The sequence below is a fragment of the Helicoverpa armigera genome, chromosome 6, assembly GCF_030705265.1.
Source record: "Helicoverpa armigera isolate CAAS_96S chromosome 6, ASM3070526v1, whole genome shotgun sequence".
NCBI lineage: Eukaryota > Metazoa > Arthropoda > Insecta > Lepidoptera > Noctuidae > Helicoverpa > Helicoverpa armigera.
In genome coordinates, this window is record NC_087125.1 from 12,484,931 (window position 1) to 12,731,106 (window position 246,176).

At 35.8% G+C, this 246,176-nt stretch overlaps 4 protein-coding genes and 1 long non-coding RNA gene across 10 annotated transcripts; 3 read left to right on the forward strand and 2 right to left on the reverse strand.

Moving 5' to 3' along the window:
- The first annotated feature begins 694 nt into the window (after window positions 1-694).
- LOC110373988 (zinc finger protein ush) lies at window positions 695-197,684 on the forward strand. 3 transcript variants are annotated; one of them, XM_021331491.3, is made up of 3 exons: window positions 695-879; window positions 192,555-194,458; window positions 194,660-197,684. In XM_021331491.3, exons 1-3 carry the CDS (start codon window positions 840-842, stop codon window positions 195,062-195,064), a joined length of 2,349 nt encoding a protein of 782 aa, XP_021187166.3. In that variant the 5' UTR covers window positions 695-839; the 3' UTR covers window positions 195,065-197,684. The 3 variants fall into 3 exon arrangements, with proteins under 3 accessions (XP_021187166.3, XP_021187165.3, XP_021187167.3); XM_021331490.3 differs by lacking the exon at window positions 695-879 and adding an exon at window positions 87,165-87,411; XM_021331492.3 differs by lacking the exon at window positions 695-879 and adding an exon at window positions 121,363-121,510.
- Window positions 197,685-200,150: 2,466 nt separating this feature from the next.
- Window positions 200,151-228,694, forward strand: LOC110379681 (mediator of RNA polymerase II transcription subunit 15). 4 transcript variants are annotated; one of them, XM_064035028.1, is made up of 11 exons: window positions 200,151-200,361; window positions 213,337-213,476; window positions 213,817-214,476; window positions 214,959-215,156; window positions 223,489-223,614; window positions 224,321-224,506; window positions 224,824-224,978; window positions 225,374-225,495; window positions 225,813-225,915; window positions 226,205-226,431; window positions 226,904-228,694. In XM_064035028.1, exons 1-11 carry the CDS (start codon window positions 200,282-200,284, stop codon window positions 227,016-227,018), a joined length of 2,112 nt encoding a protein of 703 aa, XP_063891098.1. In that variant the 5' UTR covers window positions 200,151-200,281; the 3' UTR covers window positions 227,019-228,694. The 4 variants fall into 4 exon arrangements, with proteins under 4 accessions (XP_063891098.1, XP_063891096.1, XP_063891097.1 ...); XM_064035026.1 differs by lacking the exon at window positions 200,151-200,361 and adding an exon at window positions 211,474-211,738; XM_064035027.1 differs by lacking the exon at window positions 200,151-200,361 and adding an exon at window positions 211,474-211,738 and having other exon boundaries at window positions 214,962-215,156.
- On the forward strand, window positions 202,561-205,288 carry LOC135116968 (uncharacterized). Its single transcript, XR_010276539.1, has 3 exons — window positions 202,561-202,579; window positions 204,565-204,704; window positions 205,135-205,288. It is a non-coding gene; the product is annotated as an uncharacterized LOC135116968 (long non-coding RNA).
- LOC110379690 (probable RNA polymerase II nuclear localization protein SLC7A6OS) lies at window positions 207,174-209,825 on the reverse strand. Its single transcript, XM_021339450.3, has 4 exons — window positions 209,597-209,825; window positions 209,047-209,354; window positions 208,330-208,505; window positions 207,174-207,496 (listed from the first exon to the last, which is right to left on the reverse strand). Exons 1-4 carry the CDS (start codon window positions 209,741-209,743, stop codon window positions 207,201-207,203), a joined length of 927 nt encoding a protein of 308 aa, XP_021195125.3. The 5' UTR covers window positions 209,744-209,825; the 3' UTR covers window positions 207,174-207,200.
- A 374-nt stretch (window positions 228,695-229,068) lies between the features above and the next one.
- LOC110379680 (E3 ubiquitin-protein ligase TRIM45) lies at window positions 229,069-243,382 on the reverse strand. Its single transcript, XM_064035352.1, has 11 exons — window positions 242,850-243,382; window positions 234,778-234,926; window positions 234,136-234,312; window positions 232,937-233,113; window positions 232,221-232,397; window positions 231,636-231,833; window positions 231,020-231,233; window positions 230,584-230,675; window positions 230,189-230,341; window positions 229,710-229,845; window positions 229,069-229,207 (listed from the first exon to the last, which is right to left on the reverse strand). Exons 1-11 carry the CDS (start codon window positions 243,184-243,186, stop codon window positions 229,083-229,085), a joined length of 1,935 nt encoding a protein of 644 aa, XP_063891422.1. The 5' UTR covers window positions 243,187-243,382; the 3' UTR covers window positions 229,069-229,082.
- Window positions 243,383-246,176: the final 2,794 nt, after the last annotated feature.

Here is a 246,176-nt window from a genome sequence, read left to right on the forward strand (position 1 = left end):
TATTGTAGTATTTTTTTTCCAGTAAGTAGGCTTGTTAATTTCGATTGATTGATTGAAACCCTTAGGTACTCTGATTTGAGAGAAAAAGAATAATGAAAATACTATCGTTTTGAAACATTTCGGTACTAGAGGTAAACAGGAAACTAGTGGTAGTAGGAAACTTTAACCATAAACCTAGATTTTGCATTCTGGATTTTACATAAGGGAATGTTTACATAGAATTTGAAAAAAGTTACGTAATCGAAAACTATGCGATGATTAGGAATATGCTTTTTAAGTAGTTACATGGATATATCTTGTGGTCTTGGCAAAATAATGTGAAGAGAAAACCAGAACTCAGAAACATCTGAAATCGGTAATTCGCCTTGAGCAAGAGTGGTGTTTACTCTCATTCCTTCTCTGAATGAGAAGACGCATGTGCCCTGTAATCGAAGAGTAATTAAGCTGATAATACTTATCACAGAAAAAAATAAACAATTTAATTAGGAATTAATTGTTTATCAAATTACACATATTACTAATATGATTGTCACATCAATGATTTTGTCGATGAATAATGTCGATTAAATTAAAAAAAAACTCAAAATCAAAAAAACTTTCAGCAGCCCATACGCTACGGGGCTACGCGCTACAGCGGGGCGGGGGGGTTTAAAGGGGGCGGAGCCAAACCCAGCCCTCAAGAGACTCGCGAATTGCCAGCAACGTGCTACACTACGCCTCCAGTCAGTCGCGTTCCGACCTTCGAAGGAGCCGGTCGCGTGTTGTGGGAACAAACTAGTATCGAGTGCAGTGTGTGTTGTTGTGTCATGTTGGGAATCGCTGGAGCCCCGTGCTAGGTCATGTCACGAAGGAAGCAGAGCAACCCCAAACCGCTGAAACGTGAGTCTTGACCATATTTTCTAACAACCATTTTTTTTGCTAACTTTAAGTTAAAAGTAATATTTTGCAGTTTAGTACTAAGTTTGTTTGGTAGTTTCTTATAGGAATCTTGTTTATGTTTTTTTTTCGTGTTAAGATTGGGAATTATAAGGAAAGTCTGATTTTATTGTTTGTTGTGACATTAAAGTGTAGTTTTGTTACATATCGGTAAAGTTTGGGAACTTTTTTTGCATTCATACTTATATATGTATTACATACTACAAAGTATTTTATATATTTCTTACATAGTTTATAAGAATTGTACCTATGTAAGTACTCCAAGTTTATTTAACTTCTTATTGTTACTAATCATTGTGTAATTAGGTATAACAACTATTTCTTTTGATATGTCTACTTATAACTTTAAAACTAAGATAAGATTTTAATATTATCGTCGTCAGAAGTTTATGCACTGTATTAATTTACCGTGTCTTTTATGCCGAAGAATTGAGAATCTCCTCCTTTTGGGGAAGTCGGTTAAAATGGACAAAATATTAAGGTGTTTTGTTTAATATCAAATTGTATGAGGTTTAATTCTGATAAATGAGGAGGAAATCTTCCACAAAATAACTCCCAAGTTCTAAACAAAGTGTTACTCATACTAAAAATATTTATTTTTAGCCACAAACTGCCCATTTTATCCTTGTTTTTTTTTTAATTAAAAAACATTATGTAAGATAATCAAACACAACAAACTAAAATAAGTTTAAAAACTATTATTAACTTTGCGACGGATTGTCAAAAAAATATAATATAAGTACCCCGGTTTCACCCGCGTCCCATGGGAACTACTGTCCGTTCCGGGATAAAATATAGCCTATGTTACTCGAGAAGAGTGTAGGTACCGCTCCAACAGTCAAAGAATTTTTCAAATCGGTTCTGTAATTTAGGGTACAAACAGACAAACAAAAAAATATTTCCTCTTTTTTATATTAGTATGGATTACCAAATATTAATGATCACACTTTAAATGTTATACATATGATTATCATATGAAATCTTGTTTTTCATTCATAATAAAATAAAACATGTATCATAAAATGAAATTATTAATGTCTTATAGATTAATTTAATTGGACAACGATTTTGTTTCTAATTTATAATCTTTGCAGAATGAACAAGTAGATTATTATTTTTATTACGTCTTTTGTTTAATAACAATAATATTCTGTGACATTGTGTCTAAAACATGCATAATAACTGATAACATGCCTTTAACCTTTTTAAGAAAAAAAATAGATAAATAACATACTTTTGCCTAATTAAAAAAAACAACCTTAGATTAGCACTTATTCATTCGCTTCTATGTCAATTTTAAAACGAAAAAAATAATCCATCAATGATCTAGTTTTACCTATCAAACTACCAAAATAACCAGCAATAATAAACATCACCTAATCTCCAACTTTAACCGTAACATACCAACACATACATAACATAGGTACATACATATAAATAAAATATTTTTTGTTCTACGTCTGTACCAAAGAGCAACCGAGTTCGTTACACCGTTATCTTCCATATTAATAAGTATTCTTTGATTGTTTACTTATCTTTCTACCAAAGATAACTTAAAGTTATAACTTTAATTACTGTAGTTATGATTAACTAGCTATATCTCCCTGTTTCACCCACGTTTTTAGCTAACTTTAACAAAGATAAAATATAGCCTATGTCATACAGGGATAGTAGCTTGAAAACAGTGAAATCATCATATGTCTCCTTCCTTTTCTCAACTATGTTGGGGTCGGCTTCCAGTCTAACTGGATGCAGCTGAGTACCAGTGCTTTACAAGGAGCGACTGCCTATCTGACCTCCTCAACCCAGCTACTGGTCAACCCAGTATCCCTAGGTAAGACTGTTTGTCAAAATTTCTGGCTTCTGACCACCCTTTAAAACAAATGACAGCTTCTAAACAGTGAACGAATTTTGCAATTCGGTTTAATAGTTTTGGATCCTATTCGATACAACTGAACAATCAAATATTTCCTCTAAATAATATGATTCGTATCATGGGGAAGTTATGGCAAGAATTTAAGGGTAAGGGGATCTATCTATGGGAGATTATAAGGGGAAAGGCGACTGAGTGTATTTTTTTTGTGAATGACAAAAGTATTTAATGGCGTAAAGGTTGATTTATCAGACTTTAAAAAATAGTTTTTTTTTTATCAATGTCTTTAAGAACATATGAACCTGGTTTATTAAAAAAAATTAACCAATTTCGATGGAGTCACACTTAACATTCATTTTTAATCTGTGAACAATTCCAAGTAAAAATAATTTCCAACAAATTTTACTAATTGAGACATTTGATTACTTTAAAAAACTTAATATAAGTAACAAAAAAGGTTTACTTAACCATTAAGTTCGTTCGATACTTCACATAAAAAAATACTACTTTACTTAATTACTCTAAGATAAGCATGCGTCGATGCATTTTAAGTTATTGTTAAGTAATACAACTTAAGTAGCTTTAATTTTGTTGTTTTGGTAATTAATTTATTGTTTTGTTCTTTGGGTTGGTGGTTTAAAGTTAATCCGTTTGTATTACGTCATTAGTGGATGATAGGACCAAGGGCTCTTTAATCTTACAGTTGTGTCAGATATCTGCATATTTGCAATTATGCATACCTATACATATCTTTTATACAAAAGAAGACCTTAAATTATTTTTTAATAATGATATAGTTAAAAAGACTTCCTAAATGTATTTTATTTAAGAAATATTTTATCATTTCAAAACGAAAAGTAATTTGTTAATTACAATAACGTCCATTTAATCATATAATTCAGGCATATCAAGAAAACAAAAATAACGCATTTCTGAAAAATATAATGAATCGCGTTGCTAATTGTAAAATTAAATGTGTCACCTAAACTTTTTTATGTTCTAGTTTTTTCCTTATTTTAATTGGTTTACATAATAAATCATTTTTTCATCTATCTATTCTTAAGTAACATATCTATTCAACAATATTTAAGTATATTCACCTATCAATCAAACGTAAAACAAAAGATAGACCAATCTTAAAAAGAAAACAGCTATTGACGTAATGGGTGACAAAAGATATTTAATGCTAAGTACAAGTAGAAAGTGCATGATTAACATACAGCTGATATTATATCTTAGGTGACCCGTTATCTTCGAATGTCAATAAAGATTTGATCATTGTACCTACGGTATTTTTTTAATACTTTTTCTGTGTTTTAATCTGTATCACATCACTGGTTGGTTGTACTTTGAAGGTGACCGGTCAGTACTGTTGCTAAGCGTTTTGAATGGTTTCATTTGTTGCTTCAATCAGAAATAAGTAGAATGAATAGAAGTAGAAATAAGTAGAAGAAGATTCTTCAGAATTGCTTGTTTTTTGATTTGGCAGTTAATGTTTTCACGCCATAACCATTGAACTGAATTAAATGTAATTTGGTTTACAGATAGGTTAGAGCATGAGGAAAGCTACAGGATACGTTTTATTGAGTTGCGTCAAGTAATTCCCTCGGGACGCGAACACAAAAGAATTGAAAATAACAGATTTATTCATTTGTATTATAAAATAATATTGACAACATAACGCCACGACACTCCAAGTCATATTTTCTGATTCACTTCTGTACATATATCTCTATTTATAGATATTCAAAGACTTATCCATCACATCATTGTGAGCACACAAAACTGTCAAATTACAGATAATAAATAATAAGTTAATTAGTATGTGTTATCAACAAGACGGTCTAATGTCAGCGTGTACTCAAACGATTATATTTTTATCTGTATTTTATATTTGAAGAGGTAAATACCTAACGATTATCGGATTGATGGAAGTTTGTTGCTCTTTTACTGTTCTGTCCAGAGTCTGTGTATGTTCATCTCCAGGTTCGTTATTCTTTATGATGTATCCAACATAATTCCGATATAGGTACGGAATTTCCCGGATTTTAGACGAAGTACAATTTTTTAAACCAGGGCAGATCTGCCAATGGTTTCACCGAAATCCCATAGACACAGCTCCGTGTACGTACCTAGATAAAAAGTTCTCGATAAATACGCTGGGTAACATAAAATAACTTTTCAAATCAGTCCTATAATTCATGAGATTAGCGCCTTCAAACAAAACAAACTCTTCAACTTTAACATATTAGTATGTATTTATATAAAACCACGTGCAAAACAGTTATCGCATTCACACCAATTCCTGACATACTCGGCACAAATATGCAGCATACCATCTAAAAATATCTTCGTCTAAAAATATCTGGACGTCACAAAACTAAGAGGCTTCACAAGTGGTGTAAACCTTATCGGACCATTACACTGAAGTGGTATTACTTGCAGATATCGTGGTTAATACAATCTGTACTAATACAAGCTGTTTCATATGGTTTCGTCCGCGTTATAATTGAGATTCTATCCACACTTTAACCCTAAACTAATCCAGTTAGAAATTACTTCTTCCCGTGCCCACCTGCTTCGGGCTTCCCAAGGGAGTTTTTTCCGCACCTGAACAAAAAGTACCCTATGTCATTTCTAGCATCGTTAACTACTCCCAGATGTATAAAAACCAAAAACAGAGATTCTGTAGTTTTGTTGTGATAACTGGACAGAGAGCTACTTTCTCATTCATAACCAGTAAGTACCTATGTTATATATTCAAAAATTGATAAGTTTTTTTATTCAACAAACAAACTTAATTTTGCAAATCTTAACAATAGGAATGAAAAGTTCTTCAAGTTTCTTCTCGGAAAATTCCAAAAATAATGAACAGATTTTCATATGATTTTCACCAATAAATTATGATTTAAATACCATATACATAATTTATACTGAATCGAAGTCGGGGCGGCTCGCTAGTACAAAACAAACTGAGGATTATTCTGAAGTGGTTAGTCGTTGATATAGTCAATATAATAATATCTGCCGTTACATATAGCAGCTACATCTTGTTATCAGACTGCGGTATGTGGGATTGTAACGTGAAAATATATAGTGCACTTTAGTGATTATTATTTTGTTATTGATTCGCCATCTTTAAAAAGTGTAGGTCAGGATTATTTACTTTTGGAACGTCAATGATGTATAGTAGGTGTACATTATTTTTACCCCTGAACGAAGACTATAATGTGGCTTCAAGTGACCCAAAGGATGGTTTTTTTTTGGTAAAAAATTAAGCATTGCCATCCAACGCGGTAATGCTGCCAGCCTCCCGGTGGGCAGCGATGAGGAGTTTCTTGATGCCATATAATAATTGTATACCTATATAAATAAATTTATTTTTATATCATGTAAAATGTGTCTTCAAAAGCTCTTATAATATTGTTTTTTTTAATCAATTTGCTAATTTAAACATTTTCTTCAAACCATCAACGGTTTTTTTAAGAAAACCTAGAGAATGAATCCTCCTTTACTTTTCAGGTGAGCAAAAGTTTCGAATTGGCTGCAATATTAAAATTACATAACAAACATTAACCAAACCAGCTACCCAATTACACCTCAAAAACCAGCCTTACAGCAAAAATACACAAATTACTCACAATCCCATAAAACATTAACTACCAACAAACAAACAAACAAACAAACAAACGAACATCCATACTTATCCGCCATCTTCCCATCTTCAAAAAACAATGAACCAGGAACAAACGGACCGCGTAATTCTGTCACAAGTTGTGCGCGGGCGCAGCGCCGTCATTTGCGTATAAGTCCGTAAGTCTGTTCACTTGACGCACAATACCCTTTGGTCTTGCCGCGCGGTATAATTCCAAGTCAGGTGGACAGTTAGGGTGCGTCTACACGGTGGAAGTAGCTGCATGTTGAGGCACATGCGTTAACTGCCTCGTTGGTCTAGTGGTCGCAAGGGACTCCTATTACTGAGCTCTCGGGTTCGTTTACCGGGCCGAAATCGCTTTATGGATTTTATAAAACTTTTACAAAGCAACCCCGTAGTCTGGAAATTGGTGATTGATTCACCCGTGCATCGGAGAGCACGTTAATGTCGGTCCTGCGCCAGATCTCTCTCCGGTCGTGTCGGATTACCGGCCCATCGTGCTATGAGAGTGAAGGAATAGTGACTGCACTTGTGTTTGCGCAAATGCTTGTGCACTATAATATGTCCTGCGTAGCTGGCTGATCTCTTTATATGAGAAAAGCCACCGTGGCCGAAATCGGCCTTGGTCGTATTTTTTTCCAATTTTTTAAACTTATTTTTGGATGTATTTTAGAAACGTAACTCGCGCAATGTACCAAAATGTACCAAAGCAAAATACTCACCCGCGTGCTCTTGTCACTTGCGCATATTAACTTGCTCCAGCTACATGCACCGTGTAGACGCACCCTTAAACTCATATGTTAGGGACTATTGTACCATGTAGATGCATGTTAACAGATGTAAGTATTTACTTATGATTTCCGTTGGTATTGAAAGGGTTAGTAATAGGTTCTGATTTTGTATTGAGATAGGTAGGTATGATATTTTATTTTGTGGTGTTTTTTTTAAATATTGTCTCCTTGTGATTGCTTTATAGCTTAAGGAAGCTTTTGTGTCATGTAAAAGTTTGTTCAGAAATGAGTTAGAATTAAGGGTCCTTTCAAAGTAATGTCCTAACTTGGACTTGTGTTTAGTCTACTTGATTGGAGCTATCAGACTAATACTGAAATAATTTTAAAGCTTCTTTTCTTTTGGGGCTGATTTCTACGGCAGTTTTTTAACATAATACCACTGAAACTTTTTCAAGTGCCATAGATTATTATTTTTATGTTTCAATTACAAACAACAGTTCTAATACAGTAACATTTTTTCTCATTTTTCCTCCTCAACATGGAATAATACAACCAAGATAAAGCACCATTCAAAGAATATTGATTTCATATTCCTGCTAAAATAAGTAAGTAACCAGATATTAAAAATTACTTATAAAGTCAGTTCAAAAATGAATCATTTTACGTCAGAACGATAACTCGGTCATAACAAAGCTCCAGGTTCGATTCTCAGTTGGTGAAGTCCCACGGTTGACACATAAGACTTATCTTACTCTATGACTATTACGGTTTGTACCATAAACAATTATTGAAGTTTTCCTTGATAGGATCTTGTTTTTGAGAGCAAAGAGGTTCGTCATCGCGTGCAGAATTTATGAGGAAAAGTGTTCATTCATTGTTTATGAGTTATGTACTACAAATACAATAAGAAATAGTAGGTGCGCTATGTGATCTTTTAATACAAAACTCATCATCATCTGCCTAGCTTTTTCCCAACTACGTTTGGGTCGGCTTCCAGTCTAACCCGATGCAGCTGAGTACCAGCGTTTTACAAGCAGCGACTGTCTACTTAACCAGTGTATCCGGGAAAGCTCTTGGCAAGACTAGTTTTCAGACTTTCTGGCTTCTGCCTACATGTAACGACTGTTAAAAATGGGCATATATGACAGCCGGGACCTATTTAACGTGCTTTCAGAAAAAAACTCGTCATGACAAGATAGGTTACCCATCCACGGACGAATCGCTCTTGCTTAGCTACAAGTTCTTCTAAAATTATTAACATGTTAATTCAAAACAACAGCCATTAAGTACGTAAGTAGGAACATCTTAAATGAATTCATCAAAGTTACAACTCGTAAATATCGATATTTAACATCATCTACTCAAAACAAGCAGGTGTCCACTTCCAAAGGAAATAACCACAATTATATTTTTAATTATCAAACGGTACAAAAGCATACATTTTTATCAATGACTAGCAATAGCTGGTATATTGCTAGAAACACATCTGATAACAATGATAAGAATGATAATATTATCACCGTGTTACGCGATGTCGAGTGTTTAAAAAAACAGTTGCATCCGTCGATAAATTTTATTTTATCGATATATTTGTTAATTGAATTGTGTGACTTCACTAAAGTTATGTTTTCAGTTCTGTTGAATTTGATTGGTTAATTTATTAGTCCGAAAATTATACATATAAGCAAGAATCCAAAGACTAGATGTTTTTTGAACTATGCTTTTAAAACACTCTGATGAAAATATAATCTTAAAGATTTCTTAAATAAGATATAAGATACATATCTTAAATATGTAATATTCTAGACTTCTATGCACAAAAATAAATCTTAAAAAAGATACCAGATTATAGAATTAAATTGCTTCAAAATAATCATTCTTAAAATTATGGCACTATTTTGCATAATATGTTAAGTCTAAAGGTAGAATTCCGTGGATAGCGGCTACGACAGCCGCGCGCGGCTTACGACAGTCGTCGGCCGCGCGCGACAATAGTCAACCTATGAAAATGTATGGCGCCGCTGCCGAGGTCCGCGACAGTCGCGCGCGGCCGACGAAATTCGTGAGCCGCGCGCGGCCGTATGCATCTCAACATGGTCTAGCGCTTAATAACATCTATAGAATTTTAGTAAAACCAGAATTGAATTGTTTTTTACTTAGTCGGCAAAACTTCCTTTTGTTTTCATTACAATACAGATGCTTTTGAATCAGTATTTGGTAGTATCCTTCATCATCTCTACTTTTTAAGGATAGGGTCGATTGGTAATCTATTTTCATAATACAGCCACAGCAACACATCACACTCTTCTTCTTCAAAGATATCAATTAGCACTTCGACTAGAGGGAACGGACGAACAAAATCTACTAATTTCAACACAATGCCGCGCGCGGCTTACGAAATTCGTCGGCCGCGCGCGACTGTCGCGGACCTCGGCAGCGGCGCCATACATTTACATAGGTTGACTATTGTTGCGCGCGGCCGACGACTGTCGTAAGCCGCGCGCGGCTGCGTCAGCCGCGACCCACAGAATTCTGCCTTTATGAGGCCCTTAGGCGGCTGTTCTCTCCTAATTTCCAATAACTTATCATAAAGGTATATTTAAATATTTTGACGGTAGCACAAAGATCATAATCAAAGGTGTTAATAGCCAATTTTTAAACATAAATATAATATAGCACCTAAGTAATATGATCCATGACCATTTGATATGTAAAATTATGCAAAATCACTTCATTTATATTAAATATGGTATTTAAGTAAGTTATTGATATAATTTAGGATATCATATTAATTTTTATTCGGTTTCTTTATTATTTGATACGTCAATAAATATATTTTTTCGTATAATTCTTATGATAAGGTGCTAATTTTTAAATTGGTTGACGTCTGTGTTAAAATTAGTTGTTTTAGTTTTAAATTCAAATAATTAAGTAATTGCAGAACAAAGATTTTTTCTAAAATAAATCAAAAACCATTTTATTCTTCTATGAGTTAAAATGTACTACTAAGATCGATTTGCATTTCAAATCGAAATCTTTACAACCCACCGCCTAACATTATTTCTCTGTGCATAAACGTAAAATACTACACATTCTAAAAATATTACACTTTCAAAAACTAGCAACATTAACAAATTGTCTTGGAACCATAACCCGTAATCGCTCGGGGTCCTCATGACCATATGTCAGCGGTTAGGGTGTCAACCCCCCGTGATTTTTCTTAGCACCCTCGGTTCCCATGGCGCGTGGGCCATTTGACTTTTGAGGGTTAAAACGATGGAATAAAAGGACGGGTATAAGTGACCGGAGAGGGTTATATTTCAATTAGGGTTACATGTTTAGTTTGAAGATGTATTTTTGGTTGTCTCGATGGTGTAGTGGTTGATAAATACCACTGGGTTTGAGGTACTGGAGTTGGATTCCCGGGTTAGGAAGCACGTTTTATATTATGCATAACTCATCTTAAAACACCTATATTTTCTATGAATGTTTTCTTTAAATGTCAAAATAAACCGTTGTTTTAAGAAAACAGACGTTCACTATACTACTTGGGCCTTACTATATTACCAGGACTCATATTCTAACAAGCAAGTTGCAACTAGTCTCAAAATATTATTGTTTTAAATGAGTACCTGCACACTGCAGACAAAACTGTCGCCCGACAATGGGCCCGTAGATTGGCAATTTTTTTAAAGCAAATCTTGAGTAGAATGTTAGTTTTCAGTTGTTCTATTACCGGCTAAATACCTGATCTTCGTAGTATGCGTAATACCATTCATCTTCATACTGATTAATGCTCAATCCTTCTCTATGTGAGAGGAGGAACGAGCCCAGCTGTGGGACGATAAAATGCTAATGATTATATAACTGATTTGTGAGCCCAAAAAAACTATCGGCTGACTAAAAGTTTGCAGTGTGTACTCTAAACATACAGTTGATCGATAAGAACGGGAATACGAAGCAAATTATATTATTTCCGTAACTTAAGTTTACAAGGAAAACGCGTTAGTTGCGACACCAATAAAGTTATTTTTCGTATTATTGTTTAGAGGTGAATACGGTAATTATCAATTTATTCTTGCAATTACCTCGTATTTTCCATGGTGCAAAATTTAACGGAAGTTCAAGTTTTTAACCTTAGTTTAACTGCCCTTGAAAGTATTGGTTTTTTGATTATTTTACTATGGGTAGGGTTGCCATAAGAGTTTTTTTGGTTAGACTAGGTAAATTTATTCTGGCATCTGTGGATTTAAAACTCTTGCTAAATATTGTGAATAAAAATCTTTTTTTGTTTTCTAAAACGGAGTAATGGTAAATGTCAAAAAAATAGCGTAAACGACTACTGCACCATAAAAAAACATATTTTAGCTAAGTATAGGTTTCCTCATGATGTTTAGCAGCTTCTTTCTAATATTCTATCTATATCAATATGCAAGTGAAATATTTATTATGTATATAAATTGATTATTTTGCAAAGCATAGAATATTTACATGAGCCCCTTTCAAGTAATGCCAAATACCTAACTCTTGTAAGCACAACAACCTATATATAGAATATAATATTAGGAACGGCCGATAGTCAGTTGTTTTGATAAAAGTTGCTAGACTTTAAAACCACATTAGTTTTCAAGGTGCAAGGTCATTCACCCCTAGACAATAGATTATAGACTCTAGGCCATTTATGTAATATTTGCTAAATATCCTCACTCTATCAAAAAAACAGACACATTGATAATATTAATTTAATTAATCGCTATTGTTATCATTAGTCAATGAATTGTATAAATTAGATTAAGCTAAATTGACACATATTATTTTTTCAAATAATTTATGAATCTATTTGTTCAAAATTTAAGATAAAATATTACTGAAAAAATTGGCTCTTCGTTTGACGTTAGCAAATCAGAAGCTCGGTCGTGCATTCCTATGTAAATATTTTTTCAAATTAATTATATGCATTCCATTCTACATAAATGTTCTGAAGTCTATTTCGATATCTGATATTTTTAACCAGAATGTCATCATGTAAGTTTAGATTCTGTATTTGTTCAGAATCTTCGAAGAAAACGGGCTTCTGACTGCCCCGTAATGTATGAAATATAATAACAAATGACTGTGTTGGATAGCCATCTGGTAGACTACGACAAAAAAACAAAAACCACAAAAATACAAATGGATGACCATCTTCAAAAACATCTCATGTTGCTCAACGTCGACCTAAAAGAAATATAGATAAGTACATATATTTTTTTTCTTCAAAAGTATATCATAGTAAAGTGGGTATTATTAAATGTTCGTACCTGCGGTTTACACCTTACATAGAAAGTACACTAATCTCTTTACTAGATAAAGCACCTATCCTGCTGAGACGCCAATCTAAAATCAGCTTAAGTCGGATCTACAAGTTATCTATCAATTAATCAAGAAATATCCACTATAGGAGAAAATCCAATTACAAAGTAATTTAATAATTGACTGTCAGTATTAATAACTGGGTTGAGGAGGTCAGATAGGCAGTCGCTCCTTGTAAAATACTGGTACTCAGTTGCATATGGTAAGACTGGAAGCCGACCCCAACATAGTTGGGAAAAGGCTAGGCAGATGATGAGGCACTGTTTCTATTATACTAATATTATTAAATATAAATGAATATAAATCATACGGATATTCCTAATTTAAATACACCAAAAATAACATTGCATTAACAAAATTATATTCCATCGTATTCCATTATCTTGATAAAGGAAAAAAATAAGCAAGTCCGATTACATTATCGATGCGAGGATTAAAATCGCTAGGCCAGTCGATAGCCATCTATCGATAACGACAGTCGATATAAACGCACACTAATGAATGCGAGATAAACTATTTGCTATGTACACCTGAAGGGGATTTAAGAAACAGGATAAATACGTTTTAAATATTTCATTTAAAAATTGCTAGAAAATAATCAATACAATTCGGTCGATTTGACAGCATTGACCCTTTTTTAAGAGTATAATGGCTGTCATCTAATGACATAAGGGTTATAGAAATAAACTTCATCAATGCATTTGCAAGTACATACCTAAATGTGGACTTGAATCAAGACCATTAAATATTACTTAACAGCATGACTTAACAATATTCTTTTAAGCCTTTAAGTAATCAACATAATAGTAGGTACTAGGCAAGATATAAAATAAATAATGAACCTATTACAATAAACATATCTTTCAAGAAAAATAATTTTCACAACCATAGACGATACCTATGCCAAATCCCGAAGAATTGAGAACCTCCTCCTTTTTTCTGGGAAGCCGGTAAAAAAAGGACAACACTTATTGATGTTTTTTTTAAAAAATAATAAAGCTCTAAATCGCTTCCCCATCACTCAATTTTGTCGAAAAAAGAAATGCAATCAACAGCACTAATAGGCTTCTGAATTTGAAACTATCCTGTCTCGCCCATGTAAACCGCCCGTTGGTAAACACACACTATCCATGTAATTTGATCGATATCTCGAGCGTAATCGCATGAGCCCGGTTTATCGATAACTGCTTGATCGATCATTTCAAGATATACATTTTAGATAACGATTTTAATCGATAAAGGGAGATTTATAAATTTTACCTTCATTGCTAGGATTAGAAATTCCGGGTTATGATTTAATGATTTTTTCGGTTAGATTTTTCAATCGATTGTTTTTTTGAGTTTCGATTCTATTTTACAAAATGTCATCGTTTTGATTAAGTGAATTGATAATAATCTTGATTTTATGGTTATACTTAATTTGTAGATTAAATTATCATATCGGTTGACGACATCTTAAATTGGGTATTAAAAAACATAGACGTTAATAAATTACCATATATGACGTTGGTTCTAACTTTTTGACTAATTTACGACTTCATAATATTATTGTGACTTTTTAAAAGCGTCTATAAAAATGCACTAAATTAAATTAAATTCGTAGCATATTCCTTATCGTAATTTTTATAAAAAAACACTTTAAATTAGAACTAAAATCCTTAACAAAATCTGGTCTCGATCTCCCATCAGATAGCAATCAAACCTTTTTTGAGAACAACGCCATCTCGTGTCGCTTGTCAGAAACAAAACAAGATTGACCACATCTTCATCCCACATCCTAAGGACACATGTTCGGTGCATAAATCGCTTTCGTATGATAACATCTTACTGTTTATCAATCTGAGGGTCAATAAATTTAATGTTATCTAGCTTTGCGATCTACCGTGATGAGGTAATGTTAGTTTAATTGAGCTCGCATCATGCGCGTGTTAAGTTGTATAAGGAAAACTTAAATGTAACACCTATCTTATTTTAAAAGCTGTAGGAACATATACTTAAAGTAAGTATGCGTCTTTATTCAAGTCATCAAAAAAATAACTACGGAAAAAAATCTGACTTAAAAGCCTGTATGATCCTCAAAAATCTCATCCATCCTCCGAGCCTTTATCCCAACTATGTTGGGGTCGGCTTCCAGTCTAACCGGATGCAGCTGAGTACCAGTGCTTTACAAGTAGCGACTGCTCTATCTGACCCCCTCAACCCAGTTACCCGGGCAACCAAATACCCCTTGGTTAGACTGGTGTCAGACTTACTGGCTTCTGACTCCGTAATGACTGCCAAGGATGTTCAATGATCCTTAAAAATCTATAGACATACTATTCAAATAAGCTAGCTCTTAGATATGTACAGATAAAAAGACGATTAGGAATTAGCATTATCATGATTATCTTTATCACTTATAAATAGCATTTAAATTAATGACAAAATTCCTAAATCTTCCAACTTTCATGGACAGTATGATGTTGGTTAGATAGGCAATTGATAGATGGAATTCCAGGGTATGTCAAGAACTCAGGTAAATAAATTAAAATACAGAACTGAACGAAGTTGGTTCTAATTAAAATATGGTAGATCACGCGACAATTTTCTTTGGTGTCATGCCTTTTCACGGTAAAAAATATTGATTTGTCATTGTAAACAACAGTCAGTACTTACTTGGAATAAAATAAAACATAGGTTGGGCACATTCTTTGAAATTAGTGACTTCTAATTTTGATCTTAATTAAGAAGATGCCATACGTTTCAGAATGTATTGTTGTAGATTGCTAATCTTTTCGTCATTTTGTAAAAAAAGACTCCTTTTTCAAAAAGCCTATATTTAAATACTAGCTTCTGCCCGCGACTTCGTACGCGGATCCTGTCCCTTATGCCAGCGACTACGGGGTCAGCAAAATCAAAGATCTGAATCGTCTGATATTGAATTTTAAGGGCCCGTTGACTTGAAAACAACGGAATACGCATTAGAAACGTTCCATATATTTAATTTTTGTACTTGAACGGCAAAAGCACAGCAGACTAAACAAAACGCTGAGAACTGAACCGCAATAGACGCGACCATAGGGATAAAAGTATTGATTCTAATTAGTCCGCATTTGTGTGTGGCAAAAAGATTACACGTATTATTACTTAAAAATCATTAAATAGATGACAAAGTCGTGGTGACTTAGTGGAAGTCGTGGTGGTTTAGTGGGTAGAGAACCAATCTCTCAAGTATGAGCGTGCGTGTTTGATTCCAGGTCTGGCAAGTGCCTGCCAATGCAACTTTTCTAAGTTCGTATGTAGGTACTTTCTACGTATATTTTGGATACCAATGACCGTTATTTGGAACTTGGAAGGCATGTTAAACTGTAGGTTCCGGCTGTCATTGAACATTCTTGGCAGTCGTTATGGGTAGTCAGACCAGTAAGTTTGACCAGTTTTACCAAGGGGTGTTGGGTTGAGTGGGTAACCGGGTTGTGGAGGTCAGATAGGCAGTCGCTCCTTGTAAAACACTGGTACTCAGTTGCATCGTGACTGGAAGTCGACTCTAACACAATTGGGACAAAGGCTCTTGAGATAATAACGACAATACTAATGAGATATAAGCACCGCAGGATATCTGAGGCTGATGGCGGGGAGTAGCTACCCCGCGGGGCTATATATACTGAGTTCTCCAGGGAGAGTATACTGTCCCCCATCTCCGGCCGGTCGGAGTGAACCATGACGGGGGTAGGTCTCACGCCTCTGGCTTGGCTTGGCCGTCCAGAGTGGAGTCGCTAGAGCAGGATTAGTAGCCCTGCTCGGAGGATAGGTGCCTCGTGGTAACTGACCCACAGGGAGCGCGTAATCTGCGTTTAAAATCCGCCGAGGTATTCTCACACTTCAGCCGCTCATGTCCCTGTTGCCCTCTTGTTGCTAATCAGTGACTGATTCCCGGGGGCCCAGTAAGTGAGCTGGCGAAGTTTCCACCTGCAATTTTTACATGTATCTAATACATTGTCATCGGCAGGTGCCATATTTCCCGTAGTTTCCCCATTCCTAGTCCATTAGCATTCCATCACAATAGCCCAAGTAGTTTTCATCCACAGTTAGCAATGGTATAGCACAGAACCGGGGATTGTCTTTTTTTTTAACGACGTCCACCGGGGATTGTCCTTGGGTTCATTTCTATAGTTTATAAAGGGATAATCGTCGGTTTTGTGTCACCATACCTATTTCATAACATTCGTTTCTATACATTTCAAGGGTGTTCCAGATCTTCGATGTATATACGTCAATAGAGAGTGCTTATCAGATTGAACAACTTTTGCTAAAACGTCATACCTCTATATGCTATAGTCTAGCTGGGCCCCTGGAGTTCCACATGAGGTGTTTTAGATCTTCAATTTGTATAAGTCAATAGAAAGTGCTTATCAAGTTGAACAACTTTTGCTAAAACGTCATACCTGTATATTAGAAGCTGGGCTCTTGGGGTTCCACATCAGGTGTTCCAGATCTTAAAATTTATTATCTCAGCTGAAAATGCTCATCACATGAAACAATTTTTGCTATGGCACCATTTTTGTATCTCTTATAGTTTTGTTGGTCTGTTGGTGTTCTGCATCAGGTCTTCAAGTTTCGAAGATAAATTATAGCCTATATGTTGACCAGGCTTAATACTGATACAACAAAGAAAAAATCATTGAAATCCGTCCAGTAGTTCCGAAGATTAGCGTGTACAAACAAACAGACATACAGACATACAGACATACAGACATACAGACATACAGACAGAATTTTTTTTTTGGATTTGTGCTCCATTACTGTTTCTAAACCCCACCCAATTATTATTTTTTTAATATATTCAATGTACAGACACAGTTGTTTTACAGATTTATTATATGTATAGATCTTATTTCTATAATATCGTGAAATTTAAGTGATTCACATTCATATTATACTGTGATGAAATTGACAGTGTTTGTACACAGGTAAATAATGACAAAAAGTTTTTCACATAGCAAAACATAAGAAGGCTAAAAATGCAAACGCTTTCTACATTTAAAAGCTATGTTGTCACAGAGAGACATACAGGCATACATTGATACAGCCGTTAAATATTTTTTGCTTTAGGGATTCAAAACAGAAGACTCTATTCCTATTCAGAAACTATGATTCATATTATGTTGTGACTTATTATTTTCAAATAACAGTACTACCAACATACACAAGTAAATAACACAACTAGGTACAACACAATGATTAGATAGGGCCATGTAATGTGTGCTAATGATTGCAGCTCGATCGTGATAAGGCACTGATAAGCATTCTTATCAGTCGATCGCTTGCTACCGATGTCGCGATACCAATTTACAATTTTATGATTATCAATAAAAATGTTACAAGTACATACATACATAATATGTAATGTTATCGATGGTGTTAAAGGACAAAGTGGTAGTAAACTAGTGTTTTTTTTCGTCAATGCTTATCGATTTTGATAGTGAAACAGTCTTTAACAGCTTTATTTGACAATATCAGAAATAACTTCTTCTGAAAAAGTATCTACTATACATGTAGGTATTATATCTAAATTACAGGTCGTTAAGAATGAATCTGACACAATCTTCTTTTTCTTCTTCTTCTTTCTCCTGCCCTGTTCCCAAATATTACTTGGGGTCGGCGCAATATGTCATTTTCTTCCATTTTCCCCTGTCATTCGTCATACTGACACTCACTCCCTTCTTATTCATATCATCTTTCAGGCAATCCATCCATCCTTTCTTAGGTCTTCCTCTTCCTCTCCATCCATCTACATTCATACTTAGCACACACTTTGTTGCATGCGTATCATCCCTCCTCATTACATGTCCATACCACGACAATCTTCTACTTCTCATCTTTTCTGTAACTGGCGCTACTTTCAGACTTCCTCTAATGTAATCATTCCTCACTTTATCCATTCTTGTAACACCACACATCCATCTCAGCATTCTCATTTCTGTTACATGCACTCTCTTCTCGTGCCTCTTTTTCAATGCCCAACACTCCGATCCATACAGGACGACAGGTCTAATGACGGATTTGTAAATTTTGCCCTTCAGTTTGAGGGGCATCCGCGGGTCACAAATAGCGCTAGTTACCTGTCGCCACTTCATCCATCCAGTATTGATCCGATGTGTAACGTCCCTGTTATTGAATCTGACACAATCATGGGTACTTAAAATAACCTTAAGTTTGTGAGTTGTTACACTAAGCACATATTAAGTTCCTATCATAAGACATTATAACCTTCCTGTAAGGTACTTGTATGGTGCATACGCTTACAAAGATTTTATTCAGGTTCAAGCGCGAAGAGAACTTAGTTCACTTAGTTTCCGATAGATTTATTGGGCAATTGTTGTTTACGATTAAAACTGTTGACGATTCCTTTCTCTAATGTTAGTCACTGCGTAGCAGTAATTGCACTCATATAATAAAGTTGTTAGCAACAATAGTAGGTAATATCGTATTAAACTTGTCAGTTCTTTTAAGACTGCAACACAATTTTTGCATCATGATTTGATTAGCCTTTCACTATATAACAGCCTAACCTTTTCTATCTCCCAAGAGCGAGCAAACAGCTCGTGCAATCCTAAGATTAAGCTCCTATCTCACGATACAAGTCCCGTTAATTTAAAAGTCAAAGTGACGTAGATGATCAGGATCAGATTTCAGCGTGGGCTAATATTCGTGCTGTATCTGTGAGTAATGGCGGCTGGGATGCTGTGAGATAAATATATTCTCACGTCTGGTTCGCGATTGCCTATCGCCGATTATGTTCGTCTATGGTGGCTCTTATAATTAGGTGGTAGAAATTGGCGATAGTTTTTTGTTTTGGAATGTTTGTTTTTTGTAAATTGATTGATGTTTCAGTTGTTAAGGGTGAATGACACCTTTTGATTACAATGCTAACCAAACTGTAACCAGTCGTATACTTGCCACACATGCATTGGCGATATGACAACTGAAAATGATTTGGTTCTTGTTATACAATGTTAACAAATTAGTTGACAAATGGTGCAATCCACCATAAGTGTTTTAATTTTTTAATTTTTATTATTTAGATATACCTAACATCGAGTAGAAGCTAGTAAAAACAGTCTAGTATATGAAATAGTTATTAAAAAAGAGATCAGCCGTTTTATAGCCCCACTGCAAGATACAGGCCTCTCATACGGAGAAGGAATGAGCGTTAATCACCACGCTTACTCAAGGCGGAAAATATCCATTAGGATTTCTAAGAATTGTCAAAAAACTATACTAATTTGTCATCAGAGAACAAAAATAAAAATAATTGCTACTACTATTTATCATATTTCATCAGAATTATAAGAGTTATGAAGAAAATCTACAATTTGAACGTTAAGTATTCCGTATCGCTATTGTTATCGTATGTAAATACCGGTTCGTGTAATTAACGCTTTTAAAACGAGAAATTATCACTTGGTTAAAATTACTGATTAAATAAGAAACGACTTGAATATAACTTCAACAGTTTTATTTAGAAACACACCTAATAATATTGAGTAAGTATTTTTTTTTCTAATCATCTTTACATTTTATATTTGAGTACTTAAATTTATTAATTTATCCAGATTAAATAAAATAATTTGTCCACAGGTGCAAAGGATAAATATACTATATCGAAAATTTTATTTGAGCAATTTTCCTAACATTTTAAATTCTATAAAGGTTTTTCCCGTTTCCCATGGATGACTGAAACCGCAGATTTCCATTAACCTACATTTACAGTATTGCCAGTCATTTTGATTATTTTCCGAGTATGTATACATACAATGTATAAAACTACGTAGAATATTACATAGGTACATACGTACATCCATTCATTCATGCATTATTTTTAAGCATTACAAATAAAGAGGAAGGCAGTACCTACGTTTGTATTTCCCTATTTTAAGAAATAATGATGATGTCAATGAAAAATAAAAACTGCAAGTCTTGCTTATGGCAGCTTAAGTTTACTTGCCTATATACAATTTAATGTAAGAGTACAGTTACATACAATTACACGTAGTACGGAATAGGTACCTGGTAGTATGTAAGCACTAAATATAGGTACAGGGTATGCCTGCTACGCAGTTTATTTACAATGAGTCCTTAAGCAAAAATGACATCAAAGAACAGGAGTTAAATCACAAATTAACAAGAAAAGTGAGAAAACACGAAAAGGTTAACAAAATGAACTTTCCAGCATCGATAAAATCTACGATACACGCTGCCATCACGCTCCACCTGTCTCTTTCCCTCCTACTAAAACCGATGCTTTATCTCTGTCTAGCTTATCTGCTAGTTACGAAATTAAAAATATAAAATAATGAGTGTATCGTTATCAGCTCAGAGCTATCGCACAGCATCCGTCTGAGTATCATCAGTGATAAGACCACATCTGCTATGTCAATGGTCGACGATTTGAATTCTATTACTGATTACGACTTGTTTTGCACGAGTATGTAATCTGATGTTCGGAGGTAATGAATATTGTGTTCCTACTTTCTGTTGGGTGTTAATTGCATGTAGGACATACAAGTTAATTTGCCTATCATTGAAGTTTCATAATAATACAGTATTGTCACACTTGTATGCTAGAGTCATACTTAATATAGAGATCATGGTATTAATCGTCTCCCGTGGGAACTATTTCGAGCACCTGAATAGAAAGTAACATATGCCTTCCTTGATAAATGGGCTATCTAACACTAAAAGAGCTTTTTAAACATTAGCAGTAGTTCCTGAGATAAATGCATTCAAACAATGAAACTCTTCAACTTATAATATTGATATTACTGTCTTTTTTCCAAGACTTTTTGATATAGGTACTGAAAGAAAGAGATTCCACATATTACCTCAACAAAAGCCAATTACACACAAACCGCCATAATTAGTGACAATCCAAAAAATAAAACAAAGACCGATAATAATATCGAAAATAATCAACGTTGAAAAATTTAAAGTTTGTGAATATACAATCGACCCTTACTGTCGTTTAATCTTGGCTCGATAACCGTTGAACTGAGATAAACTGAGTCATGATAATCAGATATGGTACACGTTGGGGAGTTATGATCGTGGATACGTTGAGTGGGGCACGCAGCCTCAAAACGGTGGATAGTTTGTAGTGGTCACGTAGACAGCGGCCGTTTGCAATATTCTATCCGTTGTCTTGTTCACTGGAGAAAGACTTGTACAATAAAGTCCTTGGGAACCACAGGCATTATTTGTACAAAATTGAAGGACTGTGACATATCAATCATCATTGGCTTATCCTCAGAGTCAATGATCAAAAGGCTATGACAGAGAAGGCAGTAGGCACCCTACAGAGTTAGATAAGAGAAGGTTGACGATTTGATTCAACTGCTATGAAGATATTCTCAAAATATGACTTTCTCGACTTAATAAGTAATATTGTTCATTTTCCTTTGTAAGAACTAAGAAAAATGTATTGCTTGCCTGGAAGATGACATGATAGGAAGGAATTAGATGGTAGTATGATAGTTGACAGAAAATGGAAAGGTTAAAATATTTCTCTTTTTCCTTTTTTAAAATGGTTATCGTCCCACTTAGATTTTTAAGAAAACGTTGGAACTGTACTCATAAGTAAGGTCAGAACAGCCCGGTACATAGATAATAAGTTTGTTTACATAGTGATAAATATAACAATTGCTTTGTTGGTTTTATATAATGTTCTTGATAAATTCTTATAATCTTATACACGTTCAAAACTTTCCTTTACAATAAAAAGTTCTACTATCTGAAGTAAATTTTTTGTCCCGAGATTTTTCGAAAATCGCTTATTTTTTCATCTTTTCATTTCCCGACAATTATTGTCGAAATACCTAACATCTCAATTTTCATTCAAAATTGTATTCGTAGATACGTTTAGTTTTTTTGTGGTTATTTTGTATTTATTCTTCTTTATTTTTTGGAGATTCATAGTGATAAAGATGTCAAGAAAGGTCAACATTTTGATTCTGATTTGAATGACCTGAGTATGTTGATAATACCGAAGAACATGATAGAGGCCCGTACCTACTGGGAAAGTCCTAATAAATAATTACTATAAAAAAACATTATATAGAAAAATATAAAACTCATTCACTTAGTATCACAAGTAATATACGACTAATATACGATATTCGTAAGTTTTATGGTGAGAGTCCACCAAAATTGTTCGCGAACAAAAAATGTGTACGCTTTTTCGCGAGTCTACTGCCAGCATTTGTTTTGCACACAGAGGTTGATAGAAAGAAAGAAGATTTTTTTTGCGGCACAGTACTACACACGGGTAGACTGTCGCCTTTATGTTTTAGATAGACCCTAGTAGGTTGACTGACTGGTATTAAGAAAATCAGAACCCAAAAACCATCTGGAAAATACACACAACCATTTATTTAACCTAACGATATTCTAGATTATCCGCTCCTATTTCAAGCACAATATTTATATTACTAAGTTAAGACTTAGCCCGTTAGTATGTATGTACGTGTCTTATCTCAGAAACAGTATCAGCCGAGACAAAGCCACTGGTGATGTGGTTATGCATTTGTTACAAACTTATCGCTGTGTTATCGTTAAAAATTCTGTTACTTAGTATAATTAGAATCCGGGTGGAGATATGTAACTATGTTCCAGATCTGTATATACCTACATACATTATATATAGTTGTATTTATACCTATACCTATTTGTCCTAGTAATATTATCTATACTGTGTCGGATTTTCCGTCCCATCGGGCTATGAGATGAAGGAACAGTGAGTGCACCTGTGTCTGCGCGAACGCTTGTGTACTATAATATGTCCTGCGCAGCTGGCAGATCTCTTTATACGAGAAAAATCGGCCTTAGAAGCCATTATTATCTATACTTAAAACGCTAATCTCAGGAAATATTCATCCTGATGGTACTGGTGATTTGGAAAATTATTCGGTGTTAGATATCCTTCTTATCGAGGAAAGCTATAGGCTACTTTTTATCCCAATCCTCTGAGTAGGGTGCTCGGAGTAGTTTTCATGGAACGCAAATTAAGCCACTGGCGAAACCTAGTCTAGAAAACTTTCGAAATTACCTCTACCCTTACCCGCGGATTTTTCCACAAAAAAACAAACACATTGATTGTAATTAAATACAAATTTAAATACAATAGTAACGATGATTTGGTGACGCTCTCATCATGAGATAAGCCTGATAGCAGATAACTCTTAATGGGCTCGCTGTCCGACTGATAACGGGTAGATGGCAAGAATCTGTACTGTGTTCGTGTTTTTATATACATACTCTTTGTTGGTTGTATAGCTGTGTGTTTTATTTATTTTACTTTGTATGTAATTGGACTGTTCTGTAGATTGGCATGGTGGTATATCCTACGGGTGGAAGTAGAACAAAACTCCAGTAATTTGGTAGCTATAGTATAATAGTGGACTGTCTTAACTTAGTTGGGAAAAGGCGAGACCGATGATGATAAATGGACTGTCACCAATGTGTATCAGTGCTGGTTTGAAACTGGGAGACAGGTGATAGCTTGCTATAAAAAATCTGTGACATCATAGTTTCATTCAAATTGCATTGCTATTATTTGTATCCAGCACCATTCTATTTAATATAATGTTTTTCGCAAATAAATATAGGCATTCTATTCTATTTAAGTAAATAACTGTTTTTGACAGTTGAAAACGTGTGTTTTTTAATCTTTATGGTGATGAATAGTAGTCCGCCGGTACTAGACAGCCTTGATTGGAATCACGATTATCTTCAAAATTAACTACTTTTGGCCAATTATCCGCCGTCAGTTTAGTTTGCAATATGCATTGACTCTTAAAGTAATGAATTTTGACTTATTGTCAATTACCATAAAGCAATCACAGACTTGGAACACTATTTAGCTTCTTCTATAGGCAGGCAATAGGCATACAGAATATAATTTTTAATCAGTACAACATTTAAATTCGTGCAAACATTTAGATAAAGGATGGAGTAATCGGACGCTGTGATAAGAGACGTTATCATAACCCGATGCTGTTAGTTATGTTTATTTGTTATCTACGTTGTATATGTATAATGTATATGTTTGTATATAGTTCGGTTATGGTTTGTATCTATTTAATGTTGTAGAGACAAGTTATGATGAGTATCAGGTATAAGGTTAAAGAGTTTGTAGGTACCGGCTCTGAACCAGGTTATAGGTACATATGTCGCTTATTTTATAGAACAATAAAAAAACAATTGTAACAATCTCCGGCATACGGGTCAAACCACGAATTTTATTGGTGAGATTCCACCAAAATTTGTAGGCTTAAGCTTAGCATGTTCGTGGGCAAATGTTGCAATTTCGAGGACATTTTAGTAGACCAAGAGAAATATTTTTGTGCGTCACAGCGTTGCCTATAGGAGGAATCTAGCATTATTCAAGAACATAAAAAAGAAGCAACCTAAAAAAACTTACCTTCCGAATTAAGTATTTAAATTCAAACAAACTTGCAACAGTTTAACCGTACAGCAACGCGGACGAAAACCTCAACTTTCTGATGTTATCAGCGCCCCTATTACCGCTCCGTGATTAAACAATAGCCGTGTAATCGAAAAAATAATTTGGCCAATTTGTCCAAAGCCTTGACTGATGCCCACATTGCCCACCCAATTAATACCGCCAGATAGAGATGCCCCGATTGTTAACTTTTAACCGAACGTAATTAGAACTATTTGTTTTGGCCGGGTTATCTCGACGTTCCATCGTTGAAGAACAATAGGAAAGTTTGAATTTTGAAATAATTCGATTTAGGAACGAGGTGTGATTTGTTAGGTTAATTATTTTTGTTTCTTTTTTTTTGTTAATGGTTTTTTTAGTTTTTAAAGTTAGATTAGATTCTCTTTTTTTTTAAATTGAATTAAACCTTTTTTGTTTGTTTTAACTGTTAAAGGAGTTTAATTGTTTGTTGTCATCATTAGTTCTAGAGCGATTAACTTTAGACTGATATTAATTATTCTACAGGATAGATAGCTTAGCCGTACGTGGAGAATAATAATTCCATTTAATATCGCTGTTACTTTTTCTTATATTTACTTAATGTGTAACGGTATGGAATCATTTTCTAAAACCACAAGCAATAGCGAAGCGATCGTTCATAAGTGCTTATAAAGGCCTAAATGAAATAAATGATTTGACTTTGACTTTGATAGAAATACACAATGCTCTGCCAGTGTACCTGTTCAATTCTGTAACTTACTATGACCTAGGTATAACCCATCAAAAAAATTGTGCCACCTATAACAAACCAATAAGTAGCAACTGGTTACATCAACCAAAGTCTACAGAATTGTAGCGAGCGATGTGGCGACCACCCGCGCGCTACCGGGAACCACATGTGTAGTGTTAAGTTACATGTTAAGTTACATCGTGCTGTATCTGACGCTTCAAGTTATGATTAAGTAACGTCTCGTTTAACGTACTGTTAAGTTTTATCACTTAGAAATAGTTTGGATAGGTGAGATATAGATATGTGATTCGTTTGATGGTGGAAATAGTTAGGACTTTGTAATTAAGTTATTGGTAAAAGAACAAAAAGTCATTCAAGTTTTGTACTTCCTCAAAATAAATATGAGACCTTTTGAGACATAAAAGTATACATTTTGTCGATTTTAGTTAATAGGGAAAATAACAAAAATAACATTTAATAAAAATAATGCAGAGCTTAGTGCGAAAAATTGCGTCGAAAGTTTTATGTGATGTCTTTTTAGGCGCCATCATTTAGGCGGCTGGAAATAGTATTTTTCTAAACTCTACTTAAATGTAAAATAAGAATCATTTTCTGAGAGCCCCAAAATTTAAGTCATTTGAAAATCAAAAGTCTCAAGATTCATTGCTCAATTCCTGTAGAAACATGAAGTAAACAAACAAAATAAATATTACCAAGAAAATACACGTGTCATGTTCAGAAATAGCTTAGCACATAAATATCAGATAACATGATTAAGTGAGGTCAGATAGATAGCGAATCTCAATAGGTATGGACAAGATAAAGAAATGCTCTCGATTGCAGTATTGAGTCTAAGGTCTAATAAAAATATCGTAGGATAAGATGGTACTGAAATGATGATGAAGAGCTTTTAGAAACATATTGATATTCAAAAAGGAATGTGTTAAAAGTTACATTGCATTGACATGCCAATTTTATGATTAAGTAGTTACTTTGAAAAGAAAATTTATGTAACATAAAATAAGTACATATGAATTCCTTACTTAAATATTACAAATGCGAAAGTAACTTAGTTCGACAATTAGTAGTAGTGGGCAAAGAACCAACCTCTCGAGTATGAGGGCGCGGGTTCGATTCCAGGTCAGGCAAGTACCAATGCAACTTTTCTAAGTTTGTATGTACTTTCTAAGTATATCTTAGACACCATTGACTGTGTCTCGGATGGCACGTTAAACTGTAGGTCCCGGCTGTCATTGAACATCCTTGGCAGTCGTTACGGGTAGTCAGAAGCCAGTAAGTCTGACACCAGTCTAACTAAGGGGTATCGGGTTGCCCGGGTAACTGGGTTGAGGAGGTCAGATAGGCAGTCGCTTCTTGTAAAGCACTGGTACTCAGCTGAATCCGGTTAGACTGGAAGCCGACCCCAACATAGTTTGGGAAAAGGCTCGGAGGATGATGAGTTAGGTATATTAGACATTCTAGAGACTGAGAAAGGACATAGGCTACTTTTTTCCAGGTGCAAGAAGAAACTAGTTCCCTCGGATCGACGGTGTTACCGTTTGTTAACAAGTTAGGGAACGTTAGGCATTTACTTTATCATATACTCAAGCTCAAAGTAAATAGAGACAAAACAGTTGAAGATCAATTTCGAGAATACTTTATATACCATTAAAATAGGCGCTCGAGAAAACTAAGAAGCAAGAAACTATGTATGGCCTACCATATAAGGCTGCTCAAAGCCTTCATTTCAAGTAACCAGCCACAACTTCCAAGACCGGCCTACAAACGTCGCATTCACGATCGCTTCCATTCTCAAACCAAAATTGATTGAATATAAATAAACCAAATGTGCAATACACGTCATACTGTTGCCACAACTTTACGTTTCTAAAAGCATGGCCGTTTAATCACTTGCTTCATCTCACATTGAACAATTGTTCCTCAAAACACTGACAGCTAAAAAGCAACCCTATTCTGTCTTCTAAAGGGTTGAATTTTGATTGAAAGCTGAATCTTTCTCGACCTACGGCCTTACGATCCATTTCATCTCTTCCAAGCATAAACTACATTATAGGCGTCAATTGTTAACAACCTTTCGATTCTCGTGAACCGATAGTATCGATTACGTCGCTTATTTTCTCGCACTAGCGACTCGATTGTTTTATTCGATTCTCACCCTGAGGCTTAGATCATGCGTTATTAAAATGTGATAGTGTGAGTAGAAATACTTTTGAAGTGTTTTGAACTTGAGGATTTTAGAATTTGATATTTGGATCTAGAAATGCCATATTGAAATTTTTATGTCAGTTATTCGATTATTGAGAAGAATTTTGATATTCTATTCGTTAAACAAATTCTTCTTCAAACTTTGGATAATTCAAAGGCTTGACTTTTGTATATCGATAATAAGTATGTAGTTTCCTTTAGAACGGACAATCTGAAATCAATTGGTGCCTCCTTATCCGGCAACTGAAGCGATACATAATATTTTGAGGTTAGGATTTTGACACTTACATTCGATATCGATTCATCTCATATGACGGATGTTATTAGCTTCAACTCAACGTTATTTTGAACCCTATATGTTGGAATTAAGGTTTGTTTTTCTGTGTGGGGTTGTGGGCGTAGTTTTTACGGGCTTATTGTTTAAGGACAGTATTCGTTTGTTTTGACAGTCAGTGTTCGGTTACGGGTGACTACGATTATGCGATTGTGTGGAGCGTTTTAGATCGACAGATAACGGGTGGACATACGGATCAGTAGTTTGGGGAGCTTTTGGTTTCTTTATGAGTTTGATCGTAGAGTAGTAAGATCAGTGGAAGTAGTTTTATGTATTGCTTGGAGATAAACTTTTGGTTTTATTTGATTACTAGCTGGTGCCCGCGACTTCGTCTGCGCAAGTTTAGTATTTCGAACAATATGTTTACAAATTGTAGCCTATGTGTTATTCTGATGTATAAGCTATATTATTGTAAAGTTTCATTAAAATCCATTCAGTAGTTTTTGCGTGAAAGAGTAACAAACATCCATACATCCATACATACAAACTTTCGCGTTTATAATATTAGTAGGATGTTTTTGAAGTTGATTGCATCTAACAAACAATAATTCCTATTTCACTTAAGTCACTTATGGTTATTCCATATACTGTGTCTTCATGCATACCTGCATACACTAAAATTTCATATAGTTTTGAAATGTACCTTAATTTCAAAGTGCAATATTTTTTCTCAGAAATCATAAAAGCTTTAAAGCTAGTCACTACTCTACTACTTATTTACTACAGTTCTTATTTGTGTATGCTCTTAATACTTCTACCACTAAATCTTCATCAATCAACTAACGCATTACCTATATCTTTATGCTTAAAAATAAGTTTTGCATCATACAGTCTAACCCATTCCTTTATACTTTTAATAAAGTTTCTAGTTTACAGTCAAACCTAATCCTTTATGCTAATACATAAGGTTTCTAGCATAGTTATTACTTTAAGTTTATAAGGTCTCTAGCTTCGATATATCGCTGGCAACCTCACAGGTCCGTATATCATACTACTAGAACACACATCGGCGCGTCCGCCTAGCGCTTTTTGTGGGCACCCGTTAATGGCCCGATGTACTGATAAGATAACAACACAATGTTTTACTTTAATTATATACGTGTTTGTGTTATACAACTAATAATGATTGTTATTACTTCGGCTACTTGGTGGTTAAGGGATGGTGATTTTCTTTGGAATGATGCTTTGAATAGTTTTGGTGGTTAAAGTAAATCATCTATATAGATTTGAGGTTTGAACTGGGATTTGACAGTTAGTGACCTTCTTAGTTTTAACTGTCTTAACTATAGTGTTGATTGTTTTCTATATCATTGATACTATTACAAAGATTATAGTAGATTTCAATGTAATTGTGGTTGTCTTAATAATTTTAAAGGCATTTGCTAAAAACCCTTCCGCATGGCAGATGAATAAATGTTTCCAAGCTCCAATTTAAAGTTTCGCAAAAACAAAATACGCAAATCGTAAACCAATTAATCTGCAGAAATACAAAATCGTGTTTAACAGTCTAACAGAACGATTGGAAACTCGATACGTTCGCCTTAATACGCGCCTACGCACTATTGTCTAAAACGCGCAACGCTGCGTACGCGCAGATAACATCGTTTGTACTGGGAACAAAAACAGTGTGCACCAGCTTTATAAGGATTGTGAACGGATCCGAGTATCGTGCGATAGTTCTGGATTTATTTATCTTCGAGCTACGTACGGTGTGAGTACGATTGGACGGTAATAGTCTAAATTGATTTTGACTTCCTTCTTCCTTGGTATAGATGTTGGGAATATTATCGCGTTTGAATATTGACAAGGTGCTTTATGATCTTAATTAATTATTGAAATTGGTTAATGAGTTTGTCTTAAATATAATTTTGTATCATACATCACAGGACATCTCTCAATGTACGTATTTCAGAATCCTTTTTCTTTAGTTAGTGCTTTTGGTTATTTCAATTTTCAATATACCTATTTTCCTCATAATATAGTTTGCAAAGTTGCCACCTCAATGAGAAAGTTCTCGTTAATTTTAATAAAGAACTTTCCCTTTCCACATGTCCGTACTGGCAGCAACAATTTGAAACGTTTAGACAATAAGTCTATACAATAGCCGAAAGGCAGATTTTATCAAAGTCATTATTGCATGTACATATATATATTTACACGTCATTATCTACAGTGGCGGATTAAGAGTATCCGAGGCCCTAAGCACAGAGCCTGTGTAGACCCCCTATTACTTAAATGGAAATAGAAGGTTGAAGAAATTGACCGAGCGAAGCGAGCGTGATGCACATGTAGTTTCAAATGCGCGAGCGAAGCGAGCGCGAAATTTTTTTCGGACTCGTACGGAGGTAAAATTTATCCCAAACGTACTTAATTTTTTGTTTGTTGACAAATGCAAAAACGAAGGCACACAGTTTCTGAATACGCGAGCGAAGCGAGCGCGAAATTTTAATTATTTTTATTATAGACTCAGAACCAAAATTACGTACAATGTAGCCCAAACGTACTTAACTTTTAATTTGTTGACAAATGTAAAAACGAGGACAAATAGTTTTTGAAAACGCGAGCGAAGCGAGCGGGAAATCTTGATTATGTTTTAAGACTCGGAACTAAAATTTCGTAAAAGGGCTACATTTCAAACCTTCATTTCTTTCTGTTGGACAAGTAAGATGGATAACGTAAGATCGATAACAACGTCCGCGGACTTAACCGGTGGTCCGCGGACCACTTGGAATGCCTCCAGGCACCACCAGCCCACCACCACCAGGACCACTGATCTGAAGCATCCAAAATTTTCGGATATGTTTGTTATATTGCACTCGTAGTTACAGCGTGAGCTTCCCAACGACTGTACGATAGCGACTTCGGAACGCTATCGTTGCCTATTAATTCTTTGCCCAACGATGAGTAGAAGCCGAAAAAAAATTGTATAACAACTGCACAATTGAAAAAAAAAACACTGCGATCGTACAACAATCAACAGCACTGCGACCAATCAAGTTTAGAGGCGGGGGTGTATGAAGGGTCACTCCCGAACTGCTCGCGCCTTGTGATTTCGGATATATTGTGGATGAATCTCGATAAAATGTAGGTATAAAATGAAACGCCAGCAGAGGATGGAGGCCCCTGGAGAACAGGGGCCCCAAGCACGTGCTTGTTGTGCTTATAGGGTTAATCCGCCACTGATTATCTATCAAAATGGCTGACAATTTGCCTTTACATGTCAATGTTGTACAAACACTTATTCAAACGTATTTCAAAAGTACTAGTGTTGTCAAAAAGCCGATTTTAATCTTCTGAAATTATCGAGTAATCGACGTTACGCTGCGCTCGCGCCGGATGCCAGACCAAAGCTTTATGACGAGACAAACTTAACCAAAAATCCGTAAAACATATTTTAACTCTTATGTAAAGGGATTAAGGATGATTATTGATTAGGTGAGGTGCAAAGCCTAAGTTTGCATGTCTTTGTGTCGTAATAACAGTAACCTGTCATGGTGTGACATTTTCATAGATTAAAATCGCGCTATTAAACGACTGTGCGATGGAATACTTGATAGAAAGATGGTTTATTTAAATAGTGGACGTGTTTTTTATCTAATGGTACTTGTTATGGGTAATGTCATGTTTTAATCCGCGTAAGTACCGGTTTCAATTGTGTCGTTTTTGTTGGTGGATAAAAACGTACTCTAGCAATGATCAAACTTGAAGCTCATTCGAATATTGTCAGTACATTGATGGGTCCATTTAACATAAGACCTAAATACAAAAATGTAGTTTCACAATACCTGCAAAATCGCGATCCCACAAAACACTTGCAGCCCGCAACACTGTCGCCATCTGTTGATCAGAATTTAAATTACAACTTCTAAAACGACCAACAGAGGTCGCTGTTCTAAATTTAGTTTCGAACAAACGATTATTCGACTGACTTATGTGATTGTTGCAAGCCCTACCCTTTGTTTCAAAGTACGAATTTCGATCGATCAATTTGCGAAGCGTTCCTATGATTTAAGGGCTGGTGAAGGGTCGTGCTGATCCAGGATAGGACAGCCCACAGCTTATAATTAATTTTTGTTTTTGTTTGCAAGCTTGTTTGAACTATAAAACTAATAAATGATACTCGTTTGATTTAAAAGCGTGTACGTCCGATTGTATTTGTTTTAGAATTTGTATTTTATGTTTTGTGTGGGTTTCAGTGGGGAATTGTTTATGGATAGTTAAGGAAAGTGGTTTGTCGTTGTTAGTTTTACATGCACTTGAAATTGGAACTAAGGAATGGTTTTTACAATGCAGGATGATTATTTGAATTGAGAAGGACGTGGTTTACCTTAGCCAGTATCTGAAGATCAATTTTAAGAAGCTTCATTCGATAACCATACAGTGAACTTACAAAAAAATATATAAAAGCCACGTAAAAACCTTGAACAATGGCCTGATATTAAACTTAAACACACTCAGAGCAAGTGTCGGAATGCACAAAATAAGTAATAAGACAATTATTACCTGTTGGCAAATGTTACCGATACAGAGCACCACAATCGATTCACCAGCTCGCAATCTCACCATCGGTAATTTGGTAATAAAATGAAAATACGTTCGCCTCTTATCTATAATCCACTCTATATAAATATCCTTTACTATATAAACATTCGTGGAACACTATAAAACATCTCAAGCAACACACATCCCCCCAAACGATTATGAACCTTTACGACCAAATTGAATCTTAACGGTCATTATCGAATGTTAAGTACTTCTTCGAAAGCCATAAGGATCAATATTGTTTGATCGTTTAAATTCTGTTCTCCTTTCGCGGATTCGTTTCGATTTCGCGTGGCTGCAAATTTAATTTTCTTTAATAAGCTGCTTATAACTTTAGCAGGGGAAAAGGAACCTTATTTTTATTAGTTTAAAGTAGAATCTGGTTTGGTAAGAAGTGTTGTGTTGGAAGGCATGTATCGCGATAGAGAGCATGTTTCATCGGTGCTGATGCAAGTGCAGATAGGGGCCCCGCCCATGCTTTTTTCGTGGTTTCTCCTAAGTAACAATGGGGTGATCTGCTAACTAAATAACGAGTAAGATACATCTTGAGCAGGCGATGTGAAGAACAATGTTCGCTTTTATTTTGTTCTGATGGGATGGTACGAGACGGCTGATTTTTATAGCAGTTTGTTTTCAATGATTGAAGGATCTTTCGAAAGTTTGGTGCGTACAGGTTTATGCGTTGTGCGCTCTTGGTTGAATATGCTGCTGTTTTGTAAGCTGTTCTTTGAGACTTATTGGTTTCTGGTATAGACTTTCTATAGCTTTTCATGAACCTATCTTATAGCTCAAAGAATGACACAATACTTTAAAATTGAAGAGTTTTAATGCTAGGTAATTCATTGGATTATAATAAATTCTTTTTACATTTCGTTTAGCAAGGCGGTATTTTTCATTACTATTTGCTGATAATAAAAGAAGGAAAGAGTGCAAATGAAGGCAGGTTTCTTGAGTTTATTCTGAGCTCATATCATATACATAGCTCTCCTTTTGTAATTTATTTTCCTCCGCGGTTCCACCCCATCTTGAAGGAGTACTTCTCACACCTTGACAAAGAAAGTAACCTATATCCTTTCTCAAGCTCTAGACTGTGTTAAAAACATTTAAATCGATTCAGCTGAAAGCCGGACAGAGTAACGAATAGAGTAACTTTAGCATTTGGGATTTTACATACCCTGACTGACTGAAGCCATGAATGACGGTTATTTAAATCAAAAAACAGAACCGTTGTTTCCTCCCATCCAGGCCAATTACTGTAAAATCGATCACAATGAGCCAAAGCCTATAAATAAATCGATATAAAAACAAATCCCTTTCAACAATCATGAGGAAACTCCGCCATTTTATCGATACATTCAAACACTAGTATAATATTCCGTTAAATTTGTCCTTTTATTATGGTTCTAATTAACCGTAGTCTATAGTTGCTGGTATTTTTCCTGTTTTTATCGTATGTTTGTTTGCCTGGCTTGTGATTAGGACATTTTGATTCACAGAATATGTGGAAGGAAAACGTGGATGTCGAGTTTCCAATGAGGATCTGATTGATTTTGTGGCGGTTTGTCCCCTATGGGACATAACCGTCGTGGTCAGAAATTACGTAGCAGTAGCTCAGGCCCTCAGTTGTCGCTTGTTGCTTTTAATAAAATTGACCGCATTGGGGGCATCAGCTACAGGTGCTTCGACTATTAGTAGCGTAAGCCACTGACATGAAAATACATGACCTCTGCTGGTCAATGAGCGAGCTACTTCAGAAAATTAATGTAAGTGCTGAAAGTTGTAGTGCAAAATATTTAGTAACTACAAATATGTGATTTAAGATTATTTTGGGTTTAAGGATACCCAACTTCAGATTCTGTAGGAACCTATTGATATAAGGACTTTTCTTTGAAAAATATTTTATTTTTCGAACTATAACAAAAAATTAATTATCCATTTTTTTTTTTTTTATTATTATTTTTTTTTTTTATTAGCCTGTGCTGTCCCACTGCTGGGCAAAGGCCTCCCCCAAAGCCTTCCACTTTTCTTTATCCCTCGCTGCTTGAGGCCAGTCCGATTTATTATCCATTTACAAAATAATATTATAATATTCCGTACATAGTCTTAAAAAAAACAGTTGCATAAAAACCTGCCTAACTTGAAGTAAGCAATTCCCAAAATATGCATACAACTATTTTCACTAAAATAAACCAACCCTACAACCCAAAAACCAAAAACAAAAAAAAATCACATCATAAACAAGACTGGCTTACTTTCCCGCGCAAACCACAGATGTCGCTACGGTGTTTCCCGCCAAACCAGTCGAGTATCATGGCTGGTGGGAGGAGCCTCGCTAGCCTCCGCCCAGAAGGCCTAGCACTTCAACTTGAGAGCAAAACTTGATTATTATATTTGAATAAAGAATAAGATGACTTTTTTGTTTAACCGTCAAATCCGTAGCGGACCCCAATCGGGGTCTGAACATCAATGTCACCGTAAGCTCGGTTTAGACCCCAATTGGGGTCTGCGAATCAGTCATACACTTTCCTAATTATTTACGCTCATATTTATTTTCTTTCCAATCAAACCACATTTGTGAGTACTAAATAAAATAACTAAATAAATTTAAATTATTTTTACGCATTCAAACCTTTCATATTTAGCATCCCGTTAGAAATATACCTTTTTAAAATCCAATCGTAATTACCGGGAATTCTGATCGAACTCGCCATGTTTGTTTACATTAGTTGTTTTTTTAAATTTGAAGACGCATAGACAAGATGGCGACGGTGATAGAAGTTTTGCATCGAATGATCCGATTCGTTAAAATAAAGAATCGATTTAATAATTTTATATTATAATATTACTAAATTGCACTTTTGTATAGGTACTTACCATAATCTGAAAATAAATTAGGAAAGTAAAATGACTTAATTTATTTTGAAAAAAAATGCTAGAAAATCAGTGGTAGAAAATACGTTGTAGCCGGAATAAAAAAAATCTTCGGTTTTTAGGGTTTCTGAAGACGGCAAATGAAGACTTATTTATTTCTTCGGGTGTTTTATGTGCAGGATTCCTGTAGACCTGCCAAACTTAATGGCGATTCGTTACTTCCAACTTTTTAACTGAGCGGCAAAGCTATTTGACGAGAGCCGTAGTTAGGTGTAGTTATCGCAAAATTTTATGACGATTTCATTGTTTGAAAGGGCAAATAGTTCGCTGTTCATCGAAAGCTGGTCCAAGATGGAAAGATGGCCGCCGCCGACTTATTTTTAACCGACTTCCCAAAAAGCGGAGGTTCTCAATTCGACCGTTTTTTTTTGTATGTTTGTTACGCGATTACTCAGCCATTTATTTATCGATTTTAATGATTCTTTTTTTGTTTGATAGCGTATACTTCCGAGGTGGTCCCGTTATCATCAGGTCAGGATCTGATGATGGAACCTTGAGAAATCGAGGGCGACTTTCGAAAGTTGCAGAAATACATAGGTTGAAATCTTATCACTCAGGTGTTTGCCTGGTAGCACTATTCAACAGTGAAGGTTTTGAGCTGAACTGATGATGGAGACCAGTGAAGTTCGAGGGAACTCGACAACTGAATATTTAAACTTTCTCGTGTTTGTGCTTATATTATTCGTATTTACGAGACCTCTGCAACAGTGAAGGAGATGGAGACGAGAGAAGTTCGGTTGTCGAGATCCCTCGACCTTCTCTGGTCTCCATCATCAGGTCAGCTCCAAACCTTTACTGTTTCATAGTGTTATCAGACATACATCTGAGTGTCAAGTTATAACCTTATCTATGCTTACAATTTTCGAGAGTTGCCCTCGATTTCTCAAGGTTTCCATCATCAGATCCTGGACCTAATAACAAATATGGGGAATATACCCTTTCGACCAAAAACAAACATCCAAATTGAGAACCACCTCCTTTTTGGGATTCGGTTAAAAATATTTGGTGACTTTAAAATCAATCAATTATTATTATTGTTTCTCATCATCAAATAAGTACATTACTTTGGTAGTTACAAATTGCATTATATTTCAGAACACCAGGCTTACCCTCATCATCATCATCATCAGCCTATCGCAGTCCACTGCTGGACATAGGCCTCTCCAAGTGCACGCCACTGAGATCGATTGAAGTAGGCTAAATACCTCTATGAGCAGGCTTATCCTCCGCCGAAACAAAAATCTTAGAATTGTTCAGAAATAATATGAGAATAAATTAAAATTCCGTAATAAATAGGTAATAAAAATTCAATTAAAGTTAAAAATTATTACGAATGACGCAACACCAAAATAAATAATACATATAAAAATTTAATGCTAAAAACTTTCATAAAACTTAAATATCTTTTTTCTTAACAACAAAAACAAATTGAACCTATAATTTAAAATTAATAAATAAAATTGAAATAAGTTGCTATTAAAAAATATATATAAAATTGGTATTCGATTATTTATAATAAATATCCGATTTAGGTATCGAATGCACACCGATGATTGAAAAAAAAAAAACTCTATTCCAAACTCTACTTGTCTGTGACTTTGATCTTGTAAATATTGTTCATTTTTATTGTGTATTTTATGTGCTGATTTTTTAGTTATTGAACATAAATATGTGCACGAAATGTATTGCAATGGATTGAAAATGTTATAAATATGACGTTTGTGTTGTGTTTGAGAAAGTGATGCGATTATTTATTGGTAAGTTTTCACCAAATTTGAAATGCCTAACTTTTCGATAGACTTAAAAACACCGTAATTATTATATTTTTCTGAATTAACTGACCCCATTTGACCTTTGCACGTTGTTGTCAAATAAGTGAGCTCTAAAGTTATAGGTAAAATACTTCTAATCAGGCATTACGGACTTAGAATTCATGTGTTGAAAGTTAGTACAAATTTTTGACTTCCATGTCGCGATTCAAAATATCCCGCCAAATCAACGGTATAGTCATATGTCAAAATCTTGTCGAGCAGAGGGGTTAAAAAAAGTTGGCTGTTGATTAAAAGTTAGGTGTAAGGGAAAGGAGTGTGTGGTTTGTGCAGTTAGTAAGTTTATTGATTTTGATTGATATTATTGTTTTGGGATCAAGTAAAAATATGTAAACTTATTTAAAGTAAAAGAAGTCGTTGAGTTTGGGCAGGTATGAGTTACCCAAAAAGAAATACGGCGAAATACTAAATACTGCAACAACAGATCGATCGTGGTTGACAGTTGTTTAAGTATTTTTATTAAAACAATATCCATATATGAGACTAAAATGAAGTTGATGAGATAGGCGGTTGCAATTTGATATAAAATATTTTATCAAAAATTAACACACTTAGGTACCTCAACAGAATTTGTTTAAAAACAAGTATTAGATAATTTTATCCATAAATATATATGCAGAATCCTTATAAATGTCCCCCGGAACGCTAGTTCCTAAAACTGCTCATAAATATACCACTCAACTTAGATCACATTTCTTTTCATGGTACAAAAATTTAATTCACCAAATTAAATAAAAAACATCACTTCACTTTTTCACCGCGTTCATGTCTTGTCAACAGTGAACACATTGATCAAAAGTTTACACATTGATCAACAATTTACACTTTGATCAACAGTGATCAATGGTGTTCGGAGCTGTACAAACAAATTAGCGCCGGCGGCGAATCGCAACGCTCTTATTAAGAAATGAATCGAGACGCCTTTTAGGGTTGCCACTGAAGAAATTGAGGGTCTTCTTTACAAAATATTTGCGTAGTGTATTTTATAATATTTTAAAGACATTTTAGTTTTTTTGATGTATCTGTTACTGGCCAAAAACTTAGACGTTATTATATTTTACCCAATTTTACATGATTGTAGAATTACGTACTACGTCTTACGTACGCCTACAACACTGGTTTGTACGAGCATTATAAATTAAACTATCCATACTTTTCTCTCCTTGCTTACAGTAAAAATAAAAAAAAAAAACAACATGTGTTCATAAAATAAACTAGGCTTTTTAGTAAGCTTTGATTAGCTTTGATTTATTACTGAATAATGATTGATTCTTTATTTTATTTAGACATGAAAAATACCTCAAATACATACTATTTTTTTTTATATATTTAAAAAAACTCATAAGATCTAACAAGAAACTGAAAAACTAATTGGATTCCAATAATTTCGAATTTAAACGTCATTACAATCTTTCAGTAGTACCAACCCTACAAAATCAAAAGCGGCCCGCGGCTTCGCATATAAATTAAGGATTTGCACATTATGTTTCATTTTTCAAGTCGGTTGCCGTTCCCTCTGACATGGCGTTGGATCACAGACTTCTCAAGATCGGCTGGTAATGAGTTTACTGTCAGATCTGTTTGTATATCGATATTGAAAATTGGAGAATGAGGGGGCAAATTAACGGAGTGTTTGGAGATTTTTTTTGCGGTGTTAAAGGGAGTTTAGAGCTTAATTTGAAGGAATTTGTGTAAGTAAAATATTGTTTTTATAAAAAAAAATAATGCATTTGCTCCAAAATTGGCAAGCAATACTATAAAATGTTATTGAATACTGTACTGGATACTATTGGCAGAAGCCACCGTATCAGAAAACTGTGTCTTTGAAGACCATTATTAATACCCGAACATGGTGCCTACCTACACTATTTTAGTATCTTTTTAACTTCTCGCAAATGACTGTCTACAACTAAATTCCGCAATATTCCGTGACCACACAAGGTTTAGCGAAAACTACGTATACTTTCTGCCAAACCGGCAAAAATCAAACCTGATTCTAATTGGACAATTCTTGGTGGAAAAAAAAACATTTTCTTTCTCTCCCTGATCAGGTTGAAAGTTTCCAAAAGGCTGAAAGTTTCCAAAAAAATTGACTCCCACTCTTCAAAAATCAAAACCCAAATCCCAACAGGCATAAAAGCTTTCAACAATCTCCAAACATCATTAGTAAGAGGCAAACTGCTTAAAATTCGCAATGACGTTTGTGCCTCGCTTTGTAAACATGGCGGTGCTTCCGGTGAGGCTGCGGCGGAAATTCAACCTCGCCTGAAGGAGGGCGATGACTGATCTTGCTGTATCATTGGTTTAGTGGATGGTATTGTTTTTTTTTGGAGTTAGGTGCTGATGGTGTTAACATGGTGTTAGGATTTTTGGGAATATTAAAAGAAAAAATGATCTTAATATGAATTCTGTATCATTTATTAACTGACTTCCTATATAAAGAAGGAGATGAGAAACTCATGCTTTTCTTTCTTTCTTTCATTCGTCGGTATATTTTTTTATTTAGTTTCTTGGTTGAAAAGATTAACTGGTTCTTGGCAACAATATTATTAATTACTAAAAATTGCCTCATTGAAATGCTTTTTTTTAATGTCAAAAAGAAATAGAAATCATTTATTTACAAGAAAATATGCTTACAAATATGATGATTTTTATTTACAGTTTCACTTTTCATTTATGTTTCTGTTTCAAAGATAACGAAAAGAACGAATCTAACTTATTATAATGTTTTAGTAGTAGGTAGGTAGGTAGTAGACACTGCCATAGGCATTAGCCAGATAAAATCACGCACTCAACAAAAACAAAACGATCCCAGTACAATTTCACTTAATAAATAGCTACACTCGAGGACACTCACGAAGACCGAGAAAAAATATAATTAAGTTAATTACAAAAAAACGCCTTAAAACCATTATAAGTCACCTCTTAATGCGTTCACCGTTTTCCTAAATGTTCTACATCGGGCGAAAAATAAAAAATGTTGCAATTAAAAATATATTTTGTGTAATGACTTTGAGATTTTTTTTCTTGAGATCATGGTAGATGATAATCCTATTAATTAAAAAATTGTACTTAATAAGTTGTATGTAAGTTGCTGTAAAAATAATGTAAAAAACTGTAACATTAAAGACAGTTGAGTCTTAAAATGTTGACAGCCTTTAGCTTAATTTTTTATATGCCAAGTTAACAATATTATTTTCTTTTTTTTCAGGTAAGTTACAAGTGCAGTTCTAAAAAATCTACTTGGTTGACGCCAAAGTTACGTGAGTGTAATCCAACAAGGATCTATTAAGTATTGTATTTTTTTCTAAATATCTAAAAGTGGTAAGTGAAAATATGTTATTATGTCTCACAAAAATGATTAAATATTTAATAAGATTTGTGTTATTTCAACGCTGAACTTTTATGAATATAAAATTTACGCAGGATTTATCTTTCAACATTTTTCTCTACCCATACAACTAGGTACATACTCATTTTTCTACACACACCTAAACAAAATTACACTGCCATGCAAAAAAAACAGCGCACAAAGTTTCTAGCTTCATACAATACATTGATACCCCACTTCGCATGTTTAAGCCGAGCCAGCTTAACTATTGTCCTCCCCCGACGTCGCTCGCATTATGCTGCATTTGAATTGTCTGAGTAGATTAAAAAGTTTCCAACATACGAGCTCTTTTGCTGTATTGATTCTGTTTACGTTTGTTCGTTTGTTTATTGAAGTGTTCATTTGTTTTTTTTTTTTTGTTCGGATCTTTATCTGTGGGTTTTTTTTGTTTGGATGTATTGGAGGTATTGGGTGAGCTGTTAAGCTTGTTAAGGGTTTTGGTACTTAATTTGGTTGACGTTTTATGTGATATTTTTTGCCAGGTTTGATTTGCGCCTTTATTTTAGCATGTTATTGAATTATTCTCAGATGCATTCACCTACTACCTACCTGCTTTGGATCGTCACTGCAATAGGGAAATCATAACTTAATAGCAAGTTATGTCACGGTTCTCCAAATTTCAATTTACCTCGTATTTATTTGAACATTAATTGATATTAAACGAAACTGTAAGAAGTAGTTAATAACTGGTATTTATTCGATCAACCCTTTACTTCCGGAGTAACTATTCAGAGATCAGTTACTTACGTATGCAAGACAAGTCTACTAATTGCTAAAAATTTCCCTCCTTCCCACTTCTACAAAATAAAACCACCTCAAAACGAAAACTTATCAAAACATTCCAAAAACATAAATTGCTAAACAGCCCCGTCACATGCCTACATCATCCATCTGCTACTCACTGAACCTTACCGTCCCCGTGCCGTCCCGGTGTCGTGTAGCCGTCGTCTCTAAACGTCCCGGCGCTCGCCGAGGAAATTAACACGACACGAGGTTCGCATACGTAATAGGAACGGCGTATGTTCGTAAAAACTTCCTACGATTGGCATCTGGGCGACGGAGTAACATATGAGTAAAACATATTTGTTTGTAGGTGGGAAATGGGTGGTAGGTTTTTTTGAACTGGAGTGTAGTTAGACATATATGTGGTAATTATTTTTGGTGGGAAATCAGGTAATGACCAGTCCCGCTGTGGGTGCAGAAACTCTTTTTCTTTTCGCAATCCTGCATTTGCAACATGTGCACGGGTGGAATTTTGTAGGAAGATGATGCAAGTCAATAATGTGAAAGCTTGCATATTAAACAAAATAATTGATATTTGAATAGATGAAATAAACTTTTAACGACTTTTGGCCAAACTTCTATAAACCTTGATACAAACATACTTTGATATAAGTTTAAAATATACACCTTATATCCAATTCTTGATTTCAATAGATTCACACTATTCTTATTATTATTATTTCAACACCTAACTTACAAAGCTACAAGTACAATATCACCTACAAATACAATGTATTAGACAAAAACAGACACACAGCCCCAACCTATCTCAGTAAACTTGAACAAACTGATAAAGCCATACACTTTCTTCGAGACAACGAAAACAAAATGGTATAAATTTTTGCAGAACACTGTATTCAAAGCGCAGTGCGACTAGTACAAATAACCGCGGTATCCGCGTCGCCGCGATAACGCTGCGATAGCGCTGCGATAACGCTGCGATCACGTTACGCTATCGTCGGAGTCACATTGTTCGATATCGGCGACGTGCACTTTCGCTAGATATGTAGGGGTGACAGGCTCGGTGGCTTTTTTGAGAAGGCATTCTTTTGTTTTTAAGACATACAAGATGTTTAGTTAACTTGTATTTTTCAAACACGATTATAGGATAAATAAAAAAATATAGCTAATGTCATGTACATAATATACCTATGTCTCTATTACTTTACCATTTTCACAAAGATTTGTGAGCGGAATTTTTTATTTGAATTAGATATAAAAAGAACTGATGTCTACTCATAAATAAGTAGGTAACGATTACAGAACTGTTTCTACACTGCCTGCCAATAATTGTTTCTTTAAAAAAATCTTTCAGATTTCGCCTCTAAAAACTTTCAGTTGCACAGTTCTATACTACAGATGCATTTATATCACATTACAAAAGTAAAGATGTTACCCTGCCATCTTAAAATTACTCCAAAACAATATATTCGTTATAAACACATCCTCAATTTATCCTAAATTATAAACACACAATCTTTTTTCTAGTACACCCCTAAAACTTCTTGTAAAAACCGTCACCCCTACAAGTGCATCACAACCCTGCACCGATGCAACTAGCAGCCGATAGTGCATTGTCCCCGATAAACATGTTATTGCCTGATAAAGAGAAAGTGAATATCGAAGCTTATTTGTAAATATGCTACTTAATTAGCAACATTAAGGTGACATTATCTAGATGTTGGTACTGTTTTCGTTTTGTGTTATGTTTTTACTCGACTGCTGTGAAGGGTTATGCATATCTTGTAACATCATTTATTGCATTTCGAAACGGCCGAACGGATACAATGATGAGAATCAGGGTGTCATGTCGTTGGATTCGTTTGTGTATAATATAGTATGTTCAGGTATACCTATAAATTTTACAATATCAGTGTACCTAGAAGTATTTATAAAGGAGAGGACCAGGTGTACTTTTATCTATACTCAACAGAGTGGACTCCAAAAGGCTGAATTTTGAACTTTGAGTTAGCCTAATGTAATGATCTATTCGAAGAAAAAAGTTCTTTTATACATACATATAAGTAAGAACACCTATCCTATATCTACCTGCATAAAAAAATAATACACGACATCAAAACTCATCACTGCCAACCGGGAGTACACCCAATAGGCTAGCAATATTGCCTTGTTGTATTTATCGATATGCTTAGCAGTCATTATGTTTTGCCGTTGCCTAAAATCCGTTGACTTCAACCTGCTCAACTCCACAACACCCAAAATGGTTGATACCAAGCCACGAGCCACTCCAAAGGTCAACAAACCCTTCTACTACGCACAAACATTCTTAGTACAAAATGCACATTAACTAGGATTGATAACGTGTTTTGACTCGTTTTTTATCGACACTCGAGAAATGTCTGCACCTCACCTCTATAGATAGGAAGAAATGGGTTACTGTTTGCGTGTGGTCCCGTATTATTGGAAAAATTATCATGTCTATTTATAGGAGTGACGGGGAATTACCATAGCAAGTTTTTGAGTCATCATCTGACCAGCCGTTTCCTTACTATGTTGGAGTCGGTTACCAGTATAAGCTGTCATGTACATCTTTGGTAATCTTTACGAGTAGTTAGAAGCCAGAAATTCTGACAACCAGTCGTACCAAGAGATTGCACAGGTAACTGGATTTAGTAGGTCCTATAGGCGGTCGCTCCTTGTAAAACACTGGTACTTAGCAACGGATTAAGACTGGATAAAGACTCGCACATAGTTTGCGAAAAGGCAGATAGAGCAGATGAATCATTAATGACGAACCACAGTAACTCACCATGAGCAAAAACTAAAGACTTTTGATTCAAAAAAAAATAATTACCATTTTCTAAAAAACTTTTAATCCTGAAAAATTATCATTTCCCAAATTAATCAGAACACAGTATAGTTATCGGCACGGATCTTGAGCTTTGACCTACATCTGCGCAGAAGTGATTTATTAGCAAAGAACCAATCCCGAGTGACGGCTATGACGCGATGCACTGCGGGCTAATCACCGCTTTAGCCCGCCCCGCGCCTCACTTCATACCACAAAAGGGACCCAATAAATTACTTCTGCGCAGGTGAAGGTCAGAGCTCAAGATTCGTGCCGATAACTATATCCATTGCTAAACAAAAAAACACCAATCTAATAACCTAAATACTACAGATATTTAGCGTCAGTCGTTAGGGGTTGAATAAAAATCGCAATAATCTCTCGATCAGTTAAGGCCGGTGTAATGGCGAATAAATCAGCCGGTATCAACGTTACGCCGCCTCTGTCAATAGCTTTGAGGTGGCCCCGCCTGTTGGATTTGTATGGATAAGGCAGCGGCCATTTTGTTTTGAAGATGAAATATATTTTTTGTTAGTTGTTTGTTGTAAATTTGTGCCGTCTTTCCGATAGTTTAAGTATAAGTTCTTGCTATCTCCTACATAATATCAATAGTTACTCTATCGGACAGATTACAATTCGTCGCAGTTGCTAGTCTTTGCTGGTTTGTAACAGTTCACTTATTTGCTTGACTAATCAGAATTGGCCTTAAAAATCTACACCAAAAAATGTAGTTTTTCTGTTCTCTTTTTTACCTATATCTATTTTAATGTGTAAAAAAACTTGATTAAAATGATATATTTAATAACTATTTGCTTCATAACAAAACTATAAAATCAATGCATCTACTTACATACTATTATTTTTATACGATCATTTTAGCATGTTACAAAAAAGAACAAAAATATAACATCAAATGCATCAAACTTCTTTTTACAGTACGATATATATAGTCTCTGAGAAAAAAATATTTCCTCAAAATCTCACTTCAAAACTACCACCACCAGCCCAGTCTCATCCACCCTATCCCATCGTCCGTATGAAGTCCATTATCGAGTGCTGAAGATCGGCGGATAAGGCTCATAATTTGCAATAAATATAAGGGCGGAGGTGTCCTACCGTGTATATCCAAAACACTGTAACTCGAGTTACAGTCTTTTGCCTTAATAGCGCTCATTTGATTCCTTCGAGGCAGTTACATATCTCTATAATATTACTTTTTCATTTTAAAGTACATAGAAGGAGATAGGAGCACCTAAAAAACACTGTATTTTAGTTACATTTATGGTTTAGTTTGGCATATCACTGTAATTGAAGTTACAGTGTGTTGGCAAAACATTTTACGCGCGAATAGCCGAAAGCTTTAGATACAGTGTTTTCGATACCCAAACAATCTTGACACGCCGCGCGCGGCGACACTTCTCTGCGCGTAATACTTGCAAGACGCGCGGGGGGTGGAGCGAGGGCTCAACGGTTAGTAGTCAGTCGTGAATCATTGCTTGCTCGGACGCGCGTGTTTTGATCGATGGCGCGTACCTACTTTCGATAGATTTTCGTTTGTGCGTTTAAACGAGTTTATAAATAATAACAATGAGTGGGTATCGAAATAGATTATTAGTGAAATTGTCACAAAGCAATAAACAACATCACAACAACTCATCATGTACCACAATGGCTTCAGAATTAAACAGTGTGTTGAATGAAAAAGAGAATATCACCGGCATTAATAAGGAGCGTCCTGGTATCAATACATCATACGATTGTGGTAGCATTGAATATGATTGTTCCACATATGCATTCGATTCACGTAATATAAGCCCCTTGATACCCTTAGTGAATCTCAAATAAATGAGTGTATTGCCGACAATCTTGGTGGCGACGTCAACTACGTTGATTTATTACCCGTACCTGCTTCTAGTACCAATCAAGAATTATGCAAGGATTTAAGTAGCCAACCCTGCGCAGAGAGTCCATCATTCCATTCTGATACTGGACCCGTAATTAATGTAGACGCGGCGCCCTCTTCTACTTCCAACGTAGAGTGTCTCGATACGTCAAGTGCTGTATTTCCGTGTGAAACACTAGAAGAAACTTATTCTCCACCAGTCAAAAGATGCCGAGACCCTAACGTTATTTTGGAAAATCAAGCAAAAAAGCATCCCATGAGACCTTCTTGCCAAAACTGCAAAAAAAACTGTTCTGTTAACATCTCTGAATCCAACAGAGACCATTCACAGTCAGTTTTGGAGTATGGACAGACAGAGACGACGGGATTACTTATCAAGACAGGTGCATAAAATGTCCACGGCAACCAAAACGGCTGGTCCTACCTCAAGGCGACACAACACTTTGACATGGACTCTTAATGAGTTCAAGGTATGCAAAACATTTTTTTTAAATACCTTAGGATACAGTAACGATGAAGCAGTCCAGGCTGTTCTAAAACAAAATCACTTGAGTGGAAATAAAAATCCTAAAATTAGTGCTGCTCCTGATCCCAGAGGTCGTCACACACCTTATAATGCTTATTCTGCGGAGTACGAAGACGAAATGAAGAATTTTATATTAAAGTATAATCCTATGCCATCACACTATAATATAAAACATGCGCCTAACAGAAAATATCTGCCAGTAGGCGTGAATTTTACATCCATATACAAAGAATTTCAAATATACTGTCAAGAGAAAAACCTGAAAGTTTGTAGTTGGGCACATTTTCACCAGATGATCAAACAGCTCAATCTTTCTACAGCAGAGCCAGCTCAAGATATTTGTACAAAATGTAGAAACCACGAGGTAAAACATAAAGCATTACCTCTACCGTGTAATTGTACTGACTGTATAGATATAGGCAAACATTTAGAAAACAAAAGAGATTCAAGAAGAGATTTGAAAGCAATAGAAGAAAAGTGTGAAAATTCAGAAGGACGAGACGTGCTGTATACTGTAGATATGCAAAAAGCTATTTGTATGCCACTGTTAACTACAAAAGAATACTTTTTTTCAAGAAAACTCGTACTTTTCAATGAATCATTTGTGCCTCCGGGAAAAAACAAACAGGCTGTCTGTGCCGTTTGGCATGAGGGAGAAAGTGGTAGAAAAGCTCACAATGTTGCTTCTACGTACACCCATTTTCTTAGAAAATATTGCAGAGACCTGAAGTCCGTAACATTTTTCTTGGATAATTGTAATGCACAAAATAAAAATAAGATACTATTGTCTGCTTTGATAAGAGTTATTAATGATAAAATGACAAATATAGACAAAATTACTCTGGAATACTTTGAACCAGGACACACCTTTATGGCCGCTGATGCTGTACACGCCGCAATCACAAAAAAATTGAAATCTAAGGGACAAGTCTACGATATAGATGATTTTATATGTACAATTAAAAGTTCACGAAAAAACATGCAAGTCGACTTATTAGGTCACCAAAATATGATAATGTTTAGTAATGATTCCAAAGTAGCATTTCCCAAAGAATATAACATACATAACCTTAAAGTAATCGAATTTAGAAGAAATAATGTAACAATATTTGTTAAGAATGATTACAATGCTGAATTTAAAGAGATATTTTTTTGGAAAAAGAAAATAGAAATAATATTGCGGGCAAAAATATCAAACGGAGTAAATGATCTTTTGGAAGACATACCTAAGGAGAGTCAACCCAGAGGTATTAGCGAGATTAAAAAAAAAGAGTTATTAGACTTGTGCAAGTCAATACCTCAAACAAGAACATTTTTTTATGAAAATCTTGTTGTCTCGGAATCACCCGATCTTGACGAACACATTGATACTGATTTAATATAACTTCTAAGTAATTTACAGACTGATTACTAATAAAAACTTGATCTCATTATTGAATTTTTTGTATTTAATTTGCATTTTTTTTTTTTAGTTTTGTTATGTTAATTTTAATTTTACTGCAACGGTTATTCTACCTAAGAAATAAGTAAGAATTAAGAAATAATAATTGATGTTTGGAGAAGTCTAAGTTGAGCTTTTGTTATTCAAGTATTTTTGATTTTATTTTTGAAATGTTTGATTTTATTTGTAATTTTTCGTTTGATTATAATGTAAGATTTGATTCATTTTATTATAACAAATAAATAATTTTTAATGTAAATTCTGTTTTATTATTTTTGACATAAGTGGACCCAAACAAAATTTAACACCCCTATAACACTTTGTAACTGTAAGTATTTAAAATTGTCAATGTAAATTCATTCGGACATCCTCATAAATACTTATTATTGTTAAGGTAATACACTGTATTTGAAAATACAGTGTTTTTGTATGATCCATTGGCTCTGTTCTCATAAAACCAATACACTGTAACTAAATATACAGTGTTCTGCTCAAACAATCGGATAAATAAATCTTAGTTTTATTGGGGCAATACACGTTTACTTAGTTAAGTCTTATTGTATGGATCGTATGGTTGTAAAATTAAGATGGTTAGATTAGACGTAAAAATGCCTATAATTTGGTACCTATTACTATATACTTTATTTTTAATATATTAAGAAAACAAACCAAAAATCAAAAAAAGTTTTAATAGCCCTTTACACGAAAAAGGTACTTTTGAGATACAGTGTTTTGGATTTACACGTCAGTGTCGTCGCCTTTGTTGCCGGTTCGATTCCCGGCTGTGGCGGATTTTGTGCCATAACTTTTGGATTGGATATCATTTTTGGTCGTGTTTTTGATAAGGTTTTAGGATTTTGTTTACAATGGTTTGTGTTGGTCAGCTTTTAAGCTAGGTATTGTTATAAAGTTATAATGCCAATGATGGATACAAGATTTTGTATTTATAAAATCTTTACAAATATTTATTGAATTAATTAAAACAAAATATTGACATTAATTTTAAAAAGTTAAAATAATCTTATATACCTATATATATACAACTTAAAACTAATACAGTGCATCAAAAAATTGCTCCTCATCGCTGTCACTGGGTAATGTACCCAAAAGGCTGGCAGCATTGCCACGTTGGCAAAGATAGAAGATAATTAAAACTGTTTGTAAATATAGTGTGACATAAAAATAACTTACAGATACTTAACTAAAAATACTTTGTATCGTGGACACTGGGCAGAGTTTAGTACTAATTTGTCCGTACTTGGGTATAGATGACTAACTTGTCCTCGTGTTATTTAATTCGTAAAGGAACATCGGTCAAGCCGTTTTCATGTTATGACGTGACAATGGAAAACGGGTTTCATTTTTTTTCTTATAGATATTCATCAATATTCAATATATTCATCAATAGGTGTATAATAGTATTACATAAGAAGTATTGTTTTACTTTTAACTATAGTTTTAAAAATCATAAGCGTTGTAGGACAATTCATTCAAATCTTAATTCAAATGAACATTATAACCTTAGTTCTTGAACTAAACACACAAAAGATAGTAAAAGGTAAATATTTACAGTTATATCAGTTAGACAGTAAACAGACTGATAAGATGCAGATAAGATAACACAGCCTCTCAGAGATAAACTGATAGCACTCGCAAGTTATCTGCTATTGTTCTCGAAGGACTAAAGTTATTTAATCTAGTAATAGCATTTAACTAAAAGAAGAATATTCATTCTATCGCGTATATAATCTCATTAATTATTCGCGTATTAAAATGGTGTTTTTAGCGCTTTAACATTGAGTTACACCATTGACTATTACTTATTGACTTTAACTATAATGATTACTGAACCATTTTCATGTAGGTGGTTATGGCTTGGTGATATCTTTAAATCCCTATGTAAACGTAAAAGTAATTCTGTGTACTGGACTTCGACTCAAAGTCACATTTACTACAAGAAATATTTTTATCTGCGCATCATTGTCATATGTAAGAAGAATTTTGTATTTGTTTTGAATTTTGTTTTTCATAATTTCAGTTCAGCGGCATTTGTAGTCTTTCTCAACCAAGTGTATTTTTAAATAAACACCTACGGTATCTACGAATATTCCAGTACCTAACATTTGCTTTATAAAACTTACAGGAACACGAAACCTATCACAAACTACAGCAGACAGCACAAACAGTCACCAACACAAACTTAAAAGCTCGAAACAGATAAAACCCAATCAAAATCTTAACAGCATTTCAGTACAAGTTACACGGACAAACGGACATTGATATTGAGTCACCAAGATAGACGCAATGACTCAATATATTGAATTGCGTCTGCCAGTCACGGCGATAAATAATAGCTGATAACTATTTTAAGTAATTTATGACGCAATTGCTAGCAGTAATTGAAATTTGAATAGTTATTTGTAGTTATTAATCTTTGTGTTTTAGTTAAGTTGAGATTTTTTTACTTAAAATGTAAGTGTGCGTTTAAAAAATATATTTTTTAAAGGCTTGGTATAGGAGGAGTTCACACTTCTGACGTAAATATACTGGTACAAGTATGTAAATACCCAGGCACTTTTCAATTTAAACTGCTAAAGAAGCTGAAAAAAAATAACGTTAGCTGATTAAATTACTATAGATAAGTACATCATTGCATCAGTGCATCGGATTTTATTGCTTCATATTTTAATTACTTAAATCGTCAGTAATTGCAGGCCCTTTTTAGCTATTTTTCAATTTGATATGCTTATGGCGTTCAATATGTAGGTATACTCGTATCAGTAAGTAAATTAAGATGCTAAAAGACTTCCCAATTATTGTTCTTACACGAAAACCCAAAGCTACTTCAATAAATCCCTTCACATACACAACACAACAAATTACAGTTTAGCAGTGAATCAACAAGTACAAACGCATTTAGGCACCGTGCCGTATCACCGCGCCATCGGCACTACATTACTAAGTTGCACTACTGTAATCTGTGCTGTGATAAGCAGGCCTATATGTATAGCTAAGGTATGATAATTATTGTAAGGGTAAGCTGCGGCATTTATCTACTATAAAGATTTCCAAACCTCCCATCCAACCGTCAATGTAGTTTAAGGATGCTGGATGCATGCTGTTTCTACGGAAAAAGTATATGGGTTATAAAAATTATGTCTGACAGTTAGGTGCAAAAGATCTAAAAGCAATAATTAATTATTAAGGTAATACAGGCAGATAAGTAAACCTAAGAAAAATAATCGACTTTCGGTACAACAGAATTAAATCATAGGACGACTCACAATATGACGGGAGTTCCATCAACCAAATTAGAAATAAGCACGAAATTACTAGTTAAGATATCCATAACACTATCATTATCTATGAGCTTGTTATCATAACCAGCAAAATTGTCACCCACTAAATCGCCAAAAATCCGAACCACCCCAAATCTGTAACCACCCATAAATAACAAAGATGGACATTTAAACCTACTTGACTCAAGCCTACCTGTACCACATCAATTAGATTGAAACTTAACGCGCTATGCATGAAGTGCGGACTGTATCGCGACGGTTAATGGCGCGAAAATCGCTGATAACGCCCCACCCTGCCGCCCCCATTTCACCCCACCGCCCCCAGTTGGCCCCGTCGCGTATCAGGGGGCTAAAGATCTCCGATCGGTGTAATTGTCTGGTAATAGATAATAGTTCCGACTTTGCGGTTGATTTTTGATTTGCTGGGTAGTTGATTAGATGGTCTGTGTGTTTTATCTGTGTGGCCCAGTTTCTGAGTAATATTATGTTACTAGCTTCTGTCAGTGATTTCACTCGCATCCCGAGGGAATTACGTCCTGCACATGGATAAATAGTAGCCTATATCTATATAATGTCATGATGTAATGGATAAAATGGAGCTACAGGATATTTGGGAGACAGTTTTTTTCATACTTTGGTGTAATTGTTTTATTCGAATGTTATTTAGGTCGGGTAAAAGTTAACCCGAAAGCCTTAGCTTTTTCAAGTTTCATTTCTATACCGAGACAACAATAACCAAAATAATCAAACATTTTCGTTCATATCCCATGCTTCCTCATGATTTGAGATCTACAAATAACTGTAATGTAATTTTACACAGTAATCTAACCTCAAATTTTTACCACATCTTTAAAGGATTACTCCACAACTGAACCAATAGAATTTATTACCTTAACCAGACTTATGTACATTAATTCTTCTAAATATTAAACCTATCCTGGCCAAATATAGCATTTTTTCCGCTGAACAAGCCAGTGGCAGCCGTCTCCCATTCGCTCAATCATCGCTTTATCTCGTCGGCTATCGGTAGGTAATACATTGTATCACATTTTCATGAGAGATTCATTTACCTTGAGTTTTGCTCACCCCCTGTCGAGTGGGTGTGTTTCCATTGTAGTTGTATGTTTTTGTAACTTCTCTAGGAACATCTTTACTGGCAAATTAGCACTTGGTCGATTTATAACTCTATATTTAATATCTATGTGGAAGATCATCATTGTTTATAATCATTCGTGTGTTAAAAAAATCATAAATAAATAAATAGTAAGATATAATGTTTTAAAAACCGCTATATAATGACCGATTTTGCAAAGAAGGTCATGAATGTGCGTGGCAATAGAGGATAGAGGAAAGGTTGACTAAAGCATCGAAGGATGGATTATGTGAAAGAAGACAGAGCTAGTAATAGATAACATAATTTGTGAACTTACATCCGATAGAATAATAAAGAAGAAGTTCTTCTTCCATTCTTGTTGTGTCAAATAGAAATAAAATGAACTGGATGCCCTACAAGAGAATCCTTTTTATTCTCGTATCGTAAGCCACAATGTTGACGTTCTCTCAGGGCGGGCGGGGAAGGCTGGCGTTCGCGATAGCGCCCTACCTTTGTTCCTCCGGCTATCTGCGCCCCGGGATCATACTAAATTATTATTTATCCTTTTTCCCATGAGGTGAGAACTGCCGATCATTCGGAAATAGATGGGAATTCGGGTGAGAATCAGTTTTTATTTAAGGCGTTATGGTGTATGTGATTTTATGTTTTTAGTGGTGGGAAATGCTGATTTGATCAACTGTGGAAATCGATTAATATTTTATTTTGCAAAATATCATGCAAAAGACAGAAAAGACACAAGCACTTTTATACTGGATACCATATACTTACCTCTTCTCAATCAGTAAGAGTGTTTTGGTTATAATAAAATGTAAATACATTGTACCTCCTACAGTTTATCAAAAAACCTGGTACAGCACCGATATCTGAGTAATTCCTAATTTAAATTAAATTAACCTTATTTCACTGCAACTTACTTTATACGATAAAAACAATGTGACACATCGATAACATCGGAACCGCCAAAAACATCGAGCAGCTGCCATTAAATCGATTTACATACAAATCAATCACCAAGAAATTCGACGTAGCGACGACGATTCACGTCAAAACGATTGTCGGATTCGATTCTCGATCGCACGTCAGGTATCAATTACTATCGTAACTCGATCGGGACCGCGGAGAACAAAACGATCAGCAGAGGTGCCATAATGAAAAATCGCTTAAGAATACAGCGCGCACGAATGCGGGTAAGCGGGGACGAGGACCGTTACTATTTTCGCCCTTATATGCCTTCTTTGGACCCGATCCTTTTCTGGAACACCAAAAATCGTTGACAGATGTCTCTAAGAACCCGAATGCCTCGTTATTTCAGTCGTTTTGGTCATGCTCACCGTACGAATTTGACCTACAAGAAGGTGCTAGATCTACCCTCATTATGGCATCTCTGTTTATCTTTCATACTCCATGATAGCAACTCGTTTTCGACTCGCGGCCGATATCGGTTCGATAGCGTCACCTGCGCGATCAATCTGTAGGCCCTTCTCAAAGTAATCTCGTATGAAATATTTCTTGTTCCGCGAAGTATCGAGATAGGGTATATATTGGGGGGTTAGTCAAAACGCGGTGGTCGAAGGGTTAGGAAGTTTGGATGATATTGCATTTTTTTTTGGTTTGTGTTACTGTTTTAGACACATATATACGAAAAAAAATGTAATTTTCAAATCAAATCAAATCAAAAGGCTTTTTGAAAGCACAGTCTTATTTATAATCATCAACTTGACGGCAGACAGAAGAGTATGGAAGAAGGAAACATGCTGAGCCGATCCCAACTAAAATTGGGATAAGGGCAGTAAGGATGATCAGAAAAAGCACTAGTTTTAAATTAACTTCAAGTAGAAACTATACTTTTTTCATCAGTTTTATTAAAACAAATCTTTACAAACATTTCTAAATTACAAAATCCCAAAACAACACACCCAAATTACAATTTCCACAAAAACCGAAAAACCACGAGTTTACGATCACAACTCTCGTATCTTTGTAGATGTCGCTCGTTAGTTGAAACGAGCCGGCCCAGCTAGCCAAATTGTGCGTAACGATAAAACGACTATATCGCACCTTCACAGAATAAGGAGGTTTTAAAAATCACTCGAGTGAATTTTTGAATAGGCTCACGTGAATAGGAGTTTATGGGACGCTTATAATAGGCTTTTTAGAGGATTTTTTTGGAAAAGTGTAAGTAAATAAGTAAGTAGGATCTTATGGTGAGTTGAGGTAACATGATTTGCCTGCGTTGCTGCGGGGTTGTTTAAAGAGTTACTGCGGACCTGGTAAGTGATTCATGAAGGGCTCTTACCGTGATTCTTGTACACAAGTTAGTAAGAGTCTTACACTCCCTCACGCTGCACCCACAACGGGAGGGTCATTTGATGATTTACCACCAAAAAGTGTACTAGTATTATTCACCTCTTACATAATTATTAAAATGTTCTGTTTTAGTTCCCTGTAAACATGATTTGTTTGTACCCCAAAGGCTCTGCAAGTACTATACCGGTATGAAAAATGTGTTAAAGCTAAATCAATGTAGACACCAGTTTTGTATTCAATTAAACATAACTATCAGTTCTAAGAATGCAACAGTAACTTAAGTAACAATTACACTAAACTTGGGTTACAATGTAATCTAGATTACAGTGTAATCGTAATATTACACGTAAAATTACAAATCTTTATCTCTATTGCAACGTTCTGCAATAGATTATGTTATATTGCTGTGCAATTGTTGCTGTTTGTTGCTTAATATTATTAATGTGACGTCATGGCTAGTGTTTGTGTTCTGAACCAAATATATATAAAACTAGCCGTTTTCCCGCGGGTTCACCCGCGTCCCGTGGGAGCTACTACCCGCACCGGGATAAAATATAGCCTATGTTAATATATCTATAATATAATATATCTTTCTAATGGTGAAAGAATATTTAAAATCGGTCCAGTAGTTTTTGAGTTTATTCATTACGACCAAACAAACAAAGTTTTCCTCTTTATAATATTAGTATAGATTAGATCCCACCCCTGCGGTTTCACTAGCTTCCAGAGAGAATTACTTACCGCATCCGGATGAAAAGTAACATACATGCTATTTTGATGTATAGGTAAAAGCTTTAGTACTGTTAAGTTCATCATAGTAAATTCTGTAGTTTTTTGTGAAAGGAGAACAAATATCCAAATACAAACTTTTGCGTTTATAATATTAGTAGGATTTCCTGATTTCCCTGCATTATTTTACGTATACGGTTACATCTGTATTATCATTTAGGGATATGTAGTGGTAAAGGAAAATTACCAATTCGCAAAATTCCTTATGTATGTATTGATAATAATTAAAATATTACCTTATTACTTATTATTATCCTAATTCAGCTAACACATGATTTTAGTCAGGTAGCCAAAATTCAAAAATTCCGTTACCAAATTCAGTTTGCAATATTTCCTTCCTCAAAATAAAACATACTGAGCATACGTTAAAGTTTATGATGACGTCATCGTTAAGCAGCAATGTCCGTGTTTGGACGATTAGGAACATGGAGAACAAAATCACTAGCGACTTTGGACTCGAAAATTTTTTGTAATACCAAAAGTTGTTGACAGATGTCACAATGGACCCAAAGGCCTCATCATTTCACTCGTAACTGATCGTTTTGGTGATGGTCTCCGTACGATATTGACCAAGAAGAAGGCGCCCGACCTACCAGCATTATAGCATATCTGATCTTTCCTTACTCCATGATTAGGAGATAAAAATGGTGAGCTTCGCGAACGTGTGTCGAGGTGTCTCGTTATGGGCTCAATTGAGCGTGACAGAAGATAACTGGATTAGTGTTGCTTGTTGTAAAAATGTGATGTATGGTAAAGATGTTTTTTGGTGAATACTCAAGTAAGAGTGTTGGGTTGGGTTTAAAACATGAAATCGTACCTCGGCCGAATTGAGAACCTCCTAATTTTTGGGAAGTCGGTTAAAAAATGTTTGCTAGTTGTACTTAATTATTTACTTATTTTTTTCTCTCCACTTACAGCTCCAATTTCATTTATAAGTTTTAAAATATGCTAAGAAAAAAATAAATCGACATTGTTATAATATTTTTGATGCGATTCGACATGAGAGATTAGTGTATGACATAGGAAAAAACTGAATTCTTATCTAGTTTTCCATTTGACCACAATGTATTACTGAAACTTCCGACTCTAAATATTTTTTTTTTGCTATTACTTTTACCGACCAAAAACCTTACCAAATTCAAATTAACACGCCACAAAACGCCACCATTTACGAATAGTAAGCAAGACGATTTTCATACAAAATTACATACATCAAAATTCATATCTGTTTATCAGCCGGGCCGGGGTGGCTTGCAGCCGAGAGATAACGTTTAAAAGTGAAGCAGGGGCTGTTTATTACCCCACACTAGGTGGGGCGGATGGGGATCTGGGGGGGCGTTTTGAGACTGTTTTAAGATGTATTGTGTTTTTGTAGGTGATGGTAATAGTTAAGTAGATATGTAGAAATATTATTATCGATAATAACATATAGGAAGCGTTGAGTAAGTCAACACATTTTTATTTTTAAAGGTTGGATTCAGTAGACCCAACTAGTTAAAGAGAGTCTGTATATAGAGGATTGAGAATGTGCAAATGTGAAGCAAGCAATATTGAAGCATTATGTTAAATCGGAGACAAAGCTGCACCGATAAAGAGCATTTTTCTTAACATGACACTTCAACTACCTACAAGACAAATACTCTACAATAAGGGAACATTATTCCAAAAACAAAACTGCTTGTCAAATCTTAGATTTCCCTCAAAAACCTTACCAAAGAAGCTCAAAAACCTTATCAGTCCAAAGGTAATGCAAAGAAAAGTATTTAATTACAAGAACCAGTGGGTAATTTGGCGAATTACAAGGTAATTCCCGCTAGAGGGCGCTAGCGAGAGAGGTGATAGAGCGGAGCAATATCCGCTGAAGCAACAGGCAGGATTGATAATGCAACCTAATTTGAACTTTATTTCCAACGTCATAACGTTGCAATTCAATTAGATCTACAGCCAAGATGTGTACCGATACGTTATCAAGCAAATATCGACTGTGTTTCAAAGGTGTAAGGTTGGAATTTGATGTGGTGTTGCTAGGAGATGTATTATCAGGTAATTTCGTTGTTAAATGTCTGTTGTGCGTATTAGTTTTGTTGATTTTTAATCGAAGGCTTTTGGTAATCGATTGTGCTTTATAAAATACACCTCTAAACGGTACTTGGTACGATGGGAAATGACATAATTGAGATCCTTTTGCCAAATTATGTACAATGGAAAAAGTTTCCTGTCTTACTGGATGCAGCAGATGGTTGTCAGACATTCTGGCTTCTGACTACCAGTAATGATTTCCAAAGGTCTGTAAAGGAGCCAGAACCCACCAATTAAGCGTGCCTTCAGGAACACGGAGGAATTCGTCATGAAATAATTAAATTTCCTTTAACTTAACTTTAACATTTTTAACATCAATGTTAAGTTTAACTCAACCAACCACTTCCCCACCAAAAAATTGCTCAAAAACCAAGACATTATCTCCCCCGCCCAGCCCTAGATACGATCATTTTAATTATCAGGCGCAAATATGTCTGTAAAAATATATTATGCGTTCACAACCCACGTCAAGACTACCCATATCAAAGTAATTAATTCAGGTGAATAATGTATGTATGTATGTGTACCTATCTATGTGGTAAACGATTACCGATTATCGTTAAAGAATGAAAAATGTTGATGTTGCAAGGTTGTTGTCGATTTTCATGACAACTTCTTTGCAACTTAAAGTATGAGGTATTTTATTACATAATCAAGTCAATAAAATATACTATTTGATGGAGTAAATGTGTGTAAAAACCAGCTGCTCTCTCAACCCTCTTCAACTTATAATACATTAGGCACAGAATTTTACATAGGTATGTAGTTTACATATACGTATGTGTCTAAGGGTGGTATTCATTTTGATGGTATAATAAATTAATAAAATAAATATTTAAATTATTTAACTGATTATTAAAAACAAATCTTATGGTCGCCCGGTATTTTTTTTCACTACCCCCTATAACTGCACTACCTAGGTAAACTTAACTTCTTCTTATCTATAAAAAAAGCCATGTAACACATCAATAACTCGTATCAAAGGACACCACGAGGACATTGGGTATCACACCAGGAACCGGAATCGACCTCGAATCGACTCCTTTTGTTTTTATCGATACCTACGTTTCCGCGTCACATTTCGATTGCAAACTAATGTGGTAGGTAGTACAAAAAGTTGTTACCTATTAGTAGTAGGTATACTGATACAGGATATGAAATATTATCGGCAGGATGTTAACCAGCATAATATCATATCAGTCATGGGCAGCGTTATTAGATGATTAAGGTAAATTATATATACCTATAGGCACTATACTAGTAGGTTTATCACCTACATGGACGTTGTAAAGCACTGGTACTCAGCTACATCCGGTTAGACTAGAAGCCGACTCCAACGTAGTTGGGAAAAAGGCTCTGAGGATGATGATGGACGACGGTTAAAAATACGATATAGCCAGAAGTTCCCCAATTCAGTAATTACACACAGCATAAACTTATTTGTAGATGGATCATTTTAGAGTTATCGTTAGGTTATATTCTTCTGCTATTTCACACATCATGACGTCAGTTACCAGATTCATTTTGTCTGGAAGAGTGTCAGACTATTACTGACTAAAAACCGTCGTCTTTCGAACAATCAAGCAGCCCACGCTTATGTGCCTGAGGTGGAACATCAAAACGCTCGATGAAGATGACAGAAAGATGAGGAAATTATATGAAAACAATCATACATGTAGCTACAAATATCACAATAAACACCTAAACAGATCCCAATTAAAAGTCCTTGGAGTAAGTGTACAAATAAACCGGGCTGTGTGTGGGGGTGTCACTCGATAAGGATGTATTAGCACATTCCGCTGGAAAGCCAGTGTATTTATTCTTATCCGGAGTAAGGCAGGTTACACCCCTAGTGACGGCCTGATATCGATAGCGTTTGTTTGGAAGAGTAGAGTTGGGATGAGGGTATCGATGTTTTTCGATTTCTAGAGTGTTTTATACAGCATACAGTCTTGGTGGTAGGATCATCCGAATTTTCCATTTATCACTTGACGGCCAAGATAAGTTATTTTAAAAAGTGTTCTTATGTTGTGAACGAAGATTATGATTGTTTAGAACGCAAATAAGTGTTCTAATAACATTGATTTTTATTTAATTTTAAAAGATGACGCTGACACCTATTTTATTTGTTTAATAAAGTCACAATAATTTCAAACATTACTACATCAGTATCTACTACTAAAATATATCACATATCCACTTAAACCTCCCTAAAAAAACATACTTCATGAAAACTATCGATATTCATCCCATCCCTAGCTCCGAAGGGGGTGAAGCGTCGCTTGGCGCGGCGAGATAGCGGCGATAACATCGGCGGGTGGCGGCCCTGATAGTACGAATAATAATAATTTTATTATCACGATGCAGGGCTGCCACCTCGTAGGAATCGTCAATTTTAAAGTAATGGAGTGAGAAGTTCGGGGTAATGGGTTTAGTGGTGTTTGTAAATAGATGTTAAAAATTAAATAGAAATACGAAAATGTACTAAAATGTACATAGCCAATTGACTAAATCCCCTTAAATAACTTAACTACTGGGAGAAATTGACACCCAGTTAAAAAAACTGGAGTAATTCTTAAAATAGACTCATGTTGTTTGCCATTACCCATTACCAAAGGGTAGGTTTTCATAGATAAGTTTTCAAATCCTAATCTAACCCATAAAAATGACCTTCAAAAAGCACCCAATCTAATCTCTAAATCACACACACAAAAAAAAAACAATAACAAAAAAATCTCATACGCAGTGACCGTCAAAAATGATCCTCGCATCCGGCTTAGCTTGGGGGGGTGGCCGCCCCGAGGTGGGGGGACGGTGGGGTGAAGTCTTATCGCGAAGTCGCAGATTGAATACATTTCATGTGTAAGTTAATACGAGCCCCCACTTGCGAGATTTTGCACAGTTTTCCACTAACTTGTATGGCAGTGTTTAGATTATTGATGTATGGTGGTTTAAAGGATTTTTGGTTACAAATTGAGGAATTCTAAGAATCTTGTATGTTAAGAGAGTAATCCTCGATTGTAACAGACTGAGGCTTAAGGGACCATTTCAGGCTTTTAATAAGTCAATTGCGATTGTATGTCATACCAACTCATGTTTATAGTATGGTATGATTTTTCCAGCCCTTTCATATGTAGGTAAGTCATTATGATATATATTATAGAATTCAACAGCAAACTTGGGAAATGACTCCTTCCTAAACATACATACACAGATATACCAGAAAGAAATCTTACTAGAGAGATAAGTGGGTATAAATGGGCAGCTACGCATTCACTCCATATGGCATACTGACACTCAAAAGCACCCTTATAGACAGAAAGCAGTCCCGAGTGTTTGCCTAAAGACTAGCCACAAAAATATCCGGAAATCAATCCCCCTCCCATCTTCAAACCACCTGCAACCCACTAAAACCATTTAACCAACAAATAAAACTAATAACGAACACACGTGCAAGTTATCTTTTAACCAGTTATCACGTACGGTTAGTAGTGAATAAGTATCAGTTAATGAGCGAGCGCAAGGATCGAAGTTAACCGATAGCCGTATCGTACGGTAATTAAAATGAGGTGGTGTTGGTAAAACCTTGGCGTTTGGCGATTAGGTGGGTGTTTGTGTCATTTTGTGTTGTTTGAAGGTTTGTGTTATTCAATGGAAATGAAGGAAAATTGAAGATGCAGTAATAATTAGTTATCATCTTCCAGTCCTGTGCTGGAGTGGAGACCACGGACTAGCAAGCGCAGCGTAGGACGTCCACCAACGAGGTGGACAGACGGCCTTATAAAGGTCGCCGAAAGACGCTGGATGCAGGCCGCCTCCAACAGGTATCTGTGGAGATCAAAGGGGGAGGCCTATGTTCAGCAGTGGACGTCCTATGGCTGAGATGATGATGATGATGATGATCTTCCAGTCCTTATCCCAAGTTTATTTGTGGTCGCAGCATGTCTTCTACTTCCATAGCCATGGGTGAGGTCATATCAGATTTTTTACCCAAGGCGTCCATTATTTATTTGATTTTCTTACGAATTATGATTGAGTATATTATATAGCATACTTTAATTCAAGCTAAAAACATAACGGCTTAGAGAAATCTCTACTTAGTGTATTATTTCTGAAAAATAATTAAATAGTTTTGACAATACGGCTATCAATGTGACATAATTTACAATATCATTATAATTAGGGAAATATACTACAGTTCTATCTTTTTAACCCCCGACGCAAAAACGACGGGGTGTTATAAGTTTGACGTGTCTGTGTGTGTGTGTGTGTGTGTGTGTGTATGTGGCATCGTAGCTCCCAAACGGATGATCCGATTGTGATGCGGTTTTTTTTGTTTAAAAGGTATGTCAGTCGGGAGTGTTCTTAGCTATGTTTGGTGGAAATCGGTTCAGGTCTTCAAGGTCATCAGCTCGTTTGCTAGATGTGATAGGAATGTTACACGCTCAGTTTACTTGCAAGTATATGTGGGATCTGAAATTTGAAACACTAATGTCTTTTGGAACCGCTGAGCTGGTCTGCTGTTAAGGCACGAAGGTAGGAGACGTAACCCTGAACTGCCTTTTAGTAAACCCATCGAGTTTGGGCTCGTTGAATTTGTCTTGACGAGTTCTCTTCATGTTTCTGATTGACGAGAACCTGATGCTGGAAATGGGATGTGGCGGATGAAACCCGAAATGCCGGAATGAAACGGATAAACCGATTTATATTTTGCTGAAAATCTAGAATGTCCAAAGGTTAATCTTTATTGTTTCTCAATCTGTCCAATTCTCCCAGTGCCAGTTTGTCATGAGGATTGTTAAACAGCTTCCTTTGGCCGAGATCGCATATAGCGACCCCATCTTAAGATAAAATAAATTAAATGAAAGAAGGAAAAATTAAGGAGCTTCTTTAAAAAGCATGAAATAAAATTAAATTATAAATTTAAAAACCCCGACCAAAAAGTACGCAATAATTATGACAAAGGTTAAAAACGCTAAACCCTATAAAAACAAAAATAACTTTTAACACTACGTAAACTAAATTTTGACGTGTCGGGGGACCGCTTTTTACCTTCATAAATACTTACATAAATCAAATGATACCTACCTAATTACAACATTCGTATTAAAAAAAACACGTATCTAAAGTAATGAATTAGAGCGGTCCCCCGACACGACAAAATTTAGTTTACGTAGTGTTAAAAGTTATTTTTTTGTTTTTTATAGGGTTTAGCGTTTTTAACCTTTTGTCATAATTATTGCGTACTTTTTTGGGTCGGGGGTTTTTTTAAATTTATAATTTTTGAAAGTGTTATCTATACCTAAAATAGTGTTATTCATAAAACCATATCATAGTTTTTAGTTTTCCTCACATTTTGTTCGTGTTTTTCCTTAACTGCTATAAAAATGACTGAATATTTTAGAGATTATTATTTATCAATGATGTACCTATCGTTATTATGTATATCGTCAACTGAAATAACTATTGATTGATGTATGGACTAGATATTTTTCCTTAAAACATGTATAGTTAACATAATATAATTCCCATAACATATAAGGCGTATTCGAGTGAAACACAAACATAAAACCAAAATAAAAAAACAACAATTATAACTAGACAACGTTATATAAGGTCCGTTCAATAAAGCTCATATCGCGAGATCTGGCACCGTCCTATTCTGGCGCGCCTGGATTGGTTAAAAACGTGAAAAGTGACCGAGATAACGTGGGTTTTGGCCGCGCGGCCGGAGCGATACCGCCGCCTAGGGGTGCCGCGATTGCCGTGGTCATGTTATAGTGTTGGGCACACAATTATTTGGGGCGAATGGATTATTGAAAAGTTTGTGGGAGATGTACTGAGATGGTACAAATATAGGCATGTAATAAAATGCTTTATCAAATTGGAACAACGACGTTCCATAAGAAATATTTTCCTGAAAGGATAACCAAACATTCCCATGTGTTAGCACTCGCATTTCCACATTCGAGGTTTACCTCTATCCTCTATTGCACAAAATTTTTATAAATAAGTATAAACATATTGCAGAAGATGATGTAAAATGGCGAGCTTAACCCAGAATTGGGTTCTCTTATAGCGAACCTTACTATAAGAGAGAAAGTCTATAAATATTACTTACCTCCTATGTTCATACTTCTTTCTTTCTTTCTTTAAGATCCTTAACCAACTATGACAAATGAGTACAATATAACAATATAGGTCAAAACAAAACAAAATCAAATCTGAATCTACCATCTAAATCAATAAAACATTTGCTTGTTAAAAAAAAACTGCAGTAGCACCAGTTCCTTGAAGCAGAACATGCTAGACCGCGTGTGCAGTTCACTCTAGATGCAGCGATACGGCTGTTTTGCATAATACCGCAGATTTTTTTCAACAATGCATACGTATAAACTTTGCGCGCTAATATGGGAGGTGGTGTGCTAAGGTACGGGTGGCAGCGATTTTGTAACGTTTGTAAACGACTGCTAAGAGAGTTGTTGTTAAATATTTAATGAAACATATACAAAATTAGAACTAATGAATTTTGGAATGTCTACCAAATACAACAAACATACCTATTTATATATATTGTCATCATTTACCTTGTACTCAGACCTCATTTTTTTTCTTGTTAATTGAATAGAAAATTCATTAAGTAGTTAGAGCAAATTTTACCTAAAACAAGCCGTGCCTAAATTGGTTCTTACATTGAAGACACACATACCTAGATCAGTCAAAAATAAAAAACTAGTCTCTTTTCTGTCGGGGATACAATATTATATTCCACACTCATTTTAAAATCTCCCTTTTTCTAAACCCACTAACAATACCCAATCACCACTATCACCACTTTCATCACCATCGCCGCTCCCGCTTAAAACTTAACACCATCAGGTCAATCGCAGGTCAAGCCACAGTCACCTCGTAATGATATTATAATGTAATTTAATTTCGCTTTTTTTTCTTTCAGGTAAGTAGGTCATCTGATGCCATTATATTCAGCACAAGTTAGTGACCACTTGACGCTGTAGGCTAGTGAAAAATTAAGGTTAGTGGTGAAATAAAAAAACAGGGAACATATTTTTGGAGTATGTGAAAAGGGTGAAAAAGAGTTGCAGAGTTAAAAATCTTCTGTTTAATTAATTGTACTTTTCATCATCATGAGCCTTTTTATCGTCCCACTGCTGGGCTGAGGAGACCTGTCCTCTCATATACAGAATTACCTTTTGTAGCCAAAGATGGTTACGTGGTCGACGGCATGTTTGGTAAAGTGGATGAAGAATGCAGTCCAAGAAGTGTGAAACTAGGTGCTTCGATGTTGCTTGGGTCTAACTGATTGTTCATTAACCTTTAACTTTACCTACTTAAGCAATCTTAGAAAGTTCCTCTTTTAATATCAGATCTATAAAACATCCATAATCATCATCATCTCCCTAGCCTATTTCCCAATTATCTTGGGGTCGGCTTCCAGTCTAACTGGATGCAGCTGAGTACCAGTGTTTTGCTAGGAGCGACTGCCTATCTTACCTCCTCAACCCAGTATAAAACATCCATCACCTGTCAAAAATCTTATCACCACAAACTAGAACACAGATTACCAAAGTCACTCGTCAAACTTTTATTTCAAAGCCAAGTGCTTCTAGACATTATCAAGCATACACCAACTTCTGAATATATGTAAGTGTCGAGGGTGGCTGCGGGGTGAGGAGAGGGGGGGGTGTAGGTCGAGAGAGGGGTGGAGGGGGGGAGTTACGTTACAAACACAGCAAAAGTTCACGTCCGTCTTATCTCATCTGTTTGACGGATTCGTACCGACAACGCAGCGTATTCATATTTTGTACAGAGTTGTTAGGGGATAGAGGTGTCATTTATTTACTTTTTGGGTCGATAGGAGGAAAATAAAATAGGTATATTAACATGTCAAAATAAATAACGGTTCTATGATGATAAATAGGCTACTTTTTAGGTATGTTGTGTGTATTTCCTTATTAGGTACATCTCCATACAGGTTCACATTAATAACGGTGTAGGTCAATATCCTGATCAAACCAATTATAGTCATGTTTTGCCTGTTTGTATGTTTGTTCCTCTTCCACCAAAAACTACAAAACACATTTTTATATCACATTTTACACTATCTTACACATCAGAATAAAATATAGGCTACTTTTATTAATGTTTGGGAAACATCAAACATCCCTTGCCACAGATTACTTAAAAATTGTTCTAGAAAATTATTATTTTTAATAAATATCTGCCACCTCTATCCCCTAACTATTCTACACATCCCAAGATCGTCGACTCCCGCTACTGATAACGCGAGCTATTTAATCACAGATAAGATCGGTAGGGCGGGCGGCGCGTTATCACCGCCCGCGGCCGCTTATCACCCGCCCGCCCAGTCTTATCGCTCCCGTATATAAATTCTTATCCTGAATTCAAGGCCGTTCGTTATTTCTTTATGTTCTCTTCAATTTTGTATTGTGTTTTTGAGTTTGATGGATGCTTGGTTTTTGTTTAGGATTTTTGGAAATCGGGTTTTGAATATACCTAGGTAAGTTTCGACTAAGTGGGATGCTTCTAGCATAGCTTGAAACACAGGACTACATAGTTCAGGCAATTACCTTAGATAAGATATGTATTTAAGTAATATACTTATGTAAAAGTGTGATTATGTTTTTGGAAATAAATGATTTGATTTGATAGTTAACAAGGCTGATTACAGATATTTTTTCACGATAGTCACTCGTTTAATATATGTTTTGTCTGATTGTAAGTGATGATTTAGTTGAAGGTGGATCAAACTTGCCTTTAAATTACCTATAAACTATGACCTATTAACTAATCACAGTAGGTAAGTAGGTAACCTTAATACACTTGACTCAAAGACATTAGGAATACCACTCCTTAATTTTAATGCATCTGTACATGTGTTTGACAGAAAACAGTTATCTTTTCGGTCAAGTTTCTTTAGTCTACTGAAAATATCTCAAGGGCCACTCCCTGGGTACACTTTACAACACTATTATACCCCGCTGGCTTTACTCCTAAACACCTCAGACTTTAAAACTTAGAACTAAATGATACCATCTTATCGTTCGGTTCAAAAAGCGCTTTAAAGCACTACCTATAAAAATACAAAGCGTAGCCACGGAGGAAGGAGACAGCAGAGATGCCATAATAGGTAGGTCAGGTGCCTTCTTGTAGGTCAATGTAACGGTAGGCGTGATTAGTTACTAGAACTAATCTGTCAAAGGTTGGTCTTGGTTGGTTCGTGATTTTATTTTGAAAATAATGGGGTTCTAAAGAAGATGTGTGACAGTACTAGTAACGTTCCTCGTCCCCCGAACACCCGCATTTTGGCGCATTACTTTCTTAAGAGATTTTGCGTTATGGCATCTCATCATAACCCGAGCCTTTTCCCAACTATGTTGTTGTCGGCTTCCAGTCTAACCTAATACAACTGAGTACCAGTGTTTTACAAGGAGCGACTGCCTATCTGACCTCCTCAACCCAGTTACCCCGGCTAGGTTATGGCATCTCTGCTAGTCATTTTGTTCTCAATGGCTTTAAAGTACTACCTATAAAAATACAAAGCGCTACCCACATACAGGTCGTATCTACTGTTCGCTTATCTGTACAATATAAATCCAGCTGATTGTTATCAGGCAACGATTTACGGAGCTTTTTATCGATATTATTTATGTTGATAGCATTAGTTTTGGTCTAGCACGCTGTGGGGTCAGCAGCGTTTTGTGTCTGTTCGATGTTTTCATTTTTATAGCATCTTGCCCATACCCAGTCTAAACACATAAAGATTATTCTGCCGAGCTATGTATGTACGTATAGGGTGAGTATGGTCGTTATCAAGATATTGTCCAGAATATAGTTGACTGAGGATATTTTGTTGTTCATGAATGTCATATTTCTCTGTCCAGTCGAATTGGAAAAACTACTAAGAAGCTTTACTTGATCCTCATACATACACACATCATCATCATCATCATCATCAGCCTATCGCAGTCCACTGCTGGACATAGGCCTCTTCAAGTGATATATACACAATTTCTTCTTAATCATCATCCCAGGTATATTTAGGTACTAGACAATTATAAAATTAATAGTACGTTAATGACAATACATACATTAATACATAGAGAGTTATGAATATATATAACGTTTATATAATCTGAGCACTACCAATACATACATACCTAGTCTACCAATATAAACTACCGAAGGGCAACCAAGGGGTAGTCATAACAAATTTTAGCGATGATCAATAACTGTTTACCTCGGAGCTATCTATCTGTTTGTGACGGACTCAAGCTATAAAACTACGCTATCTCTCCTGATAACGGCATAAGGACTATAAATAGTTTTTTTATCTTTTTCTACTCGCTTCTGAAGTGCACTGTGTGCATTTAAAAGAATAATGCAAGTGCTAGGAGATTGAGGGTAAGTATCAGCCAGTAAAAATCAGATTTTATTTGTGAAATATAGGTATAATTTAAGGTCATTAGAGAGAGCCATGAGTTGTCAGAAGATATACAAATATTAAAATTACAAAAAATATTAAGTATTAACATTCAAGCTGTAAGCTTTTTACTAATTTAATGGTGACCAGACTCATTTTACATCATGTAAGAAGCCTAGTCTTGCTAAAAATTGTGACAAACTCAAGCGGTAGTGTCTATACTTACTTTAAAAGAGACTGTGACCCTTGCGTTTGTTTCGGTGTTTCTTCTCAGGGAGGAAATGTTAATAGAAGTGAAAAAGTGATTTTAACTTTTTTTGCAAAATAAATATAACTCATAATTTGATTAGCTTAGCATAGTTATTTACTATTGCGATATATGAAATGACAGCACATTCTGAGGATTTGAAGAGCGCATTGTCGTGTTAGAAATTGACTGACTCAATCCTGTGTGTAATCCTCCTAATGCCTTGCTACTTTTACGAAATACTGATCCTTATACCAAAGTTGATTGATCAAGATTGACTTCAAAAAAATACACTTTATTAGATGTCCCACAACTTAAGTTAAGCGTGTTCAAGTGTTAATAAATAAAGGCTGGTATCAGGGTTTCCTGTTGGCCGGGCTGGTGCAAGATAGCGATAATATCGGCACGCTAATTAGAATTATCGTACCTAGACCAATTATTTTATAAGTACAGCTTATCGGGTAGCCATTGTTGTAAGTTGTGCGGGTGACATACGGATGGAGCGGATGAGCAACGCATTGGGAATATCGAAGCTTGAAATTGTAGCTACTGTAATCATTCAAGATAGTTTTTTTTTCAAGATAGTTCTTAATTCAGTACGAAATCTAGTAAGTACGCATCCCTATATCTACTAAAACGATTCTCAAAAATCTTCTTACCTATAGAAATCCACGTTATTTTGACGTTTAATCAAGTATGAAAAGAAGTTATTTGGGATAGCTTGAATAGAATTTACACATTATAATATTTAGTAAAGTCGTTTAAGTTTTTAAATATAGTGTACATATTCTTATTTAAATAAAAACTTCACTAATGTTGTTTTAAAAAAATACACAGCATAACAATATTCGGTTAAAGATTCCTTCTAATCACTCAGCATTAAAGAGTTATTAAATATAATTTCTTAATGCATTAAAGAACCACATATATTTACATTTAAAAAATGAACAAACAAACATGCAACGAATAGTTCCCGCGGTGAATTAGTGTCATGTAAAACCAAACTTTCATAGCAACTAGAAAACACACGCGAAGTTTTTATAATCCTATTAGTGCCAAGAAATTATTAATATCTACGTGTAATAAAAAGTAAAAAAAAAATAAAGAAAAACTTGAAGTAAGCAAATTACGCTAAAGTAATATGACGTTTTTATGACACCGAATCGTATCGCTCTAAGTTTTTGTGATATATCGGATGAAATATAACTTTACGGTTAGTGGATTCTAATAGATAAACACTTAATTGTAAGACATAAAATAAATAACTCATCTATTCGCTTTTAAGATTGTTTGATTTTTCAAATAAATGATCGTAACTAATACCTATTTTGAACACAAATGTCCGTTTGTGTATTGTGGCCCAAGAAAAGATTGTAATTAGGTAGATGTTCTTTTATTTTTTTATTGTTTTACTAGGATAGTTTTTTTGTGTTGTAAATATCTATGTAAATAACTAAGTAAATAAAAATATAAATTAGGAAAAAAAATAATAAAAAAAATTAGGAAGACATCTAATTATTTCTACCTATGAACTAATAAACAATATTCATTATTTAAAAAAAAATCATAAAAGTACCATTGTATATATTTTATTAGAATTCCATCCTAACTCCCCGTGTGTGAACATAGATAGGTACATCAACAACATACCATATAAAATACTTCAGATATACCAATATACCTATTTGTTGCTTGGTCTCGTTTTTCCTTGACATACAACAGTAAATAACAATATATAGTTGTGTAAAAGATAAGGCTGTTAATGTAGGCACTAGATGATGTATCTCATCGATAAGCTCTACTGTGAACAACAACCTTAAAACAAATTCATTAATATTAAAGGATTTTAGGATCTATTGAACTTACTGAGAAATAAATACATCCATACAAATATAAAGAGGAAAAAAATTGTTGTTTTATTGTGCCCTAAATGCTTCGAAACTATTGAAACGATTTGAAAGATTCTTTCACCGTTGACAGCTACCTATATTTAACCCGGTACGGGCAAGTTCCCGCAAGACGCGGGTGAAACCGACTAGTACCTAAAATAAATAGTATTATAAGCTTTATTTCTCGCAAGCATGTTGCAGTTATAAATCATTTTTACATCAACACCCTACATTTCCTATAAATACACCTAATTTTAATTCGACCCCAACCATAAAATTCAGCAACTGATCACCATTTCAGCATTACCACAAACCTAGAATTTCCGCCGTTAAACTGCATAATCTCCTAATCACCAGTTAAACCTATTACAATGGAAAAATGCATTAAATCCGTATTTTCGCGCCCATCAATTGTTCTGTGCAACGCTAACTTTGAATGTATGGCCCATAAAAATGTTAATACTGTAATGTAAGTGCACTATTTTCTTGTATGTAATTTGCCATTTTGGGCACTAAAGTACGCTATAGGTTGGTTGGGCTGAGGCATAGGCGGTAGCGTTTTTAAGAATTCAGATTTTTTAAACGTTGCCTTTTAAAATATGCATGTGTCGATATTTACTAGCATATATTTTTAGAGCTTTTTTTGATCACTACAATACAAGAGGTGCTGATCCAACGGCAAAGGGAAAAATATATTTATGCTCGTCTTTTATCATGCTATTATTTATCTTAAAATAATGATAATTTAAATTAATTAATTATGATTAGTGACTACAGTCGCCGATAGGTTGCCAAGTTTTTGAAATCTCATCAAACTTTTCAGTCAGATACCTGATCGTTATCCAGTCAACACTAGCAAACATCACCGTACTGATCTTAAGACCAATTAAATTACCAGCCTTTATTGCCATTTTCTAGGATCATAATAGGAACTTTCGAAAAATAAAATATTTTATTTTAAAATGCATTTACTTCCAAAGCCGTCCAAGTCCGCCTTCTGAAATTGCACACGTTTAAAAAATGTTATGCTTACTTACCGCTTAATCTTTTAACTCAAACCCTATACTTAACATTGATTCGACAGCACTGTTCTTGAAAACGGCTATGTAAATGTGACATGTAAAATAAGGCATTAGTCGACTACTAGCCCCGATATGATCGCGATACGACATAAAAATATTACTCTAATGTTCTTGATAATACGTTTTTCTTTTCCAAGTTTCGATGGGAGATATTAAGTTTGGTTTTGGGTATTGTTATGTCATATTTTAATGTTGATGTGTGTGTGTAACCTTCAATAAATAGTAGATTTATTGCTTGGATTGACTACTGTGTGTGCCTGACTGACTTTTGATATTTACTACTTCAACTATCTACTAAACTTACCTACCTTTGTAGCCTAACTAGCCTATGTATGTGCATACTTTACATTGAATATCCTTATACGAAATAATGAGTGGTTTGTTGCTGTTGTTTTTATTCTTGATTTATTTTCTGCTTGTCACATACATACATAATAAATAAGATTTTTTTGCAACTTTAACTAAAAAGATCGATTGTACGTATAGTCACTTTTAAGTAAACTCTACTTACAAAACAAATAAATGGCATAACTTATACAAAATCGACAAGTTTACGATAATCGTCGGGTGTAAATAGTGGGACATAAACTATCGTTCACAGGGTTAACGCGGCGGCATCGAGAGGGTTGTGTGCCAAAATGTACCAACGTATGGCCCCCATTTACTTGCCAAAAAAAGTAGCGGAAACTTATACAGTTTTTACGTTTCAGACTAATTATGAACACAACATTTTCGGGCTAAAAAATGGATGGATATACGGATTGTAATAATTGATCCATCCATGGTTTTTGTTGAGATATAAATTCACGGAGATTTAATTTTGACATTAGCTTCGTATAAATTACATATGTCAAACAATCTCTAATCGAGAAAAAACGGATGGATCGGATATTGGAATCCGCAAATAGAGGACGAAATTTAATGGTAGATTGTGTGAAAGACGATATGGTTGGAAAGAATGTCACTTGTTAGATGACATCTGACAGAGAAGTATGGAAGAAGAAGACATGCTGAGCTCTCGTAATAAAATTGGGATGAAGAAGGATGACAATGATTTCCTTTTTTCATATCACTGTGGGCTGCGGCCAGCAGTTAGGAGTACTTGATAAATAAGCTGTTAAAGGTATCTGGGGATTTTCCCGTTAAATTCTGAGAAAACTGTTAATTTGCATTACATTTGCATTTGGGGTTTCGGTTAGTGATAATGTTTTGTTGATAGGTAATTGTTACCAGGAAAATAATATATTTTACAATTCAAAACCGAGTTTCAGTTTTCTTTCCGACACAAAAAAAGTTTGTACGTGTACTTTCTTCTTAAAAGAAGTCCAATTAAAATTAGTACAATATTTTTTTCTCTAAATAAATATAAGGTGTTTATTACACATTAATTGTATTACCACCGAAACAAATTGAACCCCATCACATCGACACAAAAAGTGACTTTGAAAAATTTCTAATTAGGTACCACTTAATATAAAAGGACCTGCCTTAATATGATAAGATAATGCTGACTCTGTTTAATTGTCCGATAGTGTATCTACTGTTGTCGGGGTGTGGCGCCAACTTAATGCATTGCAGTGTAGGGTAGGGTCTGATCGGGAGTTATACTTTGTTTGGGAACTAAAAAAATGTATTGGAAAAGAAATATAAGTAGGTCGTAAATATATATAATGGAAAAGAATCAAAAGTGAAATAAGTAGTTTGTTTTCTATTGACGTTTCCTTGTTATAAATAATAACTCTATCAATTTACGACTTTCGAGTATTAAAATTAAAACCTAAAAAGATACCATGTTGATAATATCTCTGATAAATGCGAGTTTTCTTAATTTTTTCTTTCAACTATTGCGATTCCTCCAATATAGGTGGCATAATTATAATAATGCTTATGTAATCTACATCTTAGCTTATCGTCAACATATAAAATAAAAATGCGTCTTCTGCGTATTTGTCAATAATTAAGCGTCTGATATATTCCTTATCAAATTATTAGCAATCCTTCACCTTCCTCAATCCTCTATACAAGATTGTTAAAAACTGACCTCCAAAAATACTGCTAAAACATTCCACAAAACTGTTATTACTCAGATTCCTATCCGCCATATTTTGTTCATCCGAAATCTGCAATCTGACGTCATTAATCTAAGGCTATCTCTACACGAGTTTCAGCTTTGCAAAAACATTTAATTCACGAAAAAAGCTTTTGAAACACGTTTGTGATAAGCCTGTAGTTAGATAAATTCTGATAGGAGATGCTCAGATAGTAGTAGTCTGAAGATTATGCTTTACTGTGGTATCTTTTGGACGAATATTTTTAACGTTTTATGTTTGGAACTAAAAATAAATTGTCTAGACGATGAGATAGGGTTTCTGGTTATGGTAGGAGTTTTATGGGGTGAATGGAAGAGATTTTAGGATGCGTTGATGGTTTTCGGAGAAGCAGCTGATGACTTAGATTTGGATGTCTGAAATGATGGTGAGTTTTCAAAAAATTTAGTTCTAGTACTCTTTTATCTTTGACAACTTGCATGTTGTAAACAGTGCAAATCACTTGCAATCAATTATTTCATTTTTAATGGCGACCACACACTAATTCAAGCATATTAATACATATTTTACAATCACCATTAACTCCAATGAAGACACCATGTAACTTGATCAATTATCTCATAACCATGAATCTCACAAACCACCACAATAATTATGCTATAAAACCTAACAACTAATCGTAAAACACAAACAAAGTAACTAAAATAAACACTAAAACTTCAAAACACGAAAGTTTTAATAAACTGACAGTTGAAACTGATAGTGATCTAATAAAAGTCGCGTAGGACAATATTATCGATCGCAAGTCGAAAGGGCGTAACGCTAAACACGAACTTACAGGAGAAACAAGGATAGAAGATAAAAAAGCCGAGACTACCGGCGCGAGCGCACCTACCAGCAAACACAGATAAATCCCATCGCTCCGATTTGTATCGATTACATTGACGGCTACACGAGTAGTCGTGTATTTGAAATGAGAACAAAAAGAGTGATGGATATAGAATTGTTTCATCGACTCGATGCTTTATAGATCGGAGTGGTTTAAGGTTGTATTTGTCGTAACAAATGGTTCATTGTTTGAAACACTAAACGTTACGATGTATCGATATTCGATCTGGGCGATTGTCACCATTATTTTCTTGTTTATTGGTAGAGACAGGTTCGTTGTTGATGGTGAGGAAAGTGGAGCTTTGAGTTGTAAGTTCGATTCCGGCTCGTTAAGTTTTATTGATTTTTGTTTTTTTGGAAATGAATGTGAAAGGTATGTGAGAATCAAGATGGATGTCTTAAACTTTAATTTAGAATTAAGAAATTCAAATATTTAGTACCAAATCATCTATCCAATTATTACAAAGATGTTGCCTCTTGTTACAAATATTGAGTTACCTTTATCCTATAATTGTCCTAAACAATAACGCATCAGTTTCCTCATCCACTGCTTCCAATAACCTTCTCATCATTTACCTTAAACCAATACAAAGATAACAACATAACAATCCATGTTCTTCTTAATCACCACACAGAAATCACGACATACACGACATACATTCATACAACCTTTACACCTTAAAGCCAATCCAACCAAATCAAATGTAACGTGATCTTAAGGCCTCACCTTATAACAAATGTGTTAAACGTTTTGGAAGTATAAACACTAGCAAGCATTGTTCTGGTGATAGCTATCTTAACAAAGGACTGACGCGTATCGTGGTAGCGGGCTCATTTGACAAATGAGCACTGCTTGTGCCCACCCAACGTGAGACTTGTATTATGAATGCCTATTAAGTTATTCGGATTGTTTGGCTCCTTAGTTCGTTGTGGCTGTAGATCTTTTTAATGTTGTAATCTTGGTTGCCCCTCCTTAGTTTCGTGTAGTAACTTGTGCTTGAGATTTTGTCTAATGCAGTTAGAACCGTTTTTTTCAGTAGTAGTAATTATTGTAATTTTTTAAATTCTGAATTTTATAGTTAACCCAAATGTAAAAAACACATAGTATAGTAGTACAATCTGATGTCAATTACTGTACTCCTGCGTTTTTTTTAAGTTGGCCCTTAGATTCATCCCTTAGAAACACCCGATGCAACTTTACATTATATCTCACTTATACCTCTGTCAAATTCATGCTAATAACAAAACTAACTAACAAACTAAACTAAAACAAAAAACAGACTATAAATAACAAAATCTGCGAAGTAATTCTAATACAACGCCGTGTACATCAGTGTCCAAAGCTTATGTATGTTCCCTCAGCTACTATCGGGAGCGAGGATCTTGTTTAAAGTAATAGTATCGTCGCTCGATAGTGTTTGGCCATTTTTCTTGTGCACAACAAAGGATGAAATCGACCGTGTGTTGCTCGTGTGGAGTTGGCTTTAGTTATAAGCGGTCGCGATGTGGGTGATTTGAAGTGCGATTTGTTTTAGATCGGAGCAGATTAAATGTGCAGTTTGTCAAGTAGTTTTTCTGTATATTCATAATTCTATATATTTTATCCTCAATAATATCATCATCATCCTTCTGCATTTATCCCAATTTTATCGGCGTATGATAACTTCTCTTTAAATACTCTTCTATCTGCCGTGATCACGATTTTTCTGTTGGAGATGATGTTTTGCTTCTCTTTAGCACCAAAATCTTTACATACCTCTAATCTATTTAAATACCTCTAAATAAGCACAGCTTATTTTATTCTCTTTAATACTAACTACATCAATATCATCCCCATCGCTGTTCGCTCATAACTCATTCGTGTCCATTCGACCGCAGTGGGCGACGCATCACCTACGCCCTCTATCGGGTGTTTAATGATTCACTCGATCGCCCCGATTACGCTTATTATACGAAATATGAACAAAGGTGACAAGATTGCTTGATAACTTGGCATCGGATTACAAATAAGGTGACTGTGTAGTGTATCGAAGAATCTGTGTTACTTATTTAAGTATTTCGTTAATCAATCATTTATATTTTTGGGGTTTTGACTTTTCCGTAGTGTAAATTTTGTCATCTTGTGTGAAAGACAATATGACTATAAAAGAAGTTACTTTTGATGTCACTTGTTGACAGAAAATTGTGAAATAACCAAATTAAATTGGTATGAAGGCAGATGATGATTATTTTAGTATTTCAGTTGTGCCTATTAATTAGTCGTTGTTTTCATATTCGCAATCAAAGATTTAACAAACAAAGCTTTAAAACATTAATAAAAAATAGTGAATCATGTCACCACTATTGAATCACTATATTATTTTGAGCCTAAAGTGATAAAAATGCTTTTGTTCCAATTTGTATGGCAGACCGCGGTTTAGATAACATACGATTTGAAAACAAAGAATAAGGCAAATATGCCTATATAATAAATAATAATATGTGCCAATAGTTGATACATAATAAGGTATACTGATTGAAGTGGTAATAGGCTTGCCTGATGATTACATATAAATAAATAAAATAAATTATTTGAATAGGTATCCTTAATTATTTTTTTTCCTATACTGTATGGAAAGAAGTGTAAACTTAATTTTGAGTATTTCAGTGTAATTAACAAATATTGGTTTTCATTCTTGTAAGAAAAGCTATGTATAAGCTATAAAGTCTGTTCTTCCTTGTTGTCAAAAGTATACTTATTTTTCACATAATACTAAATCAACATAATTATACAGGATATTATTTCTATAATTAGATACTTAATTAACGGCTTATTATCGGTCATCAATATTAATGACAAGTTACCGCTAAATACCTCCATAATAAATAAATTAAGTAAATAAGTATCATAAATCTATCAAATTCTATTGCCCTAATAATATAATTTAATTTAATTATACATTTATTAACCTATTTTAACACCTAATATAATGTAGGTACTTCCTCTTTTAGAAATAGTGTAATGACTCCTAATTTAACCACTAGCTTTTGTGTATTAAAATAGGTTTTCTGAACATTCTTCCTTAATATCATCAAATAAAATACATTGTATTTTTAGGAGTAGCACGTAGATGTGTGACAACTTCACTTCACTTTGTCACGGTCGGTCATTACATTACATAGGTGACCATCTTAGCACGACAAATTCCTCTGTATTTCGTATAGTGAGAAGCCAGATAGTCTAACAACCAGCCTTACCAAGGAGTAAGTTGACCAATTTGACCTGCAAAGGATGTCAGATATAGAACGGAAAAGGCTAGGCAGACGATGAATTAAAATTATACTTTTTAAACATTCCACTACTTATTGGCTTTGCTTATCTCATTCAAAATCTTTCACATCAGTATAATCATGTATATCGAAACCATGTTCTTATTTTAGCTCACAAGTCTGTCCCATTCTTTATGTCAATTCATTTGCATACGTTTTTGGAGTTAGATTTATTGGTTTTAACACATTTTGATCGTATCTCTATTATAATTTATGCTTGTGTGTAACGATTGCCATTGACAGATCGTTATCGACAAAAATCGGCCAAGTGCAACTCTATTCAGGCAATTAGTATAGAGTATCGTAAATTATCTCCTTCCTACATGTTCTACAGGTATATAAAGTTAATGGGGTCGTTCATTAATCGTTGATAGTCATAATTAATCAATCAGTTTTGTGGATTTTGTTCGTTAGCAAGGTCTGTGAGAGATTTCTGAATTATCATTTAACAGCAAATGATTGGTCATCATCATCATCATTAACCAATTTAAGTATTTAACTTGGTTTGAGAATATTATATAACTTGTCAATGGTGAAAAAATACGAGTCAAATATAACTGTGTACTTCCTGACTATTGTTTTATATTGAAACTAGCTGTTGCCCGCAACTTCGTCTGCGTGGGCAAGTTTCATACAAACTTTCATCCCCTATTTTATCCCCTTGGGGGTAGAATTGATCAAAATCCTTTCTTAGCGGATGCCTACGTCATAACATCTACCTGCATGCCAAATTTCAGCCCGATCCGTCCAGTGGTTTCAGCTGTGCGTTGATAGATCACTATGTCAGTCAGTCAGTCAGTCAGTCAGTCACCTTTGAGTTTTATATATTTAGATTGTTATGTTATTACCATAATTATAAACTTAAGTATATGGAACTTAACTTAGTCATAGTTTGGCTGTTTGTTTGCTTAAACGCGCTAATATTAGGAACTACTGGACTGATTTTAAAACTCTTTTAGAGTTACATAGTCCATTTGTTTTGTTGAGAAAGCCTACAAGCATTTATCCGCCAGATCTAAATAGCTATATCGTCGTTCACACAGCTCCGATTACAATTACTAATAATTTGCGATCACTTAACGAATCACATCCTTCTAAAGCCTCAGATAAGATCTTTAAAAAACCAGATACCAAATAACGAAGATTACATTATCAAAGCATTATTAACATAAGCACAGGTGCTATTAAAGTTATAAGTAATAAGTAATACCGCAGACAACAAGGTGTATCTCAACGATACGTCTTATCTCTCAAATTGATCTTGCTCTTCTAATTAAAGTTTATGCACCTTTTTTTCCAAAAGATCAGTATCTTCGACGCGGTCACGATATGGTATTAATTTTATTTAAGCACCTCTATTAATAATTTAGTTATCATTGTAAATATTTTTGTTAGTTATGTCTTTGTATTGTCTTGAGTTTACACGGTAGTTAGAAGCCCTAAAGATTATGTAACGTAATTCCAACAAATACCCCATTATTATTTTTTGCCCGGAGGATGGCCCATCAAAAGTCTACTATAGTATCTTTTACAATTAACATCTAAGTACCTACCATTCCAAAAGTATCAAAACGACAACATGTAGATCTTAATATTTGCTCATACTACGACATATCCACACCACTACTTTTCCAAACTAAATTGGATGAGTCAGAAACAGAATCATAATTACAAATCAAAAAACTATACTTCATTTAGCAAATATTTCTTGCAATTGTTTACATGACATTTATATATTTTTATTACAAAGACCCTATGTAGCTAGGGAATAAATCAGTACTGCTACAAAAAAAAACAAGATTTTTTCAAAAGTTTTATAGAGGGGGTCTCTCGACTCACCAATCTTTCTATAGAACCTTAAAAACCTCAGATTCGATCCTTCCAATTTTGAACTCACTCCTGATGACTCACGTCCAGGGTCTGAAGGTAGGGCTGTCACAGATCAGAGCTGCGATACATGCAGTGTTCCCGGGAATCAACACGGACGAATAACACTCGATCGGGACCAATTTCGCAAAAACTACACAACGCGATCCGTTGTTCTGATCGTTGATAGCGGAGTAGCGTTTGCAGATATGTGGAGGAGTACTGACCTAATTGGTTTTGTTGGGAGTTTTTTTGAGTGGGAGGAATTTGGGCTTGTATGTGATCAGGAAAATGTAGTTTGAAGATTCAGATTTGAAGAGTTAGAAACTCAATTATGTTTGGAGAGTTCAATAAGTCAGTATAGAACGTTAATTATGTATATGACAAAGTTAGACGCACCGAAAGTGTCAATTATAAAAAAATAATTTTAGTGATCAAAATTATCATACATGGACCTTATCAAATCGAAAACAAAACCAAATATAGCTATAGTAACAAATCAAAAGCAGCTCACATACACACATATGATGAACCACCCAACAAAAATGATACACCAAAAAACGAAACACATAATCCAAAAAAATACCAGACTAAAAACAGTTTCGTCTGCAATCGGTACCACAACGCGTATCGTGCGATCTAATATTATTCTGGGAACGGCCTTAATAAGTCACTACAGAATGTTATCTACGCCATTTTATCGGTTCAGGAGATAAGCATCTCAATCCAATTAGCCTCACAATGCAATATGGGCCGTCTCAGCAGCGGTTATGATGGGTACTATGTGTGTTTTCAGCTTTATAAGCTTTTTGGGTCTGTGTTTAGGATTTTTGTCCTGGTTAAGTATTAAGTTGGGGTTCATTTTTGATGTTGCAACCTCCAAATTAGTAGATTGATTTCTATCTGTACCTACGGATTTCTTAAGATCTTGTTTCTTAAATAACTTTCTGATTGACTTAAAGTAAAAAAAGCTCTTTACTGCGTAGTGTTTAAATGACTTGTACATTGTTATGTTTGTCATTAAAGTCATTGTTCTTCATACATAAGTCCCTTGTTACCTCCATTTCTGCTTATATATTTGTTGTGTCACTGTGTGCTTATTTCTATCCAATTTTATCCGTGACAACATTTTCTACATAATTTTTTCCATCAACATTAATCTCATATTCTTTCTTTATTAATTTTTATCTCACCTTTGCACTTAAAGTTCTATAAACAATATTTTTATCCATGTAAGTCTTCAACAAGCCAGGTGGTATCCCTTATGAGTCATAATGACTTATTTTCATTTAATTGGTAATTAACTTGACTGTTAAGGTAAACAGCTGGTTCTTATAGTAAAGTTGGTTTTTCTTTACACTCACTGTTTAATCAGCTTGGCTCAAGTGATGATGGATTAATTGATTTAATTATAATAGATCAAGTTCGCTTTGTTTAGAAATAAATGTGTGTATAAGTAAGTGTGTTGGTTCTATATGACTTGCTACAATCATTTTAGGAGTAACTAGCCGTTTCCCTGCGGCTTCACCTGCGTCCCGTAAGAACTACTGCCCGTACTGGGATAGAATATAGCATATGTTACTCGGTAAGAGAGTATCTTTTCAACAGTGAAGGAACTTTGAGATCTGTTCAGTAGTTTCGGAGCCTTTAGAGTACAAACAAACCAACCAAAAAAAAATGAACAACTATCATCGCCAGAAGATTTAATATTTACAGTAGTATTATTGAATGCTAAAACCTAATGCTTAGCTACGAGCTTATAACTGCGCGGTATCTTTTTATAGTCTTTTATGTTTTTATCGCCGGAAAGCTTCTGACCCAATTTAATTCAAGGTTATTCAGTTCTAAACGACCGCATGCCATTGCCCTTCTTAGTCAAACGACTTCACAAATATATTAGAAACACAATCTTACTTTAGATCTAATCAGAACCGAAACAGTATAAAAAATATTACATCTGCTGTGAATCAATGTAGACGGATCAGATTACATATTCAAGGTGTCTTAAGCAATGTTTTACAAAAATGCAGTTCTTGGAATTTTGGAAACTGCGACATCGAAATGAAGTACCTACATACCTACTTAGTACTGCAGTCACTTTTGGAGTACCTGTACACTGCAAACTAAACAATTGGCCTATGGTTGTTTTTTTTTATGAAATTCGTGAATTCATTCAAAGTTTCAGCCGGTCTGATACTGCTGAATACCTGATCTATGTAATTTGCGTAACTTACATTCATCTTTATACCTACTGATTTATGAGCCCAAACAAACTATCGGCCGATAGAAAGAAGCCAACTCTAAGTTTTATCACCAATTTTTCTTAGTTCAGGATGGATTGACCAATCTCATTAACCCTAATTTTTTTGTTTAGATTTCCACTACTCTATCATTCAGTGATAAAACTGATTCTGTTTGCCCAATTATCATACATATCCTTGATATAGAATCGCCTACTTCCCTGGCTTTAATACCTTAAAGCCATATGTTCCCTTTGTCCTCTGTTAATCATCACACCTTGTGGAGGAAGCTTGCAGGCGTGGTGACCCCGCCAGTAATTTGATCGGCCGATTATCAGCACCATCTCGCCATCATATAAATGTGGTAGGGACAGGAGAAAAAGATCATGTTTAACAACTTTTATGATGAAGTTGTGGAACATTGGAAAATAATGTTGGAAAATATTAACAATGATGTTAATTTAACAATGATGGAGATACAGCAGTTAAAGCTACATGTTTTTTCTTTTACTGTTTCTAACTAGAGCATGATTAATGATATTAATAGATCTGTTTACTGAGCTAATGATAAGAGATACATATATATAAGAGATATATCTACGACTTCTAGTGTTCTCACAACAGTCATATCTTCAAATTCTTCTTGTCTTAAGACGTACAAATGAAAATCAGAGAATAGAAATAGTTGTAATGAATAAGAATGACAAAAGTATTTTATAATGGGGAAAAAGTCGCCACGACATAGCCGTGAAAAAAAGCTCTTAAACTTGTAAAAGCATTGAAGGAGCTTCCACAGATCATTCCAGAAGCAACACCACCCAATCCTAAAGCCTCAAAATTAATTATTCTAATAAACAGAATATTCTGCTGCCATTACAGCCAGCACCTGTGGGGGGCGAGGGAGGGGAGGTAGATCCTACTGATAACGTATCGATTGACCGCCTATCGCTACATCGACGAAACGAAACGCATCAAATTCGATACGTTTCGTTACCTGTGTTTGTGGTTATATTTTGCCGTTTATTTTTGGTTGTTTGTGGTCACGGTTATTTTGGGTAGTGTCTACGTAAATAATTTATTTTGATTCATTTAGGCAAATACTTATTTCAAGTACAGTAATTATTTTACTTCCTTATTAGCTATTTGTTTTTAAAGTTTAACTACGACAACTTGAAAGATGATCATCATTTTGTTTTCAACAAATACTTTACCCTAATTGCTGTTAAAAATTGTTTCCAGCCTAAAAATCATTTGTTTCTTTCGTTTAATCGGCACCAAAATAACAATCTTGAACAAGAAGCTGTAATTTTAAAAAACAATAAAATACATTGAAACCTAAAATTGCAGACAACAAGGTTACAATTAAAAGTCATTATGTAAATTTAATTTTATACAATTGTAACCGGTAATCATGATATGGAGATAAAAATTATGAATACAGTAGCTTGGTTTGATTAAAATCTAGATGGACAGACGAACTGGGAAGTCAATTTTAAAATACATGCTCATCTGAATGTGAAATATCTTGTACATAACTTATAGTGCTACTAAATCCTTGTGCTGTTGGCCTTTATTGCTTCGTGTGTATATTTTATAATCCAGGATATTTTACTGTACTAATTGTACCTAATCTATGTAGGCAGAATTGGTGGGTATTTTCTGCACCTTTATTGAAGTTGTCAAATGGACATAAACCAAGATATATCAAAAGAATAAGAGTCCCATCGGGCAATCAGAGTGAAGAAATAGTCAGTGCACCTGTGTCTGCGCAAATGCGTGTGCACTATAACATGTCCTGCGCAGTTGGCTAATTTCCTTACATGAGAACAGCCACCGTAGCTGATATCGGCTAGGAGGACATCATTATAAGAGTAACAACCCCTTGAAAGCAGATTTCCAAAGCAAACCAACAGGAAAAAATCACCACCACAATTACAGTATCAACATCACAAGTAAGACCTAATAATCAAACCACGTATATTTATTGTGTCATAAATCATGTTTGTATGGTAAATAAAGAAGATTAAAGAAAGAATATACGCTCAAACGTCCAAATATGGTGCGAACAAACCCAAAAAATTCACACAACAAATCAAGGGCTTCAGAAACACTTCACCACATGACGACCATCGCATTAAGAATCCATTAACTTCGACCAATACTGATTAATGCTTTATCTGCTCTTATCACTAGGTACGAAGACGGGTTGATTTATTCTGGGAGTTATCATCACATATGGCTGGCGCCGAGTCCTATCAGTGTGGGCTTTCTTTTATGAATTTTCGAGTAGATATGATGTACTTAGCGGCTGCCGTTTGATTTGTTTTGACCCTGTTTTTAAGGACGACGTGTTTTTTTGTATGTGGTGTCGGCATTGGAATGTTTGAAACAATTTTCTAGCTTAGAGAGCGTAAACAAAAAGGAGCTTGAAGAAGGGTATTATTTAGCAGAATTTTAGCATTTTTCTCTATCAAATTCTTTCAAAGTAAAAAGAAGGAGAGCATTCTTTTTCTCCTCTCTAAAATCATTTGATTTGTGTGGGCAGAATGAGCATTCAATTTTGATCCACCGAAACTATACTTGTTCTTTAAATTCATGGACATCAACTACAGAAATTTCTAAGAAATATATCTCAATACAAGTATATTTTACAAAGAATGACATCAAACTACAATCTAAAATACCAATATCATTAGCTGAAGAATCTGCATAGTTTCCACAAAGGATTGCATCAGGTGAATGAGCAGTAGCCACTTGTACTGAATGCACTGATGACATCATGCTGCAATCTGTGATCTCCATGCCTTGTGTGGTTGCTATGGTAACAGACTAACAGTATTATCCTTTCAATCTTATGGTACTGGATTTATGGGACTGGGTTTTAGCTTGGTAAGTGTTTTAAAGGCGCTTGATTCAATTCAGGGTCAAAATGATTCCTGGATTATTCTTTGATATTTGGTTTGTATGCTAAAGGCTCCGAAACTACAGTACTGATTTAAAAAATTCATGCACTGTTCTAAAGCTCACTCTTCTCAAGTGACGTAGGCTATATTTTATCCCAGTACGGGCAGTAGTTCTCACGGGACGCGGGTGTAACCGCGGTATAATGTAAGTCTAGTATAAAATATAGAACTCAAAAATAACGTTACAAAAACTAGATAGATGTTGTGAGTTATTAAAGCGCACAGAACAAAAAACTTAATCGATGATAAAAGATAAAGGCATGGTCGAAAAAATAATAGTTTTTATGTAAATGAACGTTGCATACGAGATGGAAGATAATACTATCTGAGACGGGGATCGCACACAAGGGCGATGCTTGTGTGAGTGTAGTGGTGGCAAATGTTGTGTTTTCAACGGGACATAACAATGTACTAATGAAATATTTATGCAAGAACGTGCTGTCAGTTATTTTTGAAGTATTAATTGTTGTCTACTCATATTTAGTGGTGTTAAGTTCGATGGTAGTAGTAGAAGTATTAAATTTAGCACAACAAACATCAATTTTTTTTCTAATTAATCCACCCGTTCTGTTACTGTAAGCTCCTGTAGTACTTTCAAAGTGTTTTTATTATGGAGTAAGAACTGCAAAACTTGATACTGTGACTATGTAGAATGAAATCTAACCTCGAATTTTTCTTTTTAACTGAAAATTACGTTAGATACAACATTACTAACCAGTATTAAACAATCCTTCCACAAATATTCCGGTATTACAATGCAATTCCCAGCATTTCCCATCACTACCGTTCAGCCACCTGCGTCCGTATCTAGTAAATCATAACCTTGGCTGCTATCGTGGATCAGCACCGAATCTTAGACTGCTATTAAATGCGTACGCGCACTTGTGCCATATATGAGAATAAATGTACAATGAGCAAAAAACATGGCTGTGTTTGTTTCGAATTATGGGAGACTGGTTTATCTGATAGTTTTAGAGTTCAAAAACAAAGTAGTTTTATGGTTATTTTTTGGATTATAGACAATGCTTTTTAAAATAGGTTTTACAATTTTTAGACCTCCTATCTTCGACAGAGGTAGCCATTTTCAATGTTACCGATATCAACGTTAAATTCAGCTTTAGCATGTAAAGCTTATTTTGTACTTGTATATAAAATAAAATAAGTTTCAAATTAAAATGTGCCCAAAAGTATCAATATCACATTCTTAGAACATCAACAAATATGTCTAAAAATATCCCTATAATTAAAGAAATCTTCTTCAATATAGGCAAAAGTGACATAAAAATCGTTAACCAGATGTAATACGAGTCATTTTACTCTCATATATACTCTCATATACTTTCATATACGTCACAACATCTTCAAACATTCAGTACACGAATCTTTAGTCATTTAAGTGAATTTGACAATACATAAACAAGAGATCTACGCGGGAAGACTTGATTATGCGAAATGAAACTGATTCAGAACTATGTGATGCATTCTGACCTAGTTGAATGTTTTCCTCAATGTCATTGTATTGTCTCTTGTTTTTACTATGGCTGTGGCACCCACTACTTGAGCCCTTTTCGTTTTGTAATTTGGATTTTGGATTCTACAGAATTTGTTTTTCGTTTTGGTGCTAGTGAAGTCATTTTGCTTTTTTTAAGTGTTTTTTTTTCTGTTTTCAGGTAAGTCCTGTATTTAGTTGCTGAACAGTATTTTGAGGAGCTAAGTAAGTTTTCATGATTTCCATCAAGATGATAAGTAGGTAATTATTTTTTCTGTAACAAAAAAACACATTTTACTTACCTATTTACTACTTTTTATGCACAAGAAATCTAAAAACAGCACAACTTCCACATTTCTGAGAGTACATAAAAAAAAATCTCGAAATCACAAACCTTGTCCAACTTCCGACATTCAGGAGTTGATATCAAAAAATCGCCGCTAGACGACGTGTATGGCTCGCAGCTTTTTTATTTGACATTTTATACAAGTTTATTCAAAGAGCGATAATATCGCTGACTCTTATCTTTCAATGCAACGTTACCGCGAGCCCCGAGTGATAGCATCTGGGGCCAGCCATTGCTAGTTAAACCAACCTGATAAGGGATCGGTCGCGTCTGTGTGCGACGGTATACAGACACGGCGCGCGTGTGTGCGCGGAGGGGCGTTCGGCTCGCCACGCCAGTCACTCACTTTACGCGGTAAAAGTATGACGGCTAAAATGTCGCGCGCACAAATATACACAAAATAAATACCAAAAAATAGTGCTGTGCTGTGGATATTATGTTATTGTGGTTGCGGTATCTGAAACAGCTGGAAGTGGCGGCCGGGGACCCGCCACCAGGTGGCGCTGTCGACTTCAAAACAATGTGTAAGATTTGTTTACATATCGTCGGTGTAACTTCATGTTTATAATGCTTATTTTTTATTAAATTTTCGTTTATTTTAAGGTCTTTAATGTCCTCTGTTTTATTCCATTCGCGCATTCTAAAGCTGGCTCCTTGTCTATTCAATCTGCGATGGGTATCAATGAAATATCTCGCGAATAGATACCGATACCGATTAGAGGCATCTATCTTGCGTATTGAATGAAATGTTGTATCAAATAAGAATTACTTACTGCTGTTACTAACAGCACAGTCGTGTTATCTATTCAACTTTGACATTTTTACACATTGCCTAATGATATTGCGTTTATGATAGGTAAAATCTACAGCAATGAGAAATAGACTGTCTAGTAGCTTCTATGTACAAAAACAAAACACTGCTTACATATACTCTGAGCTAGGTACCTAATATTTTTTGCTCTTAATATTACTTGCAAGTGCATAACAAAAACAAGTCTGCTTGACTCTGATTTGCAGGAAAACGTCATGTTTAAATAGAATTTGTTGACATTTGATAATAACAACATTCTTGGAATTCAGATGAGTATTTGTAAGCATCTTTTATCAGTGATCGGTAATCCCAGACTTCTAATTAGTGTCACAGAAGTACTAAAGACATTTAAATGGGTTTAAATAACACTTTAGGACATGAAAATAGACCTGAAATTACTTACACCTCTTGTGTTGCTCATTTTCTAATTAAACATGGCAAATAAAAGCCACAATTTCCTCATACTTTATCTTGAAAGTTGTGGGGTTCAATGCACTCTATATTATAGTAATGCTAAATAATTTACTTACAGCGTTATAATTATTATATAGGTATTTAATTTTATATTTTTTTAGCCTAGAAGTAACAGTGTGAACGGTGTGTGCTGTTAGTGCTACTGTTCATGAAATGAAATCTACTTTGTATTTTGCCAGTAATTTCAGATTTATCAACAGTTTCAAGTTTGTATTTAGACCTAGTTTATGAAAATATGCTTAAAGGCTGGGAGGTCAACAATTGGAGACCATTTGGTCTCCCATTAGATACCTACGCATGTATGCTCTCTCTGTCATATCCTTCGGGAAAAAGAATCAAATTGATATGAAATCTAACTCATACTTTTTTAAGACCCAAGAGATTACAAATGACCAAGCTGCCAGTCATCCCAAGAAGACAAAAAAGGGCCAAGTTCAAAATCAAAACAAATAAATAAATACAGTATGCCCACGCTATATGATAGCAGTTTTCTCCGAATTCGCGATAAGGCGGTCGTTAAGATTGCGGCTTTTTATCTCTACTCTGATAGCCTTAACTGTGGTACTAATGTATTATATAGGATTTTTATTGCCCTGTAGATATATTATTATCATGAAGCGAATGTAAATCATTGATAAAATGATATTACTGGCGTTTACATTTTTCAGGCTCTGGAATGCAGACACAACGTCTGTGTTAGAAAATAAATTTAAAATCAATTTATATTCTATACCAGAACTAAAGATATACTGGATCAAATAAGGACCTAAAGTGCTCTAGAACTTGTTGAATTAAAATCAAACACATCTAACCACCAAAATAGTGATGTGACATTACAAAAACTAGATACCGATCATAAGCCGATACCAAATCAAAAATGCAATGACATCGAAATCATTTTTAAATACCGAACTCGTGAGGCATGTTCCTATTTTGACAGCTCCTGTCAATGTCAACTATGTCTAAATAGTTCGTATATGTTTCGTTGTGTTTCTATCTTGTTGCTTCATCAGTATAATGCAGTTCAACTGTCGGTTTTAATATCAGATTTGGGTTTTGAGGAATTAATATTTTGGTTATTTTTTCCTCTTTAATTCTGTCTTACTTTATTATTCAATGAATACTTAAATATTTTTTTGACCATATTTTCTGGTACTAAAGCTGTTTTTATTCAAAATAACACTGTAAAATAAAAATAAATAAAAAACTATCCATCAGCCCCTCTTAGACAGTCGTGGCTTGCGATAAAAATGACGTGTGTTCCACTCAATGGGTCAGTGATGGGGAGAAAGACAAAATAATGGTTTCCAGAAACCCCAGGTTTGAAAAGGAAAGGTCATGTTATAATGGTTTTTATAGAAATTGTTTTGTTTTTTTTTTTTTATTGGACTCCCCTCTTTTAAGTGGATTTAGGTATTGCTTAATATTTGACAACATTTGTCTGTTGTTCGGATTTTTATGAGTTAATCAGTTATTTAAAAATTATCTGTTAATTAGGTATTGATCAATATTTCATAGGGTTGTCCTGTGCCAATAAGAGTAGGCATTTTCTTTCTTTTCATAGCTTAGGTAATAACAATACATTATTTTACGCAACATAAAAATGATTTTGGTCAATGGTTTTCTATATTTTCAAAAAAGAAATTATGTCTAAACGCAGTTTAAATTATGAATATCTATTGAATTAGTCAACAAAACATGGTAAGCAACTGAAATGTTCACTTCCTCAAACCTACCATTAACTTTTATTATATCCTCAATGTAAATAGTTAATTTTGAATTGTTGAACTCATACATTTAATTATCATATAAAATTAATTGTATCACATTAAGAAATAATTAGAGAATAACAAACATATTTTTATTATTATAAACAGCAATAAGAAGTAATTTAATAAAACAAAATTACAATCTGAAGACTGTACATTAGGGTGTCCCAAAAAAATCAAAATCATTTTTTTTTAACGCATACCCTCCTATTTTTTTCCTTTTGGTCCAAAACTATTATAAATAAAATTTTATGATGGTAGGACCACGGTAACCCGTGCCGACTTACATTTGTATGTATGTCATACTTGCTCTCTAAGACTAACGCGATCTAACTCGTCGATGTGCTTGTGATTTCTTGTTATTTAGTGATCGAATCATTGTTTTCAAACAGCCAACATGTCACTAGACTTATGCAGTTATAAAAAGGGTATATTTTCAATTAGGAGACCTAAAGTATCAAATGACGGGCTCAAAACTTCCGTCTAATGGACAAGTTCTGGCAGTTTCATCGTACAACTAGCGACCCGCTCCGGCTTCGCACGGAATAACAGTATTTCTCCGCTATTTAATGTTTGTTATTATACATGTAAACCTTCCTCTTTAATCACTCTATCTATTAGAGAAAACCGCATGAAAATCGGTTGCGTAGTTTTGAAGAATTAGGTAAGCTTACAACGGGACACGGGGACAGAAAAAGCGACTTTGTTTTATACTATGTATTTAGTGCTATTCGGGAAATTGATTTAATTGTGAATGAAAACGTAAATCTTACTATTCGCGAATGCATTATCTACTGGGAAAAGGCGCGTATTCCAACAAAATCTTTGCCTAATTGTGTGACGAAACTCGTCACCTTGTATCAAGTTTGGAGGGACAAAAGACACGAGACGTTTTTAAGCAACGCCATCACGACTTTTTCAGCAACTTACATATGTAATTTGTTTGATTTTGATTAATAAGAATAAATCATCATGTCCCGAGCCTTTTCCCACTATGTTGGGGTCGGCTTCCAGTCTTGCCGGATTCAGCTGAGTACTAGAGTTTTACAAGGAGCGACTGCCTATCTGACTTCTCAACCCAGTTACCCAGCAACCCAATACCCTTTGATAAGACTAGTGTCAGACTTATTGGCTTCTGACTACCCGAAACGACTGTCCAAAATGTTAAATGACAGCCAGGAGAGCAGCCGGCCTACAGTTAGCGCGAGTCACAGAAAGCACGCGCCTCAGAGGAGCAAAGAGGAAATAACTCTTGAAAACGATTGGATGTATCGTTTTCAGGGTTATTGTCTTTGGTTAATTTTCAAAAGAAGATCTTAACGGTACGTTGTATGACAAAATCACTTCTAACTTCATTTCAGTAAAAAACGAGTTCTTTGATCGATCGCCTTAAAATTAATGACAGTTTTCTACATGAATGTGTCCTACCTTCTAGTCAAATAATGCTTCGTATCAAGAAGCCAAAGTTTCAGCACTGAGAGTTAGTGAACGATGTGGCCGAAAGATCGGTGAAGTTCATGCAAGACTTTTATTTATTAATCACAGTAGATGAGGAACAAAAACAATTATTGTTAGCTACCGTCCTAGAACATCGGAAAATTTATCCTGACTGTAAAAAAAAACTACTTTAAAATGAAAATTTTAACAATGAAATTATTTTTCAATGTATATGAGAAGATAAAACATTATTTGGATGTATTCGAGGTTTATTTTTAGTAATAATAATTAAGATCTAAATTTCTCCATAGTAAGTCAGTACAAATTTTCATGTCAAAACTTTGGCATTAAGTCGGCACGGGTTACCACTGTCTGATCGAGATAATATTTATTATAGGAGATAATGAGGTCAAAACGAAAAAAATTAGAGGGTATGCGTACTTTAATTCGAGAAAAAAAAATTCCCCCTTATGTCTTGGGACACCCTACTGTACATTAATATTATTTTAACATTTTTCATACAATAAATCCAGATTTTTTTTTGTGAAAAAGGGATGCAACCATACATGAAGTATAACTCTATCTCATTCTTTATTCTAGATTATAACCAGTCTCATTTTTTTTACCAAAAATGACAGTGCGAGATCACTGATCTCTTATCTCAAAAACATTAAAATAAGCACCTGGCATAGATATTATGTATCTAGATACAAAATCAGCCAGATTGGCCGATTATCTACTTAGATAACTTAATATATTCAAAAATAAACAACTATTAGCAGACGACTGATGCAACATTTTGTAATAGGATACAAAAATAGATTAACATTGAGAAAAATCTTTAAAAATGCTGTTTTTATCTGTGGAACATAGTTTTTTATTGTTTTTAGTAACCTTCGGATTAATGACTGGTTCCTATTGATGAGAAACGATACGAAAGGAATTACGATTCTTTTTTGATATAATAAAAGTATGGTAGAGAATGCCTTGAGGCATTAAGTCCGCCAATGTACCTATTTTGTACATAAAGTATAAATAAATAAATAATTTCAAATAAAAGAAATAAAAAACTACCACCCGTAAGTCAAACCAACAATTTTCAAAACTTAGCCGAATATGTATTCGGCCAAAAAGACCTTAGTACCTACCTACCGATGCAGTTTTTTTGTCCCTCCATATAAATTAGGCAAGTTCCTTATCAACTGGAAGTATGTTATATTTCCTCCAAGATAAGAATTCTCGCAATAAATGATATTAACTTTGTTGATGCTTAATTAGCAAAATACCTACCAGCGTATTTTTTATTTATTTTTATAAAAATCGAGAACAACTTCAGTGTTTTTATTAAGAAGTCAATAATATAATCTTTGGGATTTACTCCAGTGATGTCATCTGTCTAGGCTTTTCCCAACTGTGTTGGGGTCGGCTTCCAGCTTAACCGGGTGCAGCTGAGTACCAGTGCTTTACAAGGAGCGACTGCCTATCTGACCCCCTCAACCAATTACCCGGGTATTAACTTAACAGTCTAAAAATATTCGTGAATAATATTACCAAGACATAAATATCCGCTTAACCTCATTTAATTAGGAAAATACTCGAAAACAATACTGATAATCACCTTTGTTTAAATAGTATTGAAATAGGAATATAATCTATTGTTTATTTATTGTTAGCAACAATTAATAAGTTGATTGTTTGCTTTGTAGCAAAGAATAGGTATCGATAGTCTAAAGTTTATAAATATCTGACACTATTTGATAGGTAAAGAAATTCTTACTCTTTCATTCAAAACAGTCTTAAAAAATACTAACATTAGTATAAGTTAATAAGTTAATGCTATCCTTGTGTGTATTAAGTTTTATCCGCATTTGTAATAACTGTAATTCTATTTCCCTACTCAGATTAAAAATCTAAAAATCGACAAAGATCACCACATTTAAGTAGGTATCTAATAATTAATTCTACAACAGTTCCATTGTTCGACTTTAAAAAAACTATTTTTTCCACCGAAATAATGAAAATATGTAACGAAAACATCGGCCGAGGAATCGAAGCTGTTATCTTGAGCTTATATCTACACTGCTGCGCTGTTGTGTTATCAAATGATCTCTTTTTGTAAGCACCTTGAAGGTCTGTGGTCCAAAATATTGCTATTATTATTGCTCTTTTAAAACATCAAGGTTTTATGTCAAACTATTCGGTATTCGGCATTTAGTTGGTTGCCGAATTTTTTCGGCAGTAATTTTGGTATCAATTTACTAATGTGTCACAACACTAGTGCTTTTCCATTACTTAAAAAAAGGTTTACTTTGGTTTCGTAATAAATGTCGGACATACCACCACCTGTATCATACACATCTCTTTATTTTATACAGGCTGTATTTTTACGCTATCCTGAAATAAACAGCTGAAGTCTTACTCATCAATTTTCTTAAGTCTAGTTCACATCAATGTCTACCATACTATAGGTACCTCTAATAACATTATACCTATTTAGTTCTAAGTTACCCATAGTGCTTGGTGTCGAAATACGGGACCTACATCATGTTATCTAACATCATGACGATAGTGCAGACTCGCCCTATACAGCATTCGCTGCGTTCTTGTGCGATATCTTTTGTTTAATCAATTTTAGACTTAATTGTGAGAGCAAAAGAGTAGGGTTTTGATTGACGCATTTTTTTGGGACAGAACAAGTCAAACTAAAACTGGGCAAAATTATAACTAATTCAAAATTACTCCTAAAGCGCGGTAGGTATTTACTTTGCCATCAAATGCCCATTGAATAAGGAAACTGAATTTTCATCCATAAATTGTTGCCAATTTTTCTAAAATTACACATTTAAAAAAATCATCAACTTTAACACATAAAATTGACATTTCTTCACAATTTACAACAAACTTCATACATCATACAAACTCGATTCGGGGTCAATCTCGTTTGCCATCAATTTATGCGCCCGCGCCGTGGGCCGGCCGACTCACGCGCATGCTAATTGATTCCAGATCGCTGGGGGCGTGGCTACGGAAAGGTCGCGGCTTCGATGCTCCATGACGTTGACGAAACTGTGAAAGTTTGATAGAAGATATGTTTTTTATTAGATGCTTAGATACCTTCATAATTATTTTTTGTTTGTTGAATTTTGTGAATATTTTCTTAGTTAATCTTGACATTACTTTTTTTTTTAAAGGAATGCTGTTCGATTCCTTTTTTTAAACGAAATTTTATCAGATGTGTTTTGGCTCTCATTTCACTTAAATAAAAAGACCAGATCCGCATAATTAATAAACACAAAAATAACTACATCTCTGACAGCAAAAAAAAAAACAGTAAAAAGCAAAATCAGTTTTCACTGCACCGGTCACTTTTCTCAAATTCCATGTTAAAACACACGTAAAAACATCCCACCCAACTGCGCTCGCGACATCACACGTCCGCGTATCACACCGTCACGCTCCAATCCACCTTCCATTTATTACAACGGATCGTAATCTAAGATGGAGAGCGGGCGACTGATAAGAAACGCCGCGACGCGCGACGCCACATCGCGATAAGCGGGGTGTGTTGCCGGTAGGACGACGCGCGCTTCGGTGTAAGGGGGGGCCGTAATTATAGCAGAGAATGTAATCACACCATCTATGATTTAGTGACTAGATTATTTCGTATGAAAATAGCTATGTGTAAATTATAATGAATTTAGATTTTATTTTAATATCGGACGAGGTGCTGTTTTAAAATAACTAATTAAGTAACTGAAGTTATGCTCGGGGTGATAAGATAGAGATTTTGAACGGCGATAAGTTAAATATTCATTAGAAAGTGTTTGAGAATGAGTTATGAATATTACTGGTCTCGGAGAAAACATTAAGTTTGAAATAAATCAATTCATTGCGTGAAATGGAACCCAAGCATCTCAACTTCTTAAGTGAGTTATTGACTCAATAATTCATTAGTGTATAAACATAGCAAGCAATATCCACAAATTGGTAATGACGATGATTAAGTAACAAAATATTTTCGTCAAGTCAATAAATTCCAACATTTTTTTCAAAGCGCACTGCAGCCTCAATCACACACCACCGCAACATGTCATACACTCTCAACCAACAAAAATGTATCACCAAAAATACACAATACAAACAGTTACATTCTACGTCGAAAAGGCGTCTAGCGAACTTTGGGGGGCGAGGTGGGGCAGGGTGGTATTTTATCGCCCAAAACTCGCCCGATCGCAGCGAGATTCGCCCGCGCGATATGAAGCGATTCTTCGGCGCGATAAAAGGCCCACTCCAGAACATTGAACATGCCTGTATCTTTTCAAAAAGGTTTTTGTCTCTAATCGCTGGCCAGGATCTAGTTTTAATGACTTTTTTTAATAGGTTTACGCGGGCGGAATATTTATTGTAGTTATAATTTTTTTTGGATGTCTCTGTCAGGTGTTGACTTTGTTAGAATATTTTAGCCCGATAAGTTGTAGTTTCCTCATTATATTATAACATACCTATGTCTTTAATATTGTAAAATACCTAACTTGAACCTCAAATTCAATTCATATTGATACAAATGCAAAGGAAACTCGGTGACACGCTTTCACAAAAACTATTAAACCGATTGAAATATTATAACCGGACATAGGACAACCTGAGAAAAGATAGACAACTTTTTATCCAGGGACGGGAAGATGTTTCTTCAGGATACGTGTAGAAACGCAAGTAACATCTTCAGCTATAATAAAATTCCAAATACCATGTTAAGTAAGCATTTAAAATATTTCAACTTCACCTACTATCATAAAAAAACTGCACTAAAAAGCTACTTATGCAGAACAATACCTAATACACATTGTATAATTGTTTTTTATCTACAATGTGCGCCATAGGGGCCGTATCGTTCCGCGATACCGTCTTGCCCCTATGACTAGCTAGTACTACTGATTGCCGTATCAAATATGTATGTGACAATGGTGTTAGCTAAATATTGGGATTGCACTTTTGTTAAACATCATCTGAATAGACTTTTTACAGCTATGTATATTGGGGTCACTATTTTCCGACTATATTGGGTACAAAAGTAGAGTTAATTTGTAAGGCTTTCTTGCTAAAACTGCTGAGGGTCATAATTTGAGACGGAAGTATCTTTAGTTCTAGTTCCAACTGGATATTTTCAAATCGGTCCAGTAATTATTAAGATTAGCGTGTTCAAACCGACAAACTAGAGCTTCAGCTTTACAATATTAAGTGGTATAGATAAGTCTGGAATAGATAATGACTTAATAGGCGCCAATATTTATCTTAAATACTCATAGGTATGTTATAAAAACCTGAACAAACTAAATGATTGTGAGAAAGCTGTCGCCACGCTATTTAAAAGCTAATTAACACAAAAATACCAATTCATACCTAGATTTTTTTAATATATTTAAAAACCTATTTTAAAATCTGCAAATAATTTGTTAAAAATAAGAATACATGTGCAGAACATAAGCATTTGCATTTTAATTTAAGAAACATGTCAGTTTACAAGAGAACACTTCGATAAATACAAGAAATACTGCATTTTAGATTGTTTTACAACCATTATATTATCATACCATTAAAATTTTATTACTTCTACATCTATATTTTCTAATGTCTATTATTATTTTGCATACCTATTTAGAAATGAGAGATAGTGCTAAAGTCATGGTATGGGCTTGAAATGAGGAGGGATGATACGCTTGCAACAGAGTGTGTGCTAAATATGAATGTAGATGGATGGAGAGGATAAGGAAGACCTAAGAAAAGAAAGATGGATTGCCTGAAAGATGACATGAATAGGAAGGGAGTGAGTGTCAGTATGACGAGTGATAGGGGAAATGGAAGAGAATGACATATTGCGCCGACCCGATAGTGGTAAAGTCAAAGCCTGGCTCGGTCGGTCCGTGAATGGGTGACCTTCTTGTCTTCTGAAGTCACGATGAACTGTAGAACAGTCTTACCTAAGGGTTGAGGAGATCAGATGGGCAGTCGCTCCTTGTAAAACACTGGTACTCAGCTGCTCGCGGTTAGACTGGAAGCCGACCCCAATATAGTTGGGAAAAAGCTAGGCAAATGATGAGTTTTATTTTGCATACCTATATAAACTAGCGCCATCTTGTCAATTATGGAAAGTTTTGCACAAAAAAGGTCGCATGTTACAAGATTCCTGTATTTTTACAGTTTTCAATTCTGATTCCCAAAAATGAATCGTAACTGCAACACAATAAGGTAGAAAATCCTTTTCCTTGAATAACTCTCGTGAACTTTTTCGCATGTATTTAAGTCAGATTTTATTATAGAATTAATGCTTTGATTTATTAAGGATTGGATATAATAAATCTAACATGTATCCACTGTTTTAATTTCTTATTGAATATGTATTTGTATAATTTAATTTAACTAGTTAGGTATGTGGAAGGACAGAACCAATGGACGCCATTATCATTTTCATTTGATTGATTTAAATCATTCATTTAAATTAGGTTGGATAATAAAATAAGCAATTTTTCAACGTGACTACCCGTCGTCACCGAATCGGTTTTTAACCGACTTCCTAAAAGGAGGAGGTTCTCAATTTGTTTTTTTTTAATGTGATTTAATCTGTTATACAAAAGTTAAAGTTACGTATAAAATTAAATTCAAAACTCATAATTTCATAAGAATCTTGACTTCTAAACAAAATAAATATATCGGGCCACAAAGCACTAGATTTCTAAAACCCATAAGTAATTACGTACCTACAACAGTCCTACGTAACAATCTGCAGTGGTATCGCTATCGCTTGGTTATCGCATCGCTCCCGGAAACGTCGCCGGCCTTATCGCTGGCCAACCATTACGCTTATGTTAAATGAGGGTACCTATGCTATCAACAGTGCCGTGCTGTTTCAAAATATGGTCTTAGGAACTAGTTGAAAAAGACATAAAAAATAAAAATGACAAGAAAAGTTTTATGTGCAAACAGGATTAAAAATGACTTGACCTACAATTTAGGGAAAAAAAATGTTGACTTCAATTCGTCATAGTGATGGGCTCAAACTTTTTATTGACGTATATTGTCATGTGCCAAATATTCGGCCTCTCTTTCGCTTTTACGCTCTTTTTCGGCAATCACATGATTGCCGGTAAAAAACAGATTTGAATGCTCAAAAAATACTTCAGAAGCTCGCAAAAGCCTCAAAATCCTACAAATGTATCTAAAGGGAAAAAAAAAACAAAGATACAAATAAATCAATAAGTACAATAACAAAACATAACTCCTCCTATTTCTGAACAGACGTACGACTTTATAACACTGCGAACAAAACGTGGGCACACTCACGTTCTAAGGAGGTGCGACAATAAAATCGCATGCGATCTCCTTGAGGCGTTAACAAGGGCCAGACAAGCGCGTCGTCGGCTTGTCGCGATCGCATCGCGACCAATTTGTACGCACGTCCACGGCACAGGATTTATTAGGCACGCGAGGAGTACTCTTTGCTAGATAGGGCAGTCATAGGTGGGCCTGTCCGGTTGTAGGGATTAGGTTGTCTCATCCAGTGCCTAGATGCTTTATAATGGGGTGAATTTTTTTCGCGTTTTGGTGGGTGTCAAAATTGTGATGGGCCAAAAGCTCTGAACTACTTCTAGGAACATCTATGTACTTACATGATTGGATTTGTTTTTTTTTTTGTATTTGTCTTTGCATGCCTTAAGATATACCACAAGATGCCAGAAGATACTAGAAAAAGTACTAGTTATTTCCGAAATTAGGTGCTTGCACGTGTTCAAACGAGTGCTTAAACGAGACTGACTACAGAGTTCGGAGATCTTCTAGAGACCACATTTTTTATATCCATCACATTTAAATAAACAACCTCTGAACTCAATCCAGCACCCACGAAACAAATATAAAACTCCATTCCCTTACAATTTCTCTAAACCATCGACCATTCCCGCCAATTAAATTGGTTGAGTTTACAAGCGCAACGCTCACGCCTTCACAGTGAAATATAAACGTTAAGGTGCGCGTGAGTCGGTCTATCGGTGCGCGGCTATCGGCGGCTGCGATCGCGCCTCGCAATATCATTATTGTACCCCCCACCCCGGGATTGGGATAATCGGGGACAGTTCCATTTGTGAAATGGGAAAGCATTTTGGAAATTGCAGTTTATGAATGAGGTTCTGGTTTTAGAATCTTAGTATTTTGGAAACAGACAACCGAAAAGCTTTGAATAAGTTCTGAAAGCAAATAGAACATGAGCACTTTCGTATTCTTCTTGGGACTTTTCGTAAGAGCTTTTCAAAGTCAATTAGAGTCTCATCTCTGCTATACGTTGAGACATCTGTAACTTTATGTACTTAACATTCATCCAAAAGACTTTGACAGTGGTACACATCCCATATGATTAGGCTTATTACCATTATACGGGATCTCTTATTAAATTCTGCAGTACCTACTAACATTTCTGCGAAGAACCAATCCCCGGATCAAAAATTCGAATAGAGACCCCCAATTCTATTCAGAAGTGGCGTTTACGACAGCCCTCTTGATTTAAATAATCACGAATTATTATGCATACACGTACGTGCTTCAATAATCTATGAATTCGCTAAAACTTCAATAAACCTTGAAGACGTGAAATCAAGATCTTAATCATAAAAACTCGCCACTTCAATAAAAAATCATCGTTTCACATATCATTACCATATTTGACTCTAAACTCCAATTAAAACGCAGATAAGGTGATCAGTTAACTTATTGCGTACCTTAAGTTATTCATATACTTGACATAATGACATTTTAAAAGTAATAAAAACTAATAGAATTGCCAATACCGCTTTTAGGAGACAAATAAAATTTTCAAAGATTTACCTACTTGGTCTTTAAGATCTGATGATCTCATAATTTTGTAAAAAAATAAACATTATCTTGAATTGACAGAAATCCGTTATTTAAAAGATAAGTTATTTTTGCAGACAGCAATTAAAATAGTGATGAAATTGACAAATGACTATCGCAATTCGAAGCTTTTCAAAACTATGCTATTGCAGTCATCATTGCTTGCGATGATTTCGGTCATAATTTAGCCCAGTAAATAGGTATAAGCAAACATATGAATTAACAGACATAGTTTCACAGCGGGCATAAAAACAATTGAAACTCTTGCCCTAAACATTCAACTAGTGGCTGAGGACCAATTTTGAAACAAACGAACCAGATGCATAGAACAATGCTTTTCTATCACTGATTATATTATATATCAATTTATCAATCTAAAAACTTCACTATCAATCCTTTTGCTTATAAAATACAATAAACGTAAGCAATTCAGTATCTGGTAACTAAACAAGAATAAATTGATAAAATCGCTTTTTATCGTACTCCAAGAGGCAAGGTAAGGAAGAGAAATATATTGCTATACAGTGCAAAGACAACGGGTTGATATATTGAATATAAATACTAGCGAACACGGAAATATCATGGGAAAACTGTTGTTAGCTTCGCCAACACGAATTCTAAGGAAACAAATTGTTAGGTCTTTAAGTTTAAAGGGGTTTTGTCATCTAGGGGCAGTATAAGGTATTTGGAACTCTATTTTCATGGGTTTAGGGAATATGTTACAATAATCAAGCTTCCATTAAAGGAGTATCATCACCATCAAGTTTTTTACCGTTTCAGTTTAGTACAGGTACAGTAGAAACAGGCCATTCCTCATATAGAGAAAAGTTACTTATTTCAGTATTTTAAGTCCAAGTTTCCACAACTATGTTTTTCTTCATCTTCTCTTAGTTCCGAAAGAATGGACACCTAAAGTAAAAGTGGTCATCTAACAATCAACAGACACATAGGCTGACAAATGCAAAAAAATGCAATTTATAAACCATATTACCATGGATCACAAACACTTTACAAAAATTCAGTCACCACATTACCAAAAGCGCATCGTCAAAGCCATCTTAAAGTTTAAAACCCACAAATAAAACTAAAGAGAACCAGTAAAACTGCTATATAAGTTTTACAACTGACTGTACCAACTGATAAAGGTTTAAAATGTAAATGAGACGTGCTGAAAAAGTATGAGATTATCTCTCTATTAGGTATAAATTAAGGGACGCGGAGTGAGGTATGCAGTACAATTATATTGTCACGAATGGTCTGATCGTGGTCGCACCTGCGAGCGTAATCGGGCCAGCCATCAGCGCCCGCGCACGCTAACTTCGAGGGGAGGGGGCCTTTTTTCTTTTGGCAATTATTGGGTATTTTAATTTTATGTGTATTGGCAGGTTTTGGCGAAAAAGGTACTTAGTATTTTTCGGGGATAATTGTTTGGTTATTAATGTCTTAATTTGTAATTGACGTGTGTGTCAGCGTTAAACAGGTGTAGTCAAGTTACTGAGTATTGAATGAATAAAAGGGGAATCCAAATGAGCTATAATTTCGGTAATTTTGTACTATAAAAAAATCAAATCAAAGACCACATTTAACCATACATCGATAAAACCACATCACTCATACATAAACCATTCACAACGTATAAATCCAACCAAAAAAAAAATACATAAAAAAAAAATCGAAACTAATTTACCGACTCATTCCCATCACTAGCGAAACCATCGACAATGCGGCCAGTAATCGATACCGCAACGGCCTCACCATATTTTATTGTGTGCCAATTAAAATTATTCCCTTCCTTATGCTTTGTGGGAAGTTAGTCAGTGAAACTAGCTGCGTCTATTTGAAATATGGCCGCCATGCTGTGATGTATAGACGGAAAAATAATTGAGACTGTCTATGTAACTGTTTCCAGTTATTTGTCAGTTTAGAAAACAACTTTGTGTGTGTTTTATTTGGTTGTTCGTTTAATGGGATGTGATGTTTTGGTTTAGTGATGGGAAAGATTGGTATCGAAAGAGGTTGTCGATAATTTTGATAATTTGGGTAGTTCTTGAGTGACTTGAATGCTTACTTTCTTTTTGAAGGCTTAACTAGAAATATTATTACCCAGCTATGGTATAAGTACCTTCTACGTTAAATCTTTGAATTCTTCCGTATTCTATATAATAAGAATTAAACCTATTTCAAATTTTAATCTTATCACTGTGCTCAGACAGAGATAAACTTATTATTTCCTCTTTTTAAACTTTTTAACAAAATTCTGTTTGTTGTAGAAACAGGAAAATATCAGCCATTTTCCCTGCATATCTATACCTACGACTATAACTGTCAAAATAATCTAAAATCCATTTTTCTTATTTAAATATTTTTAAATTCAATTTATTTTGAATGGGCAATTCAAAACGTCACATTTAAATGTATTGATTTCGATTTCCATAATAGGTACGTATTTAATTTTTATTTGTATTTCCATAATCATTATTTTTATAGGCCTATGTTGATTAAAGAATGAATTATTTAAGAAACGGCCAATATTGGCTTCACAGATAAGTACTACCGCAGACTTTTCCGCCTGACCACTAGTGAATTTTTGCGTTTAAAATCCTGCGGCGCGGGCGCTATATAAAGAAAATCCTTTAAAGATGTAACATTCTAGAAAAGCGTAATGGGTACGTTTATTCAAGAAAGTGTTTTTTTTTCTAATGAATAAGTACCCAGTTACATACATTTGTGGTACAGTCGACCAAAAATGTGCCTAAAAACCCTTAAAAATATACGAATCACAACTATTAAATGTTAGTTTTAAAATTGTTTTACCTTGCATATCTAACTAACCTCACAAGATGGTATTGGGTCAGGTCAAATGTCAAACTAAACATACTAACTATTTGTATTTTTAAACGCAATTTTACGGGTTAAAAATAGCTACCTACATAATTGGTATAAGTCTATTTTCATTCGATCGTCAAATAATAGAAAAGTATATAAAACGACTTTATTGTGATTTTCAAGTTAAATAAATGTAATATTATATTTTGCTGTCTTTAATTATTTGTATCACGCCTCTTGTCCGTCTCTTAAATACTGTTCCCTTATTTATACTTTTTCCCGGCAACTAAAAAGAGGTATAAGTTTCCAATTATTTCACATTAGTGTTCAATATGAGTCATTTTATAAAAAAGGTCCACTCACACGCACCACCTGGTTCCGTTACCGATTGCAACGCCGATCGCATCGATTTGCAGAATTGCTTAGTCTTTGCACGTGTGAACTTGCCTTATAAAACATCACCTTGATTAACTACCGTAAGACATAACCACCACTTCAAATCGATCAAAAATCAACCCTATATCTTACAAAATTGAGTTTAGAATCGTTTGACGAATCGAATCTGGAACCATCCTTCATGGACTGCATTCGATTCCAATTTCAAATGACTTACACTAAGGTTCGTTATTCATTTAAAATATGTTCCTTACTTACAACCAATTATACTCCTTAAGTCTAACACTGCAAGGTTGAAAATCCAATGGTAGTTCTACAGTTTTTATAACGTTTTTATAATAAAAAGGGTTTGTTGGCGCGAAAGCAGGCTGCGTACGCGCAGATAGCCATTGCGAAGCGGCTAGACGGTGTACAGACGGTGCGTGTCATCGGAATGCGGTATCTTTCACTCTTGAAGTACCAGGAGCGAATAATTACGAAGAGTTGTGTCATAATGAGGGAATATCTGACAGTTTTAAAGGGGATCTGTTAATGAGACACTGCTGAGAAGAGATGACTTTAATTTATCTTTTTAACGTACTGACTATTTTCAGGAAACTATGTGTCATTCTTGATAAGAGTGTACAAAAATGAGTAGGTACTTGGTTCCGCTTAAGTACTACTGAGAAAAGGAGTACCTTTTGTATCAATGATTCTGACCAAGAACCATAGTAATTATTGGCCTAGCTTTTTCGTGACTATGTTGGGGTCGGCTTCCAGTCTTATCAGATGCAACTGAGAACCATAGTAATGAACTAGTAATATTTTTCGCTATCAACCCTCATGCATGACTTAGGCATAGCAATAATTCTGTTTTATATACTTTCTGAATCGTAAAGATCATCTTTTATAACTATTTCCCTTCATCCATATAAAAATCAAAGTCGCATAGATAAAACCACAGTGAACTGTAACAAGATGACTAACTGCAGTGATACTGTCCGCTGTGACTCAACCGTGAATCAGCGATGCACCGATAACATCCCACACATACAGACAAACAAACTTATCGCTGATAGACCCATGTGTTACTGGGTGTGCAAAGATCATCATTATAAAGAAGATGGCCTAGTGGGTAAAGCACCAACCTCTCAAGTATGAGTGTGTGGGTTCGATTCCAGGTCCAATCGAACCTTGAACACCAACGAATGATTGAAGGTCAAGCAAAATATCTCGAGGAAATTTGAACTGATTATCTGCATAGCCTTTTCCCAACTATGTTGGGGTCGACTTTCAGTTTTGTAGGATGCATCTGAGTGGACCGATTGCTGATTGTGATAAACTTATCGCTGATAGACCCGTGTATTGCTTGATTGCAAAGATCATCATTATAAAGTAGGTACTTAGGTAGGTATGAAAGATATGAGCTCTCATTCTGGTGCATTTTTCATCATTCGGCGGTTGTGTACCTAAATGTGAAAACAAATTAGAAGTAGCTCTGCGGTGCTGAAGTTAGCCATCATCATCCGCCTAGTCTTTTACCAATAATGTTGGAGTCGGATTTCAGTTTGACCAGATGATGCAGAGTACCAGTGTTTTACAAGGAGCGACTCAACGACCGCAACTGTCAGATTGTCATGTGTCTAACTTATGTACTGTTACGACTACTGTCAAATGTGAATTAATGTTTATTACAATAATATCGGCAACTGCGCTGTTAATTTTCTCTTACTTTTGTAGCAGTTTGAAGTTGGTATCATTAAAATAAGACTTAAAGTAAAAAATTAACGTAATTCAGAAGACATATTTTGCCCCCTAATTAAAGAAACTCCACATCATCCCCCTCTACCATCCCCCACTATCAAGTATACAAACATAACAACACAATTAAATAGCATGCAGCCCCCTTACTCTGACGGGTCAGATATTTCAATTCTCCTACGGATATTGGCGGCGTCGTGACAACGCATACATCTGGAATCGGCCCCAGCTTATCGTAATATTAAAATCTTGTGTGCCATGTAAGTTATGACGGGCTCCTTTATGTACGGATGTGAGCCAAATATATTTGCTTACTTTTTTTTTGGGGTAGCTGTCTAGTGATGGCGATTGTTTTGCTGTCAGAAATGGTCGGAAAATATTTGAAGGAAAATGAGGACCTCATTTTTAAATATTTCAGCAATTTATTTGTTATGAGTAATGAGTAACAACAACTTATTTATCAAAAATATATGCAAAAAATCTTACCTAGCATTTTTTATTTAAGGTTTAAAATTTTATGCAGGTAATATTAAATAAGGAAATAAGATACATTTTTTTTTCTTTAAGAGAGATTATAGTACAAATATAGCGAACATTAATAAAATCAACTCAAAGGAAGTTTGGGTTTGGTTCTGTTGATATTTCTCACATTCTAAACATTGCTCCAATTTTATTACATTTTTGAAGTGATCATAAAATACATAATATATGGTCATCCGGGTGCACTTACAACTCAGTTATTTGAAATTTAAATATATTCTTCGTTAAAAATTATGGCTGCTCCCTATTAATTAATGCTTTTGAAAACAATAAAATCATCAAAGTATAAAATCGTAAATTACCCATTTATATCCATGACGTCAAGTTAATATTTTTTTAAGAAAATTATCATTTAAATTAGAAGTTGCACTGTTGCTTGACCATATTTAAAAAACATATTTTATGTACCTAATGTTAATTTTATCTTAATAATAGGGAATTAATAATAATATCAGATGAATATAGATGGTGTTTTATTCTTATATTATGTTTACGTAAAACTAAATAGGAATATTTATGAAAATCTTTTTCGTAATAAGAGTTTTTCATTCATAAAATTGAATTACATAATCCCTTTAAAAAAATACTACATTATCATAGCCTAGCCTAGCCTTTTTCCCAGCTATGTTGTGGTCGGCTTCCAGTATAATCGAACAAAGCTAACTTACAAGGAAGGACTGCCAATCTGACCTCCTCAACCCCGTTACCCGATCAACCCAATACCCTAAGCCTAAGCCAATACTGGTTGTTACTGGATTCTGTCTGACTACCCGTAACGACTACCACAGATCTTTAAATTACAGAAAAGACTGAATAATATAATAAAAAAAATGTGTCCCTAACTAAAAAAAAACACAAGTACAGTCAGCTCCAAAAATATGTGACCAAAAATACATATCGCAACAAAATATTGAATAACATTAGTATTGACGCGCTGACAAGATCCCGTGGCTCGCAATTTCCTATTCCGTCGTCCGTCCGTCAGTGTGGCGATGCTTATTTATTTCCTCCTAACATTTCATGACTATTTATCTTTGATATCGTGTTGAAAATATTTGGTTGTATGAAAAAATGTGGTGTTTATTTGTAGCGTGTGTTTTGGTTAAATCAGCTCGTGGTTGTTTTTTTTTTTTGTGGTTAGATTATTTGAAGTGTTGATTTATTATATAACGGCAGACGTACACGTAACGGCAGACGTACACGAAGAGTGATAGCTCCGTTGAAGTATTTTTTATTAAACAGTAAATACAAGTTCTCAACAATCAAATTGATATTAGTCGATGCACAAAGTAATAAGTAAAAGCACCGCGAAAGCAGTTTTTATTCAAGTCAAACAATGTGTTAATAAACATCAAAAAACAAAACGGCAAAAACTTAAATAAACAAAGGAATCGTGAACCAGTGACTCAGTGTGACTCATCATAGAGTGTACGATGTGCGTTGTGTGACCATAAATGGTTATCTTGAATCCTATTGGTGAAATGTCAACGACCACTAATTATTATAACTGGGCAACAGTACTCTAATTTGAAAGCTTAACTAAACTTGCTCGCAACGCAGCGGTTTCTAAGTGCGCTTCTGGAACTCAAACGAGTCTACGTTCGAATCTCGGCAGCCACAACTCGCCGCGATACTAATTTTGTGATTTTTACTACTTCTTTACTTTTTCTTTACTTTTTTACGAATTATTTAAAGACAATTCTAAATAAAATTACAAAATGTCGACTAAAAATAGTGCAAAAAGCGACCGCAAAATATCTGAAAAAGTTATATGCTTTAAATGCAAAAAGTCAGTCGACATCAGGAAGACAGCTTTATGTTCAACGTGTAACAACCGTTACGAGCCGGATTGTGATGGTTATCCGGAACAAACCTACCGTCTTATGGACCAGGAATCTAAGAAGAAATGGCGATGCAAACTATGCAAGAAAAAAGGCCCTACTATCGATCCTATATCTGATATATCAAACATTACAACGAGAAAACGACCTAACCTACATTTTAAAAATCTATCCCCAGGCCCAGGACCTAGTGATAACTTCCGGGAAAATAAGCAATTTGCAACAGCCACCCTTAAAACTAACGACATCTTGGATCCCCACATACTATCCGAAAATGAATCTTCAGATGAGACATTTGATACACCTAATAAACTTTCTCACAGCGTTGATGGCACAATATCTGAAATATCTGAAACATTAACAGTTTTGGAAATGAAAAACACCATAGAAGTTCTTACACTTAAACTGGATAGTGCAGAAAATGAACTAGAGAATACCCTTCTAGAAAATAGCAATCTTAACCAGCAAATAAATAAATTAACTGCAGAAATAAAAATGTTAAAATCACTGTGCTATTCTCCAATAACCTCTGAAAACAGCCCAGCTTTCAAACAGAAGAGGAAAAGACTCTCCCTACTGCCTCAAAACTCGGTCTCTACACCTTGTACTCCTTTGCCAAATAAAACGAATATCGACTTTTACAAGAGCATTGAAGTTATTTCTCTTCAACAAAAAATCGCGGATCTTCAACAAAATCTGAAAGAAGCACAACAACAGATTGAAACTCTCACAAAAACAATGGAAACGATGCAACGTAGTAATATAACAGCTCGAACATCTACAGAGGCATTATTAAGAAGTAATCATGGAACTACAAATACTACAAGTAACCTCGACGCGCCTACTTACAGCGAAGAGCAAAAGCACGAACCGACGAGTAGGGTTTTTATCTTTGGCTCTCAGCAGTGTGTTGGTCTAGCAGCAGCCATGATACATTCGAGACAAAATACGAGGTATGAAAAGTATACGATCACTGCGAATACGAAACCAAACGCACTCAGTAGTCAAATAATAATGAGCTGCCGTTACGCTAAATTAAATCATAATGACAAACTTGTAATTTGTTTAGGAGAAAATGATCACAATTTAAACTATGTATTATCTCAATTACAAACTATACTAGATACATTTTATAATAACATGACCATTGTCTTAAATGTGTTTAAAATGAGTTCTTTGATGTTAATAAACTTAATTATCGTCTTAAAAATGTATGTATAAATTATAAAAAATGTAAATTTCTTGAATGTAAATCTAATAACATATCCGAATTGTGTACTAAAATTAATTATCTAATTGACTATAATGATTATTATGAGAAATACCTTGATCCTAGGAACCTTGTCAATCATATGCGAAGTAACAAATCAAGTGCTAATAAGAACATCAAACTTAATAAACCTAAAAAAGGAACAATTCCGTTCTATTTTGATCGTGTAAGCCTTTCTCGGCAACAATCAGAAATCTTAATAACCTCCACCGAGAAACCCAAAAAAGGAACAATCCCGTATTATTTTCCGGTAATAAAAAATAATTCAAAGTTATTTCGAGTCAGAAATTCCGAGATCTCATAGTTTTAAAATACTACACCAAAACATTGCTAGTATCCTATCCAAAAAAGAGCTCCTTGAACTTACACTACAAGAACTCCAAGAGATAAACAATAGTCCAGACGCAATATGCCTCTCCGAGACCTTCATAAAAAAAGGTAGTGAATCGCATGTCAAAATCCATGGCTACAATATGACGGCTTATTTTTGCAGAGAAAAGCAAAGGGGCGGTACCTGTATTCTGCTTAAAAAAAATCTCTTTTATAAAGAATTACCTTTCATAAGTACATACGCGACTCAAAATACCTTCGAAGTATGTGGCGTAGAACTTCCACATCAGAAGTTGATTATTATCTGTATTTATAGAACACCTCACTCCGATCCCACAAATTTTTTGATTAAATTAAACAGTCTCTTGGATCATATATTTAAAAAATATAATTCCAAAATAAGCGTGGTCTTGGCAGGCGACTTTAACATTAATACGCTCCTAAAAAATAATATTGCTAATCAATTGCAAGAACTATCATACAATTATAACTTAAAATTACATATTAACAGTCCAACTCGCAAATCTTCCTGTATCGATCACATTCTAAGTAATATCCCCAATGCTAATGCTACAATACTGCCACTTCATCTATCCGACCACGACACTGCACAAATGTTGACTTTCCCCTTAAAACAGATACAAAACCAGGCAAGATATAATTTTTATAAAAGAGATTATAGTTTGGATAATATCAAGAAATTTAAGGAATGCATAGGTAATCTGTCATGGTCCGATGCCTACGCGAAGAACGACTTAAATTTAGCATTTAATTCTTTTCACGAATTAGTATGCCTCTTTCATAATCTGTGTTTCCCAAGAATAAAGATAAAAGTGAACCTTAATAGTAAAAGAAAACAGACCTGGATAACAAAAGGTCTAAAACAGTGTTGCAAAACAAAACGGTATTTGCGCTTCAAATATTATAAGAGCAAAAATGTAAGAAATAAAACCAAATACATCAAATACTCAAAGATTTTACAAAAATGTATTTACTCATCAAAAAAGAACGCTAACATCAAATTCATAAACAACAGTGAAAACAAATGTAAAGCTGTATGGAGAGTAATAAAAGATGAGATCATGGACAACACTCATAGGGATAGCATTGAATATATTCAAATTGATAGCAAGGTGATTTCAGATCCCAAAGAAATAGCAACAGTTTTAATCAACACTATATTAATATGGCGCATTCCTCTAGTAATTGTGTAGCACTAAACTGTAGCGAATGTTCAATAGCCCACTCTATGTTTCTTAAACCAGTATCAAAAAATGAAGTTAGAGAGGTGATAATGTCATTAAATAACACAAATTCTGAAGGCTATGATGAAATTAACACGAAAATTATTAAAGCATGCACTAATGAACTAATTGAAATTTTATCATATTTAATTAATTTATCATTTTCAACTGGCACTTTTCCTGAAGCTCTGAAGCTGTCAATTGTTAAGCCTCTTTATAAAAACGGAGAGAAGTCAGACGTTAATAACTACCGTCCAATAACCTTAATACCTATTATATCGAAAATATTTGAAAAATGTATGTATAAAAGATTAATAGAATTCTGTAATAAATTTAATATTATAAAGAAGGAACAGTTTGGCTTTCAAAAATAAATCCACAACGTTAGCGATTTACAATGTAATAAAAATAATATTAACGAATATTAATCATAATCATTACACGACAGGACTGTTCTTTGATTTATCTAAGGCCTTCGATCTAGTTTCTCATGACTTATTGCTGCAGAAATTGGAATCAATTGGCATAAGAGGCATTTCACTTCAATGGATATCGTCTTATCTAAATAATAGACGACAATGTGTGGCCATTACAAGAATGGATAATAATAATGATCTGACATTACACTATTCTGAAATCAGTTATAATAAATATGGCGTCCCACAGAAGTGTTTTAGGCCCTATTCTATTCCTATTATATATAAATTCGATAATTGACATAACTAATCATAAATGTATTTTATTCGCCGATGACATATCTATTATTGTGACATCTGATAAAAGAAACAATACAATTGCCGACCACGAAACTGAAATTAATAACGTAGTTGAGAGTTTAATTGAATGGCTAAAACAAAATAACCTATCTATTAATTTAAAGAAGTCCGTTTATATACAATTTAATAAATCAAATGCGAAATCTAATATTAAAATGAATATACATAGATTACACGAGGTAACACAAACGAAATTTCTTGGTGTAATTTTGGATCAAGACATCAACTGGAAAGCACATGTTGATACAGTTTCCAAAAGAATTAATAAGTTTGTATATGCACTAAAACAGATCAAAACGTAACGAACATTAAAACGTCAATTACTGCGTATCATGCATATGTGGAATCGGTGCTACGTTATGGCTTAATTATATGGGGTAATAGCACTGATCAAAATAGAGCGTTTGTCGCTCAAAAAAAATGCATTAGAGCAATATATGGGCTTCAACCTGACGACTCTTGTAGGCCGATATTTAAAAAACTTGATTTGTTACCGTTGCCGTCCCTTTATATTTTAGAAATTTGTTTGTTTGTCCGAAGACATATAGAGCTGTTCACTAGAGCCAGCGATATTCATTCTCGAAGCCGTCGCGACCCTTACAGGCTCACATTAGATGTTTTGCCAAGACTTGCAAAATACAATAAAAATTGCATGTTTATGTGTGTCCGCGTGTATAATAAAATTCCAAATGAATTCAAGATGTTAAATATAAGATTATTCAAAATCAAATTATATAAATGGTTGTCTACTAATAGCTTTTACAGTGTCAAGGAATTCCTAGAGCATAAGATTAGATAACTTATTATTGTATTGTTATGCATGTAAAATTTGCACGCTTATGTATTGAGCAAAACATGTATGTTCAATTATATTTTAACTTACCATCTTGTATACCATGTTTTATGCAAATAAATGATAATAGAATAATAATAGAACAACAGTTTTCCTAATAACAGGACTACCTAGACAACAAACCCAACCACGGCTTAAAAAAAACTAAGTTAACTTTTTCTACCTTTTACTTAGAAAAATGTCTAATTATAAATAAATACAGCATATAGATAATACCTACCGTTACAAAGTTCAAAGGATAACTAAGTAAAGCAGATTGGTACACTACACCACAATTTAAAAGTCAAACAATATTAATGACTATCATATTCCACTTCTCAATAACCAAAAGCTCTAAAATAAAGGATATTAAACATCAAAACACAGCACAAACGATTAAACATTGAAAAGATACACAAATCCGAACCAACCCGATCTCACAGATCACAACTTACAAATTCAAATTTCGAAACAAAGGCGCATCATTCAAACGAATGAAGTGAACGAGCAACGAACGAGTGAACAGATTGAGTGAACAATATCTTATTTTGCAATAATCCGCTAGGAACTGTGGTAATTTCCTGAAAGAGATGAAACAACGTTGAGTGTACCGTTTCAAGTACAGATGTTTACAATAAGCAATCGTTTTTGAATACAAAATAGGGTATTTCGATGATGTAGTTAGTATGATTGTTTGTTTTTGTTTTTATTGTTGTTGCTTAAGTGTGTATCTTTTAGTGTAGGCACCTGTACTTTACATAATTAATCAAGTTAGCTTAAGAAAAATTATGGAATCAAGCGTTACTTTGCGGAATTCCATGACATAAAATGTTAGGAAAAAATATAACGTTAATTCCGTGAGACTTTGTTTTTACTGAAAATAAAATTTCATATTAATTGACTTTTGAAAATTCTCAAAAAATATTTATTTCCCTAAGACCAACTTATGTTTTCTGAAAATTGCTTTTTTTGAATAGCTAGTTAAATCTAAAGCAAGACATAGAAGTAAGTGAAGCCACGGATTAAAGTTAGTCGATACCCCTATTAAGAGTAAACCGATTTGTGTTATTCACACTTGAATAACTTAACTTGTTTATTGTTCAATCATTTGTTTTATTCAATTAAAAGATTGTGATTCCCTCGTTTCAGTATACACTTTCTTGATTAATTTTGAGTTGATTAAGTCATAGCTTTCAAATAATTAAAATTGTAAATTGTGTATTATAACTAATTTACTAAATTATAAAACTATATAGTGGGGTATAATATTTCTTGTGAGAAGACATTAGATATAGGAGGATGGAAGAAGATGACAGGCTTTGCCGATCCCGAATAAAAATTGGGATAAGGGCTTGCTTGAGGACGATGATGATAGGAGACTACCTATATTTGACTAAAAAGCTTAGTCTGAAGATAGAATGCAAAAATGCAATTTCAACCGAAATATATTTACAGAATCCGAGTGTTCTTAACAATAAATTGGAATTAAATGAATCGTCTTCCAGTTCCAATAAAATCAAAGAACCAAATAAAGTTTTATACATAACACTTATAGTTTTTTTTTACTCTACTTAAAAAAAAATGCGTTACAAAATCCTTAGCCAAAAACTGTTTTAAAACGAAATCTTTTTAGACCAAGTTGACTTAATCAAAACGTCTTAACATATTCGTAAAGTTAATTATTGCTAGACAATTTGTCGCAAGTTAATAAAGACGCAAGAAGTGGCAAGTTCTTTGTGTGGCGTCGGATTTATCGGCTCCTCTCGGGCCCGTTTCATTTCCTGTGCTCGCCTCTTGTCGAACTTAGGTAAGGCGCAAGGTGGAGGCGACGGCGGGCTGTAAGATGCAGAAATAACCATACTACATTTTAATCGAAAACTGATCAAAATTAAAGTGTTGTAAATCAGATTTGTCAGAGGAATGTTCAAGATAGGATACAAAACTACAATGCCTTTGTAGGGTAAACTCTGCAATTCAATTTTGTAAGGGACGAAGTAGCTCAGAGATTCAAAGACAATTAATTGCGAAAGCCTCAATAAAATCGACATAAGCGAATCATTTTCAACTTTTTAATTGATATATAAGAAAGAGAGAGAGAGAGAGTTGAAGTATAAAAAAGAGGAAACTCGTTCAAAAGCATGTATTTTAAATTTATTTTATAAAAATATAGCAATTGATCCCAGCAGCTTAGTGCAGAATATATCCTTAGAATAATGTATCTATCTATCATAACATAATCGTCACTAAAGTTTGGATTTAAAAAGTACTGAATAAAATTGACGATACCTAGCAGCAATATTTCTTAGTCATCAGAATAACATATGGAATACTTTTAATCCTTTTGCGACATAATTCCTTCGTGACAGCAAAACTGCGGTTTACACTCACTTCTGTCCCACCCGCTACCGCTCATGCCTTAACCCTCTCACTAACACTACAACGCAGGATAATCGCATTGTTTTGTTTTTGATTCATTGCATTTGTTCTGTAAACTTTGTATTTATTACGTTTCTTGCACCGATCGGATGTTCCTCTATGTTCACATTAACTCTGTTCTGATTTACCTACGTATTGGTGTTGTTTATCTTTGAAAGGTTCATTTTGTTTGGCTGGATATTGATTTTTATACTGGTTGCTAATAATCTAATGTTTGACTAAATTATTGTCTATATGAACAGGATTTTTTATATTAAACTTATATCGAAGTATTGGAAGTTACTTAAAGTTATGTAACTTTAAGTTCTATTTAAAAGTATTTACTATTTTTTAATTAAGTGAGACAGATGTAAGTAGACTGATGTTTGAGCAATCTTTAAAATTGACTAGCGGTTGAGTCCCTTAATCTTTGTTAAGTTGACTATAAATATATCATTCTGATATTCCAATAGATTTTGAATGCCTACATGTGTTATTAATGTCGTGTACGTGATATTACGTAAATAGGTATACAATTATTTGATTTGTACTAATTAATGTGTATTTCCTTCTTTCAGGTAAGTCTACATATGCTATCCTGTATTCAATAATATTTAAGGTATCACTTTAGTACTAATTCTAAACAGTCCTTTCTTATACTATAATTAATGCGAAACTAACTCTACCTGTCGCGATATCAAGCCAAAACTACTGATCCAATCAGTAGTAATAACTAACTAAATAACTAAGATTTGGCACACAGATACTCTTAAGCCTGAAAAAGAACACAGGCTACTTTTTAACCGGTTAATAAATTAGCACAATTTAAGTCTTACTAACCTAACTTTAAGCCAACTTTTTTAACCATCTTTGCCACAAATACAGCAGACAACATTTACCCAAGTATAAACGTGAAGTATATACTTAGGCAGACATGATATTCCTCCATTATATACCTACTTATGTTCGGAACTGATACTGCAAAAGGCCAGCGTTTGAAAAGCTCTGAGAAGCCCCCTTGAACGGCGCGTGATGGTAGATTAGCCACTCTCGCGTTTTTCAGCTGTCCCACTCGCTCTTCAGTGCACGAAAGAGATATATAGATTTGTGATTCCTTTATATACGTGTATATTGGTAGGTTCATTTGTAGGTAGACGTTATATATATTTTTTGTCTGCAATTTTATAAGTACCTATGTATGTATATACTTACTTCTGCTTGCCATTTTTTGTGTAGTGTTTTTTATTGGTAGCTACCGAAATAAAATGATCTTGTGACATCCAGAATCTCTATTTACAACCGACTTCTCATAAAGGAGGAGGTTCTCAATTCAGATGTTTCTTCTACTGATTTAAGATTTACTTGTAAGGTAAAAAAACGCCCAGATACTTCCAACCTGAGTAGGATTTTAACTAACTTTCAAATTATCCAGCCAGCCAATATGTTCCCACCGGTCTGCTACCATACTACAAAACTATAACTACATAGGTAACTAACTACCAAACTACTAATATTTTTAATCACACCCAAATACCACCAATACCTGTGCAGATCCATACCTCGATAAACTAGAATTCCACAAGCTCTAAAATGATAATCAGGAATTTTCTAACTTAACCGTTACTAAGTAACACTTAACTATAGTACCTAAGTATCCACACCGTGGGAATATCCTAACATTTGTTCCGAACGTTGCGCTCGCGCAGGATCTAATCGAGATATTAATCGAGTTAGGTTACTCGATTGCGCGTTATCGATTGTGGAAATAATGTTGGTTGGTAGTAATTAGGTTGATGAAGTACTTATTTGGTGTGTGAAAGGGATGAAATGATTTTGCTGAAATATCGTAATTAACCATTTCAATAAGTTTATTTTAAATACTGCAACTGAACGGAACCCAGAGGGGTCTTAAAAAAAGTCCATTAAAAACATCATTATGAAATTTATTCAAGTCAATTTTAATTTTGAATAAAATTTCATACTACATCTTTGAAACTAGATAAGGCCGATATTTCTTAACTTTCGAAGAAACACCGAAACAGCTTCAAGGCTCTGTGTCTCTTTCACTCATTCAAGTCCAGACTTAGGCATGAATGAACATTATAAGCTACATCATCATCAATATTACATAAAAAATACTACAACCCTCACACAATATCGTCCATATAAAATCTACAAACGACCGCAGAAACGTGAGCGTCAGCCATCTAATTCTCGCAATACCTACTAATTGTTGAAAGAGCTCTTACAGATCGTCTCGTGAACGCAGATTAGGCGCGCCCCAGACCCTCGTGGCAGACCAATGGTGCTCACCGCGTTATCGGAACTGCTCTTTGCAAGCCAGTAAGGGGTTATTGATATAGCAGAAATCTTTTTGTGATGGCTGCTGTTTGAGTGGCCTTTTTGTGGTTTTGGAAGTTATTTTTAATCTTGTGGAAGACACTTGAATGAGTTGTAAGAATGTTTCGTAATTTTAGAACTGTTATTGGTACTAAGGAAATGGAAGTGATAGCAATGAATGAAAAGACAATCAAGACGATATAATTGTTCCATTTATGTACATCATCAATAATGATGACAAAGTAAAATGCAAAGTAAAATCTACATGGTTTACATATTTAAATCGAACCAAAATTTTAGGCGGGCAACACCAGACGTTAGACTATCGAGAACAAGCGTATCTCTTGCGGGCACAATCTCTGTATTATCTATGCTACCGGGAGGCTACAACCAGTTGACAAACTGCACTACGTGATATTGCAGCCATTACTCCTGGTGATTCATATCGAACCCCCAACACCCCCCGACACCCCCTGGCACCCCCAACACCCGGCTCCCTGAGATAACGGCCCGCCCAATATACCTATTAAAATTTAACCTGCATACAAAAAGTAGGACTCATGCACCGAGCTAATTACTACAATCAATCATTTTAGGATTCATTCCGTTTCTGTTTGTTCGCAAACAAAATAAAAAATGGGCAATACGGAACTCTGGCCAAAGGCGGTTATCAAAACGCAAAATAGAAACAAAATAGCAATTGAGTTGCCACTCAGGAAGGCGAATAATATCATCGAAATAAACGATAAAAAGGCTGTCACAAAATCTTTAAAAAACAACAGGCTCCATAGCCTTTAACCTTAAACGAGTAAACACCGAAAAAAAATACCTGTTTAAAAAAGTGGAACTGTCAAAGTGACAGTTGGAGAGCGCGCCAAAACTACCGTTGACAAAGCACCGGTGAGCCGAAACAATCAACAAATTCACATCGTACAAACGGATCGGACATTTATTGTTCGCTATCGTTACATTCCACCTCTGTTGTTTATAACAGAGACGCCCAATTTGCTAGGGAGAGACTTTTTATCTCTTTTTTTGCTATTTTTTGGTACACGTCGAACAAAGGCGATATGACAGGTCTCAGTGTAGGAACGGTATCGCTAGTCGGGCACGACGAAAAACGAGAATAGAGTAATCGAGCAATCGAGTAAAAACAGAAGGAGCGGGAGCGAGCCCATCGGCCCGTGACAATTGCATCTGCAGTCGAATTGCAGACGCCATGTTGGATTATTGCGCACCTCTATTTCGATTAAGTGTCTCGACGGCTTTGTTTTAGTTTGCCGTCCCGTGTTTGCACTTCTTTATTTTATGTTTCAATTTTTCCATGTATGGTTTTAGAAATTAATTTTCTGCGATGCTTTCAACTTCTTTCTAAAACCACATTTGCTTCGAAGGCGATGATTCTTATCATAGAGAACAATCCGTGCATGACGAACACTGTCGTAGACTTCCAACAAGAAAGCAACAGCTCCATCATTTTGTCGAAACACAAAAACACATGTAGTGTGGCACAGCTTTCTGAATGCGATATCAGCTTACAACCCTTCTCGGAAGGTCCGTGCGCCTCACAATAGTGTTGTGCCTTAAAATATTCTTATTTTAATCGAGTAGGTGTATCGAGGAAGCGAGTATCGAGAGCGCTCGTGTGGAATATAGATAGTGACGGACGGTGGACGGCAACCGCCGATACGATACAAGGCGCGCCTCGCCAGAAATCTATTCATATTTTTCAATTTTCGTCCAATTTTGAACGCAGGTGAAAGCTGTAACTCTGACTTTGAGCCTCTTACAGATATGAACATTATTTAAGCATTGAAAACCTCAATCTTGAGGCGTTAATTCTTATTTTTATAGAAAACAACCGTCATTGTTTGAACGAGATGAGGATGGAATTATGCAAGCGTTTCTAGGAAAAGCAAAAAGAAATATTAGACCCGTCAAAACCCAAAAAGACAAGCTAAAACCCGACGGAGCTGTCGAAACTCCAATTCGGAATCAATCAACTCAATCCTCTGACATACGTCATCCGACTTTGACAGTTTAAAAAAAAATGGCGAAGGAACCAATCGGGTTGTGACGTTGGCAACAAAAGGGCGCGCGTCAGCGACGATGGATTCGAAAATTAAAATCTCGCGTTAGTTGGCAATGTTGGCAGTGCTGACGGCTGTCGGCAGCCGCCGGCCGTGCTGCCAACCAGTTCGATTTCAGGCTTGTTCTAAATATGTCAACAGTTCTTTGTTATCGAGGGACGTGCGCGCGGAAATGAAAGTCCATCGAGTAGACGACTCTATTATCGCATCGCATATTATATGGGAGCGTTGTACGGAGCAAATTAACGGCAATTTACTGAGCAAGGCTTTGCGATACTGACTAGAAGGTAGAACCTTGCTTTTCCATTTTTTTTAGTCTTTAAATAGCATTGATCATAACAAGGTCACATCATACAACCCCAGCGTTGCATAAATGACTCATCATCATCCAGTTGCTTAAAATTTCCACGAAATAACAAAACCTTTGAAAAACCAGTTCATCACTTAAATACAATATTATTAACATCTTTTTAACTTATCAACGGCCATAAATCGGTCGCATTAGTAATGCATGAATACCTTTGTAAGTATATTGATAAAACCTAACTCGTGGCGTTACCCAAACATTCAAAGAGATGAGTGACACACGATTAAGTATCGACTTACACCGAAGGAAGTAAAGGATACCTACTTTATATTAAAATTCACCCAAAACTTGAATGACAATATCGGTGGAAGACATCGCACAGTGCGCCAACCGCGCTCGCGTCCTAGCAAAAAACCGCGCAAAATTCCAATTTCAACTTCTATTCGATAATTCGCGGAAACGCGAAGAAAACTTACATGAGTGACGTATCAGTGTGCGGCAGGCGGCTGCGAGATATCCACGTATTTACGTACGTACCTGTCGTCGTCTCGTCAGCGTCAGGCTAAGCCGCGCCATTCTGTACACAGTTGAAAAACTTTTCGACTGTTATGTGTGATAGCGACGCCATTCGCACTAGAGTTCAGAACAAAATAAAGAAGCTTTATTGAAAGCCACCGTGGAGTCAACATTTTTAATCTTTTGGAGCACGCTTTATGACATTCCAAAACCGGTGTTTGAGATAATTAGTTTAGCGGTACAGTAAATCTAGCAGCGGAAACTATAACTGCTTTATATGGCATATTTAACAGCATGAGCAGTTTGATAAATATATTTGGGTATAAAATATATGTTTTTTCTACAGGCTCTGTATCGTCACACGTCACCTGTCCGAACAGATTCCGATCGCGATCCGAGCGACATTATGTTTGCTCAGTCGTCAAAAATTCTTTTGTGTCCACGAGATAAGCTTCGCACCAGTGTGCGGCACTAGCTATCGTCGTGCAATTTTTTAAACTAATGTTACCTATCGATTTCGAGTGATGTGGGTTTTTATTTACTTGACTTTTTCATTTTTCTTGTCGTTTTATCAGACCTTTCAAATAGGTATGACTTGAATAGTGTTTTAACATTTTATTTTTAATTCAAGCTCCAAATTCTATGTCTATTTATATGTTTAAACATGACGCATGTATTCTATCGCTAACGTCACTAGTTAGCACTGTTTATCTTGTCGATGTATTAAATATAAATTGTTTGCATACTTTCTCTTTATAATCGTAGTTTCAAGACTCTATTTCTATGCGATTAAATTTCTTTATCTATACTAGTTTACTAGTCATTCAAGTTATCGATAAGCTAATATAATTCCATTACAAAAGAATATTAAATGCACGCAACAAGTGACTGAAATTCTCAACCATTTTTATCCAACGAAACGTACATAATTGCTAAAATCAATCTCTAATTTCTTTCACTGTTCTCTTATCAAGAACCTTGTCTAACATTCCACGCATATACGCATAAGTTTCACTTTCCACTTCATCCTCCGAGCCTTTTTCCCAATCATGTTGGGGTCGGCTTCCAGTCTAACCGGATTCAGCTGAGTACCAGTGCTTTACAAGAAGCGACTGCCTATCTGACCTCCTCAACCCAGTAACCCGGGCAACCCGATACCCCTTGGTTAGACTGGTGTCAGACTTACTGGCTTCTGACTACCCGTAACGACTGCCAAGGATGTTCAATGACAGCCGGGACCTACAGTTTAACGTGCCATCCGAAACACAGCCAATGGTGTCTAAGATATACTTAGAAAGTACATACAAACTTAGAAAAGTTGCATTGGTACTTGCCTGACCTGGGATCGAACCCGCGCCCTCGTACTTGAGGTTGGTCCTTTACCCACTAGGCCACCACGACTTCACCGTCACCGTTGTACACTTTCACTTTCCACTTAAATCAACAAAAGCAAGATAGTGCAAACAGATTCTAACCACGCTATATCAATGACAGACCATATCGCCTTGTTATCGTAAAAAAAACTAGCCAAATGTTGAAAGATAACAATCAACAGTGCTCCTACAATAATTGCGATAGCTATCAGTGTGTAATCCGGCATGTAGTTCGATAAAAATCGTAAAAATCGCGCTCGATTAAGTTTTTATCGGTTTTTTCAACGATAAGAGTCGCGCTTCGACGAGAATTGTTAGTGCGCCTCAGGTTGTCGAAGCAAAACACTGTGCATGTGATTAGTTTAACCACTGTGCGATATGGACGCGGGTTACTGACGGTTTGTAATTTTTTTATATTTTTTTTACATTTTTTTTATTTTTTTTTATTTTGTAAATCGTCATCCTCCGGCCCTTATCCCAATTTATATTTGGAGTCATTTAGAAGAAAAAACAAATCTTCTTTTTGATGTAATTCTATACCTAATAATAGTATTAAAACATGCAAAATAATAATTGTATATGTATTAGACTGCAAATTAATGCAATAATACTTATCTAAGATCCATTTAAAAATTGTCAAACATTGTAGAACATAATATAATCATTCATTACAAGATTATTATCAGACATAGGATTATTATTTTATCTATCATCACCTATTTGTAATAATTTGTTAGAATCTAAAACGTTTTTAAATGTCATTGTGTAATAATATCTAAAACATGTTAAAATATTGTGTTAGCAATGCAACTACTATTAGCAAGTAAAAATTAAAAAATCTTCAAAATTAACTGAAAGGTTTACTTAAAAGTTAAAAATAAAAACATTTATAATTTCTGCTCAGATACAATTTAAAAATATCTCGATAACAAAACACACATGAAATAACTCATTGGCTTTAATCATCTGCCTAGCTTTTTCCCAACTATTGGGGTTTGCTTCTAGTCTAACCGGAACTGTACTAACCAAGATATTTAACTCATTGGCTTTTTTTTTCATCATTTAAAAAGTTGACAATACGATAACATTATTTAAAAAGGTTTATAGGTACAAATGATTATTTCAAGTTTCTATTCCGTCCTAAATAGATACAGTAGCAAAGATAGCCATATCAGACAATTTATTATGTATTTACACTTTATTTTTATCTTCACATGTAAAATTGTTTTACTGGCAATAGATAACAGATGTACGGGCTCTTATCACCAAACACATCGCCAATATTGGCACCAACATTTGGTTAATAGACAAATATTTGATCCAAACATTGGTAGTTATTAATTTCATATTTTTATTCTTTTTATATTTTCTTAGGGACAAGGCTAAGCAGATGATGATGTAACTAAAATAAACTACGACGAAATTAAAATATAGTAATAATATTTTAGATTTTGAGGTTAGATACCGGGTTTAAATTATTCATTTATTTACTAAATAGCGCTACATTTCGTGTACTTATTTGTATTCCGTCTGACATTTACAAAATACAATATTATTAAGATTAAAGTCTAGACTTTGAATTAAAATAAATAAACAATTACTTACGAATACATTAAAAGAATAATAGCAACAACCGACAAAAATCCCAGTTTTTTTTTCTGTTAAAAATCTACGAAATCATTGTCAGATTCTTACTGACTAAAACCATCATGTTCCTTCTGTCTGAAGCCCTTTATGTACCAGGTCCGAGGTAACTCTTTCGAACAATCCCAAACACAAGAAAATAACCTTGATTATTTAAAACCATCATCATCATCCCCCGAGCCTTTGAGTGCCTCTGAGTGCCTTTGCCACTGAGTACCAGTGTTTTACAAGGAGCGACTGTGCCAATGAGGAGGTCACCTCAATCCAGTTACCTGGGCAACAAAATACCCCTCGATTAGACTGGTGTCAGACTTACTGGCTTTTGACTACCCGTAACGACTGACAAGGATGTTCAATGACAGCCGGGACCTACAGTTTAACGTACCATCCGAAACACAGTCATTGGTGTCTAAGATATACTTAGAAAGTACATACAGACTTAGAAAAGTTGCATTGGCATTTGACATAGAATCGAACATACGCAATACTTGAGAGGTTGGTTCTCTACCGCCACGGCTTGAATCCTAACACACCTATGAACCAATATTGGTCGCCAACATTGGCGCCAACCGCCCGCAGCTTGCAACCAATTTTCGCGTGTTACCGGACGATAAGGCCGATTTCTTTCTTATCTATACCCCTCCCCCTTCACCCCCTCGCCGATAACCAATGCGTGGTTACGTGATGTTTTGTTTTCAATCAATAAACTAGTGTTATGTATGAGTTATTTCTTGTTTATTCAGTGGTGTTTCTGTGTTCTGCTTTTTAGAAAGTATCTGATGATTTTTGGTTGTGTTATAGAGGTTGGTTAAGTTAGTCAAATGTGGTTGTACAAATATGCCAAAATCTATGCCTTATATAACATGAGTAATTTAAGCTATTGCTTGTAGCCTTATAATCTTAAAATAAATAATGTGAAATTCTTAATAACAATAAAATAAAAACTTTACAGTGATTTGACACAATATATTTCAATAAAAATGCAGAAAAATTAGGTACATTATAAATACGGCGCCAGGAAATGAATTGTGTTTTTTTTAATATTTAGGTACTAGATACGGTATTGATTAGTATCACACATCCTGAATAAAATATATCACAAATATATCCAGATAGAAGTGAAAATAATCATTACAATCTAAAAATATGACATCATGCATTAAAACCAAATAAAAAAAGACAACATTACAAAAAACACGATGTCAAAATAATCAAAGAAATCCATTGATAACACAATCTTAATTAATTGCATTAAGTATCTTGTAATCTACTGAATGTAATGTAATATTTCAATCTTTCAATCAAGTCATACTTATCAATGCTTACGTAAGTGTAATATTTTGAATTATTATCATATTATACAGGGTGTTTGGCGCATGGACCGACACAATTTTTTGGGGGATTCGTGAGGCCATGTACTAGTTTTCACTCATAGACCCAATGTCCTATATGTCACTGTATTCGAGATACGATTTTTTTTGTTTGTTTTTAAAAATTACCGGAACTATCACCTTTAAAACGCTATAACTTTTCAGTCTGTTGTCGAATTTACACCAAATCACTTTCATTGCGTTCTCTGATGTATTATTATTCCAAATAAAACATAAATTCATAGCACTAGATGGAAAAAAAATACTTGTTGAGCTTCCAAAGTCTTAAAAATGAAAAAACGTATGAAAAATGTCAAATTCAAAATTAATTATAAAAAAAAGTATAAGCTTTTATGAACTTCATTTAATAAAAAAAAAATGCCTACTTAATACCCTTTCCAACGATATGCCACATGGGTGTGAAATCATTAATAATGTCGTCACAAACCTAAAGGTACACATTAACCAGTGCCAGGGTAATGAAAACACAAAAATGTTTTAAAATGTTTTAATTAAATTTAAGTTATAAATTATGTTCAAAATGACTGCCTCTGTTGCGAATGCATGCACGGCATCTTTTTCTAATTTCTACAGTCGTCGTCCTCAGTCGCATTTCTGCTTTCATAATTTCAAAGGCGCAATTTATTCTTTCGATTAAAATTTCTCTTGTGGGTACTTCAGTCGCATACACAATTTCTTTTGCACGGCCCCAGACATAAAAATCCAAGGGCGTCAGGTCTGGTGAACGTGCAGGCCAAGGAATTGGGCCGCCTCTTCCGATCCATGAATTTGGAAAACAGTTGTCCAAATGTTCTCGCACGTCTCGCTGGTAATGTGCTGGACAGCCATCATTTTGGAAAATAATTGGTTCTCCATCTAATACTGGTAATACCAATTCAGGTAAATCTTCGAGTAAAAAATTCAAATAATTTTCTCCGGTCAGGCGCTCTGGTAAGAAATGTGGACCGATCAGGTGTCTTCCAATAACCCCCGCCCAAACGTTTACACTAAACTTAGTTTGAAAGGAACTTTGTCTTTTCTTGCGGGGATTTTGTCTTTTTTGCGCCCAATGGTGAAGGTTGTGGAGATTCACAATTCCCTCGTGATTAAAATTGGATTCATCAGTCCACAAAATTCTTTTTAAAAAATTTGTATCATCTACGTCCGTATGCATCATAAATCGGCAAAAATCGAGCCGTCTCCTGTGATCATCATCTATGAGACCTAGAACAATCCATTAAAGACTGGTAAAAATTCACTTTTTGAATGGCAAAAACTAACATAAATTTAAAAGATAAAATTAGAAAAAATAAAAGTTACTAGGTATTTATTTGAAAAACGAACCAGTAAAGCTACAAGGATATTTGTAAACGTTTAAAATAAGTGTATGGTTAAAACCATTTTAAAATACAAGTTTTTTGGGTGCAAAATTTCAGCACAATAAGGTCGAAGATAACTGGTTCAAAATTTAGTTTTACGATTTCGCCTGATAAAATAAATAAAGTACTTAACGTACCTTGAACAGAAGTGTAGTGATACGCATGCTTTCCATTTTCCCGAAGAACTGACCAAACTTTCCAAACCGACAAGTGAAGTCTTTCAGCTACAACTCGAATACTTGTCGTTGGATCCTCATCAAAAGCTTGCAAAATGCTTTCATCAATTACAACATTATGTTGCCTCACATTAACGCGAGGCTCTTGGAAATTTATGTTTCCAGTCTCCCTCAGACGTCGATAGGTTGTAGCAAACGTCTCGTGGTGTGGTATACGCCGGTTAGGATAACGCTGCTGGTAAATTCTACGCGCTTCACGAGCGTTACAATTAGCGCTGCCATATGCCAACAACATGTCAGCATACTCTTCGTTGCTGAAGTTAGGCATTGTAACAAGCACGGTGAATACACCAACAGTTTAACAGAAAAGTTCAACAAACAAAACTTAACAAAAACAAACTTTAACAAAAAACAACGAAATAGGAAAACGTGAAATACACGGACACTTCCGATAGCAGAGATAGTCAAATCTCGACTAAACAAGGATCACATAACAAACTCCAACCCAATGATAGACAAAGACAAGAGATATTTTTCATGCGTAAGAAAGAGACAGGCAGTTTACCTGCCAATTACCTGCTTACCATTGTTCTATCAAACGGGTTCGTTGTTAGAGACGTTAGAGTGCGTGTTCGTTCCTGCTCTGATTTTGACGACATTATTAATGATTTCACACCCATGTGGCATATCGTTGGAAAGGGTATTAAGTAGGCAATTTTTTTTTATTAAACGAAGTTCATAAAAGCTTTTACTTTTTTTTATAATTAATTTTGAATTTGACATTTTTCATACGTTTTTTCATTTTTAAGAGTTTGGAAGCTCAACAAGTATTTTTTTTCCATCTAGTGCTATGAATTTATGTTTTATTTGGAATAATAATACATCAGAGAACGCAATGAAAGTGATTTGGTGTAAATTCGACAACAGACTGAAAAGTTATAGCGTTTTAAAGGTGATAGTTCCGGTAATTTTTAAAAACAAACAAAAAAAATCGTATCTCGAATACAGTGACATATAGGACATTGGGTCTATGAGTGAAAACTAGTACATGGCCTCACGAATCCCCCAAAAATTTTTGTCGGTCCATGCGCCAAACACCCTGTATATTGTTCAAATAATCTTATCGGTCTTGCTATGTAATAATAATATTATGTCCAAATTGTGACGAATCTAATATTTCACTAAGATAATATTTTTATTATTAAAAAGTGAATATCTTAATTTTTTCATTGACAATCACATTTAATAATGAAATATATGTACATATTTACATAACCTAAAAATACACTATTTATATGTACAACTAAAAGCAATTATAAAATGGCATCAAAAAACTCCTCATCGCTGCCCACCGGGAGTGTACCCAAGAGGCTGTTAAGAGTGAAATAAGATGGAATACCATATACTGCTACCAAAATACCAGAGTAACTTCAATACTTAAATAGAGACGCCAGCAGCTCAACCTACGAGAATCTGTCAAATTTTACCAATCGAACATTAACCTTCCACTATTGCGATAAGATTGAAAATCCATCGAAAAAAATTGTCAGATTGAGGCAGGTTAATATGTTGTCGACTGTACCTAATTGTTCTCAGAAACGTAAATACCTTCACAGCTTTCTAATTTGATCACTTGAAACTAAATAGCAGTAGAAACAATCATAATTAGATGCTATCATTTTATTTTGTAATTTTTCTCCACTATTAAAAAAAGTCAAATCATACGGTGTCACCTCCTCCCACTTATTTACACCTACACACTATTTATAAAAAGATTAGGTGCCTCCCATAAATGTAGGTAAAATAACACCAATATTCCTATCAAACCCGATTACGATCATAATAATCACTACAACCCTAAAAATCCGATTCCCAATCGATTAAAAATCGAAAGATTGTGAATCGATATTTATTTCAAAATATCGATTACAACTCTAGTACCTTATAAAACGCAAACAAAATGTCTTACCGATTACTTATTATGAGTTCCCAGCGCTAATAATCTTTGTTTTATTCCCCTTCATTTCATTTTCAATGGAGTTAAAACTTTAAAAATTAATAATTTCACACAATGTCTAGTTAATGTGACACCTTCGAAGGTTGTTAACATCCAAACTGGTTGCGATAGGATCTATAGAGGTACTCGGAACATATCGAGTCGATAACATCACTATCAGTCTAGTATTTCTGGTCATTTCTCCAATTTAGTGTGGGATTCCCATTAAAGTTTTTATTTTGGGCATCGGTGATGTAATATCTGAATCATTTTCACTTTTAACTGGATTTAAATGTTTTAAATCCGTATACATAAGAACATTTTGTTTTACATCATGTAAGGACATTTAAAAGTTGAATTTTATTCTAATGTGTTGCATTTCATGAATATAAAAACTATTTAAAACCAAATCAATATCTACAAAGATCTACTTGACTGAATTACTTGAAGGAAATAATATATCAGCATAAATTAACTAGTCTTAGTAATAGCAAAAGAGAAAAATAACTAGCTAAAATATTCCTTACTAGCCGTTTTTCCGCGGTTTCATTTGCGTTCCGTGGGAACCACTGCCCAAATAGGGATAAAAAACCTATGTTACTCGGGAAGAGTGTAGCTTTCCAACAGTGAAAGGATTTTTCTAATCGGTTCAGTAGTCAAACAATAATGTCTTGTCTTTATTGTATTGGTACCTACATAGCTAACTTAAAAATTATACTAAAACAGCACTACCTTCCCAATCGATTTAACAACTCGATTCTAAACAAACCGATACTCGCATTCACATATCCTCGTTCTAAACCTGCAATCAGATCACTTGTATCTAATTGTACAAAACCTATGTATGCCAATTAACCTGTAATTCGTGCTTGGGAGATAAAACCATGAAATGTCACCGTTCCAATTCACATGAGTTTTAAACTGTTCGTGTATTATCACGTGCATCTTTGAGCAGAGCTGGGGGTATCTTGCCTTATCTTGGAGTCAGGAGTCAGGCTATCTGTGGGGAATTTAAGGAATTTGGTCGAGTCATGATGCATGATAATTTTGGTTGTTACTGCCGAAATAAAATTGCAATTTTGCGTCATATTAAATAGGATATGTGAGTCCGTATGCTATGTCCGTTGGCAGTCGTTACGGGTAGTCAGAAGCCAGTGAGTCTAACACCAGTCTAACCAAAGGGTATTGGGTTGCCCGGATAACTAGGTTGAGGGGGTCAGATAGGGCAGTCGCTCCTTGTAAAGCACTGGTACTCAGCTACATCCGGTTAGACTGGAAGCCTACGCCAACATAGTTTGGGAAAAAGGCTCGGAGGAAGGAGAGTCCGTATGCTGAAAAGATTTTTTGTAGTAGGAATTTGAGCATCAGGCTAGCTCAAGTCATTATAGCTTCGATATTAGTCACATCTCTATCAACTTGTATCTTATCCGAATTTGCGTACGATACTTAAATCATGAATGATTCTTCCAGTAGTTTCATATACCAGCCATCTTAAAAGCCAACTTTTTAGCAGATTATTACTAATTTCTTACCACCAATAACAGGTTTTCTAATACGTCTTTTGCGTAGGTTGGAATCGCCAAATTATGAATCAGTATTTCAGCAACTCACTTGGTTATCGCAAAAGATGAACCGTATCAATATCGTTATAAAAAAAAAATCGGTAAAAAAACTTTTAAGTTAAACGGTTTTATCTTATGTGCACTGAAAACTAGAAAAAAAAAAAAAAACTGTTACTTACCTATAAACCTACATAGGTGGTCCCGGTCATATTAGACTAAAATAAAAACGTGGGGCCCATTACCTAACTATTGCTGTAATACTTTCTTCTAGGGGTATAATAGGTGTGGATTTCTACTTACTATAATCGTAACTGGACATTTTGACAATCAATAATCAGCCGTAGCGGCTTCACCAGCGAACGCCGAGCTCACGATCTACCAAAGTATAAAGATAAGCTTTGCCATAGGTAGGATTTCAGAGCCCCACGTTTTTATTTTAGTCTAATATGACCGGGACCACCTATGTAGGTTTATAAAACAATTTTTTTTTTCTAGTTTTTGCACATAAGATAAAACCGTTTAACTTAAAAGTTTTTACCGATTTTTATTTTCTAGTTTTTAGTATTTAATGAAAATGCCTACCGAATATACCTCATTCTATATATGGGTCAGCAGCGGTGAGGGAGTGCCAGACTCTTACTGACTAAAAACCGTTGTGTTTCGTCGTAGGCCTTTTATGTACCAGGACAATCCCGCAGCCCAGGCAGGCCTTGGCCCTGTTGGGCCCCGCTGGGGTTGCTGACAGTATTCTACTTGAGTAGCCCTTTCATTTGATACCCATATTGAGGGGGTTGTGGAAAAATATATAATCCGCCATTTTGTACCGGCGGCCATCTTGGATTTACAATGTTATTGATATTAGTATATTGTATTGTCATCGGAATTAAAGGTGTGTACCAAATTTCAGATCAATCTGACAACAGCAAGGTACTTAAATTTGAATTACTAAATTTGACCCAAGAATAAATAATAAAACAAACAGGGTAAGCTAAATAAAACCGTTTAATTACCATATAAATGTATTAGAATGAAATATGTTATATATAAACCAATAGTTTAAAAACTGACATTATTTAAATTTAAACTCGAAATGGGAACTTCCCATTTAAAACCATAATTATGACCATTTTGATTTATTTAAAACGAAGATCAAACAGTAGCGGGGTAACTTGATACAACCTAATAAATTCTATAGCAATATATACTTATAATAATGTAATAAAATATGTGGTATCCAATTGGAAATCAACATATTTGTTCCCAATCGGTAAGAATGCTCATGGTATGCCTAATGAGGTAAGCGAGCTACAATATGTTTGTCACTTTACATCACAGAAACGGGCCACCCGAATACTTATTAATCGATTAGAAAAATCGATACTCGAATGAGAATTTCTAAATATACTACATAGGTTTATCGGTAAGATCTACTCTCGTTAAATATCATTAAAGCTCCCGACTCGATTTATTACTAATCGATAAAGGTGAATTATTTGTTTTCTTATAGATTTTTGTGATCTGGTTGAATATTTATTAGAATTATCCTTAGTTAATATTGTCCTAGATTGTATCTGTTTGTTTGAGAATAACCGTTATGTCGTGTTTTTGGAATGAATGATAAATAGTTTTGAGGGTGTTATACAAACTGAATTCTTTATAAACCTTCTATATTCTAAGCTATAAAAGATAAAGTTAAATTCCATAACGATGACCTTAAAATCGTGATAATATGACTAAATAAATTATATAAAAAACTGCTTTATACGTTTTTTCTACTTCCGGTGATTTTGGTATTTTTTTACTGTTTCTGAGATAAATAGAAACAGTAAAAAATACCAACGTCGCCAATCAATTCAAAAATTAATGCGATATTGATAAGTAAATACATAAATAAGCTGATTCCCAAAGCCTATTCTATCAAATAGATAATATACTATCTAAATAGCGGAATAACTAATAAAGTATAAAGATTCAGGCCAATATAGATAACTAGCCGTTTCCTGTGGTTTAACCTGCGTCCCGTGGAAACTATCTGCCGTAACTAGATAAAATATAGCCTATGTCACTCTGGAATAGTGAAAGCATTTTTCAAATTCGATCAATAGTTTTGCAGCCTTTGCGCTAGGGCACAAACAACCAAAAAAAATGTTTCTCTTAATGATTTTATTGCTATAGACTATAGATAGTATTAATTCAAATTATAAATTACATACATACAGGTATAGATATATACAGGTATGGTGTAATAGGTCTAAAATCTATGATAATTCGTGTTTATGTTATCTCACATTTAGGTTTAAATAGTGTTTCAATAGTGAAAGCGTTTTGTACCTACTTCACAAAAAAGAGAAGGTTCTCAATTCATATGCTTGTATTTCTTTTATCGGTTCAGTATTTTCGTAACCTTTAATTTTTTTTTATTATATTAGTTACTATAGATAACCGAAAAAGCAGGAAATACCAAGAGCAGTCGCGTGCAGTTGTTACCTCTCGACAATTTTAAGAGTCTTGTGTCAACTATATCCTGGCTATTATACGAAATAATCGGCACGTGTATGATATAGCCAATAGATAAATTTAACTAGTTTTAGATAAGGAAATAATGTAGTAATATATTAGGCAATTGTATATTCAGTGTTAAGGTGAACTTCATTTTTAAATGATGTGTTGAATAATAAGTTATTCTATTGCAAAGTTATTCTGTTATCTTTTTTAAAAATCTTCGCGATTTGAACTAATATGTTAAATTATGTAAAAAAATGTCAAGTTTATAAGGTAACGGTAAAAATACAAAAATCGCTAAGTTATGTTTCACCGTGGGAATAATATAATCAAACAATGAAAATACATATATATTTCTACATAGAAATCGATCCTTACAAAATAAGTAAATCTTATAAACGCTGAAGTTTGTGTGTACTGATGTTTGTTCCTCTTTTACGAAAAATCTGAAACTTGGATGTTGATGGAACTTTGCAATAATTATGGCTATATAGGTACAGTAAACTGCACATTAGTGGTAACTGTCATGCACCTTAACTCAATAGTAATAAGTACGATTTTCCTATAAAACTATTACCACTGACCTGAAGTTGACTGTACATGTAGAGTACTCTTTATATGTATACATATCTATATGCGGTATGTAATTGCCTAAGGACACGGGTGAAACCGCATGTGGAAGCTAAGTGTTTGATTCTATGCGTGGCTTATTATTTATTTACACACATAAATTATCATTTCAAAGTATGTATCTGTATATTTTCTTCTCCCTAACCATACAATTTATTTTTTCCAGGTAAGTCCGATTACAATACATCATTGCAGACGTCATTAGCGTATATTATATCAAAAAGCGAGCAAAGCCGCGCCAAACAAGATGTATGGCAGGAAACATTAGCCATGTGAGTCATTTGTTATGAATTTTTATTTATTTATGAAATGTTCAAGTTTCGTACGTATTGTTGTGTGGAAAATTATTGCTACTGATTTTGTAATGAATCATGTTAACGCTACTTGTTTGTTACAATCTTTTTTCATTACTTAAGTTTATTTATATATTTTTTTTCGCTCAAGAGTTTTTTCTATGACAAAAACCATACAAATAAAGATTGAGATAAGTGACAGTTCCACTCATAGATAAATGTAAATGGTTCATAATATCGTACATGCAAACATACAGTAAAACTTACATGATTTATTTTTGAATTCAGATATAATTTAGGCACCCTTATGTAGATATAGGTAACACTTAGGTTGGGTTAGGACCCAACCTAAGTGTTTTCACATTTTTATCCGAAAATGCCAAATGTATCGTGTCCCTTATAAGTTAATTCCGACAGATTAGAGAAAGTCGCGATAGACGCGGTTCGGCGACATCGCACATTGCCCGGCTAATGTGGTAATCCCCCTCTATTAGGTAAAGCTCGAATCTAGTCCGCTAGATAGACAGTATTGATATTGTTGCTAAAGAAAAACTGTTAGTAAAGAACGAATCTTCATATGAATGAAACTTACCTACAGTTTCTGTTTTGTCATACATTTCAAATATATTAAAACAGCTCTAATGACTACTAGAACAAGGGGTGAATCTAATGCCATTAACGCATCAGCCTCTACAAAAGCACTAAAATCTTCATGAAAAATAAAACCCACCTTCTAGGACAGTCGTTTAAAAATTTACTAGATACACATGTGGTTCTCAAAAGTCGCGATTTAGTATGGATTGCAATAACTGATCTATTGATGTTTTGCAATTCGAGTCCGAAATACATAATTCATATGAAGGTTCTATCAAAATTAAAGCGCTAATCGCCAAATAACGGATAGATTTTTTATTAAAATCCACAGTTAGGCTACTTTTTAGTATAATTTTTCCACCCTACTTTCTCTACCTACCCTGCTCTTAAAGCACACGAACCACCTAATCTTAGCAGCCCACATCTTGTCAAAAGTCCTGATAAAGCGTCCCATTCCACGAGCGACTGCAAGACAAATCTCAACAATTACTTCTGGCGCTAATGACGCCGATACCGAAGTCGCACGATTTATTGTCGCCCCATCGGTGGCCGGCTTTACATACATTTTCATATTTTTAGATAGCTAGCCGGCGAAAGGATTTCTTTTTGGAGCTTTTCGCTGATTTTTTCTTGAGGTAGTTATCATTTTTTAATTGGGGTTTTGGTGATTTATGGTTTAGGCAAGGTAAAATTGGTGAATTTTTAAATACTTAATTTATATTCCTGTCTGTCTTTAAATTTAATAAAAACGTCTCTTATATTTTAGAGCTCCATAAATCACCTAATTGATGAGCATAGAGAACGATTAAAAATGAGAACAAGATATGATGACAAAATGTAAAGAAATATTTTACTGTCTCAGCAGTATTAATCACCACTCACCCCCTAAGCAAAATAGCGGTAACACCAATGTGGAACACTTAAAAAGGCCCGCATCCACAAATCTTTAAACAAAAACGGCCCCTTGCTCCTGTATTTTAAGCCCCAACTGTCGGACCGTGTCAGGTCACATTTCTTTACTGTTATAACCAGTCCATCAGCCCAGCCCGCCCGCAGGCACCAACAAGTTAACCTGAACTGTGCTTAAACTCAGTTTAATGTATTAACCTCGTTTAGCCCGCTGACTTATCGCACGACAATTTATCCGCAGAGCGTACTCGGAACACAAAAAATGGTAAAAAAAAGTTAAATAAAGTCACTTTGTCGAGACACATCGCGCGATATGACGAGCTTTTGGGCATATTTAATTGTGTAATCTGGGGAAAGTAAATATAGCTTTAGTTTTTGCAGCGACTGAATTTACGATTCTCACCACGAACCGTCTGCCGGCCGTCGTATTTCCTGAATAACAATTCACCCATAAAATAAATCAACATACTTGATTATTTACAACGCAACTGATACCATCATCACATAATTAATTTGGTCATTTTGATTGAGAACTTGTAAAACATACAACCTTTACTCGAGCTATTAAGCTAATAAAATACGTTTAACATGTACCAAATTCAAATTACGTAAATGACTTTACAACGGCCATAATTATAAAGCTGGAGGAGACTGAATCTGTTCAATAAACATTTCTAACGGCCTAAATATACACCGTTAAAAAATGGCTATAAAAAGCATGTAGTCGGTATCAACGATGTGGGGATCTGGTTCCCAGAGAGCAATTACAAAAGTTTGCGCGTCCCCATGACAAATATCTACTCTACTTAACAAATAAGGTTCGGGCGATTTTTTCGTTTTATCTCGTGGCCTCAGGGCTGGGGCCGAGATACACAATTTTTCAGGGCGATATAAAAGCTGTAGCAAGTTGAGTCTTTAAAAAGTTTATCGTTGAAAGTTCGCGCACCTCACCGTGTCGCGAATGATATATCTGCTCGCATTAATCTTTGTTAAACGTTAGTTAGCCGTGTGGTGGAGTCGGACTTTTTTGCATTTCTTTTTAAGAGGAAGTTGGGTTTTATCTGTAAAGGTATACCAGGTTATAATGGCGGTAGAAGGTATATGGATTGCTCGCGATACGGCTGTCTGTTAAATCTAGCGAGTCAAAGTAACACCAAAAGTGATACGATTCTGTTCAGTGTCAAGGTACGAGGGTACCGAATGAGACTCTGTTTATAAGGAACTTCTGAAATTATTAAGAACTTCCACAATAGAGTTTCTTCAAATACTACGTAACCTTAAATCCTGTAAAATACGTAACTTAATAATCTTCCTGTTATCTCATTGGCTTCGAAACGTAATATTTCAAAAACCCTTTTTAGATTCCTGGTTCTTGATACTCCACACTTGTCTAATCCTTACTTATCATGCTAAAGTAAGTCCGTCTATCTGTCATGCTTTCAAAAACTACTGAACTGATACATATAGGTAGTGTACTACTTGAGAAAGAACATAGACTACTTCATTCGGGTGGGACATCAGGACTTAGGAGAAAGCGCAAGAAACAGCTACCTATCTAATATCTACACCCTACTAACCACTGAAGCTTTAAACCTTCAATCACACACATCTGTCATCGCACCATAGTACAAAGAACGCTATTGTAAATTAAGATCCTGTCGCGATACGCCCACACACATACATACCCACTCACACATGCATAACCTTTTAACGGATACTGTTTATCTCTGGCATCAGCTCGTATGAATGATCAACCCCTTGTATAGGCTTTATTTATTGACTTTATATCGAATGGGAAAGGATTAAATGTTAGAAGAATCTTCTTGAGTGAATTCGGTTCAGTACCAGTGATTTGAAATCACCAGCCTCTTAACTATGACTGTCTGGGTTCGAATCCAGGTCCAAGGAATATACCGATATATCTTTTCCATGTTATATTGGTTGTATATACTTTCTGAGTGTATCTTGGACACTAGTGGCCGAGTATACAGGGTTACTGGTAAGTAGACCGCATCCTTTCAGGAGGTGATAGTATAGGTCAATACGGACAAATTTGACCCTGGGATACACTGGGCAAAAGTTAACCCGTTTCAAGATAATCGGATTTCAAGATCAGTCGTCTAGGTACACGTATACATTTTCATTATTCGTCAAAAGTCTCGTTTTTGTGGATTTTTGTGTGTTTTTTGATAGAAGATGAATCATTTCATAATAACAAACCTTAAAACTGTACAAATCACAGAGGAAATTATAGCGAACAGCAATTACTTTTTTAGTAGATATTTTCTCAAAAATATTACTCTTCATTTTTTTGTGCAGAATACTTAAAAAACATGTACATTTATCTAGCTATCCAAAAAGCCACAAAACACACAAAAATCCGCAAAAACGAGACTTTTAACTAGTAATAAAAATGTATACGTGTACCTAGATGACTTGTAAAGAAAAGATCTTAAAATACGATTATCTTGAAACGGGTTAACTTTTGCCCAGTGTATCCCAGGGTCAAATTTGTCCGTATTGACCAGTACTATCACCTCCTGAAAGGATGCGGTCTACTTACCAGTAACCCTGTAGATGAAGGAAAAATTTTTGAGGAATGACTTAGCCTTACTAAGTTATAGACCCACATCTACATATAAAGTAAACAAGGAACAACGCACTCAGGAACCTTATTCCTACCATCATTTCTCGAAACATTAAAACATACCATTTCGGTCGTATGCTTATCAACTAAGGAAGCCCGCACAGCGCGACCAATTTTGGCACAAAACCGATAGCCATCTGTATCAGTTTTTATTTATTCTTCCTCTATAATATTCTCGAATAAATTATTGTTCGAAATATCTATTATATCTTGGTAGAGATGAGGAGATTGTCGTATATTTATTTGGTCGCCAATCGCCCACGTGGTCGTGTTTTGAAATACGACGAAAGTATCGCTTGAATGTTTGATTTCTTGAAATTTAATCGTGTTATGTTTGCCGATCGCATTTTTACAAGTTCAGTGACACTGTTAAATAGTGTTTTTTATTTAGTATTGGAGGTTTCTTCCTCATCCATTGTCCAGCTGTATTTGGCTCAGCAAATGACTATAATTTGCCGTCGTTCAAGCACAACAAATTGGTCGAAACTACTCTTACTTTCACCATTTTTTGGTATATTGTTTCTCCAAAGCCAAAACATCAATTAACGCCCCACATTCCTTCAAGAAAAAAACTCTATATGTAACGAAGATCCACCACCATTCAGCATAATGACGGCACACCGCATTCTCAGGACCTCTCCCGAACAAGAAAGTATCAAATATTAACCATCGGACACACCTGAAGCCAGACAGCCTGGCATGCATATGAAGAGGACAGATACACGACCACAAACTTAACTAAACACCCCCGAAAATACAAACAGACTCCTATTCCTCAGAGAGAAGAGTCACTTTTGAATAATATTTCAATTTGGAATCGATCCGAGTAAAGTTGCAGCGCTGCCTGAGATAGTATCATTTCGTACGTTAGCAAGAAACACATTTCAAGCGAAACATGGACGATGTTGGGGTCGAATCGAAACAAAGCGTTGTGACATCGAGATAAGAATCGATAGGCTCGCGAAACGTCGCGCCGAAACGCACCGAACAAATTATCGATTCATAAAAACATCGATTTTAAAATATTGCCGCGAGTTTATCGCGTCATTGTTCCGATAGGGTGGCCAGTATAATGTTAATAAGTTGCCAGCATTAAAAATTCTTTGCGTGTGTTGACTTTGTGCGCCCTTCGGATTCTTGTCGCTGTTTTAAGATGAAAGTTTTTAGTGTTGCTAATTAATTATGTTATTGAATGGAAATTAAATTAATATTATTTTAACTTGTTAATTGGACTGGGCGTACAGGTCCTTATACGACGAAGAATTCATGACATGCTGTTTCAAATTAATTATGAATGTTTGTACTGAACAAACATTATAAGTATTCCGTTTTTTCGTACATGTTTAACCTATAAAATTTATATGGCAACACCTTCGTCTCATAACTGGATCATACTAATTGACAGAAATACCATTTTAATAACTGAAGTATTTTTCTTTGAAATGTTGCAAAATAAATGGGACAGAAAATAAGTCTGTCAGTTTATTGTGCAAAGATACGTGGTCGTGGTATGGCCACCCTGCGCGTGCGCATATCTCGCCCGTCCGTCATACAGTATCGCGCGATCGTCGCCCCACTGTGGCGCGACTAGCGAAATGAGCTTTTGTTTGTCACTTGCTATCGATGATTTTAAATGCAACGTATTGTTGTAAAGAAAAATATTTTATGTCGATATCGAATGATTTTAGACAGCTGTTGAATTTGTTGAAGGCCGCGGGTTTTATTCTCGAACAATAAATTAATATTTTTCCCTTTTTTAGAAAAAGACAATAATATATACAGTCTGATGGAAGAGATTTCATTAGAAATAAGCATCTTTGCACTATTCTACGTTATCAATTATTTTGCCATGTGTGTACTGTGTACATAAGTGGTTAAATAAATAAATATATTTTATTTATTTATCTTAAAGCTCACTCATCAAAAATCAATATCCAATTTTACTTTAGTCTGTCTTTTTCATAAAACTTTATAGGTTTACTTTTGACCAATGATACATAGCTTCACTACTTACTACTTATGAACTACAATGAAAATGAACTACATAACTACATATAAATAAATGGACACTAACCATGGTCATCCCACCTTAAAACTATTGAGAACTATTTTCCCCCTACAAAACAGACATTAGTACTTGATTCACCTGTTGCTATCAGATGTTCGGCGTCCATTGCGCTATCTGGTCTCATTATGTACACCGCCTACCAGTCAGGTAATGGACACTCAATTGAAATAAAAACATTTGAAATATAGGTTTTGAACATCAAACATTTTTGAAATGGTGAACTAGGATTTTTTTTATAATTTTATTTGCATTACAATCACACACACACTTAAAATTTAAGCAGAATATTTTCTTATCTTTTAAAATATTGTAGTAAGGATTTTTTTAAATTTAAATTTAAAAACTTCACCAAAAAATAAAACCGATTTCAATAACAAATAAAACCTACTCCTATTTCTAAAATATTATGCTAAAAACCACATAAAATCGGTCCGGCCAAGCGTGAGGTAATCGCGCATAAATAATTTCGTTTTTCAAAGTCGATTAAAAAAGTGACACATTTGGACATTTACAATATGCCTAATAAAATTAGTAACGTAATAGATTCATTAACAGCCATTACTCTCATAAAGAAAGATCTAGAACGACGCCATTTTGGATTTATGAGTCACCATTTAGTATTAATAGTATAGTTATTAATAAATTATATGCAAGGAATACAAGATAACATTTATTTATTAATTTAAAACAGTTCAATAGCCTACATAATTCTAATAAAAAAAACATTAATTATATGCGGTTTTGTAAAAAATGCGGTTTCCATTGATTTTAAAACGATTAACAATCTTATTTCGCTACACCCATCAAATGATTTTTAGAAAAGATAAAACTTGGTTTTGGCAAAACGATGCTATCGGAGTATTATGTAGACACAGATCTTTATCTCGTATTGCATAAAAATCTAGAAAATCAGTTTGTGAGACGTGGTCCCACGGGGGGACATTACCAATTTTTTTCTATAATTTTTGTAAAGAATCTTCGGCTAGCATCTGAAGTGTCAATTTCGGAAAATTATCCAACCTCTCAACTTGTCCTAAATTTTAATACACATACAATGCACATAGGTACCTCATTTTAATCAGGGAAATATATTTATTTAAGAACAATTTAGTGATGAAATCTTCTTCATAATAAAAAACTTAATACAAATTAATAAAAAAACTTTCTTCCCAACCAGACATTTCTTACATACTTACTACTCAATTTCAAACACGTTTAGTGAAATTCAGAAATTCTACAATTCTACATACATTACATAATATAACATATAATATTCTGAGACGTCTTATCAAGAGGTCGTGCGGCGAGGCCTCACTTCTGCGAACGGACAAATCTTCAAGCTCCCAAACAAACTGACTGCTTCTGAAGAAAGTACGGGAAAATGGACTTTAAGGGTATGATGGTAGGATTGATTTTGGAGGTGACGTTGGGAGAGTTTGTGTGCAATGGCTGTGTGTTACACAGTAGTCTAGTAAGTGATAGTTTTGAAGAGAAGATGAAACGCTGAAGGTGATGTTTCGTTTATTAGGTCAGGTACTCTGATTATAATAAATAAAACGTCGTCAGATTTCCATCAAATAAAGCTTTTTTTTTCATAAATGAACATTTTGCAAAAACTTTTTATACTTAACTTTTAAATATCAAAACTCAGGTTACGAAAAACCTTTTTTTTATATTTCAATTTTTTTTTCATTTTTAACCGACTTCAAATAAAGGAGGATTTTCTCAACTCCACTTTTTTCCCTACTCCTATATCCGGTAACATTACAATTTTAAACATTGCATGCACTTTCCACTTTCTTTCCCCAAACATTCGCTACAGTGTAACAAGCGCCCTCTATCACGATATCGTCTCGCGGGGTGGCCGCGCGTCGCGCGATCCTCTGCCGCGATTACACGCGGTGCGCGCGCGATATTTAGCGGAATGACACGACAATGTCGCGTCGTGGGCAGCTGTGTTGTGTCGTGAATGGACAGCCTTATAGTGTGTTGAGTATATCATAAGTTAAGGTATGTGTGTTATGGCCCTTATATTTTTAATTTGCGGATTTAAGGGGGGAAAAGGTGGAAAAATAAAGACTAGGTGGAGCTTTCCAAATGCTTAAATCATTGTCTTCTGAATCTAAAAATCCTTACTAATATTATAAATCGGAAAGTGAGTTTGTTTGTTTGTTTGTTTGTTTGTTTGTTTGTTTGTTCCGCTTTCACGCCGTAACTACTGAACCGATTGCTTTGAAATTTTGCAGACGTAAAGTTAGAAGTCCGGATTAAATAATAGGGTACTTTTTATCCCGAAAAAAATAGATATTCCCGAGGGAAAACAAAAATATTGTTTGCTTGATGGATGGATTGTAGATGGCGCTGTGTGTCGTTTAAAACGAGGTAATATATTGCAAACGAATATAAACATGTAAATTTAGAAGCTAAATGATACGATAATGAATCCCCGAAAATGAGGAATTCCCGAGGGATGATGTACAATTTGTTTAATCGTCTAAACTGTTTTTTTTTTTACATCTACTTATATTAGAAGCTAAATGATATGATAATGAATCCTCGAAAATGAGGAATTCCCGAGGGATGACGTACAATTTGTTTTATCGTCTTAACTGTTTTTTTTACATCTACTTATCCTGAAAATAACTATAATTCAACGAATTACTAATTGGTATAAGTATTAGTTAAGTTATTTAGTTCTTGAGGTATGCGATAGATGGCGCTGGGTGTTTTTAAAACGTGGTAACGATGTGTTTTTAAAATACGTAAGAAATGGAATGATAGCTTTTTAAAACGTGGTGACGTTGTTTTTTTTAAGATACGTAAGAAGTGCAATGATATCTCGCACTTTAACCTGTAGCTCATTGTTCAATCGCGAGCTTCCCGATAGCTCGATAAATGGCGCTGTGCTTTTCTGTATCGCGGTGTTAAGGTTCGCCGCGAATTAGTCTTAAGGTGTTTTGAAATCAGTGGGGCCCAGTAGGGCCAGGGCCAGCCGCGGCTGCGGGTTGTTCGAAAGAGATACCGCGGCCCTGGTATATAAAAGGCCTAGGACGGAACACGACGATTTTAGTCAGTAAGAGTCTGACACTCCTTCACCGTTGCTAACCCACAGCGGGAGGGGTGAACCGAATTCCACGCGGGCGAAGCCGCGGGCGGAAAGCTAGTGAAGAAATAAATAATTTTAAATAACTGCGTTAATAATAAAAAACTGTCAAGTTTGTCGGCCGAAAGATACATCTTAAAAACAATAAAAAAACCTGTTTTAACATCAAACTACGTCCTACCGCAAACAAAATGGATTCATTCAAAAACTCCAAATAGAAAAATGGTCATATTTTTAACTCTTGTCATATCATATTTCTGCCGACTCCAGATGTTATAAAATAAACACCATTCATATGAAAATTGACCATAACAGCCACATAATGAATGGCAGTGTTGCCATAAATATCATATTTCAAAAGAATATTTTTTAACCGTCAACACTTCGAAATTTAAATTTATGAAATTAGAACGTCATATAATATTTTTTATTGAGCAAAATTCCTTATGATTGTGATCAAAAAGTTTTTATCTATTGGGTGATCGTAACAGATACATAGTTATTTTACATAATAAGATAGTTTATATGCTTATTTGTGAGGCGTGATATGGGCGGGACTGGCGACAGAAGATTTTTGTAGGCGTATTTGAGAAATAAGTTGTGTAATATTTATTGAAGAGAAAAAATACACTTAGAGAGTGAAGCTATCACGCCTGTTGCGTGCAAAGGGATACTCAGCAATCTAGCTATAGGACAGCGATGTTAACTATAAGCTACCTTTGAAACGTTGCTAACTCGGCAAAAGTTGAGAGACTTAATAAATCGCGAAGAAAAAACCCCACAAAACTTTGCCTAGCCCATTTTACTCTGAATCATTAAGTAAACCGTATGATTCATTGCAATTATGTAATACATAAGTATATACTACATACATAAGACAATAATTAAAAGAAGCAAAAAAAATCTTATACGAATTACTTTTTTCTCCATCATATTATTATATGCACCCATTCACGCATATTTAACCACACACCTTAGACCACATTGTCACTTCAAATCGGAAGCCGGATCACAGAGCCGGTTAACCCTCACAAAGCTCTAGTTAGCTAACAATTTAGCGATAGGCAACGCAGAGAAGCGACCGGCTGATACTACGTCTCATTAGACTGTGCTCAGCGGCGTTCGATGGGTTAAATTAGGATGCATCATAATCTATGGCGGTCACGTGTTTGTGGTTAGTATGGAACGCAATGTGGTTAGAGGCATTGGTTCTCGATACGGTAAAGTTTGGGGAAGGTGTCAGTTAGAATGAAAGGAAAAATTCATTGGAGCGCTTTAGAACACTCGCGTTTGTTTGGATGTTTTGAGGAGTCCAAATTGTTTTGGGAAGTGTCTACACTAGATATTTTGGAAATCAAAGGAAATAAATTGGGTATTTTATGTTTAGCGATAGGCAACGCAGCGAAGCGACCGGCTGATACTACGTCTCATTAGACTGTGCTCAGCGGCGTTCGATGGGTTAAATTAGGATGCATCATAATCTATGACGGTCACGTGTTCGAGGTTAGTATAGAACGCAATGTGGTTGGAGGCATTGGTTCTCGATACGGTAAAGTTTGGGGAAGGTGTCAGTTAGAATGAAATGAAAAATCGGAATGCTTCAGGATGGCTCGCGTGAGTTGGTTTGATTTTTGAGAAGTTCCAAATTTTTTGTTTTGTTAGTTTGGAAATATCAATGGCAATTTGATAAGCAGTAAATTATGTGCTCTATTTTTTTTTGGACACACCAATTCGCCTAAATTGATTCACGTTAACTTTTAAATATATATCCATGACTGAACTTTGAAGACATCTTTAGACATCACAATAAAAAGCCTAAGGAACTAAAACCGGACCTACAGAGTCTCACTGCAAACCAGTCCTAGATTTAAGACCCAACAGCATATCAACAAAAATATGAGCGAACACGTAAGCAATTTGCAGTGCAACTACTGCAAGCATGCATCACGCATAGATCGGCCGGTTATCGGCCAGCCGATAGTACCGCGTGCACGCGCCCGATAACGTTCGCTCGACTCCTCTATATTTCACACCACAGCGGCTGATTGGTGCAAGTTAGGAAGTGTAGGAGGAAGGCTAGGAGTAAATGTATGTTTTTTGTTAGTTTGGGAGGTAAAGAGAAAACTTAATAGTGGAAGTTATATAAAAATAAAAAGATGAGATCTATCTGAACAGTTCTATCATTAAATATTTGCTAATCGTGAAGGCCGTACCTAAACTTTGTGCTTGTGGGTAATTTATTTTTAGCTGTCTTTGGGGATTCTCAGGTATAACATCGCGAAAATATGGAATAGGTTATATACAATTATTGGTTTCTTACAATTATTTGCAGCACCTTTATAATCATTTTTATATATGTAGCAGCAAAAACCTTTCATTTTTGATACATTTACGCAACTCCTCAGCATCTCCGCCAAAACCCCCGCCGTCATCCCATCACTTGTACCACACAACATGTCGACGACGACTAATAAAACGATTTAATATCCACTTCCGAACGCTCTGTGCACCCTGCGTCGTAAACCTAACGGGACTACTTACACCATAAAATTAATGACCACATTTAAATAACGATTTTGCCATCGGACTTGTGAGCTTGTATGAAGGAGACAGTTTTTTGTGTAAGAAATACTGTAAAATGTAGGTGTATCAGCTAGGGTATGATCTCCTAGCCTTAATCAGAAATAAAACGTCAATTCGTATCACAATAACTTCTTGTATTCACTTTTAAAACACAATTTAATATCAATCGTAAGAAAACATAGTTTATCAGTCTACGAAGGAAGAGCATGGGAAGCGCGCGCTCTATCTGTCAAAATCTCTTTTTAGTGTTGTCCTCACAGTAGAGGTAGTGTTGTCCGTATAAAACTAAAATGATTTAGTATACTTCGGTAAATATAGTATAGTTCCTTAATGTATGAAAAGAGAATATAACATACAGAACAATAAATAAGTCACAGGATAATATTAGTCTAACAGGTGCTATGGTCAGACATGATGACTATAAGAAATCAATTAGAGAGAATCCAAGAAGAGCCTTAATTATTGGAAAGCTAATAACAATGAAGATACAAATTTAGTTCAATGTTGTTTCTTATGGTCTATTTCTATGGTGGTCACTGACTTACGTCTATGCGGAAGCCATGGAGTACCAGTGCTAGTTCGTATTCTTATGATAGATCGTAGTATTCTCAGAACTTGATAACTGTTGATCCTCAAGAGGCACACTTATCTGCATACCATATAAGAATACCAGGAAATTATTAAGACCAGCGACTTGCGATAAGAAAGCAACAGTTATTTTTCTTCATAAGTATTGACTGTTAACTAAAGGTCAATCATCAGTCACTCCAACACTCATTAAAATTCTCACATCAATAAATCATCGATAGAACTGTCCCAATACTTTACTGTCGATGAAATTCGATACAAACACACCATAAACTTCTTCAGCTTTAAAACATGCACTTCATATCAATTTCTTTCAAACGTTCCGATCCGTTTACGGCCCGTACATTATCGCTGCGAATCGGTCCGGTTCATGGAGAACAAAATCACTAGTGGAGGCGCCATAACGGAAAATCTCCTAAGAAAGTAGAGCGCCAAAATGCGGGTGAGCGGGGGACAAGCAACGTTACTGTTTTCGCCTTTATACGCCTTCTTTGGACCCGAACATTTTTTGTAATACCAAAAATCGTTGACAGATTTCTCAAAGAACCCAGAAGCCTCTTACTCGTAACTGATCGATACGAAGCCTCGCTAGTAACTGATCGTTTTGTTCATGAACAGCGTACGAATTTGACGTAGAAGAAGGCGCCTGATCTACCTGCATTATGGCACCTTTTTATTGGAAATCATCAAATGACTCCTCCTGCTGTGGGTTAGCAGCACTAGGGAGTGTCAGACTCTTACTGAAACCCATCTTGTTCCTTCCTAAGCCCTTCATGTACCAGGGCCGCGGTAACTCTTTCGAACAATCCCGCATGCACTATAGCATCTCCGCTCTTTCCTTACTCCGTGGTCCGGTCGTGCGACATATAGCGCGGTGTCGCGCGTTATCGCGCGGTTGCAGTCCTGATATCGCACGAATAGGGATGTGCCGCGAAAATAAACTAAATAAATGTTCTTGATTCGTGGATGTTGTGGCTTTGCAGTTTAGTTAGGGGCTCTGAAATCGGGTTTGTTTGGCGTCGAAAAAGATTCGTTTGAATTAGATATGAAGGCAAATTTAATTCAATATTTTGCAAATCTGAATGATGTGACGCGAGGATTACATAAAAATATTTTCAGAAAAAGCATTCAAAAGAAAGACTATTTTCTTTCTTATACATTACAGATGCACTAATTGTCTACATTGACCCATAATCACACTTTCAAGAAGCTGCACCACGAACCACCTTCAAGAATCATCATCTTCCTAGCCTTTTCCCAACCATGTTTGAGTCGCCTTCCAGTTTAACTAGATGCATCTGAGTAACAGTGTTTTACATGGAGCGACTGCCTATTTCACCTTCTCATTCCAGTTACATGGACAACCCAATACCCCTTTATACGACCTAAGACTGTTTGTCATACCTTCGAAGTAACTTCAAAACGCCATAAACCTACTCTTCCCTCAAAACAAAGTCAATACAATATCTTAGGTAGCTACAAATCTTTATCAAAATTCATAGAGTAGTGCAGGGAATCACAAAACCCGGGAGATACAATGTTCGTAGCGATACGGCGGGTGTTTGACGGCGATAACGGGTCGCTTGCCCCGCTCGGACGCCTCGCCCCCCGGGTAGAGTGGATAGGATTTCACTGAGGACATTTTGGGACTTTCTTGGAGGGCAACTTTGTTGGGAGAAGGTTGTGAGATGAAGTGTGAGGATGTAGTGAGAGGATATGTGTTTGGTATGCATGTTGCTAATAGCAAGCTAACAAAAAAAAACTTTTCTTTTAAGGAGAACGAGGAGATAATTTCACAAGATATTCTTGCCTGCGATATGATACAGTTTAGTACATAATTCATAATTCTGGATTATTTTAAAATCTCCCCTGACCAAATCAACGCAACTTCAATATATTTGTAACACCTCTATGGTCAGGAATATCCTTCAAATATAAGAGTGTGTTGTTACCACATAGAAGACTGCGTCTAACAGATGCAGTGTCTTGCGACGCAGGGCGGGCGGGAGCTATCGCGCGCGCCCAGCCGTATCGCGTCCTATCAGCCCGCCCAAACTTTAAAAACATACACTATGCAGATTGACATAAATATGTCTAATTTTCACATTATCATTTAACAATAATGTAAGAATTTGTCACTACGTAATATCACACTATTTTTTACATATTATTTTAATGATTGATTTTTATTAGGTCTTCATAAGATTTTTTCTTGTAAAATATGGCATAATGCCACTGAAATAATAGTAAAATGCCTAGTATGAGTGACCCAAAATATTTTACTATTTTTTGTACCTTTTTTAACTTAAAACTGTGTCTCATAAAATGTGTGGAATCATAGCTACTGTTGTCGGACGGCTGCGTCTAACAGATGCAGTGTCTTGCGACGCAGGGCGGGCGGGAGCTATCGCGCGCGCCCAGCCGTATCGCGTCCTATCGGCCCGCCCAAACTTTAAAAACATACACTATACAGTTTCCCATAAATAATGTGTAGTTGCACATTATTTTGGTTTTATAGATATATAAGTAGTGGCTTTGTGTCTGCGTAAAGTCGCAATATTTTTACATTATATTTTTCTCCTTAAATATGTTCAAAAATCACCGAAATATTAGCATGTCAAATCGTAAAAATTCTTCAATAAGTCACCACAATATTTTACTATTTTTTGTACCTTTTTTAACTTAAAACTGTGTCTCATAAAACGTATGAAATCATAGCTACTGTTGTCGGACGGCTGCGTCTAACAGATGCAGTGTCTTGCGACGCAGGGCGGGCGGGAGCTATCGCGCGCGCCCAGCTGTATCGCGTCCTATCAGGCCGCCCCAGCCGCTTTAACTTTTCTAACGCGATGTGTGAATGTTTTGATGTATATTTTTTAAAGTCTTTTTTGCATGTATATTTTGAGGTCAAAAGGAGGATTAAATGATAGTAATAAATATATTTTTATTCAGAATATGAATATTTTGCAATACTTGATTTATAATGATAAAAAAATCATTTCATAAAGATAATTTTTAACTTTTCTTAATTTTAATGTTATGGATTTTCGCAAAGTAACGCCTGATTTTTTTTTTTTTTTTTAATTATTTATCAAAGATTCCTTAAATACATATCGATATTATAACAACCCTATCTTACCTCACATCTCAATTCACTAACAATATAATCTATTGCAACAAAACAACCCAAACCAACTCAATAACCACCCAATTTCAATACAAATAAAGTATAAAATACACTGCAAACATTTCAATTATTAAGATTTCAAACCGATATAAAGTAGCCTAAGAACCATAATTGACCAATCGAAATTGAATTCAAATGTGAAGTGATAAGGTTTAATATTGCTCGTTACTTAAGAAGGTTAAGGAAAATAGTTCAGAGGTTGCATGAAAAGCAATTATGTTTATTAAGTTAGATATGTGCTGAGTTTACCTTCGACCATTTTACTTGGGCTTAAAGTACTTTAATAATAAGTTTTAGAATCTGTCAGTCAGGTATTTGTCAGTTCATCATTATTGCTTACTAACTTCTGAAAAACTATTTTTTGGATTCCCTATTACCTTCAAACTAATCTTGTCAGTCACCCATAGGGCCGACTATAGGCCGACAGTTTATGGCGGATTTCAATAACCTATCCATTCGTGAATTCGTTTACTAGAGATTGGAATTTTACATTCGGGTCGGCTGGGGCCAGTGTCAAAATTTCTAGTCAACAAATCAAAACAGGTAGGTTATGGAAATCTGTAATAAGTCTGCAAGGTGATATGTTCTTAAAATCAATCTCATGATTATATATCTCTCCATCATTATGCTGAGTGATTTAAAATAAAAAACAGTTCTATACATTTCCTTTAAACCTATTCTACTAAGAAAATGATATTGTATAGCTGTGCAAACTGCTGCCTTCGCTATCAGTATGGTAATTGTAATTCAGTTTCGCGGCAATGCACCCGCGGGCGGCGATATGGCGATATTGTGTTATACTCTTTGTTAAGATAATATTTGGGGGTATGTGTGTCTTATAGAAGATGTGTGTCTTGTAGAGCATAGACGATTGTTTAATAGGTACCTAATTGCTTAAAATATAAATAAATAACAATGTTTTAGGATGCACCTAAAATATCGCCATCTAATTTCCAGCTACGCAACTAGAACTAGGTTTGTTCCATGGTGGTCACTTTTTATCCAATTTCGCAAAGTAAGTAAATTCCCATGGGACGCAGGTGGAGCAGCAGTACGTATTAAAAAAGGGCTTAAACTCGCCTCCTAAAAACCATGAGTAGTATAATTACCCGATGGTTTCATTTAAAACTGTATCACATCTCTTGTATGACAAACGTCCCACAAATAAAGAAGTATTGAATGATTTTAGAGCATTTCCTACAAGCAAAGAACATACCAAAGCATACTTTAAAACACACCAACTTTTAGTACCTATATTTCTTGTACTTTAAAACCCGCAAAACGTTAGTAAGTATATCTCTCCCGCACAAATAGCAGCGATACATTAAACGGCTGTAACTCAACAAGTGTACACAGTTTACTCAGCAGCGTTAGACAATCTACAATACGAAAAACACTAATAATTCCGACTTTTAGTTTGTTTGGTAAACCGACACGGTTTTAGGTTGTACACCGAGTTAGGGTGCTAGATGTGGCTAGGTAGTGGAGTACGCTCACGTAGAAAACTTGCCGTATACCCAAAATGGTTCGTATTTTAGTTTGATGTATTTAATGAACTTTTCTTGCAATTTCAAATAAGTCGACAATCTTAAGAAAGACTGCAGTGTTCTTTTTTTTTGTAATTGTTCATCGCCTTCTCTCCACCAAAGTCACATTGTGAATGCAATTTGTATAAATTCAGTTAATCCATAATACCTATGAAAACAATTCTCCCAAATACGCACAAATACAGATATGTACCTATTACAACATCAATATAACAGGCACCCCGTTGTCCTAAACTACCATTTGGGAAACGAGCTTTTTAAAAAAACATTACAAAAATATCGTATCTTTACAGTAATATAAGGCATTTAAGACTGAATTTCTTACAAAAATTTCTACAAATACGAAATTTCAAAAACCTTAATTTCCAAGATTTCCCAAGCCACATCCAGTCCCCTACGTCCTTGCACTTACGTGCCGTATCTCGGGGCGAGCTCACGCGCCGCTAACGATTTATTTAGTAACGCAGTAACGACGTTTGTGCTCACAGCCACACGTCAAGCCTTAGCCGGGTTTTTATCACGTTGATAACAGTTTTCAGTATGTCATGGTTTAGGTTGGTAGTTGTCTGGGTCCAATTTTTGAGACTTTGGAGTGGTTCATTAATGGTTAAAGAACCAACATCTCAAGTATGTGCGCGGGTTCCTTTTCAGGCCAGGCAATTATTAATGCAACTTTTCTAAGTCTGTTTTGTACTTTCTTATTACACATAGGGTAGTTAGAAGCCAGTAAGTCTGACATCAGTCTCACCTGCCTGGGTTGCCTGGGTAACTGGGTTGACGAGGTCAGATAGGCAGTCGCTCCTTGTAAAACACTGGTGAGACTGAAAACCGACCCTAGTTGTGAAAATTTTAAATAAACAGTATTTTCAAAATTAAGCTATAAAATATTCATTTTCAAGATCCGAGAGCCTTCATAAAATAACGTTGTAGTATCGTTTAAAGCGTATTAAAAAATAAATTAGTTCCTGTAATCGTCAAGTTTGGCTTCAAGTCACGGCCCCGACTTTCAAAGACAAACTTCCAGTAACGGCTTTTAAATAAAGTCGTTTAGAATATTAAGAAGGATTAATATTATGGTGGAAAATATTTTTACTGTGACTTAAAAAAAATGGTTTAAGAATACTGTAATATTTTCCCCTGTAGAAATAGATATATCTTTAACTAATGATTTAAAAAATAAAAATCATTTTTTATACCTAATACTTATAACAATGCATTTTTTTAAGTAAACTTAATCTTAGTGTCTTAAACCCATCATGATTATTCCTAGCCATATACATATGTAAGCCTTACTTTAGTAATTACTTCAACACGACAAATGAGTTTTTAACGCATTTTACTTTAGTATATGGCTAATACCTCTATTAGAATATATTTTATGTTAATAACTCTGTAAATAATAAAGTGATGATACAACACTAAAAAAAAAACAATAAAATAACATAATTTTAACCCTATCACCGACACACTTAACCGTGCAGCATTAGCACTCAATTTGATATAACTACGCCCACATCGGAATTAACATAAGAATTTCTACTTAATCACCACTTAATGCTAACTTCAGAGTGTTCGGCTTATTGCAATTTGTTCGACACACCTTCATTTGTTTTTTGTTTTTTGAAATGACAGCTGTTGAACATTGATTTGTTAATTTATTCTTACATCTTATTTTTTTTCCTTTCATATGCTTTCGGAGGGCTCGATAAACTGTAACTCCCGGGTGTCATTTGAACATCTTTGACAGTTGTTACTGGTAGTCAGAAGCCAGTAAGTCTGACAACCAGTCTTGCCAAGAGGTACTGGGTTGCTCGGATAACTGGGTTGAGGTCTGGTAGGCAGTCGCTCCTTGTTAGACACTGGTACTCAGCTGCATTCGGTTAGACTGGAAGCCGATCCCAACATAGTTGGGAAAAGGCTCGGTAGATGATGATTTAATCATCACTTAATGCTAACTTCAGAGTGTTGAGCTTATTGCAATTTGTTCGACACACTGTCATTTGTTTTTTGTCTTTTTGAAATGACAGCTGTTTGCACATTGATTTGTTAATTTATTCTATTCTATTTTATATCTGTTTTTTTTTTCACTTTCATATGCTAAGTTCTGTTTAAGTTGCAAGTTTTTGAGCTGCATTTTAAGATTATTTTTTTATGTTTAGTGATGTTTTATAGCCAGTTTGTATTTACTTATGTTTTTGTTTTTATTACAGGTAAGTAAAACCATGTCTGATAAAGAAGTAAAGAGGTGCAGTCTACTTTAAGGTAACTCTGTTATAGAACTTGTAGGTAATTTAATATGGAAAAGAATATAAATTAGCAATATAAATAAAACTATATACCACACGCACCATACGCATATATTTATGTACCATAAGCATTTTCCATACAACATATAAAACTTTTCAATATACCTAAAACTTGACAAATACTACGCTAAAATCGGTTTCGATGAACGTTAAATAATTGCGCACAACCATACGTACATACATACTGGTCAAACTGAGAGCCTCCTTTTCTAAAGTCTGTTAAAAATCCTCAATAAATATTAACCCTTCTTGTAACCATCCTAGTAATGAAAACTAATCTACTAACCTCAGTCTAAACACCTGAAAACCGACAATAGCTCAACAGAACAAAGCTCGGTACAAAATTAAAAGGTGTTACTCCGCCCGCCCCGATGTTATCGACGCCCGCCCAGCTCTAATTGAATATATATCGACTCAGGTACCGCACTAATGGTCTGATACTACAGCCTTATCGCAACACTAGTTTCACTTAAATTATTAACCGGTTTCCAGTTTTCTTGGGAAGACTTTTGAATTTTCAAATTATGGTATGGATTTTCTTCTGTGCTATTTGGAATGTGTAAGGTCTTTGTAACACTGTCAAAGGAAAACTGCTGAACAGATTTTAATGAATTGTAATATAGAGATAGGAAGCTCAAGTTAATTTCTTTCAGTATTTCATACCCCAATTATCGATGAAGGCTATGTATTTCCTACTTTTTCTGTGTGTGCAGAGTAGGTCTCACTGGTCCCGGGTAAAATGACTGTTGAAAGTTAGTAACACTACAATTATTATACTTAATCCGCCCAGCTCTAATTGAATATATATCGACTCAGGTACCGCACTAATGGTCTGATACTACAGCCTTATCGCAACACTAGTTTCACTTAAATTATTAACCGGTTTCCAGTTTTCTTGGGGAGATTTTTGAATTTTGAAATTGTGGTATGGATTTTCTTCTGTGGTGTATGTAATGTGTGAGGTCTTTGTAACACTTTCAAAGGAAAACGGCTGAATATATTTAGATGACGGAAAAAATCTCTTAGTTTTTATTATCGACGAAGGCTTTAGGCCTTTTTTTATCCGGATGCGCGGAGAAGTCTCCATAGGATGAGATTGAAAACGCTTGCGGAAGCTGGTAGGTCATAAGCATGCTATATGTATTGCACGCATTAATTCTAACAACCCTTTAAACCTCATTAAAAATCAAAACCAAAAAAATTACACGCAGATTTTTCTCTCTCAAAAACAGCGCCCATCAAATTTAATTGAAGAAGCTAACTACGGAAAGCCTTTCCATAAACATTAAGCACATTTAAAATTGCAGAAAAACAAATATTAAAACAGCCCACTGACCCACCGGGTTCCGTCGATACAAATCTGAGGAAACATATCAGAAGTTAAAAGGGGAATAAATAAGTGCGGATGCATTAGGGCGGGCGGGAGTTAGCCTCAGGTGATCTTCCGCCCGCCCTGTATCGCTGATAACGTACGTTAACGGCTGTTAACGGCTGTTAACGGGCGTTAGCGGGCGTAACGACGCCGTTAGTAGAGGTTACTTCCTCCGCCATTGTTGAGTGGACCAAGTTTGTAAAATGGCCGCTGAGTCGTAAATTTGTTTCGCGATTGACTCGGTTAAATATGTTATCTTTGGTTGGTTGTGGCTCTTTTACATACTCCGAAGATGTTGCTTGAGACTTTCTTGAAACTGAGGCTGCGGAAATATTTGAAAGAGGTACCGCGGCCCTGATACATAAAGGAACGCGATGGGTTAGTCAGTAATGATTTCATATTAAAAAAGAAGTCTTTCTCAAAACCGACTTTCCAATATAGATACTACCTTATAGGTATTTTGTGAAGATTCTTTTTAACCTGTGTCCAGAGATATCATGACAGAATCAGTACGCTTTGCGTGCTTGACACAACATAGCCTAGTTATATATGAATCTATCTGATGGATATACAGTCAACAAAGTCTTAGTACCAAATAGGATCCCGCGTCACCTTTCGGACACCCCTAAAAACTGTATGACAAGCTTTTATTTGAAAATTTAAAATGTATTACTTAACACATCTCTCAGTCATTAACTTCGCCTTAATCTAACCCCAACTCCTATCAAACCAATATTGATCACCCGATTATGAATAACACAAGTCCTGGGAATATTCAATGTCAGACATATAATTTTACAGCCTAGGTTCAAAACAGTCTAGATTATTGTCGTTTAGATTGTATCTAGATATTAATATTAGACAATGTCCATTAAAATGATACATTTCAACGATTTGCTTGTACTTTGGGCTGTAGATGTTATTTATTGGTAGGTTTATTATAAGCAAGACAATAACTTAAATTGTTTTTATGAGCTGGCAATTTTAGGTGCACTTTAATATTAGTAATAAATTATACTATGACTTATGTATCGCTTTCTAAATAAGCGTAATATCTGATACCTACTGTACTTATAAGATATTGCTTAAGGACAACTAGACTACCGTTCAGTAATTGTGCCTTTCATATTTTTATTTTTGTGCTAAATCATAAGACAATTTTTATCAGGACATATATGATGACTAAAAGGTATTTTAAAAAAAAGTTTATGTACCAAACATTTTTATCTCACCTTTTCTAATACATACTTTCAACAACAACTATTTCCAATATAATTATAAATAAATTGATCACCTTAATAGAGATGCTCGCATCCTCATTTTACGAGCGGATAAAACTTGAGTTACCAGCCTCTATAACCATATAGCCATGGAGAACAAAATGACTAGCGGAGATGCCATAGCGGACAATCGCATAAGAAAGTAGCGCGCTAAAATGCAGGTGTGCTGGGGACGAGAAACGTAACACTCTTCACCTCTTCGCGCCTTCTTTGGACCCGGAACAAAATGACTAGCGGAGTTGCCATAACGGAAAATCGCCTAAGAAAGTAGCGCGCCAAATGCGGGTGAGCGGGGGACGAGGAACGTTACTGTCTTCGCTCTTATACGCCTTATTTGGACCCGACCATTTTTTGTAATACCAAAAATCGTTGACAGATGTCTCAAAGAAGCCAAACCCCTCGTTAGTTCACTCGTAACTGTCATGCCCACAGTACGACTTTGACATAGAAGAAGGCACTTGACCTACCTGCATTATGGCATCTCCGCTTATCTTTCCTTACTCGGTGCTCAAAGCATTTACAACTATTGTGTGCATTAAAAACTTGTTCAACATCGGCCGTAAATTGAACATCGATATAATATAAGTTTTACGACTTTTGACAAGAGCATATCATAGATAAGTAACAAATTCGTTTTGAATATTCACTAATTATTATAGAGGAAAGAAGAATAATGCAGAACACTTAAGAATTAGGTACTTCATTAATTCAATTAATTAATTATTAACTATAGTATAAAGCTGAAAAGTAAGTGTTTTGTTGTTTGCTTGAAAGCACTAATCTCAGGGACCACTCTTCCGATTTGAAAAAAGAAAAGAGATAAGTATAAAGAAACATTAACTAAACCGCCAATTTCCCATTTTAAATTTACCTAACCACGCAAAAACCGGTACAACACAGTATAATGCAATTTCCTATGTAACAAAACTTACCTAAGTCAAAAATGCTGAAGCAGTTCTACAACTTTTTAAAACTAAACGTAATCTTCAGGAAGTATCTTGTATCTTACACGTTATCTATCAAACTAGCTTATTTACTTTAAAATTCAGAACAATTCGGGCGAAATCTCAGGCATCCGAGTTCGCAAGTTCGTATCGCGCACGAATATATCAGGGCGCACTATCTGGGTGTTGTGTTGCCAGATTTTAGGGTTTAGATTCCATTACAAAAGGCATTACAAAATATTGTTCCCATATAATATATATATACATTTATAATATAATTTAGAAGTGTTCTGTTTAAAGAGAGTTTTAATCACGTACACTTTTATTTATTACATAATTTCGTCATTGCACATCTTTATGACATAATGACATAAGTTATGAAAAATGCATTATAACTCCTTACGTAAAACACCCAAAAACACCCCTCAAAACTGTAAATTCCGAAACCAAAAAACTGGCAACACAGCCGCTCAAAGTAAAAGTTTGGCGGGAAGCGCAGTGCATCGAGATACTAGCCAGATCTCGGACGTATAAAATTTTAACTGCACTCTAAGCTGCTCAACATTTTTCATCCACAATGTACAGGATAAGCCGAGAGATAAAGCTAGCTATGATACATTGGTTTGCTACGAGATTCCGATCAGTAATTTTCGCTTTTTGCTCTTACTTCTACTGTTGGGGTCGATGTTTGTAATTCTGTGACGGACCGTTATTTGTTGTGTTCTGGTTTGGTTAGAAGATAATTTTTTGGTTAGGATTTTTTTATTTTCGTATTTTTCTAGCACATTAGTAGAAGACTGGTAAGACTTACCTTAACCAAACCTAAATGAATGAAGTTTGTAATGGTATGGATATTTTTTCCATATTTATAACTTCTGGAGTAACATATTCTCTGTCAATAATAAAAAATGACTACTGTAATGTACTGTTTAAATTAATATTATTATGTTTAACACGTAATATTCGCATAGTAGTAGTAGTAGAACGCTAAAATATGACACCACTTCAAGCGGACCATTTTATAATGTAGAAAAATAATCCTACCAATGCCTACCATGGACAGTACAAGATCCAACATTATTTAAATTAAATGGAACCAAAAAGTTCACTAGTAAAAAAGGATCTAAGCCAGAACCTAACACCTAATCCGACTTCCTCAAGCATCGATTACCACGATAATCTGTACACAAAACCCACAATCGTTGGTACATTGTATTCCAACGTTTGCAGCGCTCAAGACATCGACAACGATACGTTTGCCGATACGACCAACTTTGCAAGATCCAATGCGAAACACCAAAAGTTGGTCCGACTGGGGTTGGTGTAAGTTGAGAGTGGTAGCGGGAGGATCTGATAAAATGGTTTTAATGACCTTGATAGTAAATTGGGCTATTTATTTTTAAAATATATAATCCCATTAAGTAGGTCGAAACTATTGTTTACAGGTAAATTGACATGGTATCTCTCAGGTCAGAAAACGTACTTATTCTTGAACTTAGTCGAATGGATACAGATTAAATAGTCAGAAGTATTATGTCCGTCTAAACTCTGAGAGCAATACCTTCTAATACGACCTTTTAAAATCCAAGAAAAGATCCTCATTTTTAAAATGCCGGCAATGCACTTACCAGTCCTATGGTGTTGGGCTATCTATATGTGGTGGCCTTATCGTAGACTTGACCACTTCATGAAATGACTCGACCATTTCATGAAATGGTCCCGTTTCATGAAATGTTTCACTGTCTATTGGCCACATCATGATATGACTTGGGCAAATCGTTTCTCGATATGTGCAACTGAAAGCTCGGCTTCTTCATGAAATGATCAAAATTAATTGATCACATCGTGAAATAGTTATGTAAATTGCCCCTAGGGGCGCTGCCAACGCTTTATTTACGTTTGAAGATGGCGGCCGTTGACTGCAATGAAAATTCTCGTAGCGAAAAATTTAATAATTCGTTTGAAGAGGAAAGTGACAAAAGAGTGTACGACGAAAATAATAATAATATAAAATAATTCTACGTTGGCGAATTATAACAACGGTTTTTAATTATAAGGTTATAAAACAAATCAAGAACAGTAGGGTGACCACGCCAAAGAAGTCCATGGACTATTACTGCAGGCTGTCAAAATATGACGTTATGGAAACTGCAGATGAGGAATATCTTATATTTAAGAAAAAATGCGTCGACGATCCTACTATCCGTATATTTCCGATGTAGAAGTATTTTGAAATATTAAAGGAAGTTCATAAAACTGCTGGACATGGTGAACGACTAAAAATGATTCAATACATTAAAAATAGGTTTATATCCCAAAGAAACCCATTGAGCTATTTATTGACTATTATTGTGTTATTAATAACAATATATATGATAGGAACATACTTTGTTGTTTAATTTTCTTACTCCAAGCCCCATGGAATTATTTACCAGCGATGTAACCCTTATAACCTCTTGCGAGTAGTAGCGAGTGTAACATTCACCAGATACAAGAACCCACCGCTCTCGGAACGCATCCCAAACGAGCCAGCTGAGCGCAGACCTAGGTAAGGTGGGGAAACTCATCTACCCCGATAGTCTGCAACATAGTATGCAACAATAATGTCCTCTTAGCCAATTATCGGCTACGGCGGCTGTTCTCATGTAAGGAGATTAGCCAACTGCGCAGGACATATTATAGTGCACAAGAATTTGCGAGGTGACACACAGACACAGGTGCACTCACTATTCCTTCACTTATACACCATAGTCCGATGGGACAACAATCCAACACGACCGGAGAGAGATCAGGCGCAGGCAGGACCGACATTTACGTGCTCTCCGATGCACAAATACCAACCTCCAGGCTGCGGGCTGTTTCGTGAAAGTCTCTAAAACCCACAAAGCGATTTCGGTTCGACACAGGAATCAAACCCGAGACCTCGTGCTCGACAGCTGCGCTTGCGACAGCTAGACCAACGAGGCAGTAAACCTACAGGTTACGTCATTTTAGATTACGTGTGTTCTATTTTAAGATTCCTAAAATGTTACTAAAGTTCCTATTATATTTAAATTATTATGTATGTCGAACTTAAAGGACAATGAACAAGTTCTTACTCTTAATATTTACAATTGAAGTTATGAAAAAAAAAACTAAATTTTTTTGCCTCCTGACAATTTTGAGCTGTGAAAAATTTCACAACTACCAGATTTTATGAAATTAAACTCCAATGGGTCGACCCAAAATATTGTGGATTTATATTAAATATTTTATGGATACCCTATTATACCATACGGCCAGACGTGGATGACAAAATCGAGAAATGTTGACGATTTAACGATCTGGTCAAATTAATATGAACATTTCATGAAACGCAACCATTTCATGAAACGCTCAAGCTTTTCATGAAGTGTTCAAATCTACGATATGGCTACGACATATAGACGGCGATAATCGCTTACCTCCTAGCAATCCCCTATCAAAACAAGATAATAATATGATTTTTTATTTTTGGTATATTGTAGTCAGTCAATACGCTCATGTCCCCTCTGTATGAGAAGAGGCCCGTGGCCTGCAGTGGGACAGTAAAAATCCTGATGATGATGATCTAATAGTGTCTTGCTTATCCCTATCTCAGTCAAAAAAGCTACTCTCTCAAAACTTGGCCCTCACCCCGCCTACATAACAACTAATACGGTTTAGATGCACTTCTAATTAAACTGTTATGTTAGTTTCTGTCTAATGTGGCGGGAATGTCGCGCCAATGTTCCGCTAACGCTACGTACGTGAGATAGCATTGTTTTACGTTGGCGGCCATTTGCATTCTGGGCTGTCGATGGTGCACTTCTTATCGTACCATAGATTCGTGTCTTGGACTCTTTTGGGAGACTGTTTTTGACGTTTTCGATTTTAAAAAGAGGTTCTACCGTATCTAAGTATAGTTAAACTGTTCTGTTTAATTCTATTCTTATAAGCCCAGGGGGGCTATACATGTATGTATAAGGGGAAAAAATGATCCCATGATATATTTTTTTCTTTATTTGTGTCACTGATGCTTTGATGGAAATAAAAGTTTTTTTTATTCTATCGATTGTCTCAACTCATCGTATACTTATGACTATTGAAAAACACATATAAATAACTCAAAAATTACAGTTAGAAAGTTTCCTTACTATCTATTGCCTCTCTAGATAAAAAACCTCAACTTTCTTTAGATTACATAACTTAAAAATGAATTCTATCGCCGTATATCATCATATGTGTCACATTGGTCACATATAGTGATAATTTGATATAAGATAACAGCTTAATTGATCCACTCTCGATTTCTTATGAGTTTCCGTCGAGATATCAACAGCTGATGTTTTAAATATTAACATAATATCTTGATTGTTATCTGTATGGCGGTTATTTGTTTGAGAGCTGATAAAAGTTTAAAAGTGAGGACATTGATCCCGATACTCGGTTAGTAAAAATGTGATCGGGAAATAACCATAGTATAAGAAAAAATATGGCATACTTTTAAGTTTGTCCAAAGTCTACTTTACTGAAATTGGACTTAGGTACTGAAATTGGAGCTTAATCGTTTCTTTCAGGTTACGGAGTCCAAAAAACGGTAAGTTATGAAAAAAACAAAAGACGAGCAGTCAACACTTTTCCGAAAAAAAAAACGGTAACCGCTACCAAACATTCTTTTCTTTCACCTACATATCGATATTTCGACTTCTTTTTCAACAAACTTTTTCGTAAGCTCATTTCTCACTTACAAATGCGCGTCTGCGCATACCCGCAACTTAATTACTGGCATTCCTCAGCACCTAAGAGCGACACTTATCTACGTGATAGGCAAGTAACGCCGAAGCATTAATTTAGTGCCCCCATCCACGGTTATCAGTGAAAACTTAAAACATTCGGATAGCCGAGAGACAAATGAATCACTCCGCCATTTTAGAGTCGAGTGTACAACGGATCTGCGCGTTTTAGAATTTTGATTTAATGAATTGCGTTCGTGTATGATGGTACATACTTAACTTAAATTTTTTTAAAGTAAATTTTTCATACTTAATTTGTGGTTATTTTTACCAGTAACATTTGATAAAGGAACACGAATTTTTTTGCAGCATTTGAAAGTTGCCCAGCATCGAACTCTTATGAAATTAAAACTCAAATATGAATGCCTAAAAAGACTTTTTTATGAATTTATCTATTTACATTATTAGAATTACCACCACTTTTTTTCTACATTAAAAATACATATTTTCAATATTTAAAAACTCTTATAAATAAAGCAGTTTTACCATCCAGCGTGCCCCTACCCTTACAAAGGACATAGCCACATAATATGTGAGATTGCGCCTACCAAGATAAGTCGGAGTGCTTTTTAAGATAACAGGCCCTTCCAGACGAAATCCAAGTATGATTTAAATACATATCTGTGATGACTTTAGCCTTATCGGCTGCTAAATGTCAATGTTTTATTATAAGAAAGGAATAGGCTTGTGCGAAATGGAATTAACATATAACGACTAATTGAGGTGACTCATTGAGCGAATGAGTTGGGGAGAATGTTCTTTGTGTAAAATACTTGATAATAGTTAGAAAATTACGGACTTTATAGTTCAACTTTAAGGTACGGTAAAGAAAATTCGACTTTATAGGATAGGTGTGCAATAGATGGCTGATTTTAAGTTTTGACAACAGCCAAAAACTTGTCCGTAAACAAAAATAATGTGTTTTAATAATCCGGTTGTAAGATGAAGAATTGTCTTCCACTTTCAGAACTAAAGAGCTTGAATTTGGAATTCAGTTTGATGGCTTCAATTACCTACATTTCTTAATGTCTCTGGGTCATAGACGCTATAATTAATTAAAATGCATGATTAAGTATGTGATAATTGCAAACAGCAATATAATTAGTTCCGCATCATCATTACATCATTCTTTAATATTGATATACAAACACCATTTACTCAATATTTCCGGAGGAAAGTATACTTAAGAGGTTTCATTCAATTAAATAACTAATTCTGAGTAAAAGTAACTGTATTACAAATATTTAAATGAACAATAACTTTTGTATAGTGAAAGTATGCCAATCTCATCTCACGAAAATATTTTTGTAAATAACTGATATCAGACTGACGGTTTTCCCGCGGTTTCACCCGCGTCCCGGAAGAACTACGGCCTGAACTGGGATAAAATATTGTATTTATTTATTACATCACAAAGTTACTTTGCCCTTACAGATAACTTAATCTAATTCGACATAGTACTTACAAATAGGTATTGTATATTTCCTTACAAACTACACAGTAAGTGGCTCTTGTGGATTCGCCCAGTGTACAGTCAATGCTACTCGGGAAAAGACTAGCTTTCCAACAGTGAAAGAATTTTTCAAATCGTTTAGTAGTTTCGGAGCCTTTTGGGTACAGACAAACAAAAATATTTGCTCTTCATTATATTAGTATAGATTATGATAATGGTTATTTCCAGAGGATATGTAACAGATAAAATTTAATAAGATAACATAAATAGATTACTATCGTGTGAACATATCAGATTATTTTGAAGAATGCTAGTTATTAGTTTTGTGGTCTCATTCACAGATTTAGAATCAATAAATAAAATCTTTGTAGGTTTTTAAGTATTTAGATTACAAGACTTTTTATATTATTAATCTGGTTGATAACCACTTAGATTATTGTTGGTATACATTTAATTATTTTTAGATATTTGCTTAGCGGATTTAAAAATGTTAGTTTGAGTAAGATTTTCTAGCCATAAGACACATAAAACGTCTGGTCAGATCCTTAATCAGATACTGAGAATATTTAAAGTTATGCTTAGATATAATATTAAAGCAAACTCAAAAGAATAATAATTAAATTAAAACAATAAAAACTGACTTCGCGCCAAAAACGCGGTTTTTAAAACGGTCGTAAAATCCACTTATCTGTCAATCTGTATAATGACCAAATTAATATTAAAATAAACGATCTAGAGTTACTACTGTTGTATAGATAACTTGAAAAAGTGGAAGTTTTTAAATAGCTAATTTATAAGATTAGTTAATGATATGAAACTGGTTCATAACTTAGTTATTTTAAAAGTTAACAGCTGATGAAAAACTTATTAGTTCTCAATATAGAAGAACCGCTAAAAACCTGAATTCCTTGTTCTTTTTAACACGCTTATATTTTATATAACATAATTTAAAATTAAATCCGCCAAATTGATAGATTTGAATGAAATTTTGTAAAGATTCAATAATACCGGTCAACTGGCTTAAATTTTAAAGAAAATTACACAAAATTCAAAAAGTTTGATTATTATTATATACATCCGTAAACAGGTAAACTACTTACGTGATCAATAAATTATTAAACACCAACTAATTAACCAAACGCTTTAACATGATAACTCTTTTACTATTTTCAGATTTTTTAAACTATTTTTTTAGCGTTAAAATTACATATTTTCTAAGTTTTTCTATTCACAAAATATTTACATTAATTGAAAAAAAAAGCTTATAATATACAACTTAAAACTAATACAGTGCATCAAAAAATTGCTCCTCATCGCTGTCACTGGGTAATGTACCCAGTTTTTCTTCATCTTTTCTCTCGTTAATATTACATATTTTCTAAGTTTTTCTTCACATTTTCTCTTACCCAGACACGTACAAATCCTAGTATAATTTCTGGAGTCAGTAGTCAATCACGCAGTGCGTCAATGGCAGGTTATCTTGCCGCCCAGCAGCAGTCTATCGGTCTATACATCATAGGGCGCCGCCCGCCCTTATCACAGCGGCACACGCCGACTCGTTTTACCACATATAAAGGGGACTTGTGCAAATATTAAGTTGTGTAAAATTTTGTTTGTGTGTTCGTTGTTTTAGTGGGCTGTTAGATGCCGTGTTTAAAGTATTTAAAATAAGTTATACAACTACTAAATTGAAAATTATACAACCAGTTCCAGATGCCTGGCCGTTTAAATAGACAAATAGAAATTTGGTGCAGCGTCAAATATTATAACTCTAAACTTTTCAAAAGAATTTGTTAATGTTTAGTTGCAGTGCATGAAAAATTGTTGAAAAATTAACCTATGCACATAAAGTTAATCTATGAATCCTATAAAAGGGAAAAAGTACCTAATTATACGTTCATTTAAATTAGTGTCATCAATACATATTTAAAATTACTCTGAAAGGTAGAATTCCTGTTACAAACAACTACATAACCATCATTAGACACAAGTAAAAAGCATAGACAATCTTACAAACTTTTTAATTACACATACAAATTGGATATAGATAACCAAAAGCACTTAGAATCTTAACAGTTATTTATAAAAAGAAGAGATAATAACAATGTGGAGTTATTTCAAGGTGTGTTTACTTTTCGGCCGCACGTTTAAGTCAAAAGAGTGTTATCTGAGTGGTGCATCCATCACTCGAACGGGTTGCCAGTGTAGAAAATAATGTTTTATTTGTTGAGTGTAGATTTTTATTCAGGAAAGTGCTAGAATTCGTTTTTTTTAGTATCCGGTGGTATTTAGAAATTTAAAATGTACATTTAATTAAATTGAATACAAATACCGAAAACATTAAGGAATTTTAACGTACTTAAGTTATTCAGTAAGAAATTTTAATTTTGCTTTATCAGTAATTTCGCCCAATCCAGTCAATTTTAACAACAACTACCTACTTCAATAAAAAAACCCAACCAATAAACATCCCACATTCTAACCCAAACTAAAATCCATAGAGCAACATAAAAACGTTGAATATGGCAACACCACGGCACGGCAGCGCGCGACGCGGCTCGGCGCTTGCCTACCGTTATCAGCACCAACCACCCGGGTGTTTGTCGCGTTTTATTTCAGACTACCTATAGCCTGTTTAAACTTCACACTCCCGAGCCTTTTAATGCTTGAGGTCATAACGCTCGAGGTCAAGTCAACATGCTTTGTAACATGTTTTCGGGAAGTGACGCGTTTCGCGCGTATTTATGACGCCATTTTTGGGTTATTACGTACGTAGCACGGTTTGGGCGGGAATGATGTTCTATTTTTTTTTTAATTTGTTGATTGTCTTTGGTCTCGATTGATGTTTTTATGTTTTTAAATTAGGAAAATCTTGACTTGACATGTAGTGGTTTATTAGAACCTGTGTAGGAATCATAGTTAGCCCAATTGTGTTATTGTGACGATCTGAAAAACTATTTAAATAGGAGGACACTTTTTTTGAAGTTCCATAGTAATGCGAATCTTTTTAGATATGATCCTTTTAGAAATGGATCCATAAAGTAATCACAAATATGGATCAGTCCTATCTTTTGCAAACCTTATCCGACGGACACTAACCCAATATTTTACATCAGTTTCTCAATAAAAGTGTTAGTTACATGAACACACGAGATTGTGGCTACAGACCACTTTTGAAAAGTCTTAAATGCCGCTTAGAAGTACTGTAATGCAGATAGAAAGACATTTGCTAAGTGCAGCGCTCAATTCAATAGTGTTGTATTGCATTTACGAGTATATAGGCATCGAACATTATCACTCCTGTATCTTACATAAAAATATTTTTATTGGGTCTTTACATGTGTGAAATCAAGAATTCAAGAAGTCGTGGTGGCCTAGTGGGTAAAGTACCAACCTCTCAAGTATGAGGGCGCGGGTTCGATCCCAGGTCAGGCAAGTACCAATTCAACTTTTCCAAGTTTGTATGTACTTTCTAAGTATATCTGAGAAAACATTGACTGTGTTTCGGATGGCACGTTAAACTGTAGGTCCCGGCTGTCATTGAACATCCTTGACAGTCGTTACGGGTAGTCAGAAGCCAGTAAGTCTGACACCAGTCTAACCAAGGGGTATCGGGTTGCCCGGGTAACTGGGTTGAGGAGGTCAGATAGGCAGTCGTTTCTTGTAAAGCACTGGTACTCAGCTGCATCCGGTTAGACTTAAAGCCGACCCCAACATGATTGGGAAAAGGCTCGGAGGATGATGTGTGAAATCAGTTCTAAAGCTGATATTACTTATAAAGGCAAAATACATTTTTTAACTACCAACTACGATATGTCATTGCCATATTTAAAAATGGAAGACACAAAGCTAAGAACATACAGACAAGTAAAATTATCAGCCTGTATCATTTCGCATGTCAGTCAGGATAACGATTACAGAACCTTCAACAAGTTATCACATTACAAAATTCAACCAGCTCCATTAAAATAATCTCAAAAGCTTCATAACTTTTATATTCATATTAACTTCAATCAAAACACAGATCGCACAGATTATGTATGCTTCGCTACCATAGACACGCCATCTCACAATAATCCCGCCTTTTTACTGCCATAGATTATAAATAGGATTCTGTCATTTATAGTGGACAGCAAATTACTGCATTAAGCGCCGTTTATTGCATGATATGGACCCTAATTAAAGAGTAAATAGTGTTTATCTTGGTAGACGAGACGACATTTACCACTATCTATCGTTATGACAAAAAAAACGAACATAATCTGCGTGAACATCTCGGCCATTAGAGAGAAATAATCATAGACTATAGTATTTCGTAATTAGATTATTAGTTTCGCTATCTGTGGAAGCTTTTCCAATATTTTATATCTGATAAAGTTTTGCTTTTTAAAACAAAAGTTTAACGGTTTAGATACTTAGTGAAAGCTTGTTAACGAACATCTTGTATTATTTATTTATGATGTAGGTACTTTAATAAAATATTTTTTAACCATGACCTGTTTTTTGACATAAAATAGTTTAGCATTCTGTCCGCTACGATTGAAACGTTAATACATTCCCAAGTACTTACCGGAAAAAAAGAATAGCACACGATAATTTACACATTTGACAAAAGCCAGACGAGACTTACTCCAAAAAAAAAAACAAATAACATTTTCACAAGAGCTCGCCATATCTTCGTAATCGGCGCTCTTAAGGCAATCCTTATCCCATTTACGTGTCTACCATTACCATTAAAATCTCAAGTTATCTCTCTCAATAAAAACGTGAACCGGTCTTGTATATAAATAATAATACAGAACAATAACGGCTGGTAATTAGGCAATAAATTCTTCAAGCAGATATGAGAGATGTTAAGAAAAAGGCATCGTTTGATTTGTTAGTACACTATGTGTTGTTTGGGTTCTTTGTTGGTACGTCACGATATTTTGTGATGTCATAAGTGAGGTGAGCCTTGACTTTCCGCAACTATGTTGGGCCTATATTTCTAATGATAAGTTAATAAGAATCGATACTACACGACATCCATCGTAACTCAATACTTAATTATGTAGTAATAGATTATTTTGAAGATTTCCGATTAAATAATCATGTATTCTGAAAAACTCATAATAGTCCACAATTTGGGCTTACTACACTTTTATGTCAATTTTCTTTGCAGTCTTACAAAAAACCGACGGGTAGATACAATAGTATGTTATCAAACCCAGTTCCAACAAAAATACATAACACATAAAAGGCTAAAAATCTCAGAACGACATAAAAGCTTATAGAGGTAAAAACCGTATCGTCCTGTACAATGGACATTCCGTCCCGAAATCTCGCGATAAGCCCGCATTCAGTTTATATTTACCGTGAGATAAGGCGGCTGCGAATCGATTAGCCCGCTCTCTAACAGACGATACCTATCTGTCTGGTCATCCGATTACACTAGTTTACAAATTTTTATTTTTTTCATATACCCCTCACAAAATCTATACCAGTACTCTCCGCCACCTTTGTACATTCTAAAAATAACAACATAAAAATTGTATCACGTCACATTTTTTTTCTACCCCCAAATATTTGTTTTAAGGAATCATTCTTAACTCTCAATCTTTGGTTTTGCATTACTTGTTTAGTTAAAGAGATATTTTTTGATTAATTTAAAAAAAATGACGCGTAGACACTGTAAACAAACTTGTGATCGCTTTTGTTATGTTTGTGGACAATTTATATTTCTAAAGAAGGAAAGACATATGACAGAATCATTGAAAATTGCATATCTTCATTATTTCGGATTTTCTGTGGCCAATCAAGAAAAAAACTGGGCTCACTATGTGTTTTGTGAGAGCTGTAGAATCACTTTACTGTGATGGTCATCCGGCGAAAACGTACACCTGTCATTTGGTACACCCAATGTTGTGCAGGGAACCAACTAATCACGAAAATGACTGTTACATTTGTTTTACTAAGACTTCGGGTTTTAATAGGAAAACTAAGTCGGGTATTGCATATGCATATGTCACTTAAAGAGGGGGTGTTTGGCGTCCCACAAGTATGCAAAATCATAAGTGATTTTAAGTTTGATACTCTTTTATCTACGACTGAAAGAGTTGCTTGGAATTCATTAAAAACTGTTGTCAGAGACTTTTTAAGCAATAATAAAAGTGAAAACAATAAAGAGATAGTGAATGATTCATTACAAAATTATCATAAGATGGATATTAACATGTCAAAAGATAAATTTTCTACATTCCCACTTGGATTTTTTTCCGGAAAACTTGGGAAGCATGAGCGACGAACTAGGAGAGCATTTTCACCAGGATTTAAAGGCTTTTGAAGATCGTCATCAAGGATATTGGGACGAAAATATGTTGGGAGACTACTCCTGGTCTATATTAAAAGAAACCGATTCCGAAACCTACAAAAATAAGTCCAAAATTAATAATTTTTAGTTGTTTATGGTCCGTTTTCTCGTGTTTTTAAAATTAAGTTTAATTCCAAATGTGGATGTGATAGATTTTTTTAAATATTTTTCCTAGAGTACCTATAGATAGATAGATAAAATTCAACAACTTTCATCTGGGGTATAAAAACCGTGTAAACTAGTGTTATCGTTAAAAATATATGGGGATATAATGTTGTAAGTGTTTTTAAATCCTAGGGTACATTTGGAGGGAAATCGTGGGTAGAAATGAGGTTTTATTTCAGATCTGTACCTAGGCCTATTCCAAAAAATAAGAAGTCGATTTCAAGACTGTATAGCTTTTCTTCTTTTTATAACTCAGTGCAGTTTTCCTTGAATACACAAGAATGCTGTTACAAAAAATTAAGACAAAATTGGTTTTCTCGATGCAGCTACTGTGCTGTAAATAATTTAATACATTATTTGTCTTCATTTAACTGATGAAGTTACTATAAATAGGTAAGTATAATCTTGAAACTATTTATCCAAGAATTTGGCGGCACACCTCAAGCATTTTCCATAGTTTACGTCGTACAGTTAAAGTGGCCCGCGGGTTGCCAGCCTCAAATAAATAGCTGCAAGTTATCAAGCCGGCCATTTGACCGTCAAATTCACATTCCCTTCAACTTGGCATTTCAGATAGATCGGCCACCCACGTACGTAAGATAGCACAGGACACACTCGGCGATAGTTCGGCCGCGCTCGGGTCGCGTCGGGCGGCTTCGGCTCGACTCGTAGATGGTCGCGATTATGCCCACGCGCACACAGATTGAAGTGTGGAAATTTGTTGCTTTGTCATATTCAGAGATTTAGATACTCGATAGGGACAAGTTATAGCGAATTGTTCGTGAATATTGTTTTAGAGATAATATTAATAGAGACAATGTTTCTTGAAATGAACTGACTGCAGACGGTAACATAAGTCAACTACAAATTGATTTCGACTTGGCTAGAAATGATATTAGGCTATTAGATATAATTGCTGAGATATGCCATGCACCTAGATTTTATTGTAGCTCTGATTTATATAATACTGGTTATGTACGGCAGGTCTGCTTGATTTAGAATTCCGACTGTCACATTACTCCCGTGGTTGTAGGCTTAATTGATGTTTCATGGTCCTTCTTTCTACCATCTACGTTCATTTCATTTTTCCATCAACCATCTTAGTCCTTTCTTTATTTCCTCTTTCATACACAGCATTATTCTCTACAGCTTAACCTTTTCCCTTCCCATCTACACGTCTACCTAGCACACGAGCTATTAGCATTATACCCAAGCAAACACCTGCAACAATATTTCATGTATCCCCTAAATTCTCCAACTACAGCATTATCAACGTTCTACAAAATATCTAGATATTAATTCTCAGTTGCACTACGTGTGCAGGATAACGAAACTTACCCCCCATCACCCCCCTTTCGCCCCGTCGGGTGGGGCGGCGGGTGGGTTGATAGCGATCGCCTATTGGCCGATACACCAGATTTATGCGGTCTATCTCCACTGTCTTAATTTACGGGGGATTGTGACTGGATCATAATTTTTGGTGTTTTTTTAAAGGCTGTGGTGGGTTTGCCTTGGTGGGTGATCGGTAGTTTGATATTTTGCATTTTGAAAGAAAACAATAGAAAAGCAGATTAGTACGTGATTAAAACGCATACATATTTCACATTAGTACCTATTTTAGTTTTAAATCGATAGAATTTTTTCATCATAATATAAATCTGTGCCCTACCTATATTTTTCTTAAAATTCCGCATAACCGCCAATAGCCTAATGTTTGCAAGCTGTACAAGTTCACCTACTTCAATGGCACAGATCATCAAAAATAACTCACAAATCATTAACCCCTCAAAATCAATTTACAACTTCACGTAACTAAATAAATCAACCACAGCATAGACACACTCCAGTCTAGACTTGGCTTATCAGTACACGTGTTGGCCATTCCAGATGCCTTAGATACGAAGCTTTTAGTCCCAGATAGCAGCCACTCGGCAACCATCACATTCGATCTTGTAGCCGTTAAAAATAAACGAGAACGATAGGTATGTAGTTATTTACAAGGTTTTTGAGTATATTCAGTAATTGATAGGGTTTTGTTTTTTATTATTCGGACAAAGTAAACAGGCTGATTATGTTTTTTTTTTAATTTTGAAGTGACATTTGTAAAGGACGCTATGTGCGTGAAAACAAAATGGCTGATGTCAGGAAAAATAATACACCTTTGTTAAAACTATTTGTGTTTACAGTCTTCCTTCTTTTTACCCGACTGCGCAGCAAATAGGTAATGTTTTATATCCGTTTTTTTTAGATATCATTCAATTTTCTCTTCTGATACTGACCAAAAAATCAAGAGTCATTTGCTTAACTTGCAATATTATCTATGTAGGTATGTATATACCTACCTACTTATATTATCGATATTTCGAAAAGCTCAATAGGAAGGGAAATCAGTTCGATCTATCGCGATAAAGTTTACCTATTGTTATTGCTACATTTAAACTTGATAAGTTACTGCTGTCTGCTATCGCTTAAGTTCATATTTTATAAGATATGCGTTACACATTTTGATAGGAAGTTAATATTAGGGGAAAGGGCTCATTTATGCAACCATAGAAATATTATTGCCATGTACCTACGGATAAAATATTTTAAAGTAATTATTAATTTAATGTACTTTGAGCTAAATAAATATATCTATTTATTTCAATAAATTTAACTGCCTTCTAGATGTAAAACATTCCCCAAAAATATACAAATTAATTAAGGGTTAATTAGTCTACAACAAAAAAACTTCAACCTAAACTTAACAATTCTTAAAACTCATCAAGACGTAATTATTCACTCTCCTCTTTTAGGGTTGCCCTATCAAAAAACACATTTTTCAAAAAGTCACTCCACTGAAAAATGGGACGGCAAATAGTAATATGGTAATTTTGTTTATTATCAAAAAGATAAGTACTGGGTGTGGTGGGCAAGCCTGTTTATATCGTGCTTCAGATATGAACGCATACTTAATTAATACAGGCCTACTTTGTAAGCGTTCTAATTATGTTTGAACACAACATAACGTTGACGTTGAAAATGGCGGGCTTTTTGACGTTTTAGTGTGTTGCATTGTTGTGCTAAGAATACTAGGCTTTCAGAGTTATTTGTTTGCTCTAGATTTTATTGTACTGGCTGTAACGTAAATTGATAACAACACATAAAAATTACGTCTATTTTGACACGGAAAATGTGATTATGCTACAAAATATAGCGCCATACACTTTAGTAACTATCCATTTTAATTCCCAAAAAATCCATATTTCCTTCCGTGCAATTTTCTCCAAAAACACCTTCGTATCCAGACAACAGCCTGTACACCCAACCTATGATTTCGAGAACACCCTACACACACAACCTCTAGCTCCTTGATACGCAAATCTATTAACTGGGACCAGAGCCCCGTGGACAATGCGACGATGTGTATCAGACACCTACGCCTAGCTTTGTAAGCAGCCTGTATGCTGGACACTAAATATTGTGGAGTCCGCATGTGGTATGTCAAAGGAATCCGTTATGCGGATGGGGTAATAGCTATAAGTGGTGTATATTGAGGGTAGAGGTAAGGGGAATAAATTGGTATTGTGGCTAAATTTAATTCAGATATTACATGTTTAAAAACAAAATTAAACTCATTTAGATAATATTCTGTTGCCCTGCCTTCAGTTAAAAAATGAAGAATTTTTACTAGATTTTCTAGAAAGAAAACACAAGTTACATTTCCTTAGAAACTGCAAGTGTTAAGCATGGCATTGAATACTATCCCAATATTCTATCTCTTTGTTGATTTGCTTACTAGAGATAGCATTTTGACATAGCCCTTAACAAGTAGGTACTGTTACATTCCTATCTCAAGTACCTAAACAAAACAACAGATAGATCAAATATTGGGAAAGCTGTACAACGACACGCAGCGAAGAAAACAATTGAAGCCAAAAGTTCTTAAAACAAAAACAATCTTCAATTTTCACCACCAAAAAAAAACAAAAACAAAACTCCAGTCTTGACAACTCAACTGTCATCTGATTGATCGCCACACATACGGTATGAAGTATGTAAAAAGGCTGAAAATAAGGTGCGTTGACACGCCACCTAACGTCACGCATCACGCATGACAACGCGTGTCAGTTGCGTGCTCTGATGGCGTGATAAGCGTGATAGACACGCGATGCGCCAACCTTGTGGAGAAAGTGATAGGCCCTTTAGGGGCGGTTGAAGTTGTGAGATGTTCGCTGTTTTGTACCAATACTTAGTAGGTTATATTTATTGGTAGGTTTTAGAAGGGAATTTCAGACTTTTATGAGATACTATTTTCCTTCTGAAAGCTTTAGTGTGCTAGGCCCGTAGTAAGTCTTTCGAATAATCCCGCAGCGCAGCAGGCTTTGCGTTCAATTAAGATACCTACGGCGGGCGGTTACATCGGTTTCGTTATTATAAGAACTGAAAATAAAAAGAACTTAGTCCTGAAGCTTTTGCAATATAACACGTTTATGGGTCATTCGAAATTATAACTTAAATATTAAGCATAGATAATCAACATCAATTGTAAATTATAAACAATCATATGACTGAAAAGCGAATGTAAATTATGCTACTTCTAAACACACATATCATTGAACAACTACTTTCCCCGCTTTTCCTCACAACTTGTACCAATCACCAAGCGGATCATATTTCTCTGTCATCAAAGAAATCTTATTAAACGAGTTTCAGATGTTAATACGAATAGTTTTAAATACCATCACGCTATAACAGTCAGTAAATGGTATAGGCAACCATATTTTAAACAATATATTGGATACTCTACCCGTACACTACAAACTTTTAGTCGGCCGATAGTTTGTTTGGGCTCATAAATCAGTATTAAGATGAATGGTATTACACACATTACAAATTAGTACTTAGCCGGTATCAAGCCGATTTAAAACTTTTTTCATATTTATTTATTTGTACTGTAATAATGATGTTAGAATGGGCTTAATTCTAGGTATATACATATTATTGAACCTGTTAGGGCACAGCAAAAGAAGGCATTACTAACTTTAACACAATTAGGTAGATGCAATAGTAGATGTAATATTGTTCGATGTGCGGAAAACATTATTTTTAATTTATTCATTAGACTAGGTATGTTCTTACTTTGTTTGAATACATTTTTTCTTCAAAGAAATAGTAATTTCTCATTGGGCCAACTATCGGCCGACTGTTTAGTCTTCAGTTTGTATCTTTTACCATCTTAAACCGTGTTGACAGCTTGATTAGGTAATAAGATATATTTTAATCGTTTTATTATAATATTAATATGTGCCAGAATTGTTTCCATTAAGGTCATAGTGTAATAAATTAATTTCTTAATTTATCAGGCGTCACGTTCATTGATATTTGATATTTAACAGGTTATGTTTTTGTTTTATTGTGGCCGCCTTGGCGAATTCAAATCATTCATTAAGTTTTTGTTAATTAGAAGATGAATGAATCTGTGTTTTTAGGCATTCGTTATGTGTATAATTCTTGCTGATCATGGCACTCTATGTTGCAAAACTAAGAAATTCTAATTATGTATACGCGTTTAAGTAAATTCAAAATTATTTATTCAAAATTGGCTGCAAAACAGCACTTTTTGAACGTCATTTACAAAAGACATCACCAAAAAAGCATATTTACAACACATACCTATCTGTCTATATTTCTGAAGAACGTTAGTATAATACTATCATAAGTTATCTCCCACTAACGTCCACTAATATCAAAACAAATCCCCTATAAATGACACAAACTCCATCGGTATGCATCAACCCTTCAAATAGCTCAAATTTCATACTTTACCCCACACTTACCATAACTGAATATTTCACCCTAACCTATTTCCCGCGGTTTCACCCACATTCCATAGGAACTACTGCCCTTACCGGGATAAAATACAGCCTGTATTACTCTTGAAAAGTGCAGCTTTCCAAGAGTGAAAGAATTATCCAAATCGGTTTACAACTTTCGGAGCTTTTACCCTACAAACAAACAAATTTTTTTTTGCCTCTATTATATAAGTATTTCACATAACAACCAATAAACTGTCATGGGTAATGTGCTTACAAACGCAGGTAGCTTTTATTGACATACAGGGCAGAGTGCGTGATGATAAAGATCTGTTTCCCTATGGTTTGTGAGTTCACGGGTAATGTAAAGGGGACATTATGTGACACGGCGAAGTTTGCCTGTTGTTTTTTTCCAGTTTAAAGTTACGGAAAGTAGGTCATACTCATATAGTTCTTTGGGTTGTTGGTTTTTGATTGTGTTGTTAGGAAAGTCTGTGGCAATCTTGATTCTATATTTTGATTATGAACATTGTGGCGATGTATGTGTAGTTATTTATAGTTCACGCCAAATAACTTTTACATGAACTTATAAAGTCAAGTAGCTTTTTGACGACCTCAGGCATAGGTACTTACAAGCAAACTTTGGACAAGCAAAGCATCTCAAACGTATCTGTAAAAAGTAAAAACAAATGCGCAAGAAGTCAAATATCTGTCTTAAAAATTACAAAGTTTTTGGCGCGTACCGTTCTTCTTTAAGTTTCCTGTAAATAAAATCCCACCAAAAACATTAAATGTAAAAAAAAGCCAATCCTCTACGCAATTCCTCCACCGTAAAAAGTTTTGAGATCGCATAGAAGCCAAGTCCTGTTCAACTTTATTTGTAATAATAAATCAATATTTTGTGACCATATCAATAGTTTCGTTCACTTTACAATAATATTGACTTGGCCATGAGCACAATAAACTACAAATATAATACAGCATATCTTGGAGAGGTGAAAGTCAATCATGAAGTTTAATATCACAGAATTAAATACTTTTAGTTTTTTCAATTGTTACTAAATGACCGACAGTCAGTATCATCCAAAATCATGAACTGCACATTTACTATGGCGCATGTTTGGTCCATGGTGATCTCAAATTCCAATCAGTCCAATCGTAAAATCATGTCCATATAGAATGTATCAATTCAATGGTATTTACACATTATTTCAGGGAGCGACTATTAACTTGTGCTAATGGCCAAGACAATATTATTGTAATGTGAACAAAACTATTGATATAGTCACAAAATATTGATTTATTATTACAAATAAAGTTGAACAGGACTTGGCTTCTATGCGATCTCAAAACTTTTTACGGTGGAGGAATTGCGTAGAGGATTGGCTTTTTTTTACATTTAATGTTTTTGGTGGGATCTAATTTATTTTTTGTAGGTCTTCTTCTCTAAGTATATAACAAATTAAATTAACTCACATGCAACTAACTAAATATATAACAAACTAAATATGTACATAGGTAGACCTAAACTAGCACGTAAACAACATTTTTTTAAATAAATTAAACAATTTCGAAATTGTCGAATTTTTTAATCGAATATCTTTTAGAATAAAAGAGATTTATTTCAGAGGTAGATGGCGCTATGACATGAAATTGTTTTTTTTTTAACTAAAAACCGTAGCGCGATTTAGACCAGGACAACGCCATCTATCGAGCGAGCATGCAGTATTTATCGCACTGCATTAATATGAAAGATTTTATCATTATTCATTTTATTTTAACCTAGCTTTTTTATTCATATGTATGTATATTTAATACATAATAACAATATACCACACTACGTAACAATAAAACAAATAGTAACATTTTGTACATAAATAAATAACAAAGTTATCAATGCAGTCAAAATTCATACACAATGTTCTTGAAAAACCGCAAATATAAATTTGTTTCCTATTTTTTTATTAAGTTTTAAGGTTTTTATAATTTTCCCTTTATATGTAGCTAATAACCTATCTTGGTGCCAAATTTGAAGGTTCTAAGTTTGCTAGAAGTACCTTAGACTTTTGATGATCGGTCAGTGAGTGAGTCAGTGACAAAATGGTGTAACTTTGATCGCTCATAACTCGTAAACTATTTATTCAAATTTCTTGTAATTTTGGGACTGAGCTTGTTCTAATACTTACTCTTGGTCATCGAAAACCTAAACTCCTAGCTTTGTTCACATGGAAGATACAGGGGGCTGAAATAGCCGCGAAACGCTTCGAGAAAAGATGGTACGGCCGTGCCCGCTTTGCTCGAGTCTTGGCTGGGGCACTGCCGTGCCCTCAGATTGCTCCTGAAACTTATCTACTACACTTTCCTATACAAAATCATGCAGACCCACAAAATAGCATCTGGCTTACCATACTTCAGCTACCTAAAAAAAACAAATGCAACCTAATACCAACATTACATAACTTACCTTCCAAACATCAGACTGACAATCCATTTTGTTTACAGGTAAGTGCACACAAACGGACGAGATAAACAGCGCCTTGTAAGGTAACGCGCATATTAACGGGCCATTCCGTATAATGCCCAACAGGACAACTGCCTAACGACCAGAAAATGCATTTTAAATTCACTTCGGCCAATAGTCGAGCACCTTACAGCATAATGTAACATTAATCCTGTAAGGCCATTCAATTTTAACAGTAAGAGACGCATAAAAACTGGCGATTGGAAGCCGAAATAAATATCGATTCATAACTAGGGTTACCAGGTCTTGGATTTTTATAGAAATCGTATTTAGAATACCTACCTACTCACTACTTTTTAATATGTTTTTATTTCACTCGGAAAAGTGATTGCTTTTTAATTTCTTTCTTTAATATTTCTTTCAAATAAGTATAGCTTTTTCGTCAAACAGAATAAATCTGATTTTGAATTAGTTATATAGTATTACTATTATTAATTCGGTATAAAGTTACGTACTTTACGTTATTTATAACATTAAAAATTACCTAAGAATTATTCGTATTTCCATAAATCGATAGGTAACTCAAAATCTACCGTTTAACCCTATCCATAACACAATACAATCTGCAATCGAGTAAAAAGTTAGGGTGACCACACATCGTGTATCGCCGCGGAATATCGCGAAGCTGTCTGTTTATTGTCATTCGGCAACCATCGGCTACGATCGGCAACCTTCGGCATATCTCGGCTGCGATCGGGAATATGCGAATAAGCGAAGACAGGTCGGTGGTAATGATACCATCAGTCAAAACTTGTAATAGGAGGAATATATAAGATGAAAATATTTGCAGCGTGGTTGCAAGGGTGGAGAAAATTCCGCCAAGAAATTTCTAGGTACTGAACACGTTAAAACTAAGAATACAATAGAATACTTTTGAGATCACTATTTGTTAAAAAATTTACAAAAAAAAATCGACTTCGAAAAACACTGAAAAACAAAAAAAAAGCTATAAATTTTTTACAAAACAAACTTCCTCTTTTATGTTTTTCCTAAAAAAAACGATAATGAAATGAGTCTCATTGAAGTAATCCTACAAAAATATATATTTTCCTTCGAAAATGCTATTATTTCAGTAGTTTTCCTAAATCTATATACCTAAAATAACCATGATTCTGAAGATAACAGTATACTTCCGAGCTAGCAATCAATTTAGAGCACTTTAACATAATTATATTACTTACTTACTACCTACTTATTCCAAAAATAAAACAATTCTCGATTCTCATTCGTCATTAATCAATTAGGTACTTGTATATCGGAGCCGCGATCAATTTAACAACAATGCTATAAAACTCTTATATACAAAAATAACCTTATTTCTTATAAAATATGTACATATGATTTAAATTAAATCGTCTCTTATATGATACGATCTCGATAGTAAAAACTTAAAAAGAGGTTTATTTTTAATAAGCGAATTAATGAGTAATTACGTTCTGACTGGTTTTTAAATGACAATTAATTGGGTATTGGCTGGTCACGATTTTGTGGTAATATGTGTATGAAAAACTTTTCATGAAAGTTTTCTTAAGGATTTTTAGTTTTTGAAGTGATTTCCACATAATCGTTTCAACATAAGATTAATTGACGGGAAAACGGTTTAATTTCGAATACCTTTAGCACGAGTTTTCTTTTAGTTCAATTCATCTTTTGATAACTAATGAAGATTTTTGAAAACTGAAACAGGATAGATCAGGAACTTAGGTGCCTTTAATATGTATATGTTCCGAGTTTTCGACCATCTAAACAATGTCCCATGACAGTTTTTCACAGCTCCCCAAACACATCAACTCTTACGCACATCGCCCAATATATTACAAACAATCTCTTGACCACAATTCAACATGGACGCCCCTAATTGCCCTCGCAAAATATTGGTGACATGACCACACCAAATACAGTCACCCTAGCTTTCGGAATTTGAACCTTATGCTATTGACATAAGGTGGTGTGTGACTGCAGAAAATTGTAAAAGTATGTCCACGAGTATTGGTGACATGCTCACACCAAATACCGTGATTATAGGGGAATTTCAACCTTACGCAGTTGACATAAGATGGTGTATGACTGCATGAGAATGGTAAAAGAGCCTTTCTGAAGATTTATCCATAGTATAGTCCTAAGATATTTATAGTGAGGTGGCGTTGTGAGGATTTGTAGTCGATTTGCAAGCGTTTGTTGCGTTTTTAAACGGCAGCCTTTGCGGATTTATTTGTCGATGGTTTTATCCTATTTTTTTAAATATTCAAATGTGGAATGTATGTTGAAACCTAAGTATTTTGTTTGAGAATGATTAAATATAATACTGTCTACCTAATATAAAATAAGATTCCAATTATAAATGTGGTCGGATTTCTTAATTGCGTAAATGTATGCAGCTCAATCTCTAAAAACTTGAAACTGGCTGGAAGTAGGTAGTTTATATTAGAAACTTCTGGAAATAAAAAAAAATTGTTTTGCATTTAGTAAATAAAATAAACTTGTTCAAAAACTACTAACCAACATATTTATCTAATTTAGCCTTAGATCAACCTAGTTTTACTAAATGCTAAAGTGGTTATCTAAACATGTAAAATTAAGCGTATATGCATTGCAATCCACGTTTACTTTTTATTATTTAAACCTAACCTCTTTAAATAAATTATTTCCAATGCCAACCACCAAAAAATAATTCTATTTCCGAACGAAACGACTTCATTCAAAATCAATGACATTCGTCATTTAAGCGCCAACACGTGTCGAAAAAAAATTAATACATCTATGGTAATATATTTAAAATAACTGAGAATAAAGAATGAATGTTAACATAAATAATAATTATTGAATAAAATATAAATTAGGTATCTTATCTCGATATTAATCTTGTAGATAAGTGTGAAACGCCACAAGTAAGACGCCACACTTATTTCCAAAGCATTAGAAGGAATAAGTGATATATCAAATGTCATGATCATCATTACATACTAAAATAGTAGTTTTAAATGAGACTCGTGGCTTTCATTAAAATGATATTTGAATACTCATTTTGTAGCTTTATTTGCGGCAACATTGAACCGTTACATTATACATTAATTTCGGGTTTAAATAATATATTAATTTCGGGTTTAAATAATATATTAACTTCTATCTCAAATCTGAAAATATAAAAAGGAATAATGATGAAACAACAAGGATTAAAGTAACAAGCCATAAAAAAGACAACAGCTAGTGATGGGGCGATCGCACAAGAATCGATCGATTACAAATCGCCTATCGATAGTCGATGCGGCGGATTCCCGCGGAATTGCACAATTTCCCGCGTCGAGTCGACAAGGCTGGCTAATGAGAGCGTGGATACCAGTACCATTGTTTACAGATGCGATCGCCATGTTATCTCAGCTATTTTTGTTCGGTAGCCATGTTTTACTTATCTTCATACATTCGTATACCATGCTCGTCGATTGTTCCAACGTTTTTCGTCAGTACGATCTCGTTATTGTTTCGCGATACTTTGATATTAATCAATGTAGGATTTGGATGGCTGTGTAATTATTTGGATTGTTTTAATACGTATGATCGCGATATGAGATTATGAACAAATGATCATTAGCATAATACATTTGGCGTGACGGTGCGTCTCGTACAATGGACGTTAAACTGACATAATAGAAACTTTCTCTTTATATGACTGGGTTGTTTAGCAGTTGATTAATATTCCGACATTTTATGTCATTAATTACAACACCCATTTGAAACTACATCTTTTCAGTCGGTAATCTATGCTAATAGTAGCGAAACATCCAAAGTCAACCTAAATTTTCTTCCCGAAGCAAAAATACAGTTATAATAAAACCGTAAATTCAAAAACGCAGACAATAACTAAACAGGTGCTGAATAAAGCACGAAGCAAATTAGGGCGGGCGAGATGACGCGATAAGGCGTCGGCCGCGCGTCACAGCGGCGACACAAATCGCGCGTCGATCGCGCGTCAATCGCACGTAACGAACTCAGTATTGTATGCAAACGCCAGCGTTGATATGTCCTAACTGAGATATGGAATCTTTTACATACGATAATAATGTAACGTTTATTTACTTACTGTTGAGTCATTGTTTCCAGTTTTTCCTGTTTTTTTTTTCTCTCTTTTTAGGTTGTGTGAAACGCATACCACTTGTTGATTCGATATCATTTTATTGCCATAAAATATCAAAAAGGTGCGTCAAGAAACAATACTGAAAGTTGCAAAAAAAATATACAAAAACCACGATTTGCGTACAAAATTCTTATTATCAATTTTTCCGCAATCACCCATATTATAAGTTCCATTGTGCGGCCGCGATAGCCCCAGGCTTCGGCTCAAACTGATCCTTTCCTAAACCGTCCCTCCAGCCTTGTAATCCCGAACAAACAATTTAAATTCGACTCTACAAGCTCATACTTGCGTTCATAATCGCTCGCTCCATTCTAACTTATATGACGTTCCGTCATTACAGCCGACCGGCTTTTCCCGCATAAGTGCCAGTTTGACCACCTCGAAATCAGGTTTTATGCGCCTTTTTCATAAGGTCGCTATTTGAATAAAAGGTTGAAGGTATATAAGGCATTTGTTCCGCGGCTTTGCTGGCGCTATCGGCATCACCTTAATGATGTCTCGATGGTGGATAGCCATTGTGTTGGATGTAAATTTGTAGCCGTCGGCGCGGGTAATGATGTGAGAACAAACTGAGATCCCGATAGCCAGATCTGGATCGCTTTCGGCCCACTGTGCAAGGGATTGTATTCAACTTTCGGCGCTCAAACTCAGCCCGTGCGATCTCATTGTTGTTTTATTTTTTTCGAATGTTGAATAAGCATTGTTTTTTTAATGTCCACTGTCTTGTAAATCATAAACTGTATCGATGTTGCGATCATTTTGCTTTGGATTTATTATTTTCCTTTCAAAGAAAAATGTCCACTAATGCGGTTTTGGACATTTTGGTGAAAAGGCACGGGGACAGAATAGTTGGACCTTTCTACAAAACTGATGTGCACAAGCCATTATCTAGGACCCTAAACCTTTTCATACTATTACACACAACGCAACTTAACAAACAAAACGTTACAAATTCAAAATGGCTGCGGGAAAATGGCGACCGTGATGGCGTCATTAGCACAGTTATCGCACTATTTTGTCGAATAGACAAAATTTTCAGTCTTTCAACGTGCGTCGGCGTTATGAAAGCGATGTAAATGATGTTTTGAGGAAAACACGATAAATAATAAACCCACTAAAATGAGGTTGATGAAAAACGACACGAGCGATGCGGGTTATTAATTTTGGAGGGAAATTAGACCGCCATTTTGTGGGGGTAGTGATGTGATCTAATATAGTGTAATGTTAAATCGAGCGATTAAGAATAAGTCATTATGTAGACTACTTAGACTTAAATATTTTTGTCTCGCTCGATTCGCTTTATCTTTAATACGCTGAGAGCGTCCACCTTGTCGTAGGCGCAGTTAATTTATTCTAGATATTAACAGTTTTACAGTCCTTAGCATTCCGCATTGAAATTGCTTAAATGCCTCATTCATTATACCAGTCGTGAACTTCTGGTGTTTGATCGTTAGATGAATGAATAAATAAATATTTTAAATTAGTTAAGAATTTAGAAAAAATAGGTCCATACAACTATTAGAAATCAAGAACAAATATTTTTATTGCAAAATCTGCATTTAAAATAAGAGTGCATATCTCGCTATTTTGCATAATTGTTTAAATTACAAGAAATTAAGATTAGAATTATTTAAATCCCCGAACATCAGTCGTAAAGCTTCAAACGTTTTTTAATGAGATTCATACTAAACTGATATGTGACTTATAAAAATTAGTAAAACAGTAAACTATTTTAATACATCGATACAGAATACCGATCATTCCTCAGCATCCACTTAACCTGCATTATCTAAATATAACCCAAACATAAAACAGGGCATCTACTTAAAACATTTTTAATCACAAAATTTATTATCCCACGTAAACATAGCAAAGGAATCCACAATTAAGTCACTCGACTACGAAAACACGCCATAACATCTTTATCGGGGTTGAATCGATTCTTTTTTCTTTTAAATCGACTAAATACAATCTGTATCGAGCATGGCGCCGGCCGATCTGTTTTTATCGTTGTATTATCGAAGACTAATGCACTGGCCGAGATAACGCGGACATAAGAGCGGGAGCCCGATAAACTCGGTGTGGCCATGTTAAAAATAGTTTACACGCTTAGTTTGTTGTATGGTAGGGTTATTGTATTGCTTTGGAATTGTAATGTGTTGTTGTTATTCGAAAAAATAACTCTAGATGTTAAGACCAACAAATACCTACTGTTATCGATTTTAGGGAAGCACGATAACATTGACAACACTACTGCTAATGAAAACTCAAAAATCACTTTGGGTTAACACATGAAAACTGCAAAAAAAAATAGTATCGATAGTATTGTATTCCAATTACACTTAAGCACAGCCCTAAATCAAAGTTACCACTTACAAAAATTCCAAAATTCAAATCCTGGTTATCGCCAGCAACGAATACGTCTTCCTTATTTAAATTGTCATTACGAACTCTTTCGTTCGGCATTATCGGCCGCGGCCGGCTCGGGGAGATGGCAATAATAAAAATTATCTATACAAATGGGCCCGGATTACTGAACGACATAAATTTCTACTCGCCCAATGAGAGCTGCTACAGACGATAAAGGGTCAACGATTTTTAGAGCTGTGTTTTTGCTTCATTTTTAAGTCATTGGTGATTTTCTAGTAGGTTTTAGGCTGATATGATAGGAAGTGGTTGTCAATTTCAACATTTGAATCATATTTATCTAGTGGAAGATAGGTACAACAGGTTGGATAAGGAAAGAGAATTTCAGAACTTAAAGTTCTCTTTGTATCAGATTATTTACAGCGACCATATTTAAGTCATAATCGAATTAAAGGTATATTACTTTCATTTAATTCAAGGAGACATCAAAAAGCTGCTCACTACGTGCTTATATGTGTAGTTTAAAAGAAAAGTTCTATGTACTCATGTAACCACCAAAAGTTCATATAGTTGTGCACACTTTCATTCCTAGCTCGTAAAACAAGTGATTGCTAAAGAATAGAGAAATATTTTAAAGTCCAATCCTGTTAAAAAGTATAAAAAAGCTGAGATTCGGCCAGCTCGTCGGTATCGGGTGCTCAGCGAGGCACCGCCACAGAGTTATTCGACAAAAATGCTAATTTTCAAATCTCCAACGCGTTCGCCCGCCCGCGATCCAAACGACACCGCACACTTTTTATTTTAAGAAACAAACCGATTTTTATCCCTTTACCCCTTTGCGCTTACAACACCACTCTTTACTTTTTAAAACGGCAATTTGAACAGTAATTTGACGCAATCGCCGATAAAAGTCACGTTATTCGATTAACATCGTATAAGTATTCGATGGCAATCGCGAGTTTTCTTTAATTATATAATTTACATTGTGGGGCCCGAGAGATGGCGTCGATACGGGCCTCGCTAGCAATTTCAAAGATACCGGATACCGATTAAACGTGAATTTATTAAAAAAATAAATACCGCCGCGTCCTCGTGCGTCGCTTTCTCGCATTTATGAAACAGCTGTAAAAAATATTATGTCGCGTTGATAACAGCGCGGGACAAGTTTATGCGATTTATTCATGAATTCAATTGATTTCTTTCGATTTATCTGGGATCTGTTATTGTCCGGCTGCGCTTGGATACACAGTTGTGTTATGAAGGGTGTCAGGTAATAAAGTGCCATAAAAAGCATGTATAGGTTCATGAAAATTGTAGTAGTGCTAAGAACATCGGTATTAGATTGTTGCGCGATCCATCAAACGCTCGTTAACACGTTCTCGGGCGCGTCGACGCTCGGACGACTTTTTTCAAACCAGTCGAGGCTAGTGTTGGGCGGCTGTTTTTGTGAGTCGATCGATTGTCGGTAGTAATTGGTATGGGAGTAGCCGATGTTAAACATGATGTTTGACGGTGGATCGAGTTAATTATTTTCGTGTCGTAGGCGTGCTGCGACGCTAGATGCTATCGACTATCGAGATTGTGCTGTAATACAAAAAGGAAATGGATCGGTTTGACGTGACCGTTTCACTGTAACAATGCTTTGTTAGTTTATATATTTGATTCTTTTTTTATTACGATATAGGCCTGTCGCAGTGTCATGTTCACATGAATAAAATACAGACAGTACGTCCACGGAATGCAAATAAACTAAAATCAAGATCACTCGATGCTAGCAGTTATAAATTGTGCTTTTATTTTTCTCAGTTGGCAATAACTATCTTGAATCTTTTGCGGAAGACCGTTATCGTGTGCATCAGTTTCGCGGAATGTCGCGGACTCAAATCAAATTACGCATTCGAAATTCGAACGGCGGAATCAAAGGCCAGGCCGTTGATATCGCCGCGTGCGCAATCGACATATTAATATTCGATCTATAGGCGTCTCGATGTTCTCGATTCGTATAATTAAAATCGAGATCGATCCGATTGGACGTCGGATTCCGTCACGTTATTCATCATAAGTACCGCCTACTTTTGACGCCTCCAGCGATGCGTGGACGCAACTTTTAAGCTGTTTATTTATGTGTATTATCACTTTATCATCAATTTCGCGGTGTATTACCAGCATTGTTATTAAAAAGTGTGTATTCAAATTATATTATAATCTGTTGTGCGGTAATCCTGGGTTATTAATCAAAGCGTGGTACACGTGAAGTTATGGGGGGACGTATTATGAAATCGCATGTGTTTTTACTGAAGGCGCGGTGGGGGGGTCGACTCGTGAGCCCGTGCAACGTATCGTCGCGTTTTGCATAGATTTAAAAACTCGATAGTTATGCAAATGTCGAGACTGCCGTGTTTACTTGTTTCTGAGTTACGGCGTGCCACGGTAATAGACCCGCGCCTATCAGAATTAGACTTTTTTGTGTGTTAAAGAGTTTTTTAATGTTTCTGCGACTGCAGATCGCGTGTTGGGAGGACATACGAGTCAAATATTAGGAAATTGTAATTGTTTACATGCACGGTATTCAAAGATTTGCGGAGAATCTTACTGGAGTTTCTTTAAAATGTTATCGCTGCGGGAATTTCCTGTATGGTCTGTGTTTCTTTTTATTGATAAGTTTCCAAAAACTGTTTTATTACAGTTATAACAGCTTTTTACTTATTTCCCTGCAATACCATGTTTTCCAAAAATCTTAAAAAATAGTACCTACCTATAGGAGACGCTGCGGGTAATTTTGCCAATAATAAACCTGTTTGTTCTTATTTTCCATATCGCACATAAAATATAAGAACTACAATGAACTCGATACACAACGATAAGGTGAAACTTTATCGTAATGGAATCAAACCGTAATCGACTAGTGGCACAACACTATCTCGGTACATATTTGAAAGTACTAGATTATTTGTAAGTATTAGACATAGGGTTCGCCTTTTTTTGGGACCTTGTTATACCTAGTTAGGTATATTTTAGTTAGTTGGACTACTAAGTATTAGATTTACTCTGATGGACAACCAGCCTTCGAGCACTATAATCACTGCTTCCCGCGGATGCACCTACTTTCCGTGGAAACTACCCGTTCCCGGATAAAATGTACGCTATCGTCCGTGGATAGTGTAACACCGCAAAAGTGGGAAGAAATTCTGAAATCAGTAGACCTTAGTAGTTTCGAGCCAGAAAACATAAATTATTCCTCTAATAATATTCAGGAGATATGTATAGATAGATTAGTAAAAATAAATAAATCCAACATGAAAAAGCTTATTCGTATCATCAAGACAAATTATCACAAAAATTAATAAAAAAAAACGCCACTCGTCAAAATCGTTCACGATAAAATAACAAAGAAAGCAAAAGAAGCAATTACTTGTGAAATGTTTAATTTCCTCACTCGTATCTGCTTTCAATCGGTACTTCTACTTACTTGTGTTTTTAATACGCACCACACTTGACGGAAGAAAGTTTGGATGTGGTACTTTTGTTGCATGAAGTGTACAAAATTGTAATATTTTTTGTCGCTTTTCTTATTTTTTGTTTTTTTTTTGTAGTACGTACATGTAAAAGTTAGTGTTTAGTTAGTGTCTGTCTAGAATTGAGAGTATTATTTTTCTTTTCAAATTATTGGAATGCATTTTATTGGCTTTCGATGTCTGTATCTCGCGCCCTTTTGTGCAAACAAAATTTCAGAAAAATAATAATTGTAGGTATCAAAAGGATTTAAACATTTCTGCTATTTTTACGACCCTATCATCTTATTCCATTACATTTCTTGCCACCGAATATTTAGACCAAAAACTCTGGCAACCCAAGACACCGTTAGCTTGCCAGTGTAAAAAAATAAGCCTGCAGGCTTTCTAAATGATCCCAAATGAGAGGCGGTTAACTCGGTCACCTATAATTTTGTATGTAAAGTTACCGCTACTACAGTTTTAAATTGGCACGCAATTTAGCCTGTTATTAAGTCACCTGAAGTAGCAATTTCAAATTAAATCATAAATAACGTTTTTTAGGTAAATTATTTGTTAGTCTATATTAATGCAAAAGAAGGAAACAATCTTTTGTTTGTTTGTGGCCTAAGGCTCAGATACTACTGAACCGATTTGAATGTTGGAAGGCTTCACTCTTTCTGAGAAACATAGGCTATATTTTATCCCGGTACAGGCAGTTGCTCCCACGGGACGCTGGTGAAACCAAAAATGTTTTTTTCATAAACTCATCAATGTAATATCACGCCCTTACTGAATAACTATTCAATACTTAATGTTTTTTAGTCTTTAGCAGAAGCTAATGAGAAAATTCTTAAAGGAAAGCTGTAACACAGCCTGGATATCCAAGTTCTAAGAGGTAGAAAAAAGATCACCTTCACATACGGCTATTTTTCCTACTGAAAAGTGAAAGTAAGATACGTTGATGATTGGACCGATATACATTAGATACACAACATAGTAGTTACGACGTGTTTAATGAATTTCTTACCGTTTATAATGTTTTTCTAACCGTGATGATACACCTACATATAACGGACCCCTATCATTAATGGCGGCAGTAACACTTTTATCAATTTCAAATTACCAATACGAATCCAGTTTGAAATTCAACAGATTTTCAGATTGAGCTATTTCTTTTAGAGATGTTATATCATAAATGAATATTAACACTAGCCTCAGCTCAAGACAGAAAAATAAATACTTTTTTCTTTCTAGAAATAATTTTCCCTAAATACCACATCAATTCTACCAAACGTAGTTCCTCACACATGTGGCAACACCTCATGAATATTAAATCCTACATCAATCATACAAGGAGGTTGAGATTTTGCTCTATGATTACAACAACTCGTTTGCGGGTAAGGGGTTGCTTTGACGATATTTAGTTAGCACGTAAAACTGGGTTAATTAAAGTGTGTAATTAATATTGTATAAACGTGTACTTTGCGTACGAGTGGCTGTTGTAACTGTTTTAACGAATTGTGTGGATGATTAAGAATTGGTTGACCTATTTGAAAATCATTAACGGTTATTATTTCCAGCTTGATTTCTTGAATCTTGATACAAATATGTTCGTTAGACAATCATGTTTCCTATGTTTTTCAATTTAATGAAACTCTATACTTATTAGGATATGATGGATTGTCCTCTAACACCATTTTTAGCAGTCATTTTACTAAAACGTATCCAAATCACAATTCAAACAGACTTTTACAACAACCTCTGAGCACTCATCAAAATTTCTACCAACTACCATCATATTTTTTGCACACCCAACACCGAAGATAACGAACTAAGCGTGGCAACATTTATCGCGGTCTCATACCAACATCGCGGCTGTACGTTACTGTTATCGCGGCCGCGTGGACATCTAGATTTATTCGTCATGAAGCAGGACGGACACCACGAGGAAATGTTTATCTACTACGTACTACGCTTACTTAGTAACGTTTTTGTTGGACTAGTGTCCATTGTGGATGTTTAATTCCTTGGTTTGGTTTGGTGTTGTTAGAAATTAGCTGGTTTTTGAGAGGCAACTGAATTGGTGTAAAGGGACAAGTGAGAGAATGGTGCAAATAATGTCCATCCCCAAAATTATTGAACGAAACACTATCTGTTTCCCGCGTTTACATATCATTTTTGATGGAACGTATACAGCACCTTAGCATTCAGTCTGCTTTGTAAAGTTTTCGTCAATATCGTGCATTTAACCGTGAAGCCTAATAAAGCAAGTCATAACCCAGTCTAACTCAAAACACACCTTTAGAAACCTTATCAATCAACAAACAACATACCACAAAAACAAACAAACAATCAAGCAAATCTCGTGCCGTCCAAGCGGGCACATGTCCCCATGAGCACAGCAGTCTGCTCAGCGTAACGATAGCGGAATCGAACCGACGATATGTTAATGCGCATCCGATCGTGACGCACGACGCTCATCCTACCGGACACTTGCTGAAGATCCACTTGATATGAACTTGAGAATATTTTTTTATGTGTAAATAGCGTGGTTGGGTGCTGTTTGAAGTTATTCAATGGGCTTGTTATGGATTTGGCGGTAATGAGCTGACTTGCACTACTGGGTTTATATCTCGCCTGGTTTCTGGGAAGGATTATAAGGGCACACTTAAGTACTGTTATTATCTGTATTGCCAAGAAAACTTACAATTGCACTCTTTGGCAACCACTCAGAAGTTCTAAATAAAGAAACTCACTAAGACTTTGGCGCGCAAGTTAGTCAAATATTGTATTTACCGCAATCACTCATCATCAGTTATTACAGACTAAAGTAGACGTAACCTAAGAAGGTATAAGTTTGTATAGACACAGTCATTACACGTGTAACCCGCTCACCTACTTCGAAATGGTACCTGAAAGAAAAGAGTGCACGGTACCTATCTAAAATTCTTTTAATGAAACTTTAAACTGCTTATACTTTAATTAAAAGATACCTGAGATCTTTTCTAATCTTAGATGCACTGAAAACGTTATTCTATCTCGTTACAAAAAACTAGACTACAATCGTTTGGGACGTTATCTCTAAGTATCGCGAAACGGGTTGCTTACAACGCACGCTCTATTCGAATTCTCACTACTACTATTAAACACCTATGATATTATCACGGACTCACATATGATAGATTGTTTACTCCCTACCAGAACAAACACAAATAAATCAAGATGTTAACCATAGATAATCTCGCCCGACTTTGTCACTCACCTCTTTGTTGGTAGCTTTTTTTCATTTACATCTGGCAACACTGGTAATGGGGCTCGTAATGTTTTGTAGTGACGTTAAGAAGACATGTTTAAAAAGTTTTATTGAAGCTTAGTTTGAGAACGTTTTTATGATTAAGATTTATATCTTGGATTAGATTTTTTGATGTTCTAATCTATTAAAGTTTGGTCATTGGGTCACTCTAGTTAAGAGTTAAATATATTGTTCTTAAATGCACGGATTATACGTATGATTATTTCTGCGTGAACGGGACAGTTAGTACTACTACTGCCATCTATCTTTGCAAACGTTAGAATGGAGGATATTGAACAGTTAAAACTACTGATATACATAGATAAATATATAATACAAACTGAGATAGAAACCAACGGATGATTCTTGTTACATCGTAAATCTGAGAATCACATTAGGTCAATGTTTTTAATCAGTGCTACTAATTGTTGACGCTGACGCAATGATGAATAACGCATTTTTCCAAGAAAAGAAGCAATCTGTGGTTTATCTATTCGTATTTCTTATATAGGGAGCTTTAGGTACTATGTGTCATAGTTAAGGTTTTACGTGCTAGGTACAGATGCACTTACATACAATTTATAAAGTTACATGAGAACATGATGGATGCAATAAAAATCAAATCCATGTTTCTTAAGCATAACTTTTTCAAAGTTATTTCGCGTGTGGAAAATGATGGGTATTATTTTCTTGTAGATATGAACACAAATACTATTCAGTAGTTAAAATGTTGTCATATTATAAGTTATGCGAAACAACTTGATGAACTTTTCAATGTGAAGATTAAACACGACACGTGAAGGACTCCACAAAGTCAGAACATAAATTACTCTACCGTTCACCAGCGCCGTTTACACAAGTACCTAAACAAATATTTAATAAACGTCCATATTTATTTATTTTCGTATCTCGAGATAGCATTGAGTGCACAGCGATTACGGTGAGTTATCAATCGCGATATGATTCGTGGTCCGTGGTAGCGCGTCCTAGGTGATCGCTCACAGCCGTCACAATCACAGATTTGTATCACTGCGATTGTGACGCCACCGATGCACGACTATTTTAATTGGACCCTGATCTCAAACCAGATAAAACCTCAACAAGATGGCCGCTTTGTTTTTTTTCTACGTGTGTCGTGTAGGCACGTGTATGATGCTCGCCGGCCTTGTTTCACCAAACGTTTAACATTTAATTCCAATGTTTAATTCTCTGAATTTTCATACAAGAAAACGCAACATGCATTGTTCTCCTGTATTCGTGAGGCAACTTTGCAGTCAAAGGGTACACCTAATCTAACCAGCTCATTGTGAAGTTCTAGTCAAAACTATGCGGGCTAGCTTTCAACGAATACATGAGTCGCATGTTTCTCTCTTGTACGAACGCAATGACATGTTTATAAAGACAAAGGGCACAGATGTATATCATTTAACGAATCGACGTTCAGTTCGCGAGCGCTGCATAAACGACACCGAGTCACGCCATCTATCTGATTGTCCGGACAACCTTTCGCCAAGCAAACAATCACAAGCTTATAACTTATTTAGCAAAAACAGAAGCTGGAGCGCGACTAACGAACCGTGATAAGCTCGCGTTCGGTATGACGCTAACATTAAGCTGCCAGATAAAGCAGCATTAGTCGGCCAATCGCGCGTCACCGAGCAATCGTAATGACCAATCGGAACGCGCGCACACTAGGATAGCGTGACCCGAACGCAATCCGATTCGAGCAGTGTTCGTTACCGCGAGATGGCGGTCGGTGCGCGGCCGCACCAATCGTCGCGTCCATCTCGCTGTCGTGCCCATATAATGATCTTCACAGGGCCAGGAGAATGAAGTTGAGCCTCTCATTAATTGGCGTTTTGAGTCGAGATCGCTGCGCGAAAGATAGGTTAATTCCTCGCTCGGTAGAGATCGTTGTCGCTCAAAAAGGAAGGTGAGCGAGCGTTTTCTGGAAATCAGATCCAATTACAACGGGGTCCGTTAAGTTTTTGTTCTGTTTGGCCGCGGGCCCGCTCACGATATTGATGGACGAGCATCGGCCGTAATGACGGATCAACCGGGTGCGCGAACTTAATCTCGTTCACATTTCTCGCATTTGTTAAGACGAGTGGCCGGTGCTCGCGCCCCACCCACGCGGCGACATTTACATAGCGCGGCCACGTCTCAATTAGGAGCGCTAATGTATGCCTCGACTCGCGAGGGCTTCATCTGACTGACGTCGACAGATACGGGACGAAACGTGACGAGTGACGACTATCGCTAGACGTTGCTGCCAACTCACCATCGCACAGCTATTAACAACACTAATAGGAGCTGATATGCCATGCATTCTTTTTGCACAAACCTTTTGCATTTAGGTGCGCAGTCAATAGATTCTCACTTGTCTTGTTTTTGTTTTCAGGTGAGGACGAGGAATGGGGAAACGAGAGCGAGGCGATGCCGGGAGAACCTCGCACGCCGAGCTCAGAGGGCGAGCGAGCCGCGTCCAGCGGTGGCGCCTCGCCCGCCTCGGGGGGCTCGCCTGCCGCCTCACCGCCTCGCCTGCGCCTCAACACCAGCCTTGCTACAGACCCAGCGCTCGCGCCGCAAGCGACTACGCTCAAACGTGAGCCACCTTCACCATCGCCGCCGCCGCCCCCTGCGCCACAAGCGAGGGATTACTTAGCCCTATCGGCGGCTGCGTTCCCAGGGCTTTTTCCTGCATCAGGACCTCCAAGCTACGTGTGCAAGCCATGTGGCATTCGCTACTCATCACTCAGTACATTGCAAGCTCATCAGGAACATTATTGTTCAAATAGATTGCCAAAGCCGACGGAGGGAGCGAATACTCCGGCTGATCCAGCCGCAGATGAATCTAGTAGCGATGCAAAAACTCCACGCCCTGCTGGCAAACAATATGCTTGCACCTACTGTTCTTATAGTGCTGATAAGAAAGTAAGCTTGAACCGACATATGAGAATGCATTCCTCCTCCCCTGTGAGCAGTGGAACTCCGGCACCGACGCCGACCTCTAATGGAGAAGTCACAGAAGGGCCGCCTGTACAGGACCGATACTGTGCCGATTGTGATATTCGCTTCAGCTCTATCAAAACGTACCGAGCGCATAAACAGCATTACTGTAGCACGAGACAAGTTGTTAAGCAAGCACTAGCGTCCGCTCGCGGTGGCTCTGCAACTTCGGGATCTGCGCCACCCTCGCCTGGAGCCACGCCTCCAGCACAAAATCAAAATCAGTACGCTCTTGCGTTACCGACTAATCCGATTCTCATAGTTCCATACTCATTGTTGCGAGGTGCAAGTACACTGCCGGGTACAACACTACCAGATCCTGACACGCCATGTTTTTTGTTACCAAATGGAACATTTCAACCAATTAGTAGGGCATTATCAAACATGAATGCGGAAGGAAAAGAAACCGAGGTTTTAAAATCAGCCAATCGAACACGAGAACCACCAAGAGATGGTGCAACTCCTTTAGATCTCAGTGTACGACGATCGCCTGAATCTGTGGTGACCGATGAACATGAGAAAGAGAACAGACTGCGATCTACAACTCCCGAGCAAATAGTATGCGCTCCTTCATTGCCTGGTTCTCCAGCCACGCCATCCCCATCTAGACGGTCTTCGTCACCAAGTGCAGAGAGTTCACCAAAGCGACGGAGATTAAACTCTAGAGGGCCAACGCCTAAGCCTCCAAGTGTCCCATCGCCTCCTGAAGAGAAATTTGCCCCGATTGTTCCACCGGCAATAATACCGCCTGCTCTTGCACTTCGCCTGGCGTCAGAGCTACCGGTTACCACAGCATCTCCTCAAGTGCTGGTGAAACAGGGAGTGTCTAAATGCAAAGAGTGTAACATTGTGTTTTGTAAATACGAGAACTATCGCATCCACAAGAGGCATTATTGTTCAGCGGGAGGCGGGGAAGAGCGCGCGAGTCCTGCGCCGCCGGAGCCCGGTCCACCGCCGCAGTACCGCCAGTTGATCTGTCTAGCGTGTGGCATTCATTTCAGTTCGCTGGACAACTTGACGACTCACCAATCATTTTATTGCACTAAGCGGGAGACGCGATCTCCTCGAAGCGTTCCTGAGGTTCCAAGACCGACTTCGGGCACTGAGGGTGGATGGAAGTGCCCTTGTTGCGATGTGGTGTCGCCAACAGCGGCTGCCGCCCAGCGTCACATGGATGCTCACGCCGGAGTGAAGGCGTTCCGCTGTACCATCTGCCGGTACCGGGGAAACACGCTGAGAGGCATGCGCACACACATACGCATGCACTTCAACAACAAGAAGCCTGCTGACTTACAGGTAAGTTTTTATCATTAAATGTCTGAACCATAAACGACGTAAATTATTTTTTTTGGCAAAATCTCAAGAAGTCTTAACTTTTAACTATATTTTATGTATTAAGCAATCCTCCCAAGCAATACTCTCATGAAATTAAAAAACAAACTCCTTTTGCTGAAAGGCCAGCACAACCAATACTTACCAGTGAACCATAATTTTCAGGAGGAGAGCTACATCGCATGCGTTCTCGAAGAGGACAGCCGTGAGGCGACTTCTCCAAGCCCAGCGGTGGGGGGCGAGCGCGTGCACCGATGCGGCAGCTGCGCCTACACCTCCACGTACCGCGGCAATGTCGTGCGACACGCACGCCTCGTCCACGCCACAGACGAGCCCGAGGAGGAACAAACATCCCCCGTCCCTCCTCCCCCAACAGTCGACATCAAAAAGGAACCAGAAACAGAACTCGAAGAAACCCCTAACTACTGCAAGTCTTGCGATATTTCCTTCAAGTATGTGAACACTTATAAGGCTCATAAGCAGTTTTATTGTACCGCTAACAATCAGGATGCGACGGCCAATAATAACGTGCCGACGCCAGCTAGGGTTACTGATACGCCTGTACTATGAATTTGATTCTAGACTTGACGTACTGATGATCTGTTTCTCGCATAAGCCGCCAAAACAGTTACTCTGTTGTAAACGATTATTTATGCTGTGCTACTACTAGTAGCGCCATCTGTTATTCGGATTATGAAAGTGTGATGCGTTCATGTTTACGCACGTACCTAAATATTTGTGTGACGGCGGTTTATAGCTTGAAATTCTGATGGAAAATATACTTTGAAAACTATTGCTCGCAAAATCATAATGCTTAAGTTGCTTCCCCTGGAATTTCTTGTAATTATCCTAGAATAAGAATGTATCCTCTCGTTTTCAAATAAAATTAAAATAAATGTGCAATAAATTAATGATTATTAAATTAAACGTGTACTGCATATCAATGCCAAATCGATGTTTGAAATTTTCGATTCAATGTTAAATTATAAAAATATAAAAAGATAATAATATTGGCTTACGCTACGCCATGATATAAAAGATAATATCATGTGAAGGACGAAGGTATTTATTAAGTCCTGTCTACATAAAATTGGCGTAACTTGAGCTAAATGTATTTCATCTTAACCCTTCAAAACTTGTTGTACTTAAATGAGTCTGTACTCAAATGAGTCCGTCCTCGTGTGAGTACATCAAGTAAAAAGTTCTTAATATATTGGCTAATGTACATACAAGCCCTCATACTTTAAGATTTTGTTACTCTGTTATTGTAAATTTCCTAGTTAAAAGTTAAACTTCGTCTTTGTATTAGTATACGGTTAAAAATATTACCAAAATTGTAAATATATGTAAAGATATTACTAAATATTATTACCATTCGTTCTAAGTGATTGTTCGATTTTTTTGTTGTTAATTTTTGTTTAATATTAATTAATTATTAGGTGAATTTATCTACCCCTAATGCAGGTGCTGATTCAACAATGCGGTTTAATTTTAACTACCAGTGTCATTTGGAAGATTGCCAAAAATCTGTAATTACATTTGTTTGATGGCAAATGCATTAAAATTCACAGTAAAAAATGAAGAATGGCTTGTCACTCAAAATGAATTGTACTTTTTTAAGAAACAGGATCTGAATACATTTCTTCGCCATTAATTACTTTGTAAATCAATGGATTTTCAAATTTAGTAACAACGTTCAACATAACTTTTGCAATAATGTCGACATCTCGTATTTAGAATGATATTTTTTATTTTCCTTAAAAACAGTTTGTAAATTGCTTACCACAGTATTTATCATTCCCCCAACTAAAAGTATCAAAACGTAAGTGTTAATAAAATACAGTGTTCTCAGTATATTTTGACAAGAAGTTAAATAAGAAACTAGAGATATAAATTGATTTTGACACTTTGTTGACGTTTAACTGTCAAAATATTCTGGGCGCACTGTGAGATACCATGTTTTGTCAATGCCAAAGCATCGCTAGAATAATCGTAATTTGCATTTATAGTTATCTCATTAAATATAGTTGTAGATTAAGTGACTACAAGACTTGTTCCCTACGTATAATTATTGTAATTTGTGTAAACTTTTATGTTTTGTCTGTCTATAAAGGAATGAGTCTCGAATCGATGTTGCGATAGAAAAAAATAGGTACAAAACAAAAATGTGGTCGATCTTCCATTGTATGACGTATTTAGTGGACTGTTGCTAACAGAAGTGACTTTTAATAAAAACATTTCATATGATTTTTAAATCTACTCACTTTCTGTAAGACGCCAGCAGGTCACCCTAACCGAATCTGTCAAATTTTACTAATCGAATATGAACCTTCCACGATTGTGATAAGGTTGAAAATCTATTGAAGAAATTTGACAGATTGAGGTAGGGTGAAGTGCTGTCGTCTTGTAGAAAGTGAAAAGATAGCCAGTACATAATGGCATCAAAATACGTAGTGGGAATGGTCATACCTAGGATCAGTAGTCCACATTTTAGCAGCCTTTTCTTAGTAACTTCAGTAAAGGTTTCACATTATGCCAAACTGGGCAATTTTTTTAATTCAAAAATTTATTATTTTCTATTTGAAGACAATCTCAGATTGTTTTTTTTTACATAAATTTAAAGTCACATCTGTAGCCGTCAGTCCAAATCAGTAGAATAAACGTAAAAATCATGACATTTTATGTTAAAAATTTAACGAAACACAGCATCTGATGTTATGTGCCATAACTGTGTTCTCAGTAAAAACATAGTTTTTAATGTAGGGGCGTCATCTCGAATAAAATCTATTTCGTTTCGTGTTTTAATGGATGTCTGAAATTAATTTATGGGTACAACATTCTCGAATCAAATAATAGATACTATCACTTTTTTATATTTACCTAAAGTTGTATAAATAAAAACATATGTACCTATTTACTTATATAAAATGCTTTTTACAACTCACAAAAGCTACGCTTGCAATATATTTCAGCAAACCCACGCTATTTACCAGTAAAAAATATTTTGTTCAACTTCATAAAATATTTTCAGACATCCATTAAGTACGTAAGAATGTTTAAAATGCAACATTATTATAATAAGAAGTTGAATTAAAGTGATAATAACAATTAATGAATCGTAAGCTGATGTAGGCAAACAATGATATTGTAAAAATACCGCCAGACAATAAATTATTTATCACATATTAAATATTATTTTTTATTTTCTATGCCCATTATCGTATATTACACAAAAAAAAACAGAAGTCCTACAAGTTAATTTTGAATCTCATGCCGTCACACCGGGCTATGACAGTGAAGAAATAGTGAGTGCAGCTGCAAATGCTTGTGCACTATGATATGCCCTGCGCACTTGACGAATCTCCTTACATGACAACAGCCGCCGTTGCCGATAATCGGCTAGGAGGACATTATCATTATGAAGGACCGTAGCGAGTGCCGAAAACTAATTGGTCAATGAATAGACGAACCGGGACACAGTATGAGTGAAGCTGGATAGTTGGTGAAAGAAAAAGGACTTACATAATATATGCTGGATGGTGGAGCCGCACGTTGTTGCAGGCCTGCAATGCTGTCTCCCCTACACGTAGGCTAGGTACACTGTCACTCACTGTTAGTTCTTATATGCAACACACTGATTTATGCACTTTTAATGATGGAAAAGTACGGTTGATTAATTATTTTCACACAAAATGGCAGAGCAGTGTTGCCGTGATTCGAAATTTGAACATAGCGGCGGAATAGTTCCACTTGCGATTTTGGCTAAAGGCGCGCCACGGTTGGTGTGTCTAGTCTTCCTTCTCTTTCTGGCATATTGTAGTGGGGTAGGAGGGAAAGGGAAGGATTGCCAATCTCAAAGCTGGTAGCGCCATCTATCCCCCGATTAAATTAACTAATGCACACACGAGGAAAATTATATGAGCGCCTTTTTGAAAATTGCTTTTTAATACAACTTACATCTAGCAAAAATGTATATTATCAAGTTAAAAATTACATTGCTGCCTTATAAGTCCTGTTGAGTGTGATGTATGAGTCTTCTACCTCGAAATAAATGCTGTAATAAAAATTAACAAATACAAGTCTTGTAGCGAAATACAAGTTAGTAAATGGATTGGATTCCAAGAGTGAAGAGTATAATATCTATCAATGAGTTATTTTTGGATCTTCTCAGCAGCCTGGACTGATAGATAATTTTGCTGGGATCGTATTGAGATAGGTGCAATGTGCAATAAAACCTCGGAAAATATACAGTACAGTTTTAATCCAAAGAGTAGCAGCCAGTAGAACTAGCTTCGGCCTAGCTAATACCACCTGCAGTTTAGAGTCAGTAAAATGGTAAAGTATTGACTATAGTTTCTCTGCCAACTATGTTGGGTTGGCTTAACCAGGTGCAGTGTTAACCACTGTTTTACATGGAGCGACTACCTTTCTAACCTCATCAACTCAATTAAGTTTACACCTAGGTAATCTGATATCCCTTGGAACGACTGGTTGGCCAACTTTCTGGCTTTAGACCACCTGTTACTACTGCCGCTGAAACCAATTTATCGTGCTTTCTGAAAGATGGAGGAACTCGTCATGACAAATGGTCAGTGGTCACCCATCTTCGACCCGACCGCGCTGCGTTTTTAAGCCCATGACCTTAGATTAGACCTTTGCAGCTGTTATTTATGCGCGATGATAAAAAAAGAACCGGCCAAGTGCGAGTCGGAATCGAGCGCGAAGGGTTCCGTGCAATTATTTAGAAAATGAGCAAAAAGATTACGTTTGTTGTATGGGAGCCCCCCAAAATATTTATTGTATTCTAATTTTCAACTATTGAAAATTTCAACTCTCTAACTATCACGGTTCACAGCCTGGTGATTGACGGACGGACGGACGGATGGACAGAGGAGCGAAAACAATAGGGTCCCGTTTTACCCTTTGGGTAGGTACGGAACCCTAACAAAGGCGTAATATCTTGTTTTTGTTTGAAATTTCCAAGTAGGTGCGCAGTTATATCGCGAGAGCTCTCATTGATACCTACATACATATGTTAGCATAATAAAATCTTTTGCAAAAAAAGCGGGCACCTATGCAAAATCTAGGTTTTAATGACTTTACGTGTATTTCAAAGGGTTTTAATAACTTTAGTATGTTACTATTACAAAAGGGTTAGCCAAGTATGCGTGAGAGTGTATTCTAAATTTGAATTTTGTAGATTTGCTAAGAAACTGGTTAAACGTTATTTTGGACTAATTTCTGGTAGAAAGTTCGTGGGCGTTTTGAAAAGTTTTTGAAGTGATTTTCAGAAAACTGGTAATGCAGTTTTAAATGATGATTAATGTACCTTTCGGATACATCAAAACATTTTTTTAAACTATGCGTATTTTATAAGATTTTTACCTGCTCTAAGAAAGGGATACATATTTCAAACCGCGGGGGTACAATATCAAAACAATAGAACGCTTTACACAAGAATACCTACCGAAACTCGTAACATTGGTATCAATCATCAGCATAGACCAACAAAACCAAACCCTTTGAAACGCACGAAAAGTTCTTTAATCCTAGATTTCACACAGCTGCCCGCTTTTTTTGCAAAAGAGTGCATATTTATATGAGTCACGTGACATTGAGACAAAACAACACCTAATTTCGAAGTCATTCCGTTCATTCGTTCTTTGAACGTCGCAGTGAACGTTTGTAACAGTGTTTGTCTGTTGTCTGGACTTTCCAGACAAATTCATATTTGCAATTCATCGCAGTGCATAATTTTTTTTTTTGCTATTTACAATTTATCCGACGATGGCTAAAGAACCAGAGTTAACATCTTTATACAAATCTGAAATAAGTGACACCTACAGGCAGCTGATGGTATCCAAAATGTAAGTAGACTAATAAACTAGTTACGCTTATAAACAATAATTTGTAAACAACTCGTTTAACAACTCTGACCTTGCCCAATGTTTTTGGGTACGTCACCAATCTCTTGGGTAATCAAATAATGCACTGCGCTAGTATTTACTAACTACCACAATATAGGTAGAGATACCTATGTAGATACTTTTATTCGTTGCTTCTTAAAATTACGATGATGTCACCCTTTAAGATATGCGATCGTAGGCCAAGCACGAATATCAAACGTATTCGAATCGACAATGTATCGAGGCCTCGATTCGAAAACGGAGTCTGTCGATAGTAGGCAGCACGAACCACATTCGAAGCACTATCGAACACTCGATTCGAATTCGAATGTGACGTCATGCTAATGTTAAAAGGGACGCGCCATAGTGAGCAAAATGAACGATTGTTGAATGAATGGTGCGTTCGAAAACTAACTCTAGTTGTTAATATTTTTTTTACCTTTGATTAAACGTTTTATTATTATCAAATTATAATTAAAACTGAATGTAATATAAAAAAGAGACCCAAAGTTAATTATTAGACATTATGAAATGGCATTATCTTTCAGTCTCGTACTAGCTGCGAATCGATGCAGTCGTGCTGCTGACGCGTATATTTGTTTATTACAAATAAGAATTTAGCGCGGCGCAAGCCGTTGCTAGTCGTTTTTTAATCGCCATGAGTGAACAACTCGTGGCGAATGAGCTGCTGGCGTTCCTGCAGCAGAAGCTGGACGTGATGGACGAGGTGTCCGCTGTCCAAATCTGCGCGTCGAACTTCAGCGAGGATGACGTCGCTGCTGCAAAGCAGCTGCTGTACAGGTTGCTCAACAAGAGCGACCAGATGGTGTCCCGCCGGCGTGACGGGACAAAGAAGAGCATTCAGGACATCATCACGCTGCTAAAGGAGACCGATCCAGACGACGTGCCGACGTTTGTGGCCAAGGATCTGAATAAGCTTCCGCCCGTCACCTTCGACCACGTCGACGTTACGAGCCTGCTGAAAGACATCGTCTTTCTAAAGGCAAGTCTTGCGGATGTACAGAAGAAGTTAGATGCATCCCAAATTACAGTCGCCGATTTGCGCAGCGAACTTAACGAGTTGCGTAAATCGGTGACTGTAACTGGGTCACCTGTGGGTGCATCGAACGTAAACATGCGGCGCGGAGCGTGCCTCGATGTATCGGGTGCAAGTTTCGCGTCAGCAGTTTTGTCGCCGTCACCGCTGTCACCGCCGAATGCTGAGTCGGCACAGTGCGCGCCTCGTGCGCCCCGCTGCCCCGCTCCCGTCCCTGCGGCTCCTCCGCTCGCCGCCGCTCGACCGCTCGATCAGCTGCTCGTTTCTGCAGCCTCGGCGAAACATCAATATGTACGTCGAGACTACGCTAGCGTCACAGGTAGCAAAATTGATGCTACGAAGAAGCCCGTGCCCGTAAAGGGACAGAATCGGGCTGACGATGAGGGGTTCGTTACGGTGCAAAGGAGGAAGCGCCGTCAGCGAACCAACAAGAATCGTTGCGGCACGGCTCCTGTTGAGCCAAACATCAAAATTCGTGCCGCCAAGCCGAACACCCCGGTGTACATCTCCCGCCTACACTACACCACTAAGGCGGAGGACATCGTGGAGTACGTGCGTCAGAAGCTGAAGTACGCCCCGAGAGTGCAGATGCTGGAGTCGCGCCATAACGCCAACTTCAAGGCGTTCGTGGTGCGAGTGCCAACGTGTTTCCTGCACCTCGTGTTGGACGAAAACTTCTGGCCACAGGACGTGGTGTTCCGTCGCTTCCGCGGACAAGTGCCACAGGACCGCACAGTGTCATAGTGCATAAGGAAGTGCTACTAACATAGTTTTAAGTTTTTATTTACTAACAATTTTGTATAACATATGTATGCTAGTTTTAAGGTATTTATCTATGGGCCTTTGATGCCTGAAAATAAAGGTGATTTGATTTGATTTGATTTGATTTAGCAATATAACATAGTTACGGAGATTTTATTTTTTTTAAATGACGGGTACCGAACGCACCCACTTGACATCCGACGCGCGTAAGGGCGCCAAGTTTGTTTATGTTTTGCTACACGTCCACAACAAAAGTATTTCTGTTTTTTTTGCTACAAATAATTAAGTGCTTTCAATATAATAAATAATTATGAGAACCAGTCAGACGCAATATGAAATGATGGTTGAATTCATGGAAGCGTGAGTAAACAGTTTTAATAAGTTTGAGTGGCATAAACTTTAGTGTGAAGTATTTTAAGTGCAATGCTATTTCTATATTCTATATTTTTAAATTCGGTTTCATTTGTGTCCAGTGCGTTAATTCTATTCCTAAGTTTTGCTCTACAATGATTAAAAATAAACATAAATAACATTTTTTTTTTTCAAACACATTAATTCTATAGGTACGCAAATAAATAAAATATGATTTATTATCTACCTTGTTTCTCGTGATTGATATCCATAATATTCTAGTAAATTTGCCGCTAAAAGATAATATGGCAAAGACTATGAACTACGTTCATACAGTGGCGGTCTTTGCATTTTAAATTACTTATATTGAAGCTATTACTAATTGTTCCAATAAATAACAATAATTTTAAAACACTTTTATTGACAAAACTAACTCTAAACAAAACATAAACACGGTTAAAACTTTATTTTTACACTTCTCGAAACCTTTCTCACCGACTATTTTCAAGTGAATAATGTTTCGACCATACTCGATAGCCAGCCTTCGAGAGTTTACCTACGTTAATCCCGTTTTTCGATAATAAACTCGATTACGATTGAAGCGTATGTGGCTTTCCGCTATTTTTTCTTTGAAATAAACGTTTTTATCCTTTTCTGTCATTCAATAATGAATCATTTTGTCTGCAAATGATTTACGATTGCAAAATGATTGTACAGCAAACTACCGTATGGACCAAAATCACCAAAATAGCAGACCAATCGCAGACCAATCAAATGTCAATAGAATACGATTGGTCTTTTATTAGTAGCAGAATGCCCGATATGGTTAAACTGCTATTGCGATCATATTGCGATTCGATTTCTACTCGATTTTGACATTATTAACTTAGGAGAATCGGGCCCCAGTTAAGGGCCAAGACAAGACCACCGACAACATAAACGTCCGTTATTTTATAACAACTGACTTTATCCAAACAAATATTATTACCTATAAATGCGAAAGTAACTCTGTCAGTCTTTCTATCTGTCTACAGTGTGTTATTACAGACATAGTTTGGAACTTGAGAAAGGACATAGGATAGTTTATATTGCAAAAATAGTTATTTGTTATACGAGAGTGCAAAGTTGCTTTTTAACCGCGGGCTCAATTTTGATGACCGAGCAAGCGAAGGATTCTAAAATTGAAACACGAGCGTAGCGAGTGTTTCAATAATTAGAATCCTGAGCGATAGCGAGGGAATCAAAAGAGCACAAGGTGAAAAATCTTTGCACTCGAGTGCAACACGTAACTTTTCATCCCACCTCATCGAGGAAATTACTAAATGCAAAAAAACAAAATGGCGCGCACATATGAGTATCAAATTAAAAAGAACTGCCTATTAAAGTTCATTTAATAACTCAGTTTAAAAATGAAACGAGGTTAAAAATCTATGTAAAAACAATAATAAAAATTAATTAATTAATTGAATAATTCTTTTAAGCAGTATTTTATTTGTTCAATATGTATTTGTTTGAAAAGTCTAAAAGTCTTATCAAGATTGTCTAAGATTGTCTAAGATGTTCTAAATTCAAATTACTTTGCCGCTCTAGAGGATAAAAACGGCTTTTGCGCTCAGATATCAAAGGGTAAAACTACTCTTTCCGAGATGGTGGGATGAAAATAACATTTATTCCGGACATACAGCGCCATCTATTGGTCAAACCAAAAATCTGTCCGAAGTCACTTCTACGCGAAGTCGCGGGCGAAAGCTAATTTACATATAAATTCAAAGTAAACAGTTTTTCCTTGTCCTTTAAGCCTCGTATCCGCTAGGCAATATTTCGCGCGCGACACGTGAATCTCAACATGTAGGTACGGCAACGCTGCACAACAGCGCATACCGCTAGAAGCTGAAAGCGGGCCAAAGTAGTATAGTTACGTAGTAACTTCAGTAACTTTTACCACAGACTTCGAAAGTTATCATGAATAATGACAGTCTTTCATTCGTTCTCAGTGAACAAGCTTTAGAAAAGTCAGGAAAAAACTGGCCAAGTTCGAGCAGTGAAATGGAAAACACTTTATTTGTTACGTCTCAAAATGCTGCTGAATATGCTGACAGCATTCTTCAACTCGTCAAGTATATAAATCATTGGGGTAAGTATTTCATTGCACGATGTACAGTCAACTTCAGGTCAGTGGTAATAGTTTTATAGGAAAATCGTACTTATTACTATTGAGTTAAGGCGCATGACAGTTACCACTTATGTGCAGTTTACTGTACGATGCGAATTTGATCGTTTGTTTTGGCGGAAAATCCGAGTAAAAGAATAACCGAATAACATCGAATTAAAAAAACACAGGCTCTTGCCTTGTATGTCTGTATGTTTGTGCGGGACTATCGCATGTTTGTCTGAACCGATTTTGATGCGGTATTCTGCATGGTCTATTGAAATCGGTTTCATATTTTTGTAAGTACGTGAATGAAGGCGCTATAGACTGTTTATAAAAAATTAACTTGCATACCATCCTAGATGGATTGCATACAAGCTTCATTTATCTGATTTTGGGGTTATTTTTATTTCAGCTCCCAAGGACGAAAAATAATACTTACAAAAATTATTTTGTAATAAATTGTATTTTCTATGGAGCAAGAGAAAATAATATAATTGTGATTAATTTGTTTTGGCGTGCTTACCTTATTCAAAATAATAATTACAGAAAATATGTTTTACAATAAAGTGTGTATTATTTTTCCCCTTTCATATGAATACATATAATAAAATCAAAGACATATTAAAAATATATAAACATTTATTAACCTAAGACTAGACCTAAAGCAGATAATTGGCAATCACAATCGCATGCATTTTGTCATTAGGGACGGTCCATATCTGAAGCGTAGGCCACACCGCCAGCTAGCGGGCGGGCGGGCTAGGCGAGCGAACATCGTTTCACCTCTTTACATATTTCGGTGCACACCGCGAGCTACCGACTAACCTAACGAGCTAAGCTAACTAAATATCCGACGATTCCAGCGCGCCCGGTTCGTTCGCCCGTCCTCCCCGTTTCTAGTAGACTAGTCGACGCTCGTCTCCGCGCGCTCCGCCCGTCGCTCGTCTGTCCGTAGTTTTCGGTGTAAATCCCATAGTTTAGCTCGCCAATATTTCTCGTAGTCTGTATGGTTTCCTTCGTTCGCTTCGCCCACCCGCCTAGCCCGCGCGCCCGTTAGCTGGCGGTGTAGCCTGCGCTTGACGGAACACGCGTCGCATAACGCCAAAACAGACAAATATACAATTAAACATTCAATCATTCAGACCCAACCGAAGATACGTTAGTACAGCTGTTCCCAAATGGGGTTCCGCGGAACCCTGAGGTTCCGTGACAGGCCCTCAGGGGTTCCGTGGAAAATTCAAGATTTTCATACGGTAAATCGTTTCACTTTTGACAATATTAAATTATTATTAATTTTCAATTAAATTGTTTTAAATATTGCATTCCAAAATTCCATTTAGGCACCATGTAGGTGGGTACCACTCGGGAGTGTAAGTACGAGTTCGACAAGTGGTGGGGGAAGGCCACGGCAGCAGATAATTTAATTCCGTTTTTTACAAATTGTAGATTAACTTAATACCTCCAGGTCTTCGGCAATCGGCAAAAGTAGGTAGCGAGTCGGCCAAAAATCACCGCATTTTTTGGGCTCATTTCATCGCCAGGATTATACGTTTTCATACATTTGACAGGACGTGAAATGACACGGCATACGAGTATTTCTAGTGGCTATTTTTACCATGAATCAAAGTGTGACATTATTTCCAATTTTTGCACCTCCGCGAATCCGAAAATTTCGCGCTCGCTTCGCTCGCGACTCCATGTTACGTGTGGTGCTTTTATGTTCGTTTAATTGCTCAAGTATCCAACACCGAAAAAATTTCGCGCTCTTCCGTCGAGGTTTCCTTTAATGTCTATTTTTTATTCCTCTGGTTCAGAAGAAGCAATAGCGCTTTCTTCGCTAGCTACTCATTCATTTGCATTTCCTTTTTTGTGTGGATATTGTACTTTTTGAGACCTATTAATTAACAGTGGTTTTGTTTATTTTGTGTAGGTACTTAAACTAAAAAAAAATCGCGCTCGCTTCGCTCGCGATACCGGCTACCACAGGGTGCTTGGAACTTCTTCTTTTAACTAAAAAAATCGCGCTCGCACCTGTACAAACCCAATCTATTTCTTTTTGCGTTTACTTTGTCAGTCTTCAAACTGAAAACTATTCACATAATACACAAAGTCAAGGGCGGCTAAATTGTTTTCTGGCCCGTGTGGTCATGCTACGCCCGAGTATAATGAATATGTCTCTAACCATATAACCATTTGGTGCGCTACCACACGCCACGAGCCGTACCTAAGTGTATATACGTCTTTAGTTTACTTCTTCAGCTAAGGTTCCGCCGAAAAATGGTGAGACGAAAAGGGTTTCGAAGCCAAAAGAATTCGGGAACCGCTGCGTTAGTACGTCGATCATACATTTACCATATATGCTCGACGCATTTTCCGTCTGATTTGTACCTTTCCTGATTTAGATATAACTACCATAGGAAAACCCTTTAAATCTGTAAGCACCATTATGGTTACTAACTATCTGCCAACTACACCATTCTAATCTGGACTATATTCATCTGAAGAATCTTCTTCTCTATATTGCTCTTTAAACTGCTCTGTATCCTCGTCTTCTCCATAATAAAATCCATCGTCACTATCATCCTTATACCCATCGTCTTCAACCTTTGTACAATGTATTAGACTCCTATTGTTAGATAGATCTGGGTTTTGTGAAAGTATCTTGGCTTTGTATTTAGCGTATGCTTCTCCGTATTTCTCCACATCGTCCTTGAATAAGTCTGGAGGATCATCGTAGATTTTGTCTTCACCTGTATCGCTGGATAAGTCATCATCTGGAAGTGAAAAATTATGAAATTATAATAGGATGATTTATTTGTACAGACATGTCAAAATTGAATAGAAATGGAATCACAATAGCAGTTTTAACCTTAGAGGGCATTTTTCTACTAATAAAAGACCAAACATAGGTATTCCAATGACATTTGATTGGTTTGCGATTGTTCTGCGATTTGGTCTATATGGTAGTTTGCTCTACAATCATATTGCAATCGAAAATAATTAGCAGACAATATGATACATTATTGAATCACATTAACAAATAAAGAAAGAAACAAAACAGATAAAGAAATAGCAGAATGCCACATACGCCTTCAATCGTAATTGAGTCGTGATTGGATGTCAATCGGATGTGAATTGTCGCTTAAGTAAAATGAGTAGAATCGCGCTCCAGATCAGGCATTTCAACATGCAAGTAGTGAGTCAGTTAAGATTAAATTAGAGCATTAATCACCACGCTTGCTCAATGCGGGTTGGTGATTTCAGACTTCATAGTCCAGGTTTTCTCAAGATGTTTTCCTTCACCTTTTATGGATGTATGTAATGGCTATACTCCATTCAAAATAACATTAGACATTTAAGTAAACCTTTTTTACTGTTTGTTCAACCGATTTTGACTTCTATTCCGTAGACAAAAGAACGGAATTGAAAGCAAAATAGTGGTTACAATACCAAGTATTTACTGCAGCCGCCATTAATCATACTACTAACGCAATAGAAGTCAAAATCGGTTGAACAAACAGTAAAAAAGGTTTACTTAAATTTCTAATGTTATTTTGAATGGAGTATAAGTAACTATGCGTTAAATAAATAAATAAATTTTACTTACCAATATCAACCCTCTGCATGGCTTGGACCATATCTTCCAAGTCTATGCTGCTGGGTTCCGAGTCAGGGTAATCATTTCTCCAGTTGTTCTCATCATTAGAATCATCATCATCATCAGCTTCCACGTCTGAGTCTTGTGTGGGGTCATATGACTCTATTACTAGACCGGATTCTACTCTGTAAAGCATAACACAAATATTTAAAGAGAAAAGGTTGTGAGGGTGTATGTTTGTTACTTCTTGACATACAAATGGCTGAATGTATTTTGATGAAACTTGGATGCAATATAGCTAATACATCGGAATAACATTATAAGCTACTTTCTATTCAAGTAAGGGAAATTATTCCATAAGAAGGGTGTAAAACTGCTGGAGTCAGTTAGTAATGTGATAAATTAGTTACTTATGCATTTGTTGCAATTTCTAAACGTACTGTCTTCTCACATAATACCTACCAAATTCTGGAGTCCAAATGAAAGAAGTAGTCCAAAAAGCAGGTAATTATTTCTTTTTACTTTATTTACGAAACTTAATTCTTAATTAGAAGAACATAACACTAACTTAATCAAATCAAAATACCTCAATGTTCAGGGTACATTTGCAGTTTCATTTATACCTTAAAGACTAACATATATTTTAGTACACAAACAGAACTATTCAACTAACTCAAATATGTACCTATTGGGGTAAAGTAAGGTACCATAACTACTTAAACTTACCCAACTAAGTTATCTATCATAGATATATCAAATTCCTGTTTCACACTAGTGTATACATCATAGGCATACATGAGATTATCATCTTTATCTTCTGTTTTCTGCAGATCTATTAGGTTCAGTATATCTTCACCGTCTGCATCAGTCTCACTGTCTTTCAAACCTCTGCTGCAGTTAACAATTTCATAACGACTTTTTGTTGCAACCTCTTTGCGCTCTTTCCTCAACTTGTCTATGATATTGTCTACATTAGGAAGTGTTTGCTGTTTTATATCTATCTTAGGGAGTAAGTTTTTCACATGAGCGGTTTCCTGTAAATATTGATATATTTTTTGTAATTATAGATACATAAATAGAGCATATGAGCACGAGCAACTAGAAACGAATATCAGTATCCAAAAGGTCGTTTCAATGTATAAAACAATAACATAACCTCAACTCTCGATGCTAAATTACAAGAATTTTAAGTCAGCAAATTATGCATTGAGAACCCGATTCTGTTGTGACTAATTTCGAAATTAGAATAGTTTATCAATACAGCAATGATGTTTACCTGATCATCAACAGTTCCCCGAAAAACAAACAGTGATGGTGATATTTCCTCCTTGTCAGTTTTTATTCGTTTGCACATAAGCACTAATGTGTCCTGTGGGTTCTCCTCTAACCTCCGTTTTACCCGTAGTACGGTTGACGAAGCCATCTGTATTTATACGATCAATTATCTATTTATTAAATGTTTTCCAAGGCGTTACCAAAATGCGCGGTTGACCGCGCAACCGGATTCTGCAGAATTCTGTGTTGCCCTATCTCGCTCGATGGCTGATGGATGGCTGCGCTGCATTGACATATAAATAAAGGGACAGGAAATGTCACGAAAAAAACGTGCACACCTACTGTCAGTCTGCAGTCGTAACTAAAATGGCTGCCATTACTAGGGTTGTACCGCTACCGGATTCAACAAATATCGATATTGTATTCTAGTTAGAAGTATGTACGAGTCTTACTGGGTGCATAAAAATAACCGAGTAAATAATCTCTTCGTCATAGAACTAACTATCACATTAACTTCACTGATACTAATAACCTCAACAACATCAACCAAATGGGAGGAGTCATTTCAGTAGGGTGATACCTTTGAAAAAAAAAAAATAAACAGGCAAAGTAATTATTTATTATTTCAAATAGCCCTATGAAAGTTCTTTCACGTCAGACTAGTTGCAGGGTGCCAAAGATTCGGTCCTATGAAGAAGAATCCGCAAGAAACGCCATAAGGAGATACTCTCTTAAAAAAAATACAATAATTTAAAATCGTTTTCAAGCTATTCATAAGAAAGTTATATAATGCAAATGGAGCTAATTATGTATTAATCGATTGTACAAAACAATTTTAGTGCTCACTATTGAAATAGTAAAGTCTTAAAAGTAAACACGAGTGATATTCTATAAAATAGCAAAAATAAGTCACGAAGAGCACCTATTTGACAGCACAACTACCATGACATATATGGCCAGATATGGCACGCAGAAGGATTTCAAAAGTAAATGTCACCATTTTACGCAATCACAAAAATATTGTTGTCCCTGTTTTCAAATACACTTATCTGCTTAGAAAGAGTGAGACAGAACTATGTTGCATAGTTTGTTTCATATTTATATAACTATAGATACGTCAATATCAAAACGGCGTCTCCTTATAATTCTAAGCTCGATGCTGCGCTGCGACACAATGACATTCATGAATGACAACACAACAACACAATGACGTTCATGACTTTTGGCATTTTGATGGCATTTTGGCATATTTATTTTTACGACTGTCATTCAAACTTTGTCTTTGATGCTTTCATTCATTTAATCATTCATAACTAGCTTTCGCCCGCTTCCCGTAGCCGGATGGTGACAAAAATTAAAACCTTCTCCCCGGTCTACGTTACCTCCCCTCTAATTTTCACCCAAATCGGTCAAGCCGTTTTCATGTTATGTCGTGACAACAACGGAAAGCGGGTTTCATTTTAATATACCTAGATAGAATAGATACAGCAACGCCTTTGACTAACAATAAAAATACTTTGTGGTGCTGCAAATGGCAGCTGGCTATAGGTTGTGAATGGAGTATGGAAAATTAATATATAAGACCTTGTTACAAAGTTAGCCTATCAAGACTATAATATGTATATTAGTCTATACTTTTATTATGTAGTCCAAAGCCCGAAGCTGCAAACTGCGGCTTACCGCTATGTAACCCCTCATTATTTCTTATCGGTGCGAGCTAGCATTAGCGTTTAGTGACTCTCAAAAGAAATAATTTTATAAAATTCATTTCACAAGCTCGAAAGGCTATGTTAAAAAAAAAATAACATTCTGTCTGGCTTGGATCCGCTCGCTCCATTGACAAATGGCTCGCTCTCATCTATATAAAAATGTACTCTGTGGCTCTCATTCATTCATTCGTCGTCGCTCCGTTCGACATAATTATCTCGTTTACAGTTTTACTTTTTAATTACTGAAAGAAGTGAATTGCTTTATGTTCGATGATTCATTAAAGTTTAAATTCATTACAAATGTGCCGATAGAAGCGGCAACGTTTTACAAAGTGGTTTTAAGAACGTATGGATAATCTGAAACAATTCAACACAATGGCTTCGGACGATAACTGGAGGACTCAAGCCTTTAGGCAGAGTGTTGTGTCCAAGATGTAAGTTTTACTCATTTCACTGATATTTCTCGTTGATCGGATAGTTGGACTTTATGTGAAAGATGTTATTTTGGTGTCTAAAACGACTTAAGGATCTGTTGTCAGAGATTTATTTGTGACTAGCTTCTGCCAGCGGTTTCACCCGCATCCTGGGGTAACTTCTGCACGAACCCGGATAAAAAGTAGCATATAGCTTTCCTCGATAAATGCGCTATCTAACACTGAAAGAATTTTTTAAATCGGATCAGTACTTCCTGAGATTAACGCGTTGAAACAAACAAACTATTCGGCTTCATAATATTAGTATCAAATTTATATTATAGTATAGATGTCTATACTATAGTATCGATTTGGGTGGCACTTTCAAATTGCATTATCATACACAATTTCAGGGAAAAGACGACTCAGAATAGTTTTTGGACCTCAATTTTCCATCTAACAAATCGTTGCTTGATAACAGGAAAAAGTAAACAAGTGTATGACTCAATATGAGTATTTTCAAACCAAAATTCCCAGATGCAATAGTGATATACCTAAGGTACTTACCTTTTACTTCGTTATTGCTATCTGTAATGAAATTAAGTGTTAATCTAACATTTGAGCTACTTACTTCATTATGGTCAAATTGAGAGATACTAGAATTCTCTCCTATTTTTGTTAATTTGTACACAGAAGCTGTTGGTGTTCCTTTGCTATTAAATAAATTCTCAAAGAATTGGACATACTTATCTAGCACTTTTCCACAATTCCTCTACATGTGTTTAAAACAAAAAAACTAAGAACTCTACCAAGAAGAGCAAGAGAATTCTTTCAGACATCATTTGCCTAGCATTCAGGTTCTAGCTACCAGTGCTTTATATTCAGCAAGTGTCAGTCTGACCTTCAGAACCTAGTTATCTGGTTAACAACTGATGAAAATGTGCAACTGACCACCACAAATTAAATGTGCTTTCTGAAACATGAAGTAGCACATCATAACAGTCTTGTTTAGTCTTGCTTAACCTTATAATTGATCATGCAGCTATTACTTAGCCTCAATGTTCTCTTCTATACATCTATAAAATAGAATATATAAACTACAAGTTACAGCCTTTTTATGGTCCCACTGCTGGGCACAGGCCTGCTCTCTCATGGAGAAGAATTGAGCATTAATAACCACGCTTGCTCAATGCGGGTTGGTGATTTCAGATTTCAGATAGTCCAGGTTTCCTCAAGATGTTTTCCTTCACCTTTTTATCAGCCATTGGTGCCTAAGATATACTTAAAAAGAACACACAAACTTAGAAAAGTTGCATTGGTACTTGCCTGACCTGGAATCGAACCCACACCCTCATACTCGAGAGGTTGGTTCTTTACCCACTAGGCCACCACAACTTTTTTTTTTAAACAACATGAGCTTAATATTATTAAAACGGTGCCCTTATGTGTGTTCACAGTATTTCTAGGCTATCATTATAAGCAAGGACTTCTCATTGGCTCTCTGTTGTCTGTGACTTCTTTCTGTAAATCTTTTGTAAACTTCTATTCTATTGTTAAGTTATATAGCTGTAAGTCTTTCATAGTGTATTCAATAATTAACAACAAAATTCTCTCTCCAGTGAGGAGGTAATCCAACGCTCGGGCGTACAAGTGGCCCGTAACAGCAGTGAGATGGAGAACCATGTGTTTATGAAGGCCAAGACTAGGGAGGAGTATATGAACATGGTCGCCAAACTTATTCTGCATGTGAGAGAAATGTGTAAGTATTCATCTGTTTTCTCTTTCCTTCATCCACACCTTGCCAAACCGAGCTGCTTGATACACCATTAAATGTAGGCCTAACCTCATCTCGTAGATTGAAACTTAATTTTACCATCTAAGCACCAAATATCAATCAAAACTTGTAAAAGCAACAAGCCCGGTGTTTTGTATCACTTATTTTGCCCGAAAATTAGAGAGAGTTCTGTTAATTTAATGATGTAATATACTGAAATTCTTACAGTCATGAATGACATGAATTTGAATGCACAGTCATTGGTTTGGTGTATTTCTAAAAATAACATGTTGTATAGTGACTTTTTACCCTCATTGTATTTCAGCTCAATCAAAACAAAACCAAGGTCAACAACAAATGCAGGGCCCCAATCAAGGTCAAGTACCCGGGCCGAGTCCCCAAGTTCAAGCACCCCAAGGTCAACAACAGCAACAGGGGCCCAACCAGCAAGGTCTTACACAAGACCCAATTAACGCCCTTCAAAACTTAGCATCACAAGGTTCAAGGAACCAAATGATGACCATGGGCCCCCAAGGTCAAATGCAACAACAAGGCGTCATGGGCCCCAATTCTGGTATGGGAGGAATGCAAGGTCAGATGGGACAACAAGGACCAATTGTGTCTCAAGGACCTCAAGCACAAACTGCCACTAATTTGTTGCAAACACTTAATCAGAGACCTCAGATGAATATGCAGCTACAGAACAAGCTTGGTGGTCCGATGGGGATGGTGGGGAACCAAGGTCAAATGGGGAACAATATGGTTGGTGGTATGGGAGGAATGGGGAATCCTATGGGCAGTCAGCTTCAGAGTCAGCTTGCTGGTGGCATGCAAGGACAGATGATGCCAAATATGTCTATGCAGAACTCTATGCAGGTCCCCATGAGTGGGTCTAATACCATGGGGCAGATGCCGTGCAACCAAGTGGGGATGGGAGGTCAGATGGCACCGAATAACATGCAAGGACAAATGCCAGGTCAAATGGGTGAGTTTGGGATATCTTTGTTACTTGTTTTGTGTTGATTTTCCTGTTATTACCAAATACTTAAGTGTATTGCTTGAATATTGACATTTTTCTGCTGTATTGGTCTATATTGTTTAAACAAATATTAGATATTGTTATGCATAACTAAAACAAAGGAATAATTTTATTGAATGTTTTTTCTCAATATTTGAATTCATTTATATATCTATAATATAAAAATGAATCGCAAAATGTGTTGGTAAGCGCATAACTCAACAACGCCTGGACCAATTTGGCTAATTCTTTTTTTGTTGTGTTTGTTATTGTCAGGAGAAGGTTCTTATGAAAAAAAAAATAGGGTAAAGTAGAGGAGTCAGTTGACGGGAGCGAAGCCGCGGGCAAAAGCTAGTCATTAAATAAATTCAATTACATCTACATCATATATATGTATATATTGGTTTTCTAAGGATCTGCTAGGTATACTAATATTTTCTTCTCTTCAGTAGGAGGCATGGGCAACAGCCAGATAGTCGGCCTCAACATGCTACACATGGGTCGTGTGGGCGTGGCCAACAAACAGGAAGTGGGCGGGATGCTGGGCGGGGCCTACCCTGCGCGTGCGCCGCCCCCGCAGCAGTTCCTGCGCCAGAGTCCCTCGCCGTCTGCCCCATCGCCTAATATGGGAGGCCCGAGTCCTATGGGTAAGTGGTATACGCTTATATTTTATACTACCTATTTCTCGCGGTTTCACCCGTATCTCGGAGAAAGTTCTTCTCGAACCCAGACAAAATTCAACCTAGCTGTCATTCAGGGATAATCAGGAAGAATTTTCAAAAATCATTTGTGTCGTTTTGGGGCTGTTAAAAACAAACAAAAAATGAAGAATTGTCCATCCTCATCCTCATCCTCCGAGCCTTTTCCCAAACTATGTTGGCTTCCAGTCTAACCGGATTCAGCTGAGTACCAGTGCTTTACAAGAAGCGACTGCCTATCTGACCTCCTCAACCCAGTTACCCGGGCAACCCGATACCCTTTGGTTAGACTGGTGTCAGACTTACTGGCTTCTGACTACCCGTAACGACTGCCAAGGATGTTCAATGACAGCCAAGTACAGCAAGAATTGTAAGTAATTTTTAGAAGTCAATATTTTACTGAAAGCATCAAAAATCGGACAAACTATTTTCTTTTGTTTGTGACTTCAGCCTTTATACTTTTTAATGAATATTAAAACCGGAGATTTTTAGTATTAGTTTTACTAAATTCAAATATTTTTCAATCATAATTATTTATTTATAACATTTATCGACATGTGCTTTATATTTGTTGGATTACGGCTCTGAACAAATGACTTGAGTGATTTTTTTTACAAATCATACTCTATGAAATGTGTTAAAAAATATTGTGCTAGTACTTATCAAGACTATTTAAGAATTTTACGTTGAGGTACATAATATGTGTGTATTATTTCGTCATATTATCAAGAAATAAAACGCGTAAGTTTCATATACATTACTAACTTGCATGAATTAATCAAAGAATTAGCATTCTAACACAAATTCATTCATTGGTATATGATTGATCATCATCTGCCTAGCCTTTTCCCAACTATGTTCGGGGTCAGCTTCCAGTCTAACTATATGCAGCTGAGTACCAGTGTTTGATATAGAGCAATTTCCTATCTGACCTCAACTCAGTTACCTGGCAAATACTTCTTGATGCAACTTGGTATAATAATGGCGTCCACGGCCGATTTCGGTCACGGCGGCTGTTCTCATTTAAGGAGATCAGCCAGCTGCGCAGGACATATTATAGTGCACAAGCATTTGCGCAGACACAGGTGCACTCCCTATTCCTTCACTCTCTGCGCCCGATGGGACGGCAATCCGACACGACCGGAAAGAGATCAGGGGCCCGATTCTCCTAATTTTACTTAAACGCCATTCGATTGACGTTCGACTCGATTCGACTGAGACCCAATCCCGACTCGATTACGATTGAAGCGTATGTGGCATTCCGCTATTTTTTTCTTTGAAATAAACGTTTTTATCCTTTTCTGTCATTCAATAATGAATCATTTTGTCTGCAAATGGTTTACGATTGCAAAATGATTGTACAGCAAACTACCGTATAGACCAAAATCATCAAAATAGCAGACCAATCGCACACCAATCAAATGTCAATCGAATACGATTGGTCTTTTATTAGTAGCAAAATGCCCGATATGGTTAAAACTGCTATTACGATCATATTGCGATTCGATTTCTATTCGATTTTGACATTATTAACTTAGGAGAATCGGGGCCCAGGCGTAGGACCGACATTTACGTGCTCTCCGATGCACATGCAACTTGGTATATGATTGATTTAAATGAAATTTTTCAGACAATCACACTCGCGCTCGCAATTTGTTAGCATGTAAATTCGAGAAAAGTATCAGAAACGTGCCCATGGACAAACTGGCGGCCATGTGGAAGCAGGTGGAATTCATGGTGAAACTCTACACCCCTGTCAAGTTAAACATTCCAAAAAAATAGGATGTGACACCAAAAACAATTTAAAAAATGTGACATATATGGCCTTACTACAAAAACTTAAACATCTGTTTTACACTTGTCTAAAAAAATTGTGGCTGCAAAATGAACCGTATGTCAACGTCATAATCTGACATATTTTTAGACAAGTCTTAAACTGACGTTTAAAAGTTTTTGTGGTAAGACGGCTAATGTGTACTTAATAATAATAAATAAAAATAAAAATCTTTTATTTTCAGGCATCGACGGCCCATAGCGTGTTAGTAAACAGTACAAACTTACAAACTATGTTAGTAGTAACACACAAGTACAAAATAATATAAAATAATACACACAATACATCCAGGATTATTAGAAGATTTATCAAGTCCCATGTCTAACATGCAGCTTGATAAATCTATCCATAACAGGCCCTTCTAGCCTTTCTGAAAATACCTTCAGAATGCTGTTGCTGCTTCCCCTCGATCTGCGTACCACTGATGCCACTTTTTTGCGCATGATCGCGAAATAATCATCAGTGTGCGCATCCGCGAACATCCCTGACGCACTACAGTAAGGTGGAAGCCTCAACAGCGCCCTGAAGGCGTTATTATATTGAATGCGCAGTGCGCTGTCCGCTTTTTGTGTATGATTAGCCCACAGACTGCTGGTGTAGAATATTTGACAAAACGCTTTAAAAAGTGTTATTTTAACCGGTGCTGAACAACCAGCAAACCTGCGCGCCAACATGTTTCCCCTCACAGCCAGCGCCCTGCGCTCCCTTTCCATATCTAGATCGTCTTTTAAATCCTCTGTCACAATATGGCCTAGATATTTAAATTGTGTTACCCTGTTTAGCGGTAACCCGTTCAGTTTACGTGTGGGATATATGAGGGGCTTTTATTTTTCCCTTAAAACCAATAACTCACTTTTCGTGGGATTATACTTCAGCCCATGCTGTTCAGCGTACCTTTCACATATAGTGAGTAACTTTCTTATTCCCCGATTGTGGGCTCAGCAGCACCATATCGTCTGCGTAACTTAAATTATTTAAACTTACTCCGTCTACATGGCAACCGACATGAGTGCTGCTGAGCTCAACAAGCAAGTTGTTGACATAAATATTAAATATTCTCGGGGAAGTCAGACCCCCCTGCCTCACACCACATTTCAATTTATATGGCTCTGATAATGCGTTAGACCATTTAACAAAGTTCCTTTGCTTTTCATACCAGATAGATAATATTGACACCAATGCAGCCGGAACTCCCGCCCTCCGAAGCTTCTCCCATAAAACGTTATATGAAACTAGGTCAAACGCTTTGGAAAGATCTAGGAAACAAGCATACACCGGTGTCTTCCTGTCCGTATAATATTTGACAGTGTGCTTTAACGCAAGTATTGCACTCTCTGTAGACAGCCCCGCACGAAAACCGAACTGTGTGTCGTGAAGTTTTGTACAGTTACTCAGGTGCACGTCAAGCACACTGTCAAACACTTTGGCTATTACAGTTGCTAACGAAATTGGCCTATAGTTCCCTTTGTCAGCTATGTCTCCCGTCCGATTTTTACAATAGGAACAACTAACGTATCGAGCATCTCCTGTGGAAGATAAGAATGGCCCATACAAAGGTTTAAAAACATGGTTAATACTCTTGGCAAGTGCACACCGGCATTTTGAAGATGCTCAATGCTGAGCCCATCATGCCCAGGAGACTTTCCCCGCTTCATACATTTAATGGCTGCTTTTATTTCTGTACACGTAAACTTAAAGGGTGCTCCTGACTGAGAAGACTCAGCATCGTTCACCCTTCCCATAGATTCAAGAGGTGAGCTCACAATAAACTGCTCTTTAAATATATTAGCTATCCCAGTGTGGTCACTCTCACCCTCCACGCTAAATGGTAAGCTTGAGAGACATTGAGCTTTTAGTACCTTCCAGAATGTCGAGAAACATTTCTTAGAATGGAGTGAGGCCAATATATCCATTGCAATTTTTTCTTGATTCTTAATGACCCATTTCAGTTTTGATTTAAATATTTTACGACTTAATATCATGTCCTCATAGATAGGCCCACTACTGGGTTCCCCATACCACATCCACAATTTAAACTTAGACCTTGCTCGAGTATGTACATCTTTGACATGCTTGTTCCAGCCTTTTATAACCTTATTTTTAATAATGACTTTAGACATTCGATTTACACTAGCTGATTCACTTAATATAGACACTATGTCTTTATACATCGAATCCAACAATAACCTATGATTGATATCATTACAAAAATTATCAGCACAAAGCTCAAAGTCCTTTGGAAAATCTATGTTTTTCAATTTATTGTTGCACATATACGAGTACTCCTTTATTTCATCAGGGCTTCTTTCACCCCATCGTACACCATTAAGTGATGATTCAATTACACAAGTTTTTAATCTAATAATATTTACATCGCATTCTATTTTTAAGGAAAGTGATCTGACCAAAACGTATTATAAATAACCTCAATGTTTACAATTGTTTTTCCCGCCGCTTGTGTGACAAGACAGTGGTCGAGCCAGCGCTTACACCCGTGTGAGTCACTAATGAACGTGTATGTTTGCGATAATATGTCTAAGTAATCTAAGTCCGCGCATATTAATTCTTGCTCACTACAAAAGCTAATAAGTTCATTACAAAATGACTCACCCGGGTGCGCGTTGAAGTCTCCCAACACATACACTGCTTCAGCATTATTACTTTGAATAATAGAATACATCTCGCTAAGGCACTCCGTAAAAAGTGGTAGATTTTCACGACAATCCGTCGGCATATACATGTTTATAACCAAAAAACATCTGTTGTTCACTACTATATTCACTGCACATATACGGTCACTGACACATTGTACCTCACTCACGTAGCTAAATGCAGTTTTACGCCATAGTATGGCAAGCCCTCCGTAGGGCCTCCCTTTACACATGCCAGCTGACGTGTCCACTGATGACTTTCCCGTGTAATTGAATTCCTGATGTACACTATCAAGAAAGGTTAAATCATGTGGGTATAGCCATGTTTCTTGCAGCAAAACAACATCAGCTGTTTTGCACAGTGAACGTACACAGTTCACCGACCTTTTGATATTTTTGCAATTGAATGTTATTATGTTCATTTTTGAACTACTATCCATTATTTGATTTTGTAATTGCCTCACTTCCAAAAATTGAATCATTTTTGTCTTCCCTTCTATTCTTGAAATGAATAAAACGCCTAAAAGTCACGCCGTCTGGCCATATCTGGTCATCTAGGAACACATCCAGTTTGTTTTTGTTAACAATCAGTTTAAAGGCATTGTATGGTTTTTCCCTTTTCATTGTTATTTTCTCAAGCGAGACGGTCTCCGTTGTTTTATTTTTAATATATTTGCATATGTCATCTATCGCTACGTCCTTGTTTACGTTCGATATAAACAAAGGAATTTTGACATCCGCTGCTTTAAATTTCTCCGCCACATCTGTGGTCGCTTTGCCCGTTTTACTCGTAAAACGGTTTTAGACCGCCTCTTTGCACTAAGGTCCACTCATTTGTTGGGTTTTAGGCGTTTTCCATTCACCATTCCTTGCGACCTCCGCCATAGTAGACATTTTAATTGACAGTTTTCTGCAGGACAAACAGCTGACTCGGACAACATTTTGTTTTCCAATAGTGTCGAGTTAATCGGTGCAGGCGCACCCGTTGTGATCGCCTCAGTGTGCGTGCAAGCGAGAGAACGATACTTTGGTGACACAGTGCGCTCGCGCTCTGGACTCGCACACGTCATGATCGAGTTACCGTCGCCGTACACAGGCGCCGCCGGTGATAATCCTACCGGCCCACTGTCAAGCAAATACCCTCCTCTTTCTTCGCATTAATATTGCGCGACAGTAATGATGACCTTGGCATATTTGATTCCAATTCTAGCTTCAATTCGTCTAGTTGAGCGACTGTTGCATAATTACTTTTTATTTCATTGATTTCTCCACGCATTATCAACAGATCTTTTAATAATTTGGTCACATCCACATGATCAAATGTAACTGGCGGTAATTTTTGCAAGTCACGGGCAACGAAGATTGGTATAAGATCTGGCTCTGTCACTTTAAAGATACATATAATATCCTCCAGGTCTCTCACTTTTTTCCCTTCTTTGCGTCTATTCACTTTCTTCTTGTCCGTTTTAATTGAACTAAACAGCAACTCCTTAGCACTGTCCACTTCTTCCACCGTGAAGGCGGTATCACAAATCCTTATAAGGCTCTCATTGTCCATCACGTCTATTTTATTTTGGATGAAAGACAAAAGTTCACAAATCACAATATTGCAATTCACACATTTTAACGTCTTCGCAGACATTGTCGCGTTAATAGGTGGGGAGACCTATATTCGACCGTGCGCGGGCGCATCCAGGTGACGACTGACAGCGCATCCAGGTGACTTAGCAAAGGTGGAATTCTCATTACAGAATAAGAATGAAAGAAGCAAATTTTAAGATAAAGTTTTTATAAGAATGTAATTATTGTATGTATTTTTTTGTTCTAAATGTATCCTATAGGTAGGTAGTTTTTATTGTGAAATTCATTTGTTCTTCAAATGTATTTCTTTTCATTACTATGTTATTTTAAACTATGTTGCTGTGCCCTAACAGGGTCCATAATTGTACGGTAGCTTTAAGCCTTGTATTCCAACTGTAACACACATTATGGAATGCAAATAAATGAATATGAATTCTTGTTCAAACTGTACGCTAAGTAAATGACCATCATCATCATCATCAGCCTATCGCAGTCCACTGCTGGACATAGGCCTCTCCATGTGCACGCCACTGAGATCGATATGTGAGACAAAACTAATTTCCCAAAAATTAGGAGGTTCTCAATTTGGATGATAGTAATTTTGTAATTGGATTATTAATTAAAACAATAATTCAAACAAAGTTTAAACATAATAGAGTCTATGTTATTTGAAAAAAAAAAGATTAAAATGTATGGTCAAAGTGTATATCCTAGTCTTAAACTTTTAACATCATCTGCCTAGCCTTTTCTCAACTAAGTTGGGATCGGCTTCCAGTCTAACCGGATGGCTGATATCAAGGCTGAGTACCAGTGTTAATCTTAACCTTAAAGTTATAAAAATAGGTTTTAATTGCAAAAATGTAGATAGAAAAGAGATTTGTAGAAAAGTTAGTGATATCGAATTCGATGGTGCATAAAAGCAAAGATGTGATAATAATATGCATAATATAAATATGTTTGTAGTATTAGGGTACGTTTTGAATGCTAGCTGTCGACCGCACATGCTGTGAATGCATGAAAACAATTGATATATGAGGGCGACTGCGCTTGCTGTTGCCGCTTTGATCCAAAACGGTTTCGTGTAAATACATACAAACCAGGGGTCCGATTCTCTTTAGTTAATAATGTCAAAATTTAATAGAAATTGAATCGCAATAGCAGTTTTAACCATATCGGGCATTCTGCTACTAATATAAGACCAATCGTATTCCAACGACATTCAATTGGTTTGCGATTGGTCTGCCATTTTGGTCTATACGGTAGTTTGCTCTACTATACTGAAATGTATTTATATTGAAATGGTAAATCATTTGCAGACAAAATGATTGATTGACTGAAAAGGATAAAAACGATTATTTCAAAGATTAAATAGCAGAATGCCACATACGGCTTCAATCATAATTGGGTCGTGATTGGATCTCAGTCGAACCGAGTCGAACGTGGATTACCATCCACGTTCGCTTAAGTAAAATTAGGAGAATCGGGCCCCTGTAGTGCAGCTGCGGTCGGCAGCGAGAATTCAAAACGTACCTTTATTTACTTAGATCTCAGATATCTAGTGATGAAGAAATGTGATAGTGTGTTGCCATAAGAGCCAGAAAGTTGGGCTTTCTATAAGATTATTTATAAATATTTACACTTGTAATCATTATTTTTTCTTAGAATTATTGTAATTAATCACGTAAATTAGTCACAATCAGTGCATTTTATTAGGTTACCTATGTTGTAATGGCATGTGTTTTTGTAATAGGATGTTTATTGTAAATGTTTAATATTAAAATTATATTTCTTTCAAATTTTTTTTATTTTCTGTGCCTTTTCATTTTTTTTTATTAATTATGAACAAAGTTACACAAACGATTCATACTCACTAAAGGTACTCTAAAATTGTACTACTACTATAAAGGAAGTATGAAAAGCCATTACCCAACTATGATCGGTCGACTTCCAGTCTATTCGGAAAAGCAGCTGAGTACCAATTTTTGACATGTGGAGTGACTGCTTCTCTGACCTGGGCAAATCGATTTCTCACAACATGCATGTCATGTGTGTTATTTCATTTCAATCAATAAATAAAATAGATTTCAAACTACCAAAGAAATGCCTTATTTATACATTGAAAAACTTGTACTACAAAACTACTGAGCCACAAAAATGTTTTATACCTTACACCAAACTAAATATAAGTAGCTTATACTCCAATTCCTCACGCCAGGTGTAATGGGTGCCACTATGACATCCCCGATGTCGTCACTGGGTGGGCTGGGTGCTTGCGGCAGTGTGGGCAGCCCTTCGCCCTCCAATCCGGCCCATCTTGCTCATCATGTGCAGCAACCACAGAGGTATGTATCATATGTATGTAGATAAAATATTTATTAAAAGTCATTTATTTAAAGAAGCCTGAAAATCAGCACAAATATTCGGAATAGATGTATATAAGGACCAAACTTTGGTTGGAATTGTTTAACCTTTTCACCGCCACGCCATATCGGTATTCCTATGCCCTGTACGCCAAGCCCGAAAATCTTAATTAAATATCTACTAAAAAATACATAAAAGTAATGATTTAATAAGTTTATTTTGTATTTTTCTGCGACCTGTTTTTTGTCGAGTATAGCCGTCGTTGGCGCACAGGGCACGCTTGCTCATGTCGGCTATAGCCGACATTGGCGTTCAAAAGGTTAATAAGAAACCTAAATCCCGGAATTTTAGGCTGGGGAATGCCTATGACTCACGTGATTTTGCATTTTATGATTTCAATCGGATAACCATTAAATTGATGAATTAGCACCTCAATTGCCAAACCATCTAAGTTCTTATCTCTATTGTATTTGCTCAGCTTTCTTTTGAAGTGGCCTACCTACGTGACGTAGCGAGGCGCACGTGTCCTTCAATTCGCTTGGGATCTCTTTACCTTCGCGTTTGCATAAATTCGCTCGCGCAGGACGCGCCCTTTCTCACAACTTTACTTTCATATACACGCCTTGTCATACCACCACAAAATTCCAAAAACTGTTATAACAATATTGTATGATTGCCTGAATACTGGTCGCCTAGGGGCGTCGGTATGGGCATGGTAGCCTCTCCGTCATCCTCTCTCAACACCCCCGTCGGGGCAGGAGTGGCCTCTCCTGGAGGCGAAGAGGCAGCCTACAGGGAGAAGGTCAGGCAGCTCTCCAAGTACATCGAGCCTTTGAGAAGAATGGTGCATCGGATGGTCAGCGAAGGAGAAAGTGAGTATTGCTTGTTTTGTTTCACGCTAGTCGTTTTCCCGCGGTTTCACCCGCATCCCGTAGGCACTACTGCCTATTCGTACTGCGTATTCTAATTAAATTCTATTCTAATTGATTCGTACGTTACTGCTTGCAGATCAATCTTTACGATATTTTAGACTAGCTGTTCCCCTTTTTAATAACTTAGGGAACTTTTTCCCGCACCTGGATAAAAAGTAGCCAGCCAATTTCATTTGAATCGGTTCAGTAGTTTTGTCTGCATAAAATTACAACTTAGATTTCACCTTAGATATTAATTTCTACTTCTTTATTCCCAGATGTTGAAAAGCTGACAAAGATGAAGAATCTTCTGGATATATTATCGAACCCTAACAAACGCATGCCTTTGGAGACGCTCATCAAATGCGAGGTGGTGCTGGAGAAACTCGATTTTAAACGCAGTGAGGGAGTTGTGGTGCCGAGTGCGGGAAAGGTATAACAGTTTTTTTAATGTTTTTTCAAGTATTTTACACATACCTCTACAAAATATAGTCTATGTCACTCGGGAATAGTCTAGCTGCCCATAGGTGAAAGAATTTGTTCAGATATCCTACATATTGTCTTCGGTCTGAATCTATTGGATTTTATATAACTTTCTTTTGACCCATCCAAGTTTGTATGGATTAACTAAGTGGGGTTTAATCCATACATATTCCGATGAGTCCGATCATATTGTTGATGGTCACAGTTTACATGAAAAATGATGAACTTCATCCTCCGAGCGTTTTCCCCAACTATGTTGAGGTCGGCTTCCAGTCTAACCGGATGTAGCTGAGTACCAGTGCTTTAAAAAAATGATCAAATTACTGATTAAAATATCTCCTTTAGGAACAAATCTTCAACCCACTGCTGGAAGTTGTGAACAACTGCCTACAATCACCTCTAGCTAACCACACTCTCAAGCGAACTTTCGGATCAGCACTCGACGCTCTTAATGGACCAGAAATGAGGTAAGGTTATAGGTATTTTTACAAGATTATAGATTAGATTTTAAGATTATAGGTAGTTGAAAAGTCCAAGCTAGATGTGCAGGATCATCAAAACAAATTATTTAATAACAAAGTGTATTTTTTTGTCACCACAGTATTTATTTATAAATTAAAACTCTATAATTGCATATCTTTATTGGTCCTTAGAAACTTTGGTGCTTTATCTAACGAAATAAGTATATGTGGATGCAACTTAATTTTCATTAGGTATATCGCAGTTATATGGACCTGTTTTTAAGAAAATAATAGGTACTTAAGTCTTTGTTTTTTTCTTGTAGGAATCTACCAACACCGCAAAAGATTCCGAAATTAGAGGAGCCACCAATGGAAATCCCTGATGTACTGCAGGGTGAAATTGCCAGATTAGACTCGAGGTTTAAGGTAAAATTAATATGATATGTAATATTATATAAATATCAAAAGTTTTAATTAAAACTTACATACTTAGGTACTTATTTATAACTTCGTAAAATAGATGGATGATATAGTTCTTGACAATTAACTTTGAATTTCTAAAGATAGTATTTGACACGTAGTGCCTTATTTTTTGTATTTGAGATTTCAACAGACGCCAAATTTTCATCGGCTAAGCATTTCGACAAAATATTTTTTTGTATTCGGGGTTTTCCGTTCGAAATAATGTTGAGTAATTTTATTTTTTTAACCCTAGGTATCTCTAGAACCCATGTCGTACTTCGGCGGTGGTGGCGGTGCTATATCCCTGATCGCAGCACTAGACGAGCCGCGGCTGCCGTGCGTGGCGGGCGTGCACGTGTCCGTGCCGCGCGACTACCCCGCCCGCCCGCCCGTCAGGCTCAAGCCCAGGCCCGCCAAGGATCTGGCTCCACACTCCTTCTTAGCGAGATTAGAGAGAGCTATGGATGCTAGGTGTGCTAGGTGAGTGACTTGCAGGACACTTGGCGACGAAGTATCTACGAAGCTCCACACTCATTTTTTACTTCGGTGGGGAGAGGCGATGTCACTCATACTGCCTATGGTATGTCTCACATAGCGGGGGGGATATCACACAGCGGGGGCGATATCACGAGCTGTACTGAATATGGTCCCCAAAAGCAAACAATAACTTGTTTGTTGTGAATACTTCTCAAAGAAGTTACAATTATGGGTATCTGGACATCACACTTCGGAAATATCATGCTATTTCCTGCGCGGAAACCATTTTTTTAGGTATCATCAGCGGGCGACGGAACATATAGGAAGTCGTACTATAAAAACAAACAAATTCATTTTCACATATTTTAGGATACAAGCAACACGATTTGGGTTTGAAAAACTTGAACGGGTTTAAATTAGTTTTAAAGCATGTAGTAGTTGAAGCTTAAGTTATTTTTCGTTCATTCTTCCCCAGATTACCAAAAAGCTGTTCAGTAGGACAACTCCTGGACGCGTGGGAGATGAGTGTGCGACAAGCCTGTGCACCGAACTCCGGCACCTACACTCCCGTGCCAGCACTCGGAATCTAAGCTACTAGTAACATATCTATACTTTATTTGAGTATGCAGTAAACTAAAGGTAAACAGTCTTGATACTTTTTACACCAATAATGGCCGATTTCGGCGGCTGTTCTCATATAAGTAGATCAGCCAACTGCGCAGGACATATTATAGTGCACAAGCGTTTGCGCAGGCACAGGTGCACTCCCTATTCCTTCACTCTCATAGCCCGATGGGACGGCAATCCGATACGACCGGAGAGAGATCAGGCAAAAACATACTCGTGTTAACAAATGTTGTTTAAAATAATAATTAAATAGATTAAGTAACTGTTGTTATTGCCGCTTTTTGTTTTGAAACTGACTTTCTAAATACAGAGTTATATCAAGATTATTTATCTTTAGATAAGTGCACTCAGTTGGAGTATTTATTTGTATTATACCTTATACATAAGTGTGCTAGTGTAAATTGACTTGATGATGTCAAAAATCTATGTTCTGGAACAACGAATTGATTCGATTTGATTTGACCGTGTGTGGAAAGACGTTTTTTGGTACTTTATTTCTTATTTTGCCGTCTAGAGTCAACAAGCACCTTTATCTACGAACGGTTGACTGCACATCAGTGGTAACTGTCATGCACCTTAAGACAATTGTAATAAGTACGATTTTCCTATAAAACTGTTATCACTGACCTGAAGTTGACTGTACCATGTATCATATTCAAAATCAATAAATCTTAGATGCGTTGAGCCTTCTCATCATATTCAGATAAGCAACCTTCTGTATATTATAGTTAAATGTTATTTATGTTTTCAAATATTTTTGTTTTTGACATAAATGAAAACCAAAAGTTTTTCCTGTTCATAGAAAATTTAACTTTATTTGTAGGTGCATACAGTTCAAAATTGCATGAAGACTTTTGTGTTACCTATATAGTTTCTGTATGTTTTTGCGGTGTATGTGACAGTAATAAGGTTCAATTTTGTATGCAGTATGCACGTGTTAAATCGTTAAGCTGTTTTTAATAAACTTAGGTAAAGTATTATAAGATTAAATACCCATTTTTGCCACCTCTGGATAATAACAATTTTATGTCATAAAATTTTATATAGATGACATAATAGTCCTATTTATAAATAAATATGTTAGATAATATGTATATTTGGAAGTGGCGAAAATGGGCACTAAATTATAAAATAAGGTATTCAAGGGATCTTCTAATTTAAAAAGAAACGTATATATTTTGCAGATGTGATATTAATCTGTGATAATTTGATAAATACAAATATGTATGTATGTACTCAAGATAAATCAATATGTATGAATTATTTCTGCTATGTTCTGTCTTTACTTTATGCTTGATCCCAAATGATGTTAAATACTAATGAATTTCCTTAAAGTATTTGTAAAAAATAAAAAATCTTCATTCTGAATTGAAAACTTGTAGTATCTTTTTCGTTGTTCTAAAAAGATATGACAGTATGTTCCGTATCGAAATTCATCTTCTCAAGTGTTTTTGAAAGTACTGGATCAATTTTATGAATATAATGTATATGAAATAGCAACAAAATAGTTAAATGTTTATATTTTTATACTTTAACTATGGAGGTCCCTTTTTGAAAGTTTTATCGATGTCAATGTTGTAAGAGTGTGAGATAAGCAATAATTGTATTTGTAAGTTTAAATAAATTGTAATTTAATTGATACATATTTTGTTTTATTTGTTACATTGATGATGTACATTTTGGGTGGAAAAGGCATATTTAAAAGATTGAACTATTGAGATGGTGGTAAATGGAACCCTGAAAACTATTGCAAGAATTATCTGTGGCCTAATTTCGCTATCAAATAATTGGATAAGAACTATACTCGGTTTTAAGAAGCATTTGGCTAAATGCGGGTATGATAGGACTTTTTACACGAATACATAAATAAAGAAACTGCTTAAAACAATGTTCCATTGATGTTTATTCGCATTTTGTTTTAATTAAGTCGTGAAGATTTTTATCATTCAAATGGACTATAGTATTAACTACAAGGATAAATAAAACCACAAAACGAACACATTATCATCATATATTCAGCTATCGATCTACAAGGAGAACTGGTACATTTGTTGCGTGTTCCTGGGCCGCGTGCATGCGGCGTCGCGCCGCGCCGCGCCGCAGCACGACCAGTGCCGCGTGCCCGCCCAGCCCGCGTGGCCGTGACCGCAACCTGGGGAAGAAGATGGAATTAGTTCTAATCATTAGCGACCCGCCCCGGCTCCGCATGGGTGCTGGATTTTATTAACATATAAACCTTTCTCTTTAAAAAAAAATAAAAATCTTTGCGTAGTTTTAAAGAATTAACAAATATAGAGACAGAGAAAGCGACTTTGTTTTATAATATGTAGATAGTGATTTGCACCTTAGCTTGCGGCTAGTAGCAATTAAGAGGAGTCATGAAGGCCTCTGGTGCACGAAACATTACTTGCTCGCTGCCATTCCTAAGCCAAGATTTGCAAAGAATGCACTGAGTCATTCAGTGCTGCACTGGTTAAAGTTCAAGGAACAGGCTTGGGAAGCCACACTTTTTGGCTGTAAGAAAAAGAATTTCGAAGAAACAACACATCACAAAAATAAATAGAAGGTAGTACTTACACCTTCAATATCTTTTCGTGATCTAAAACTCGCATAACAATTCTATAGCCACAATAATATGTCTATTGTCTAATTACCTTTATACCCGCCGGGCATGCGGCCCCCGCAGGCGCAGACGGCGTCGCGCCGGCCGCCGGACGAGCAGAAGGCGCAGCAGTGGAACGTGCCCCAGTGCGCCGCCCCCGCGCGGGCACAGCACGCGAACGGACTGCCCTGTACAACATGGTATATGAATAGATAAGCCTGAATACCAAAAAAAAATCTGAGTAACAGGTCAAAATAATGTGTAAGTGTAAGTATTTAGGCATAGAATTTGTATATGGTGTGGAAGATGACCCCTGCCGCTGTAGGTGTTGTGGAAAAGTGTGTTAAGCTTATACTGACAGAGCAAAATTACAAGCGGAACTTCTCTATTTTTGTTCCTTCTGGAGCCCTTTGTAGGTATGCCAGGGCCGCATCTCTTTTGAGCAATCCCACAGCCGCGGCAGGAAACTTAAACAGACTGCTAACTGGTGTGCTGGTCTATATAAAAGGGGAACATTTTTGACTAAAATACCTTAATCGGCTTATTATTAATAGTGACAGCGAGTAGATAAGCCCCGGGAGATCTCGGCGTGATGCTCAGCTTATAACTGCCGTCGGTACTGTCTACCACACGGGCTAAGCTGGGACGTGCGCTTGAGTCGCGTCTTCTGAAGTATCCTGCCACCTGGGGCGAAAGGAAGAAAGCATTAATGGAAGCAAAAATTGTGTATCATCGAATGAGCCTTGCCGATCAAAATATAACATCCATCAGTTGGTACAATGTTCAATGTGCTTAACTTGATTCTTTGACGTTAGGTCAGATATATTTAGGTACATCCCCCCATGAATGGGTTCAACTCCCAAAAAAAAAAAAAATATTTTAGATATTTATAATTTGAACCTTGAAGGTAAGTAAATATTTCTCACCTGTTCGCCTCCACACCAGATTCGTTCTCCGTTGCAATCCCTTAGCTCCAGCGTCACCTCGTGCTCGCAGTCGACTCTCATGTCTTGCAGACCTTCAAAAGACACAACACCTAATCTTAACAGACTGAAGAATAAGTATTATAACTACACTTATTATGATGATTTTTGTTACGCTTCGGTTTTGAAAAATCCACTTGATTGAGTTCCACTTATTAAAATCTAAGCTCTACAAATCCAATGACCGCAACCAATAAAGGGAGACCATAAGAGATAAAAGAAACTACGTGAAGAGTAGACTAATACCGATGTCAAGAAAGCCCAGGATTTGGCATAATTGGGACTTGAGAAACACGCCATTATTTTTGGGCTTTTAGATTTTTCCAAAGCGACTACTAGATCCAAAGAAAGCCTTGAAGATGTAAGTGCATCCCCTTACCTTCAGTTGTAATAACACACATATCCGGATCAGGTGCATGAGCCAGCAGTCTCCCGAACACAGTGTTATCATGTGTCGCCGGAGCCCGAGGGGCGAAGCGCAGCTCTAGCCGCGGCGGTTCTGACAGCGTCTGCAGTTCTGACACGCGTTCTAACCGACGGAGAACTGGCCCTGAGAGGGAGAGGAGCTCGTCTTCTTTGCCTTCGGATAGGAGCTGGAACACATAAGGTTTGGTTTTATATTAGAATTTAATCTAACTTTTTATCAATCAAATACGCACACACAAACGCACATCTCTCACCCTAAACGCATATATCTGCTCCGTTCCGTCGTGGGTAAAAAGTAATAAAATGTGGGAAAAGTACGCCATGTAGATTTTTCAATACTGTTAACGTTACAATAACTAGCAGGAACAAGGATATTTCTTGAGAAGTTTCAGTTTGACCAGTCTCTGCAGATGACATCTAGCCTTTGCTGTGGTGGCACAGCGTTTACACTGCTGAGGAGATAGCAAAATTAACGGCATCCATAGCATTTCGGGTCCTCTCGTCCAGCGCCCTGGTCTTCTGGCCGAGTCTCTGTCATTGCTCCTTCCTTATAGCCTATTGACACTTACCTCTTCAGCAAAATTAACAGCATCCACAGCATGTCGGGCCCTCTCGTCCAGCGCCCTGGTCTTCTGGTCGAGTCTCTGCCGATGCCTCTCCCGTGCCCTCGCGGCGCTGGCACACAGAGTGCGGGTGTGGGCTTCCACTGCTCGTCTATATTGGACTGCCCATTCTTGTACTTCGTTCTCTACTCGGGCTGCTTGACACTGGGAAGCATAAAAGACAGTTGGTTGGTTTTTGGAGAAGGATTTTTGCGAAAATTCGATCTTTTTAAACTAATTTTCCGAGAAAAGAAGAAAGAATTTGGATGTTATTTGATTATGTATTAGTAGCTACCTGCCGTGTTTGCTTATTTTAAATTATCTCAAAGTTATGTGCAAAGCAACTTATACAAAAACTCTTCGATTTTTAGCCGACTTCCATGAACGGTTATTCTTTAAAATTACGTCATATTTCCAAAACGGCTGAACGGATGGCGACAATCTGGGATTGCATAGTTGGGTGAGCCGTATAATGTTAGACCTACTGTTAGACAAGTAAATATACGACACGTCCATTCTTCAAGTGTTATGGTAATTTGTGCTGATACTCACATCAATCTCATAGGCAAGAGCGCTAAGATTCCTGGAAGCTCTCTCGACATTCTCAGGCACGAGCTTCGCACGCTGCGCCGCGTCACGCAGCACGCGAGCACGTTCAGCGGCTGCACGCGACGCGCTGGCTAGCGCGTGCCCGCTGTGAGATACCACGCAGCAATCGCGACATACCACCTGGAGATGATGAAAGTTTACGTAAGAAAGGTAAGATCGTAATTTTTGGATAGGATAAGTATAATATTATTGATAGTGTACCTACCAAAACCCTGAAGTTTTTCTCTATCAGGTGTTCTGGGTACTGTCAAAAATTTTGTCAGATGGAAGGGGGGTAAATATTGGTAATAATTGGAGCAATGCTTTCGCTCCTTGATAGGATTACCTACATCAATTTTTGCCAAGCGCTCAGTGTCCAAAAAGTGTACTTTGAATAATGTTATAGTAGTACCTGTTTCGTTTTTATTTCTTTTTTCGTAAAGAAATGTGGTTATGAGTTATGACAATAGTCATATTTTTTAAAACATATCACTTTATTTTTCACAAGAGCTGTGGGAGACAAAATGGGAAGCTTGCACAGCAACGAGACAATTCAGGCTAAGAAAACACTTGATCACCAGGAGACACATCATCCTTCGAGCCTTTTTCCCAACTATGTAGGGGCCGGCCAGGAGACACAAGTAATCAAATAAAAAAAAATTAAGTACACAGTATTTTACCTGTTGACAAGTAGCGCAATAAACACTAAGTTCAGCTTTCGGGTGCTGTGAACAATACTTTGTTGGCGCCGGCTCGAGGGGTTGCAGCGAGTGGCGAGCTGTCGCCTTCTGTCTGCCGTGAGCCTCGCCGCAGGATGAGCAGATGCTCACCAGGCATTGGTTGCAGCGGGTTTCTGCCTGTGAGAGAGGAATATGCTTTCAATCCTTTAAAGAATATAATGTGCTAGATGGGAAGTTAAAAAACCTTGACATTTACCTACAGAGACTTCGCTGTCCATCTTTCACCATCAAATGAACGGCTTTCGCTGAAAATCAGCGCTGAGGCTTTTAGCCCGTATTGGGTCTTAGCATCATGCTGAGCGAGGGGCGTTTCACGCGGTGTGACGCATATTTCCCGTTATGTAACTTCTTCTCGTTAAGTGTGTGTTTTGTATATTTTTATTTTTTATGTATATTATTTTCTGTTTAATTGTATGTCTGTGTCACACGCCTGAATAAATGTACATATTTTCTTTCTTTTTATGAACTTAGCTGCTTTCAGAGACGATTTATTCTGTTGCCGCTACATTGTACTATCGTAAAAATAAACAAAAGCCAATAGCCCTGAAAAGATCTTCTCACAGAAATAACTAAAACCAAATACCTTTGTATGGTATTCAATCACTGACATGGAAATATTTTTAAATACAACTAAGTTCAAATTCAAAATTCTGTAGATCAAATGTAGCGTGAATGGAACCAATGGTAATTTGTCGAAAGCTCTCATTTCAAGCGGAGATGTTTCACGGATGATGTACTTCACGTGCGTTCTTATGTCTTTAAATACTTTTGAAGGAAAATGTGACTATTAAGTTCTTGTGTTGGTTATTCCTACCCTTTGTTAGCTTACGAAGACGAAAGGTTAGATGTCGAAATGGAAGAAGGAATACAAGAATTGGCTTCAAGTTTATTAACTGAAAATACTCCTACTGGTGATGTTTTTACTTTCACCTTTACCTACTCCTTTTTCTCATTGATCTTCCATTTTTTTTTTATAGTTCAACAGAACTTAGATACCTAATATTAAATTAATCATTCTATCTTGAGTGAATCCACAATTCCGGCATTCATTAAGGTAAGATCAACTTCCATATTTTATGGTTCTTTTAAAGGCTTAAATGAAGTAGATGATTCGATTCAAGTGCTCTTCAATTTCCTACCTTATTATCACTGCTACAAAGATCACAGAGCACATTGACGCCCTCGTGGTCTTGGGCGGCGGCCATCTTACGGAGCAGCACATAGTTGAGAGGTAGTGCTGCTATTCCTCCGAGGGGTAACTGCGTCTCGTAACCACAGGTTGGGCAGAGGAGAAATTGTACGCTTTTGCCTGATACCTGGAATTATTAAGGACGTTTAGATGATCTCTCTCCGGTTTTGTCGGATTGCCGTTCCATCGGGCTATGAGAGGGAAGGAATTGTGAGTGCATCTATGCCTGGGTAAATGCTTTTGCACTACCTATAATATGTCCCGCGCAAGAGATCAGCCTCCTTATAGAAGAATAGTCGCCGTGGCTGACATTCAACAGGGACGTCATTTTATCGTAGAAAAGAATTAAGTAGTTCCTTCTGAAAGATTTACAAATGCCTTTAAAATTTTGCGTAACTGTGACTTATACCATGAAGTGAGCTAGCCAGTTTTGAAGATGTGAATAATCAGGCCAGTTACCCACCTAATGCCTCTGGTTCCGTATGATAATACGCAAAAATATTTTGCAGGGTATCTTTGCACGCTTCTATGCATCAACTAATAGAAGTGGTTAAGTTGTCTTTGAGTAAAAGCATTAGCATCGTAAACTTACCTTCCTAGTCAATATTCCATATTTGTGTTGTTGTTTCTGTTCCCAGCTGCCTTCAGACCCTGAGTGGCGCAGATCGCTCTCGTAGCCCGAGCCGGCGGACCCGGCTCCTGAGCCTGAACGAGACCCGCCTGGGTCTAGCTGGATTGATCCTGGAATAGACAACATATTCTTAATAAGTGTTTCTTACCGAGCAATTTAGAGAGTAGGTATAGATATTTAACATCACATAGATATTTTCAGATAATTAACATCGCTGGACTCAACGCATTCTTTTGGTAAACTGAATCCTAAAAAAAGTGTGTAATTTCTCAAACATGAACAATTCAGAAACAAGCATTGCTTAGGGTCTTATCTACCTTCTACTATATTGCGTTAGGTACTTACATCGAAGTAAAGCTCAACTATGTTTCAGATGAAATAAAACCGGCCAAGTGCGAGTCGGACTCGCGCACCGAGGGTTCCGTACAAATCCTGTATATAAAAAGTGAGTCTCGCGCCAACCGTTCAGTTTAGAACAATCATAGTTATGGTAATTTCGTGAGAGTCAAAATAGTTATTATCCAAACTAATATTATAAATGCGAAAGTAACTCTGTCTGTCTGTCTGTCTGTCTGTCTGTCTATCTGTCTGTCTTTTCTTCACGCCTAAACTACTGAACCGATTTGTGTGAAATTTGGTACATACATAGTTTGAAACTTGAGAAAGGACATAGGATAGTTTTTATTACAAAAAAATAAAAAAATAAAAATAAAATTATTCCGGACATATAGCGCCATCTATTGGTCAAATCAAAAATCTGCTGGTAGTCACTATTCCACGCGAACGAAGTTGCGGGCAAAAGCTAGTTTTATAATATAACTAAAATAGTGGGCTAGTACCTTGTAAAAGTTATTTTATTAAAGTTATTTATATACAACATTTTATAGTCATCATTCAGAAATCTGATTGAAAATAACTAATTATGTCTTAAAGGTCCTTGGATATCTGACCCGCTTTGTAAAAAGTGGCGGATATGAATCAAAGTAGTTTTAAATCGTGGAGAATGGTATGACGTTTCTTTCAATATAAATATTTTATTAAAATTCCATGGAGACGAATGTCCAGGATCGTTTGAAAAATATAAAAGACAAGCAGTTTCAGAGGATTGTACAGGTTGCAATGCTAGTTTTTATTGTTAAAGACTTTTCATAAAGAAGGAAGATGCCAATTCGGATGACCAGGATCTGATGAGGATCTGGAAACCCCGAGAAATCGAGGTCAACTCTTGAATATTGTAGGCACGCATCGAGTCAAAACCAGACATGTGAGTGTATTTTTGAGGATACTGGTAAACAGTGAAGGTTTGGAGCTGATTTGATTATGGAGACTACAGAGAGTCGAGGGAACTCCTGAACGGTATGTTGCAACTACCACGTGTTTGGGCTTATTTTATTTGTATTGGCGAAGACTTTCCACATAGATAGGTTTGACTGCCATTGTGGGATCGATAGCTAAGATCAGATATAGTTATGGGAACTCCTTTACAATTTATAACGTAACCTAGTGTTGGAGCTTATTTTTTTTTTTTTGTTGATGAGAATTCACTACTAATGGGATCTTTTATTTTTGAGGGATCAATCACCTAACGAGCCCCAGTTTCAGGTTTTTTTCGAAACTGCCTAAAGACTTGTAACTGTCGAATTGTAACAACGACTGCTAGAGAGTAGGATTCGGGGCTGCTGGCTTTACGTTTCTGGAGCCTTGACAAAAGTGTAATTCTGTCCCTTTCTTTGTTTTATAAAGTCGGCTTTATTTTATTTTGTAGAATTTTACAAACAAATCCAACTTCAAACATATAAAAAAGCAACAAAAAAACAAAAGCAAGAAAGAAATTAAAAAGATGTTAGGTGCATCGGTCTAGAAGTCGGTGTCTAGAGGATGCATCTATATTTATTTAACCACCGAGATCTAGACCGATGCATATAAACAGTTTTCTTGTTGTTTTTAGAAGTTGTTTTTTTTTTTGTAAAAAGTTTTTATTTTTAACTTTTGTGAGAAGTTCTCGTCAATTCGAATAATATAAGCCCAAACACGACGTAACTAAAACATACCGTTGAGGAGTTCTCTCGACTTTCTCACGTCTCCATCATCAGGTAAGCTCTAAACCTTCACTGTTTGATAGTATCACCAGACATACGTCTGAGAATCAAGTTTTAATCCTATGCATGCCTACAATTTCTGATAGTTGCCCTCGATTTCTCAGGATGTCCATCATCAGATCCTGATCTGATGACAATGGAAATAAACGGCGAGTATACTCTTTCACTACAAAGAAATGATTTCTCAAATCCATCAAACTTGGTCGTTTAAATTCCCCATTAAAATGAGGAAAATATTTGATGTTTACACCTGATTTTCTCTAGATTCCCATGGTTCACATTGATGCGACTAATGCCATAGTAAATCAGAGCCTTTATCACGACACTGCGCTATATTTCGTTCGTATCCGCCGTGGGTATGGTTTCCATACTAAGGTGCCCAATGACCTTTGAATGATTTAAAATTTTTCACAGTTTAGAGTTTGTAATATTTTATGTAACTTCAAATTTATCATTTTCGCAATTTTTCCTTTATCTGTACTATATAAAGTTGCTTCTTGCCGAATTTCAAGATTCTGAGTTCACGGGAATTACCTTGTAGGTTTTGATTCCCTAGCGTGTGACGGAAATTCGTCTAAGGTGTCGGTATAACTGCTGTATCTTTAGATCGCGTTAACTTAGAAGTTTGATTTTTTCACTGCCTAAAGGGACAATAGACCTAGGTATTTGGTATAAATTTCAATTTGATACCTTTATTCGTTCGTGAGAAATAAGGTAGTAAGTTCCATTTTATTAAAATATTTTTTTTACATTATATAACTAAAAAAATGAGATTTTCGTAATTTTTCCTATATTTGCATTTTATGACAATGCTTCATGCCAAATTTCAAGACTCTGAGTTTACGGGAAGTATCCTGTAGGTTTTGATTCCTTTGCGAGTGTCGAAAATTTGTTGAAAATATCGACATAATCGGCTGTATCTTTTGATTGGCTTGGCTTAGAAGTTTGATATTTTCACAGCTTAAAGAGGCAATAGACCTGAATATTTGGTATAAATTTCAATTTGATACCTTTATTTGTTCGTGAGAAATAAGGTAGTAAGTTTCATTTTATTAAAATATTTTTTTTTATATTATATAACTAAAAAAATGAGATTTTCGGAATTTTTCCTATATTTGCATTATATGACAATGCTTCATGCCAAATTTCAAGACTCTGAGTTTACGGGAAGTATCCTGTAGGTTTTGATTCGTTTGCGAGTGTCGAAAATTTGTTGAAAATATCGACATAATCGGCTGTATCTTTTGATTGGCTTGGCTTAGAAGTTTGATATTTTCACAGCTTAAAGAGGCAATAGACCTGAATATTTCTTGTAAATTTCAGCTTGATACGTCCTCGCGTTCTTGAGATAAAGGGTCTTGACAGACAGACAGACAGACAGACAGACGGACAACAAAGTGATCCTATAAGGGTTCCGTTTTTTCCTTTTGAGGTACGGAACCCTAAAAGTAAAAAGTACCTATAAAGTAGATATAAATTCCTAACGGCCTACAAATTAATGTAAGTATTCACTCGCTACCGGTACCGGGAGGACCTAAAAATACATGACAATGAAATCAAAAACAATCTCCCAGTCCCAGGTGATACAAACTACACGTGTTTCTGTATACAAAAACTGACAAAACATAAGAAAATGTACGTTCAGTGTTACATGATGATGAGTCAAAGTTTTTGGCAGAAGAATTACACGGATTGTCGGAACATATTGCGAAACTTTCGACATTGAGCGTGATTCATTTACTATTAATAATTTAGCTAGTTATTAACGTTGGTGTCGATGAATTAGGTTTTGGGACGGACTGGGAGAAGGTTACGACTTATGTGATTTAAAGAAAAAGCTTTAATCAATTTGCAGCTGATCGCAAATTATAGGGAGTCCCCAGAATATGAGTACCTACCTAGGGCGCTAGAATGCAACCTTTTCGAGATTCAACGTATTGCTGATGCCCCTGAGTATCCATGAGGTACAACACCTATTAAGGTAGGTACATTGTATCAATTTGTATCTCAAATTCTTTCAAATAAACAATTTTGGTATTTGATTGAAGCTCTCTTGCCATTCATTCCCGAACTCAGATCAAACGTGTTACGAAATGGCCCAGGGTTTATTATTACCTACATCACTTTATTTTACACTACTTTCTTCTATAAATACGACTCATAAACAGGCGAAGAGACCAGTTCAAACTTTCAAATTTAAGAAACAAATCCGTCAGATTTCATAAACAAACCAAAATCTGACTTCATAACAAAACCACGGCCGTGATATTTAACAGCGCTTATAAAAGATAATTCCTTGAATGATAATAACATTAATAAACTCCAGTTTATAAACTGGGGCGTCTGTTTTACTTCTTATTGTTATGATTACTGAGTAAGGAAAAATGAGCGGAGATGCCATAATGCAGGTAGGTCTCGCGCCTTCTTCTAGGTCCAATAGGTACCTACGGTGATAATGCCCAAAGCGATCAGTTATGAGTGAACTAACGAGGCCTTCCGGTTCTTTGGGATGTCTGTCAACGATTTTTGGTATTTCAGAAAATGGTGGGATCTGAAGAATTCGTATAGGGGCGAAGACAGTAAGGTTCCTCGTCCCCGGCATACCTGCATTTTGGCGCTCTACTTTCTTAAGAGATTTTCCGTTAAAGCAACTCCGCTAGTCATTTTGTTCTCCATGGTTATAAAATACTGAATCACAGGTTCAAACGTTTGATAACTCGAGAGGTTTAGTAGTTGATGTTGAAAGTAACGATTCGGGGAACTCTTGTGTGTGCTGTGGTACCTACCTACCTATTACGATTCGTCATCGTTTGAAGTTGAATTTGAATAATCTATGAAGTGTAATCAAGGTAATATGTGCCTTCAGAACATCATGTCACTGTCGATGAATCAACAGAGAGAAGAGTCTTTACCCTCTTGGGCCATGACAGTGATAAAATGGACCCTGTGGTTTGGTGATATAAAAACAAAACCGTTCCTGCCAATTTGGTAAAGAGTTCTAGGAAATAACTCTTCCAGATCATTGAGTATAGCCCCCACGCACTTCAGATTGTCTGTCGATATTTGGCCCGCTGATAGGCTGGTGTTTATTTTGAAACTTCACGTTAAAACAATCATTTTGCAGTCAGATAACTACATTCATTGTAATTTGCGCAGAACCATTTTCATCTCTGTGCTGAATTATGAGCCAGTTCAAACTATCGACCGACAACTTTAGCTCCAAATTTTCTGTCGAAACTTTCGCGATCGACAAAACCTACTCATTACTGTGAAAATGACTTCAATATTGAAAGAGTTGAAATCAAAATGGTCAAGTTGGGAGGTAAATGGCACTTAACGAAGGACCTCAATCTTTATATTGCTCAAATTGACGAAGATAGGTTCAAAACCTCTCCAAAATTCCTTCAAATTACCACAGTGCATAGGACAGAGATAATGTAACTATTGTGGGAGTTTCTTAATGTTTGTTTGTTACTCCTGTCATAGCTAGCCGGGTGGCAAGCCTATATTTAGAAACACATTAGCTTAGTTCCTGTTTGAATCAATGACATAGCCACGATACATTACCGTAACTTGTACGTTTGTTGTTTGTGCACTGAAAAATAATATACATAGGTTGCTTTTTCAATAACATGACTATTTTTTCTAAACCGATCTGCATCGGTTAATTTTGCCATAAAAAAACGTATGGGAAATCGAATTTATATGTATGTCAAGTTATTTGATCAAAGTAAGTCCTAGGTCTATTTACTAGGTACTTAATTTTATATGTATTATTGATTGTCAGAAACAAAAAAAGAATAGAACATTTATATCTACGCAAGTTTGTATTTTAAAGTAGGTATCACCAGAATAGGTAGGTGAACAAATTCATCTTTCACGTAAAAATACTACATGGATTTCGATGAAACTTGGCAGTACTACTTTCTATCCATATACGGGAAGTCGTTTCTTCAGGACGCTTGTGAAACTGCGAGCGGAAGCTCGTAGCTAAGGCATAACGTAGCCAATTAATTTACCTACCGTTACAAGCAAAAAATACCACACCCAACATGACAATATAATTTCAAAACCCATTCACACCATGCCAAAATCCACCAATTCATTGTTGCATCATTCACACATGTCTACTTAGCAACAATGGGTAAGGGCAGCGATGCGAGCTATGATGGGAAGCCGTACAGGCAGACATCTGACCTAGCGTTTATAATCGCATTGCTATCGAACGCCTGCTTTCATGTATAGTTGTAGGTCAATTTTGTGCTCCTATTTAGGTAGGGTAGGACAGGAAACCTTGAGAAGGTGTAAGAATCTGGGTTAATTTGTCATAATTGTCCCAATTTTTGGTACTGATACCGGCCAGCCCTTCAAGGATGCTTGAAAGCCGGTATGGACTGGAGCTGGAGAATAATTCGAAAAGTTACCGCAGCTTTGATACTCAGAGAGTTCCAGAAAGAATAAAGGGTGATTTAAGTCAGTAAAAGTCTGACACTGGTCATCTTTACATTTCAAAAAAGGGGTGGGCCGAAGTTTGTTTAAAGAAGACCATAAAATCGATATTCAGTGCCATATGAGCACACAAGACATGTTAAGACCTCTAACGAGACCACTCGAAAAGTATGAAAACTATGTGACTTTTCTTTATAGCTACTAACATTATCTAGGTACCTACATCTAGTTAATAGTGGGTAATTTGCTCAACATTGTTTTTAACATCTCTCTTAACAGAACAAAAGGGTGATAAACCTACTTACCAAAGAGAAAACAAATGAACCATTTACAACTACAACCTATTCGTATCGACCTATTAATGGCCCATTACTGACTCTTAGCTTCTTCAGATTCACCATCGGCACTTAACTAAGAGTTAAATCGTTAAATGATCGTTTTATTAACATTAAAACATCGACCATTTTCAAAGACCCCCCAAAAATGGTAGCAACCAGTATTTTTAAAAGAACACCTTATTAATAAAGGGTCTTTTCAATTGGTCAGTGAAACAGGCATCTTTAAAATAATGGTTTGAATCCAGATGGCAGTGTAAATAATGTGGTTGTTTGTAAGTTCTTCAAAATATTTTTTATGAAGATTTTAATGGACGCCATTATTTATGAAAATGTAAAAGAAGATAATAACAATTCTTTATTTAACTTAGAGATTTGTTATTAATGGGAAATAATCTGTTTAGTGGGAGAAACGACTCATGGTTATTATTTGGACTTATTATAAAGGAGTATAGCTTCCACCAGTGGTTTCACCCACGTCCCGTACGAAATATTTCGCGCACCCTGACAAAAAGGTTTCTTCGACACCAAGGCTATACCTAATATAGTTTTTTTTTGTTTTTAAATCATCCAGTGCTTTTTCCTATGATTAGTAGGTATATTCAAACGTTACACCTCTGTTGACCTACAAAGGCATCTCTACAAAGGTATCTTTTTACCTATTCTCTTGAATTTTCTAAACAGAGCGGGGCAGTTCGCAAATCATATTGACGTGAGTAAATGGACCAAACACCGAATTATTCTATTTCGGGATGACATTTATTGGTTGCTCTACAATTAGGTGAAAGGTTGAAAACCTTGTCGGCACATCAAACGCGTCACATCAATCAGATTCACTCTATGCCAAAATGTTTTCACTAAGAAATTGCAAAGAAGCATTTGAGAAACAGCCCTTTCTAAAAGTCAGTAAAAAGCGCAGATGTGATTCCTGGTTTAGCTCACTAATTACAGTGTTGAAATTATTTATCAGGGAATACGCAGTTTTGCCTTAATTTCGGCTTGACTCTACTGTTAAAAGTGCTTTCACAGTTTAATTTTGACCACCCTAGAAAACCATCATACCTATTTACGCCAACATTACAATACAAAAAAAAAACATAATGAAACATAAAAAACAAAAAACATACATATGTAAATAAAATAAACTCACCACCATCAATTTCGCTCCACACCTCAGCTTCTCCTTCCTGATGCAAGCCTCGGAGACATCTTGTGCAGAAGTTATGCAGGCAGCCCAAGAGTCTTGGCTCCACCAACTCCTTCTTACATATCCCACAATCCCACTCCTTAACCTTACTCTTCCTGCTATCATTGTACGCTGAAGTCCTTGGCGCCACATTGAGGTTCTGACTGACGGGCCTTCTTGAACCCTTCGCATGGAGAGGGCTGTTCCCAGCACTCAAAGACAGCTGGTCCAACGATTTCCTCTTATCTTGCTTCTTACGCGTAAAGCTGCCAAAAATGTACAGAATACGGTCCACTTCCATTTTGATTAAATTACGAACGCGACTTTAAAAATGTCGTTAATTTAAAATTGTATTTTTTTATTGTTTGGTATGAAAATAACAGTGATTGTAAACTTGATCTATATTTCGAAAGCGTCCCGGTTGTGAAGGGCGTTGTTATAAATAAACGTGCGCTCGGCAAGACGCGGGATGAACGACTGACGGAGTCGGGACATACGTAATGTAATGTAACTAATTAATACGCTTAATCCTTGCCCTGATTTAATATCCTGACAGATTTATGAATAAAGATATCAATGTATTAGCGATTAACGTTCCTGCGAAAATGGAAGGACAGGGAAGGATGGCTTAAAGTATTTAGGAGCAAAATATAGCAAAAGTAAAGAGATTTTGATTCAGTCTAAAGAGGTATTTGAAGGCCTTGTTTTGTCATCATTTCTAATTTTTGTGATCCATAAACTACTAAAATATAAGAACATTATCGTCTTATTTATCCGACATTGGGTAAGGCTTGGAGACTTAACTTTCTTTTGTTTCTTTTTGGACTTACTAAAAGTTTTCACTATGTAACTCGAGTTTTAGGACCAACCATATATTTGAATAGTTCGACGGCAATTAACTGCATCTATAAATAGACAAATAATATCCTTGGCTTCCCTTCATAACTGGCAGTTGCAATCACGCATGATGCATGCCTTGTCTAATTTCCTCGCTGAGGGATGAGACTCGTAACTAAACGTTATTTCTGTCCAGCAACCCCCGCCATTTCTCATTTCCTTTGCTGTTTGATTGATTTCTATGTTGTGGTAAAAAAAAAGCTGAGAAGGTAGGAATGTTATATGTATGTTTGCAATAGATAAAATGGAATTTAATAAGATAAAAAAAAAGATCCCGACGAATTGAGAACCTCCTCCTTTTTGGGAAGTCGGTTAATAAAATAAGTCCAGATGTTTTTTTTCTTTTTTTTATATATACCTAGTGTGTCTGTGTTGTCTTTTGTTGTGGGCCCTGAAAAGTTTTAGTTTAATGCATTCGCAAAATTCAAACTTTTAGTCGGTTATATGGATGTCAGATGTCACCTACAGCGATCGATTGGATACACGAATACCTTCATAATAAACTGTCAGCTAATTTATTTGGCCCACTATCAGATTAATATGTGCAGTATTCAGTTTTTAATTGAATCTTGAGGGTCTCATCTCAAAAATCTTTTAAAAACAAAAAAATCCTACACCCCGTCTTAGAGCATCTTCTTATAGGTACCTAAGGATAACTTTACAATCTTTACCTAATATTATAGAAATTCCAACGGTCTCGTTTAAACTACCTAAAGCGTTTAACGGTTAACCGCTTCGAGTTATGTTATCGAAATGTAATACCGATTCATTAATAGCTGCAATCGATACCGCTTTTACTTAGCACGTGCAAACTCAATCGAGATCCCATTATGGCCGGAAAAGGAACCAATAAACTGCATGTGTATGGCCAAATAAACACTTAATACCTATTTAAGAATACAACCTTAATCGAATGGTATAAGGTTTAATTTACTCTGATTAAATGGTTGGCCCCTTTCCGGTCTATAATTAAATTAAACTTAATATCGAAATCTAGATCATGTTTGATTGACTGTTAAAGGGGCAGAAATAAGTTATCGATTATTTCGTTTCAATATTGCTAGAAGTTGGACACGAAAACATTTTTGTTAACTGATTATACCTCCCTGGTTAGATACAACTAGGTAATATCACACATACTAAAATAAAATATATTAAAAGTATAATAGTAAATTACCAAAGATGTGACATCATAAGATTATGAAAGAAAAAGTTTTAATAAAATTCTGAAAGATATTAATTCACGCAATAATTGGAACGCGACGTTTCGGCGACCCACATTGGCGGGAAAACTAATGTCAGCGCTATTTTTCGCGCGCACCGGCCGCGTGGGGCGAAGCACCATTGAATACTGGTGACTGAGGTGCATCGCATTGAAGGACTCACCTTGGAATATTCCGTATTTCCTGTACATTTTGTTACATTTATCAATTCGTCATTGTTGGGTTATTGTGCAAAATAGGTACATACCAACCCATAGATCACCCAAATAACTACACAATACCATGGCCTAAATGAGAAGGTAAGTACCCACTTCAACGTAAAATGGTCCACAGTTGCCAAGACATGTCGGGCAACTGTAATTAGGTTGGCTTGTTTCTTCTTTGATAAAAGCTTAAATTAAGCAGCTCCAATAAGCACCGGTGGAACTCGTAGCTGACCACCATACGACTCGATCGATCATGAGCTGGGTGGGTAGCATAGGTCAATTTGGACTCCAGAAAGTAAGTACCTAACTCCTATGTATAGTTTTGCCTTGAACGCCTCGGTCTTTGTAACATTACTTCCCATAGAAATCAATTTGAATTAGAAACGCTTTCCATATCGTATCAATTGTCCCATAGTAAGTACGCTGATTGATTCGCACGGAACTTCAGAATTTGTGACATAAAATAAGTACCTACTTGTAAGTAGGTATATTGTGTGCGTAGGAAAAAAATCCGGCCAAGTGCGAGTCGGACTCGCGCACGAAGGGTTACGTACCGATTTATAAAACGGACAAAAAAACACGTTTGTTGTATGGGAGCCCCCCAAAATATTTATTCAATTCTAGCTTTCAGTATTTGTTGTTATAGCGGTAATAATAATATATCATCTGTGAAAATTTCAGCTCTCTAAGTATCACGGTTCATTAGATACAGCCTGGTGACAGACGGACGGACGGACAGAGGAGCGAAAACAATAGGGTCCTGTTTTACCCTTTGGATACGGAACCCTAAAAACAACTTTAGCTCTAGTCGTTGTTTAGTTTTGAAAGGGTAAGCTTATTTCCCAAATGATGAGTACAATATATCCAATTTGTACCTATGTTGTTACTTTCTTTCTGTACCTATCTTGAAGATGGTTTACGATTTGTTTGCAATGGATTAGCATTTTTTATCACGACTTCACGAG

Excerpts from the sequence above, each read along its gene's own strand:
- LOC110373988 (XM_021331490.3), top strand. The coding sequence starts at position 87,324 with ATGTTATTGTGGTTGCGGTATCTGAAACAGCTGGAAGTGGCGGCCGGG. Across the intron at positions 87,412-192,554 it reads TGTCGACTTCAAAACAATGT|GTGAGGACGAGGAATGGGGA; the intron begins GTAAGATTTGTT and ends TTTTGTTTTCAG. Across the intron at positions 194,459-194,659 it reads AGAAGCCTGCTGACTTACAG|GAGGAGAGCTACATCGCATG; the intron begins GTAAGTTTTTAT and ends CATAATTTTCAG.
- LOC110379690 (XM_021339450.3), bottom strand. The coding sequence starts at position 209,743 with ATGGCTTCGTCAACCGTACTACGGGTAAAACGGAGGTTAGAGGAGAAC. Across the intron at positions 209,355-209,596 it reads GGGGAACTGTTGATGATCAG|GAAACCGCTCATGTGAAAAA; the intron begins GTAAACATCATT and ends CAATATTTACAG. Across the intron at positions 208,506-209,046 it reads ATGATAGATAACTTAGTTGG|AGTAGAATCCGGTCTAGTAA; the intron begins GTAAGTTTAAGT and ends TATGCTTTACAG.
- LOC110379681 (XM_064035026.1), top strand. The coding sequence starts at position 211,653 with ATGGATAATCTGAAACAATTCAACACAATGGCTTCGGACGATAACTGG. Across the intron at positions 223,615-224,320 it reads TCATGTGCAGCAACCACAGA|GGTCGCCTAGGGGCGTCGGT; the intron begins GGTATGTATCAT and ends TGCCTGAATACT. Across the intron at positions 225,496-225,812 it reads CTTAATGGACCAGAAATGAG|GAATCTACCAACACCGCAAA; the intron begins GTAAGGTTATAG and ends TTTTTCTTGTAG.
- LOC110379680 (XM_064035352.1), bottom strand. The coding sequence starts at position 243,186 with ATGGAAGTGGACCGTATTCTGTACATTTTTGGCAGCTTTACGCGTAAG. Across the intron at positions 231,234-231,635 it reads CTGTTAATTTTGCTGAAGAG|CTCCTATCCGAAGGCAAAGA; the intron begins GTAAGTGTCAAT and ends TATGTGTTCCAG. Across the intron at positions 230,676-231,019 it reads GTGTGTTATTACAACTGAAG|GTCTGCAAGACATGAGAGTC; the intron begins GTAAGGGGATGC and ends TGTCTTTTGAAG.